The 288,358-nt window shown below is 36.4% G+C and overlaps 3 protein-coding genes across 3 annotated transcripts; all 3 read right to left on the bottom strand.

The window, feature by feature from the left end:
• Positions 1-61,508: 61,508 nt before the first annotated feature.
• Positions 61,509-125,281, bottom strand: LOC145691966 (protein takeout-like). Its single transcript, XM_081767263.1, has 6 exons — positions 125,118-125,281; positions 120,176-120,268; positions 110,979-111,126; positions 94,928-95,061; positions 87,470-87,619; positions 61,509-62,251 (listed from the first exon to the last, which is right to left on the bottom strand). Exons 1-6 carry the CDS (start codon positions 125,188-125,190, stop codon positions 62,097-62,099), a joined length of 753 nt encoding a protein of 250 aa, XP_081623389.1. The 5' UTR covers positions 125,191-125,281; the 3' UTR covers positions 61,509-62,096.
• A 5,399-nt stretch (positions 125,282-130,680) lies between these two features.
• LOC145691965 (protein takeout-like) lies at positions 130,681-222,433 on the bottom strand. The gene is made up of 7 exons (XM_081767262.1): positions 222,227-222,433; positions 185,302-185,394; positions 158,994-159,141; positions 156,165-156,298; positions 151,210-151,353; positions 147,728-147,893; positions 130,681-131,487 (listed from the first exon to the last, which is right to left on the bottom strand). Exons 1-6 carry the CDS (start codon positions 222,300-222,302, stop codon positions 147,739-147,741), a joined length of 750 nt encoding a protein of 249 aa, XP_081623388.1. The 5' UTR covers positions 222,303-222,433; the 3' UTR covers positions 130,681-131,487; positions 147,728-147,738.
• A 16,609-nt stretch (positions 222,434-239,042) lies between these two features.
• Positions 239,043-273,673, bottom strand: LOC145692508 (protein takeout-like). The gene is made up of 5 exons (XM_081767815.1): positions 273,535-273,673; positions 271,795-271,942; positions 263,902-264,035; positions 244,033-244,176; positions 239,043-239,233 (listed from the first exon to the last, which is right to left on the bottom strand). The coding sequence occupies exons 1-5, from the start codon at positions 273,671-273,673 to the stop codon at positions 239,079-239,081; spliced, it is 720 nt and encodes a 239-aa protein (XP_081623941.1). The 3' UTR covers positions 239,043-239,078.
• Positions 273,674-288,358: the final 14,685 nt, after the last annotated feature.

Genomic DNA, 288,358 nt, shown 5'->3' with positions numbered 1-288,358 from the left:
TTAACCAGCTTTTATTGCACTGTAATAAATATAAGTATGTTGTGTATCAGAGTATTGCAAGATTTATGACTAATCCTTGTATTAACAATTCTTCATTTTCACATTATTTGTTTGCTTCCAAAAAAAATTAGAACTTATAATTGATTGGTTTAGATGAATCTTTCCAGAGATGTAATGGGACTTATACAAACGAATATTTTAACAGTCCACTTTACACCCATCTTCAATTTACGAATACAAAGGTTGAGTTGCTTTTCAGTTTAATCTCTCGTTCAGCAGGAGGCAATATGTGACGTGGACCTACTGATTAACGTGGGATCTGAACCACATGAGCTCCGGCCGAGAATCGAACCGGGGTCTTCCACGCCAAAAACGCGTACACCAGCCGCTTAGCCACTAAGGAGCTCGAAAATACAAGGGTATATGAGGTGGGTATAGCTACGCTTTTGAAAACAGTCCAGTATGTACCCATCAAAATATTTAGCATTACAGCACTGATTTTTTCTCAAGTATTTACTAGAAAACACTAACAATTTTGATAATATTACATAATACTTTCATTAGCAACCATACATTATGATACTGTTCATATTTCACGTAAAAAAAAAAAAATACATGTATCTGGTTAAGTAAAATTCTTGCTGGGTAAATTTTTCCAACACGTTCTAACAATTTGTAATATTTTATCCTTAGACCTGGCAATATTTGTGATTCGAGTAGTAAAGAAGATTTAGAAACGAACAAGTTGGCATGAATGATCCGTATGTTAATATTAGGAAATTACATTAGTATTAAGAAATTATGTCCCTTTCTTAATCTAAGAAAACATACTTCAATTTAAATATTCATATTAATTAGAAAACTTATTGCATCAGCTTTAGAAATTTATTTCCGTGTTGAGGATGAAAATATTCAGGGGGATCGATTGCTATCATTAATCCCTTGTCGATGGCCATACAATAAGAAAAAACCAAAATTGAAACCTTTTGTATTTCACACCGCCAAATATCTTCTGTTTTAGCTAATCCATAAGGCATCAACTGGACACACTAAGATAATGATTCCATTTAACAAAAGCGACAGTTGTAAACAAATACATTTAATTGAAACTACTAACTTATGTATCACAAAAGTTACTTACGTAGTTTTAATCCAAAAATCGAACTGAGGAAAGATGAGTGTATAAGCCAAACGTAGTACTTCATATTTACACTTGAAAATAACAAATCACATAACTGATTCGTCTTTTCACATTGAATTCTTTTTAATTATAAGTTGAGTTTTAAAGTTTTATAATCTTACATAATAAAGGTCTCTTCCTTCAGCCTTGCGTGTGTCATCAGCAGAAAATTACCAGCATTCTCTTTCAACTAAAAGTACTTTTACAGTACCGGTACTGTTAACTGAGTAAGCATCAATACACACTTGAAGAAAATAAAATTTTCTGGTGTTTAGGGAAACATATATCACTGACAAGTTAATTTATGCAGAGTTGGTGTTACATTATGCTTCAATAAAACTGTAATTTACTTCAGGAAAGCAATTGCATGGCTAAATATGGGAAGAACACGCACATATGCTTATAAATAATTCAAGCTCGAAAAGTCTGACTTGTTTTAAAATTTCCTTGTGCAAAGCTAATGAATAAAATGTACCCATTTAAATACATTTGTCTCAGTAATTCTAATCGATACAAAGTTGTGACGTAAATCATTATTCGAATACATTAATGATAACACTGGCTTACAGTGGTTTTGGTGCCGGGTGTTTCTTAGCTGATTTGAAGTAGAATTGGGACGCTGAATCCAAATATGGCGTTAGTTTTCCCCTAACAGCTTTAGTTTTTGAGATATAGGAATTGTAAGACTGACCTGCTACAACGTTGAAAATTGCATAGGTCCTGTTTTACTGTAAGTGAAAAGAAAACTATGACATTTAAATCTGTTATTTGGAACACTTTGAAAATAATGAAAACCATATAAACACAAACATCAAGTACATAATAACTCTGTAACTACATTTTATAATAGTTTTTATGAATAAAAAATCAAATAATTTGTTCAAAACGATCTATTCAACACTTCGGAAGCTTCGTTTTCGTGACATCCTTGAATGTTTCTTTGCACAGTCTCTTTTTAGGTTCCAGCAGTAATCTGCCATCATATGGGCATCCCATCTTCCTTGGTAGCGGTCCTCCATTGTTTTAATATCTTGGTGAAATCTTTCACCTTGTTCTTCACTCAGACTGCCTACGTTGTCTGGGAAACGGTCCAAATGGCTGTGCAGGTAATGAATTTTGATACTCATATTACATCCAAGTTTTTGGAATGCATTAAGCATCTGGTTCACTAGCTCAACATAGTTATCAGCTTTATTATTGCCAAGGAAATTCTTGATAACTTCTACAAATGAGGTCCAAGCTCTACGTTCAGTCTCATTCATGGACTCCACGAAAGCCGGATCTTTCATGAGTTGTCTTATTTGGGGACCATCAAATATTCCAGCTTTTTATTTTTCTGTGCTGATCTGAGGTAGCTTGTTTCCCATGTAAGCAAAGCACGGCCCGTCCTTATTTAGCGCCTTTACAAACTGCTTCATGAAACCGAGCTTGAGATGTAGAGGTGGCAAAATGATTTTGTCACACTCAACAATAGGCATGTTAATAATATTTTTCTTACCAACAACCATGTCGTCTCTCTGCGGCCACTCTTTTTTTGACCAATGGTTTGCTTTGTCTCTGCTATCCCACAGACATAGAAAACAAGGATATTTTGTGTAGCCACTTTGCTGTCCAAGAAGAAAGTTCACCATCTTTAAATCCACACAAATCACCCACTGATGGTCCTGATATTTAATTTTTTCCATAACCAAAGCAATTGCTTCATATTCTTCTTTCAGTCGTGTTGAATGAGCGATTGGAATTGAGCCATATTTATTGCCATTGTGTAGAAGGACGCATTTTAAACTTCGCTTGGAGCTATCAATAAACAGGCGCCAATCATCTGGATTGTATTCTGGAAGACCCATGTGTTCTAGGAGACCTCTAACATCGTGACAGAATACGAGATTTGTGTCTTCAGTGAAAAATGGTAAAAACTCCTTTTCCCTTGTTCGGTAGAATGTGATTTTAGTTCCTTGTTCTAGTATGTTTTTCTCCTTCAATCTGGAAGCAAGTAATTCAGACGATTCTTTTGAAAGATTAAGGTCCCTAACTAGATCATTTAGCTCATCTTGATTAAACTGTTGAGGAATTGTTGACATTCCCTCATAATCACTGTCACTTCCATCATCCATGTCACAAGAATGTTCACTACGTTCGTTTTCAGTCTCACAAATCTCTGGCAAGTGGTGAAACGTTGGGATTGGTATTTCATCGGAATGAACAACTGGACGTCTTGCTGAAGGCAGATCAGGATATGTCCACTTGTTCCGGTTATTTCTATTCATACCCGTAACATTTACCAGGCAGAAATAACAGTCATCAACATGGTTTGTGGGTTCCCTCCAAACCATTGGAACACCAAACTTAAGACTTTTTCTTTTTCCAGTTGTCCACTGTCGCAAGTGTTCAGTACACATTTTACACACAATATGTGGAGCCCACGTTTTATCTTGGTCCCCTAGGCGTACACCAAAATATGCATGATATGCTTTTTTTACAAAGTCACTGATATGTTTTCTATTGTCTTTAAATGTGTACTCACCACATATGTAGCAAAACACATCAGGATGGTTAACACAACTTCTTCGACTTGAACTCATTTTATGTTCAGGCCACTAACACGGATGTTAAATATAAAGCCTTAGTATACGCGATACAAGTTATGATTTCAGAACAAAACTCACATGTTCCAACATATCACTCCACCTGCAAGACAACAACTACGATCCACTAGCCAAGTAGAATACCAATGCAATCTAGTGGACGTTCCTGGAACTACTATATGACTAGTTTTCGTTTAGTACCGACAGATAGCAGCACTAATGAGAAAAGAGCGCCGTTCTTCCAAATAGAAATCTCTATAGAGCACAGTAGGATTTATTTGAGTTGCAGAGTTTATAAGATCATATTCAAACTTGTTATTACGAGAATATTTGTATTTCTTTTGCTTATTTTGTATACTATTGCAAGAAGCATGCAGAAATAGTGGTTACATCATTTATAATTTACATATTTATTTTGGATTGTAATATTTCTTCCACATACATTGTAACGTAAATAACACTACTGGTACAGTAGCCTGTATCTACCAAAGTAGAGCTGATAGGAAAAAACTGCTTACATTATTGGATTCAGCGCCCCACACATAGTTAAAATCAGCTCTAAAATTTTAGGCACCAAGAAAATTTTTTTTTTCTGTAGGCCTGTGTAATTGATTAATTTTTTAATATCACATACCACCTTCAAATTACATGAATCGTGAGTTAATTTTGATATCATTTTTGGGTTTGCTTGTTCCGTTTAAGAGTCAAATAATTATATTCAAGGTAAAGTTACTGATTTAATAGTAAAATTATGTTATTTAAACTTTCTATTAAAAAAAATTGTCAAATTACAAATCGTTTGCACTCAAATGTCGTTATTTGCGTTAGATTTCAATTAAGAAACGAGACTTGCATCTTTTTGGATCAAAAGATCAAATATACTATTTCAGGCAATTTTGTTTTGTAGGTATTATATCTGGAAAACTACATATAGGGTGGTCTATTATAGCCAAACCAAAACTGTCACTTAACTCAGTATGATGTACTTATTCCGCAAAAAATACGAAAACTCGATTTCGGGGCCGTTCAAAAATTTTGTGCGCCTGTTAAAATAAAAATCCCAATATACTTCATTGAATAAAAAAAAAATTGCATGCCTTATATCTCGAGAACTACATATAATTAACCAAACCACGGTACAATGTGGTTATTTAGCAAAAAAAAAAAAAAAAAAAAACTCGATTTTGGGGCCGTTCAAAAATTTTATATCCCCTGATCCAAGAACTAATTATTGGCCAAGATCGCAATCTTGTGATGATTTTTTTTGATCATTCGTAAAATTTTTGGAAAACATTGCAATATTTTGATCGATTTTTAAAATCATTCCTTAAATTCTTGTTTATTTTTTTGTTTTTTGTTTTATTAAAATTTAATTTGTTTTCTCTCTAGAGAAGTAGTTTTTGGAAGATTTTAAGTTCAAATATCTTTAGGAAAGTAATTGGGTAGTCAGAACCCAATATTTCCTCCAAATGGCAGGGGATATTGAAACTCATAACCTACTGAGCGTTTAAACTGAAACATCTATTTTCCGTTTGACAGTTAGCTCTTGATTTTGAAATTACTTCGTGGATTTGGAATAATCTAACTTTAGCAATCTCTGTTATCAGAACCGAGGACTATAAGTAGTTTGCTGGTGTGAAGTTAACATTACTTTCACTCCTATTGAGTAAACTTAGAACTTAATATGGAATCTGAGCTACATGATCTCCACTGAGATGTGCCGAGGACTCGTACATCTATGCTAACCACACCTTCAAAACGGAGCTTTACTATTGCCGTGACCAAATTTGTCAGAGGACTCTACCCTGTCATGCACTCTGCGTCATGAAGCCTTTTATCCATTATTAAAAGTTCTTTGCCTGTATAATGCCTAGGCTCTTCAATTTGCTGCCCACTTTGTAGGGAGTTCATTCATTTGGAGTCCAATGCCCCTTTCAGCACCGATGCTTTATGAGACGTGGTGCTACGCCTTAAGAGGCCCCATCACGGCGAAATTAAAATACAGATAATTTTACAGTAATTATGTGATATCTTCAATTAGATAAAAGATAATCGAAATATAGAACTAGATCTCGTTAGAGAATATTATTTTACAGGAAGTATTGTTATCACGACTCACTTATCTGCTTTTGATTTCCAGCCATTTAGAAAATGGTCATTTATTTTCGCGTTTCGCAAATGGCTGCAAACAGAAAGCTACTAGATGACTTGTGATAACAATATCTCATGCAAAATAATATTGTCTATGGTGATCTTGCTCCACATTTCGATTATCTTGTATCTATTTGAAATTATCACATAATTACTGTAAAATTATCGGTATTTTAATTTCGCAGTGATTAGGCCTCTTAATGTAAGATACAAACCACATGAGCTCCATCTGGAAATTACAGTGAGCATTTTACACTCCAGAATCGTATCTTTCACCCCATCCACTCTTTCTCGCTTTTCTGACACAAGGAATATCACAGGCAATACCGGTGACTGGGTCCCATAACCCAGCTCTCTTGAAAGTGAGATCGTTTGGTCGGTCACAAATTAAACTACCCAACTTGTTCTTGTATGATCTTGCATGTGTCGGTTTGGAGTCAACGTTAGGTCGGTTGTATATTGACCACGAAATAGAACAGCCGAGGAAGCAGAGGTCCAATGTAAGCAATGCAACAATTTCTTGTACCGCATATTCACTCTAGTCCATGGTAGACAAAAGAATATCCAATTGAGATATATAATTCAATGCAATCAGTCCTTTCTTTACATCTCATCTGGCCTCCATAAGGATCGGATTGGCTGCCCTTTCTCTGGTCAATATTCGTTAATGACAGTTCTATCCTTCATAACATTGGTGTAGTGTAAGGACTTAGATATCAAAAGCTCAAACTTTAGCTCAAGGATCATCATATCGTTTTATTGCTTCGAGTGCAACACTGCCTTCCTCCTACATTACCCAATGTCTATATAGGAGAAAAAGTTAACAATGAAAATGAAATGAAAGATTTGAGTTTTACCTGAATGGTGGAATGAAGAAGGTGGGAGGAAACGGGAGAACCCGAGAAAACCCACGAGCACGGTGTTTGTCCACCACAAAGTCCACACGGCGCCAGCTGGGATTGAACCAGGGACCCCAAGCACCTGAAGTGAACACCCTACTACTAAGCCACCGCGAACCCTACAGTTAACAATGATTTACATAGTACATACTAAAAACAGTTTTTTTTGGGGGGGGTAGCAGGTTATATTTATTTACTTTAAAGATAATATGTCTGTGATAGTCAGGGCTGAATTAACTCATCTGAAGACCCGGGGCTAGAAAAAATATCTGGTCCCTGCTGACTTTACCTGATACATTTCTGTGAAAGTACAGTAGGAAAGTTAAGGGAATATGTTTCATATTTTTCGTCATATTTTATTTTATGATGATGATTATATCTTCATGATTCTTTTTAGATAGCCAGTTGAGATTTTGATCAGAGTCGAGTCCTCTGTCCACCTGGAGACCCGAGGCGCCTGAGCCCCTCCTTAATCCGGCGCTGGCGATAGTGAACATTCTGATGTAATTTAGGTTGAAAATAAAATAAATACATAAAGGAAATTGGAACGAAGGTAATATGAAATAACCATAGAAATTGAAGGGAACTATAGGCCTATGATTATATTTTTCATGTAATCGCCTCTGAGATACGGTAAGTCAGATGTAAAATGAGAAAATTCTCACAGTTAAAATGTTTATTATATTTATTTGGCCTTGAAAAAAGTTTAAATGGTAGCTACTACTATAACAATTAAATAAGAAAGTTTCCTTAGTAATAAAATTATAAAATTTGTAAACAAACAGACGCACACACACACACACACGCACGCACACACACACACACACACACACATATATATATATATATATATATATATATATATATATATGTGTGTGTGTGTGTGTGTATGTATATATACAATAGAGGGTGTCCAATATACAATGAAACCCCGGAGTTTGGGATAGTAGAACTTTTGAACCTGAAGTGATACACAAATAATGGTTATACCAAAATGAAACCTTGTTCATGCATATATTTTTAAACTAGGAAGCAACGATCGAAGTACACTAGGAACCACACAGTGTTGCCAGATGTAACCGAAGGTGTAATTTTTTTTTTTTTTAACACGTAAATTGACTCATAACTCATAGGCATGGATGTTCTGTCGTTAATTTTCAGTTTGTTTAGTTGGAGTAGTTTGGAAACTATGGAGCAGAAAAAAGAACTTTTTATTTCCACCCATAACTAATCGGATGAGGCCTCTGTAAAGGGGAACTAGGGAAATCGTAGTTTTCATAAATTAACGCTCTGAATTGGCAACTTTGCTGATGTTTCAGTGCATCAAAAGGTGTGTTAAGAATCTGTCTACATTATGCAATTCCTGAAAACAATGAAAAACAAACTTTGAAGTTATCATGATAAAACGTTTACTTACATTCACCCGGCAACACTGCTGCTATCAGAAATTAGTTACCAGCTCCACAGCGGATGCTGAGAGTGTCCCCTGTTTTGATTCAAATACTGGTTCACAAGTTTCACAAGGTTGGCAGCAACTTTACGTAGATTAGAAGTGTTATTGTTCTCAATGGCACTGCGAATATTCGTTTCCAGGTCTTGAACAGTTCGAGAATTGTTCTTGCTTTAAATAGCCCCATAGAAATGAATAGCAGTCCTGACAAATACATTATTACATTCGCTCAGGCGCGTTACTGTCAGCTGATGCCTCGAGCATTCAAATCCAGCGAATTATCATCATTGCGAATGTGTTTTTTCTTTATTTGGAATTCTTTATTTCTTGATTTACAAGAAAGAAACAGTGAAAAAGGGGAAGGGGGACGCAAAACAAAACAAGGGACTTTGACAAAACAAAAAACAACAAAAAGAAATAACTTTACCTCTTTACTTGACTCTTGTCTAATTCTTATGTAGTATGTTTGTTCTGTATGTTTTATTCTCTGTTTATTTATGTGTTGTGTATGTAGTTTACCTCATGGTCATCTTTTTCTTTTCTTCTTTCTTAGGTTTTTACCCTATATGCTCGGTTTCTCTTATTTCTCTCTGTGTTTTTCTCCTCTGTGTTCAAATTTCTATTTATTTCACTTTTTACACTAGGTTTTCACCTGTGTGTCTTTTCAAATATTTTACACTAACACTACACTAACATAGTATCTACACCTACACTTACTATTTCTAAGTTTCAAAAATCCTTGACCTACACCAAGAAAAAACTAAACTTTCAGATTAAATATATTTGACATTTATTTGTATCGAATTTTTTTCCGCATTTCACTACTGTGCAACTCGGTTCTTGCATTTCCATGTGATCAATTTTGAATTTCTACAAAAATGCCACTAGTGTTCTTAGGTACGTGAGTATACCTATTCGCAGTTCCGTGTATGCTGGTTTGATTCCCAGGGCCCACTCAGAGTGCGGGCTGTATCCTTCGGCCTGGTTCGTTGTATCCTTCCGCCCACATACCCGGGCTAGGACTTATTTTGGCAACTTACGTTGGCAATGCTTCGCTAGGAACCGTCATTAAGACACTTTGGTTTCTATGAGGTTTCGAACGACACATTTCACACTCACGCATCACACATTCTTGCGTCGGAATTCCTGACCAATGTTTAGATATTTTGTGATTACCTGTACGACACGTTCGGTAAACGTGATAGGTAGAGGTAATCCTTTCCCATCCCTAGCACGTTCCCCCGACTTGATGCCATGTATTTTTTTGGTTATAGCACATGGTCTAGGATCATGTGTATCCCTATATCTAAACGAGCTCCCTCGTGGCTAAGCGGTTAGCGTACGCGCCTTTGGCGTGTGAGACCCGGGCTCGATTCCCGGTGGTAGCTCATATGTTTCGGATTCCACATTAATCAGTAGGTCCACGTCTCATATAGCCTCGCTGCTGAAAGGGACGTTAAACTAAAATCAACTTAACTCAACCCTATATCTAAACCTGAAGCACCACATAAGTCAGGTCATTGCTGCTGTCAATCAACAATCAACAATGAACAGGCCATACAATCAACAATGAACGGACTTCATAAGTGCATTGAGCGGGATGTTTGCAAAAATTGAAATCCTGTGATCAAATCCTTGCCGTTTAATTTCACGTGAGCGAAGCCTCATTTAATATTAACATACTTTTGTCTCACCCTGTATATACAGGGTTTGTCAAAACAACACCGACAAAGTTCTCAAGGTGATTCCTGACATCAAGATAAGACAAACAGTATAGACCAACCTGGGTGCACAAATGCTTCCTTTCGGAGTTATAGGCTGCAAAAAGCATGAACAAATAAATTTTAAAGGTCCATAGCTCCAAAACTATAGGACCTACCGTAGTGGGGTCAAGATTTCACTAAGGATCTATTACGTGCGCCATCCAAAAATACATTTTTCAGAATCCTAAGGTTGTCACGCAGCAAATTTTATAGACGGGGTTTGGCTATGGGCATATAATTTGAAATACTTACCAACTACTCCTATAAAAATTGTTGCGGAAGTATCACAGGGTTCTGAAACTTGAATATTTGGATAGTTTCTAAGTGAAATATTGACCCGACTACAGTAGGTCCCATAGTTTTGGAGCTATGAACTTTTAAATTTCATGTTGTTTTTATGTTTTCGGCAGCCCATAACTCCGAAAGGAAGCATTTGTGCACCGAGATTGGTCTATACTTTTTGTCTTATCTTGGTGTCAGGAATCATCTCCCAAACGTTATTGGTGTTGTTTTGAAACACCCTGGGTATATATATATGGGTCGTTTCCAAATAGATTGTCCTTTTGAAGTCTTTCAGTAGTAAGTTAAAAATTGTTTTTAAAAGTGAGTTCTTTTCGAGAGACATATTATTTATAAATATATAATTTTTGTAATCATTACTTTTTTCGTATTTCGTAATGATTTCATATATTTTGAGAGGAAAGATGAATAGAAATGTCACTCTTCTGGGTGTCCTTATGTACAAATATTACTAATTTCTCTTGTATATTTTCTTTTCAAGTCAATTCTAATTCATAAATTTCACATACAATATTTGAAATATATGACACTTTTCCAATTCAAAAAGAGAAAGCAAAAAATACTTTTATAATAATTTCTATAACATCAAACTCTGTCCTTAATATTTCTGTAATTCTTCTGGGTGATTCCTCGTCTCTTTCAAGATCACATTTGATTACATGTACAAAATCGTAAGAGTTCATTTTTATACAGATAGTACCTTCTATATTTGTGATATTAGCAACACTGTTCAACCTGCCTGTTGCATCAGCTAGTTTGTGAATAAGTGTACTGCGAAGTAGATGTGTGATTCTTTGCTGCATTTCCAGTCATTCTTCTGGTGAGTAATTTTTGTTTATTTTTTACAATATATAAATTAATTAGCTTTATTGAGAGAGACAAAACAGATATGTTTAAAAGAAGTACATCATTTCATGTAACGGATAAATACGGTGTAAGTTTTTAACGAAATTTTAGTGAAATGTCATTCTCCTGTCATAACTATTCAGTCATTCTCCTGGCATTTTCGTGCCAGGAGAGTGACCGACTATTCAGAATGACAACTACTACGGTATCTCGAGTGAGAACACCCAGACGTTACTTATAAGGGATCTGAAGTGGACTTCCTTGTCACTTGCAGATGGTGAGAGAGAAGCAAGGTAATGAGGAGCGTCTTCAGAAAAAAAAAAGGAGATCTGAATGTCGAAGATGTGAAATACTGGAGCAAAAAGCTGCAGTGTGTCCTTCCTTTGCTGCAGAATTGAAAGAAGTGTCCAGAATGAAATACCAAAGAAGATGAAAGAAAGGACAGGTTAAGCTCATCAAAGAAAAGTCAGAAAGGGAAAAGCAGATGAAGAGAAAACAGTGGCGTCAAAACACAGCAAGAATGAGACAAAGGCGGAGAGTAGCAAACAATACGAATATTTCTTGTGATATTATCCCACCAGTGCTTCGGAACGCAAGGATGTTCCACATTCCCCAGAAATAGTAACAGAAATTAGAAAGACAACAGAACAGCAGAAAAAGAAAGTAAGAAGAGAAAAATCTTGAGTTGAGAGCAAAAGATTAAGTGATTAAACATCTGAAGAGGAAGTTGGATAAATACAAAAAATGGCTGCAAAGATTGAAAACGAAATCTTCTAGGGAAATTAGCTCAAAGAATCATTTTTAACTCCAAGAAAGAAAGTAAGAAAGCTCATATACTCAAGAAATAGGAGTGAAAGAAGAAAAGGGCTTCTCTTTGGTGAAGTTATAAATCAATAGTTTACATAATCAGTTGAGACAATGAAGGGTGGAGGCTAAGAGAGAAAAAATGAATGTTACACTTAATAACCAGAGGAAAAAAATATTTTAAAAATATCGGATGTTGTCCGCGGCTATATTTCCGAAGAGAGGACGCGTAAAATTGTTCGAGGCAGAAAATACCAGAGTTTGCAAGATAGCTACTCTGAAGCTTCAACGGGATATCATCTCGTTTGACGAACAAGACAATGTCAGTTGACTATTTACAGAAAGAAAGGATTGTGTTAGTTCTAAGTGTGGAAAGCATCAACGAAGGGTATAGGAAAACGACATGACCACCCTATATACAAAGTATTTGAGAGACAACCCGAAAAGGAAATCTATCAGCTATAGCACGTTTAGTCGGTACCGGCCAAAATGGATGGTGAAAATGACTATTGGTGAAAGAGAGATGTGCAAATGTGTGAAGCATTCGCATATGGAAATGTTAATCAAAGCCCTCTATGCATGTGGCTGTTTAGATGTGTCAAAACCACACTCGGTGTAAGAAATAATTTGCTGAGACTCCCTAGAGGAATAATGTTTATTAAGAGAATGTGAAAGATGCAACAAGAAAACAATCATTTTAAAGGAATTTGATGATCATGAAGCCGAATATTCAAAGTGGATCACAAAAACTGAAAATTATACAGATAGCAATGGATAGGTCAAATCAGTGATGAAAGTTGTTAAGGAAGAAATAAATACGACAGTTTAAAAAATAGTAAATGAGTTAATAAAAATAATAGATGATTTATCAAAGCTTGTCTCAAGTAAGGCACGAATAAAATAATTTGAGATTACAAAAAGAGACCATAACTCAAAGAGAAGCAATAATTCATATTAATTTTAATGAGAATTATGCATGTAAGTATTCAGAAGAAATACAGTCACTTCGGAGGATCAAGACAACAAGTGGCAATGCACACGGTGGTCATTTATACCGGCGACAAAAATGAATCTAGCATTAATATACGAAATTTTTGAACTCTGTCCAGTAACCTTCTACATGGAGTACCTGCGTTTTTGGCTCATCTTCAACCATTTCTGGAGTGACAATATAGGAATAACTTGTTGTTTAGTATTCTGTGCAGTGATTTTGTTTTAAATGTACCCAAAAACATCTAAGGCCACCTGAACTAGCATGAAGCTGGTCATGGCCTGTAAAGGCACACCAGATGGCATTGGAGGCAAATGCAAACGAGTGGCAGACAACATAGTAGCATAGGGTAAGGATATTGCGAACTCAGCAATTTTAGTCAAGTGTTTAAAAAAGATCATGCAAAGTGTAACCGTTGAAGACATACTATTGGAAGATATTAAACAAATGCAACGCAAATTATCCAGGAGAAAGGTAAAAAATTAAAGGAACCATATCCGTACATCAAGTGGTCACTGAAAAGGTCACAATAACAGACGATTGCTCAGAATGAGAATGCTGTCTTGTTTTGATAGTATAGGCTATTGTTCTCACTATGAATTAGGAGGTCAGTATTCTAATTCTCAAATTCCAACCAAAGAGAAACTCAGAGTTGAAGACATTTATAGTAGTGATGATGATTCATCTTGTGTAAACGTTCCTACTTCGGGACACATTAAGGAGGGAAAAATTATTCGCGTTAATATAAAGGGTAGAAAATGGTCATTTCAGTACTTTGCACTAGGTAAAAGTGATGTGAAGGATAGTAAAGTGAATATTGGGTATCTTATTCGATGTGATAAAGACACGAGACTATGGAAGAGAAACCTTAATAGTATTACTTACAGTTGTACTGTTCATGAAGTTACTGAAGTTCTTCCACAACCAGAAATTATTGTAAAAGGACAGCGTGAGTTCTATAAATTTTAAGTACAGAATGGTAAGCAAGTACTCTGTCTAAGTTCTTTTAAATTTAATAATACATTTCCTTCTATAGTATTATGAAAGCTAATGATTGGTCTCTTACATTTATTATTGAACACGGATGTAAATCACACTCTTTTAAGTAAAATCTTGTTTCATACGAGCTATGTGAAATATATATATGAATTGCATTAAATTTATACTTTCCAACAAACAAAGCTTATATGATAAAACGGTATGTTTATTTTCAGACTTCTTGTCTAATAGCCGTCGAGTTCCAGGTTAGAATTTGTGTCATAGGCTATATTCTTTAAGATAACATGTTGTTGTTCCTAGTTTCGCACATAGAAATGTGAATTTAAGTTAGACTGAACGACTATGATGTTACTGTTACATATCATTTTCTAAGACATGCATTATATTATATATGTTTGTAAGTATCTTGTAATTAAAACTAAGTATTATGTCATACATGTCGGCTTATTGTTTTATGTTCTCCCTATTCTTTATATAATATAATTATAAACTTTGTTTCACGCTCTGACTCCCTTACTTTTTAACTATAGTTAAATATTATCCTCGTATTAACGCTTAAGGTTATGTGAGTCTCTGACTGCCAGTTATGAGCATAAAATTAAAACATTATGTCATTCTCCTGGCTTCGCTGTCCTTCTCCTGATGTATGGATCACTCTTTTTGCTGCAAAAATGGTAAAAACCTTAATAAATGAATTGGCCTCGACCACGAATGGTTTAAATCTTTAGTGCGTATGATGAATGCTAATTATGAGAACGATATTTTAATTATTTAAGTTTCGCCATTTTTGTCTCCAAACAGCCAATTTATTTGCATGACCCATATATATATATATATATATATATATATATATATATATATATATATATATATATATATATATACGAGGGGGGACCCAAAAGAAACCGGATTGAAAGAGTACTGCCGTTCCTAGGCGTAGTAGAGAGTTCTCCTGCTAGGTGGGTCTAGTAGAGACCTTCCCAGATCAGTTGGCCAAGCGGCGTCTGCGTAGGAGGTTAACGTTTGATCGTATTATTGTTTTCCTCAACTGTTCTCGTTTGCCGCCTGTGAAATCGTTATGTCAGATTCAAAGAAACAAGGAGTGTGTTTGCTTCCTACTTGAGAAATCGGAACCAAAAACTTACCAAATGCTTCAATAGGCTTTCAAGAAGGATACTATGAACCGCACACAATTTTTTGAGTGGTTTGGGCGCTTTGGGTGTGATGAGATGAGTGTTAAAGATCATGCTCGTTCTGGGTGCTCTTAATCATTTCGAAACGACAAAAACATCGAACAAATCTCCCCAAAATCAGCAGTCGTTTCATGATCGATGATATTTCTCAACAGAGGGAGTTGGAGCTCGTGTCAGCCTGAGGTTTTGTAAATGAGACATGTTGCCGCTAAGTTTTTTTCTCGCCTGCTCACACAGGATCAAATCATTCGTCTGAATTTGAGCCAGGATTTGAGAAATCAGATTGAAAGTGATCCCAACTTTTTGACCAATATGATGACATTTTTCGAGAATTAAACAAAATGTAAAAGGAAAATGTTTTGATGGTGTAGAGGCTGTAAAAAGAATTCTTGCAGTCAAGTCTTGATCCTGCATTTCGTAGTCTTGGTTATCTTTCATGCTATACAAGAGCCAAGAATGCTCGCCTCATCGGTACAAATAAAGACCAAGTGTGATTTTGATTATGGTCTTTCATACTATACGGAAAGCAAGAAAATACGCTCATCGCTACTTGCTGATCGCCAAAACAAGGCCAAGAGCAAGATTACTATCCACTTCGTCTTGCATATCCAATCTTTATCTTGTTCTTGTATCGGTGTCCTTGGGCTTGATGAAATAAAATAAAATATTCAGTTTAAGGTCCCTCGATTCTGCACCGAGGCTAAGGGATACGGTGGCAATGAGAAATGAATAAAATGGTGGAATGAAGAAAGTGGGAGGAAACAGGAGAACCCCGAGAAAACCCACTACACGGCGTTTCTCCACCACAAAGCCCACTTAGCACAAGCTGGGATCGAACAATGGACACCATCAGTGACAGAGCCAAAAGAGGGTCAAGGGGGGCATTCCCCCTTGCTCAAATTCTTGGCCCCCTAGTGGCCCCCCACACAGATGATGCTATTATAGGTCGACAAACGGTGAGTTGCCAGTGGCTACAAGTGAAACTACTTCCAAAACATCTCTCGACAACAAAGTTACGAACTGCAGAATACCGTTGTGTTCCGAATAAAATAGCTCCACTCGTTTTAGTTTGTAATACGGGAAGATCTAATTCACGGAAATCTGTGGGATGCTTGCATTGACCTCGCCACCTGGACATTCATTTTAACCTCTGTCCATTATCTAGTTATCTCCTTTGTTTTGGCAAACAACCAGAAAAATAGAAAATCAGTCGGCATTCTCATTCGCTTCAATGTTGAAAGTCATACTAAAATATGATATGCATACTTACAAATAACATGCACTGCAGTGAAACATTACACTTGTGTTGGACGAAAAAAGTCTTCGTACACTAAGTAATTGATTTCCATTGATTATGGCTATATAGAACAAATGCATAGCATCCATTAAATGATTTGGTATTATTATTATTATTATTATTATTATTATTATTATTATTATTATTATTATGAGTTTATCTACCAAACAACTATTTATTGATTAATAAAAATGATTAATCAATTATATTTAGTTACGTATGGTAGATGACTTCAGATTATATTATTTACTGACCGACAGTATCCCACGCTGTCGTATCTGTGCATAAGAGGTAAGTTCTAATCTTTTCTTTGAAGAAGTTAAGTAAAAGAACCTGTTTTACCTCGAAATGCTTAATAACAATTTTATTTACACAAAGACAATTCTAACATACAAGATGTTATTAACGATGCTATTTGCATATACGAGTTGCTTGTCACAAAAACTAATTACGCTAAGAAACTAAAACTATGCTCAGACTGTCTTTCTTAGCTAACTTTTACAAATGGTAGCAATAGAAACTCACATGAGTATATGGTAACCTCTCACCCTAAGTCCAAGGTTAATCTCTTTGCACATGGCTAAAAAAAGGAACGTCTCTGTTGTCTCCGTTTTCACTCTCCCCCTGTGCCAGCCTGAATCCCCATTATATTACCAAATGTTATCAATCTTTAATTTCAAATTAAGTGCTTTATGATTTTTTTTTGCAATTATAAAGTCTCATTAGTTTCTATCACCATTGTCCCTTAGGACAATTTATTATAACAAAGGAAAGACATTAATGGTTCCTCTTGATTACTTTTCAAGGCTTTTCCTTATAATTCACTTAAGCACTATCACTTTTTTTTTACAAACTATCATATCCATTTATTCCTTTTTTCCATAAAATCTGTTTTCAACACATTATATTATCATGCGGTATTAAAACAAATCTGGAACTTCTGATATTTATTTACCTCCATCATTCCATCCGGAAAATTAGTGTGATCTGTACACGAGGGAATGTTTTCGGGCTGCTAAAATTAAGATTACTGGTGCCATGCTATAACTTTGAGTTTCGCCTTATCTCAAGTAGATGCAGACATAAGGTTTGATCCTTGTAGATACACTAGTTCAAACGCTGTCCAAGATGAGGTCTGGTAAATATGACTCTCAACGAACAATATTCGAACAAATTTATCAAGAATGTTTGGAGATGTGCAAAGAAAATGGTATCGAATTCCAGAGCCGGAAACAAATAGAATATAGGAGTTCCTCGTGGAAACGAATTAGACATCCGCCATCGAAATATCACAAATTCATTTTGGATGAATCTTTTCCTTCATTGGATGCAGAAAACGAATTTTCTAAAGATAATATATCTATCAAGAGACATTTTCTCCCTACTATTGATAGACAATCACTGATATGGAAAACCGCTTTGTATCATGTTGCAAAATCATCAGATCAATCACCACTCTACATCCAAAAAGTAAAAACTTTTTTAAAATTACAACATTGTAGAGCCTATAACCCAGCATTATGGAGTGATCTGCAAACATTAAACTGACAACTCAAAATCCTCCCAAATACAATTAATAGAGCAACCCAAAAGCATAAAAAGCATATAAAGCATAACAGCAATTTACACATACGGTTGGTACCTTGAACATGATTGTGATTGTCTAAGAGTCCAGAAGAAACTAGTTTTAAAAGCATAATTTTAGAAAATAAAGCATAAAGCATAATTTAAAATATATAGACCAATTCTTGGAAAATTCTCTTTAACTGAAAGTTGAACATACTGTGTTAATATTTTTTAAAACCAATATTTACAATGCAAAATCATTGAGAACATGCCAATAAAACAATGAAAAGCTTATTTTCATTTCCGTAAACTTTTCGGTGTAATCCTTTGATGTGGAGAAAAGAGAAAAGTAAAAGAAGAAATTTTTCCGCCAGCAATTAATAGTATACAGGAACTCCATACTATATTGTTATGTTTACTTTTTGAACTTAAGCACTTTCTGTACTTTTTGGTGGCATCTTTTACTTTCCCTTTTTGTATGTATGTACCTGTAAGGCGCACACAAATGATAGAAAAAAATTATTCGAGCAAAGCACATCTCTTTACAATGAATTAAGTAGAAAGTTTATTAAATATGAGAGAAACTAGTTGCAAAAAATATCAATAAATAGATCAAGATATTTAGAATATTTAATGTGTAATAAATATTATACATTATACACGATTAATGTAAAATAATCATTGAAATTAACAATAAAGCATAATTTGAAAAAAAGCATAATTAGTTGAGTTGATTTTGAGTTTAACGTCCCGTTTCAGCAGCGAGGCTATATGAGACGTGGACCTACTGATTAACGTGGAATCCGAACCACATGAGCTCCCGCCGGGAATCGAACCCGGGTCTGCCGCGCCAAAGGCGCGTACGCTAACCGCTTAGCCACAGAGGAGCTCAAAAGCATAATTAAAAAAGAAATAAAGCATAATGTGGGTTGCTCTAACAATTAAGTTGTATGAAGAGGAGAAGAAAACCAAAGCTGATTCCTTAACGAATTTCGTTGATCTTCTTTGTCTCTACAAAAACGCATTCCTAGAAACCTACAACATAGGTATCATCTCTGTGATTATATCAGTTTCTAGTGCTACATGTGAAAGGTCATTCTCTTCTTTGAAAAGATTAAAGACTTGTATACGCAATTCAATGACTCATGATAGATTGAAAAACTTAGTGTTACTTTATATTGAGAAGAAAATTTCTAAATCGTTAGATCTTTAACAAGTTGAGGATATGTTTGCTGCTGTTCACACGAATAGAAAAATCCTTTTCAAGCAGAGGCAAACCTATAAGTTATTTTCTTTACCTGTAAAAGTGTGTTTGCTTCCACTTAAGTCAACCAGCTACACATATTTTAAACACCATGATTAAATAACTATTTACTTATATTAGAAATCAATTGCATTAATGAATCCTAGTTGTTTGAGGTACTAAATTTTTATATTTTCACTGTTTTCCAAAGAGTAAAATCATGAACAGCAAAGATAGAAACATTCACCTTGAATACACACACACACACACACACACACACTCAAAATCCTCCTGGGCCCTTCATTGCCCCCCCCCCTCCCTGAAAAAAACTCTAGCTACGCTACTGGACACCATGCACCAGAGATGAATTCTCTACCACTGAGCCACCGAGGCCCTGCTTGGGCTTCGTCCTCCATATCCAATATCTCTTTTGGCGTTGTTTAAACAACTTCTAGTTTTGTTCTAAATCCAGACTCCATATTGGCGTAGATATTAATATTACAGTCGATTGGTAAAATCAATCTTCCACATTTAAAAATTAAAGTACACACAAGTACAAAAATAAGCATTTACCACAAAAACACTAGCTGCAAGTGTTCAAAATAGATTTATGGTTTCTATAAAATCAATTGAAAATTGCTATTTTTAATTAGGCAGCTAGTGAAAAACAGCAGCTTTCGACTCCAGCCGAGTTTAAACTCAACCTAAACTCAGTTGACCAAAGTGAACTGACCCGACTGACCCGACCCGATAACCTGACCCTAGTGACCCGACCCAATAACCCGACCCGAGCTGACCAGATTGACCCGACCCGACAACCCGACCCGAATAACCCGACCCGGCAACCCGACCCGAGTTGACCCGATTGACCCGACCCGACAACCCGACCCGAGCTGACCCGAACCGAGTCGGGTTAGGTCGGGTCGGGTCAACCCTACCCATTTGAGAGCACTACAGTCAGGGATGTACTTCAGGACTTCTGAACTTGTTTCATTCCTAATTTCTACATTTCGTGGTAATAATTGTGGAGAGATGTCTCCTCCACCAAAACGTTTTTGAAGAATATGAAATATGTATTCTCTCATTTTACGTCTAGTATATCTGTGGGCAATTTCATTCCCTTCGGTATACTTTTTCTTGCGCTTTTCGCGTCGAATAATAAATTTTTCAGTGGAGGCTTTTGCTTCAGGGAACAGTTCGTGCCCAGAAAAAAACATTATATATTTCATGTTTAAAAGTACAGAGGGGGGACAAAAAAACTAAACACACTTCATACAGGACACGTAAGCTTGGCCCTCCACTGTACAACACGGGTTGGGATTGCCGATGGTTTTTTGTTTTTAATGTGTTATGTGGATTTTCCTCCTCCGTCACCAGTAACCAGTTCACCTGTGGGTTTCGTGGTGTGAAGGAGTGCGGTAAAATGGGTGACCTGACAGACTTCCAAAGAGGCATGAACGTTGGTGCCCGTCTGGTTGGAGCTTCAGTGGCAACAGTGGCGAACATTGTGGGGGTATCGAAAGGCCCTGTGTCCAATGTCACGAGGGCATACACAATTTATGGGCAAACGACCTCTGCAAAGCCCAACAGTGGTCGAAAGACAATCCTGTCAGATAGGGACCGGAGGGAATTAGAACGGATTGTACCAGCTTAAAAGAAGACCAGTGTAATGAAAATTACGTCTGAACTCAATTCCGACCAACAGAATCAGGTCTCATCGAAAACAGTGCGACGGGAACTTCATAAAATGAAAATTCATGGTAGGGCCACCATAGCCAAACCCCTGGTCACAGCAATAAATGCAAAGAGGCGTATCAAATGGTGCAAGGGCCACAAGGCGTGGACTCATGACCAGTGGAAACAGGTAATTTGGTCCGATGAATCGATCTTCACCTTGTTTCCAACAACCGGTCGTGTTCACGTATGGAGATCACCGTTACAGGCCTATCATACAGACTGTCTGCTCCCAACAACTGTAAAGCATGGGGTGGTTCTGTTACAGTATGGACAGTGATATCGTGGTTTTACACAGGTCCCATCATAGCCCTCCATGGAATGATGAATGCTAACGCGTATGAGGCCATTTTCGGAACCAGGTTCTACCCATAGCTCAAATATTGTTGCCTAATGGTGATGGCACCAAGATGGCAAGATGATTTGGCGCCCTGTCACGCTGCAAAAACGGTGAAATCATCGTTTGAGGAGCATGACCAGGAGCTATCACACCTCTCCTGGGTCCCGCAATCACGAAACCATCATTGAGCCATTGTGGTCTGAGTTAGAAAGGCGTGTTCGGTCTCACTACTCTCCACCAGAACCTTAAGGAAATGGAGCATGTTTTGAAGGAACAATGATACAAAATTCCACACACCACAATTCAGGAGCTGTATACGTCCATTTTACGTCGGATCCAAGCTGTTTTGGGCGCCAAAGGAGGCCCCACACCATACTAGGTATGATTTTCACACTTTTGCAAACTTTTTTTTTTTTTTTTTTTTTTGTCCAACGCCTGTATCTACCCACCAAATATTATCGAAATGGCTTGGATTACTAATTTGATGTTGCTTATAAGAAATATGCATAGGCAGCATACTTAATATTTGTATTTTCAAATAATTGAAACTGATTGATTGCTTTTACATTACTTTCCAGCTCGGAGACTTAAGATAAGATGGGAGCATTTTCTACAGCTGAATCCGAACAATTACTGAAGTATATATTTGAGGGAAGACTCCACTATGAATCAAGATCATAACCAAACGCAGAGCTCCCTCGTGGCATGGTTAATATATGCATCTTTGGCGTGGGAGATCCGGGTTCGATTTCTGGTAGATGCTCATGGTTCGGATCTCACATTAAGCTGTAGCTCCACTTCTTAAATAGCCTCGCTACTGACAAGAGTGCCAAACTTAAATCCAATCGTAACCAATCACCTTGGGCACTTGGTCCGAAAGATCCAAGTGCCATGAGCACTTAAATGCGTTATTGTATCTTTTTAAACATTTTCAGTTTATTAATTCTTGATTTGAGTAAAATAACCTGTAACTGTAATCAATATATATATATATATATATATATATATATATATATATATATATATATATATATATATATATATATATATATATAATTTCTAGATTGGTTTGATGGAAAATGTACAATTACGAATCACTCATCTATTAAAGCTATATCATGTAAACAAATACAGTATTTCTAAAAAGTGGTGATTTCAGGGATTGGACCCTGATTAAAATTTTGCCTCGGAACAAAGAAATTACCTGGGGCATTTCTCTATTTGAGCTGAGCCAGGATTGCCGTATTTTCGCAGTATTAATTTCTTCCTCTGTTTAAAATTGAGTACCCCCCTCTATGAGAAAGCTTCTAAAATCATCTGTGATTACATGTTCTAAAGAGAGGGAAAAAGGAACAAATTACAAAATAAACCTCCTCTGATCAAGAATTTAAGCACAAAAGGTCAAATTAATGTTTTGAGAAATATTACATTCCTAGCTTTGCAGTCTAAATGACCATACACTTGATAGTGAGTTTCCTGAAAACCATATATATTCATTAATCAAACTTAATGCCTATTCATAAACTATAGTTCTTATCCAGGTCCTCATTAATCACTCCATTCAATGATGTTGGGAAAGTCCTTACTTCTGAATTCCTGTCCGAACTTGATTTTCTGACAACAGCCAAGACGCTAAAATACTGGTTTGATTTAGTTATCATGCATCAATGTATTCTCTGTCTCGAAATTCGTAACTATTAAATTACGAGTAAGTACATTAAAATGTTTGTTATTTGCGGTTATTTCAACAATAAATTCATTTTCTAAACAAGATATAACTAATATTTAGAAGTGGAAACATTGTTAATTTGTGGTAGTCTTTTGAGAACTGTATTAAATAATATGAATCATTAAGTACAATGGGGGATTACCACTCATCCTCCAGGTAATAACGTTAGAATATTCATCACATAAAATAATGCTTTTTCAAGTACTTAATAGAAGAATAAATTTTATTTAAATTACTTTATAAATTAACACATTTAGGTTACTCATAACGGGTAAACGGCTCCTGAACCGGACATGCTATCATCTCCATGATCTTCAAATACACTCTCAATAATTAGTCAGGTTTCTAGCCTCAGCAAGCCATTATCGCACTTCACATCTCTCAACAACTGGCGTTTCATGGTTGAATGAACTTTCTCTTTTTCCTGAAATCAGCATTGCAACCTTCTTTCTTAAGATAAAAAATTGTAAATCTAAATGTTCAACAGAATAAGGAGATATTACTAATAACTTTAATTTCGAGAGTACACTAAGTAATACGAAGTATGTCGCACATAATATTATTAACTTCCTAGTAATGATAGGAGACAAGACTTGAAACTTAAGGCTTTTATAAGATTCAGGGGTAGTAGTTAACTCTTGCGAGTGACATCTTTCTGGACTATCTTCTCAAACGTGAATCAGTTTTATCAAAAACGACTCAGGAGATTCTGCTTATATTTCATAAGTAAATATTTAAATCTAATAACCCAAGAATAATGTGTAAAACAAATTCTAATATAAAAAATATGCAGGAAAGGTAATTTCCTGTTACGGCTGTTTCTCTCTCTCTCTCTCTCTAATACGGCATGCGATTTTATTGATACTTCCTTCAACTTGCAGAAATAACTCTGTTTGGGATTGCGATACATCAAGTTTACATGAGGTAAAAGGAGTAAATTCTACCCGATGTTGCACGTTTGAACATGCTCATACAAAATAATTTTCCAGTGAAACTTACCGAATAAATTATTCGATTTTATTAAAATATTTTTACAGTTATCTTCTTTATCGCATTCAAACAATCCTCACTTCTTGCGATTGAAAATAGTAGGGTAAACGGGAACAAATACCCCAGACTTTGAGATTTCCATATTTTAAATAATATAATAAGAAAATAATTTTCTATGAAGACGTTCGCCAAAATTGCTAGATTTTGACATAATAAAGAGTATAGTTTGTTTATGGCTTAACAAACATTACAATGCATGTAGTTAAAATAGATCAAGACCCCCTTATTCTCCCGATATTCTTAAAATTTTAAACTCAAGAAAATTGTGGAAATTTGAGGCATCAGAAATAATATACTATAATGCACATATTGCATTTTTTTTTTTTTTTTTTTTTACGAAAGTTACCATTTTAGAGACTTTCAAGTGCCAGCGGAAACCTAGGATTATCCCCATTCTTCACTAATTTAAATCGCAAGCAATATTTATATACTACGTTGTTCAAAAGGGAATACTTTTCACGAAAGTTATCGTGGAAATAACTTTAAGAATATCGGGAGAATAAGGGGGTCTTGATCTATTTTAACTACATGCATTGTAATATTTGTTAAGCCATAAACAAACTATACTCTTTATTATGTCAAAATCTAGCAATTTTGGCGAACGTCTTCATAGAAAATTATTTTCTTATTATATTATTTAAAATATGGAAATCTCAAAGTCTGGGGTATTTGTTCCCGTTTACCCTACTATTTTCAATCGCAAGAAGTGAGGATTGTTTGAATGCGATAAAGAAGATAACTGTAAAAATATTTTAATAAAATCGAATAATTTATTCGGTAGGTTTCACTGGAAAATTATTTTGTATGAGCATGTTCAAACGTGCAACATCGGGTAGAATTTACTCCTTTTACCTCACGTAAACTTGATGTATCGCAATCCCAAACAGAGTTATTTCTGCAAGTTGAAGGAAGTATCAATAAAATCGCACGCCTTATTAGAGAGAGAGAGAGAGAAACAGCCGTAACAGGAAATTACCTTTCCTGCATATTTTTTATATAAGAATTTGTTTTACACATTATTCTTGGGTTATTAGATTTAAATATTTACTTATGAAATATAAGCAGAATCTCCTGAGTCGTTTTTGATAAAACTGATTCACGTTTGAGAAGATAGTCCAGAAAGATGTCACTCGCAAGAGTTAACTACTACCCCTGAATCTTATAAAAGCCTTAAGTTTCAAGTCTTGTCTCCTATCATTACTAGGAAGTTAATAATATTATGTGCGATATACTTCGTATTACTTAGTGTACTCTCGAAATTAAAGTTATTAGTAATATCTCCTTATTCTGTTGAACATTTAGATTTACAATTTTTTATCTTAAGAAAGAAGGTTGCAATGCTGATTTCAGGAAAAAGAGAAAGTTCATTCAACCATGAAACGCCAGTTGTTGAGAGATGTGAAGTGCGATAATGGCTTGCTGAGGCTAGAAACCTGACTAATTATTGAGAGTGTATTTGAAGATCATGGAGATGATAACATGTCCCGTTCAGGAGCCGTTTACCCCTGATAACATTAAACATATTTAGCTTACACACATTTAAATGTATTATTGTTTTGTTTTATAAAGATTAACCGCGAAATTAAAATTAAATTTGAACATTATATCTTATTGTCATACGTAACAACGTGTATCGTGCGAGGTGTACAAATGTCTAAAGTATGTCTCAAGTATTTATTGTTACGCTGTATCATATGTATTCTGTATCTGTGTTTATATGTATAGTTTTTCGTAGTCCAATTTCAGATAGTTGTTCCAGTGAATTTATTAAAATAATGAAAACACGACATTATTTCACGTTCTGAATATATTATGCTCTTTTAATCCATTAGTAGTATTGTGTTTGTAAATAACTGATAAGTTTTAAGTGACTTCTAGTCAGAAGTCTTGTTTGGATCTTCCCTGATGATACTGCCTACACATTGAAACAAATAGCAAGCGACTGTTTTCTGCCATACAACTGAAAAAATGACTGTCCAATTGGCAACGTGTTGGAATTACACAGATAGTGGCGGCAACAGTGTTTCTTGTGGTTAGCTTATTAACCCTATATTTCCATCCCCTTCTTCCCCCTTTCTACCAGTAAGAACGGCGTGTCTAATTCAATCGTTTATTTCAGAAACCCGCTAAGTACCCTTTTTGAAATTTTATCGAAAACGGAAAAAACATTCTATCTGTTATAATAACAAACTTGAGGGTTCCACAAAATTTGAAGTATTAGTTACTTTGCTCGCGAATTGGATGTTGCCTGTAACTAGACTATAATAGTTATTCCGTAATTAAAAACCTTTATATAAAATTTTCAGTTAACGGGTTTCTGCAATAAAACTAATTGTGTGGAAGAAAACGTAAAGTTTGCAAGTGAAATAAAAATATTTGTTGTTGTATTCTGTCTTAAAAAGAAAACACCAAGTTATTAACTACACCTATGTTTTTGAGTATCACATGAAAAAGTCGGAATATGATTAGAATAGGAATGTACCCATGGTAGCAACGTTAATAACTTTATCAGCGTCCTACAAAAAACAACATGATTCCCTTTTAATCTCCTACGTATATTTGTTGTCCTGAACTACTTATCTTCATATTCCCTGTCTACGTTACACATGGCTTCTGTAGTTGGCCACTGAAGGATGTAGAAATCTTCATAGCTTGTAGTGTAGTCACTCAGCTTACCACGTCGTCAATTATTTTTCGTATTGATAGGTACCTTTCCAGAGGGGGTAAGCTTATTCTGAACTAAGTTAGTACCCTCGCAACTCAGTCCCTACATCTCGGTCCATGGATTTGTCGAAACACATGTTTGCAAACTGAAGTAAGGTCTCCGTTGATTCGTATCTTGTACTTAAAAATTTTGTTTCTTTTGAAAGAGCGTGACGCTTTACTAGCACCAACATCATCTTTGTTTCTATCTTACGGTTTACTTCTTCTACTTCTGTCAATGTTTTCAAATATGCATCTTCCATGTTTTTGGTATTTAATCCATAGAAATAATTCCAAATCTTATGTTTTGTCTCATTATCAAAGAATAACTGCATTTACCTGGACAATGGCACAAAATTTCATCTGGGATAGGTCTCCTTGGCACCGTATCACCTTTATAGTTTTGTATTCTTCCCTCTTGACTCTTGCTTTTCGTATGTTTCGTTGATATCAAGGGTGCCGATTTCTCTGTAAATTTGGGAGGAACCATCCAGATGCAAAAGGCATAGGTCTATATGACGATTATAAGACAAATTGCATTCAAATTATGCCAAATATTGTCGATAGCAATGCAGTGTTACCAGGAGAGGTAAACATTAGATTTACTGCAGAAACACGTTATGTGATATCACTTGATGGATTTCTGTACTAAACGCCATGTTCGGTTTTAATAATAACCCATTTGATGTCATTGCAGGCGACTGGTTTCTGAACTGAAGTGTGTGTTTAGAGTATAACTAACTTATTCCGTAGAAAAGTCATTTTGTGAAAAAATGTCGGTTGATGGGTTTCTGAAATAAATGATTCAATTATTTTAAATTAAAAGTGTAAATACCAAATTCTACGTCTTTAACCATAAGTTATTCCGACATATGGATGTCTTATAGTAAGCGTAAACGCTTGTATACCCTTCCGCGTGTACTCTTTCAAAAATCATCTTAATTCACAGAATTTATATCCCAACCAAAAGTAAATCTACTTGATCTATTGTCACTTAGGCACTTCTTAACCCTACAATCACACCGTGGGGTCACCGGCGACCCCAGTGCATATAAAATGCGTTCTACGCCAGCGCCGTTGTGAGACGGAAACACAACACTTTGTCTAGCTTCAGTTCGGAGCATTATGTTGACACTGCAAGTTGCATTGTTGTGTTGGTGCGGAAAGTTCTGTGTTATTTTGAGTGCTCGGGTCATATATGACCCCACGGTGTGATTAATGAAACTTAGTTTGTTTTGAATAGCCATATAACAAATCATTTTCTAGTGGGCATTTTTTTTACGAATGGTGGCATCAAGGAAGTTTTCTAACCAGGAAGATATTGTACGCATTTTAGAAGAATCAGATGATGATCTGTCCGATGCTGATGAACTGTTAAGTGAAAATGAGGATAATGAGGAGCAGGATGATCAACCGGAGGATGAATTTGAAGCTGATATTGATAATGATGATGTTGCCGACTTGTTACAACGTCATTTATGGGAAGAATGGCAGTAAGTGGTACACTAAACCCTTAAAAAAATCCACTAGAACGTTGAAAAAAGAACATTGTTATTCATCTCCCAGGGCCAACAAAGAACCGATACAAAGGACATTTGGCTACTGTTTTTTTCAGAAGACATTTTTAACACAATTGTGATATTTACCAATGAAGAAATAGAAAGGCAAAAGTGTGTCTTCAAATCAGATCAGAGTTATCTATCCCACACTGACAAACTGAATTGTGCCTTATTTGGTTTGCTTTATCTAGCCGATGTTCTAAAAAAATTCTCAAATGACAATAAGTGATATGTGGCCTGAAGAATTTGGTCCACCTGCATTTAGGAGCACTATGTCAAGAAATAGATTTGAATTTCTCATAAACTGCTTGCGCTTTGACGATAAAGCTACAAGGGACCAAAGAAAATCTATCTAGTCTAATACAACGACTCTGCAAACTGGGTTCGTATATGACCCCACGGTGTGATACATGTCCTAATAAAAGCACGGTGTGGTTGTAGGGTTAAGTTTACATTTTAATTGCTTTCCATTCTACCACTCAGATATAGTCTATTTCATAATATAATACATATAATTCTGCAGACCGTGATGCAAGTTGGCCGGGAACTTAAGGCCCCTCAAAATTGCTCTCAATCGAGTCCCATAACTCCAAAATTCGATCATAGTAATCGCATGTGAAGAGCAGAGACTTAAAACATCTCTTAATACGGGATAATCTCTGTTAATCAGGATGTATGGTCATGGTATCCGCAAATCAACGAGACTGTCCCGTACCTCCAGGAAGATAAAAATTATAACAAAATACGATAAACCAAAAACAGGATAATATCGGGACAGATTACTTCGCAACTTTGTCCTTTTTTGCGCCTAAATAAACACCAAATTTAATATATCTACTTTATCTATCAACTTTTGGTTACAGAAAGAACACAGGAAATGTAGTTTCTAACCAAAACAAAGAAGCAAAGAAAAGGCATTCAATCATCATTGATCTTCAGAAAATTGACAGCAGTCAATATAATTAGAGAAAAGAGAAACCAGTTGTTTCTTCTTTGTCGATCTCAATGAGCAACGAAATATTCTAAGAAAAGAAGAAGAGGAAATAGTTGTCCTTCATCACATGAATGTGGCAAGGATAACACAAAAACTTCGCCGTAAAACGCTGTGTATCACGCATTAAAAAAAAGAGAAAAAAACTAGTAATTGTCGTATAGTATATAGTAGCAGATGAAGCAAAGGTGGGTCCAACGTAACCGGTTTTGCTACTTTGGACCTACACAAAATAATTTTAAAAAAGTAGTTTTATACTAGAAGGTCTTTACTTATAAACAATACCATTAACGGTCGGTGTAAGTTTTATTATGATTTCCAGTTGTGGTGATTTTGACTTGATTTACAGCTTTTCAAGTATTTCAAGAGCTGTAAATTGAATTTTGTGAGCAAGAGAACCATCTAGTAACAGTTTAAATAATTAATACAACAGAAGACATGGTGATCTCCTACGTCTTCGTTTATTTAATACGCTAAGATCAAAATTTGTATTTCTAGTGGAAGATAAATAGGGTGATTCACTTCAGATTCTATTCAAACGCATGTTCCATTTTAAATTTGATTGGATTGGTTAGAATTTGGCGTATCTTTCCAGCACCGAGGCTAAATGAGGTGGATCCTACTGTTTTTACATTGGAACTAATACTCGGGTTGTATATCCGAAGCAAGTCAATAGTTGCTCCAGAAGGTCATTCGTATATTGATACAATAGCTTTAATTTATAGTTAGCAAAGACAGTTTATAAATTCCAGTTCTAATGTTATCTATTCTCGGGCTTCAAAGAAAAAAAAAACATAAAATATGAAATTAGTTTCCGAGACTTGGTTAAAGCCAACTCTTTCTAATGATCTGGTTTTGTTAAATAACTTCAAAATTATCCGAAACGATCGCATTAACAAAGGTGGTGGTGGGGTTGCAATCTTTCTGCGAAATGACATTGACGCAAAAATTCTTTGTCAATCAGGTGGTCATTATTGCTTCGAATCTGAGTACATCATAGTTGAGATATGTATTGAGAACCAAAAATTACTTTTGGCTTGTGTATACCGCCCACCAGGGGCATCATTTAAGAATTTCGAAGAAGATATTTCTCGTATCTCACCACTTTATATGCATAGTCTCATACTTGGGGACATGAACTTTGATTTATTGTCCACTAAACGTGAAGTAGAAACATTCCGCGAGATTACTACATCCTTAAATTTTTCCATCTGTCCGCTCGAAGCTACGTTTCATACTACCACCTCAGATTCACTTCTCGACTTAATCTTAACTTCCGACATTGATAGAGTTCTTCATTTCGGTCAATTTTCAGTACCTGGCATTTCGCGTCATGATCTTATCTTTGTTTGCTATTCTATTAAGACTCCCAAATTCAAGCCTACAGTTGTTTTATACAGATATTTAGCCAACATTAACAATGAAGCACTCTTGCGTGATGCTGCGTTATTGCCTTGGCATCTAATAAGTTCTTTTCCTTCTGTGGATGACCAACTATCTTATTTCAATGAGTTAATATTTTATCTTCTGAACATTCATGCCCCCTTGAGAGAAAAACGTGTTTCTCGTTCTCCTTCGCCCTGGATTACAGATGAAATTCGAAGTTTAATGGCTTGTCGCGACAGAGCGTATAGTAAATTTAAGAAAGCACGTAAATTGAATCTACCCAACTTAAATGACAAATTTGAGGAATATAGGATCCTTAGAAATAGATGTAATCAAGCCGTGCGTAATGCGAACCGATCAAATTAATGCATCATGCAAGAAGGCTTTTGGAATTCTTCATTCTCTCAGCAAATTAAAAAACTTTTTACCAACACAGTTGAAAAAAACTCTTGTTCAAACCCTAGTGGTACCACATTTGCAGTACTGTGACACCGCCTTAACTGACGCTGATATACATTTACAAAAGCGTTTACAGCGAGTACAAAATGCTTGTATACGTTTTATTTTTAACTTAAAATTCTCAAATCATGTTACGCCATTCTTTAAAAAGCTGCAATGGCTGAAGATGCAGCAACGGCGAAAATTGCACTCGTTGGTACTGCTGTATAAAACACTTACTTTTACAGAACCTTCATATCTTCTAAAACATCTTAATTTTTTAAGCGATTTCCATGAGAGGGACACAAGATCACGTTTTAATAGCCAACTTGCAATTCCTATTCATAGATCAACTTATTCCTCCAAATCATATATTGTTATCGAAGCAGGGTTGAATGGACACAGAGACAGAAGAACCAATAGAGAAGCTTGTCATAAAGATATGAAACTCAACACTTATTACATATTATAACATGTATGTACTTTCGTGTAGCACTATATTATATTTGTGTGTGTGTGTGTGTGTGTGTGTGTTCAAGTGACAGTCTGTTTCTTGTTTTTTTTATTTTCTGTTTTCTTTCTTTTGCTATTGTTAGCTATATCCTTTGATTTTTCAATTTTGTGTCATGTTTAGGTGGTAGATAAGGCTACATATAGCCTTAACCTCGACATGTAAAATAAGTCAAAATAAATAAATAAATAAATAAATAAAAAAGAAAAAATCGCATGGTACTAAAGTTTAGTAGATTCATTTCTTAATGTAAATATATAAATTTATTGTTTTCTTGGAATTTGAACTTTAATAAAATTCAGTTTGCAGAAAGCCTGTTACGACACCTGAAGCTATTTCTAGTGTCATCTTGTTCTTGGTACCTCAAAATAGAAACTAACTCGTAGTATAAAAAAAGAGAGAGAGAGAGAGGGAGAGAGAAAGAAAAAGAAAAAAACTTATGTTGTTTCACCAGAAATATAAAGGTAACCAAGAAAGTTGTATCGATTTTTATAGAGGTCTGTGTTCCATTGGTCCTCACACCGTGAGTTTGAATGCGAATGGAGATAAGGCGAATGTCAGTTGTTGATATGGACATGTCCAACATACTAGCTGGTTGGGGTAGTTCAGTTACACCATGAACTTGCGTAAGAACAGAGTGCAGGACAGTGGCAGATCCAGGGGGAGATCGGGGTGATCGCCCTACCAGAAGAGGAAACTTTCTTATTTTATACATAAATAAAACCCATCGCAGAGTTTGGAGCTCTTAAAAGTAGCAGTATTACAACCCACCGCCCCCCTCAGAAATCCTTCCTGGATCCGCCCCTGATGCAGGGTGTCTACTACCTGGGAAACATGGAAAACCTGGAATAAGTCAGGGAATTTTATAATTTCTGGAAAAGCGAGGGAAAAGTCATTGTATTTTCTGTATATTCTGGGAATGTTTGGTAAAATTAGATTTATTTCATTGCTTTTACAGTTTATCTGCACAATGTTTGTAAAACAACTTTTCGCTACAGCAGAAGTCATCATACAATGAAGGACTACTGAAAGGAATTGGCAACCCTTGCGTCTGGAGATTGTTTTATTCAATCTTCAGGTTAAAAAGTAATCCTCATGTCCAGGGGTGCAGCTAGCTATTGCAACCGGTGATCTCCAATAAAGTCCTAAATAATACTTTCTGATCTTGTTGATTTTAATGTAGCGATAAGTTAGAACCTAACTATATATGGTTAATTGTAATTTATAATATAATGCGTACATACATTAGTTAGATTTTAAGCTCCTATTCCATTTCTTCCGTATTCGATTTTCAGTGCAGTTTTGAGTTCCGCGTGTCTTTTGTAATGTTTACGATTTTACAGGTAATTTCTGTGAATATTTTTGGTATGCTTGTAACTTTCTAATAAGACCATTTTTTTTTTCTGGCAAGTCCTCATATTTTATGTAGTAAACAAGAATGTAGTAGACAAAGCTCAGCGATTATTACTACACTTGAAGAAGTTTGTCGATTCAGTTTCAGGTAGTAATCGAGAACCATCTTGTGGCAGCTTTAAAATTGTTAAATCATGTCTGAAAGATTTTGCTTGAAGCTTAGTCTAATTAGCTTTCTTCCCAACCGTTGTTCCAAGCATTGAACCTTTTCTTACGAAATTTTAGTCAGACTCATCAACGTTTTCTTTTCATTTTTGGTGAAATACCTAAACTTCTGAAATCCCTTATGATGAGAAGTGTTAAAAAATCCATTGTGGTTGAAGCAGCAAGCTCTGAAAACACGATGAAAGTTTGCCTAGAAGATGGTAGTAAGAATCTGTATTTGGTTAAACAGGTTGATGTCGGAAGTGCAACACATACAGCATTACGCAAAATCAGAGAAGTTGTCTGAACTAGATATCCTTCGTTTTCGGAGGGATTGTTTGCATATTTTAACAGTTTTTTGTAAGAAGATTCAGTGTAAATAAGCATTGAAATACAGATTTACTTATGATGCTAAGTGCCTCTCTCTCGATTCAGTTTTAAACAAGAGGCTTGGGGAGGAGCAAATAACCATAGCATTGGAAGTGCTTGTAGAGAATCATCATTTGTCTGGCCCTGTTGCTGATGAAGTAATACGACTCTACAGTGAAATTTGTACTCAAGATTCAGTTACCACAAAATAAAGAATTTTGACGTGACTAAGGATCGTTTAAATCATTTGTGGTTCTTCATTCTTGATAACACAAACAACAGCAACATCTTTTCAGCGTTCTTTGAGAAAATTCTAGTGTTGTCACACTGAAATGCTTCCGTTGAACGCAGTTTCTCATTGAATACGAAGTTTCTTGTGGATAATGTACACGAAGAGTTTCCCAGAGAATAGTACGTGAGGCTGTCACGTTCCACGGACATTTTCAAGCAATATCAATCTCAAAACAATTAATTCATGCAGCAAGAATTGCAAATTGCCAAATGGAAAGAGGCTCTCAGAAAGAAGCAGACAACTGAGGAAGAGACAAATCTTGTCTTGTCTTGTCGTAGACCATTATCGGTCAAATAGGTAGGTGCACCGGCGAGACAAATCTTTCGAAAGGAAGAAAGAGAGAAGCTACAGAGTTGGAAGAACTTAAAAAAAAAAACTCCTTTAGAAGGCAGCAAAATAAATCAACGAAGCTGACAAGCACATGAAAAATCTTAAGAGAAAATTCAGCAACGTGATCATAATTGGAAACCTCGGGGAGATTTTAGTGTTCTAGATTACAAAAGTATTCTGTATTTAGTATTCTACATAGCAATATTAAATATAGAATACCTTTGTAATCTAGAAAACTAAAATCCACATTGTTTGTCAGTATTTGTACCTCGCAACGACATTCTTGTTAGTATTCATATAACAGTGTGTATTGTCGTATATGTAATAGCACTACTTCATATCCTGGAATATTAAAAAATCTAATAGAAGAAAATCACTCGAATAGTTCAGTTTATGCAACTGAGCGTACGTCACAAGTACGTTGTATGAAATATAAAATCATTATAGACATTTTTGTATTTCACACTTTTTGTATTTGAGGAAAAATGTATGTATTAATTGTATTCAAACAAGGAGTTGAGAGAAGGGGAGATAGGAGGACATAAAAAAAAATTGGGGGCGCGGTGGCTCAGTGGTAGAGCGTTCACCTCCGGTGTTTGGGGTCTCTGGTTCGATCCCAGCTCGCGCCGTGTGGACTTTGTGGAGGACAAACACCGTGCTCGTGGGTTTTCTCGTGGTTCTCCCGTTTGCTCCCACTTTCTTCATTTTACTTATCTATCATCATCACCGTCTCCTTTAGCCTAACAGGCATAACCGTGGGACGTGAAACTTAACGATTTCATTTCATTTTCATTTCATAAAAAAACATTGTATTTAACAATATTGTTCTTACCAGGAATAAATAGGTATTTATTTAAGCGCTGTTCATATTTTTATACCAGCTGACGCAACAGATATTATAAAACAAGTGTTAAGAGAATAGTGATAACTGAACTTTACTAAAATATAGTCTGGAAAACCTGGAAAAGTCAGGGAATTTTGTTTGTCTGAAATAGTAAACATCCTGACAGTGAACATGGGACCTCCACAGAGCGTCATAAGAACTTGTATGCTGCACGAATTTAAACTGGCATTAAATACCTCTGTGGCGGGACGGAAGATAAGCCAGGTCTTTGGGGCAGATGTCGTGACTACGCGGACAGTGTAGCGGTGGTTTAACAAGTTTAAGGACGGTGCCGAAACACTCGAAGATGCACCACGTACCGGACCACCAATACATATACAAAATGAAGATCTCCAGGCAGCAATTGAGGCCAGACATGTCAGGAAATGAGACTAGAATTCAGTATGAGTGGCGAAACCATTCGGCAGCACCTCCATCAACTTGGGAAGCACTACAAGTTGGGTCAATAAGTCCCACATGATTTGACTCCGGGCCAGAAATCAACGCGAGCAGACACCTTTGTTTCTTTGCTGTCTCGTCTGAGGAAGGAGCCATTTATGGACAAGATGTTGACATGTGATGAGAAGTGGATCCTCTACGAAGTTCCACGGCACCATAATCATAAACCTGTTCCTAAAAAACCGAAACCACCACTTCACCAAGGTCCTTCTATGTGTTTGTTGGACTGCTCGCGGCATCGTGCATCGGGAACTACTACTAGCTGCTCAAAGCATCAATGCAACTGTGAACTTTCAGCAGTTAAGCCGTGTTCAAGATCAATTTAAAACTCTGAATTCAGCACTTCTGAATCGCAAAAGGTCTTCCTGTTACAGGACAACGCTAATCCCCACATGACTAGGATGACGCGAAACACCATTCTACGCCTAGGATGGGAAACAGTATTGCAACCGCCATACTCCCCGGACATTGCACCGTCTGATTATCACCTCTTCCATTCCTCGGACAATCACCTTAGAGGACGTCACTTCAAATCCCTAGTATAGGTGCATTATGGACATGATGCCTTCTTCGCTACACTTTCCACCATGTTCTACCGCGATGGAATTCATGATCTTCCAGAACGTTGGCAGAAGGTCGTCGATGATGTTGGGGACTATGTTTTATATTCCAGGCCCGTCTTATCTGACATATCCATCTTCAAAAGGTAGTGAGTGAAAACGCTACAGAACGTTCTTGGTTACCTTTATAGAACACTTAAAAGTGTGCAATTAATCGCTATTGATTACGAAAATATCTTCAGTGAAGTATTACACTGGTCGACATTTTTTCAAAAGTTGAGCGATGTTTTGAAATGAATAGATAACTTCGAATGGATTTTTAATGCTGATTTCAAAAATAAAATCAGTTTCTCTCTATCACGGCTTATTTTTTTCACAAATCGTTAAAACATATTATCATCAGCAAGTGTATTGTTTTGTTACTAAGCCTATAAGGGACTCAACGTAACGTATTACATATTAAGTTCAGGCATTTCTCACAATTTTTGTACAGTTCTTAAATGTATGCGACATGCCACAAGATAGTAAATTTAATGTTAATGTTAATATAAATGTACATTTTGATTTACACCATACATTACGTCACTTAGCATCAAACTTCATTCGCTTCGATTTCCTGACATCGCTGACACTCGACACGGGATTATCCCTTTTCAACATCCAGCAATAATCTGCCATCATGTTAACATTCCATCTCCCCTGGTATCTCCTTTCCATCTCTGCTATGTCTTTATGAAATCTCTCCCCATGCTCCTCACTGTAGTCTCCGAGATTACGTGGAAAGAAATCAAGATGGAAGTTAAGGAAATGTAACTTTAGGCTCATTTTGCTTCCAAGTTAACATAAATTTTCCAAAAGTTCTTTCACGTAATGTTCATAGTTCTTATGTTTTTCATTTCCCAGAAAATGGGCAACTACCAGTTTGAAACTAACCCAGGCCTTCCTTTCAGTTTCTGTCATTATTTGCTCAAATTCACGGTCAAGCATCAACTTTCATATTTGAGGGCCAACAAAAATGCCTTCTTTCAGTTTCCCATCACTGATTGCTGGAAATTTACTTGCAATGTATTTAAAACATTTCCCATCTGTGTTTAATGCTTTAACGAACTGTTTCATGATTCCTAACTTAATGTGCAATGGAGGGAGTAGTATTTTAGACGATGGCACTAATTGCTGTTGTGTCACATTCTTCTTTCCTGGAGAGAGAGACTTTCTACGTGGCCACATTTTCCCTTTCCAATGATTCTCCCTGTCCCGGCTGTCCCATTCACACAAAAAGCAGGGAAATTTTGTGTTCCCGGATTGGAGACCTACCAACAATGCTATCACTTTAAAATCACCACATACTGACCAACCATGTTCTTCATATTTCACTTTTACGAGCGTAAGTCTCAACGTTTCATACGTTTCCTTCAAGAACACAGAATATGCTATGGGAATCGATGGTAATACATTACCGTTGCTCAACAAAACACCTTTCAAGCTGGCCTTCGATGCATCAATAAAGAATCTCCATTCTATTGCATTGTATGCAATACCATAGAATTCTATCACTTTTCTTATGTTGTTGCAATACACTAAATTTTCTTCTTCAGTGAAGTATGGTAGAAGTTCTTTCTCTCGGTGCCTGTACCATGAAAAATGTGTTTCAGGAGACAAGAGACAATTTTTCTTCAACTGGGAACCAAGAAGTTGGGCACTCTCTTTTGGTAAATTTAAATCTCTCACAAGATCATTAAGTTCATGTTGTGTAAGTGGCTTTGGAGTGCTAGTACTCGTACTAGGATACAATGCATCATCATCACGCTCTTCTAATTCTACCTCAACTTCACTGTCACTAGAACAACTTTCGACAATAGTAGGTACACATGGTACAGGTATACCTGGCCCATGAGCTACAGGTCTGATAGCTGATTGTATGTTGTTTGGATAGTTCACCTTACTTTTGTTCTTAGCACTAAAACCACTAACGTTAACAGCACAGAAATAGCAGTCTTCAACATGATTTTTTGGTTCACGCCATACCATTGGGATTCCAAACGGCAGAGCTTTCTTCTTGCCACATGTTCACAATCGCAAAGCCTCCACACAAGTCTTGCAAACTGTATGTGGGGCCCACTTTTTGTCCTGGTCACCTAATTTCACTCCAAAATATGCATTGTATGCATCCTTCACAAATTTTGTTACACGTTGTCTTTGTCTCTTCACTACATAACATCCGCTAATGTAACAAAAAATGTCTGGAGAGTTCACACACTTTCTAGATGACATTGTTTCACTGTTTCAAAGCAACAAACCGCAGAGAAACTTGATCAAAACAGCGTTTTTTTTTTTTTTTTTTTTTTTTAGAGGTAAGGGAATAGGGTTATAAGTGAGGTGGATAATCCTTTATTCATCAATTATTCACTGAGTTGGTCAGAGTAAATACTCCTACTCCCAGCCATTAGAGGGTTACGCCCTCTCTTTGGCATAGATGCCTTTAGATTTACATTGATTGTTAACACTGTGAGATGGTCAAAGTGCAGTTATATAAACATGAGGAAAAAAATGAGCATACTAAACTAGGTGTTACTGATAAATAATAATAATAATAAATCAAAAGTAGAACACATATGTGCAAATAGATATACGAAGTGCTAAAGTATAAATATGATAGGAAAAAAAATGTATCACAAATGTAATAGAACTTAGTGCAATGATGATGAGGTATGAGATGAAGTGCAAACACAACACAGACATAGTTAAATTAGCAGGACAGATGCAGTGTTAAATCTTCTGTCCCGGGGCGACTCGGGACTGATGAGGACAGGGGGAAGCCCTTGTTAATAGTGAGAATTTCAGTGCTAATATGGAAAAATATGAGGAAGATGATCATTAATGAAGTAAATGTCATATATTTCCCGTTCGTCAGCAGTCAGATGTGTATTTTGGACAAACAGAGATACTAAGATGTTTAACGGTGAATGTTTGTACCGAAATGTAGCGTCAGTAAGAGCATCAGCCTGCAGGATATCCAAGAATAGCGGATGACCTGTTTGTATACGTGAAGTGATATACTTTAGTCGTAGTTCTGAGAGATGTTTCGTGATTTTTGAAAAATCGATATACTCATATGTCAGCCATGTAGGGTAAGGAAGCTTAATACGATAAGCCAGCCGAATAGCATGTCGCTCCAAAATGCAGAGTTTTTCGTAATATGACGCAGAAGCATTGCTCCAGGCGGTGTGTCCAAAAGTGAGGATGGGTCGGAGGAATGCCTTATAGGTGTGAAGTATCACTTCAGCTTTCAGACCCCAAGTCGTGCCTGTGAGACGGCGCAATAGATTTAACCTCATGTTAGCCTTAGCTGTTAGCTTTTTCAGGTGAGCATTCCAAGTGAGTTTTGAGTCGAAAACCACGCCTAGGTAGGTAGCAGTAGGGGTAGGGCGTACACGGTATCCATCAACAGTTACTTGCAAAAGATTCGGATTTCTGTAAACGCGGGAACGTCTGTTTGGAGGCAAGAATATGATTGCTTGAGTCTTTTCTGTATTAATGGTTAAATGCCATCTCTTGCACCACTTGATGTAATTATCGAGAGTTCTTTGTAAAAGAATATTAAGTTGTTGGATAGTTTTACCAAGAGCAAGAAAAGCTATGTCGTCTGCGTATTGAAAAGTAAAAACATTGCGTGGAACTGCAGGGATATCAGAAGCGTATAGGATATACAATAAAGGGCTGAGAGCCGAACCCTGAGGAACCCCAGTAAGCGGAAAGATAGGCCAAGATAGAGCATTGCCGATTGTAACATAAGCAATGCGATTTGTAAGGAAAGAATATACTATCCTCAAATAGCAAAGTGGAAAATTGAATGATTGTAATTTTTTGATTAAGCCGTAATGCCAAACTTTATCAAAAGCCTTTTCTAAGTCCATAAGAATGAGGCAAGAAGGGAAGGCTTTATTATACTGGTTAGTGATTATGGTGCTGAGGCGAAGTAGCTGGTCATTTATGGAGAAGTTAGGTCGAAAGCCTGCTTGATGGATGGGTAGTAGAGTAGTTGTCTCAAGGTACTTATGAAGACGGCAGACAAGAATTTTCTCAAAAAGTTTACTGAATACTGATGTCAGTTGAATTGGTCTGTAAGAGGAAACGGAGTGTACAGGCTTGTTCGGTTTATGGAACATGCAAATTTTTGATACTTTCCAGTCTGAGGGATAGAAACCAGTTCTGAGAATGAAGTTGTATATCGCCACCAGTAGTAGTAGAAGTGATTGCGGGGCTTCTTTAATATGTCGATAGCAAATGTTATCAACCCCAGGGGCTGTGTTCTTTTTCCGCCTGAGAGCAATGTGAATTTCATCTGTAGTAATCGGTGCGGTGAGTGGATGTTCCAGATCAATGACGTGATCTGCAGAAGGTTGTAAAGCAGGGATGCAAGAGATGTCTGTCCGTTCAGAGATCTTAGAGGCAGCTGTTGGAGTAAAAACTGTCTGTAGCTGACTAGCAAAAGCGTTAGCTTTCTCTTGGTCTGAGAAAAGAGGGGTGCCATCTGAAATTAGAGGATAAGTTGTTTTCGTATTCTTGCCAGTTAGTTGATTAAACCTCTTCCAATAGCGTGAAGGGTGTGCTTCCTCAGATAAGGTATTACAAGTCTTAATCCAACTGCGACGTTTATATGCAGCAAGATAATTACGAACCGTTCGTTGCCATTGGCGATGTTGATGAAGATAGACATCATTCCCTGTTCGATGGTATTCACGGAGATGTTGGCGAGCCTTATGTATGAGAGTGACATACGTCGGTGGTAATTTTGGCTTGTGAAGAGTCACTTGAACAGTTGGAATGTTATTATGAGCACTGGTTCGTATTGCCTCAGTGAGGGTAGTAAGACACGAAGCCAACTCAGGTTCTGTAGCTGGAGCTGCTACACTTGAAAGAGTGTGTTCGATGTCTTGCCGAAAATGAGGCCAATTCGCTTTGTCAAATCTAGGAACACGTCGCGGTGCAATTTCCCGTCGTGGCGGTTGTCCTCGAGTTAATGTTAATTTAACTGGATGATGATCGCTTCCGATGGAATCGAGAACTTCAAGCTGACAGTCGTTAATAAGATTTATAGATGTAATTACGACATCTGGTGTAGTCTGACTGATTGGTCTGGTGTGAGTAGGAAGGACATGAAGATGCAGCTGGAGATTGTCAGTTAAGAACTGCTGAAAATTTGCCTTTTCACGAGCACTACGACTATGGATATTGATATCCGCCATGATAATAATATTACGAAAGTTATTGGCTATATATTCAAAATACTGTAATGGTATGGGTTGGCGTGGTCGAATATAGATTGTGCTAAAATTAACTATTAATGATGGAAAGTATATAGAGTAAAGTAAGTATTCCGGGAGATCTGCAAAAACTTGAGGAGTATATGCTCTTACTGGATATTTGGGAGAATAACCTATTGCAACCCCTCCTTGAGCACGTGCCATATGATCGGGATAATCATGGCGCTGTAGTTGGTAACCAGAAATATGGGCTAACACGTTCGGTCTTAAGGCGGTTTCGTTAAGTGCAAATGCATTAATATGCTCCTCATATAATAATGTTTCGAATAACAGCTTATGTTGTGAAAATGAGCGAATATTGACGAACAGGAAAGTAATCCCCATAATACAGAGTAACACATGCATGGTTTTAAACAGCAGTTTCCAGAGGCCCAATGTGAAAGTGAACATAATTATTGGAATACGTTGCATGGAGATTGATGTGAAATATGGATTTTGCGGCAGAGATTATATGATGTAAGATATGAGCCCGTTGAAATGGAAATATATTTTGTAACACCAAGCTGATATAACGGAGGAGATCTTCAACGGTTAGCGGAGGTAATATGGATTGAGTCGGTTGAGTTGCTTTATCGGCCGTTTTTAGTGGTACCGTTAGTTCTGGATGCTCAGGAGTTGGTGCTGGTTTGGCTTTGCAGCGATAACTGTAGGTAGGATGAATCCCACTGCAAGTATTGCATTTCGGCGGTCCTTGGAGATTGGGACACGCTTTGGTTTCGTGCAGCCCTGAGCAGTATCCGCATTTAGGGGGATTTGAACAGTTAGCGGTAGTATGATCGTTGTAAACCTGACATTTTTCACAACGAATTGGTAATGGTCCTTGAGTTTTGGATGGTTCAACCCTGTGGATTTTCTTATATATCGGCGCACCATATCGTAATAAGTAGTCGATAGTATCCTGACGCTTACAAAGAACGCGGACCATGTATGTAGGACCATTATTATTTCGAATCCGCAGACATTTATCGACTGATATCCCTTCTTGCGCTAGTTCATCGAGTATTTCTGCATCTGTCAGTTCGGGTGACACACCTCGAATGACAACAGATAGAAAAGATGGCTGTCGCGGTGGTGGAGGCTGCTTCTGACGTTTATCTGCCAATTTTGTGAGTTTAGCGTTTTTCCCGAAAATTTCGTAGGAAGCTTTGTTCCGTATGGTAATTCCAAAATTTGGATCTTTGGATTTCAGGATGTAGCCATTCCTAGTAGAAACGATTTGGATTAGAGTATCCCGTACAACAGCGTATTCTAGAGCTGTGTATACATAAATTGTTTACGTGACACTTACCGTGATTTCTTACATTAAGTAATATGATACATGAAAAAATTGCACTTTATTACATCAGTTAATGAGACTAGCTATAACAGCAAAAAAATTACGTATTTCTTTCGGTTACTTTTAAGAATTTACAACACTTTGAATGTCTAAATTATCCATTATTGTAATATTATGCGCCCTGCCATCTAGCGGGTAAAAATAGAAAAACTGTGGGTGATGGGAACAAAAGAAACATAGTTTTGGGATCAGTATCAAAATAGTTGTCCAAAATAGCAATTAGTTTCCAGACATCAAAACCCATGTCGACCAGTGTTATTAAGCCTTCGAAGAAAGAGTGTAGTTTGTTGTTGTGAAAGTTAATTATTGATATCACTATAACAACATACATTGTGATTCTTCAATGTGATATTTTCAAGTACGAAATTATGAAATCATTTTGTTTCCTTGGTTACCGAATTTAAGGGTTTTGTTGTTATTGTGTTTAATGCATAGAAAATATTTTATATTTTGATCTAACTTTCAGAATTCCGTCATTAGTTTCTCGATAACAGAAAATTAATCTAATTTATCTGTAACACACTGCGTTGAAACGCTCACATGTGAAATTTCTAGGAAAATAAAGTAATGTATTCTTTTAAGGAAGGGAGACCGGGGACAATTGTGAAGCAGGTCAATTGTAACATTGGCCATTACTTGTAGAAGTGAGTTTCCAAATATCGTTGGAACATGTCATTGGAATCACTCATGCGAGGTGTATGTGGGAAGGATAAAAAGAGGGTCGTTAAGTAAACTGTGGAAGACTAAACAAGGAGAAACGTGATTTTGATAGAGGTAAGCAAATTTTTAACTGACTTGTTTTTCTTTTCTCTTGATAGACATGCGTTTACTGGAAACAAATTCCCTGTGCGTTTGTAATCTATGTTCTTTCCTTGACAACGTGAAGGATGATGTTTGATGCGTTGACTTAATGTAATTATGATAATTCATGGTATTTATCACTGACCGTTGAATTGGTACAAATGTAACATGGCGACCAGGGACGATTGTAACACGTTACAATCATCCCAGACAAAGTTGTACTGAATCATTATGAAAATAAACTAGATATGACCGAAGATAATACAATTGTTGTATTATAACTAATAAAACAATGTACTATTAAGTATGCTTTTCCGGGGCCACAAGTACGAAGGGGGAACCCAACCCCCCAAAAAAGTCCTTGGTGACCTTAGTGTATAATATATCATTATGGTTACTATAGGGAAAAAGAAGACTTTCACCCCATATTTCATTATGATAGTGTGGTATGTTAGCGTAAGTATCCTGCATTTCCGGTTACCAGCATGAAAGTTCGCCATTTTGTTACATGTCCAATCAAGGTTGGAAAATTACCGGGAGACAGTTCGTAGGATCATTATGGTCGACACTGGACGCCATATTGGAAAATGGCTAACTTCTAGCAACTTAATCTAAATATTTACATGAAAGCTTTAGAAAACACTTTTCTTCTTCTCCAGTCTGCTGCCAAACAGAATAAGAAACAGTTAATAACAAAAATTTTCGATTTTAGTCATTTAACCCTTTGGGGACCGATGGATCAGATTTGTACCACTGCGTCGACCTTTGGAATTTGCCTTATATGTCTCTAGTTAAGCTTTTTCACACCGGGCTTTTTGCATTTATTCAAGCGTGGAAGCATCAAAGAATGCGTTTCATGGGCATTTTCCAGTCACGCGTGCGATGCCTACGGGTGGTGACGTCACGAACATTGAAGAATAAAAATTTGGATAAATTTTAGAGCTTTTTGGCAATTTTTTAACACATTCCTATTTATTCTAGGATCATGATTCGTACGTCGTTGTGCTCGTAATGAAACACTGTTTCCAACTGTACTATTATAATTTCCCAATTGCGTATCAGAAGCGAGAAAATCCCGTTCAAATTGAAAAAATGATATTTTTTAGGAAAAATTCCCTTTTTCGGGATTTCCCCCTCAGGTACACGATAGGGACATATGAATGGTACCATTTGAAAGCTACCCTAATTTGACACGAAATCGTTTGCGAATTATGATCCTCGGATAGATAGGGACGTGTCAGGGAGTTTTTGTTTTTCCCTTAAAGAAGTAAGGGTTATGCTTTCCACGTGGGGGAATTTTCTTTACCGTCCTTAGTTTTCAAGATATGAGATTGATATTTTCCACAGATATTACATACACCATGTAGTATGTTTTAGGCGATTTTGAGATCCAAGCGTTAACACAGGGGAGAGAGGGACCCAAACTTGTAAAAGAGTGATTTTTTCTGACAAAATTTCCTTTTGGAGGTAATTTTCCGTCCATAGGCACATGGTATCCACATGCGAGTGGTACCACTCGAAAGGTTAATTCACTCCAAAGACAACAAGGTACGATTCATGTTCTTGCGAAGAATAGCCTTTATGCTGAAGCTCATTAAAAAACAATTGACTGACAATATATTATTGAGGGAAATTGGTAAATCGGCAAGAGCATCTACACTAATTTTGGGGGCACAATTCTTCATACCTCATTCCATTCACTATAAAGCAAAGTTTTTTTGGTACCACTTGCATGTTCGTATCATGTACCACTTGCATGTTCGAGGGGAGATATTGGTGCCAATTTTTTTGTGATTTCCGTTTTTCCCACTCTGGGCGGGAATTTTACGCCTTAGGTACAAAATAAGGAAATTTGATTAGTACAGTTGAAAACGCAGCTTCATTACAAAAAAACCTAGGTATGAACCATGATCCTACGATAAATAGTCTCGTTGCAATAGCTGCTTGACTGAAACTCTAAAATTTACCTAAAAAGGTAAGGTCCCATAAGGGTTAACTGCATGAATGGCCTCCCCGGTCACCCGACCTCACCGTGAGTTTTTATTGTAGAGGTGTTGTATATCAAGAACAAACTAATACAGTTTATAATTCTACAACTTTTATACGTTTGCTACAATGTTACATATCTACATAACTCATATTCATTTCACATTTTAAAAAAAGTTCAGCTGCTGTGTTCATAGTGATATCACTATGAGCATTGTTCTTCACGTTCGCAAAGCAACGTACAGACGAGGTCGTTCTTAATACAAGTACATTTCCCAAATACAGCGCAAATTTGCAACGGCATGTCACTAGTTGTCGACTGTTATCAGACATACTCCTCAACGTAGTCCAGACAGGTTGGTAACCGACTCCGTCATCTGTTTCCTTCCAACCCCAGTTCAGGGGTTCAACATCATGCACATCTTTTTCGAGGCACTGTCGCCAGATCTTGCACTGAAGAGTTGCTCTTGTATGGAGATTCAATGCATCTTCGGTTGGAGATATTCTGTCTATTGTGCGATTTTTCTTGCTGAATAGAATACGTCTGGTTTCGTTGAGTTCCTCGCAAGTAATTACTTGATATGTTGTACATGAGCGTCACAAATCGCTGGATTAGCATGCGAGATTGGTAGCTTACAATATCGTGAGAATGAACGACTGACAGTTCCCGGAAATCTGTATCCACTTCTCTAAACGCCATCCACGTATTCCATGCACTTGTCTTGCCAACACCAAGAAGGCTGACACTGTGTCACAGCCCGTAAAACTGTGAAAAAAACGACAACAGACAGCAAATCTATCGTTCCAGAAGGTAAATTCGTGCACATGGTGTGTATAGGAATGAAACGTTGCATTTTTGCAGAACCAAAATCAATCCATAGTTTCTCCAGAGTGGGTGACATGCAGAAACGCAAAGAGAGCGATAACAACATCAGAGTCAACTGTACTTTTGTGTCCCTTCTCTGCGGCATGACGGACGTTCAGAAGGTTCTTCCATCAGCTTCTATGTGGGATGAGGGAGAAATACCAGTAATATCTAAGTCTAAGGAAAAGGATAAGACTTCATTTCCTCTTGTGCAGAATATTTCTCTTTCTGAAATATCAGCTACAGTTATTATTTCGGCGAGGTAATGAAATAACCTTTCCTTGTTGTTATCGTTTGCAAGGAACTTGTGGAAATTGTTTGGAAACGGTCCCGTTGACTTGACAACAAAGCGGTCGCCCTGCCCACGCTTCTGACGCGTCTGTGTTCTCAAGCTCTTTTCAATGTAGCGGTCAAAGACCACGTTTAGTGTCTCGAATGCGGCATATTCTGCAAATGTTTTCGCTGCTCCTGGTTGCAGTTGGTGTACCAGCATCGCTCCATCGACGACAAGACAAGAGGAATGGGGGATGATAGTACTTGTACACACATCAAAATTTTCAAAACGTTTCAAAATATCTGATTTAGAGGTAGGAAGTCTGAGATCTCCAAATTCAGATATTGATGGAGGATAAGTTATGTTCTTATGAGAAAAGAATTCTCTGATATCGTTCTCCCTTTCCTGACATGCTATGAACATCTTGCAAAACAGGTTAGAATCTTTGTGTGCACTAGCAAGTTTCATCTTATCTTTGCAACGAACTTTCAACAAGCTACAGTTGAAAAGCTGCATATTAACTTTCTTTATAGCATCGTGTATGGACTGCTTGCTTGTCATTAGACGGTTATAAACGAGGTCCTCATACATTTTGGCTCCTGTGGTAGCTGCGATGCGGACAGACTGGCACTAATCTTCTGGCGCTGAACGTCTGGTGAACCCAACTGTAGACAGATGCTCTTCTTCAAAAGGATTATCAGTGTCACGAAATACATCAATCAGGTTCTTCACATGTGTCCTGTACTTGCTTTGGAATGCATTCGTGTCCTCGTGGTGTGATCTCGATACGTGCAACTCAGCAGAGTAGCTGTCTTCATACTCAGCCAGTAAACGAGCGACTTCGGGACAAACAGAACCACTTTCTTTTATCAGTTTGTTGTTCTGTTCGTGAAGGTGGTCGTCTGACATACGTGAAAAGTGCCGGTAAGATTTCCTACTGGTGAAATGTCCCTGAGAGAATTCCTTAAATCACATCAGGATGACGAACTGCAAGTTGCTTCAGAGTATGAAGAAAGACTGGTAACCATCACCCGTAGTGTACGTGGTCCAAAGCTAAGTACCAAGGACACATGGACTGGATTACTTCTACATAAAGCATGAAATTACCATCACGCACACTTTTCACAAGCAGTAACAACAGTGCTTCTAGCTCCATAACTGTAACCCAGTATTGGAATTGAGCCGAGTGCTGCCTCTGCTGGTATATCCACATTGCTATATTACTACTTGCTCTTGCAAGCCTACCGTGAAAACTTAAGGGGCGGCAAAGAAATTTATGGGGTGGCTCCATGACCCCCGTGGATACGGGCCTGTCGTGAGTCCCCTTCCCAGAGATGTTGACTTGATATATAGGTCAAGTAACACAATAGTCTTATTTTTGGTGTACACAAAATAACTGCCCCCCCAGAATACCTGTGCCCCTTCACTAGCCCCCCTCAAGAAATTAAAGCTATTGCCGTTATTGTCTAGCAGTTCACAGTCTTCTATAGTTGTTTTGCCTGTGAATTTGAGCCCAAAGACGGTGTAAATCGGACAAAATTTGGGGAACTTGTGAAAAGTAGGCCATTTTTCAAGATGGCGCCCAGAGTCACACAAAACATATTGAGAAGCTGTCTCCCGGTTTTTTTCTCATTTACATGTCACGTTAAACGCTCTGACCAAATTTCGTGCTGGTAACCGGAAATGCACGATCCATACAAATTATTGCACTTACAGACCGCACTATGAACAGTGTTCGAAGTGGAAAAAAGCAGATGCAATAAGTTTTATTACCGTTTTGACTCAACATATATACATAGTGACTCAAAACCACTGGAAAGCTTCTGTTTAGTTACGGCGGGGGATATGGAGAGACTTTGATCCATCACCAACAACTTTTTGAAAACAAAATAAATAAAATATCCCCTTATGTTGTATTATAGATAATTATACATGAAAATGCTCAAAAACCGAGTTTTTATATTAACAATTTCCTGCAGGAAAACTCCCGGACTCCCATTCGAATGAAAGGTATTGCAAATCCCCGTAAGATTCGCCCCCATAGCAGACAACCCCTAAATCCGTCCATGCTCAAAACACAATTTTTATATGAATTAAGACAAGAAGACACAGACATACATACGAAAGAAACAACTCAATATGGCACATTAAAATATAAACTAGATGAACTTTTTTGAAGACACATTTTAAAAACAAAAGGTAGAAAAAAAATAAAATTGTCAGAGTTGTCAACTTAGAAATTATTTCTACATAAGAAATAAAATCTTTCTACGTGCAAAGATTACTGTGTATAAAAATGGATTTATTAAAGATATTTAGCATCTATGTCTTGATCACTGCAAAGCCAGAGACGGTATGGCATAGCACCGCATACCTTCTCACTTCGACCACTGATTATGAAGCCTCCCCTAACTTCTTTATACACCCTCTCAAACGTTTGTGGGTGGCTGCGGATTACTGATTTTCGATGTTATATCAGCATAGGCTAATGTTTCAATATGTTCCTTCCTTGTGATGTCTTTAAATAGCCTGTAAGTTTTTGAAGATTCATTTGTCAAATAGGCTCCCTCATAAGCGGAGATAGGAATTGTCTGCTGGGGGGGGGGGCAAACCCTCAAAGCAACGTGGCATTTTTATTTCTATTATCTTATAGGCGGAATTTTTATTTTTTGTCAAAAGGTTATGGGGCAATGCCCCCCCATAACTCCGCCCATGTTCTCCCTTTCTGATTCATCAGAAGTAATTAACAAAGTAACACTTCGCTTGTTTTATTTAATCTCTCTCGCACAGTAGGGCATTCTCTGTTCGCGTCATTATGTAAGAGATGTGTATAGGGGTTACAAATGCAGTGTAGGTGTCTATTAGTACAATATCATTAGGACTTGAAACAGTGGCATAACAATAGGGTAGGCAGGATAGGTATTGCTTAGGGGCGCAGTGCGCTTGGGCATATTACGGGGGGTATGGTGGCGCCACTACGGATTTTGCCTAGAGACGCCAAACGGCATTGTTACGTCATTGACTTGAATTTTTCTGTTACGTCATATTTTAATCTTGGCTTGTTTGTCCATGTTTAAATTAGGCCGAAGGAAAGTTATTTCGAGCTAATGTGGAAAGGTACCGGTAACAAGTAACTCATCATTCATGCATCTTTTTGACGCGTGGAAATTGTATATTTTTAAATAGGTCTACTTTTAAATTTGAGGATGAAGTTTATACTCCTAGCTTGTTGTCCCCATCCGTTGCTAAACCAATCAGTATTATTATTATTAATATTAGTATTATTTAACCATATATATTGGTTTGTCATGTATATTGTACTTTTCATTAAAAGCATCACGTTACAATTTTCCAAAGCTCTGTTTACAATTGACCCAGGCACGGGCACGTTTGTAACTAGGGATGCACGCGAGACGCGAGAAGTCTCGTCTCGTCTCGCACTTGCGAGACGAGACACGACACGAGACTGAAAATTTTATGCGAGACGCGAGACGAGACTAAACTATGCGAGAGGAGACGCTAGACGAGACTCGGTTAAGTCTCGCACGAGAAGTCTCGCGAGACTTCTCGCAGTTTCGCGACATTTATGAATTACATTTAATTGTATATTTAGTGATTTTACATTTATTGAGTTCTCTAAGTTGAGCGTTAATGCCTCCAGGAACAAAAAAGTGATTGAGGCAATAGACATTTTATGAGATTTATTATTATTCAAGATTATTTTCATTATCTTGAATATTATTATTCAAGGTTGATTTTCAGAATTAAAGCCTTCTTTAGTTTCTAAATATCATTAAAAAAAGAAAATCTTTGTAAATTGGAAATTTATTACAGCATCGATTTAGGACTTTATTTTGCGACACAAACACATACACGCGGGCGCGCACGAATACATGAACTTCTGTTTTTGGTCTGAAAAGCGAATAAGACTCCCTATTGCTTCGAAATGTGATATTTCTGTTGTTTCTGTCTTTTTCACATTACTACTAGCGATTAATGTTGAGGGATGGTGGGGAAATCCCCTCTCGTCAAAGTTTATCCCCGGCCCGGCTCGCAGAAATAACATGATGTTTTTACATGGAATAAGTATTTTCTTTCCATATAGTTATCAAAAACACCCCCTCTAGTTCGGAAGTTTAATTCAAACACTGGTTTGGTAGGATGGCCCTATTGGTTTGGTGGGAGATGGAAGGAATGGCCCTATATCTGTCAGTAAATTTATTTTTTAGATCTGGCAACACTATATAAGTTGAAAGCGAAAGTTGGTAAAACGCGAATTCTGGCAACACTGCAGTTAGTTCAACTGTATGATCTGGAAATTGATCCAGAACGCTTTTTTTTGTATCAAGTATAGTTTGCTGGATATTTGGATTCTCGCAATTATTAACATATTGCGTTATCCACGAGTCCGTTGACACAAGTAATGTTATTCCTTGGTGGTTGGCGTAAAGGGAGATAGGCGACAATAGATGGCAGCACTGTTGTCCTACACAAGTAACGTATTTTTATATTTTCTCTGCTGCTTCCACAAATTTAATGTTAGAGTTTAAACTTTCTGAAAAGAAAGTTCCAACCTATTCTATGGGATCAATCCGTGTCAATTTTGGATATTGTGACGCTAGAGCATTCCTCGGACTAGAAGCAGGCAAAGACAAGGTTGAAATCCGGTTAAATAAAGACGAAGCAATTTACATATAGCCCGGAACTGGCCACCTGGAATCTCTAACCAGGTAAAAAAATAGGGTATCCGTAGCTGGCGGAGAAAAATAAGCAAGTCACTAGTATCTCCATCCCATTGGTTGAATCGCGAACTTCTAAATACGGTTGGATTACTTGCCTCCTTGAGGTTCAAGGAAACAATTGTCGATTTGATTTTAAGCCTCCACGGAGGCTAACACATCTAACTGGTCTTACTTATTGACGACTTTGCTATTCCTCTTGGTTTTAAGGTTTATTTGGCATCATCTCATACTCGGGCTTAGCCCACCAGACGGTTTTCACTATGGCTGACAATGGCATCGATCAAGGCAAACGCACAATGAGCAAACATACTTTACCAAGTATCATCCCTGGAAAAACGCAAGGTGCAGTCACAAACCACTTCTGGTCGTACCAGAAGTTCATCTCAAAGCTCTGTTACGTCTGTGGCTTCCCGCTCTTCCATCAAGCAAAGTTATTCTAACCGCTTGCAATTTTCACCACCTGCAAAGAAAGCACACACTGCACCAGATAGAATGGAGAACACTACGGATATGGAAACAGATTCTACTGACGCTCCAGCTTTACCTCGCTCTTCATCACCATCAATTTACTCGTTTCTGTTGACCAATTTTGATTCACGTTTCTCGACTGAGAAACAAGTTGCTATACAACTGCGCAAGTACCTTACTCGTGCTTCACTCAAAGAAATAGTCAAGACTAGGAACGGCTTCATTTTCAAAACAGAAGATGCAAACTTGCTTAGCACTATAAAGAACAAAGTACCTATAGATACCTTCGGCAAAGATGCTAAACTTACTAACCTTAATGCATCTCAACGCAAGCAAATACCACCACCTCGCCGTCCTCCGCTCCTTTCCGTGGTGATTCGCGGTGTTGACCCTTCTTATAGCGATGACGAGATTCAGGAGGAACTTACCTACGAAGGACACACACTCCAGAAGATTATGCGAATTAGATACGCTGCAGGCCCCACGTACATGGTTCGAGTACTAACTCCTTCTCAAACCACCATTGATTCTCTTCTGACTAATGGAGCATACATTTATAACAGAAGACACAGAGTTGAACCTTCACGGTCACCAGCACCACTACCACTTCGATGCGAGAAATGTCAGACATATAATCAACATTCTACCGCAACATGCCCAAATACTACTGTTTGTGGCTACTGTTCTGGTGAACACTCCACTCGTACATGTCCCAATCTACAACAACCACCGAATTGCCACACTTGCCACGAACAACATCCGACATATAGTTACAAGTGCAAGGGCAAACCTGCCCCTACCGAGGCTCACCCTGAGTACGTGGCACCATTACGTACATATAACTATTCTGGAGATGTTCCACAATCACTGGACTCTTCTATAACAGTGCGCAATATGCTTGCTTTTCTAACGCTCACTCTTCAAAATATCCAGTCATTTCATCGTTCGCATGTCTTAAAACAAATCACCCACGCAGCCAGAGAAATATTCCATGTTACATTTCATGCTACTTATTCTGGTCAAAATGTCTATTTTCACACATCACCTTTGGAAACTACTGTCTAACCTACTCATCATGGATATAGTCTTTATATTTCTCAATATTAGATCCATTTGGCAGAATAAATCTTTATTCGAAGCGCTGTTACTGGAGGAAAGAGCTGCAGTGTTTATCCTTAACGAAACCTTTCTCACTCCCTCTATGACTTGTCACTTTTCTGGATATACACTAATTCGACAAGATAATACTCTTCCTAGGAGGCGTGCAAATGGAGGAACAGCCGTGGGATTTTCTCCACGTATCCCATCACGACGACACTTTTGTAGGTTGCCAGATCTGCCTGAATATCTTATAATTACTTTATACTTCCGTAATATAACCATAACTATTGCCACTGTTTATATCAGACCTGGAAAGCCGCTATCTACTGCATTCGTGCAACACATTTCCGATAATTATAAGAGATTCATAATTATGGCCGATTTCAACATGCACAGCAGATCACAAAGAGACAGAACTACCTTTCAAACCTTTGTCACAACTCACACGACTGGTATCATTCATGATCTTCCAAAACCCACTAGGCCTGAATCACAAAGCACACCAAATATTGTCATTACTTCTGCTAATCTCGTTTCGCAAATCCATATTGATGTTCTCGATCCATTAGGAAGTGACCATGTTCCGATCAAACTGCTCCTCCGTACTCAACATACGTCTCCCTCTCCAGAATTTTAGAGAACTAGCGTCCGTTTTGACAAAGCCAACTGGGAACACTACCGAACATATCTATCGGCAGCAATAGAGCCATTAAAACCTCCTACATCAGAAGTCGAACTGTATCATGACATTCATACCATCACAACTTCAATCCAAGAAGCAAGTTCACTTTACATACCAGTAACTACATCAACGCCTTATCGACCAACATTGCCACCAGAATATCTCACATTTATCACTCGCTCTCGACAGTTTTATCGTGACTATCAACGTACAAAAAATCCAGAATCACTCCGTCATCACCGGCAACTTCAGAGGATGGTCAAGAATTACATTTGTGCTTACAAGCTAAGGTGTTGGGTTAAAACCTGTAATTCACTCTCTGACGTCACTCATCCTAGCAAGTACTGGAAACGTTTTAATGCTCTATGCGGAAAACATGCGAAAACACCATATCCATTATTAAATGGTGACTTACCTATACAAACAGATTCCGACAAAGCTGACGCTTTCGCTGATTTCCTCCAAGACATCTTCACACCACTCAGTTCCACATATTTATACAGACATCCAGCTGACACAGTCAATCCATCTTCTCCTTCATTACAACCTCATGTCCTTCATACTCTTCCGCAAAATGAACCTCTAACAGAGCCAATCACAGTTCAAGATATCAGTACAGTTGTTCGCAACAAAAGAAATAGTGCACCTGGCTTTGATACAATAACCTATCGCCATATAAAAGAAAGCCCGCTTATATTGCTTACTCTGTTAGCCACGATTTTTACTTTCATTCTGCGAACTGGCTATTTTCCTGTCACCTGGAAAACTTCTAAGACGTTAATGTTTCCAAAACCAAAGAAACCTCCTGCCAACTTATTATCCTACCGCCCAATTCAATTAACGTCTACTTTTAGTAAAATCCTAGAACGTATTCTAGTAAGACGTCTGCATGTATACATAGAAAGACGCCGGTTACTTCCCATACACCAAGCAGGATATCGCCCAGGTTATTCGATCAACGATCAACTACTTCGTTTAACCACCATGGTTACACAACACTATAACTCGGTCAAACCATCGTGTCTTGTATTATTTGACCTCGAGAAAGCATTTGACAGGGTATGGCACATCGCACTTATATACAAATTAACTCATCTTCGATTTCCTGTTCCATATATAAGACTGATATACAACTTTTTAATCGGCCGTCTGTCATATGTTTCAATAAATAACTGCCTCTCACATCCTATTTTCCTTCACTGTGGAGTACCTCAAGGATCGGCTCTGTCGCCACTTCTCTATCTTCTCTATGTTGCCGATATGCCTCCACTTCCTGATAAAATTCACCTATTTCAATATGCCGACGACACTGCCTTTCTTGCCTTAGGACCTACTATCCAATCCACCAACACTGCTCTACAGTTAGCAATTAACAATTTTCTTCGCTGGTGCGACAAATGGCAGCTAACGATCAACGCCACAAAAACACAGGCCATTGTCTTCATTCCTCCGAAACGAACATCAAGAGTCAGAAGAAATCCTAACTGCCTTTCACTACAAGTAGACCAAACTCCCATCCAGGCACGATCAACTGTAACTTACTTGGGGCTCACATTCGATAAACATCTCACTTGGAATCAACATCTTCAAACAGTCACAACTAAAGCATACAATAGACTTAACTTACTAAAAAGGCTCACCGGAACGTCCTGGGGACTAAAAGCGAACACAATTCTGAACACATACAAGGCCTTTTTACGGCCTGTGCTGACTTACGGAAACGTTGCATGGATTGCGGCCACCCGCACAATTTATGAAAAGTTATTAGTGTTAGAACGACATGCTTTCCGCATTGCATATCGAGTCAAACTGCCTAGTCCCACAGCAGACTTGTACAACCGAATTCAGTTTCCTACACTTCAGTTTCATCTTGAAACTTTACGTCTCACATACATATGCTCTCGTTATAACACCCAACACCCTTTACTTCTGAATACTATGCACCACTTAGCTCTCCATCCTTCTCCATCTCGATATTACCCTACACCGCTATCGTTACTCTATACTCTCTACTGCTACACTCTACCTCCTGACGCCTTAGACCAGGAACTCCTCATAGACTATCAAGTTCATGACCATCTTCCACTCATATTTCCATCATTTGCACGCTGAATCCATCTGCTACTAACAGAACTCCCATTGTCTACTGTGAAGCCTAGAGCAGCCCCTAGGCGTGAAGATGATTTCATCTGTTGAACTAACACTTTTAGTGTTGTGATGTGATAGCACGCCTCGCCTCATCCTTCATGCTCATCATTCACAATCTATCTATCTATGGTATGCCTTCTCACCAGGTACCCATATTACTTTGATATATCAGTTGCTCCAGTTCAGGTTCGGAAAGATCCTTAAGACCTTAGTAATTATTATAATAAAAACTTCTCAGAGACCGTCACAAAATCAATTAAATCTTCAATTTACGCAACACTCTTCCCTAAGAGAGGGCGTAACCCTCTAAAAGGGTGCTAGTCATTATGACTAGCTATAAACAGACGACTGACTGACTGACTGACATATAGCCCATCAAATTATAACTGAACTCCAATGAATTCTTTGCATAATCTCTTCCCGCACAGAAGGCGCAACCTTCTAACGGTTGCTGGCTTTTCGCTGGCATGGGGAAAAAATTTACGTATATAGATATAGTAAAAGGATCGGGGTTTGGTTCAATGAGTTCAGAAAAACATATACGGAAACGTTTCTTTATATCCTAATTACATTGGCGACTTTTTTTCGGGGCAAAAATGTGCCCGCATGGCATACTGGAAAATATTGCTGGAGACCTCTACGCTGGAAAACAATGTTGGATCCATTAACAATTTATGCTGGTTTTGCTGTAAATTATGCTATTAATTTGACGAAAATTAATGGTCCAGCAATCAAATTCCAGCACAACTTTTCTTTTAATTTGGATACCATGTTGAACTCCGTACCCTAGGATGTTATGAACATTCATCCCATGGAAAGCAATGGCAAACCACCATGGATTCACCTTGCCAAGGGACTTTTAGGTCAAATACCTGCCTTCGGACAGAATATCAGTTCATCATTCATTAACAACCATCATTCATTAACAGCCATAGAATAACACATTGCAAAATTTTGACCCAGAATATATGTGAGACTGCGAGACCATGCGAGAAAGTCTCGCGCGAGACGCGAGATGAGACTCAAAATTTTATGCGAGACGCGAGACGAGACGAGACGCGAGACGAGACCAACATTTGAAGCTGCGACACAAGACGAGACTTTTCTATTTCTCGTCTCGTCTCGTCTTGCGTGTATCCCTATTTGTAACAAGACAGATGCTGTCATAAAATGCTTCGTAACTTTCTATATTAGAAATTGTCATGTATGAAAAAAGAATTGAATGAAGCAACAAAGCATCACTTAAGGCATTGTATAATTTTCAAAGTTATTGAAGCATAAATATGCGAGAAAAAATAAAATGTAAAATTTGTTACAATTGTCCCTGGTCTCCCCTATAAGGCAGAGTAAAAGGAACAAAGTATATCGCCCAGGTTCCACCCTAATCAGTCTAAAGTTCATTCAACAAACCTTCTGATCCTGATGTCAACATTGCAGAATTGTATTACTCTTTCGAGAAGCACGTGCTTGTACTCTGTCAATGTTTTAACTTATTTCCCGCATGTGGCCATATTGTTAACTGTGATTCGCGCTAAAGTTGGGTCAAAACCACTTTCAATGCATGCGTATTCTCTTTTATTGCATTAATTCAATTTAGTTCTTAGATAAAGTGTTGTTTCTGTTGTTTAATTCTAAGGAATTATGGTAATGAGCCTTATAAGCAAGGACTATTTTCTTCTGCCGCATGGGTGTTCTAAGGCTCTCTAACCAATAAAATCAAACAATCACCACGTGTATTTGTTTACATGAGGTACTGAACGTTCCTTGAATAAACTTTACGCGGTAATCCGGACCAACAAATGGGAATAAAAGATGAATTACTTACCAGAGATTAAGATTAACATAACCATATTCTGTAAGCACATTCGTTAAATGCTTCACGGCCTACGGTGACTCAGTCGTAGAGCGCTCACCTCTGGCGCGTTGGATCTTTGTTCGATCTTCGCTTCTGCCAAAAGGATTTTGTAGTGAATAAACACCGTGAAAGTGTTTTTCTTGGTGTTCTTCAATTTCTCCCACTTCCTTCGTTGCACCATTACAAAGTAGCCTTAATAGAAATTTTCAACATGATTTGTTGTATCTTTGTTGGTAGATTTTAAACATAATATTCAACAGTGACTCTTAATCTCTTGAATCGCCTGATCGATCTCGATCAACTTTTTGACGTAGATGCGCTTCTGGCCTGGGAGTGTTTTTTTAGCTATTCACTTTGAGGGCAGAACTAAGGGGAAGGGGAGGAGGAATATTAATGTCGAAAGCTGCTTATGTGATTGTTTGTACAGAAATAAATCAAGTAAAGTATGTACTCTTTATTACGCTTCTCCATTGCGAGAATATGTTCCTTAGACAATCCTCCCTTTTCAAATCAAAGAGAAAGTGATTTTCTTATACAAATAGAAGGTTGTTTCGTTTGTATTTGGCATATTTGGAAGGGTGTTCACCTTAGAAGAAGCCTCGCCATAACCACATATACTATTCTATTGGGATCCAAGTATGGGCGCCCGAAGAGGGGGGGGGGGGCAGGGTGTAACCCAGGCACCCTCCTGTCTCACAAAAATAACTTAAATGACTTATCATTTTCTTAATACAAATAAAAAAAATTACAAACATAATATAGCAACCAGGGAGATGGGACATCCTAGAAAAATTTCTTCGGGTGTCCATGCATCCAAGCACTGTGGACTTACGTCTAACATCGCAATTTCCATTGCAACAAACTACGTTTTAGCACAAGCATAGATATTCCACTGCATTCTTCCGAGCAAGTTTTCCGTAAGCAGTTAAAGTTTATGACGTTTTTAACAGCCCAAATGCGCATAAATCAGTTACGCTGATGTCAGAGCTTTTCTTCCTAACAACGTATCCTATGTAATAGTTTTCATTTAAGCAACATTTCATTATAATTGTGAGCAAATCGGATGGAGGATCATATACTAGCATGCGCAGTTGTCGAAGAGGATTTGACCCACCGTTGTCTTATGAGTATCCAAGGAATGAGAAAGCTTCCGCTCGTGGATTTACGAATAGAAATGCAAACACAAGAAAGATGAAATCACTTATAATATTTGCCTTCATTCCACGTTTCCACCTTGTTTTGTCTTCAACTTGGTATTTAGTACACGTAATCAGCCACGCACACAGGATTTTCTTTCGGAGAGTCCAACATATTCAGCTTAACATATAAGCTTAGGGGACAATATTTTGTATTATTATTATTAGACTATTATTATTAATATTGGCACATCAAGAAGAATTTGCTGTTACTTCAGGCAAAACTTATAATGGAATATCTTACGTGTTACATCTAGTCGTTGCGTTCACGATACCCATATCCCGAATTTATATATATATTTCGTTCACTTACTTCATCCTTTGAATATACAGAAATCTATCATTGTATACGAAGATAAAAGAAATATTTAGAATATGAAAACTTACTTAGAGTAGTACAAATATTTTAAAACAAATAACTTAATAACATTCATAAAATACAGGTTAGCATAATGAATTTAGTTAGAAATGTTTTATATTTCTAATCCTTCCTAACAGAAAACTGATAAAACTCATTACTTTAATATAGTTCCTAAAATTTAGAAGTGTTACGCATAAAACAGTTCCAAAAACGTTTGCAGATAGTCATCTTGTTTCTTTAATTGTCTCTGGGGATAATTGTCTTGTGAATTATTATGAACAAATCTGCTTAATGTTTATCAAGTTCTCGCAGTTAGAGACAATTGTCAATAAAATGGAACTCATAAAAGATCGTCAAACATCTTCAACACAAAAGAATTTCATTGCAAATATTCTACTTTAAATCTTGTTTAAGGTATTCTTTAGAAAAATTAATAAATGTTACACAAAATCGATTCAATTATAACTCGCGTACAATGATAATTGCATATTTAGTTACGTACTCATGTAGAAAATAAAACCTTACGATTCTTCTTAAATTTGAACAGATTTGTTCATAATTGAAACCGAAATATTATCAAAACGGGGTTTATTAAACTTGTATATTATAGACTTTCACCTTCGATGCTCCTTGTCTACGCCAATTACTTTAGATTTATGGTAAGTGCTTGATTCTTTAAAATGAACCAGGAACCAGTAAGAAATGGCGTCATTCGTATGTGTCACAATCCTCAAAATCGGAATTAATTGAACTATATTTGCAAAGAAAAAAACTTTGTTATGAATTTGAGTATCCACTTTGCAGCATGAGGTTGAGGTATATAACTGAAATGTATCTATGTATCCTAGGCTATACATTTTCCAAGTTTCATTGGTATTTGTGGTAGGTACAAAAACAAAAGAATATTTTCGACCCATGTATATAATGCAAATTTGTAAGATCGAAAAAGAGAATTTGTGAAGGAAGATCATTCTCGTACCATACTTACCTTAGTGTCGTTTTGAAGGCATTTTAATTACAATGAATGACGGTTTATAACGATTCCCTAAAAATGTATCATGTGTCCATAAATTCAGGGAAAACTTCCCAATTCTTAAAATAAAAATCTTCTATTAATATTTGTATACCTCTATCAGAGTTCAATGTTCACGAACCTGCACGGAAGTACCTTCAAATACAATTTGTCCTGGTCTATATATTAGACAACTTTTATTAAAACATAGTGGTACAAAAAGATACTTCTGAACTATACCCCGCATACTGAGACACTTTCAAAACTAAATAATAATAAACACTGACTAAGTACCTATTCATATCTTAATTACCCTCGATTGTTTGTTCATAAATCATTCTCTTCAGAGTGAATCAATGTTAAGAATAATACCATACACGTGTATTATATATCCCTGAATATGATAGAAATGGGGGAGGATTTTTTCCACTCAGGTCTTTTTCCAGTTGGGCACTCCCATCGAAATACCACTTTTATGTATCTGCACGAAAGATATCTTTTCAAATATTATGGTTAGTAAGTATGAAGATAAAAAATATTTTGAAACCATGTTTTGACATTTAAAAAAAAATAAAGCTAATGATAAATTATTTAATTAGTTCCTGCTCGTGCTCTATCTTACACTTATACTTTGGACGACATGTAAATAAGCTTGAAATTTTGTTTACTCGGGATATTCCATGTGAACTTTGATCATTTGGATTGGTTGGATGTCCTCTCACCACCGATGTTATATGAAGTGTCGACCGTGCTTTAACGTGGAATCCGAAACACATGAGCTAACACTGGAATCGAACACAGGTCATATCGCCCCCAGAAAGCAGAAAGGTGCTAAGCGCCACTTTCCTTGATTTCCAACTAAGGGCATATCCTGACTTCCCATTTCATGTTTAATGTTGGCAGAAAGGAGACAAGTGGCAGGAGACAATATGAAAAGTCTTAAGTGAAAACTGAATTCTAGAAGAAAGAAAGATTCGGAATTAATTAGTGTTCCATTCGTTTTTATGCTGTCCTGAGAAATTCGCATTTTGACGCTTAGGATCTTTTTTTCTTTCTAGGGACGATATGCTAGCTTAAAAAATGTATTTTCAATACTTGCCATTAATACAAAAAGGGAAACTTATCTTGTACGAAGTTTTAAATATCTTTCAAAATTGTTACTGAACTAAAAGTAATGCTATTTTCGTTAAATATTACCATTAGTTTATTTCCTTCATATTATTATTTGCTTTCATAAATAACTCAAAATAGTCTTCATATTATTCATTAAAATTTTATTTAGTTAATCTTATTTTTCTTTCTTCATTTGGAATTAATATACAGTAAGATCTCTCGTAACTGGCAATCACGAAGCAAAGTCCTTTACAAATACAACCTTTTTGCCGAACAGTTGGATATGTGCTACACATAAATATTAAAATGCTAACTTCTCTCACTGTTTTCTCCACTACTTGAAGCTTTAATTTAAGGGTGAGAACATTTCTGTTGCGTTTTGCGGAAGTAAGCAAAGTGACACTACTTAAACAAAGAATTTAAAACGTCTCTATATGTAAACAGGTACTTGATACAGTTTTCGCATGAAATACGTTGACGAGAGTTCCTGCCACATAACGCACAAAATAACCAACGCGATTATCTGTTAACCAATGACCCGCTTGGTGTAAGTTATTCTCTAATTCGTTCGTTCTAGGCTTCCTTGCCCGAGGCATATTGACAAAAAATGCGAAAGCACTGTTGTTTTTGTATTGCCGGTTAATTGTGTACCGGTTACGAGAATCTTATTTTACTCATTTTTCTGGCAGTAAATCGCTGAAAGTAACATTTAGAAACACACTGTTGGCCATGTCTAATAACAGTTTGTTCCATTCCACCTGAAGAACTGGCTTCATTTCTTCCAACACAATGTCCCAATTCTCATTAAGAACTGCCAGGGTAGCTTCAGCTGCAAAATGTATATAACAAAACAGCGTTATTCAAGTTATGCATTCAGTATGTACACTGTAAAAAGAGTATTTAAATTTATTTAAATATATTCTGTGGAAAAAAATTAGTTAAACAGTATTTTTAAAAAAATGTTCTTTGGTTACTCAAAACGCGCAATTTCTCGAAACTTGGTTTCAGTAGGATATAAGGTAACTTCAGTAAATAACACCAGTTGGATTTAGAAAATATGTTTGAAATAGATGTTCGAATAGTTTTGGGAAATAACGTATCGGGAAATAACGGCATAACAGTAATTGCTAATATAATATGTTATTTGTGTCAAAAATACACCCTTTTGTGCCAATGTGGCTGTGAGATAGCAAATTATTACATTTTGTGCGTTTTCTCCCCTAGGTGGGAAGAAAAAGATAAAACATTCGTGACAAATGGTCTGAAATTTATTTACGTCAAGCCCTGATGCCCAACCAGCATGATATGAAAACCACACGTGCTGCACGTATGATTATATTTCCGCAGGGTTTTGAGAGACTGGTTGAAACGAAAACATCAACATATATAGGAAAACATGATCGTAGTTCTAGTTTAGCGTCCTTTCAGCAGCAACGCTATATTAGACGTCGGCTTACAGCTTAAGGTGGGATTCAAACAACATGAGCTTCCGCCGGGAATCGAACTAAGGCTTCCAACGTTAAAAGCGCGTACACTAACCATTTATGATCGTAGTTCTGTATTGTCCTTGGAACTCAAAATGGAATTTAAACAGAGAATAATTCGTTTACAGAGTAAGATTTAGTTTAACCAGATAAAAAAAGTTTGTGCGGCCGCCCACAGTGTACGTCAAGAGGACGCCATAACTATACATTTCGTACTTGCAGCGCCAGAGACAACTTCGTTTTTTCATGTTTTTATGGCAAGGCGCCTGGATATTATCTTCAGAAAAGAAGAAAATTTGAGCATTGGAAAACTCATGGGAAACTCTTTATTCATCAATTTTTTTCGATCATTATTGAGTAATTGTACGAATAAAGTTCCTAATCCTAGCTAGTAGAGGAGGGTCATGCCCTCTCTTTGCACAGGGGTTTTTCAACATTTATGATGCAATTGATGTAAGTGCAGTAGATGAATGAAAAGTGATAAGAACGTAAGAAAAATAAGGGTTGAATTTGAAGAAAATATGCATGCTTGCTAGAAAACGAAACACATATACCAAGGCATAATTGGTGTAGGTATATATAAAGGTGATGCTAAATGGTTTTTTCTTCGTTTTCTTTTTCTTGTTTTGTTGCAGTCCCAAATAGCACACGGACATCCACGGGACGTCCGAGACTGATCCGCAGTGGACAACGGGATATCCCGGGATAATTCGAATTCGCTCCCGGAACATTCATAGGATTTCCGCGGAATATGCAGATGTCCGCTAATATCCCTGAAAACGGGATATTCAAAGAGACCTCAAAGGGATGCTACTAAATTATGGGATAATGTGGTCGTAGGTATGTCCGGCGTGGGATTTCCCTGGGATCTTCTGCCCCATGCAGGACGTCCATGAGATGTCTACTCATTGTCCCAGTAATCCCGGGAGCTATACGGAATAATTGGGGTCAAAAGAGAGACGTCCTAGGGACGTCGTGTGTCATGTGGGTAGATACAGGCCCGTAGCCAGCCTCGAAATTTAGGGGGGGGCTAAATGTAAATTAGGGTGGGCACACACACACACACACACATATATATATATATATATATATATATATATATATATATATATATATATATATATATATTACATCAGCTAATGCTTCTGGCAACAAATACTATTCGAAGCTTTCTTGCACCCACTGGAAAACGTGAAGTATATTAATATTTATTTGCATATATTGTTATTGTAGACTGTTCCCATAATGCCCACCGACTTCGATTTTACAAAATTTGAGAAATAAATTTCACTTTTTATTTAGTGGTCAATTTGAAGGCATTTTGTTATACTACCATTAAGAAACCCATATACATCATATTACGAATCAATCATTATGGAACAATCTCATTTGTGACACGCTGCAGTGGTACCAATCTTTGAAAGTTTCATTTACAACTTTTTTCTTTTTTCTTTTTTAACTGATTTTGTGAGTAATGGTGCATTCAGTATAAAGGTACAACAAGATATTCTCTTTCTCTCTCTCTGTCCCTGTGTGTGTGTGTGTGTGTGTTTGTTTCTTTCTAGTTTCCGGCGTAAGCGTGTGGATACTACCAGATATACTTTCGTGTGTACAAATGCTAGTTTGTGTGTGTGTGTGGCGCGTATATATGAACTATTAATTGGGATCGCGTAGTGGAATTTATCAATATTAGTACGTACATACAAACGGCTGTTACTTCACACGATAACTTTGGACGAATGCGAATTTTTAAATTCTGCTTTTTGCAATAAATAAGTAGAGTGATTCCTCTCGAGGGAGTTCCCCTAAATGGTAGCCCCTACCATGTCCAATTAAATCACAAATTGCCGCAATCGTTTGTACATTCTTTGTACAGAAATGTACAGGCCAAACTTTCGTTTGTACACTATTAGGGGCGCCGCCAGAACGAAAACAAATTGGGGCTGTTTAACTGATACCCCCCCCACCAACATGTTCTATTCAATCACTAATTATCGCAATCGTTTGTACTTCGTTTGTACAGAAATGTGCAGGCGAAATTTTCGTTTGTACACAATTAGGGGCGCCGCCAGAACAGAAAAAAATGGGGGCTGTCTAAGTGGTAGCCCCCCACCATGTCCAATTGAATCACAAATTGCCGCAATTGTTTGTACTTCGTTTGTACAGAAATGTGCAGGCGAAATGTATGTTCGCACGCAATTAGGGGCGCCGCCAGAACGAAAAAAATTGGGGGCTGTCTAAGTGGTAGCCCCCGACCATGTCCTATTCAATCACAAATTGTCGCAATCGTTTGTACTTCGTTTGTACAGAAATGTGCACCCGAAATTTTCGTTTGTACATAATTAAGGGCGCCGCCAGAACAGAAAAAATGGGGGCTGTCTAAGTTGTAGCCTCCCCCCCCCAAAAAAAAACAATTCAATCACAAGTTGTCGCATTCGTTTGTGCATCGTTTGTACAGAAATGTGCAGGCGAAATGTTTGTTTGAACAAACTTAGGGGCGCCGCCAGAACGAAAACAAAGTGGGGAGCTGTCTGAGTGGTAGCTCCCCCCACGATGTCCAATTGAATCACAAAGTATCGCAATCGTTTGTACATTGTTTGTACAGAAATGTGCAGGCCAAATTTTCGTTTGTACACTATTAGGGGCGACGCCAGAACGAAAACAAATTGGGGGCTGTCTAGCTGGTAGCCTCCCACCAACATGTCCTATTCAATCACAAATTATAGCAATCGTTTGTACTTCGTTTGTACAGAAACGTGCAGGCGAAATTTTTGTTTGTACACAATTAGGGGCGCCGCCAGAACAGAAAAAAATGGGGGCTGTCTAAGTGGTAGCCCCCCCCCACCATGTCGAATTGAATCACAAATTGTCACAATCGTTTGTACTTCGTTTGTACAGAAATGTGCAGGCAAAATGTATGTTCGTACAAAATTAGGGGCGCCGCTGGAACGAAAACAAAGTGGGGGACTGTCTAACTGGTAGCCCCGCACCAACATGTTCTATTCTATCACAAATTATCGCAATCGTTTCTACTTCGTGTGTACAGAAATGTGCAGGCAAAAGTTTCGTTTGTACACAATTAGGGGCGCCGCCAGAACAGAAGAAAGGGGGCTGTCTAAGTGGTAGCCACCCCACCATGTCCAATTCAATCACAAATTATCGCAATCGTTTGTACTTCGTTTGTACAGAAACGGGCAGGCGAAATGTTTGTTTGTTCACAATTAGGGGCGCCGCCAGAACGAAAACAAAGTGGTGGCTGTCTAAGTGGTAGCCCCCGACCATGTCCAATTCAATCAGAAATAGTCGCATTCGTTTGTACATCGTTTGTACATAAATGTGCAGGCGAAATGTTTGTTTGTACACAATTAGGGACGCCGCCAGAACGAAAACAAAGTAGGGTGCTTTCTAAGTAATACCTCCGCACCATGTCCAATTGAATCACAAATTGTCGGAATCGTTTGTACTTCGTTTGTACAGAAACGAGCAGGCGAAATGTTTGTTTGTACACAATTAGGGGCGCCGCCAGAACGAAAACTAAGTGGGGCTGTCTAAGTGGTAGCCCCCGACCATGTCCAATTCAATCACAAATTGTCGCAATCGTTTGTACGTCGTTTTTACAGAAATGTTCAGGCAAAATTTTCGTTTGTACACAATTAGGGGCGCCGCCAGAACGAAAACAAACTGGGGGCTCTCTAAGTGGTAGCTTCCCACCAACATGTCCAATTGAATCACAAATTTTCGTAATCGTTTGTACATCGTTTGTACAGAAATATGCATGCGTAATTTTCGTTTGTACACAATTAATGGCGCCGCCAGAACGAAAACAAAGTGGGGCTGTCTAATTGGTAGCCCCCACCATATCCAATTTAATAACAAAATATATCAATCGCTTGTACATCATTTGCACAGAAATGTGCAGGCGAAATTTTTGTTTGTACTCTATTAGGGGCGCCGCCAGAACGAAAACGATGTGAGGGTTTGTATAAATGGTAGAAGCATTAAAAAAATGTGTCACATTTATGGAGTATTTTTCTAACAGGACTTAGTTCACACTATTGTGTGGTTTGGTTTGTTCACACTATCGTGTGATTCACTATATTGATCTTATCCTAACGATGATGGAATTAATTTTTTTTTGTTTTTTTATATTTATATTTATACTTACAATGATTATTGCTGAGTTAGTTTTTCACTCCTCGGCTCTTATTATTAAACTTATTCATTATTTCTTACGTGAACTGAATCCTTATGAGAAAAATGTATTTTTTTCTTTCTATCTTGCGCAGAAACCGTTATTCTCATCTCGTACAGGAAATTGATAAGTGGAAGATATAACAAATTCACAAAGTAGACTGTTAAAGGGAAAATTAGAACACAGTATTTTGTTTTATTTGATCATCTTCATTAAACTCATTTTGCAGAAACTATAGAATGCATGGTGAAGTATTTTGGTGCATTCAGCATTCTGATTTACGAGTAGAGTTGCTAACTGGCTGGTATTTGCTGTAATTTTGATTAAGGCCGGTGACCGGTACAAACTTCTTATTAGCCCCCTTCTGACGGGCATTTTGCAATCTGCAATCCAGAATATAACATTGAACATCGAAATTTTTCAACAGTGCCTTTACAAACACAAATTTCCGTTGTATTATACATTATCGATATTTTTTTAACGTAAGGCAGTTTTATTTATTTAACATAACAAATTTGATAACACTTATATTTTATTGTAAAAGAATTTTATTCATTTATTGAGAGTAGAAAATGACTTTTTAAAGCAATTTCCTTTGTTTGAAGTGAAGTTTATAGAATAAATTTCATTTTATGAATCAACTATTGTTACATAAAGATTAATATCCAGTATTATTCATCTGTTTCGATAATTTTAAACAAGTGGCAATTGCTGGTAAATACAATAACGATCAATACAGTCTTCAGTTTCTCATTTGTACAGAGAATTTTGGGTGTGCCGGTAATTTTGTTTTCCTGAGTTGGCAACCTATTTACGAGGTTTTGTTTCAACTCTGCTACGTAGTGGCTCCGTACTGACACTCCGCATGCAAATAAGTATGTAAGGCTACCATACGCCCCGGTTTCTTAAAATTTGTCCCGGTGTGCAGAAATTTTCCTTCTTGTCCTGTTTTTTCTTTATTATTATTATTATTAATTACATATCAAAATTTCTGAAAAGATAATAAAATCGACTTATTCCTTTTGCTTTCAATTCCGACAATACTATAGGAACAATTGCATTCTAATCTTTATTATTATTGCAATCGTTGCTTCCCCGGATATAACACGCAATGTTTAAATCCTCCTAAGTAGCACTCTTATCACTAAAAGTAAGAATGTATACCCCGAGGTGGCAACAAATTCTTGTGACGTTGCAGACCAGCCCCGAAAACACATTTTTTTTCTGCTTCAGAAAAACAATTATGCAAATTGCTTTCTTTTAGTTCGCATTTTAGGTTAACAAAAATAAATCAGCCTATTGAAATTTTGAAACAACTTCATAAATCTGGATATTTTTCTTTATAGACATGTAGAGCATGTAAAGGTGGTATGCGTAATAATATTGAAAATGTAATTTTTGCCTAAATATTGTATGTTCACTGATTGCGTTTATATTGTATAACAGCTTCTAGCTTCTATAATAATTTTTAGCACTGTTGATTAAGTATGGACAGTGGCGTATTTACGATTTTGTTTCGGGAGGGGCTTTGCTAACTTCCGGGGGTGCTTTGCCTGAAAATATGAAAATTCTGCAAGATACTTCATATACTTTACTATAGTAAGTAAGATTTCGGTGGGGAACTTGAGCCCGGAAGCCCTCCCCCTAAATACGCCACTGAGTATGGACTATATTAATACATTATTTTAAGTTGTATAACTAGTGCGATACTGTAGTAAAATTCGAAAGATAAAATTAATACAAAATGCAATATTTACTACTAATTTGTAAGATGTCCCGTTTTTTCTGTTTTCAAAAAGTATGGTAGCCTTAAAGTACGCTAAACCATACAAAATAAATTGTACTGTAAATAGTACCCCTCTGATAGTGCTCTCAAACGGGTCGGGTTACGGGTCGGGTTGTCGGGTCGGGTCAGTCGGGTTAGCTCGTGTCGGGTCACTCGGGTCGGGTCGTCACATTCTTCACTTATTTTCTATACGGAATACTATAAAGAGCTTTGTTGTGGAATTCAATTCGAAGTTGGTGAATGAATGATAAATGTGACTAATTGAAGGTGAAATAGTAATAAAATTTTAATTTTACGCTATATTAACTAATTGGTATTGTAATTGTAATTAATATTACTACTGACTTTTTTCCTTTCTGCGTTTCTATGTCAAGTTAAATGTCACATTAAGTGAAATTGAAAGGAAATATCTAGTTAACGTCCCACGTTATGCACCAACGCTAAGAGAGACAGTGATGATGAGAAATAATTGAAGTGGTTGAATGAAGAAAGTGGGAGGAAATGGGAGAACACCGAGAAAACCCATGCACATGGGGTTTGTCCACCAGAAAACTTACTTGGTACGAGCTGGAATCAATACCCATGGACCTTCGGGTCAAACATCTGCCTTTGGGCAGGACACATTATTATTATTATTATTATTATTATTATATTATTATTATTATTATTATTATTATTATTATTATTATTATTATTATTATTATTATTATAACTTTAAGAGTGCCCAAGAAAGTTCCGCTGCCTTTTCACCAACACCTTCGAACATTGGTATGTAACCTAAGACGTACCTGGAATATCAAAAATCGTCTCCATCAGCCTCGACGACCTTCTGAAAACGTTCTGGAAGGCCATGGATTCCATCGCAGTCCAACTTGGTGGGACGTGAAGTGAAGAAGGTATCAAGTGCATATTGAACCTCTACTAGCTGTTTGAATTGGCGTTCTCTAAGGTGATTGTCCAAGGAATGGAACAGGTGATAACCGGACGGTACAACGTGGAGTATGGCGGATCCAATAGTGTTTTCCATCCAAGGCGTAGAATGATGTACTGGGTCATTTTAGCCACGTGGGGCTTAGCGTTGCCTTGTAACAAGAGGACCCCTTTGCGATTCAGAACTGCTGGATCCAGACAGTACACAGTTGCATTGATGATCTGACCAGCTGGTAGCAGTTCCCGATGGACGATGCCTCGAACAGTCCACAAAATGCACAAGAGAACCTTATTCTGGCGTAGTGCTGGCTTGGGCTGTTTTTGAACCGATTCATGGGATGCTAACCAACAATGACGGCGCCGTGGAGCTTCGTACAGGACCCACTTCCCATCACATGTCAACACCCTGTTCAGATATTGCTCCTTCCTCAGAAGAGACACCAAAGAAACACAGGTGTCTGCTCGCGTTGCTTTCTGGCTCCAAGTCAAATCATGTAGGACCTATCAACCCAGCTTGCAGTGCTTCCCAAGTTGATGGTGGTGGTGCCGAATGGTTTCTCCACTTACACTGAAAGGTAGTACCAGTTCCTCACATGTCTGTCTTCGCCTCAATTGCTGCCCGAAGATATTTATCTTGAACATCTGTTTGTCTTCCGGCACGTGGTGCGTCTTCGAGTGTTTCGTCACCGTCCTTAAACCGTCATACCACTGCACTCTCCGCGTAGTCACGACACCCTCACCAAAGGCCTGTCATATCTTCCGCTCCGCGGAGCAGCAATTTGAACTCGTACAGCAAACAAGCCCTTATGACGCTCTGTGAAGGCCCCATGTTCACTCAGTCCTTACGCACGTTCACGGTGTATCTGAACAGCCACAACCAAGTAGTATGTTGGATATACTTACTAGTGTTGCTCACGAGACCTGGTTTGGGGCATTCTCGTTTCGAAAATGTGTCGTGAAGGTAGTCTCGTCTGGAAAACTGCATATGTTTCTATTGAAAGAGCTCTGTATCATCTCGTACCCTTTCATGAAAATTCTGTCTCGTCTCGTCTCGTCCAACAACTGACCTTCACTTTATATCCATTCGCATTCAACTCACGGTGTGAGGGCCAATTGAACACAGACCTCTACAAAGAGACAGACCTTTCTTGGTCACTTTCAGATTATTATTATTATTATTATTATTATTATTATTATTATTATTATTATTATTATTATTATTATTATTATTATTATTATTATTATTATTATTATTATTATTATTATTGCTGGGGTAGTGATTTGACTTTCTCCGCAATAAAATACTTGCTAATTTTATATAACGTTGCAAATATCTCCTAGATAAATTAATCAAGAAAAAATAAAAGGTAATTCCCTACAGAATGATATTTCAGTGCAATTAGTTCCTTATGATTCTATCAGACAGCAACGCTGTTTTTAAATAGAAAAATCGGAATGTTAACGTGATGAAATTGTTGTTTGTTACACAGCAAACAATATTAAAAGAAGTTCTATATACATTCCTTACTAGAAAATAATGTTGTCTTCAGAACTTTTATTCTTTTAGCCTTCAGAACTTGTCTTCAGAACTCAGTCAAATTTTATTTTGATTTTCGAAGTTGAATGCCTAAATTTTAACATTGGAAATTTGGGTGTGGAGTAAAATAAAGAAGGTTAGCAGGGTAGAGAGGAAAACGAATTAGGAAATGCTGAAAAAATGCAAGAGACGAGAGCAATATTAGACGATATAAGGAAGCGAAAAAATGGACGGATCACAAGTTTCGATCTTGCTAAGGGATTGCATTCTGAGAGATGTAGTAAAGGGGGTGATATCAGGAGAGCGAGAGTGTGTAAGAAGGTAGCAATTGATAGATTGTAATAAGGAGGGTGGTACTTTATGTTGGGTTGCGAGGCAGATATTAGCGGGAAATCGCAAAAATGGAAGCTTCTTACCTAGTTCACAGAAACTGGCCTGTCATTAATGGCAGAACACTGAGGAGGAGGAGGAGGATAATTATACTACAAATAAAAAAGCCGAAACAATGGTTTATGCATAAGAATTGGTCAGCATTTTTTTTTTCTGGTGGCAGTTTTGTAAGGTTCTAGCTCTCTCAAACTGATTAGATTGTAAGGTCAGGTCACTCGGGTCGGTTGTCGGGTTAGGTCACTTCGGGTTGGTTCACTCGGGTCACTTTGGGTCGGGCCAATCGGGTCAGCTCTGGTCGGGTTGTCGGTCGGGTCAGTCAATTCGGGTCACGGGTGGGGTCGGGTCGGTCTTCAACACATATAATTTCCACGAAAATTACAATATACCACGGTTTATACCTCACTGGACTTCCAATAAAACATTTTCAATGATGTGTTCACCATCTCACCATTTTTGTATGAGGAAATTTCTAGAGGGATTTTGTGGGAATTTGATGGAGTGTAGATTCCTGTGTGTGTGTGTGTGTGTGTGTGTGTGTGTGTGTGTGTGTGTGTGTGTGTGTGTGTGTGTGTGTGTGTGTGTGTGTGTGATACGTTACAGGATACAAGATGTCGAGGAAGTGTGTAATAAACCGGACAATTTCTGTTATGTATGTGGGGAGCTGATATTTAAATCACAACGTCGATGTTTTACTCCACTTGTGAGGAAGTGTTATCAGTTATATTTTGGTTGCTGTGTAGGAGACCAAGATAAGAACTGGGTTCCTCACTGCATTTGTTGTACTTGCGTGAAACGTCTGACTGGGTGGGCAAATGGTGGACGAAACATGAACTTCGCAGTACCGATGATCTGGAGGGAACGAAAAGATCATTCTTCAGACTGCTACTTTTGTATGACACAGATAAAAGAAATAAGCAGTAAATCTAACCACACAGTACAGTACCCTAATTTGCCATAAGCAATTAGGCCTTTCCACACAGTGCAGAATTACCTGTACCAGTACCTCTTCCTCATCTTACGGTAAATGAGGATTACGTACTTGAGGCAACTATTGAAGTTCCAAATGAAGATGATGATCCTACTTATGTAGGAAGCACATCTACATTGGATCCCCATCTGATAACTCCGGGTGAACTAAATGACCTCGTACGGGATTTAAAACTCTCCAAGACACAGACAGAACTTCTTGATACTAAACTTAAGGCTGGAATCTGCTACATCGTGACACTAAAGTATGTATTTTTCGAAACCTTCATACAGAGTTTCAAAACTATTATTCTCAAGAAAATGATTTAGTGTATTGTAATAATGTCTGTGCTGTGATGGATACACTTGGACATGCACATAAGTACAGAGTGGAGATTGCTTATTGACTCTTCGAAAACTAGTTTTAAGGCTGTCCTTTTGCACAATGGCAACAAATTTCCTTCAGTGCCTTTGGCTTATGCAACTAATATGAAGGAAACCTATGAAAACATCGAAATAGTGTTAGAAAACATTCAGTATGAGAAATACAAGTGGACCGTTTGCTGTGATTTACGCCATTTCTTTGTTAATGGGTTTGCAGCTTGGTTATAGGAAATGTTGTTTCCTCTGCGAATGGGACAGCAGGAACAAAGCGGAACATTACATCAAGAAGGAACGGCCAACGCATGTATTAACTCCTGGACAGAAGAATGCTGTTTATTCCTCACTGGTGAGCCCTGATTAGATAATTCTACCCCCTCTTCACATAAAGTTGGGGCTCTTCAAAAACTTTGTTAGGGCAATGGACAAAAGTAATGCAGGATCTTGTTACCTCAAGGAAAAAATTCCTCGGGTTAGTGAAGCTAGGGAGTTTTGCAGACACCCAAATAAGATGTTTGATTCGTGACCAAAAATTTGAGGATCTCTTAACTCTGGTTGAGAAAGTAGCTTGGTGTCCATTTAAATGTTTAACAGAGATTTTTTAGGAAACAAGAAAGCCCCAAATTACCGTGAAATTGTGAGTGATTTCCGGCAATCATTCAATGAAATGGGTTGCAACATGTCACTTAAAGTTCACTTTCTAGACTCCCACCTGCATTTCTTTCCTGAAAACTTTGGTGCTGTTAGGATGAGTATGGGGAACATTTTCATCAGGACAATTCCTCCATGGAGAAGAGATACCAGTGACGGTGAAGTTCAAAAATGCTAGCTGATTACTGTTGGACACTTAAAAGAGATGTTCTAGAAACCAAACACAGAAGAAAGTAAACAACTAAAACATATTAGTTGAGGTAAGTAAGTGTCCATTTATTAAGAAGATACCACTCACTTCTATTGTATTATTTATTAAGTAGATATAAAATGCTGACACGGTGTATACATCATTGAAAATATGTTTTATTTCAAATCCAATAAGATATAAACCGTGCTTATATTGTAATGGAAGTTATATGTAATTGTATCTGCAATAATGAATATTGTAAAATGAACAGTACACATAGCATATTTTTATATAAATATGTTTATTTCTCTAGATAGAATAATGCTACTTAGAGGGCTTACTAAGTACAAATCAAGCTAACATACAATATAATTTGTGTGTTTATATACCTAACGTACCCAAGGTACAAGTGTGAAAATGTTTTTTAAAAAAAGAAAAAAGAAAAAGAAAAGAAATTTGAGGGGAAATTTTCCGAAAACACCTCTGTCACGGAAAAAATGAGGGTGATAGAGAAAAACTGATTGCAGATTCGAATTCTACGTGAAAAGGTCTATTAGAATCAGGTATTTTCTTCCGTGTGCCAGAGAAAAAGATTTTTTTTTTTCGACTAGTGTAATAGGTACCATTTTCAAACTCAGCAACCGTTATTCAAACCGGTTAACGTTGATCGCAGATATTAAAAATACTCACATCCGTATATTATTTAATACAAACGAAAATTTTACTTGCACATTTATGCACAAACGATGTATAAACGATCGCGACAATTTGTGGTTCAATCGAACATGGTGGGGCTAGCACTTAGACAACTCCCCTTTTTTTCGTTCTGTCCACGCACCTGATAGCGTAGAAAAAAAAACTTTCGCCTGCGTATTACTGCTCAAACGATGTACAAACAATTAAGATAATTTTCTTTTGAATCGGAGTAGGGAGGTGCTACCAATTAGGCAGCCTATACTTTGTTATCGTTTTGGCGCGCTCGCAATTGTGTACAAACGAAAATTTCGCCTGCAAATTTCTGTACAAAACCGTAATAAACAAGAGCGACAGTTTGTGGTTGAATTCGACATGGTGGGAGGGCTATCAATTAGAGAGCCCATAGTTTGTTATCGTTTTCGCGGGGCCACATTTATGTGCAAATGAAAATTTCAGCTGCACATTTATGTACAAAGGCGTACAAACAAGTGCGACAGTTTGTGGTTGAATTGAACATGGTGGGAGGGCTACCATTTAGACAGCCCCACTTTGTTTTCGTTCTGGCGGTGCCCCTATTTGTGTACAAACCAGGGCCGGAGCGCGGGGGGGTCGAGCCGTGCCACCACCCGGGGCGGCAAGTCTGATGGGCGGCAAAATTTGAAAAAGAAAAGAATACAGGGGCGGCAAAATTTGAGAAAGAAAACAATAAAAGGGCGGCATGTGAAAGAACCGCCCAGGGCGGCAAAACTTCTAGCGCCGGCCCTGGTACAAACGAAAATCTCGCCTGCACATTTCTCTATAACTATATTCAAACGATTGCGACAATTTGTGGTTCAATTGCACATGGTGGGGGGCTACCATTTAGACAGCCCCCCACTTTGTTTTCGTTCTGCCGTCGCCCCCTAATTACGTACAAATGAAAATTTCGCCTGCATATTTCTGTACAAACGATGCACAAACGATTGCGACAATTTGTGATTGAATTGAACATGGTGATTGGGCTATCACTTAGAAAGTCCCCCACTTTGTTTTCGCCCTGGCGGCGCCCCTAATTATGTACAAACGAAAATTTCGCATGCACATTTCTGTACAAACGATGTAGAAACGATTGCGACAATTTGTGATTGAATTGGACATGGTGGGGGGGGGGGCTATCTCTTAGACAGACCCCCACTTTTTTTCGATCTGGCGGCACCCTTAATTATGTACAAACGAAAATTTAGCCTTCACATTTCTGTAGAAACGACGTGGAAACGATTGCGACAATTTGTGATTGAATTGGACATTTGGGGGGGGGGCTATCACTTAGACAGTCCCCAATTTGTTTCAGTTTTTACGGCGCTCCCATTTATGTACAAGCAAAAATTTCGCCTGCACATTCTTGTACAAATGATGTAGAAACGATTGCGACAATTTTTGCTTGAATTTGACATGGTGAAGTGCTACCACTTAAACAGCCCCCACTTTGTTTTCGTTCTGGCGGCGCCCCTAATTGTGTACAAACGAAAATTTGGCCTGCACATTTCTGTACAAACGATGTAGAAACGAATGCGACAAATTGTGATTGAATTGGATATGCTGGGGTGCTACCACTTAGACAGCCCCCACATTTTTTTCGTTCTGGCGACGCCATTAATTTTGTACAAACGAAAATCTCGCCTGCACAGTTCTGTACAAACCATGTAGGAATGCTTGCGACAATTTGTGATTAAATTGGACATGGTGGAAGAGAATACCATTTAGATAGACCCCACTTTGATTTCGTTCTGGCGGCGCCCCTAATTGTGTACAAACAAAAATTTCGCCTGCACATTTCTGTACAAACGATGTAGGAACGATTGCGACAATTTGTGATTGAATTGGACATGGTGGGGGGGGGGCTACCATTTAGACAGCCCGCACTTTGTTTTCGTTCTGGCGGCGCCCCTAATTGTGTACAAACAAAACTTTTGCCTGCACATTTCTGTACAAAAGGTGTAGAAACGATTGCGATAATTTGTGATTGAATTGGACATTTTGGGGGGCTAACATTTAGACAGTCCCCCACTTTTTTCGTTCTGGCGACGCCCCTAATTGTCTAAAAACGAAAATTTTGCTTGCAGATTTCTGTACGAACGATGTACAAACGATTGCGACAATTTCTGATTCAATTGTACATAGTGGGGGACTAACATTTAGACAGCCCCCACTTTGTTTTCGTTCTGACGGCGCCCCTAAGTGTGTACAAACGAAAAATTCGCCTGCACATTGAGACCATTTCCGATTGAGTCTGATAAGGGGGGGGGGCTGTCTAAATGGACGTCTCCTTTTCACCTCTACTGTAATTAAATTCTTCCTCGAGAAAATCTGTAATCAACATTGTCAGTAGCTACGTCGTCGACTAATATACCTTAACAAGTACAGCTTTATTTTCGTATATTTTACAACAGTTAACCAATTTTAAACTATCGCAAACAAGAATATGTAGTCAACTTCTTAAATACTTCGCTCGCAGGAACCCGTTCAGCGCGTGCAACAAGCAAAAACAACATGTTTGGCGTCTCACAAATGAAAAAGGGGAAAAAAGAAAAGCAAAAGCAGCACGACAGTGCCTTATCGCAGTCAGAGCTGACAACATAGTTTCGGTCGTTACTAACGCGAATAGACCTACTAGCGATGTACAAGAGTTATACAGTTACAATATACGTTGTGCCACAGTAGCGCTACAGGCGGAATGTGCACGAACTACAAATGAATATGTTCCCTTACAAGCATCAGACACTGTTGCACCCTCTTTACATTCTACACATCATTTTTTCTCCCACTTTTTGACCTTGACAAGCAGAAGTACCAGGCTTTCCGAGTTCACAACCATAAACTCTTTGTGTACAGAGTACGTTTTCAGTTCTTCCAATGACTCTGCGCGCGAAGAACAGGGGTGATGATCGGGCTACCGAATACGGAAGTCAGAGACACCCGGTTGCAACTTTAAATGTAAAATACAAATATAGAGCCTTGACAATGCCGTGAGGATGAATATATATATATATATATATATATATATATATATATATATATATATATAATGTCTGTCTCTGTGTGTGATGATGAATAATTTCTTATGCTCTTAAAACTAAAACTACAGCCTGAAGGAATTACTATTAAAATTTTCCTCTATAGCATTAGTACAATTGTACCTGAAAGCTAGAATACTATGTGTTTCCTTTTTATTTATTTGTTATGGCAACAAAATATTTCTTCCGTTTTCTCATCTTCAAGGAAATAAAAAAAAAATATTTAAAAAAAAATAGTTGGCCGAACGAACCAATAATTAAAATTTCCAAAGAATTAGTACAGGAAATACGTTTTTAAATTTTTGATGGACTGAAAAAATATTTGTGAAACTCGAAAACATCTAGAAAGTAATGAGATTTAATACTATCTTCAAAGAGATTCTACAGAGGAGGGTCTCAAAATCTTAAATCAATATTTTGAAATACATGTGGCTTAAACAAATATATGCATATTGGAAAAATGAAATTAACATCTTACCTGTATTATTATTTACGTGTCCTTAGATACGAAACTTTACATTCCTTCAAATATTACGGGCTTTATTTTACACTTGTACTTCTAAACATTTTTTGATCAGTTTTTTATGGTGATGTTCGAAAGTAATAATGATATGTTTATGGGTTTTTGCTATCTACAAATTTATAAATTTTATAAGATTAAGAAACACAAACACAACACGCATATATACACTCCTCATGTTGGCACAGTATAGTAGAAACAAGTTGAACATTTGAATAATCACTAACAACACAATCACAGTATAAGTCTCCTTGTTTTGGATGCTGCCAATCTTAGAACAATTGTGTCCAGATCGAGATCTCTGGTGATGCCATTGTTGTAATTCAACAAAACAAGATCGGCACGGTGCAGTTAATGTACAACTCCTTCTGAGAAAATGCCCTAACAAAGAAGGAATTCCTCTCACCTGAAGTAGTCCTACATAACGGTTGACAGGCTTCAGGGCAGAAATTTAGAAAAGAAAATATTCAAATTTACAAACGTAGGTATAATTTCTAATTGATGTCTTTTTAGTAACTGAAAAAATACATTTTGCATAACAGCTGTGAGTTCCATTTTATCATAACACGTTTCAATTTTTAGACGTCGCGGACCCCGTAGCCAGGTCACGCGGACCCCCGGTGTCCGCGGACTCCAGTTTAAAAACCACTGCTCTAGACTCTTTGGAACATACTATCGACAATCATTTAGGACGATTGCTACTAAAGTCATGTTTAAGTAAAAATGATATGTTATGTTTTGGTACTCGAGCATTCAAATAAGAAATAACTCCAAAAAAGTTCCCTGTTCTAGCGCAGTTACCTTCTTTCTCGAAACGAAATTGACAAGAGAAGTAACAATTCATTAAATTTTCTTTGTATAGTACAATTCATATCTAAGTACACATGAAATTCTTCTTTACATTGTACAAATAAGAATTCGACATCAGTTGCTTTCGTAGGTACTAAAAAAAGTTTAAGTTAAGAACTAATGATTTAAACAGCTATTTACTTATTTCTATTGAAGATATCTCTTCTTCAAAATGAAACTACATTAGCAAATTGTTACTTTTGTGGGCTACCCCGTAGCCTCATGGGTACAGCGCTCGCCTTTGGCGCGTCCGGTTTCGGGTTCAAACCGTACTGGGAGTCCTCGGATTCAAACCGATAGTGATTTGGATGTTACTTTAAGCTATAGGTCCCGTGTCTACATAGCCTCCCTGCTGAAGAGGGACGCTAAACTCCCCAACGCACCCTGTTTTAAGTCAAAGGTCAAATTTCAAATTTATAAAGCATTATACATATTATCATCCAATAAGGTTCAATTTTTAATTGAAAATTCTGTTTTTCCTATAAGTGCAACTACTACTTCCGTTTAGTTTGCTACATTTTTTGTTTACATACCAGAAGATTGCAAGGTATTCTTTCACAAAATAGTAACTATGGATGATTAGATTTACGTCTGATTATCTGCGTGAACATTTGATTCTGGCACCAAAGATTGGCAACAATTATTAAATTATTTTAATAAAGTATCTAATAATTCATCCCCGAGAAAGATTAAGTGAATCGAACTTATCTTTAGTTTAAAGATATATTAAAAGTATTATTTATCTATTCCAAGTTATTTAACAAATAGTCAAGTTGCTGATACACTACAATTCTCATTCTTCAAGTCAACTTCGGTGCATCTTCAGAAACCTGTATAGATCAACTTTCAATTACAATTATGTTCAACAACACAACAAGAGTAAACACAATTCAGAAAAGGGAACTTTTCTTACTCCGTATCACGTGACATAAAACGTAGTCAAAATTCCCCCCTCTCTCTCCACACACGAAGCATTAAAAAAAAGATAAATAAACCAGTCTCACGCTCAAAGAAATATAATAATTCAAAGAAGCGTAGCGCATAAATAGGCCAATACTTTAAATGAGGATAATAAAAGTAAATTTTAATTTAGCACTCTAAAGTACATTTGGAAATACAATTTCTTCCAACATTTCAGTCAGGGTTCGAATTAAACTTTCGAACGAGAGGGTTATGTTTATGTATTGTTGCGGTAAATGTAGAAGGCGAAAATTTATCCCAGAAATGGATGTTATATTACTTCTGTGATACGAGCCGGACATACATTTTAACCGAAGGGGAATTTCCCCGGCATCCCCCGTTAATTCGAACTATGACTTTAGTAGGGGGCTGCAAAAAATTTAGGGGGGGCTGAGCCCGCCCTAGCCCCCCCTTGACTACGGGCCTGGGTAGATAGGTAGGAAAATTAAGTACATCAGGTGTGAATAACGCTGGTATCAAACAAACATGATGAAAGATAAAACACTTTGCGTGCCCACTACAGTCACGTCACATGCACCTAGACAAATGCAAATTATTTCTTCTGCTTCGGGATGTCTCGAGACTGATAGATACAAAGTGAAAGTCCAAAATTAATGCGGAAATCAGACATTGTGCTCGAAGTCTCATTATAGTTGGCCTATAAGTGTCACAATAACTAGTCCACTACATATGAGATTTCATTGAATATATAAATAAAGTACGGGAAAAGAATAAACTACCAAAAATGCCATTACGTGTACGTTTATTCTTGTCCCGTACTTTATATATATGTATATATATACCGGGCGAGGCATTTAAAACTGTTTTGGGGAGAAAACTACAAATCGGATTTTGAAAAAGTTGTAACAAAAGTTGTTTGTCTGAAAGTGGGACATCCAATGATACCACACTCGACCCCCTACCCCCACCTCCCGAGGGAGAGAGGGGGTCAACCTTGAAATCTTAAATAGGAACCCCCAGTTCTTATTGCATATTCTGATACTCCGTGGAAAAAAAATACGTAACTTCTGCATTGAACATTTTTTCGTTGCGTGATAGATGGCGCTGTAATCGGCAAAATCAAGATGGGTTACCAACAGTCGGCAAAATCAAAGTGAGTTACAAACAGTTGAAAAATAATGTCTCAAGAAATATACATCCGATTAGAAAAGTTAATAATCTGATATCTTCGCAAATGCTACCAAATTACACCATAGTTGATCTCCCCACTATCATCTTAGGTTAGAAAGGCAGTTATTCTAAAATCTGTAATGAGAAACCGGTGTTTTATAGCAAAAACATTTGATTCTCTAGAACTTAATACATTACTTTGTCCACATTATTGGTGTAATTTCTGTCACAGATGTCACTTTTAGCACTTGGAAACATTCAAGGATTGTTTTTATCAATGTTTTAAAATCTAGTTTTAGCGTTTCTCAGGAACAACAACGTGGACGTAGTAATAATTTGTTCATTTCGGGATGCATTTTAAATACGAGTTCCCTTGTCTCTCACTATCCGGAGCAGGACGTTTGCGCGCTAGACCGTTTCTGGGAGAGATGTTTGGGCTCAAAGCCGTATATCTAAATAGGTTAATCTACTTAAATGAATTATAATTATACAGGGGCGTCATTTAGGGGGGGCAGGGAGGGGCAATTGTCCCCCTGAGTTTGAGATTTATATAGATTTTATTAATAGAATAGTAGTAAGTCAATGAAAAACGCGAAATTTTACTTATATCATGGAGTCTTGCCCCCCCCCCAAGCAAAATCTGAAATGACGCTCCTGTAATTATAATGTATTTCATAACGAGAACCCGAATATTTTCGTACTAAAAGCCTTGAAAATAGGCACTAACATCACAAATACTCTGTCATAAAAAAAAAATAACTGCACAACTTAAGAAATTCAGAAAGATGAAATTTGACATCAATTTTCTTAAAAAATCTTCAATACTAAATTTTCGTTACGTTATTGCAGTATGCCCTATGGTAAACAGTCACTGAAAGTCTCAGTTGCATTAAATGCTTAGGCCCAGTTTTGTTCTAGTAAATTTTTGTATAATACAGACGGAAAAAATATCTTATGTTACATTTACCATGACATTATCATTACATGACGGAATTATGGGCCAAACCCACCAAGTATTCTACAATATCAACAGTTTCAAAATTTCTAAACAATAGTACGAATTTTTCATCTGCCCGAATATATTTTCTTCTTTCCTTGCGGGGGTTTCTTCTCGAAGCATTGCCTCGTACACTAAGTTCTGCTTTTTTTTTTTTTCTGTCCTTCGAAGTACATCAATAAACCGTCAAGTCGATCAATATCGTTCCTTTATGTTAGATATATTCTAAAGGATTTTGGGGTGTCACAGGCTGCCTACAGTAAATTTTATTTGGACCACTCCTATTTCAATGGGTAGTTAGTGCCTATTTTTATGAAATCTGTTAATACAATAGAGTCTCAACTATCCGGCCTAATGGGCAGATCGAATAACAAAAAAACATTCAATAAATACACACTTCCTGAACCACCCACCCACAACATTAAAAACGGCATTTTTATTCCATAAACAGCTCTTATTCACTTTTCTGATCTCTTGGTACAGACCAGTACTTAAACATTTCCTATGTTTTGTACCATTCGTTTTAACAATTTATTGCAGAAAAAGAAAATGCAAAAATGAAAATATGTGCAGTATTGTACACATTTTAAGTCACATTTTTAAAATAACTGAACATTAAGAAAAAACTTCTTCTTTTTTTTTTTTTTTTACACAAATTGAATGCCGTTATTACATATTACATATGTTATTATTCATTAAAAAGAAATATTCTTCCAAAACTAAGTCGGATGGTACGGAGATGAGATACTAGCGATCTGGATAGTCGATTTTTTTTTAAACTGGTACAAATAAAGTTGTGCATGACGTGCAGGAACTTTGCTGTGTTCAAGATGTTATTTTTAGATTTTGCAAAATTGTTGTGGAAGTTTTTTGAAATTTCCAGGGCCTATTTTCATATTTTATTGCCTAAACATCCGGATTATAGTTATGAAATACAGTATATGTAGGTAGGGAACCTATTTGTATAAAAGGTTTTGCGTCCAAACGTTTCGCACCAAAGCGGTCGCGCCTAAACGTCTCGGGCCCAAATGTCATGGACCCTCAACATCGAGGTGCTTGTTTCAAGGCGAGTCCTCTTGCCTCTCACCATCGTGATGCTTGTTTTAGGAGAGTCTCCTTGCTTCTCACACATTTCCATTGTTTACTTAAACAAATGTTTGAAATGGTGCCCGTTTTCTGCAGCACACATTGCAAGTGTTACATGTCAGCGAGAGTCTGACCATGGATTGCGACGCATGATCGCAGTCTTTGCTTCATAGACGGTAATTTGAATGATAAAGAATGTACCGCAGAAAATAGTCACCATTTCGAACATTTTCGTATCACTTGTCAACGGTGTTTAGGGATTGGCACGAGCAAGTTCGAGCGAGTTTTCTGTGAAACTCGACTCGACTTGAAATAGACATCTTTGAGCTCTACTCGAAACAGACATATTTGAGCTCGACTCAAAAAAATCCTTCCAATTCGACTGGAATTCGGGTCGAGTTTCGAGTCGAGTCGACCCAAAACGAGCCAAATCCTGTGTGTAGTTTCAAGTACTTTCTTCAAGTATCCTACATAGGCAATACAATTATTATCAATGATACTACTACTGCATATTATTATTATTATTATTATTATTATTATTATTATTATTATTATTATTATTATTATTATTATTATTATTATTATTATTATTATTACAAAACCGTGTATAAATATGAAAGCAGGTTTGTATCTCAACACTAGAAACTAGTTGTCTGCCAATCTCGGTACTCGTGGAGCTTAGAAGGCAAGGACATCGTTCAGAAGGTTCTGGATTTTAGATCCAGAGGAGGTAGTATTCCGGCTCGAGCCAAAAAGTCTTAAAAGTTATAAGGCGCCGGCTAAACATGTTCAAAACTGCTCGGCCCGGGCTTAGGCTTATTCACCGCTCGAACAGCTCGGCTCACATCTCATTCACTAACGAGCCGAACCGAAAAATAAGACGAGCCAACAGTTCACCCAACTGCTCGAGCTCTAGACTTGTAACGATATTGTGTAATTTTTATATAATAACTTATATTTACGGGCAAAATGTGTTTTCAAAATATGCACAAGCTGTTCAAAAGGAAGAAGAAGAAAATATAAAGAGAAATAGATGTAATTTCTTTTCTGTTATTATGATTGATATTCTGTTGTGATTGTGATATTGCATGTTTTGTAAGTCGTCCTAGCAACAGAAAACATATAATATATAGAGAATCCATCTTGTGAAAACTACATGTACAATATTTAAAAAGTGTGTAAATGTTTAACTTGTTACGTACTACAATAAAAAAGGCTAATATCAAAATGAAGTGTTTAGATGGATTTTTGATAAAACAGTAACCTAGGTAATATAAATATACGGACTGCAGGCTATAACGACATATACAATATGCAAAACAAGCATTAACCTCATTACAAACTGGTTTTTTCATAGTAATACACATTTAGTGGTCGTTATGGACTCAGTTGAACCGAACGGAGGAAATGGCTCATCCCAACCGAGGCGATGGCTGACCTCAAGCGAGCTGGCTCGAGACATCGGCTCAGTTGAGCCGAGGCGAACTAAGGTCGTTATAAAAATCACTTGTCGTCTTGTTATCGAGACGAGACTAGAGGCGACCAGTGTCTCCTCTCGTGAGCAGCACAATAAGTATTCTACATTAGTGCTTACATTTTTCATGACTTTCGCTCTGCAGTATAATCAGGCCATGATTTCAAAATCAGTTAAAACGAGCTGAATGAGTGAGCTATTTATCAAACTCGATTCGACTGGAAACTCGAGTTCAAAAACAGTGACTCGGCTTAGAATTCATAGTTCGACTCGGTCCATCCCTAATAGGTTTTACACATTTTAATTTTTTGTCGATTACTGCGCTATCACGCAATGAAAAGAATGTTTTAATACAAAAGTTCTGTGTTTTTACATGGAGCATCGGAATTTGGAATAAAAAACGGAGTTACTATTTAAGATTTCAAAGTTGACTCCCCTCCCGCAAGCCGGTGGGTAGGGGTAGGGAGTCGAGTGTGGTATCATTGGATATCAACCTTTGAGACGAACAACTTTTGTTACAACTTTTTCAAAATCTGATTTGTAGTTTCAATATATACCCAAAAACAGTTTTAAATGCCTCATTTTTCAAGTGTTTGTAAGTCATTTTGATTATTGTCGATTACAGCGCCATCTATCACGCAACGAAAAAATGTTCAATACAAAAGTTACGTATTTTTTCACGGAGAATCAGAACGTGCAATAAGAAATGGGGGTTCCTTTTTAAGATTTCAAAGTTGACTCCTCCCGCCCCCGGGGGGTGGGGTAAGGGGTAGAGTGTGGTATAATTGGATGTCTCTCTTCGAGACGAACAACTTTTGTTACAACTTCTTCAAAATCCGATTTGTAGTTTTCCAGATATTCCCAAAAACAGTTTTAAATGCCTCACCCGGTATGTAAGGAGTGTATCGAAAAGTAGTTAGCAACATTGCATATGTCAGGAAAGTCAGAAGAAAAGATAAAAAGTGAAGCAAACCCACATTTTATTAATAGAGAACCTCTATGTATCTACATGACAAAGAAAATACAACTTACATGTCCCGTTGTACATATGAACGTAGTTTCTGTTTAATTCCAGCCATTAACCGTTGCACAGTCTCGACGGTGCATTTCCTCGATACTGCAGCCCAGTTTCTCTTGAAGTCCGCTATGTTGCGCACTGGTTTATCATTCTTTCGGAAGTTGCGTTTGACAATTGCCCAATATCTTTCGATTGGACGGAGTTGTGGGCAGTTTGGTGGATTCATGTGTTTCCCTACAAACTCGATGTTCTGTTCATTGAGCCACCGTATTGTCGTCTTAGCATAGTGTGCTGTTGCTAAATCGGGCCAAAACAAGGGGGGATTGCATGCCTTTTATACAGTGGCAGCAGTATTATTTTGTAGACATTCCTTTCGGTACACTTCGGCGTTTATGGTGGATTCTGCATAAAAAAAAAAAAAATACCGGAGCGCAAACCACAGGAGCAGATTGCTTGCCATGTCAAATTTTTCCCAAATTCTTCCACGTCATCGTACCTCTGTGCAGCACATACATCCCCAGTGCGTGCAGTATAATATTGGGGTCCCGGATGTGTTTTTGAGTCCTCCTTTACGTACGTTTCATCGTCCATCATCAACACACATTGCTCTGGTGACTTTACGATGTTGTCATACAGCTTGCGGGCTCTTGTTTGTGCCGTTTGTCTCTCCTTTGGTGTTTGTTTCGCACGTTTTTGCTTCTTATATGTCTCCAAATCATGTCTTGCCTTGATACGCTGAATCATTCCTATGGACGTCCTCGCTTTGGTAGCCAAATCCCGCACAGACATTGATGGATTTTGGTGTATCCACGGTCGAGTCCAGGGTTTCTGGGACCCTTTTTTCTTCCGGATCTCGGCATATCTTCTAAGCTGTAATGTTCACCGAATTTCTCAATGACCGATTTCACAGTTGTATAATGAACTCCACACTTTTTTCCTATCTGATTGTATGTTATGCCTTTGACGGTGCGCCAATTGTGCAGGATTTCCCACTTCACTTCCCGTTTCACACGCCACATTTCCCATTCAACTCGGAACACAGCAACAACCACGCAGCTATCCGTTTACAAGACTTCAACTGACCAGGTGCTTCCAGGTTTTGCCGTCTATGCAGCCTCGCAAGTGCACACCGACACCCCCAATGTTGCTAACTACTTTTCGATACACTCCTTATATAAGCAGTTGCAAGTTTTATTACAGGTTTCTAATAGAAACCTAGACTTGGCTTACTTACCTGCATGTGTTGTTAAATACGCCAATTTGTAACACTTTTTTCTTTTACCTTGGTTGAGTTGAGTTGATTTTAGTTTAGCGTTCCTTTCACCAGCAAGGCTATATGAGACATGGACCTACTGATTAACGTGGAATTCAAACCACATGAGCTCCCGCAGGGAATCGAACCCGGCTCTCCCACGTTAAAGGCACATACGCTAACCGCTTAGCCACGAGGGAGCTCTCTTTTACCTTCGGTACAAAACAAAAGAGTGTGGCATCATTGGTTCATTTTTTTTTCTAAACGCAGAAGAGGCTACTCTGCAACGCACATGTATCTATTGTTCTGTGTGTTTCATGAAAATTAAGGCCGTAAAAAATCAAAATCCACCAACCTTAACTTGACGTATTTATCTGCACCAACTTCTCTCTCTCTCTCTCTCTCTCTCTCTTTCTCTGTTGTAATCTTATATTGTATGGTGTAATTAATAGTAGATGTGAACGAGTATTGCAAATATGTTAAAGCAAGAAACAAAATACTTACCAATACTGGGATCTTCTTTAAAAAGATCCTCGAAGTATAAGTACATTTGTTGCGTGACAAAGTCCATGTTAAAATAATCCACTTCCATGTATTTTCTTCCATTTTTAATTACTTCATGTCCCCTGATATCCCATGTGGCTTCCACATCAACTAGAAAATTGAAACAATACAATATTATCTTTTGAAATTCAATAAAAAAAAATCTGTGACAAATTCATGAGCAAAAAGAAGCAAGTCAAAAAGATGAGCAAAAACAAACACTTTCAAGGAACTAATAATTCAGGAGTATGCATGTTGTTTAAAAATCATAAAACTTCAAGACATAAGGCCTATTTGTTTAAGGCAAATTATCTTTAGGTATGCAACTATGTAGTGTTGCCACGAGACGAGACGAGACGAGACTTCAGGTTGTCTCGTCTCGTCTCGCGCAAAGCATGTCTCGTCTCGAAAAAATGTGCTCGTTCCGTCTCGTGTCTCGTCTCGAGATGTTCTGTCCCGTCTCGTCTCGTTTGTCTCGTTTTGTCTCGTAAAATATAGCAGCATACCATGGGAACGAAAGTAAAATGTAGTAGGCTGCACCATGCTAATCAAGATACAACTAACAAGGGAAGAGAGGGAGATTATATATCGAAGTGGAAGATGGTTTATATATCAATCGAAAGCACTAATGACGCCTATTACAAAACTGTAATAAAAATTTTCCGAATGCATATACTGTGCGAGTTATATGAATATACAGGGTGTCCAGATAATCCGTTTCCACCCCTTGAAATCGCAAACGATGAGACAGATGCCAAAACTGGAAAACACGTTTTTGATCATTATAAAAGTACAATGTATCAAAGCAAACATTGTTGTCCCAGGGTCACCCGCAGAGTCCCAGGCGGGATCCAACTCAAAAATTACAAAAGGTAAGGGGGTCAAGTAGTATATCGTTCGAAACTTCTTGGGAAATAGAAGACGAACAAGTCCTAACTCTCTAAAATTACCCTGTGCAAAATGGCGGCCGGTCAAACTGTCAGCAAAAACGTCATTGTAGAGTCTATGGCCACCCTCCAAAGAAAGAAAAAAAACTGAAACGGTAAGACAGATGTCAAAAAAGAAAAATATGTGTGTCATCTTTTCAAAAGTACAATGATTTATGTTTGTCCCAGGATCCTCCACAAGGTTCCAGACGGAGTCCTACTCAAAATTTTCAAATGGCAAATATGGTCAAATAAAGCTGTTGAAAAATAAAAGAACACGGAACAAGTCTCGATCCTCTAAAATTACCCTGTGTAAAATGGCGGCCAGTCAAAATGTACATCTTCATTTCGATTTTCTGAGCACGTTCACTTTCCATTTTGCAATCGGCACTTGTTTTCATTCTGAGACATTTGTACGTATTTACTCTTCCTGGTGCAAGGAATTCTTTCGTTTGAATCATTTTATAATTGATAAACCAGATAACGAGCTTAAGTACCACTGTTGTGCAGTCATAAACATAAATAAGTAGAGGTAAGAGTCTTTACTTCTGATGGCTCCAACCTCTACTTATTTATGTTCGTGGAAGTACATTATATGTTAACTAGTCAGTTCTATACTCAAAGATGTCAAATGTTGTCGTTTCTTTTCTTTATGTCTTAATTTGCTTTTATTTTATTATTATTTTTTATTTATTTAGACATAACTGGGCTCAAAGAGCAGAATCTCACAGTAGGGGCATTTCCTTTCTTTCCGTTGAGTACAAGAATTAAAGTGAAAATAAACTAAAACCCGGTTACAGAAAGAACAACTAAAATGCAAGATGTTTGCACAGTATTATCACAGAGCATCCATACTTGTTCTATCTGCTTTCATTTAATAACAGCTTTAAACGATGTGCTACTTGACCTCCCTTGCCATTTGAACAATTTGAGCATGACCCCGCCTGGGACATTGTGGAGGACCCTGAGACAAATATTTTACTTCCAAACATTGTACTTTTGAAATGATGACACACATGTTTTCCTGTTTTGACATCTGCCTCACCGTTTTAGGATTTTTTTTCGGGGTGGCCACCGATTTTACAATGACGTTTTTGCTGACAGTTTGACCGGCCGCCATTTTGCACAAGGTAATTTTAGAGTATTGAGACTTGTTCCGTCTTCAATCATTTCCCAAGAAGTTTCGAACGATATGCTACTTGACCCCCTTACCTTTTGTAATTTTTGAGTTGGACCCCTCCCAGTACACTGCGGGTGGCCTTGTGACAAGAATTTTTGCTTTGATACGTTGCACTTTTAAAATAATCAAACACGTGTTTTCCAGTTTTGGCATCTGTCTTATCGTTTGCGATTTCAAGGGGTGGAAACGGATTATCTGGAAACTCTATATATTCATATAACTCGCATAGTTTATGCATTCAGAAAATTTTTATTACAGTTTTGTAATAGGCGTCATTAGTGCTTTTGATTGGTATATAAACCATCTTCCACTTCGATATATAATCTCCCTCTCTTCCCTTGTAAGTTACAAGTATTACCCAGAACACACAAGACAAGAAATGTCACGGTAACTACACCGTGAAGCCTTCACCTCTGGTGTATGTGGTAGTCGGTTCGATCTCGGTTAGTGCCATGTGAGCTTAGTGGTGGACAAACATTGAATGTGTGTGGGGACGGCGGTTGCTCTGTGGTAGAGCGTTCACCTCTGGTGCTTGGGGTCTCGGGTTCCATCCCAGCCCCGCCAAGTGAACTTTGTGGTGGACAAACACCGTGTGCGTGGGTTTTCTCGGGGTTCTTCCGTTTCCTCCCACTTTCTTCATTCCACCATTTCATTCATTACTTATCATCACTGTCTCCTTTAGCCTAACCGGCATAACCGTGGGACGTAAAACTCAAAGATTTCATTTCATTTCATTTCATTTTTCGAATGTGTGTGTTTTCTCGAAGTTGTCTAGTATCCTACCACTTTCTTCATTCCACTAATTTTCCCATCATCATCCATTCGGCCAAAGTTGCCTAAAGGCAGTGCTTAAAGTGAGCCGGTATGAGCCGGTTATGCATCCGAAAGTTAGAAAATCGGCCGGTATGGCGTACCGGTAAAAATAACTTATTTCCTTGTAATTTGTGTGTAAAAAAAAGAAAAAAGTACACATAGAAATACTGTAAGTACGACGTTAGCATTGAGTCAACAAATATATGTTTGTATTATTAAAGATTTTGTTGCTACTATTTCGAAAGTAAATAACAGTTCCCTATCATTCTATTCAATATCAGAATTTGTGCTCCTGATTTTTCTTCAGCATTTGTGCGAGCAATTCCACACACACCCTTAAAAAATTCTAACTACCGTGCTACTCGCCTAAAGTGTTTAACCTGGATTCGCCCCTGGCATTCAGAGGACTTTTTTAAATTCAAAATTATTCTTGTCACATTCTCTGGACTTCCGTGTTTACAATTATAAGAAAACTAGTATTGATCACGAGTCGAGACGAGACCAGAAGAAACTTTTGAAAATGGAAATGAGATTGGAAAGAATCATTAAATACCAGATACGAGAGACGAGACGAGAGTACCTACAAAGCCTTGAAAACGAGACGAAAAAGCGTATGGGCATATGTATGTTTTCTTGTTTTAATCCACATAAAGGCCGGATTGGATCACTGTTATTGTAAATGCAATGCTTAAGTAAACGTACCATCTGTGTTCTTCTACATTTAGATCGCCGATACGCTCAAGCAAAATCTTAGGAAAGCAAAAATCATTTTATAAATATTTGTTTCTGTTAGGCCGATTATAGTTGGGAGTAAAACATTTAAATATTAGTCCTCTCTCTCTCTCTCTCTCTCTCTCTCTCTCTCTTTCTATGGATTTTCACGTCAAAAATGGTGTAAAAATGTCAGGAGTAGAGATGCTCTTTAGAGTTCTCTCAAAATTACTGCTTTAAGTGGTCATATTTGTTCCATACCGTCACCTCATCTGTTGTCACTTTAAGCACTGCCTAAAGTCTTAAAAATAAATTCAAATAAGCTCACAAGGCAATTTACAAGATAATATATCTCTGCTGTTAGTTGTCTGAGGCTTCTCGACCCTGGCTTCTTTTTTTTACATTCTAAAACATTGTAATTTGTTTCACCAGTTTCAATACACGAATATACAGTAAATTGCTCATAGGTACGTCGAAGATGAAGACACTAATGTTAAATAATGTTTACACGACAAGCAAAGTTCGATGTAAAGGTGTCATCATCCCCGACACTATCGTATACTATCAGCCCACTTGCTTTATAGTATATATATATATATATATATATATAGAGAGAGAGAGAGAGAGAGAGATGGGAAGATATATATAGATAAATAGAGAGATATATATGTGTGTACACTTTAATTTCATATATTCCAGCCTTTAGGTTTCACAGAGTTAACCCTTAACAATCCAAAAACTACTTTCCATTTTAGCATATTTAGATTTGTTGGAATTATTTTATTTATTTATTTTTTTAAAAAAGCTCGGAACCAAATCATTTTATTGAGTAATGGAAAGTATTTGATTGAAATTGTATATGTTACTGCACACTAAGCTCTACTTAAAGTGCCATAGTAATGGGAGCTGAACGACACATCGGACGAAAGAATGTTTGGGGCCAGTCTTCACCTCCATGGTTCAAATCTGTTCCCATAACCGCGGGGTGTGTGCCACTATATGGTGGTTGCCCCGTTTGTGTAACAAACTCATGACAGTACACCCAGATTAGCTAGTGGCTAAAAAAAAAAGTTGATTTTTGGGTGTCCATTTTGGATTAAAGTTTCTTATATTGTCGTGATCTATTCGCAATCATACAACGTACATCTTCATACCAAGCCGAGCGGTCTGCGGCGATAGACCATCGGCTTGAAGACCCCGGATTGAGTCCCGGAAGGGTCATGTGTATGGATTTTAATTGTTTTTTCGTATTGTGTCAGGGGGGAAATCGTACGGGATAAATGGATTTCAGTCTGAAAAATAATGGAGTGAATATCCTCCCCAGGATACTTTCATGGGAGTAAGGAATTAGTAAAAATATAGGATATACATTTTATAGCAGGTTTAAAAATATGGTTTGGGTATCCTATTTCTTTTCTGTTAATTATATTCTTCAATGTTCGAATTTTGATCATTCTCATGATATTTTCTGTTTTCAACAGAGTTCCATGAATATTATACCAAATGTCCTTTAAACTTATTAAGTTCGAGAGGTTTTATATGCCTGTAAGAAACAATTTCTGAAGATAATTCAGGTCCTAATGAATATTATTCACTAGGAAAGGGAAGTATTCCCCTCCTCTGAACATGGATGCAGAGGGCAATTTCGCACTCTGGTCAGATCAAACATTTCCGCGTAACAGAACGAAGGTCCCCCTGTAAAACTTCTTTACCTAAAGTGTTATTATTAGTATCATAAATTTGCTGAAAGCAAACAATTTGAAGGGTTCATCGATAATATCTTTGCTTCCTTTGTCGTCCGCCCGCCTTCCAAACGAAGAGGTGAATTTTACAACATGACTGCTGTATAATAAGCGAGCGATTGGTAAAATGGTAAAAGTGTGTTTTTATGTGTGTGTGTGTGAGAGAGAGAGAAGACAAAATTTTAGTTGCAAGATGACATACTTCAATTGCCGTTTTCGGTTCATATAGCAAAAGAATACCGCCACCAGAGAATAAAGACAAGTGTAGACCTTACCCAGTTTTCAAATTGAATAGATGGTGGTGGTAGTTCGGTTTCTTGACCTTGTAAAAATCTTCCCTTTCTTTGATTTTGTTTGTCATCATTCCAGCCAGAAATAAAAAAAATGAGAAATTCCTCAGTTTACAGCAAGGGGAATTGGGGACAAGACATTAAGGATGATATTCCTGGAAGCTCATGTATCACGATTGTTTCATTCAATAGACAGAGGACACTTTTCTATAAAGCCTTTTCAACATGTTTTCTCACAAAGGGGATTTTCCTTTTGCAATCTATATGACCAGTGGCAATTTCAATCTTGGCCATTCCCGCCAGCGTTTTCATTTTCGAGACACAAGACGAGACGAGACATTTCACGAGACGCCCCGTCTCGTCTCGTTTTAGAGACGGGACAAGTAGTTTGTCTCGTCTCGTGTCTCGTCTAAGAGGGCTCTGTCCCGTCTCATGTCTCGTCTCGTTTACGAGACGAGACGAGACACGAGAAATGTCTCGTCTCGTGGCAACACTACAACTCTGAGGGTTAAAGATTCTGAAATGTCGGCAAACAAGATCAATTTCTTTAGACTGAACATTATAATATCCTATTATCAGTGGTGTATTTAGGATTTTGTTTCGGGTGGGGCTATGCACAACACGGAGAAACAGGGGGGGGGGCATTGCTCACCTGAGTTTGAAAATTAAATATATATTTATTTTATGCATAAATGGAAGTTTTAATGGGAAGAACTGCAGATTGGGGAATCTTATGTGACATCATATACAAGTTTAGCAGTAGATCTAACGTTTTATTCTATTCATAGAAGGTAAAAGGAAGCATCTTCTTGGCCTACCTAATTTCCTGGGCTACTTATTTCCCCTCTTGATTTTGTTTAATTCAAACATTTAATTTTCTTTATAACTAAACGATGTAAATATTAATTTGCTGTAATGACTAATGTTCCGTTTCGTTGGTATCGTGTGGAGAGCATGAAAATGAGCAAAATTTAAGGTGCTATAGATCAGAAGGATAGGAGCTACGGGGTTTCAAATTTGAAAATCCCAAAAGCTATATCATGGAATTATAAACGTTTAAAGTAAAGATCTTGTAAACCTTTAAAGTAACCAAAACAAAAGTTACTCAATATAATGAGAAAAAAAATGTCCTTTCGAAAACCAAACACAGTGTTGCCATAGGTGAAGCAGTGTTGCTAACTCAACGTAAAAATATGTTCTTTGAAATTGCACCATATACAAGTGTACACAGATTTAAAATGCACTAGTATCAGTAAACATAACAGTGAACTGTAGTGGTACAGTGTTGCACACTTCAAAGAAAATATTTTATGCTGAGTTGGAAACACTGCTTCACCTATGGTAACACTGTCTGTGGTTTTCGATCGGGCATTTTGTTCTCATTATATTGTGCAACTTTTGCTATGACTGCTTTAACGGTTTTCAAGGTATTTACTTTAAACGTATATAATTCCATTATATAATTTTTTGATATTCAAATTTTGAAGCCCCGTAGCTCCTATCCTTCTGGTCCACAGCACTTTAAATTTTGCTAATTTTCATTTCTCATTATGCTCTATCAGATGTGCTATGTGGCAATCAGATTTCAGTGACAACTTGTGGGACCCTCCCGTGTTAACAAGAAAGTTGAGTTCGATGGCCTAGGTCTAAAAACTAAATTAAGTAGAATATATATATTTTTTTAAAATTTATAATTTAGTTGAGTATAAAGATAAACTGAATTTGGCTTAAGTACTTAAATTATTTAAAATACTTACCTAATGTGACATTCATTCTTCCACTGCCGTCCAGAGGTAACAGAATAATTTTACCTTGACCTTTGTAGTTTCCCAGTAAACCAAACATAGGCATTGTTAAATCGAAATGGAATCTGTAGTTCGGTATATCTACCCTGTAAATCAAGCAAGTACAAGTACGTTATATTATTAATAATAATTGACCAACAATTAACTCAAGTAAATGTAATCCTCTCTCATTTTTGGTTAATTAAGTTTAGAGGTTGACTCTGCTGCAATTGTGTGATGACGGAGGACTGCTTTTTTCAGAAGATTGAAAAGAGGAAGCAGTAAGGGCAAGTGATAGAATGGGTCATGAATTACTTAGATAATGACTTTTGTCCGGGTTCCGGGTTTTGATATGGCTTCTTAGTCCGATCTGATCCTGACATACCCGATGACCTGGACAAAGCCAGTGTTCAAGACATACCTGAAAATCCAAACAGATCATTACTGCAGAATTTTATAGTTGAATAATGATGTTCATTATTCGAGCTTGGATACTTATTTTTTAATTCTTTTTGTGACACTTGTATTCAAGATACCATGTGTTGAATATTTCAAATATAATTTGTGTCTATTTTATTCCTTATTTCAGAATAATAAATGGCTTTTTGAACATAGACTGTTCAAAATGATTTAGTAAAACAGTGTTGGCGCTCAGTCCCAATTTTTATATTCTAAAAGATAAATTTTAGCTTTGCTTCGTTAAACTTTAACGATCCTTCAAAAGAAACAGACGTGTCTTTTCTTTTTCCTGATACTCAGACGTTTATACTTTGATAAATCTTGTTGTTATCTTTCAGTGCATTGCTTTGACATACTGAAATTCAAACAAGAAGCGAGAAAGAAAATTATAGATTTGTCGAAAAGATAAAGGAAGAAGAAACGTGTTTATTGTAATTTCATTTGCAAACTCATTTATACATTTTGCAGCCACATGTATGACGTTTTTCGTTGTTTCTAGATCAGAGGTCTATTCAGGTTGACTTTGGTCATGTGTCTGTGTAGGTTACCGGATGTGTTGGATTATTGGTCTCATTGCTTCTGGGTCTTCCATGTCACAACTTCAAGTATTTCATGACTAATTCCAACACTGGTGTGGGCAAAGGACGGAAAATCTTTCGTGGGTACATAGTTAGCGTAGGCATCTTTGGCTCGGGTTCACCTCTGGCGCTTAGGGTCCCGGGTTCGATCCCAGCCACCGTCAAGTGAACATTGTGGTGGACAAACACCGCGTGCGTGGGTTTCCTCGGGGATCGCCCGTTTCCTCTCACATTCTTCATTCCACTATTTCATTCATTTCTCATCGTCACCGTCTCCTTTAGCCTAACCGTCATAATTGTGGGACGTAAAACACAAAGATTTCATTTCATTTTACTTTGGGTCGGGAGACAGTAGTAGTCCCCCCGTTATGGCTCGCCGAGTCAGCAAAAATTTTTGTGACGTCATAGGTCAAAGGTCAATGACCTTGGCCCGGGGTCAATGACCTAGGGGTACCTAGGACCACACCCCCTAAATTTTGGCAGGGGTACCATGGCCCACCCCCTAAATTTTGGCAGGGGTACATAGGACCACCCCCCTTAAATTTTGGAAATTGCCAAATCTAAAAATTTGGTATGGTAGCCTAGGACCACAGTATGTACCCCTATCAGTATTGGGTGTCTATGTCGTTCCCTTTCATGGGTAAAAAATTGCCAAAAATTCAAATTTCGGGGGTTTTTGACATAATTTATCCCCTTTGATGATGTATTATTACCCTATATAGTTATATGGACGTATACAGGGGTCCATTCCCTTTCATAAGACATGGGTATATTAATGCACCCCTTGAAAAATTTGGGAGGGGTACCTTGGCCCACCCCTTAAATTTTGGAAATTGACCAATTTAAACATTGGGTATTATAGTACAGGACCCTAATATGTATTATGATAAATTTGGGCGGTCAACCTTGTTTCCTTCTAGGGGTACAAAATTGCCAAAAATATAAACGTAAGCAATACGTTGTACCACGTGTTTGGTTTTCGACCTAATTTATCTCCTTGGATGAGGTCCTATTACCTTATATAGTTATATGGTCATGTATAGTGGTCCATTATCTATCATAAGACATGGGTACATTGGTGCACCCCTTGAAAAATTTGGGAAGGGTACCTTGGTCCACCCCTTAAATTTTGGAAATTGCCAAATCTAAAAATTTGGTGTGGTAGCCTAGGACCATAGTATGTACCTCTATCAGTATTGGGTGTCTATGTCGTTCCCTTTCATGGGTAAAAAATTGCCAAAAATTCAAATTTCGGGGGTTTTTGACCTAATTTATCCCCTTTGATGATGTATTATTACCCTATATAGTTATATGGGCGTATACAGGGGTTCATTCCCTTTCATAAGACATGGGTATATTAATGCACCCCTTGAAAAATTTGGGAGGGGTACCTTGGCCCACCCCTTAAATTTTGGAAATTGACCAATTTAAACATTGGGTATTATAGTACAGGACCCTAATATGTATTATGATAAATTTGGGCGGTCCACCTTGTTTCCTTCTAGGGGTACAAAATTGCCAAAAATATAAACGTAAGCAATACGTTGTACCACGTGTTTGGTTTTCGACCTAATTTATCTCCTTGGATGAGGTCCTATTACCTTATATAGTTATATGGTCATGTATAGTGGTCCATTATTTATCATAAGACATGGGTACATTGGTGCACCCCTTGAAAAATTTGGGAAGGGTACCTTGGCCCACCCCTTAAATTTTGGAAATTGCCCAATTTAAACATTGGGTATTATAGTACAGGACCCTAATATGTATTATGATAAATTTGGGTGGTCCACTTCGTTCCCTTTTAGGGGTACAAAATTGTCAAAATATAAACGTAAGCAATACGTAGTACCACGTGTTTGGTTTTTGGTCGATTTTATCCCCTTTGATGAGGTGTTATTATCCTATATAGTTATATGGTCATGTATAGGGGTCCATTACCTTTCATAAGATATGGGTATATTTGTGCACCTCTGGGAGGGGTACTTTGGCCCACCCCTTAAATTTTGGAAATTGTCCAATTTAAACATTTGGTATTATAGTACCGGACCCTAACATGTATTATGATAAATTTGGGTAGTTCACCTCGTTCCTTTTAGGGGTACGAAATTGCCAAATTTTAGTACAACCACGTGTTTGTTTTGGCTCAATTTATTCCCCTTGGATGAGGTCCTATTACCTTATATGATTATATGGTTATGTATATTGGTCCATTCCCTATTATAAGACATGGGTATATTGATGCACCCCGGGAGGGGTACCTTGGCCCACCTCTTTATTTTGGAAATTGCCCAATTTAAACATTTGGTATAATAGTATAAGACCCTAATATGTATTATGATAAATTTGGGTGGTCCATCTCGTTCCCTTTCATGGGTACGAAATTGCCAAATTTTAGTACAACCACGTGTTTCGTTTTTGACCTAATTTATTCCCTTGGATGATGTCCTATTACCTAATATGATTATATGGTCTTGTATAGGGTCCTTTTTCTATCATAAGACATAGGTACATTGATGCACCCCGGGAGGTGTACCATAGCCAATCCCTTAAATTTTGGAAATTTTTCAATTTAAGCATTCGCTATCATAGTACATGACCTCAATATGTATCATGATAAATTTGGGTGGTCCACCTTGTTCCCTTACATGACTAAAAAAAATGTCAAAATATAAACAAGCAATATGTTGTACCACGTGTTTGGTTTTTTGGCCCAATTTATCCCGTTTGATGCGGTCTTATTAACGTATATGTTTATAGGGTCATATATATATAGGTTCATTTCATATCATAAGACATGAGTACATTGATGCACCCTTTAAAATTTGGGAGGGGTATTTTGACTCATCCACACAGTTTTAGAAATTGTTTAATATAAGCATTTGGTATCATAGTACAGGTCTTCAATATGTACCACTATAAATTTGGATGGTCCACATCGTTCCCTTTCATGGGTAAAGAACTACCAAAAATCAAATTTCGGAGGTTATTGACTCCTATTTAGCACGTTATATCTTTTATTACCTCTATATGTTTATGTTCTCTTTTAAATTTGGGAATTATAAAATAACATAATTTGGTAAACGTTTTCTAGGACCCATTGGTGTTCCTCTTATGGCCAAATATTCAAAATTTAAAGGTTATTAACCGGCTTTATTATTAAATGAGTACAGGATTTATTACTTTTTCATCGTGCAATCTGATTGGCTGATCACTATCTTTCGTGCAATCTGATTGGTTGCTGATGTTCAAATCTTTGCTGCATTCAGTTTTAAGTTTTGTTTAACATTTAAAAATCTTGGTTTCGTTCAACATTTTGCACTCACTGATAAATATGATCAAAACCGTTTATTTGTTAATCGAATAGTTAAAAACCGGATAAAGTTTGACGGTTAACCGTGAAACGTAAAATTTTTTAGTTTGAAAATTTTTTGTTTGAAAGTTTTTGTTTGAAAACTCGTTTCAAATTTGTTTGAATTTTTTTGAAAACCGTTTATTTGTTAATCGAATAGTTAAAAACCGGATAAAGTTTGACGGTTAACCGTGAAACGTAAAATTTTTAGTTTGAATTTTTTGTTTGAAACTTTGCTTGAAAATTCTTGCTTTCAAATTTTTGTTTGAATTTTTTGTTTCAGAATTTGGTTTGAAATTTCTTTGACAACTTTTGTTTCAAAATTTTTTGTTTAAAAATTTTTCGTTTGAAATTTAAAAAATTTTTTGTATCAAAATTTTGTTTAAAATTTTTGTTTGAAATTTTTCGTTTCCAAATTTTTTGTTTGAAATTTTTTGTTTCAAAATTTTGTTTGAATTTTTTTGTTTAAAATTTTTTGTTGAAATTTTTTGTTTGAATTTTTTCGTTTCCAAGTTTTTCCGTTTCAAAATTTTTTTTTCAAAATTTTGTTTCAAAGATTTTTGTTCGAAATATTTGTTTGTACACTTTTTTGTTTGAAATTATTGTTTGGAAAATTTTGGTTTGACATCTTTTAAGTTTGTGCACTCATTAGTAAAGAACCGGAACTGTTTAGAACTAAAACCTCTGGCAACATTGTGATGCAATAGTACACGTCAGAACATGATGATGCAACGTCATCAGTTTTGCATCATCGTTCGAGTTAGTATTCATGATAACATCATCATGGCTACTTGTCTGCAGTTTCTAAACACACGTGATGTGATGAAATCATTTACCAAGATTTACAACAGAATGTACCTTATAGAATCTTAGCTAGCCAAAAAATCCCTACAAAGTTTGGATTAAGAATCGTAGTGAAGCTTGAAAATGATAAGAATATAATCTTACCAGCAAGATATTTACCCATGGAAGCATCAAAACAAGAAGAACTGCTGCGTTTCTTACATACTGGATCTGTATCTTTATGTTACAAAGGATTCTTGGGTCGAAGTCATCAATTTGAATTTAGTACACAGCCAGATTCGTCAGCAATTGTAATTCAAACGTCAGCACATTTCTTTCCAATGACGTCAGCCGTAGTTGTATGAATTTGGTTGGTCGGCATGACGTCAGCAACTGTGATGAAATCATGAATTCAAATGTCAGCACATTCCTTTCCAACGACGTCAGCAATAACTATAAACCAGCAAATACAGTGTCATCCCACGAAATCATTTGAGCAAGTGCTTTTCAGGAGGAAAGATGTGTACTTCTAACGATAAAGAGTTCATCTTCGCAAGCTATTATCCAATAAATATATTTCAAACAAAACATGTGATGATTGGTATCAGTGCTAGAACATTTGAACCTGTGATTCGATTGGGCAAAGCAGAACAATTTGGTGTACAACTGACCTGTGAAGAATGGCAAATATTATGTTCACGAATCGACCAAATGAACGATTATTTTCATGATGAGCTAAATGTGACCATAGTCAAATCATTAGGCTCAAATCATGAAGTGGTGCTGCGTACAGTCCTCGAAGAGAAGATGGTGCTGTTACGTAAAAAGAGTACATTTCATGTCCCTCGCAACATGGTGTATCTAACACAAACGGAATGGAACAAATTCATCAGCGTATTTCAGTGTGTGAAACATGCAGTGGAAGTGTGCAACAAAACAAGTATATTCCTGAAAAAGTACTATTTTGAAAAATGTGTTATGCATATTGTACAACATGTATCTAGATATTGTGATGGTTGTCAACATCGTTCGTGGGTGCATACCTGTATTGATAAACAGTTTATTTGTGATCAAATGGACATTGAGTTTCCACCAATTGATATCGCAATAGACCTTAAAAGACTTCAATTGGAATTAAAATTATATGCTAAAGACAAACTAGTGCAAGAAGTTCAAAATACATTGTATCAACAATATCCAGAACCACTATCTGGTATGGATGTATGTGGAGTGTAATAAAATGATCCATTTCAATGAATTGTGTTTTTTCATTTCAAGTACAACCCCAGGTTCTGACGTGTACTATTGCACCACAATGTTGTCAAAGGTTTTTGTTCTAAACAGTTCCAGTTCTTTACTAATAAGTGCACAAACTTTTAAAAATGTCAAACCAAACTTTGAAAAAAAAAATTTTGAAACAAAATTTTGAAACGAAAAAAATTCAAACAAAAATTTTGAAGCGAAAAAAATTTCAAACAAAATTTTGAAACAAAAAATTTCAAACAAAATTTTGAAACAAAAAATTTCAAACAAAAAATTTGGAAACGAAAAATTTCAAAACAAAATTTTCGAACAAAAATTTTCAAACAAAAAATTTCAAACGAAAAAATTTGGAAACGAAAAATTTCAAACAAAAATTTTAAACAAAATTTTGAAACGAAAAAATTTTAAAAAATTTCAAACGAAAAATTTTTAAACAAAAAATTTTTGAAACAAAAGTTGTCAAAATAATGTCAAACAAAATTTTGAAACAAAAAATTCAAACAAAAATTTGAAAGCAAGAATTTTCAAACAAAAAGTTTCAAACAAAAAAAATTTCAAACTAAAAATTTTACGTTTCACGGTTAACCGTCAAACTTTATCCGGTTTTTAACTATTCGATTAACAAATAAACGGTTTTGATCATATTTATCAGTGAGTGCGAAATGTTGAACGAAACCAAGATTTTTAAATGTTAAACAAAACTTAAAACTGAATGCAGCAAAGATTTGATAATCAGCAACCAATCAGATTGCACGAAAGATAGTGATCAGCCAATCAGATTGCACGAAAGATAGTGATCAACCAATCAAATTACATCAACAATAACTTTGCCAGTGTTGTAGCATGTATTCCCTTAAGACTATGAGTCATAAGATTCAATAAGGTTAGCTATGTATCCCTGTACACTACCTCATCAAGGTCAATCACGTGGTACATCGTATTGCTTACGTTTATATTTGGCTGTAATAATCAATACCAATGACGCATTCTCAAATTATCCTACAAAGTTTCAATGTACCAATGTCCTGGACTCCTAATCCCATCATAGGTCAATAACTGATCATGTGATCACAATGATTTACCCAAAAAACAATTACCAATTATTGATATGACAATAAGAAATGTACCCTCCCAAAATTTAAGATTTACACAAATACACCTGTGTCTTATGAAAAAGTAATAAATCCTGTACTCATTTAATAATAAAGCCGGTTAATAACCTTTAAATTTTGAATATTTGGCCATAAGAGGAACACCAATGGGTCCTAGAAAACGTTTACCAAATTATGTTATTTTATAATTCCCAAATTTAAAAGAGAACATAAACATATAGAGGTAATAAAAGATATAACGTGCTAAATAGGAGTCAATAACCTCCGAAATTTGATTTTTGGTAGTTCTTTACCCATGAAAGGGAACGATGTGGACCATCCAAATTTATAGTGGTACATATTGAAGACCTGTACTATGATACCAAATGCTTATATTAAACAATTTCTAAAACTGTGTGGATGAGTCAAAATACCCCTCCCAAATTTTAAAGGGTGCATCAATGTACTCATGTCTTATGATATGAAATGAACCTATATATATATGACCATATAAACATATACGTTAATAAGACCGCATCAAACGGGATAAATTGGGCCAAAAAACCAAACACGTGGTACAACATATTGCTTATGTTTATATTTTGACATTTTTTTTTAGTCATGTAAGGGAACAAGGTGGACCACCCAAATTTATCATGATACATATTGAGGTCATGTACTATGATAGCGAATGCTTAAATTGAAAAATTTCCAAAATTTAAGGGATTGGCTATGGTACACCTCCCGGGGTGCATCAATGTACCTATGTCTTATGATAGAAAAAGGACCCTATACCAGACCATATAATCATATTAGGTAATAGGACATCATCCAAGGGAATAAATTAGGTCAAAAACGAAACACGTGGTTGTACTAAAATTTGGCAATTTCGTACCCATGAAAGGGAACGAGATGGACCACCCAAATTTATCATAATACATATTAGGGTCTTATACTATTATACCAAATGTTTAAATTGGGCAATTTCCAAAATAAAGAGGTGGGCCAAGGTACCCCTCCCGGGGTGCATCAATATACCCATGTCTTATAATAGGGAATGGACCAATATACATAACCATATAATCATATAAGGTAATAGGACCTCATCCAAGGGGAATAAATTGAGCCAAAACAAACACGTGGTTGTACTAAAATTTGGCAATTTCGTACCCCTAAAAGGAACGAGGTGAACTACCCAAATTTATCATAATACATGTTAGGGTCCGGTACTATAATACCAAATGTTTAAATTGGACAATTTCCAAAATTTAAGGGGTGGGCCAAAGTACCCCTCCCGGAGGTGCACAAATATACCCATATCTTATGAAAGGTAATGGACCCCTATACATGACCATATAACTATATAGGATAATAACACCTCATCAAAGGGGATAAAATCGACCAAAAACCAAACACGTGGTACTACGTATTGCTTACGTTTATATTTTGACAATTTTGTACCCCTAAAAGGGAACGAGGTGGACCACCCAAATTTATCATAATACATATTAGGGTCCTGTACTATAATACCCAATGTTTAAATTGGGCAATTTCCAAAATTTAAGGGGTGGGCCAAGGTACCCTTCCCAAATTTTTCAAGGGGTGCACCAATGTACCCATGTCTTATGATAAATAATGAACCACTATACATGACCATATAACTATATAAGGTAATAGGACCTCATCCAAGGAGATAAATTAGGTCGAAAACCAAACACGTGGTACAACGTATTGCTTACGTTTATATTTTTGGCAATTTTGTACCCCTAGAAGGAAACAAGGTGGACCGCCCAAATTTATCATAATACATATTAGGGTCCTGTACTATAATACCCAATGTTTAAATTGGTCAATTTCCAAAATTTAAGGGGTGGGCCAAGGTACCCCTCCCAAATTTTTCAAGGGGTGCATTAATATACCCATGTCTTATGAAAGGGAATGAACCCCTGTATACGCCCATATAACTATATAGGGTAATAATACATCATCAAAGGGGATAAATTAGGTCAAAAACCCCCGAAATTTGAATTTTTGGCAATTTTTTACCCATGAAAGGGAACGACATAGACACCCAATACTGATAGAGGTACATACTATGGTCCTAGGCTACCACACCAAATTTTTAGATTTGGCAATTTCCAAAATTTAAGGGGTGGACCAAGGTACCCTTCCCAAATTTTTCAAGGGGTGCACCAATGTACCCATGTCTTATGATAGATAATGGACCACTATACATGACCATATAACTATATAAGGTAATAGGACCTCATCCAAGGAGATAAATTAGGTCGAAAACCAAACACGTGGTACAACGTATTGCTTACGTTTATATTTTTGGCAATTTTGTACCCCTAGAAGGAAACAAGGTTGACCGCCCAAATTTATCATAATACATATTAGGGTCCTGTACTATAATACCCAATGTTTAAATTGGTCAATTTCCAAAATTTAAGGGGGGTGGTCCTAGGTACCCCTGCCAAAATTTAGGGGGTGGGCCATGGTACCCCTGCCAAAATTTAGAGGGGGTGGTCCTAGGTACCCCTAGGTCATTGACCCCGGGCCAAGGTCATTGACCTTTGACCTATGACGTCACAAAAAATTTTGCTGACTCGGCGAGCCATAACGGGGGGACTACTACTGAGACCTGTGTTCGATTCCCGATGGGGATTCGGACACCACATTAGGCTGTAGATCTTCGTCTCATATAGCCTCGTTGTTTCAGTGAGTGATAAACCCTACTCCATTGGTAATGAACGAAGTAAAACTTGACTGAAAGTAGGTAAGGCTGCATGAAAAGTTATGGTTTTGAAGAGGAGTTTGCACAGTGATGGTTTCAGACCATCTCGCCGGGGAAAGTTTTAATACAACGGAGATTAGAGTACACTCAGAAAATGCTGCTAATTCTTGTTGAGCAGAATCGGATATTTGTCTCTGAAAGATCTTCGCAGATTCGGGGCGAAATTCCTCTTCATCAGACCGCTCTCTGAAATCATCAGCGAGTTTACAAATAGTATTTGCATCACTGTTAGATATACCCTATGATGTCATTGTTAGGAATGACAGAAAACAACCAATATGACCTACCGATTAACAATGTATTTTTACATATTGTATATCCATAAATAAATTGTTGCAGCACGATAAAAGCTGCCAATTGTTACCTACAACGAGGAATATACTTTTATGACCATGATAATGTACTTAACTCAATTTTTTTGGCAACTACATATAAGAAGGTACCCTTAAGAGTGTCGTATCGTTTAGCTTAATGTGAACGATTGATATAGATTTATCTTTATGCAATAGTATATTTAAACAATTTTTTAAAGTATTAATCATAATTTTGGGACGTATCTCATCAACTGCACTGGGATCACGGTAGCTCAGTTGTACAGTGCTTACCTCTAGTGCGTGGGATCTCTGATTCAATCCCCGGCTAAGAATGTTTCTAGTGAACAAGATCGTGTCCGTAGAACTTGGAAAGTCATCAAGTTCTCATTTGACTTTTCATTGTATATAGTGCGCACAGTCCGTGTGTTCGCATGCGATTCTCTATGCTGCTGGTGACTCTCTACCCAGATAGCACGAATACTTGCGGCAAATTTTTGTTTCGTTTAGCGGAGCAAACAATCTGAAAGTTTGCGAAGGCAAATTTTTTTAATATTTATTAAAAGCTTTCAATATGATATGCAAATTTTCGCTGATTTGTAAAAATAAATTCACCGCTGCAATTAATTTGCATCTTTTTTGAAAATATAGCGTTCAGTTTGCAACTCTTTAAAAAAACTTATTTCGAAAAACTTGCTGAAAGCAAATATGTGATGATATTACCGAGTGCGCGCTACATCAACTGTGACAAAAGCGGGAAGTGACAATCGAGAAAAACCAATAGATCAGAGAACTTCAGAATAAACTCACTGGTCACTTATCAGATGTTTTTATTGACCCAGGCAGCCTGACGTTATTTTGTGAATGTGCGTGAGAGCAAGTACAGGGATATGATCGTTGAGTAAGTAGATAAATTGCGATATCCTTTGTTTGTGTGTTTATCGTTCGTTAGTTTCTTATCTTTGAAAAGTAGCTAAAGATGTTTAATGCTTGCCACTAAGAAAAGACGGATTCACATTATAAAAATTTTGATGTTTCATAAAGTTAGGTTTCACTTTATAAATTTGCAGCAAATATTACCTGATACATTTGCAGCAAACATGATCTTGCGATCGTGAAAACACTTTCTGCAATGTTGCTGCAAACCTTTTAATATTTTCACCAAATTCATTAGCTCATTTTCGGAAATTTTGTCAAAGTAAATTTGCACAAAATATTTGCAGCAAAGTCCTAGCAAACTTTCTTGCTGTGCAGTCGCAAACATTTCGTTTGTATTGGCAGATGTTTTCATTTTCTGAGGCAACTTTGCTGCAAACTCAGCCAGCGTCAACTTCGTTATTTGCATTGAACTTTCTTCAAATTTTCTCATTTGAAAAGGCAAATTTTTTGCAAAATTTTAGTTTGTCTTTGCAAATTTTTAAACATCTTTAAAAAATTTTCTGTGCTATCTGGGGTATGATCTATTTTGACATTATTTCTTTCGTTACTCAAGGTCTGAAAGCGCTTCTTTTTGTCCACTGACTATAAAAGTGAAGTACCCACTAGAGAATCGAAGTAGATGTAAGTCACCGGGATAGCTGGACCAATTAGTTACACAATAGAGAAGTGCATGGCTGCCACAGTGTGCACCAATGAGCGTCATATTAATCCTGACAATAACACGTTACTAAATATCTCTTCAGGTAGACCATATGATTTCAAGACGTGTTATCCAAATTGTTCATTATAAATGTTGCATTTCGGCCAGCGTTATTCTCTAGAGCTAGTTGGTGAAAATAGCAATCTTTTTAAATTCAATTACTTCAATTTACGATAAAACAATGATTTAAGTAAATAGAAAAATAGCTTTTGGTAGCCTAATTTTATTATCAGTGAGGAAAAAGGAATTCCGAAAGAGCACAGTTGAAAGAGTTCACGATCATTACAATTTCCATCAACAATATTTTTCTTTCTTTCTTCCCTGTTGTTCTACATACAACTATTTGCATATTTCAGTTTCTTCAGTCCATTAATTATTAGAAAAAATAATAGCTCCGTTGTTGGAAATGGCTATAATAAGTCTGAATTTACATTAGGCAAACAAAATATAATTTCAAAAATATAAACAAAGGAAATTATCATGTCTAGTTGTTTAGAAATATTAGAAATAAATTAACATTACAATGACGAAAATACACTACCCACACAGCACAAGAACGTCCATAGGAAATTTCGAGAATGTCCCACCAATATGTTAGAACGCTCCAGCGAAACCCAAACTGCACCAGGCTAGACATAGGAGACCCAACGGACGTCTCTATGTCCGTCTAGATTCCCGAAAATAGGATCATCCTACGGGATAAAAATTGGGCCACTTTAGGATAGAAAATTCCCGCAATAGTTCCGGTGGGACATTAATAGAATATTGCATTTTGCAAGAAGGTCCCAACAAGCTATCTCACACGAATTCCGTTGGGTTTTAACCGTTTCCAGGATGTTGGGAACCTGGCCAGTATTCAGAGAGGTCTAGCCTCCCCTAAATTTTTACTGGACCTCCTAAAATGTTCACGGTAGGCTTGTAAATGAACTATAATATGGTGATGATATATAATATGGTTGGATCAGACCCCCTTACATTTTTGGGCTGGTTACGGGCCTGTTGGGATCTAAATAAGACATCCTTGGGACGTCGTGTGCTGTGTGGGTATGCACAGATAAAAAAAAAGAACAAATCAAAATTAGATTTCATTTTGCAATCGACACAAGTCACAGATATATATTTTCTTGTTGTAATAATGGGGTATGAAGGCTAATATTGATGTATTATGTAACATTATATTGTAATGTTTTATTGCGCTTTTGGCGTCTATTTACTTTTAATATTTTTTGTGCTACCAAAATAAACAATACTAGTGCGGAATGTCTACAGGCAATGATTTTCTACTGATCTTTATAATTTTTCCCATAACTTCTTGAAGATTTACATACACAAATACAAACATACATACACAAATACATACGAGAAATTGTACTTTTGTTTAGAAGGGTGCTTACAGTAACATAAATGGAAGTTTTGATATGTTATTACAAACACAGAAGGGTCGAATACATATTTTTCCTAAGTTTGTTAATGTGAAAAGTATAGCCAAACGTTTCTAAGAGACTTTTTGTTATTTCATTCACCTGACAAATATGCATAAAATAATCGACGTGGGAATACACTCACCGTGCGCCAAAATGACGTAAGTTATACCCTACATCAAGAGAACGTGTAAAAGTTTACGTTAGAGTTATACCACACGTCATTTGGGTTCACTAGATTTAGAAAACAACAACATAACTGACCGCACATTTAGGACAGCCAAGTCATACGTATGGTGTCTCCGACTTAACTGAACGGGCAAGGAATACCTGTAGAGGAGAGGGCTCCCTTCCACTCCCTTTGACTTCTGGAAGGAGTTGATTGATGCAACACGTCAGAAAAGTGTACAGTGTTATCGTCAGGATTAAGCACAAATCGACGAATGTTATGAACGACTGCTCTTCGCGATTTAAGAATGCTCCACCGACAAAGACATTGCAATTGAACGATAACGCATTTGGCACAAGCATGCGTGCCCCGTGAAGTGGAAGACCATCCACAAACATAAAATGACTGACGAGTGTTTCCAACGTTCCATTTGAAATCCAGAAACATGCATAAGAGTTGTAAATACCATAACTTTATACAAACAAAGGAAGTTAGACTTGCAAACCAAATATTGGCCCCATTAACAGGTAGACCTAAATGTACGAAGATTCTGTGTTTGCTTGTGCCCTGAAAACATACCAAGTTCGATCAAAGGTACTGAAGAGGAAGTGCATATTACCAATGAGTGCGGAATTTCGATGAACCTTTTGATGGACTCAAAAATGCCGAGCGTGAAGCCTTCCATAAGGTAACGTGCGAATGTTGGTTATACGAACAAGCAACCTTGACGGTGTATTCACTCATTGAGTCATGTAGAAAGTACGGAATAGAAACGGAAATTTTGGATTCTTAAAAAGGTAGTTGAACTTTTTATAGACTAACACAAAAAAAGGTAGGTGGCATATTTGAAAAGGTATTTTACATGCGTAATTCCTGTAGTTTTTGAACTTAACGCACAGTAGACGTATAAATGGGTTCCCCACAAGTTACGGACCTGCTGAAAACGCATGTTTTATAATACTTTCCGTATAAGTGTTCCATCTATTCCTAGTTTCCATATGAAACAATATAGACAGTCAGGATCTCACATACAAATGGACGTATATAACATATAGCTGACGATTGTAACATAAGTATATGCATGTGATATACGGAAAACTGTTAGATGTCAGACATCCTGCAAGGGCATGATGTAACATCTAAGGGCAGTGTGTATGTAGCATATGGATAACGTATGCTCCATACTGATTTCTGTAGTAAGCAAAGGATTCCGTATATTTGTACAATATACTGCTGTCCGGAGAACAGATTTTTCTAATTTTCAGTGTAGCAATTGCAGCATGTTTCTAATGTCAGATACAATACTAACAAGGGACCATTCCGATTTGATGAATTCAATTGCTGAAAATGATTTTTAGCACTGGATTCAGCATCAAAAGAAACAGAGAAAAAGATGTTTGTTGGCAGACCGTATACAAGGTGGGAGATAAATGAGGGCAAAGTGCGAAGATAGAACGTTGAAAATGTCTAGAAATGCCATGTTAACTTTGAAACGAGTAGAGGGATTGAAGTCAAATGTTGGACATGAGGAATGCATGTAGAGCTCCACTAAACAGGCGTAATATGAATAGTGTTTTAACTACCAATTGTATGTAACTGATTGTGAAAAGTCACCAATGTTACAACCGGCACATTTTGTTGGAGCGGGTCATTAATATATCACATCCCTGAAGGGACAGGTGTCTTTGTGCAAGGTACCACGCCAGCATTTATCCAGTAAAACTACTTCTCATTCCGTTACACGTTGTAAACATCCTTTTTGATGTTCCAGGATTCGATTCTATCTCTTTCTACTCCTCGTGCATACAACGTGCTCATGGACCGTACTACAGGGCTCCTCATTCCGTCTCCTTTGCGACAGTATTGATACATTGCCATAGTATAGAACTCCTCCTGTTACAGAGGTCTCACTGGCCACTATTTATTTCAGACGGTGTGCATCAGGAGCCATATGTCACATAACCCCTTTTCCAATTCTTCTTGCGCTAAGTCCAACACAGCGGCTTTTCAATGTCCAACATGATTCATATTACTCCTAAAATTAAAATTTAAGAAAGTAATAATAGAAACGCTTATCAGTCCCGGGACCTGCCAGAAAGCAGAATATCTAATAATAATGACAATTTATTTTGCGATTCAAAAGTACTTTTCACATACTCACTCTGCTGAGGTAAATGTAATATCCTTGAATCCAATGGCTGCTATATCGATTAGCTTAAATTTAGCACTCACTGCTCCAGTACCAAAATTAAACTCAATTTTTGGAATTTTTATTGGGTCTACAGTGTCTATTCCGAATTCAGGAATCCCTGAAAGTAAATTTAAAGTTCGTAAAATTACACGTAGTCATCCACAAGAGTCAATATTTACTTAATATATGCACCGAAAAAATTGAAGTACTTATCTGTTGAAATCGATTTGAAGTCTGAGATATAACAAATAAAATTCTAAATTACCAAGCAAATAGAATAAAAGATTTAACAATTAGAAGTGAATAATTGTTAATTTAAGCAAAGCCTTAAAAATTAATATGACAATGTTGAAAGTTTACTTAATATCATGTCTATTGATATAATACGGTATTTCATTAACAACCTTAAAATATGGTATATTCTATATCTGTCGCAGTGTTGCTACACTTAGTAGAATTGTACCAAATTGAGTCCTTTTTATCATTCATCGGCCCGTTGTATCACGCTGGCATTTTCACTCCCTTTTCTGAAAAGTTGGTACAATTTTACCCACTTCGCCATCATTTAAGAAGTACTTGTCACATTTCAAAAGTGTCAGTAAGACTTTTCCTACATCTCACGTTATCATACTGTGTTCGACTCAATGCCTCAACAACCAGTATTTCCAAGTTATATGACTATTTTCCGAGTTACATTCTTCCAAATGTTATATTTTTTTATATATATGGGCATGATACCGTTTTGGTTTATTGGCTACTTGAAATAGAGCAGATCCGTATCCAGGGGGAGATCTAGGGGGGGCGCCCCCTAAATTTTGCGGGCCACCTAAAATTTCCACGGTAGGCTTGCAAATGAACTATAATATGGTGATGAACTAGAATATGATTTTATCCGCCCCCCTAACATCAGCTCCCCCCCTACATTTTTGGGCTTTCTACAGGCCTGAAATAGAGACACGCTTGGTTTCTTTACAATACAATACCGAAGATGATAACTGTTTTCCCTTTTTAATTGGGTCTCTGTTATACTTCCTAAGTGCGAGAAAAGTTTTATCTACTTCCAGGGTTGTTCGGAGTCCTCCTATTTGGATGTTTAAACAGCATTATTAAAAAAAAAAAAAAAAGAAAAGAAAGAAAGAAAAAAGAAAAAAAGTAAAAAAAGAAAAGATCACTGCCTTGATTTGGACTCTTGGAAGAAGGGGGTGTTATAAAATATTGCCTCTCTTAGTTTCGTGTTATAGAGCCATGGATTACACTGGTATATATATAAAAAATGAATCCTGCCCTTTTTGTTTCAATTTGATACTATTTTTATTACAGCCCACTCCAGAGCTAGGACTGTGGCAACACTGATTTGTCGAAAGATACAGAAAGAGTAGTTTACAATTGAAGAGTATTTTCCTTGGAATTCTTCTTCAAAATGATTCCAATAATTTCTTTTATTTTTCATAACTAAAAGCTTCATTAATTCTTATTAAGTGTTTTATTCAATTTCTTTCAGAAAACTTCAGATAGACTAATTTGCTGATAGAGGTATTGAACTCAGTTTATTTGTGCGGAAATGACCCTAATAATTACATTCGTATTTTGTAACAAGTATTTAATTAACAACCTTGTAGAATGGCGTAACTCATTTCTTTTCGGAAAAGCTCGTAAGGTATATTTTATTGATAGGGACAAATTTTGTGTAGATACAATCTTTAGAAATGACCCTATCAACCTTCTGCATATTTACTAGATAAATATATTACTAACCAACTTAAATGGTTTGATTCAACCAACTAGAAAACGGGAACAAGGTAGTTCATGCGTTTGCGTCCACAAATACCCTCTGGCATATTTCTTCATACAGGAAATGAAAATCCACAGGATGGTGCGAATATTTTCACAGATTGATCAGAGCCGTTTTTCAGTGAATTGTTCTTTAAACTCCAAACAGATGAATGAGAAATATATAGCAAACACGTGATGAGTGCTGCATTTAAAATTTTTAAAACAGCGAAGCGGGTAATCGCTGCTAGTTTTCAATAAAGATGAATCGGTCTTAGCCATAGTTCTTTTGAGTGTCGATCAGTGTGATAATCGTTCACTTACGTAGAGCTCCTTCGTGACTAAGCGGTTAGCGTACGCGCCTGGATCGATTCCATTCCCGGCGGGAGCTCTTATGGTTTGGATTCCACGTTAATCAGTAGGTCCACGTCTTATATAGCCTCGCTGCTGAAGGGGACGTTAAACTCAAAATCAACTCAACTCGTTCACTTTTGTTTCTCACTCTTCACTCACTCAACGCAATACACAAATTGTTCTGTTTGAGCTTTATGGAAGCATCAGTGTTACAAATATGAATGGTAAACATTTTTTTATCAGAAGAAGAGAACGAAAAAATGGAAAGGAAAGGTGAATTGAAGGGCTTCGTGTAAAACAGCCCTTGTTAACCCGCCAGGAAATCGTGTACTTTGTATTTTGTGAATAGTTTTTGCTTTCTTGCTGTCCGAAATGTTAAATTTTGAACAGATAAATATAATTATGATACGTTCTAGTATCGTAGTGTGTATTGGGGAACGTTTTCTTTATTGTCTCGACAAACGTTTGTCTCTGACAAGGGCTGTTTCTTTTTTTTTTCTTTCTTTAAGAAAAAAAAAGCTTCAGTAATTTAAATGCCTACTTCTGGCTTTACCGTTTCCCCTTTGTTTCCGAGATGGAAATATACAGCTCTTATAATTTCTACAATGAATATTACATTCTATATAAAATGCTCACGCGGCATTGAAGGGATTTGTTAGAGGGTGGATACAAACCGTGCTCCAGCTGGCTATTCGGACACGTTTTCCCTATATTTCCTCAGTCCCTTTAGACGAATGCCAGAATGGTGTCTTCTGCCTTACAACATCAATGACAACGGGAAACTTTAATTTTACTTACTTCATTTCATGTTCTCTAAGTAGGCTTAAGAGTGTTCATTTCGAGATTATATAGTAGAGATTTTTTTAAGCTCACCTGATTCTTCTGTGTACGTGTGTGAAAGAGGGAGAGATAAGTTTCATTGTTTTCTATTTGTTTCACACTATATATGTTGTTTCCTGAATTCCACAACATTTAGTGAAACATGGAATAACCCACATATTCCCGAATTATTTTTCGTCACGGATTTCGGTGATATTTACAAATATTAATTAGTTAGTGACAATAATTGCTAAAATGGTGAAAAATAGTTGGATATTTCTAATGAGGGCATCTGTATGGCGGTGGGTTGAAATCGACCCCCTGGGTATGTCGTGGCTAATACTCTGGGTCGTTTTCGATCCCGTGGGAAGATATGTATAGGTGAGTCGAAAACGACTAAATGGGAATAAATGGGTTTAAGATTGGAACACCCAAGTTCCGGCTGAATGTAATGTCATTCACTTTGAAACACACGTTCATGACTGACACATATCTCAAGGTGACGTTTAAGTCGTAACATTGTGCGCGATTTTCGCTGTTCTACATATTTCACGTTTATCGTTTTTCCCTTCATATCTTGATATACCGTACAAAAAGAAGTTATAGATTTGTAAAGCACATGAAAAAAGCGAAACCAAATAATTGTAGTGACTTTTTTAAAAAAGATACAGCAAGGTTACATCCATCGTGTAAATTAGCAACAAATGACGAAATTGCCCGTGCTATCAATGACGTTATGCCGAAGAAGGAGGGAAACAATAAATGTTTGGAGACTCCTCGTGGTAAATCAAGGTTATTTGAAGATTCATCTTCGTCTATTTAGAAATATTACTATGGTACGTGACTACTTTTTCTGGGAATACGCTCTTAGAAAAAAGTAAATAAGATTTGTGTAAGAAGAGTGTAGTTATGCTCTTTTGTGGTATGTGACCGCTTTTTCTTGAGATCTGTATGTGAGTTGACTCTTAGAGAAAGAAGAAAGATAATGGGTGTAGTATAAAAAGCTGATTGCACATTCATAATTTCACTGTTAATGTATTTTGTAACAATTGTCTAGTGTTTTTTTTTTTTTTTTGTATGCGACCGCTTTTTGTTAAGATTTGTATGTTACTTCACATTCCTAGAGAAAATAAAATAAGTCTTTTCTAACAAATGTTTAGTTGTGCTCTTTTTACGGCCTCTGATTTGCTTTTGTCAAGCGTTCAGCACGTAATATCTGCGACACTACGTGGGGGTGAAAAGCTGAGAAAACATTTTTTCATTCAATGGCAGGAATCACCCCTTAATGTTTTCCATTGTCGTCCGAACGCGCTGTATTAAAGATAACTCTTTCATCACTTGGTAGTGATAGTATAAAGTGATATTTCACAGTTTATGTTTTTTTCTATCATGTATATTTTAGAACTTCAGTATCTTTCTCATCATTATTTTTTACTTGTTATGAATATTCAAGAAAATGCAGTTTTTTAAAAAATCAAACTATTTCTCATTGCGAATTGTGATAGCGTTAGTTAATATTTTGATACTAGTTGAGCTCAGACTATATTATTATTATTATTATTATTATTCCTACGAAAGTGACGTGTAATATGTAATTCACAACAACTTTCTCGGTATTTCTAATTCTTTTTTGTAGTGTAGGTGATTTCACCAACATGTCTTACATATAATAGGAATTAGGAATAGCTGGCAATTTTGTCAATAATTCAATTGCTACATGTTACTTTCGTATCATTTTAAGGCTCTGCTAAACGCTCCTTCCACATTTCTCTTTTTCAAAAAAGCTGGTAGAATTGAAGAAATAATAGATTTTCGGCAAGTGGCTCATATAGTAGCCATGGCACTCTCTAATGTGAACTAGAAGTTTTTAATAACCTATTAGAAGTTCAGATATTTGTTGTCGCAGCCTATGACGTCATCATTTGTGATCTAATTAGACATCTCAATACAAATGAGTTTTTTAAAACATTTCTTATTAGGAAAACTATCCAAGTGTAACTCCGACTTCGAGTTGAGACTATGGCCATTGGATACCTTGTCCGAAAAAAAAATAACATAACATACATCCTCGATCGCAACCGTTGCGGAGATAGAAGCGTGAAAAGTTAGAAATTGAGCTCCATACTATACATTAAAGTCAAATTCCGGGTCAGATTTTTCGTAAACGGTCGGGTAAGGAAACTCAGCGAATACATATCAAATTAGTGTGGGGAGCCCAGCTCCTTTTGAATGAAAATTTCGTGTCCCCGGAGCACTCGCAGGGTCCCAGGCGGGGTCCAACTCAAAATTTGCAAATGGAACCGGGGATTAAGTAGCACATTGTATGAAAGCTATTGTTAAATAAAAGAACATAGAACAAATCGCAATCCTGTACGATAACCCTGTGCAAACGGGCAACTGGTCAAAATGTCAAGACAACCTACATCAGAAAATCTATGGCAACGCTTCTAAATCCGTTAAGTTGCGACAATATCGAAACAGAAAAACACGTTTAAAAGTACAAGATATTGAAGTAAAGCAAATTGCTGCAGAGTCTCTCATAGAGTCGCACAACGAACCTTATCCAAGTATAAGTGTGACTTCGAATGACCAATGGACCATAGAATGACCATTACCATTGGAATTCGTGTCCTAGAAGAGGAAGGATACATTGTCAATTGCAACCGTCATCTAGGGTAAGAAGTTCAAATGGCAATGGTATATGCTTCGCGAATCGGGACCCCAAATTCGCAGATTGCACCGTGAAACTTCTATCGGGGGATTTGCTGAACGAGAAACATGGTGGTAAATAGGGATGCGCACGAGACAAGATTTGTGGCTGTCTCGTCACGAAAATGTGCTGTAAAAGTGATGTCTCGCCTCGAAAATTGTATATTTCACTATTGGAACAGCAGTCTCTCGACTCGAATTTTGTCAGGAAAATCCTGTCTCGGCTCGACTCGTGCATATCCCTAATGGTAAAGACGAAAAGGAGTAACCTTGAAAGTGTGAGGCAACTTGGAGAGGAGTGGGGATGGAGAAAACTGGAATAATGGAGCAGAAATAAATTATATCTGGGGGTGCTTTTCTAGGGCTGTAGGGAATGGTCAAGTATAATACTCGTATTTCGTTAAAATATAAAGTTGAAAACCAGTTTGATAATATTGTAAACTCGGAAAAAAAACGATAACCAAGTGGGGTGGGAGACGAGCCAAAACATAGTGTACGTACGAGAAGGTAGTGTTTCATAGAATATTGGCACACAAAATACCCTGTAACAATACAATATTGATTTGCAGTAATATGCAATTTATTGGAAGAATATGTGGATGAAATATAAGTAAACAAACTATGTCCAAAGAAAATACAACTTCGCATATACGTGTTGGTATATTTACAGAATGTTACTCCAATAAAGATGTATTGGCTCGTCTCCCACCCCACTTGGTTATCGTTTTCTTTCCCGAATCTGCAATTATCAAACTGGTTTCCAACTTTATACTTTAATGAAATACGAGTATTATTCTTGACCATTCCCTATAGCCCTAGAAAAGCACCCTCCGATATATTTTATTTCTGCTCCATTATTCCAGTTTTCTCCAACCCCACTCCTCTCAAAGTTGCCTCACACTTTCAAGGTTACTCATTTTCGTCTTCACCATCATATTTCTCGTTCAGCAAATCCCCCGATAGAAATTTCACTGTGCAATCTGCGAATTTGGGGTCTCGATTCGCGAAACATATACCATTGCCTTTTGAACTTTTCACCCTAGATGATGGTTGCGATTGACATTGTATCTTTTCTCTTCTAGGACACGAAATCCATGGTAATGGTCATTCTATGGTCCATTGGTCATTCGAAATCACACTTATACTTGGATAAGGTCCGTTGTGTGACTCTGTGAGAGAATCTGCAGCAATTTGCTTTACTTCAATACCTTGCACTTTTAAACGTGTTTTTTCTGTTTTGATATTGTCGCAACTTAACGGATTTAGAAGCGTGGCCATAGATTTTCTGATGTAGGTTGTATTGACATTTTGACCAGTTGCCCGTTTGCACAGGGTTATCGTACAGGATCGTGATTTGTTCTATGTTCTTTAATTTAACAATAGCTTTCATACAATATGTTACTTAATCCCCGGTTCCATTTGCAAATTTTGAGTTGGACCCTGCCTGGGACCCTGCGAGTGCCCCGGGGACACGAAATTTTCATTCAAAAGATGCTGGGCTCCCCACACTAATTTGATATGTATTCGCTGAGTTTCCTTACCCGACCGTTTCCGAAAAATCTGACCCGGAAGCTGACTTTGTAATGTATAGTATGGAGCTCAATTTCTAACTTTTCACGCTTCTATCTCCGCAACGGTTGCGATCGAGGATGTATGTTATGTTATTTTTTTTTTTTTTCGGACAAGGTATCCAACGGCCATAGTCTCGACTCGAAGTCAGAGTTACACTTGAATAGGTTCCCCAGTTAGTTTAGATCGTAGAGTTCTATGACCATAATGCGGCCCCTTCCCAAACGTCTTCTATTTCTTTCATTTTCCCACAATTTTCGAAAATAAAAATAAGTGGCAGCGGGCGTTTAGAAGAGCCTCAAAATATTATCCAATGAACATCCCGTTAATAGTCCCGTAGTCATCCCGATTGTAGTCGATACGTGGATAGTGGTCGTTAGGCCAACATCCCATGGACATTTGTGGGACCAAATTTCGAGCTCCATAGGACATAAAACGTTATCCAATCAATATCCCACATTGGACCCTATGTCATCCTTTAATAGTCGATTCACATCCCATTGTTATCCCAAAATTTATTAATGGACATCCCTTTATGGTCCTGTTTAATATTCTGTTTATCCGCGGAGGTCTTGCGGATGTCCCGGGAGCACATTCGGATAATCCTGGGATATCCCGTTATCCATTGCAGGATCAGTCTCGGACGAGTGGACGTCCTTCTGCTATATGGAATAGTCGATTGACATCCCATTGTTATCCCACGATTTACCAATAGAAATCCCTTTTTGGTCCCGTTGAATATCCCGTATCCCGGGATATTAGCGGACGTCTGGATCTCCCGCGGAAATCCTGTGGAAGTGTTGGGAGTAAATTTGGACAATCCCGGGATGTTCCGTCGTCCGTTGCGGGCTCAGTCTTGGACATACCGTGAACGTACTTGTGCTATGTAGGATCAGATTTATAAGCTAACGCGATAGATAGTTAAGGGAAATATTTTGACGATTAAGATTGTATTTCTTTTCTTTCTTTTCTTTTCCTTTCTTTTCTTTTCTTTTCTTTTCTCTTTGCTTAAAAACGTAATTCTATTTTCAATTTAAAAGTATAGAAATATTCACATACATTATAATTGCAGGTACTTTCCCACAATCTCATAATCAGAGTAAACAATATTGGCTATTGTATTTTTGAGTTTTACTTTTGATAACTGTAATCTCAATGGTAAAACAGAAGATGCCAAAGGAATTTCAAAGCCGGCATAATTACTGTAAAAATAGCTTCTGATGAAGATACAGAATTTTGGAAACTACATTAGAAATCAATATAAAGGGATACTCTTTCTAGAGTAGTTAAAAATTATTTAATTAAATTATTTTCCGCACAATTTATATATTTACTTCGAAACTTTAGTATTAAGCTTATTCAGTTGAGGGAGCAATCAGTTGCAAAACACTGTAAGTCTTTTTATTACAACTGCAAAATCTCATTTCTTTTATTCACATAAAAACAATTCTATCATTATGAAATTTACTGACGAAACACCATAATGCTCTTAGCAACTTAAGAAAGATTCGCTAACGAAATAACACCAGTCTTTTGTTCACACTGAAAACTCCATCATTGTTTCATTTAGTTCTGAAACACCATAATTCCTTTATTTACTTATGAAACATTATTTTATTATTCACTTACAAATACCATCGTTATTTGATTTATTCACAAAATCTCATTATTTTCCTATTACCTTACGATACACTACCATTTTTTATTGATTTACGAAACCCCATTTTCCCTTTATTTACTTACGAAATTTTACTTATTTTATTCACTTACGAAATTCCGTTAAGCTCTTCCTCATTTCAAACCCCATTTCTCTTTTCTTCACTCAGGAAACCCCATCATTGTTATTCTCAGTAATATTCTAAAATTGGAAGTCTAAAGGTAAACAAATTACTGTAAACAAATTACAGTAATGTTACATATGAAATTTTAATATTTAAACCTTATACCTTGTGAGAGATATGGAACCAAACTCTGCACAGAATCTTTGATGCATTCTTCTAAATTGGGATCCGTCCTCTTGCATATTTTCATATAGGAAGCTTCGAAATATAAAGTAAAAAATGTTATTATTGATCGCTAGTACTAAATTCTAAAATTAAAATTAAAAAGTGGAAGAATATGTACACTTGAAATATTTTGCAATGTCGAGTGATTTTTAAAGGAATACCAACCAACAGACTTTAAAAAGAAATCTTGAGTACAAAAACAAAATGGGAAGTCTGTCTTACCTGAGAGTTTGCAATCTTTTTAACTTTATTTACTCTTCAATTTTCATTTATATGATTCATAAGGATAGTCAACTAAATCTAAAACAAATATGGTGTTTGTTAAATTTTGTGTATCATATCTATACGAGGATTGCGAAATATGATACATAAATGGAAGAAAATTATGACATTATGACATAAATCTATACAAGGATGGCAAACATCATGTCACTTTTTGGTCGCTTTTTGATTTTTTGCACCGGTATTGGAGGACACTCATATTCATATGTTGAAAAAAGTTCATAATGGGTTAATTAAAAAAAAAAAAACATCTATTTAGCAGTATATACCTAGTATGTGTTTCATTTTCTTCAGTGAGCTGAAAATATTTTAAGTAGCACAAAGCGAGAGTAAAGAAAGGAATTAGCACAGCATTTTAGGGGTTCTTTAGCAAAATTACTACAGATAAAGTAACACAGAGCGGAAAGCAATCGCTACTAAAGATCCTGCTCTATCCAAAATAGAAAATTTTCCTTTAAATTATGAGGAACGTTATTTTAACCAAATCTTGGCTAATGGCGGATATATAGATGCTGATTTCCGAATTCCTAATTTCAAGATTTTGTGTACTGTTTTGCGTGTCGTTCTTTTATCTTCGATAACAAATGGTTTTGGTTCATTTGAGGGCATACGCCAATCGAAGCATAGAGTGAATATGTGAAATTTCATGAAAATAATAAGCATCACAAATTGTGAGCGTTGGATTGGTCTAATATCAAAAATGGATTGAAGTATGGAATGAATACGATATCTATTGCCTATCGCCGATCCAAATGCAGTAGAACAGTGCTGGAAATATGTTTGAGAGAAGTAATCCATTGTTCAGTTGCTAGCTTTGCAAAATATAGCGTTCAAAGGTTCACAGAAGAAATTTAAGCGCCGATTTTATCTTTTATTGTATATTGAAGTGCCTTAATTTAATGTAATTTCATCCTAAATCACGAAGAAAATTACATACTGCTAAGAAAGAATATTAGAAATTAATTTGTTAAATTCATGACAAAGTCAAACAAAAATGAAGCAAAAGTGATTTTAAAAAATAAAGTACTATTTCATTATACAGGGTAGAGCGGCTCCGATTGACATTTTTAGAAGTTGGATATTGCGCAGGTGCAAAAGTTTAGAATAGGTTGCGGGTAGGGGATGGGAAGTGGTTAAGAAGGAATTAAGAGGAAGAAGACCCATCCTCATGGAAGCTGTTAATGAGGTTGTTATAGCTGTCTCTCTTAAAAAAAAACTATCTCTTTCCTGGTCAACAGTTTGCAAGGTTTTGCGGTGCATTTGACACTGGTATGCTTACAGAATTCGTATTGTGCATAATTGCAACTCTAAGATTTTCCACAATGCGATTAGTTTGCCCTTCAGTTTCTGGCACATGTGGAAGTGGTACACATCGTGATCGGGAAATATTCTGTGGACTAACGTGGTGCATCTCACTTGGGACGGTGCAGTGAATATTCAGAACTATCGCATATGAGACTTGCCTAACCTACGTATTGTGCAGGATCGATCTTTGCATCCAGATTTCATTACTGTTTGTTGTGCTTTGACAACTTTCATTATTCTTGTTCCGTTTTTCTTTGAGAAGATGACATCACGGCAATCTGTTCTATACACAGTAATTTGAACGTTATAGGGACATTTTTCTGCACATATATGATTCCAGCTGTGACCACACATTTTCATACAAGATGGCGCAACACCACATCTCACTTACCAGGTGAAATGAAAGAAACCTTTAGCAACCACCTTATCATCTCTAGGAAATTTCCAGATGAGTGGCCTACAAGACCCTCAGTCTAAATGCCCCTGATATCAATGGAGCACGTTTCCGATACGGGAGGCCATATTCAATGCTTGAAGTAAGAATACTTCCTAATAAATGTGCCGGAACCCTGTTATTAGTTCTACTTTTATGCAATTTTCAGATACCCATACCACATTCTGACTGCATACTGCTCCAGATTTCATCTTGCATTAACACTTCGATTCCGATTTTTGTATAATTCGCTAGCACATTGCTTAACTACGCATATCTACAAAGTTTCAGACTTCTACCTCATTACAACTAGTGCTGTATCTCTACGAACACTATCACTTTAACGACTACTACCTGATTTTCTCTGCAATACCAAGAATTCGACCTGTAAGAGAGGCTGCAGCCCTGGTTGATCACAGTGCTGAATCAACTAATAATTCAGTACGCCGCCACTTGGAAGCAGGTGCCAATTTACGAAATCCACGAGAGTTAACAAAGCGCTATTATTTTCTGTACTACTTTCGGTGCTATCTCTTTTAGAAGGAGAATACTTTTGAAAAATTAATGTAAAGAAATATTAATTTTGATTTCGAAAGAGGAACATATAAGTAATCCAAATATATGTGTATCTTACCTGTGACTTGCGTAAAACGCAAGCATTCGCAATATGAAGTGTATATTTGTAAGTAGATAAATATATATTGTTAAACACGTAAGCCATAATAACGAGTGTAGTAAGTCGTGATCCCTAAGGATCGAAGAATCCGAAAGATATCCGACTCGTTCCAGATAGTGGTTTGAAGTAATGTACTGGCATTGATGATAGTGTGCGAAAACAGTGTAAGAGATTGGTAGAATTGGCAGTTGCTCAGTGGTAGAGCGTTCACCTCTGGTGCATGGGGTCCCGGGTTCAAATTTTGCTCCCGCCAAGTGAACTTTGTGGTGGACAAACACCGTGTGCGTTGGTTTCCTTGGGGTTTTCCTGTTTTCTCCCACTTTCTTCGTTTTTCTTCATTCCACCATTTCATTCATTTCTCATCATCACCGTCTCCTTTTGCTTAACCAGCATAAACGTGGGACGTAAAACTCAAAAATTTCATTTAGTTTCATTTCAAACATTAGAGAAAATCTAAACAGAAGTCCAAATTAACGGACGTTGGAAAGGAGAAAATATCAGGATTTCGAGGAATCTTCGACATGTAGATACATGAAATGCAAAGTGTATGTTTACCACGTAGTACTCCGTAAGGAAGACATGATGAAGTAAACTGCTATGTGAAGCCAGCATGCAAAGTGCCCACAGAAGGTCACAAAGCTACTCCTCGCGTAAGGTCCGTATCCACAGGGGTCTAGGGCGCCGATCCCCCCTAAGTTTTTACTAGCCTCCCTAAAATTTTCACGCTAGGCTTATAAATGAACTATAATATGGTTACATCGAACCCCCTTAACTTCTACCGGCCCCTTCTACATTTTTGGGCTGGCTACGGACCTGATGTAAAGTGTTTTCGCACTACTCTCATTTATGCGTATACTTCTTGGTCTATGACACGCCTTCACCCTACGGATTCTTCACCGCGTGGCCCCCCTGCAGCTCTTTTGCCCTTACTTGTTTAGATAGCATTCATGGTTTTCAGTAAACTCAACACATTCTGGTTTGTTGGTTCGTGTGTTTGTTATGGATTGTTTTCTTATGCCATATACTTCGTTATTTGTACTTAGCCTTCGTAATGCCAACCTGCACCGATTAATGCACCTCTTACCTTAATCTGTTAACTGGGGAGTTCCCGAATCAGAATGTTGCATCTGAATGGGGGGAAAAGATGTTAAAAATACTTACTGTGAAACGAAATAAAATCTTTGAGTTTTACGTCCCACTGAAAATACGTATTAATTCTTGCGCCCAATATGAATTTAATTATGATAAACGTAGTACAATACAAGCGAAATTCTCATGATGAGTTGAATTATTGTCAGTTAAGAGAAACAGTTTGGAAAGAAGGTTTCATTTCAAGAATGTAATACTTCACCAGGGTTGCCACACTCGAGACTCGCGATGATGCCAAACACGGGTCTCAATTGTGCTAAATTTTTGTAAATTATGCCAGATTTTCAAATTATCTTTCCTAACTAATTTTAAAGACCCGCCCGTACTTATCTTCATTATTTTAATGAAGAGTTTCAACTGTATTCATGTACCAAGCTAATATGACGCTGTCAGGAATGATAATCAAATAAATTGGTAAACGGCACATTATAGGGGAGAAAGGTCGAATTTATTTTTTATGAATGGATAACATTTTAAGAAATATATACACAACATGCCGCTTCCGACACAGGTCTGAAGCATTTCTTTTAGTGTATTACTAGCTGTCCCCTGACGTTCATATCCCTCCCCTCTCAAGTTGTAAATTGAAAGGGACAGAAACATCCCAGATAACCACACATTCAGGTTTCAGTTGACAGTAATAAAACTATGGGTAAGTAAATATGTTTTACAGAGTCACGTTTTGCTATTTTTGAACATTTCTGTGAATTCAACAATAAATTACAACCGCGGAAATACTGACTGGTCTCATAGTTCCAACCATCGCTTCAACTAAGAATAATTCCCGACGGTCCTTGAACCATCTAAATTTTTGTTCTTTTCCTGTTCATCAGAGGGAAGAATGAAATTATGCTAGATTTGGCCAAGATGCTAGATGCTAAATGCATGTGAATTATGCTAGATCTAGCACCAAGATGCTAGAAATGGCTTCACTGTACTTCACCTAAAATGTGACTGCATGGCACTTTCTTTCATGTAACACAATATACAAAATTATTTTTATAGCAGCCTAACCAAACAAAGATCGTTATACTTACGTATTGACACATCTCCGAATGTAGGAAAAAATAGCAAAAATCCAAATGAAACTGTGAGAAATACTTTCAGCATGTTAAAGATAATACTTGTAATAAACTATTCTTGCTAATAATGTTATTTGAATGCTTGCTTGAAAGTTCTGACAGCAAAATGTTCAGCGCTATTTGAAATTAAAATAACTCTTATTGTTTCAGTTTCTTATTATCATTATGCTCATAAGTCTGACCTCTACATGTTACCAAGGTAATTTATCATAACTATAAAAGAAAGGTCGTCTTTGTTACTTTGAACTTTCGTTTATGGAAATTATATCTCATTGTTAATTCACTGTTTTAAAGGAGGAGCAAATTGTCCGACATAGCATTATGTATGCTTTTTTTTTTTTTTACCAGTAGTACTCTTGGATTAGTTCTCAACCAGGGGCGTCATTTCAGACTTACCTTGAGGGGGGTAAGAGCACCACCGACGTGAGACTTTCACGTTTTGTACTAGTATATTGGTAGACAATCTATTAAAGTATATATATATGTATATTCCTCAAACTCTTGGGGGGCAATTGCTCCCCTCCTGCTCCCTCCTAAATGACGCCCCTGTTCTCAACAGATACAGTAAATAGGACGTTTGTCCTACTTCAATTGATGTTCGTAATTTAATCAAAAGTGTATGAAAATATTTTATATTTGAACTAAAGACAAGTTAACGTATCTACCGTCATGCTAAGTTTGGTCAAGATGATTGAATTTTGAAAGGTGCATAAGTTATATGGCCTACTTGTCTCCATTGATAATTTCAGATTTCCTTCGTGGAAGACTTTCAATATATATAGAACGAAAGTAGTAGGGATCTACTACGAAAACATTGGTAACTCGTGTTGGAGATATGACCAGGAAAATTTAGTATATAAAGGAACAATTTACCTTCACTCTGGACAAACTCTGAAATTATCAATGATTAACTCAACGGGACACAATGATTGCTGATTTTGGATTGCTCATTGAGTACCAGAACATTTTTCACAAATTCTAAACGAGGTCTTGTAACTTTAACAATCGTTTTTCTGTACTCAGACTGTACCTTGTAATGTAGATACAACACCCACTTAGAAAGGTTATTTGAACATTATTTGTGTAAATGAATTACCTAGTGGCTAAGCTGATAGCGCACGCACTTTTGGCGTGGAAGATCCGGGTTCGATTCCAGTGGGAGCTCATGTGGTGCAACACCCTGTGCTAAATGACGGAGGCTCAAAATGTAAACAAAAACTTAATTGAAATTCTATGGCCACCTTGTATCCAAGATGGCCACTTAAAACCTATGTCATTCATAACAGTACAAATCTCTATTTTCTCTATTATGTATTTAGAAATAATAGGAAGTCTAAAGCACAATTGAATTTCGATTCACTTCAACTATCATTTCATTCGGTAACAACACATATATGTTCTGTTCTTAATGCACGTTCGTCACGGTTCTCTAGACTATTATTTACTTGAATATAACGAATATGCAATGAACACCTAAACAAAAGTTGAATACCTTCGGGTATTTTTCTAATTTTGTCATACGTAGGTTATACAGAAATAACTTGCTGCACCAGTAGGTTGGGGGTTCTATTGTAACATATTAATGATGGTTACATTTGTATGTCATTCGTTGGATTGATCGCAATCCTTCAACCAATACGAAATATACAAAAAAAATCATTTGCAAGATTGGCGAGTAGTACCAACATGTGTAAGTCATTTCAGTACATCGAGCTGCGCGAAACTTAGTTGGTTTGGTCACAGTATTCCAAGAAATAAAATATTTATATTCAAACTCATTTTTCGCGCTGGCAGCCATATTGGATTACAGATTATACTCTTTGATATTTTGTGGATATCTACTATTAACCATAAACGTTCGCTTCTCCAACACCAATGGTGTGAGGTGGATATGCGTTCGATACATAGTGTGGCATTTTGAACTCAATATGTTGCGTTTTTGAACATTTTGCATATTTTAGTCACTTACTAATCAACATTAATGCCAAATTTGTTTTCCTAGCTTCAGCAGTTTGGTATGCTTATCCTTTCGATATAGATTTTAAGCGGCCATCTTGGATTCAAGGTGGCCATAGAATTTCAATTAAGCTTTTGTTTACATTTTGACCCGCCGCAATTTTAGACAGGGTTGTAGAAAGTCAAGACGTGCTCCATCTTCTTTCACTTTACAAGAGCTTTCAAACGATGTCCTACTTTTCTTGCCATTTGAAAGTTTTTAGTTGGGCCCCACCTGGGACCCTGTGGGCACCCTGGGACAAGACGTTTTCACTTAAATCGTTGTACTTTGAAGATAATGCCACAATTCCTTTCCTGTTTTCACATTTGCCTTACCGTTTTCGATTTATAGGGGTGACCATGAACTTTTCAATTAATTTTTTGTTTACATTTTGACCCTTCGCCATTTTGCATATGATTGTTGTAGAGAGTCGAAACTTGCTGCATTTTCTTTCATTCTACAACAACTTTCAAATGATGTGCCACTTAACCCCCCTTGCCATTTGAAAATTTTGAGTTGGACCCCTTCTGGGGCCCTGTGGGGGATCCTGGAACAAAGTTTTTACCCCAAAAAGTTTGTCGTTGAAAATGGTGTAATACTGGCCGAGTTTTCGACTTACCCAACCGTTTTCGAACAAATCACTCAGTTTAAACTACTCTGCCAGGTAATTTTTTTTGTAGTTCTTACATTACAAAATATGTTGTAACTCACGATATTCCGCCCGGTTGCACGTATAACTTTGGGATTCGTCTAGTTATAACATGTCAAAAGCAAACACAATTCTCTCGTTCGGATCTCAGCGGAGCCACTGCATGACCCTTCCTTGTCAGAAGGAGAACTCCCTCGCAGCTAAGCGGTTAGCGTACGCGCCTTTGGCGTGGGAGACCCGGGTTCGATTCCAGGCGGGAGCTTATGTGGTTCGGATTCCACGTTAATCAGTAGGTCCACGTCTCATATAGCCTCGCTGCTGAACGGGACGCTAAACTAAAATCAACTCAACCCTTGTCAGAAGGAACTTCATTTGAATCAACGCAAGATATTTAATATTGTATCCTATGCAGTGGTATATTTAAGGGGGTGACTTCTGGGCTCAAGCACTCACCGAAATTTTATATATATGTAGAAGTTTCACATTTCCAGGAATAAAGTTAGCAAAGTGCCCCTCCCGATTCTAAATCGTAAAAACCCTATTGATTCTATGAAATGGAAAACTGAACTAAAGTTCAGCGATGTTATGCAACAACCAGCCAACCCACAAAATTTGAAAAATGAGTTAACCCAGCTGGAGGGTTCGAACATTTGTAGGGAACACACTAAAAAATTCTTATAACGCGTTTGGGATCGGTCTCCCATCTATGAAGAGAAAAGTCAACCCACATACGGTAATATTTTATGGGGTCGAGAGACCTACCTATAACTGTGATTTCCCCAAAACTGACTCGATGTGGATTGAATGGTTGTTGCTTAACTCCGCCCAATTACACACAAATATTATTATTTTATTCTGTACGGTAGAGTTTAGTAGATTTATGCATATGTTTAAGTATCAGACTTATATTCTAGAATATATTATGGACCAGACCCACTTAGGGAAAAGAAACAGCTACTCTGAATATCTCCCGAGAGTATATACCTAAAATAAACAGGTTACCACTAATAGAAATACATAATTCTACAAAGAAACTTATTACTTTGTGTTATGGAAATTATTTTATAGCATATTAGCATTGAAAGATGCCTTTAACGCTAAAACTAAACTTCTAGAGATGAGCCTTCGCACCTTCCCAACAATGCGTGGAGGAATCCCTGTCTATCGAGCTGGTGAGGCTCAGGCAGAAGGGTCTCCAAGTGTTTCTAACCTACCATTTAGTTACCAAAATGTTGAAGTATTGACTTTATTTTATAAGAAACCAAAGATAAATAATATGTACGGTAGAAAACAGGATAGGCCCGTCCTCAGAGCCTCATAGTACGCTTTTCCAATGTTCGTTCGATCTTCTTCTCTGCGGGCATCCAGGGTAGAAGCTTATATATAGTGGTAGAATGTACGTACTGTAGCAGACTTGAAGCTGTGCTTATAAGCAAAATTGATGTCTAGCAATCGCACACCTCTTGGCAAAGTGGCATCCAATATGAATAAGAATAACGTCTTCTAGCTTGAAGCTGAAGATGAACAATTAGAGAGCTCAATTGTAATTGAGTATATCACTTATAGCCTATGACTATATGTTCCCGCTAATAATCACGTAATTTGTTAATGATTCTCCCGTTTCCCGTATTTATAACATATGAAGAATACTGATGAAAGTAAAATAATAATCTGCCTGATATGCCTCTCGCATAAATGACTCCAAAGTCTAACAGAAAAAGAAAAGCTATGTAAAAATGTACTTAAAATGTATAATTGCCTGTTTATATTATTTTGTATTGACATGGATGTTTACAATAATGTATAAAACGTTGATCAAATATATTTCTTACAGTACCTACACTCTTACCCTAGGTAGTCTAGTAGAAGTTGTAGACATATATTTTTCATTCATATGAACTTCACTTGACAAGTTATATGCTCCTAACTTAAGATTAGATAAAGTGTTTAAAAGTATTAATATTTTAACCATGACTTACTCTTTATATATCAGATGGAGAGGGAAGAGGTTACAGTATTTATGATGTACGTTTAATAGAGATATCGTGACTTAGCTGGACCACAATTGAAATATAATGAGCGCATTATTAATATTACAGTTTCGAGATATAGGTCGAGTACATGGTACCAAGTACTGTGTACAACAGCATAGAGCACCCACCACTTCTTATCTTCCACATTCAAGTTTCGGGTTGCTGGATTGGCCTCAACCTTCATACTTCTTTACTTTGTTTTGATAGCCACTAAAAGAATCTAATATGTTATGACCTTATGATTCCCTCTCTAGAATTATCCATAGACTTTTTTCACATAACTATGTGTGGTAAAATTTGTGGTCATTGTAAATTTCCAAATCCACAGTGTTAACACATAGATACTATGCTATATTTGCAATATAAATACAAGAACAAACTCAGTTATTGGTTCAAGAGCACAGACAATCAAGACAAGAGCTCAGCACAAGTGGTGTCTACATCAATCATTATAATGGAATTTTATTGGTTAAAGAGAGTTACACGGTTTCTTTGATGCCAACTAGTAAAGCTATAGTGGTGTTTCGTATACTACATCATGTAGTTTTTCTGAAGAATTGTCCATGAACAATTATCTGCGTGTAGTTGAATCCGGAAACCTACCACTACTTGATATGAAATACCCCCATTACAAATTGCATATGCAGTCACAACAGAAAATCTCGGTTTCATTACGTAAACAATGTGGAGTCTGGAATAATACGTTGTACTTATAAATAACCGAAAGAGATGCAACAGACCATCTTATTCTCTACATAGGTATGGTGGTATGGTGGAAAACAATACTCATTTATTCTAGAAAAAATAAATATTTTATTCACAAAATACAATTTTGCACTTTCACACTTTTGTTCAATACTCTCTAACTTGAACACTGAACAATGTTTGCATAACGTTTATGCATTGAGCTGCATTTAAAACATAAATGTTTATAATGATGTATTACATTTGTAAAAAAGTCAACAAACAATTTAACAAAACAATATATAAAAATGTGTTTAAAAATATCACAATTTTCTGAAACATTGAGGAAAAGGTTTCATTCTGAGAAACGAAAAGACTCCATGAGAAGAACTTACTTCCGTACACGGTATCATGACCTCGTAGATACCCAAATAGAGTAAAATAGAATAAAGTAGAGTATTTTAAAACAGAATGGAATAGAGAAGAGGAGAGAAAGGTAGAATACATCACGATAATTGACTACATTGGGTTACTTTATTTGAAGTGAATACCACATACGGAAGTTTACTCCATGAAATTTTAAATGACATTAATAAAATTACAAAAAAAATATGAGAGAATGACATTTATCATATAAAACACTTACAAAAGCATTGTTTGTCAGGTAAAATATTAATTTAGACTTCAATTTTAAATGACATAAGAAAATGATATACAGAAAAATAACATATTTGTTTCTTTTATGAAATTACAAGAAGTCTGCAACGAAATTCATTACATTATTATCACAATTTGTAAAACTTACAAATTTGAAGAAAATTACAGAAACTTATTCTTAGAAGTCTATGATGGCAGGATCAACCCAATTCACCTGATGATACTTCCGAATCTTCTAGTACCTATATATCGCTGGTGATGGAAAAGCGTAGAACCAAAGCCACAGCAATTAAGAAAATGAAAATCCTTTAAAAGAAGTTAAGATACATTAATTCAGTATCATATATAATAATGTATTTTTTTTTATGAAAGTAATAAGTTCTACCTTGCGAATTTAATGATCTACTAAATCTCCTACTGTTACACAAGTAAATTGCTGGCGATAGAGATGGTGCAATCTCCTAAGGCTCGGCCAACTTTAAGAATGAAAATTATGTTAATCACATGTTTAGAATACATCTGTAAAGAGAGCTTTCAAGTAACTATTATTATTTTTTTTTTTTTTATGAAGGAAGGTTAATATTTCTTTACAGATAATTGGTTGGGCTAAATGATAAAGAACATTTTTAACTCCCTATTTATTTGTTTAAAGAGAATTGGATGAGTTAAGTATCAACAATGACTTTAAGTAACTCGTTATTTCTTTAAGAGCCATAAGGCGAACTAACTAATAAATATAACTTTTAAGTAACATGTTGCTTACTCGAGAATGACATTACAGGTTACGCTATAACGAAAACTTTTAAGGAACTTAGTATTTCCTTAAAGATCATAAGACGTACTAAATAATAAACATGAATTTTAAGTGACTTGTTATTTCTTTAAAGATCATTGGTTGGGCTAACAATAAAGATAACGTTTAAGAAACTTTTTTATTTCTTTAAAGTTCATTGTATGGGTTACGTTCTAAAAATAGTTTTAAGTAACTTGTTATTTATTTAAAGGTCATAAGATGGGATAAATTATTAAGATAATTATAGTAATTGTTATTTCTGTAGTGATTGTTGAATAGGCTAAGTGATAAGATAACTGTTAGGTAGCTTCTTAATATTGGGTGGCTAAGTGGACGTTTTAGAGATCATTCGGCGGCTAAGTGGACGTTTACATCCGAAGAGAGGAAAATAAGACTGGGATGACATCGGATATTTGGATATACATACATATATATATATATATATATATATATATATATATATATATATATATATATATATGACGACAAATGGCATATGACTACTTCGTAAGGAATATCTAAGAAAAAGGGCATAACGTCCAGAAAGTCCATAAGTAATATTAAAATATTCATGTAAAATATATATCTTTCATTGGACAAAATAATTGTTTTAGATGACCTATGGAAGGAAATATCAAAAACATAATAGATTGCTCGTTGTGCACAAAAATGGGATATTAAAACCATTATTGTATCTTTAGTTTACTTATTGATTGTAACATAGCCTACACTAAGATTTCACAATATCTAGATCTCACAAAAGAGATATCTCATTTTAATTATTTGTCTGTTTCATTAGCTTACCAAATTCTCATCTAAGCATTACAATTGTCAAAAAATGCATGCATTGTCAAGTACCAGAGGTATACAGCACGAATTTTCTATACGAAATACAAAATCATATAATAGGATATATCATGTGTAAAAACATGACAAGGTACATTGTAATTATGTACAGGTTTTATCACACCAGGCATATACTTAAATATCTGTTACCAACTCTTCACTTGATGAATCATTTAAATATTCATTAATGATGTAATAGCACATTTCAGCAATTACATTAAATAATGTCTTACCAAGAATGGAAACATAAGTCATATTATTCAAGTAGAGAGGATGCTTATTATTCAAACTGACACAATTCATATACACGGTTTTTCTTATTCATATTTTTGATGTATCATAAATATCATTTACCTTGTCTTCTGTTATGGTTATGAACGTTTTTGTTAATGATAAAATAATGTCTATTTTTCACGTCTTTTTCAGAAAAAGAATGAAGTTTTCACAAAAAGAATAGATTTATAAATGTATAAGCTGGGAAGTGTTAAAGTTTTTGTTTGTATGAAAATCCTTTTATATGTCGATTTTGTGGGTAATCCAAAAATTACACAGCCACACAAAAAAGAATAAATGTTCTGTGCATCTAAAATACAGAATGCAAATTTTCAAAATCATCAGCAAAATCGATCGTGTTAATTTTTTGTTATGGGTGATTTTGGATAGGGAGGATACACGTAACACAACTATTTACAATTTAAAAAAAAAATGTTCTGTGCGCCAGGACACAGGGTATGATTTTTTTTTTTTTTTTACGTAAAATCAAATTTCAAAATCCCAGGATGATTGACTGCTAATTTTGTTTTATGGGCGAAACACGTGTGTCCTTCCTATAACAATCGAAGTTTTTCGCCGATAAAAATGGAATTGACAATGTGAATCGTCATGGAATTTTGAAATTTAGATTCTGTGTAAAATTATACAGCGAATCCATACCTTGGGACCCATTCCTTGTGGTCCGCTGCACAGAACATCTGTTATGATGTATGGCTCTGTTACGCGTATAATCCCTACCCAAAATCGCTGAAGTTCTACCGTCGAAGTGAATACCTAAAAACAGTCCCAGGCCAGAACTGCATCTACGTCAAAAATTTGATCGAGATCGGTCCTTCGGTTCAAGAGATTAAGAGTCACAAACATAGTCACTTTCAATTTGGATCTGAATGTTTTTGTTCACAGACACAGCCATTAATATATAGATAATAATAATAATAATAATAATAATAATAATAATAATAATAATAATAATAATAATAATAATAATAATAATAATAATAATAATAGTACAATTCATTAACATATCGCATATTCTGATTTTTGTATTTTTTTTTTCAAAAGTGAAGATTCCAAACCGTAATTCTAATGCAATCCCTTCTTTCATTTAGCAATTTAGTGATTAAGATTCACCTCAAACCGTAGTTGAAACTTTAAGTGCTTAAATACTTATCGCAGGACTTATAATAGCAATATCCAAAATCATGTAGCATAAACGAATACTAAGTAATGATATCATTTTTATTTCCAAAAATCTTATCTCTAAAAGTAGCTATTAGACTTGAGGTTCAGAAAAAAATCTAAATAGTTATTTGTTAATACACTTCCATACATAGGAGCACTAATGTTGGGCTTGTAGCAGTAATATAGCAACAAGAGGGGTTTTTCTCCACAAAACCTTGTGTAGAAGTGAATATTTTAGTTTGAGATCAAAGTAAAATTGTCATTTATATTAATAGCCTCTTATACGTAGAAATACTACGTTGCAATATTAAGGAATACTAACTAGCAACTAATGACTCGCTAACTAACAACAACTTATCAATCGCTACTTTAATTTCTTAACTTTTAATACTTATGAACAATAACGCAGTGATCCTAGCATTAAGCAGCATTAATGATTAACGAAATTTTAAGTTTACACAGTTATTTTGTATAAATGAGTATTGTAGAGTGGGTCATATTTAGAATCTCCACTTTAATTTGTTTATAACTCCGTATGTAGGAGTACTAAAGATGTGCTTATTGCACTAACCAGCAATAAGGTAGCAATGTCAATATTTCCTGGATAAACGTTCGGTTCGACAAGGAGTGAGTAATTGTCTTCATCAATAAGAAGAAAAAAAAAAAGATGTTGAGGAAATTCTAAGAGTAAAGTTTCTTGCCTTATCGGCACTCGAGTATACACTGAAAGGTAGAAAAATGTGTTACATTGCAAACAAAACCTCTTTTTGACAATCCCATTTTCTTTGAACGTCCAAGGGTTATTATTAGGATGGAGCGGTTTGCACTTTCGTTGGAAATTCGTTGACGGCTAGTGCGGAATAGGTGTCATTAGTGGCAGTGATCTTACTGATTTTTTATTGTTTTGGACAACAGCTTATCCTGCCCTAACGGACTTAAAGTTTTTTAATTGTTGGGTTAGGCAACACGCACAATACCAATGGCAGGAAAGCTACTTGTGGACGTTTTTAGAGTTACCTGATGGCTATAATAAAATTATTTTATTAAAAGAAACTTGTAGCAATGCCAGTAAATAATTTTAAAACTTTATGAGTCAAAGTACAGCCATACTAGTTCAGTTATTGGAATTAATGTCCAGATTTTGTTTGGAATGCCATGTTAACGATAATTATAGGCATAGTCCTTGATATAACACGATTTTCTTTGTGCAACTCTTCGCTTATTTTGCTCTGTACGCAAAATAACCTAGAACTCACCACTTGGAAGTGGTTGCACATCGAGTTCCGCCCACCCGCCCACCCAGTAACCACACATTGACATTTGACCTTAGGTCACGCAGTTCTTCTTGGTCTCGAAGCAGGGCATTCTTGTTCTAGACTTCAGTTTGGCTCTAACGTAGATATGTCTTGCGTTCTGGCCGCACTTTTTCGACGCTGCCTCGGACCCAGCTTCACTGTGCGTTCCACAACTTGACTATGGCAAGGGAATATTGTTGTTAGAGTAACTGAAGTTCGGAGGTTTTCTTCAAGCTATTGATCCGTTATGTCTCGTGTGATTGGCGGCTCTGTTAGACATTTAGGCCAATTAATCATGTCGTAGTAATTTTCAGCTCTAAAGTTTAATTTCGGAACAATGATGTCATATGCGCGGCTTGATCTCGGAGTTTTCTGGCTGCGGCACTTTTTTATCTTTCTGCAGCCTAACGTTCGAATGTGCAGATTTTCATCTGCTGTCATTGCTATCAGCAGGTTTTTATGATGAGCGTAGTATCCGTTTGTTTGTAGGACAGAAGGAACAATGTGTTGTAGATTTTCTGGCAGAAAACGTGATACCTTAACTGTGAAGATATGTGTATTTAGACACATAACGAAATATTTTGTTTTGAACTATGGGACATTTTATTTTAAAAATCATTACAGTGAAAAACATAATTATTCAATTAATGTTAAATCACTTTTCGATTTTTTTTTTCTAAGTTCATTTGCCTTTCCTACTAGGAAGTCTTCCTCCTGTCTGTTATTTCTTTCTTACACTTGTAATTTCTCAATTAATAAAAACAACAGATTGTTTCCCCGTCCACATTCCTACCATCATCTTACCTTGGTTAATCTACGAGCAGGCACTGTTTCATCAAGACGGAAAACATAGTTAATGACCGAGGATATGAACCCGGAAGGGACGCTAAACAAAACGATCGAGAGACTTTTAGAAGAGGCAATCGATATGGAATTAGAGACGAGTTAAGATGTAGAACGTGAATTTCATTTTCAAGCTTACGACAAATTTAGAGAAACAGGTAGATAGAAAGGTCGTGTGAGGCAATCTTAAGTTCTAAATTATAAAACTAGGTCAGTATCTTGCAAATATTGTGAACATAAATATGTATGCGCAAATGTGTTCTCTAACGTAAGACATGGTGAAATATGTGTCTTCTGACAGTTACCCAACCTGACTTGTTTATAAAGTTTACAAATTAAATATGTTTATAATACCAATAGTAGAGTTAAGCTTAGAAAATCCACTTACATTTAATTTTAACTGTTTAGCGGTGTAAAAGTATGTGGACTTACTATACCACTTTTTCACATATTTACTTGCATACGACATATTGTAAGTAAATATACATTTATGCGTACTCTCTAAATACAACAAAATATTAATAAAAGAACATAATACCGTTCAGAATAAAGAATTTTAAAGATTCCTCTGGACATAACAGTAACAATATATGGTGATAAGAACTAACTTACCTTTGAAATCGTAATATAGTAATAGAGTTCACTTTTCTTTGTGTTTGTACATAAATTCCCGGAATATTTCCATTTTTGGGAATCTTCCCGGGAATTTTCCAAGGGAATATTCCCGAAAAATATCTACCCGGAAATTTACCCATCACTAGGTGTGGCATGACCCAAGTATTCTGAACCGGGCTCCGATAGAACTATGATATGCTTTTCTATAACCTCTCGTGTTTGTAGTTTGCCGTTAATTTTTTCTTGCACAAGAGTTGCATTATTTTTCTCCGTCGAAGTAGATACCTGTAATCGCCCGGCCTAGGTGAGCCTTTTCTTTCTGGATCTTCTCACCCAGTTTATCTTTTCATCTTCGTACCTTAGATCTGTCAACAACAAGATTTTTGTACACTGGCGTTATGAGTCTCGCGTCCTGAAGTACGGCAGGAGCGATCAAAGCAACCTGTCTGTCTGAAGGTCCAGTTCTAAATGCTGCCTCCACTGTATTTTGAAGAGAGATGCGCTTTAGGCCATGTTTTCTTCTTGGTCGCGCCTCGAAGTCATATCCCGGCGTGTTTTCCGATTCAACAGATTCGCTGGATTCCCCTGACGACGCCAGTATCTTTGACTTGTGCCTATGCCTAATCGAACTAGTTGATGGACTTGTTGCAACACTTCCAGCGTCTTTCTTGGTTGTCTGCCCTTTAAATCTGTTCACTTTACGGGAAAACATCTTTGACAGAGATTTGCTTGTTCGGACGTCAATGTTACCAATGCTCATTTTCCGTGATGTTCTCTGGTCCAAAGAAAACTTGAATCCTCGTTTTGGAATCTTGGTTGTCCTCTCACAGTTGCAATCTTTGGCGCTTTTACATTTGCAAAACGCACTATCAAAAAGAGACTTTTGCGCGTGTACAACAAAACCTGCACGAAGTGTTGCTTCTTGTCCTTGTCGACTGAAATGTTTTTCCTTGTTGCGACACTTATTATAAAATGTTTTCAGCATGTCAAAAACTCTCTTTTCTGAAACCATAGGAACGCTTGCTTTAAGCCAAATATGTACAACTCTTTGCCCAACTAGTTTACAAATGTCAATCACTGGTACTTTAGTTACACTTTCGTCACCACTTAAACCACTTCGAAACCATTGATAATATCGCATAACGTCAGCGTACGTGAGTAACTGCACTTCACTCATTTCATTTTGAGTGCCAAATAAGCCTCGTTTCACACTTTTCCACGTTGGTCTGCTACGATGCTTTTTCTTCATCTTGCTTTGCATTGGTTCTGAACTTGGAAACCAAAGTATACAAATATATATATCTGAATCGTATCGAACTAACAAGGGACATCACCCAATTATCCGGCTCCGATTTCAATGAAATTTTTCTAGCTGATAGAGGACATATATGTATTATTTGTGATGACAGAAATTTTTGCCATGGTGCATGTTTTCTATTTTTTTTATATAATTTTTAAGAGTTGTGATGTGGTTATTAGAGATTACTGCAGAAGTTTCTTACTAACCTTTGTAAACGGAGCGTTAATGAAAGAACAACCATATAGATACATATAAGGCCTAGGGGGAAGTTGTATGGTAGGTATAATCTTGACGGCAGCCATCTTGAAATCCGCCATTTTGAATTAAGGTCAAGTATTCTTAAATGGGAATAGGGCAATATGATACATAAATCGGGCTATAATTTAATCAGGAAGACAATGGTGAAGTTAGTTTTAAGATACGCTCATTTGGGGAAAAGTTACAGTCATGTTAATTCTTTATACTTACTACGTGCGTAAGTCCCTTACTTCCGCTTCTAACCCGCGTATTAATGATAATAAGTGGATAAATGCTTCAGTAATACATATTATGCCTAGAGGGGAGTGTATCCTTGACGGCAGCCATCTTGAAATCCGCCATTTTAAATTAAAGTGAAGATTTGAAAAATGAAAACCATAGCATGTGACACCTCATTTTAATGGCAAATTTTCTGAAAAAGTCAATGGTATGTGTATTTTTGTTCTATAGTTAATCAGTATGAATTTAGCACTGCTTCTATTGTGCACAAAATGTCCATTATTCGATCCTTCAAATTGGCAAGACTCCTAATTTTCACCGCATGTTTTAAGATTCCAACTGGCACTTTGCAATTGTTGCCATGGCTCATGTTTTACAAATTTATTACATTTTCTAAGAGTTCCGATTTGGCAGTTCGTGAATAGTGTTGGGATAAGCATCCAGCAATCTTTCTGAGTTTTGAAGACTTGCCATGTAATTATTTATTTCCTATGCCATGTAATTATTTATATCCTATACCTGCCCTTCAAAAACTCGTTTACTGACATGAATCATCGCACAACGAAACAACTCCAACTTTGCACTCAGGTAATGGATAGTAGATGAGACGAGAAATCAAATGAAAATTCACTTCAAAAAGGAAAACGAAATACGATTGTTGTGTAAATCAAGGGTCTTTTGTTTTGTTTTATATTTATTTATTTATTCTATATTTATTTATTTATTTATTTTCTATGGCATTTTTTTAGCTAGTCATACAGAAAGTCATTCGTTTTATAGCGATTGATGTCAATGATTCATGTTTGTAAGATTCATAATCAGTATTGATCACGAACTCAATTAAGTTACACTTCTATAAACAAGTTACGTGTTTTCATATTATTCATGGTACAAACAATATTTTGGGAACAGTTATATTATGTCTCTTTGATATTTTCTATCATTGCTGCTGTTCCTTTAAAGCTGTATTTATTAAAAATATTTTATTGTTTGTCGTTTGCGCAACATGTAGGATACATTTCCTGATAATTTTGTGTTCGTATAACACCAATTTGTTATAATTTCATTTGTATTTCTTTACGTCACATTGGTCAATAGGCTTCTCATGTCTTCTGGTTTGAAATAAATAATTACAAATAGAGTCTTCAAAATTCAGAAAGATTGCTGGATGCTTATCCCAACAATATTCACGAACTGACAAATTGCAACTCTACAAAACTATAATAAATTTAGAAAACATGAGCCACGGCAACAATTTCAAAGTGCCAGTTGGAATCTTAAAACATTCGGTGAAAATTAGGAGTGTTGCCAATTTGAAAGATCGAATAATGAACGTTTGGTGTACATTAGAAGTAGTCCTAAACTCATACTGGTTAACTATAGAACAAAAATACTCATACCATTGGCTTTATGGGGAAATTTGCTATTAAAATGAGATGTCACATGCTATGGTTTTCATTTTTCAAAGTTCACTTTAATTCAAAATGGCGGATTTCAAGATGGCTGCTGTCAAGTATACCCCTATCGTATCACTTCCCTCTAGGCATAATATGTATTACTGAAGCTTTTATCCACTTATTATCATTAATACGCGGGTTAGAATCGGAGGTAAGGGACTTTCGCAAGTAGTAAGTGAACAATTGAATGACTGTAACTTTTCCCCAAATCAGTGTATCTCAAAACTAGCTTCATCATTGTCTTTCTGATTAAATTATAGCCCGAAATTATGTATCATATTACCCTATTCCCATTTTAAAAACTTGACCTTAATTCAAAATGGCGGATTTCAAGATGGCTGCCGTCAAGGTTATACCTACCATACAACTTCCCTTTAGGCCTTATATGTATCTACATGGTTGTTCTTTCATTACGCTCCGTTTACAAAGGTTAGTAAGGGACTTCTGCAGTAATCTCTAATAACCACATCATAACTCTTAAAAATTATTAAAAAAATAGAAAACATGCACCATGGCAAAAATTTCTGTCATCACAAATAATACAATATGTCCTCTATCAGCTACAAGAATTTCATTGAAATCGGAGCCGGACAATTGGGTGATGTCCCTTGTAACAAGACTGTAACTTTAGGTACAATGCACAAACTATCTGTCTTAACAGAAATAGTAGCGAACTAAAACCGTTGAAGCTTAAGCTACAATAAACTTGCCTGCTGGATTGCTTGGCCGAAGTACGCAATATTTATACCACCGCCAAACTTCGAATATTCTAGAAACGTCGGCGCTGGCTCTGGAGGCGTGCGGGGTGTGCGCGAATCTTCTGAACGGAGTCGGACGTTGCTACGACGCTCGAAGATCGTGGCCAAAGTAAGCAATCACGAAGTTGTGTAGCCTGCCGCTAGATGCCATTTGCTGTCGGTGTACATAACAAGCTAAGAGTTGCCAAAAACAAATCGTGTTATATCAAGAGCTATGCCTATAATCATCGTTAACGTGGCATTCCAAACAAAATCTGGACATTAATTCCAATAACTGAGCTAATATGGCTGTACTTTGACTCAAACATTTTAAAATTGTTTACTGGCATTGCTACAAGTTTCTTTTAATAAAATAATTGCGTTATAGCCATCAGGTAATTCCAAAAACGACCACAAGTAGCTTTCCTGTCATTGGTGTTGTGCGTGTTGCTTAACCAAACACTTAAAAATTTAAAATCCGCTGCGGCAGGATAAAGTGTTGTCCATTTCTTTTTAATTCATTGAGGTCGGTGCCATTAATGGCACCTTTTCCGCACTAGCCTTCATCGAATTTCCAACAAAAATGCAGAACGCTCCACCCTAGTTATTATACTAAAACATTATATTTTTATTTTTGTAGTTTAACGTCCAATGGTTGTGCTCCGTGATTAAAAGAGTCAGGTTTAAGAGTGGCAATAAGGCAAACAGTGGAATAAAGTAAGTAGGTAGAAACTGCAGAATCCCAAGAAATCTCGCGGATACGTTGTTTGTCCACCACTTGGGGCGGGATCCAACAGGAGACGCCAAGTACCAGAAGTAAGCGCTCTACCATAAGCTTTTACATTCTTTGAGCACCATTATATATGTTCCAGAGAGGGTAAGAGCATCTGACTGTGCACTAATATGTTAGTCAAGGGTACCGATCCTGGGGGGTCCGTGCCCCCCAAAGCTGATGTTGGCCCCCTATTGTATTTACGAATATACATTATTTGGCCTAATTTGAATGCAATTTGTTTTAAAATCCTCATACATATAGTTTCTGCATCTGAATGGGCACCCCCAAATTTACAGAGAAATCGGCGCCCTTGATGTTAGTGGTAATAGTGCAATAAATAAAATAGCTCCTGATCCAGTATCACGTTAGGTCCACTTGCGGTCTACTTCTAGTTTTTGAGATTCACTTCCGGTGTATCACCTGTCTTGGAATTATGAATTAAGTACAATGACGGTTAAAGTTTCGTACTTGGTAAGGAACTAGGATTAGCCTTTTCTTAAGACCAAAGTGCGAAAATTGAACATTTTCAAGCAGTGTTCACGACCTTAGGGGATGATTTCGTTTTTAAAATCGTGGTTTGCTGTGAGTGATGTAGAATCTTCATTTCCTTCACAACTTTCATTTATAATAAACACTGTAGAAAGAATACTTAGTTCCATGAAAGATGAAAAGAAAAACATAATTCTTGAGGAAAGTTGATTTTGTTATGAAAGTTATAAATGTTGTTTCATGCACACAATCTAATTGCTGAAAAAACTGGTAATATTTTAAGCAAATTATGTGTTTGTAGATCTTCTTTGTGTTTATGAAGGAAAACTTTACCAAATGTAACTCTATTATTCACGACAAAACTGTCATATATATACAAGTAGATAGGAGCATTTGAAAGTACGTTTCACTTAGCAATAATTACATATTTAGCAATAATTACAATGTAGAATAGTAGCGTCTAAGTAGAAGTCATAGGAACGTTCAAAAAATCAAAGATGTGAGAAGAGTAATACATAGACGGGTCTTTGTAGCTATGTAACATCAGTTTCTGTTTAACTGAATATGAAGGAAGCTAGCATCACATTGAAATATGACGCCATTGACAATAAACCGTTTTTTTCTGGCATGTAGTGACATCTAACAAGGAAGGGTCACGCAGTGGCTGCGCTGAGATCCGAACGAGACAATTGTGTTTGTATTTGATATGTTACAACTAGATGAATCACAAAGTTATACGCTCCACCGGGCAGGATATCGTGAGTTACAACATATTTTGTAATGTAAAAGCTACGAAAAAATTACCATGTAAAATAATTTGAAACGGGCCATTTGTTCGGAAACGATTGGGTAAATGCAAAACTCGGTGAACACGTGTCCCATAATTTTCAAGAAAGCACTTCTGGGGCTAAAAATGTTTGGCCCAGGGTCTTCCGCAGGGTCCCAGACGGGGTCCAACTCGAAAGTTTCAAATGGCAAAGGGGGTTAAGTAGCACATCGTTTGAAAGCTGTTGTTAAATGAAAGAAGATGGAGCAAGTCTCGACTCTACGATAACCTTGTGCAAAATGGCGGAGGGTCAAAATATAAACAAAAGCTTAATTGAAAAATCTATGGCCACCTTGAATTGTGTTTAGTTTTCTATTTAGTTTTGAAAAAAACACTACTAATATGCTTTGAAATGCAATGAAGTGTCTAGTTTAACGTCCCACGTTTATGTACCAAGGCATGATGAGCAGACAATGATGATGAGAACTAACTAAAATGGTGGAATGAAGAAAGTCTGAGAAAACGGAAAAACCCTGAGAAACCCCACGCACACGGTGTTTGTTCATCAAAATAGCTCACATGGCGAAATATGACACCTGTATTTCTTGAAAACGAGCAATATCTAAAGAAAATGCCAACAACCAACTCAGAAAACGACATCCTGTAGCTATATGCTACAGAGGCAGATTGACTCATACGGATTGCATAAACTACTGGGAACACGTTCACTCCAGCGGCATTTTTACTGAAGCCAAGAAATTCAAGTGAAGATGTAATGATTTGACCCTTCTTTTCTACATTCGATAAAAAAATCATGTAGTACTTGTGCAAGACTCTTGCGCAAGAGTCTTGGTTTTGGTCTTGGTCTTGCACCCCTTGGTCTTGGTCTTGGTCTTGGTGTTGCATGCAAGACTCTTGCAAAAACTGCAAGACCAAGACTCTTGAGCTCATCACTAAAAGTAAGCATTCATGTTTCGCAATGAAACAATACAGCAAGCATAATTATAGTTTTATATACTTTAAACTTCATTTTGTTCTACAGAATTAGCGAAACAAAAGTTTTAGATTGAATAATAACACAAATTACCTGTTTTCAGGCCATGTGAAAGTTCCTCCTCGCACTTTACTTTTTGATTCATTTAAACACATGTTCATTAATCTAACTAGCTTTTAACCTATTCCAAATTCGGTAAGACTGTTCACAATGTTTTCAGGTCTTTTTGAAATCAACAAATAATTCAGCGGTTCGGGGGAAGGTAATGATAAGCACCACTTCCGATGCAATTTTGTTACTAAGTGAAATGGGTTCGGGTTGGATTAGAAAACAGTATGTAGGTTGTTTAACCACGGGAATGTACCTGCTGATGGCAGGGAAAGCTTGCTTTGTGTGTGTCATTACATTGCATTGTATGGGAAAATTGAACTTTGTTTTCAGCTTACTCAAAAGTTAAAAATTGTCGCTTGATAATTTCTTCCTCAGAGCCGCTCAATTGATCAACTTCTTCTGCTAAAATTAACTCACCAGAAATTTCGTTTATTCTCAGGCGCTTATATTGCTTTAATCTCTTTATAGCAATTTCTATTTATCCTCGGTCACACTTTGGAATATACGATTCTATTGTAAGCATTTCACTTTCTTTACGCATATTACATTTGCGTGTTGAGTAATCTGTCAAAGAAATCTTTCAGTCTGTTTGAGAATTGTGCCGTCCGTTTTCTTTAATATATACATTCCAAGTTAACAGTTTTCCAAGTGAAATGCATACAGTAGAATCGTATATTCCAAAGTGTCACCGAGAATAAATAGAAATTGCTATAAAGAGATCCATGTTTCAGAAACCTGCGGTACTTCTGCAGCAATTTTTATAGAGGTAGTTGATGAGTACTTCAAGTTATATGCTCGTAACCAAATTGACTCTATAAAAAATGTTGCGTGAGTACCTTAGGGTTCTGAAACATGGAGTTTTGGACAGGCCATATATTAGTTCTTATGTGAAGTCTTGACCCTAGTACGGTAAGTTCCATAATTTTGGAGCTATGGATCTCTAAACTTCATTTCTTCATGTTTTCGGCCGCCTATAACTTCGAAATGAAGTATTTGTGCACCGAGGTTGGTCTATACCTTCCGTCTTATCTTCATATCATGAATCACCTGCCAAACGTTGTCGGTGTTGTTTTGAAACACCCTATATAAAAAGGATCGAAAATGAAGAATATTAGTGTCGAATTTATAGTCTTCGAGGTCGTTGAGTGAATACTGACACTTCAGATACCATTTACGACCAAATTCAGCCCGTAACTTGGGGGAGGGGAAGATACATAAAAATGATCAAAAAAATGACCAAATATTAGTGTAGAATCCATACGTTTTGGGATTGCTAAAGTGAACGGTGATAGTTCTGATCCCATTTAAATGCAAATTCAATACCGCGACTTGGGAAGGGGAAGGAAGGATATATATATAAATTATCGAAAATGACCATTATTATCAATGTTGAATCCATGGTTTTCGAGGTTATTGAGATGAGCAGTGACATTTCCGATGCCGTGCGTTGCAACATGGGGGAGGAGGAGATATATAATTTTATTGAAAATGACCGATATTAGTGCCGAATCCATAGTTTTAGGGGTGTCTAAGATAAACAGTGACACTTCTGATGTCGTTTAAATCCAAATTCAGCCCGCAACTTGGGGAGGAGGAGGCGAGAGAAATATAAAAAATCATCGAAAATGAAGGATATCAGAGAGCGCTTTAGTAATAGTAAAATGTGACTGACTAACAAAACATATTATTATTTTTAAAATTTAACCCAAGGAAGTGGGTAATTGATACTAGTAATTCATATTCACAAATGAGACTGATTTTGTACAGTTATTTCAAATAACTTCGAGTTTGATGAGTTTACAGAAAAGATATAGACAGTTGACTCGTTTTCAGTTTTAGATCAAATTATTCTAAAATATTAAGAGTTTTGGTTATAATAATTATTGTTTTAATTTTTTTCTCTTTTTTAGTGAATATTGATAAACATATCATCATAACAACTATTCTGCCATTATTGGCAGATTACTTGCTGCAACTGAGAAACTTCGATGTACGGTGCTCCTCAGCTAGTCTCTTCGTTTTAACATAGCAATTTTCTGTTTTAATACTGTACCCTCCTTCAACTACAGTCTCCTTCGCTCCTTCCCTCTTTCCTTCCACCATACCCTCTAGCACTGCTTCCTCAGCCAATATCCCAACCAGTTTCTCTTTCTCTTCTTATCAACATCTAAAATTCTTTTTTTTTTTCTCCTATTGCTAATATTTCTAACACCTTCTCATTCGTTTTCCGTTCAACTCAGCTAATTCTCTCCTTTTTCTCCATGTTCATGTTTCGAAAGTCTGCAATTTTTTCATCGCTTTTGCGTAGTGTCCATGTTTCTGCCCCATATAGTACATATTGGAATCAGTAAAACAAAATCTCAATATTTAATTGGAAGTTTGTTTAACGCAAGAATTAGCTAATCATGGTTGAAAAGAAAAATCTGACGCCTTTAGAATGTAAAAATAATTTTGCAGTTCATGGTATCTCAATAATCTGTGCCGTCTTGATTTTCTTTCATGTGCCTCAGGGGTAGCCTTCCCAGTTTGGGAACCACTGGAGTCTTGGGTCTGTTAGAAAATGTAAAAAGATTACGAAATGTTATGATTTATCTTATAAGTAGTGAAGCGTGGACAACCATTAAAAAAATAAAAGTCATCGTCTACATTTAGAAACATACATTGTATTTCTGTTATTATTGGCAGATTGTAGAATTTATTATCCCGTATGTCCAGAGTAAAATTTACCTATGAAAAGTATAAGATCGTTTGAAAGCAAGACTTGCAAGACTCTTGCAAGCAAGACCAACACCAAGAGCAAGACTGAGTGTGCAAGACCAAGACCAATACCAAAGGTTCCAATGCAAGACCAAGACCAAGACTGGATGTGCAAGGCCAAAGACCAAGACCACTCCGGTCTTGGTCTTGTTCTTGCATTTGCTCATCACTAGTTACTTTCAAAGTTTTACGTCCCACGTTTATACAATGTACCCGTCCTTTACGTAGACATATGTAACAGTCCGTTAAAGTGTGAGTATATATTTTTGCGGAGCCCTTTAACACACGCATACATAGTGTACATATATATATATGTATGTATCGGTAGTTCATCTAAAACTGGACAAGATTACGCATTTGAATGTCGAATATCATGTGATGTCGAGGAAATCGACAATAGTATTTTTCTTGTACTAAAAGGTATGTAGTTCAATGTCAAACTAAAGCTTTATTATACTAGAACATATTGTCTATTTATTTATGCATTTTTTACGTAAAATACAGTGTTAAGTACCATGTTTTATATGTTGATGTTTATTACTTCCTAACTGTGATACACATATTTTAACAATGACACACATTTTAAAGTTCTTTCTAAACATAAAAGTACAACAAACCACTGACAAAAATACTGTCATTTTCATAGAATGGTCTTTTTAGTACATGGCAGTTTGACTTTTGTAATATCAAAATAAACTAACATTTTATTTATATGGCAGTAATTTGCCAGGATAATTGCAAACGTTTTGTTGAATAGCAACGTATTATTTCTTGTAGCATTTCATTCGTTAAGGGAATGTATACCGTACCTTATTAAATCATTTCCTTATACTTACATCTTTCATCCTTATTCTGGAAACATAGCTGCATACGGTGCCTTCGTGAACACCCGACTAGCTACATCTTGAATAATCGCACGGAACACTTCAATAAAGACCCATTTGTACTCTGCCCATAGTGAGTTGATGTTTGAGTTTACAAATGCGTTGGCCAATTCTTCACCTATCAATGAGAAAAATATACCTTTAACTATACGGTTCAGAAGATGTAAACTGAATACATAAACGAAATAAAGAATAAAATATAGTATGAATAGTAATGTTCAATGAAGGCGCGCATGAGATTGACCCGGATAGACCCAGTGTGACAACAGAGCAACATCATACATATGGAGAAAGTGTATGAAACGTCTTATAGAATTCTTTAAGAAACACACAACTCATTCTCAACCTCTCTTTAAATCTATAGTATTCTTTGTTTCTTGTTGGGTGCGTCTGTTTGTGTGTCCCCTCCTGCCTTCCAGCTTGTTGATTATGCATGCTTTTTGTTTCACTTCATATGCAATTTCAGGGACAGCATTGACTTTTCAAATCTTCAATAATAATAATAATAATAATAATAATAATAATAATAATAATAATAATAATAATAATAATAATAATATCACTATTATATTGATATTTATTAAAATTTTTAATAGGTAGATATCTTGAATAGGGATAGGATACAATATTAAACAAGTAATGTATATGAATTTTGCTAAAGCTAGATTCAAATGGTAATTACAAATAATCCTTTATTCATAATTTCACAGTAGAGTTCCGTCAGTGGCTTATGCCTCCTTGCTCACTTTCCACACCCCCCGGAGGTTCCCTCAGATTTGGAAACTACTGCTCCATAACAATATTGATAATTAGTGTTAAACTGCAATGTTTTGACGCTGAAGGACAATTTTCTATCTTGTGTTCTTTTAACAACGAAGAAAACAAGATCATCGAAATAGGGACGTTATTTGAAGCTACTAGAAAAATAATTGTGCCCTAAATATTGATATACTGAAACTCGGAGATATTGGTTGATTTTCTTGCCGTCTTTCCTTTAAGCGAAAGCTGAAATGACGCTATTTTGCGAAAAAGTCCAATGTTTAGTATATGAATTGTCTGTACGTATGGTTCCAGGTTCTTGTTCAAGTGAGGATAAATACAAATACAAAATACTACCCTAGTAAGAGAGACAACTTGCAAACTGCTTACTGTAAGCTTGAATTGCTAGTCGGCCAAGCTTGCATACGTCTTGGTTGGAAAACGTGCATGCATGCTGCAAGCTGGATTCCAGTAACGAAGTTACATGGGGACAACCTTGCACTGAGTGTTCCATTCAAGCTTGATGCAAGCGTTTTACAAGACAAGTCAAGTCAATATACAATGAACGGCCAGTGATACTATGACGCTCTCTAAAGGGTACCTAAAGCATCGCTTGCAAGTACAATGAAATGCAGATTGTATGAAAGCATGCGTTTGAAGTGCAAACGTAAAAAGCCAAAAGCCAAGAACTCGCCAACTGGCCGAAAACGTTCTTGCTAGTAGGGTAAGACATGACAAAATGCCAAAATCAGAAGACATTTAGAAGACATCGAGAATTTAGACTTTACATAAAGGGTTTTGAAGAAAATAAGTGAATAATTCCTCTATCACTAATGATTTCTTTATTAAACTATCAACGATGTTCTTGTACAGTAAATTTTACGATTGATTGAGGAAATACGAAACAAACAGTAAAGTGTTGTACAATCTTAAAGAATGAAATTATGGATATAAAGTCCATTACGAAAACTAAAAACACTGTATAAGCAAATTGTAAGATTAAAGAGCAAATAAAAAAAATACAAAGTGTATCTGGAACGTAATATATAAATTTTGTAATGTGAATATTAGTGAATATTAGCGTGTAAGGGCCGCTTCGTTTCCTGAATCCATCGAGTGGAGCTTATCTTATTCTTTTGCGCTTAGTTCCAATTCTTTTTCCAATAAGGTGGAATCTGATAGCTGAAATAGCGTTATACATTGGAGTTTTCCCAGGTGCTGTAAAATAACACGTGAAATCACAGATTGACGTCTTTTTCTCGTAAAGATAACAATGGCACGTCCCTAGCAGATACCTTCCATACAGCTCAATGTTACCACATCAGCATATCTCGAATGTATAAATCGGCATATATGCGGTTTGTAGAGAGATTCTGTAGGTTACAACAACACGCTAAACGTCGGCGCAAATGAGAAAACACACAAGGGAACTATGATAGAAAGCAAATTAAACAGTTGTCTATTCAGTGGTGAAGATTGGGCACAGGTGGTCTTCAATAGAAGAGAATTACAGCCAATAGAATCCTTCGATTAATGCCGATCGGATAGAAAATTCGAGCTACCACCTAGGTAGTGCCAGTAACATTCTGAACTTGTGCACTGTTCTGAGAGTTTATGCGTTTGACTAGTGATACGAACCGAATTCTACCCTTGATGGAGTTAGCAGTCAGAGTGGAACATCAATGATATGTGTCATTCAAGGAGAGAGCTATGGAAATTCATAGCCAGTAAAAATCTTGTATTCGCGTACGTATCATGGGCTCAGGACCAAAAGGTGTGCAAAATATTGCATATAAGAATGAGTCTTATACATAAAAGATGTACAAGGATAATCAGCAATACACCGCATATGTGCGATATCGTCCCAAAGGAGTCTTTCGCAACGGCAAGCCAAAACTATTAGTCTTGTTCTATTTACAAGCTACCAGCAAATCTAATGCATATCTTCTGTTACGTAATACCTAGTGTCCAGTTGAGGAGATAATAACTTCATCAGACTAGAATATCAACACAAGACAATACGATTATAATCACCACAGAAGCGATTAAGAAATTTAAAAAAATCATTACATTTATTAGATATGAACAATCGAGTTATTTCAGCTATTAACATGTTCGTTTATACGAAGGATAGAACACATAAGAAGAAATTCGTTAACTCACAAAGTACTTTAGATCACGAGCATGCAGTTCCCACATTAAACATTATTCTCAAAGACCAAAAGTAAGTCTTATGTAAGTACAAAGAAGATAAGGTGTGTCACCGTGATAAATATCTGAATGGAAAAGACAAATATGTTGATAACAAAACTGCAAAACAACGAATTTCCCTGGACGAAACTGGAAATTGTTGTGGTTCAATGGACAAGAAAACCATCTATTGTAAAACGAAACTATTGAATAATACCAAAAATTGACGGGAATAATATGAACTCTTTCTTTATATTAAAATTATATATAATTAAACTTTTGTTATAATTTAATAGTTAAATTATTACGAACACTCGTTCTCCAATAATCTTAAATCTACTCTAAAAATCCTGCGGTGAAATTTTGTCTTCAAGAAACAGAATGACTCAAAAGTAAAATATAAAATGATATGCTGCACCAATATCTTAAATCTTAAATACTGTTATACTTCTAATTTAGTGTTAAATAATTAAAATGTAATTTACCTCCTCCGCCACCAAGAAGGTTGCCAAAGTAAATGTATTTGCTCTGTTCATCAAAATCCACGTCCACTTTCGTAACGTTCATGTATTCGATTCCATTTCGAAGCGTTGGTTCGCCGCTGATACCACAGTAGAAGTTAATGGCCTCTGGTCAAAATAGAAAGAAATAATCCAATTGTATAATTAAATATTGTATTCTCTTAATGGACAATCTAAACAACTAAAGTAATAATTGTATTTAGTGTCAAACAATATTTCAAAATAAATAAATGAATAAATATGAACATTACTAGGTATGTAATATTTAAGTAGCAATTATCGACTTTCCCTCATATCGAGTCCGGCAGTCTTTTGTGTACAAGGGGAACATTTCCCATCGTTAATTTTTCAAATTGTTTGAGAACCATGCTTTGAATTTGTGTCATATATCAGTATAGTCTTAATTCTTATAGAATTAATTGAATTTTCTTTAGTTACAGTTATATCTGTCATACCATTTCGCTAAGCTCCTCAAATTCTAACACACAATTACTATTTATTGTTTTTAGATAAATGCGGTTCTATCACACTTAAAGAATCCCGGGAGTTTGAAAAGACAAGTAAAACCTGCATCGAGTATTAAGCCAAATACTTTTATGGAAATTGTAGTGTGTGAAAATAATGAGATTAGTATATTTAACACGTAATTATAATAGATTTACGGTGTATTATAGGAACCGGACCAAAATCAGGTGTAACGTCAAGGAATGCGATTTACAGACTAAGGACGAACTCAAAATTAGAAATAGTAGATAAAACCCTAGCAGTGCACAGTTGCGAGTGGGCAGAAAGATTAGATTTGTGTGGTGTAGTGTTGAACAGAAACAGACATCAGAAGATAATTTATCGAAATATATGGCACGACTGACGTAACAAATGTAGCCGTGGTTTTTCCTGTCTCCTAGTGTCATTTCCCAACTTTGGAAATGCTTAATATAGTTGATATACCTGAACTGTACAAGCAATACAAGGATATTACCTTACACAATCAGAAATATCAAAGTAGATACGGCAATGGAGTGGTTGGAAATTATTACTGATAAACATAACCTGTTTGCCATGAAAAATGACGATTTAACATCCATTCAGTAACAGATTAGGTCTTCTACCTCTAGTGATTGGTGATTTGCTACTTTCTACTTATAATAATGCCTTACCTAAAAGAGGACAGATCGAGAACGAAATGCTTCATAAGGTTCAAATGACCAAATTTAATGATCAGCGTTCTCCCCTTATCTTGGTCTTATAGGGACACTCTTGGCACGCACAGAAAAGAGTCATTTAAAATTTTATTTTATTATTTTATGTCCTGGAAATTTTTACTTCTTATCAATTTTCAGTAACCTCAAAGACATGGTTGGATGTCGCTTACAGAAATGATATTAGCATTTTATCTACTCTCGAGTGGGATACAATCATATTGTTCCTATTTACAGTTATATTTCCAACACTGTTGCAAAATTATGAATCCTTTGTCGATCCCTGTTTACTTCAAACCGAAAAACAGGCGTTATGATGCCAACTAAAAACATTGTATCGAATCTCTTAGAAAGTATACTCACTTAGCTTATCTTTGTCTCTTACCTCAAATTCCATGTTCGATCGTTTGGTTGAATTGGAATTTAGCGTCACTTTCTGTATATAAGGCATGAATCTAAAGGTTAGAGTGAGATTAGAATCTCATGACGCACTACCAGCAATTTAACCTTTTCGCTGAACTCACGCACGCTAACCAAATTGTCACAAGGGAGCTCTCAAGTCCGTATTCGGTACCACAATAATTTTGTATGAAATTATTAATTTGTTGTGGAATATGGAAATATTTGAAACAAATGTCCGATGCTAATTACGACATTGCAGAATAACATGCCATTTCATCTTTAAGGAATGAGACTTATTTAAGTTCTTTTTATCTTCCCCCGCATTCTCTGATTGGATATTATTTTCCTAAGAAACTACGAATCCATTACCGATTTCGGGACTCTTCAATTATAACACCAAATATTATGATGTTAATTAAAAATTATTTTATATTATATTTTATTTTATATGGTTCTGTAATTCTATCAGTTTCATTAAATGTAGCGTACACTTCCAGTCTAATCTCACGCATATATCGAAAGAGATATTAAAGGGTTAGAGGACAAGGGGTGAATCTAACGCATTTGAAAGAAAAATATATTTATAATACTATATATAAAGGTAACCAAGAAAGTTTTGTTGCTTTTTGTCGCGGTATCTGTTCAATTGGCTCTCACATCGTGAGTTGAATGCGAATGGAGATAGGGCGAAAGTCAGTTGTTGGTGTCGGTGTATACAACATACTACCTAGTTCTGGCAGTTAAGTTACACAGTGAACTCGCGTAAGGAGATAGCGAACATGGGACATCCACAGAGCGTCATAAGAGTTTGTATGCTGTACGATTTTAAACTGGGGTCAAATGCCGCTGCAGCGGAGCAGGTGAGATGCCAGGCCTTTGCTGAGAGTGTCGTGACAGTGCAGCGGTGGATTAACAATTTTAAGGAGGGTGACGAAACACTCGATGACGCACCGGTGCCGGAAGACCAACTCATGTACAAAATAAAGATCTGCAGGCAGAAATTGGGACGAACAGTAGCCAGACACGTGAGGAACTGGGACTACAATTCAGTGTAAGTGGAGAAACCATTCTGCAGCACCTCCATCAACTTGGGAAGAACTACAAGTTGGGTCGATGGGTCCTACATAATTTGACTGTGAACCAGAACGCAACCTGTGTTTCTTTGCTGTCATGTCTGAGGAAGGAGCCATTTCTGGATAGGGTCTTTAGATGTGATGAAAAATGGCCCCTGTACCAAGCTCATTGGTTAGCATTGCATGAACCGGTTCCAAAGCAGTCGAAACCAGCACTACATCAGAAGAAGATCCTCCTGTGTGTTTGGTGCACTGCTCGCGGCATCGTGCATTGGGATATGTTACCAGCTGGTCAGAGCATCAATGCAACTGTGTACTGTTAGCAGATGAGCCGTGTTCAAGAAAAACTCAAAACTCTCTTGCCAGCACTTCTCAATCGCAAAGGATTTCTCCTGTTACAGAATAACGCTAAGCTCCACTTGGCAAGGATGACCTGGGACACCATTCTGCACCTTTGATGGGAAACACTATTGCATTCGCCATACTCCTCGGACATTGCACTGTCGGATCTGTTTAATTTCTTGAACAGTCACCATAGAGGACGCCCGTTCAAATCCCTAATTGAAGCGCAAAATGCACTTGATATCTTTTTCGCTTCACGGCCTACCAAGTTCTATTGCGATGGAATTTATGGCCTTCAAGAACATTGGTGGAATCCCGTCGATGCTGTTGGGAATATTTTTGATCTTCCACATACGTCTTAGGTGGCGTATTAATGTTCGAAGATGATGAGTGAAAAAGCGACAAAACTATCTTGATTACTTTTATACATAGCATTTTACATGCATAAAATAAATAGATCAACAAGGGTTAATAAATGTGTCACTTCGGAGCTATAGCCGCCGAAAATTGCAAGGATAAAAAATAAATGATAATAACTAGAGAATGAAATGTTGGGTCAACGTCGGGACAAATAAAATAGTGACTATTTCCAACCTAAATCCAATTAACGTAGCAGTGGATGTGGAACTGGAACATTTGACAGGGTGAATTTCCAGGCATGCGAGATTCACAACCTTTCTACAGTGGAAACAAAAATTGATCCATTAGTCATCCACATACATTCAATATTCAATAGTGTATGAATTAAACCTAGGCTGAAAATAATCACTATGTTCTTTTTACACGACCTTGATCGGACATTTTGTTCACGATTTAGGACTCTTTCTAAAGGGTGACTCAATAAAAGCTACCATATTTAGATCTTCTGTAGCGCTGCCAGTAGAAGACGAGAACAGTGAGAGATGTCGTCTCTGCTCTACACTCTCCTTCAGTTTTCAGACGCCATTTTATGGTTCGGTCAGGACCTCCGCACAGTTGAATTTTTTTTTTTTTTTTTTTTTCGAAAGCAGTAGTCCAGTGTTTATAGTGGAAAGGGCTTTTCACTTGAACTTTGCTATTCAACGTAATGAAAATGTTCCTGATTGGGGTACTATCGAAAAAAAAAAAAAAACAACAAAAAAACGATGCAGCATTGAAAAATATAATCTGGCTGATGTATCTATGCCAGTGGCGGATCCAGGACAGACTTCTTGGGGGGCGATGAGCTGAGCTACATAAAGTTACTTTCAAGAGCTCCAAACTGTGAGATGGGTTTTATATATATATATATATATATATATATATATATATATATATAAAATAAGAAAGTTTGATCTTCGGGTGGGGTAATGGCCCCGATCGCCCCCCTGGACCCGCCCCTGAACTGTGCACCTATGCCTCAAAATGTTGAGGCTTGAGGGAGTTAGTTTTGCAATCTCCAAAACCTTCTCCAAGGAAGGACGCTAGAGCTGTTAGGCTTCATAAAAAATGAATGAAGAATTTTATAAGAATATCTGCAGTAATTACAAAATGTTTTCAATACAATTAGTATATTTGAATATACAACTTTCTATCTTTAATACTTTTGATTTTATGAGCCTTTAAAGAGTGGGAGGTTGTTATTGGGTCACCCTGCGTATCGTTCTGACAAATTTTCGGCGGGCCGTGATTCCAAAATGACGCATTTTGTTCATTTATAATGATCATTTTTCTTCTTCCATCTTTTTCAATATAATCATTTATTTTCCAAAGCTTTTGGTGTTGTTTTCGAACTTCTTGCGTATTTTAAGATGCAAAATTTTACGTGTAATATATACTTAATGCATCAATATCAACAAATCAATGAATTGTAAATCATATTAAATTATTCTGAATTAAAATTGTTTCAAACGTGATTGTCCGTAAGCATTCGATCTCTACTTACTTGTGCTTATAGTTAGTGGACCATCCCCTATGAAATACAGAAACAAAAATGTTCCATTTAGTTTGTAATGTCCTTGTATGTTTATGTAAGGAAAATAAAAATCAAGGATGAACTTCCTCTTTTTTGGGTCAACCCTGGAACAAAATAGATATACATTTCCATTAAGAAGTTCTAATGTCCAAATCACAGAAAAACAAACTAAAACTAAACGCAGTACCCTATGATTGTTGTGGTTTACCGTCAATGTGTTTGACAAGCATTATCATATTGTGTGGTGACTAGTCAGGGATAGTCCCATCCAGGGATGAATTCAGGGGGTAACCCGGGGGAATCTCCCCCCCCCGAAGAAAATTCATCCCCCTTGGGAGAAACTCCCAAAATTTCAGTCACAAAATGTAAAAATTACTTCACCCAATTATTTGCTTTTCTTTCCGTGCACGTGCAGACGAAATCCGATCTCTCAATATACATATAAATGACGCAGACCCATTCTATATAAATATTAAACATGTAACATCTAAGATAGAATACCAAATAGCCAATAAAACTTGTATTTCTTAACGCTATGACCGAGTTTGGCAGAACATGAAATTGTCAACTGTTGAAGAAAGGTTTGTATTTTAGTAGATACTATACTCTCGCCCTATTTCATATATTAGTAGGTAGCACTAGCACAGATTGAGATGGGAAAGGAAAGCTTTCGATCATTCCATATGATCTCTGATGTCAGTAGACTTCAGTTCTTGAAAATGTACAGTTCTTGCATTATTTGAAATAGAGCGCCTAAATCCCATTTCTCGCATCAGAAGTAACAGGCGTAAATGTGTTTTACGATTGTTAGAGTAAACACACCTTTCTTTAACTAAAAATAAGTCAGTTAAAGGGTGAGATTCAGAGGGATCAGGAAGGAACAGTTATCCCTCCTGAGTTAGAGATTTATATAGAATTTATCAATATAATAGTAGTATATAAGTGAAAGATTGCTATTGAAGGTAACGAAGATCCTGCTCAGTGCCGTGTCATGGGGTAGGGGCATGTGAATGGAATTGTTAAATGTGCTGCTTTCTTGCAAAAATACAGAAAAACAACCCTCCCCCCGAGGAATTCACATTTCCCCTGGGTGAAAATGTCTGAATTCAACACTGGTCCCATCAGTAAATACTTAAATTCATTGCTACTTGTTAAAAGAAAGAAGCTTCATACAGCGCTGGAAATCTTTATACAATAATTGACGCATTAAGTAAGCTTTCTTTCCTTACCTCGTAGGGATACATTTTTTTTAATGATGTGACTTCCCTCAAAAATCACAATTATTCAGGCGCGGCCACGTAATGTAGTAACGAAGTCACGTACCTTTCAAATTAATTCGATAATTTGAAAGTACGAAAAATTACGGAAATTTATTTCCGTTTATGAATGGAAAACGACACGACAAATATTTTATTTATTTAATATGGAGCCTGCAATCTTAATTAGTGTCAAAAAGAGATATAGATATGATTAAATAGCGTAAGTCACAATACTGGATGTCACCCTCTGTTCAAGTGCTTTATTACTTGTCAACAATTCTTAAATTTTTCTTCTTCTTCTTTGTGGCACAGCAGCTCAGTAGTAGAGCGCTTACTTCTTCTGCTTGGGATCGCTGGTTCGATCCCTGGCTAAGTAAGTTAGTGGTGGACAACATCATGTCCTTGGCTTTTCTCGGGTACTCTAATTTCCTTCCACATTCTCATTCTACCCATTCTTACATTATCATTCACTTGCCTTAGCCATTAGTCTCCCTTAATCTAAAGACCATAATTGTGGGAAGTTAAACTGAAGAATTCGTTTTAATTTTTATTAAACCAATTTGTGTTTGTATCGCTTTTGTAACTGCACAATGTACAGTTCGCAGCAAAAAACCTGCAACATGAGCATGTAAGTGTACTGTGAAGCTACGCCTAACAGCCGAGGGAATCAACATAACGTCTAAATGGCACGAATCACGCCAGGAAAACCTCGGCGTCCTCCCTTGCACACTTATTTTGCAGCAAAAGACTTCGTCGTTTCACAATAAACTTACATGCTCATGTTGCAGGTTTTTTCTTTCTTTCTTTTCTTTTTTTTTTTTTTTTTTTTTTTTTTTTTGCTGCGGACTGTACATGTAATCGAACTGTTTAAAATAAAGTCCTTTAGAAATTGGTTAGCAATTTCACTTCTGGTGTACGTGGTTTCGAGTTCGATTTCCGGTGGAATAACACAAAAATTTAATTACACAATCATTCATTTTCTTTTAATCTTTCACCTCCTTTAACAGAAAGGGGATAAAGTGGGATGTTAAATTAAAATTTCATTCTTAAGAAGTTGAAGTTGTAGAAATAGACTGAACAATGTTAGTAACATTATATTTTTCTTTTAAGTTCTTGATTTCTTTGTGCTGAGCAATGTATTTAATATTAAATTCAATATTTCTGCATAATAATAATAATAATAATAATAATAATAATAATAATAATAATAATAATAATAATAATAATAATAATAATAATAATGACAGTTACAATAATGTCATAACCGCATTTGAGAACGTTAATTAGTTTTTACTACCAAATATTCTAATCCAATGTAACAGCAGCCTAAATCATTGGACGACGATTGGTCAATATTATATCATACTGTATTCTATAATATAGTCTACCATCTTATCAACTTATAGCCAGGTCGTTGTAAACGAAGTCAGTTGTAAGCCGATGACAAAGAGTACTTTCAATTCTTTAGTACTAAAAGATAAACCGATAAGGCGTTACCAAATTATGTATTAAACCAAAAGATTATTAACAAAGGACTTACTTCAAATAAGTAATTTTTAGGTTTTGCACTCCGTCATATACCAAGTTAGTCAAAGTGGCATCAGCTCCAACCAATCCTTCAGTTGCACTGACTTCAACTTTTGGTACATGCAGTGGTGCTAGTCTCAAAGTCCTATACTCCTTTAAACCTTCAAAGAAAAATATTTACGTTTAGGCAAATTAAATTAGGTAAATTAAGTAATAGATCGGCTTAGAAAACAATTTCTTCCGGTAAGCAATAACACTCTTACAAACATTTGAAATACAAAGAAAAATCTATTATATAACTACATCTGGTGACTGAAGATCATTTAAATTCCAAATCTCCTTTTATTCTTATTACCTTCCTTGTAACTAGGCACCTTGTTTTTCGTTGTTTTCTTTTTCAAAAATGCAGATATATTTATTCATACAATAGATCAATAACAATTGAATTTGGCAAAGAAAATTGCGTAGCCTCGGAAACCTTTTTAAGTATATGAATTATATCTGGGGGAAGGAAGAGGTGGCGCTGTAAACTATAAGTATTGGGGAGCTTTGCTCTCAGTGTTTATTCATTTTTCTTATGATTTACTTTACAATATTTTGGACAATTTTGTTATTTATTACAACTTTAGTATACTGTGATTCAAGTTATATGAATTCATGCGCCGCTTATCCTTCCGTATTACATTTAGAGAGTGAAAACAATTATACTTAAAACCGGCTAATTCAGACATATTGGCACGAGCCATTTTAATACATAATTGTATTTTAAACAATTTTCATTCAAAACAAGTTTAGTGAAACAGTCTACAGGGCTCTAAGGCCGGGGCTTCCTTTATATAAATCTCCCGTAAGGGAGGTAACTGAAACTGGAACTATATCTGCCATGTAAGCCGTACACCTTAACTAGCTTTAAACTAGCATAAATTTGAAGGGTTAACCATTCGAAGGGAATTGTTTGTAATGTGTTGTTTGTAGCTCGGTTATGGACCGCTGGTTGGTTAGACCAGGACAAGAATGTGTACTTTGAGACTAGATACAAAAGTTGAGAAAAAATTGGAAAACAAGCAATAGTATACAAATAGCAAATTTTAATAACTTAAGTAGTAATTCCTTTGTTCTATTATACTGATACACGAGCCTAAAAGAGAAATACCTTTAACTTTATATTCAACTATTTATTTTAGGAATCAAGAAATGAAACCATATATATATATATATATATATATATATATATATATATATATATATATATATATATAAAACAGTGTTTAACATTTTTCCCTTTTTATTTTTTTTTACAGAAACGAAACAAAAGTACCGGTACCCGTTCTTTATTGATTTTTGCCCTCAGAACTCAAAACTCGCACTTAAAATTCCCTACTGGCTCAGGTTTATGAGAAATATAGCGTTTTATATTTTGCATATAACGCTATGGGACATTATAAGTACATGATTTGAAATTATTGCTCTACACGGTACAAAATGTCGTTCTTGACAAGTACTTGCTGCACATTCGACTTGGCAACGTTCTTTGTTATCAACAGTTAGTGCGAGCGTCTCATGAGTAATGTGAGGCAATGATTGCAAGTAGCAACTAGCTCCAATTAAAGTCCATAATCGTATTCGTGGCGTGCTTCAAGGGGCAGTTTGGCAGTTTGTTTGTGTTACTGGTGAACCAGCAGTTTGAAAGTAGTAAGTGAGTACATATTGTTTTCATTGCGAAGTGTCAGTGATTCAGGGAAAGTGCAGCAATGCCCCGCGTATGTAAAAATTCGGCGGACAGTGTACTACATATGTGCAAACGTAATTTGTCGTTCCAGCAGGCGGCCATTGACTGTTGCAGCACGAAGAGTATATTTACTATACTTAGGGTGTCGTGTTGGAGACAAGGATAAATCATTGGCTCCCCACGTTTGTTGTACGAGTTGTTCATCTACTCTCAATGCCTGGATGCATGGGAAAGAACGTTTCCATGCGTTTTGCTGTGCATGCCATTTGGCGTGAACCAACAAACCATAGTACAGACTGCTACTTTTTCATGCTACCCTGCTAAAAGAAAGTCACAAATATGGAGAAGAAGAGGGAGATTGAATACCCGGTGATACTATCTGTCATTCGTTCAGTGGCCCATGGAGAAAGATTGTCTGTTCCCGATTCCCTGGCTAAGATTCCGACGGAAAGTGATACAGAGAATGAAAGTGAAGGTGAACCTGCTTCACATACCGGTGACACTGATCCTTCATTTGGGCCGAAAACCAGCTATCTTGAACCACACCGACTCACTCAAGCGGAGTTTCGTGACCTGATTAGAGATTTGTAACTACCAAAGAATAAAGCTGCGCTCTTAGCATCTAGGTTATACCAGTGGAACCTTCTGGAGGATATAGTTATGGCATCAACTCTACGCGATCGTCAAACAGATCTTGCAAAATATTTCTGCTGCATCGATGAGTTAGTATTTTGCAATAATGTTCCAGCTTTAATGCAGAAACTGAAGATTACATACAAAGTAGAAGATTGAAGAATGTATATAGACGCCTCCAAAACAAGCCTTAAGACTGTGCTTCTGTACAACAATAAGGAGATATCAGGATCAATTCCTGTTTCTTATGCACCCTAGGTAAAGAAAAGTAATCCCAGGTTGGAACGCGTTTTGGATCTTATAAAATATCGTGAACACAAGTGGCTAGTTTGTGGTGATTTAAAGATGATCGCAATTTTGCTTGGTCTAAAGGGTGGCTATTCACAGTTCAGTTGTTATATTTGTGAGTGGGATAGTCGTGCAAAGAATGTCCATTACACTTAGAAGGAACGGCAGCAACGAACAGCTTTCTCGTCAGGCGAAAAAAATATTTCAAATGTATGTCTCATGAATCCACAAAGCATTGTGCTACCACCATTGCACACCAAACTTGGACTCACGAAGGCATTTGTGAAGACCATGAACAGGAATGAACGTGCATTGGCATACTTGAGCCAAAAGGTTCCGCATCAAAGTACAGAAAAGATTAAACAGGGAGTCTTTATTGGTCCGCAAATACGCAAGCAATTGCAAGACGAGGTATCTGAATCTCAGTGCTGATGAGCTCAATGTGTAGCATTGTTTCCACAATGTTTGTACCAGATTCTTAGGCAGCCACCGAGCCGAAAATTTCAAAGAATTATTAGAAGAATTGCTATCTACCTACGAGAAACTTGGGTGCAATATGTCGCTCAAAATGCACTTCCTCCATTCCCACCTTGATGTCTTTTTCAGTGAATTGTGGATCTTTCAGTGAGAGCAAGGAGATTGATTTCAACAGAACATTTCTGCAATGGAACAATATTACAAAGGAAAGTGGTCAGTTTCAAGGTTGGCGGGTTTCTGCTGGATGATTCCAAGAGATGCTCCAGATGTTTCTTACAAGAAACATACAAAGAGACAGCATCTTTAAAACATATACTTTAGGTAACTTTTAGCAATACAGTTCTCCTGTAGCGCTATGTGCAAAATGTTAAGAATGCTGTTATACCGATAGTGTGCCAGAAGGACGTTATATTTTTGATATCATATTCAGTGTCCAAGCATTTATACGAGACAGCTATTTTTATTTCTGTAATTTTGTTAATATTTGCTACTTTTAGGTTTACTGTTTCATTAATCATAGCATTATATGCAAAATGTAAATTGTGTAATTAGTAATAAATCTGAATTCGGAACACGTATTTATTGTGTTGTTCGTGTTCAGTGCCGAAAAAATTATATGGGACGGATATTTCTATTTACATAATCGTTTGAAAGTTTGGTGAGTTTTACCTTTACAATTTCATTATAATAGCGTTATATGCAAAAGCTAAATTATGCAATTACCACTAAATCTGAACTAGCAGCATATTATCATTGTCATATTATTGTTCAGCGTCCAAGAAATTATAAAAAATAGCTTTTTTTATTTCCTTAATCTTTTCAATGTTTCGTGACTTTCACCTTTACAATTTAATTTTTATAGCGTTATATTTAATATGTAAATTGTGTAATTACAAGTAAATCTTAGCCAGGAGCAATTTTTTATTGTCAGTTTCGTGTTCAGCGCCCAAAAAGCAATAAATGATGATCATTTACATTTCACTAAAAAATTCACTGTTGCACAGTGTAACTTGCAAAATTTTATAACAATAAATATGAAAAATTAGACATATGAGAAATTCAACCGAACAAGAATAACAAATTAAAACATTTGTAGCTTTGATTAACCAATTTAGAAATTCCAAGTCTTTATCAAAAAATGTTAAATGGACAAATTTGATTAGAAACAGCAATTCAATGTTTAATTTTCCAATTATTAATTCAAGTAGCATTTACGTCTGAATGGAATTCTTATAATGCGTAAATTCAATATTTCTCTTTGTATAAAGCCCACCAAATGGTGAGATAATACTAATCCAATACAAAATCAAACACTTACCTAAAATAGTAATCATACAGGAACTCATTCACCTATCTATTTGAACTTTTATAATACACTAAAATGCAATAATTATTTTCAAAAATACTTTAAGACCATAATCGAATAAATTACCAAACTTCTTTAAATATAGAATCTTTACTTCGTTTGAGAACACTGCAAACCTCTCAAATCGGGATATAACTATACGTAATTTGATAACTGTAGAACAACAAGGCATATGCATTACCAATTTCTACAACTCCTTTCGAATGGGTTAATCGTCCTTGAGACGAGCATTCGAAGGTAGAAGATCCAAAAAATTTAACCAAAGCAACTAAACTAACAGGTGGTTCGTGCGGGTTGCATAACCTCCAGGTTACACTTTCTATGATCTTTTCTTCTTTTTATAGAGTGCTAAAGTTACCACACGTAACAATATGCAATGAAATATTAAATGAAGATTGGGTGCACTGTTGATGTTGTCGCTGTTGGGCTCATGAAGAATGTGTAGACAATGACAATAGTTTACATTTTAGATCTTATTTTAGCAGAGAAATACAAAAAGACGTTTATATTCGTAAAATTACGATCTTTAAAACTAAACAATATTAAGAAATTCTTTGAACTACTCTAATCATATTTCATTTAACATTCTTTTTGTTTTAGAAGCATCTTACTTACTTTTCGTAACACAATTCATATTATGTGAATTTTTTTAAGTTTTACGTTCCACAGTTATGCCTGCTAGGATAAAGGCGACGGTGATGATGAAAACTGAATTAAATGGTGGAATGAAGAAAGTGGAAGGAAACGAGAGAAAACCGAGAAAATCCAATCACACGGTGTTTGTCCATCACAAAGCTCATTTGGTGCAAGTTGTAATCGAACCAAGGAGCGCATACACCAGAAGTGGCCACTCTATCACTGAGCCACCGCGGCCCCAATGCATATTTTAGTTTAGTATTATGTGATTTTTGAGATTATCTTCCGTTTGTTACTTGTATTAGATATTATTTTGTAATTACACATTATTATTTTGTTATCATTTATTACATATTATTATTTTGTTAATCTATGCAGAACTGGTAACACAATTTTCCAATATGTCAAAATAAATGTAGTCGTATTTTAAAACTGTTTTTTTTTATTTTAAATAAAAATTTGAAAACAATGTCTGTAATCATTTATTACAGTAAACCCTCGTTAACACGAATTCCAAGGGACTGAAAAATCAGGAGTTCGTGTTAAAAAAATTCGTGTTAACCGGGGACCCAAATTTTACTATTCGAATACATTTTCTCCATACATACGCACTACCGTATACAGACTATACATACCACTACAGTATATTATGTATGTCATAGAAAACACTAGAGATGGTATCGAGACGAGACTGAGTAGTCTCGGTCTCGTCTCGTTCCAAATTCGAGACGAGACCAAGACTATTCCCGTCTTGATACCATCCACAGAATTGTATCGAGATGAGACAGAGTTTCGGTCTCGTCTCGATTTCGAAAAGCACGGCTCGGTCTCAAATTCGAGTTAAGATCGAGATCGAGACTAGTTTTGGTCTCGGTACCGTCCTCTGAAAAGTGAAAACACTACAGTAAGCTTATTATCCTATCTTCGAAAATTGAAAGTTTCCATGCAGAAAATCCAGGTCAAGTTATAAAATTGATAACTCCGCTAGCAGGTTGGGTACCGCTAGTAGCGGAAAGGTATTTATAACTGATGTCACCAGTTTGGAGTTACAGGGGAGAAAAGAGGTTTTGTCTCGAGCTGTCGTCAGCAGCTCGTCTGCCAAGCACCTGCATGTTCAGCGCTTGACGGAGGACAGAATCAACACCTCATAAGGGAGGAAAGATACCTGTTTCTGGTTTTTGTCTTATTTACAAGGCAATTTTCGTTTGTATAAATACTGTGTGGCAAAAACTGATCTGGAGTGAAATCTGAAATAAGATAAATGATCTGAAAAAAAAAAAACCAAGGGATTGAAAGTACGTGTTAAATGAAAATATTTACTGACTCAAGGGACTAAAAATTAGTTCGTAATTCGTGCTAACCGAAATTCGTGTTAACCGATAAAACTTCCTATAAGATAACGTACAGCGATGCCGGGACCGAAATTTTGTTTGTCCTAACCGAGTGTTCGGCTTAAGCGATTAGTTTGTTTGAAAGCTTATTGATCAGAGGTTTTTGCAAAATCTAAAGGTCTGTCATTGGGGAAACATATCCTAATAGAAATACATTTTGAAAAAAAAAAAAAAAAAAGGCATTTTAACTAATCTTGAAGAAGAAATCAGTAAACTCTCATAATATAAATTCCTGTTCATTTAAAACGAACACAAAAGTAATTCTTCATAACAATTAATGACCCAGAAAATAGTAGGTACTAATCACGATAAAACATGAAACATTTGAATAAACATAATTATCGAAAACTCAGTTTTTTAAATAATATCTCGAATTACGGGGGGAAATACGTCAATAGTGCTTAGCGTCATCAATGTAGGAAGATATGTCGAAAATTATCCGCAATGTAGCTACTACTTCTTTTACATTGTTCATACGGTCCCTGCCCTAATTTATTTTATTGTTATGCTGTTGTGGTCATGCTATGAAAGTTTGATCCTAATTTCTCCATTTGTCTTCCTGTTGTTGCAGATGGAGCATGGCCGCTCCATTAGAAGTTTGCACCAAAGAGAAACAACGAGCAGTAATTCGCTTTTTGTGGTCGGAAGGTGTACTCGTATCAAGAGCCGCAATCTATTCATGAAATTTATTTTAAAAAATCAAAAATGGTTGCACTAGTGTTCTGCATGAAGAAGGAAACTGACGACAATCTATGGCTTCCTTCTCGTGCGTAACAGTTGTGCGACCATTTTTGAATTTTTCACCTCAGCTGTAGACACTCTGTTGCGGCAAGACACTGTCCCTGTAATGTTCTGAAACTCTTTAATGGGTTGGAGGGTGAAGTCAGAAAGTTGAGTGAGTATGGATGCGAGGGTGAAGAGAACAATATTATTTGAGGGTAAAGCTGAGTGATGTGAAAACTAGAAATTTGAGTTAGGCTGAAGGCATCAATATTGAGGATAAATATGAAGATTTTAGTAAGGTTGAGAACATAATATTATTTGAGAGTGGGAATGAGTGAATGTAAGTGATTTGAGTGAGAACATCACATTATTTGAGGAAGGAGAGTGAATGAGAGTGTGAAGAAATTGAGTGGATATGGGTGTGAGGAATTAAAAATCAATATTTGAGAATGAGTGGGAGTGTGAGAGAGTTGAGTCAGAGTGAAATAATAAATAGTATTAGAAAGTTATAGTGTGTGAGTGCAAGTGTGAAAATTTATATGAGTGAGGGTGAGTGCAAAATATTATCTGAGGATGAGAATGAGTAAGTGTGAGCTTGAGTGTAAATGTGACAAAGTTGAGTGAAGGTGAAAGTATCAGCATTATTTGAGATTAAGGTTGAGTGTGAGTGAGTTAAGGGAGAGTGATATTATTATAATATTTCACTGGAAGTCGAGTGAGATTGAATGTGAGAAATTGAGGGAGTATGAGTGCGAGGGTGAGGACATCAATATTATTTGAGGAGTGCGAGAGAGTTAAATTAGGCTGAAGCCGTTAACATTGATCGTAAATATGAGGTATTTAAATGAGGTTGAGGACATCAATATTATTTGAGAGGAAGGTGAGTAACTGTGAGTGTGAGAAGTTGAGTGGGTATAGGTGAAAGAGTGAATGGATCAATATTTGACTGAGTGTGAGGAAGAGGAGGATGAGTGATGGTGAAGTCATCAATATTATCTTAGGGTGAGGACGAGTGTGCCTGAGTGTGAAGGCGTTCAGTGAATGTGAAAACATGATAATATTTGAAGATGTAGTGTACGTGTGAGGAAGTTGAGTGAGAATAAGGACATGAATATTAATCGAGAGGGAGGGGATTGAGTGTGAGTTTAAGAAAGTTTAGCAAGGCTGAGGTTCAATGAGGGTTAGGAAAAGATGCTCATCTCTGTTCTGTGGTATTGAACGTCAGGTTCTGCGTAAGTCATACAATTAATTAATTACAGTGAACTACGCAAAAATGTCTATTAATTGACGATTATTGTAAGAAATTAGACTGAAAGAGTTACATAATAATTTTCGCCTTTGAAAATCCTGTGTTTCAACCTTTCCAGTTGCGTTTAATCCATATTTTTGTTGTTTTGTTTTCTCTCCTTAGATTCCTCTGTCAGAAGACAACAACCTCATGTGCTCCATTAACCTGTCCATGCAAGTTTTGGCAATTCTTTGAAAAAAAAGTGGTTCAACTTTGAAGAAAGATTAAATCTTGAAACATGTATCCCTTCTAGGTCACATATACACAAGAAAACATTCATATAGGTTGCTTGTCCTGTTTACAAGTATATTGACTCTCTGTCGGTTGCCATGTACCCAGAACACGGAAGCGGTAGTTATCCTCTACACAATATTATTGTGAATGTCTGCAAATGATTTCACCTCCCAACAACTTCCTAGCCTCCAATGATTTTTTAAAAGAAAAAAATACGTATCTGTAACTAGTTAAGAACTTATCCCTGCTTGTAGATTGATTCATTCGTATTTAGATCTTTTATATGAGAAAAGGAGAAAGGAATTCACAATTTAAAATGGAATTTGAACCATTGTAGTGAGTTCGATGCTCTGCCAACGGAAATCGAATCCATAAACCCGTATATGAGAGAAAACCATTTAACCGGTAAAAATGGCATATGGTTTCTCATATTAGAAGTTTTCTGTTACTGTACGTCGGAAGAGGTGTTTAAACTCATGACCTTGGGGGTCTTGGTCTTGACCTCAATAATTGAACATAAGCAGGTGTGGTCGTGTGGCCTGTAAAAGTGGATAACGAGCGAGAACACAAGCGAGAACCCAGGTGAGGTTAGTAAGAGCGACCACAATTCCTATTGAGAATTGTGAGCTCGAATCCTTGTCAACGCGAGACCAATGAGTTTAGTGAGCGCAAAATCAAGATAGCGCGAGGCTCATTCACAATGACGATGCCGAACTGGAGCAAGTGTGGCACTAAGATAGCATGAGCCTTATTATACTTAGTGAGCGCAAGTCAGAGCCACTCCGAGCGAGTGCAAGTCGCAATGAGGTTAGTGAGAGCGAAAAAGAACACTATTAAAGGTATTGACCCCGAACTCTTAGTAAGCGTGAGCTCAGTGAACTTAGTGAGGGCAAAATCGAGATAGCATGGATCACATTGAGGATGGTGAGCCTGAGCTCCAGGAAGTGTGATTATAAGATAACGTGAGCCTCATTAAGATTGCTGAACATGAGCCAGAGTCCGTTCGAGGGAACGCGAGCTTAACGAGAGCAAGCACGAATTCCATTTAGGAGAGTAAGCCTGAGTCCCTAATGACTGCGAGCGTCAATAAAAGTGGTTAGTGCGGGCAAGAACTCTCTTGAAGAAACCGAGTTCAATGATGTTTATGAAAGCAAGCACGAGTCCAATGAGTTCAGTAAGAGCAAGATCGAGAGAGTGGGAGAATCATTGAGCATGGTGAGACCGAGATGGATAGAACGCAAGCCTGAGCTAACGGAATTCTCATTGGGATTAGTGAGTACGAGCCTTGTCGGGAGTAGTGAGTTTGAGCCCGGGTGAATCTGATTGACCTCCATTGCTAAATTACCATATCTGTTCATTTAATGCAACCGACACATACCATAACTTTTATTATTCTATGAGCGGTAACTTTCAGGGCCTTGACCTGAGAAATCTTAGGAACCCTTGTATTAGGTATAAAACTTACTTCTGATGATATGTTAATTCATAACTTCATGCCGCTATGTTACCATATTTATGTTTCATGTATTATGAAAATAAACACTAGTAAAAATAAAATCCGTAATCTACCGCTATTATGTAATCTTCGTAAAACATTGGGTTTCATGAATTCAATAGGAAACGTTTAATAATATGAGCTAAATAAGATTTGGGAAGGTCTTTGTTTTGGTTGGTTTACAGTTTGTTGCCCGTTTCAACACTTAGGGTATACGGGTCATTTTAACATCTACTTTTTTCCCTTTTCGTAGCCCTATTCGCATCTCCTTCTTTTCTTTCTCTCTCTCTCTCTCTGGTAATTCCCAGAATCTCCTTCCCTAGTAATCTCGGTTGTACGTTTTTCTTATATTAATGACAAAAATATCAAGAATAGTTAAAATGCTAGCGCGATTCAGTGCGACTCGAGTACGCGATGGACTGAGAGTCATAACCTAAAGCTGAATGTCACAAAATTCTCGGCTACGGCAAACGAGCCTTAAGCTGGGTTGTCACTTTACAAGAATCGTGTAGCTGTCATTAAAAAAAATCTTGTAACCCGATCGTTCTATGTACTGTTAATACATTACAACTTTCTGAAAGCAAAAAAGTTATCTCCACCCATGCAGCACTAGCCTCTAGTGGACAAATAGTGAACTTCTTCATTAAAAACGTGTAAAAACGAGCCTTAAGCTGGGTTGTCACTTTACAGGAATCGTGTAGCTGTCATTAAAAAAAAATCTTGTAACCCGATCGTTCTATGTACTGTTAATACATTATAACTTTCTGAAAGCAAAAAAGTTATCTCCACCCATGCAGCACTAGTCTCTAGTGGACAAATAGTGAACTTCTTCATTAAAAACGTGTAAAAACGAGCCTTAAGCTGGGTTGTCACTTTACAAGAATCGTGTAGCTGTCATTAAGAAAAATCTTGTAACCCGATCGTTCTATGTACTGTTAATACATTACAACTTTCTGAAAGCAAAAAAGTTATCTCCACCCATGCAGCACTAGCCTCTAGTGGACAAATAGTGAACTTCTTCATTAAAAACGTGTAGAAACGAACCTTAAGCTGGGTTGTCACTTTACAAGAATCGTGTAGCTGTCATTAAAAAAAATCTTGTAACCCGATCGTTCTATGTACTGTTAATACATTACAACTTTCTGAAAGCAAAAAAGTTATCTCCACCCATGCCGCACTAGCCTCTAGTGGACAAATAGTGAACTTCTTCATTAAAAACGTGTAAAAACGAGCCTTAAGCTGGGTTGTCACTTTACAAGAATCGTGTAGCTGTCATTAAAAAAAATCTTGTAACCCGATCGTTCTATGTACTGTTAATACATTACAACTTTCTGAAAGCAAAAACGTTATCTCCACCCATGCAGCACTAGCCTCTAGTGGACAAATAGTGAACTTCTTCATTAAAAACGTGTAAAAACGAGCCTTAAGCTGGGTTGTCACTTTACAAGAATCGTGTAGCTGTCATTAAAAAAAATCTTGTAACCCGATCGTTCTATGTACTGTTAATACATTACAACTTTCTGAAAGCAAAAAAGTTATCTCCACCCATGCCGCACTAGCCTCTAGTGGACAAATAGTGATCTTCTTCATTAAAAACGCGTAAAAACGAGCCTTAAGCTGGGTTGTCACTTTACAAGAATCGTGTAGCTGTCATTAAAAAAAATCTTGTAACCCGATCGTTCTATGTACTGTTAATACATTACAACTTTCTGAAAGCAAAAAAGTTATCTCCACCCATGCAGCACTAGCCTCTAGTGGACAAATAGTGAACTTCTTCATTAAAAACGTGTAAAAACGAGCCTTAAGCTGGGTTGTCACTTTACAAGAATCGTGTAGCTGTCATTAAAAAAAATCTTGTAACCCGATCGTTCTATGTACTGTTAATACATTACAACTTTCTGAAAGCAAAAAAGTTATCTCCACCCATGCAGCACTAGCCTCTAGTGGACAAATAGTGAACTTCTTCATTAAAAACGTGTATTTCGGCGCGATTCCGTGGAAAATACTCCGTTGTTTAGGAAGCGGTGAAACTGCTTTTTCTTTATATCAGCGAGAGTAGCAAGCAAGACGACCCAAAAAGTTGCACATGGTTAACAACGATACTTGTATTTTAACATCTTTATTACATCTTTATTTGTATTTATGGGCAAAATGTGCTTTTAAATTATGCACAAGCTGTTGAAGAAAGGAAGAAGAAGAATATGAAAAGAGATATAGATGTAATTTTTTTTTTCTGTTGTTATGCGATTATATTTTGTTATAATAGTGATTCGACGATGTGAGTTAGTTGTCATAGCAACGGAATATAAAATATGCATAAGAAAGGATCCATCTCGTAAAAGTTACATGTACTATTTACTCTGATTTTAAGAATGCGTTATTATCCAACTTTGAAAATGACTTTATGTTAGCTAATAGGGATGCATTAATTCGTAATAGGCATTATCATCCTAAACTGGACCGAAGTATCACTGACTTTAAATATCAGCTTATAATGAGTTGAAATCAATTAATCCTTTTCAACCTGAATCTAGGATAATAGCATCAATACGTATCTTGTTACCCTTTAAGCTGCAACAAATGTTAATTTCGGCTCAATGCGTCAACTTCAACCATCTTATTATGATTGTTCAAAATTTTGAGAGCCAATCTATGATGCAAAATAACAATAGAGGACAGGCTAACCCTAATCGTAGCCACGTTAATTATGATTCTGTCCGTAATATCAATGTTCAACAGGAAGGTATTTCAAATGTGCGAAATAATAATAGATTTCATTCTAATGGGAGAACAAATGAATTAAATTTTACCGGTACTCGAACCGAACCTAATTATAGGAATAGCAATAGAAATAGTAATAGTAACACGTTTTCACGAAATCGATTTCGTAATAGATTCACAGGTGGCAGGAGTTCGCAATATAGAAATCAGTATACCGATGAAGTACGTAATAGACAAGATTGTACACAAGATTGAGGTACGCAATGTAATTTAACTCAATCCTATGGTAACATAACTTAAGTTATAGCGTCCTTCAAAGTATACTAAAAGTAAATGGATGCAATTAGTTAGAACCTTAGTTCCTTCTGAGATTGAGACCAAAGTTAACATGGATGACATAATCTTTGTATTTATTCTTAGTATGATCATTTCCTTCTTTGTGCTAGTTTTTATTATGATGTTGATTACCGTGTTTTGTTCTGGATATTGTCGATATTTCAATTTTAATTTGTATTTTGTTTGAATATATCATATATTTGACCCTTTCTTGTTTAAAAGAGTAATTATGTAAATATCATAATGATATCCTTTTCACAACCTTCTTAGTTTTGCCCGATAAAGTAACATAGACATTGTTAACCTTCAACTTATAGTATGTATCAATGGCCCCAAAAGGGCCGAAAATAAAACAACTTCTATGCCGTTATCTGAATGTACACCTTGTCTCAAAAAGGTTGAGCGCATTCTTTATTGGTGTTTTGAGGCAAAAATTTTCAAAGTCCAGCTTCGGGTATCTTCGGGAAAAAGTAAGCCAGGTTCGAACCTCCAAGCCAACCTTTGCAAAAGGGTAAAAGTTTGCAGATGTGTTTTTCTTCTTTTAAATATAATAAGACTTGTTACCAAGTGTTTAAAAAAGCAACATTGATTGAAATACTAAATGATACAATATTTCGAAACGTTTTTATTAATGTGAGCACATGCTTGTTTGTCATTTAGCTCTCTATACGTAATGGAACATTTAAATACGTTAAATAATCTTTCCATATATAAAAGAATGCTCAAAATTAAGAAATAGAACATAATTATCGCCTGAGTACTAAAATAAAAGTCAAAGTAGAACAGAAACTGCGTTTGTAATGGATATGAATGTCATAATTATCATGAGATCCGTTATACATCGCTAGAAGCTTAGTTCTAGAAGTCCTTGTGTTAGCTCATTGGTAAGCTGTCGGATTTCAAATCATATGGTTCAGAGTTCGATTCTCGTCTGGGCCAATACTTTTTTTTAAATTATATTTTCCGCTATGCATGAAAAATTATATAAAATAATTACATTAAAATACATAAGTTGTTTATATATAACATAATAATTGCAGAACATAGTAAGTATTATGTTTAAAATATAACATCTGAGATAATTTTCACAGTAGGACGGTATTATATATGAAAATGTTAAATACAAGTTAGGAAAATCGTTTAATAGCAATAAATAAGTTATGTAGTGTATTTATTTGCAGCTATTTGTCATACAGATTTAACTTCTCAATATTCTCATTACAGTATGTTATTTATATTCGTGAAATACAGTATATTCCTACGGATATAGAAAGTGTGTAAACAGAGTATCCAAAGTCGTATCCTGCTTCAAGACACATAACTTTTCCCGATCCCCTTAACGTCACGGGAAGAAACACAAATTCTCTTTAGAACGGAATGTCGTTACTTAGAGTCTCATTCGAATACGTTGAATATGCTTTCGTGTATTCATCTCTCTCTCTCTCTCTCTCTCTCTCTCTCTCTCTCTCTCTCTCTCTCTCTTTCGCTTTGTTTATGTGTGTGTGTGTGTTGCGGAATATCCCAAGTTGAATACAACATTTGCAAAGTATATGAACATCATTCGAATACCAGAAATTGAAAGTCGTATTTCTTCAGGTTGGGTTTGCGTGTTCATGTTAGTTCACTGGTAGAGTACGGACTTGCCACTGAAGAGGTCTTGAGTTCAAAGCCTACAGCTAATTATCATTCTTTTGTTAGTAGGAGTGCACAGAAATCGGATACAAGGAGTGGTTTACTTCTAGAAATATTTTCAGAGGCGTTTAGGTAGCCCTGAAAAGGGCTTTTTTCGGGAGTTAAGGCGGGGACATTAATATTGTGTCCAAGACCCTTCTGAATTTATTACACGCCCCCATTCTTCTGGGCATGGAATCTATTACATGGGTGACAAATCTATCTCCTTCCCCTACCTCCAGCCATGCTTCGGAAACAAGATGCCACAGGTCATCCTGAGTTCTTGGTGGATCTGCCTCAGGCCAACTTTCCCTTAGAGTACACTTCACTTCTGCCCACATATTTTCCATGAGATTGAGGTCTGCTCCACGAGGCGGCCAGTCGATTAAACCAATCTCAGGGTGCCCTGCGAATCATTCATGAACCACACGGGAAGTATGTATTGGCGACTGGTATTGCTGGAACTGAATTACACCATCAGGCTGAAATACTCGTACAGATGGCACCATGATATTACTCATAATGTCTAAGTACTGAGCATTGTCCAGATGTCCTTCAATTCTATGAAGCTGTCCTGCTCCGCGACTGGAAATCCAACCCCAACATAAAATAGATACATGGCCACTGCGATTTCAAGCAGCCACATATCCATGGTCATATCGGGTGCCTCTCGGACGATACACAAAACGGCGTCCCTCCTTTGATGTTGTGAATATGGATTCATCTGAGAAAACTACGTTTTCCCAATTGAGACCCACATTCGCCTGTGCAAACGCGAGACGGTAAATTTTGTGGTCGTCTGAGAGTTTTTCCCTCACGGCAGCAACACGGCCACGTAACCCAGCATGACGAAGCCTTCGCAGAGCTGTATGCTTACTACCAGGAAAGAGAGAAGCTTTCCTTAGCTGTCCAGACGTCCTTAGTGGGTCTAACCGGGCTTCGTTTACTAATCTCGCATCTTGGGCTTCGGTTGACACATGCGGACGACCAGGAGATCGTAAATTACCAGTCTGACCTGTAGCACCATATTTCCGAATCCATCGCCTTCCTGTAGAGGCCGGGACACCTACTCGCCTGCTAGCTGCAGTTGCAGAATAACCTTCCAACTCCCATAAAGTAATTACTGCTGTACGTCTATCCATAGTTACCAATGTTCTGAGCTGTGAGAAGGAAGCAATAGGTAAAAGCTAGTACCTGGCGTGTGATTGGTTACTTGCACGACACGCCTATTGTGGGGAACAGCGTTGCCAGATCTAGCATAATGATGCTAGATCTAGCATAATTTGCATGTCTCTAGCATCTAGCATCTTGCTTTTAGCATCCTGCCCAAATCTAGCACAATTTCAGCAAGTTATCAAAAAGCCGTAAAACTTGGAGATGAGAAAGAAGTTGGTCGTGGGAAGAAAAAGAACGGCAGAAATGTATCCTCTTCCATTGATTCATACACTCGGTAAACCATACAGGCAGTCTTATTTTCCGAAGTAAGTTCGGAACGGCTTTGGGCTTTTTTTTTTGTGGCTCCACCCAGGGTTTTCTAATCCTTAAACTCCGAGGCATGGGCGGAGCTATGGGGGCCATTCTCCCCCCAACTTTTTGGCAACTTCACCATCTTTATTTCTGACTTCATGATCATATTTATTCCTGAAATGACAGCTCCGAGACCGACCAAAAATCTGCCCTCCCCCCCCCCCCAGCAGACGATTCCCAACTCCGCTTATACTGCGAAGTAATTTTCTTTCAAAATATGTAAACAAAAACTTTGCATTCATTTATACGATATATACGCCATTGAGTCTGACAACGACTGCAGTAATTTAGTTGAGTTAAAATTTTGGTGCGTGAAGTATTGAGTTCTATCCATGCATTCTTGCTTTCTGTGTATTTTAAGTTACGTTATCGTATCTCAACTTCCTTTTTTTAAAACTCCTGAATTAGTAATTATGAGGATCTAGCATAATTTGACCGAATCTAGCATAAGTTCGATCAGGTTTTGGAATAATTCCGAGCTGTGAGTCTGGCAACGCTGGTGGCGAACGACTTGATCAACGACTCGCGAAAGAAATCTGAAAATGGTGCGCCGTAATAATAATATTAAAAACAGTTTTTATAAAGAAATATTAATACATACGAAAAGCTGTTTAAAGAATGAATTGTTATACTGACTTTACACGTATAAAAACATATACCATATAGCAAACAGATTGAGCGATATGATGATAGCTGTTTTGAGACGAACACTTTCGAAGTCCAACTTCGGGTATCTTCGGAAAACAGTAAACTAAAGCTGCTGGTTCGAACCTCCAAAGCCAACCTTAGTAATCGGGAAAAGATGTACAGATATGTTTTTCCTTCTGTTAAATATAATAAGACATGTTGAAATGGTATTAAGTGTAGAAAAAAGTAACATTCATTGAAATACTTAATGATACAATATTTCGAGACTATGTATTCACACTCTCGTTTCGTCATTGTGATTTCCATACGGAAAAGAGCATTTACGTATGAGCTCAGTTATATTTCAGAAGCAGCTTCCGAAAAGCGGTCATGTTAGCTCAGTGGTACACCACCGAGCGTTTAAATCGTGAGCTCGATACCCGTTCAGGTGAGATTCCTTTATGATATTCTACTTTCCTCAATGCATGAAAATTATGTAAAATAGTTCCATTACAATTCATCAGTTGTATATATATTTTCGTATCATCAGTTGTATATATGAGTTGAATATATATATTCATATCATCAGTTGTATATATCAGGTGAATATATATATTCATATCATTTCACGACATAAGTAATTCTTATCTTTAAAATATAACATCTGAGGTATTCACAGAACGTCGGTGTGTTATGTGTGAATATTGAATACAAATTTAAAAAATCGTGTAATAGCAATAAATAAGTTATGTAATATATTTATTTGCAGCTACTTTCATCGCAGATAACTTCTCAATATTCGCATTACAGCATTTAGGTAGAGCATATCGAAAATCGGATCGTGGTTCAAGACAAAAAACTAGCTAGCCCCAAACTGTCACGTAAGAAATTCACGAATCGCAAAAGTAAAGTGAAGAGATTGAGAGCGGTAATTCCTTAATCGCTCTCTCTCAACTCTCTCTTATCTGCATTTATACATATAAAAGTGTATGTATGTATGTTCCATCATAACTCATGTATGCTAGAGCAGGGTTTCTCAACCTGGGAGTCGCGGCCCCTAGGGGATCGCGAAGATAGGCGGAAGAGATAAATATAGTTAGAATCTAATACCAGAAATTATTTTTAGATATTATTTTTAATTTTGTTCTGATAGGCATACTTTTATTTTTTATACATACTGTAAAGAACAATAAAAAATAAGTCTACTGAACATTTTCAAAGGGTGTAGAATTTGTGTTACTATTCGGTTCAAAGTCTCTTGTCGTCGCGAATTCTGTCGAGAAATTTGAAGCTTAAAATATACAAAACGATAATCATGCCTGTTGTTCTGTATGGTTGCGAAACATGGTCGCTTACTCTGAGGGAAGAACATAGACTGAAAGTATTTGAGAACAAGATCCTTAGACGAATATTCGGACCCACGAGGAACGGGAATGGGGAATGGCGGAAACTTCATAACGAGGAACTACATAATTTATACGGTTACCCAACATTGTTAGGGTCGTCAAGTCTAGGAGGCTTAGGTGGGCAGGTCAGGTAGCTAGAATGGAAGAAAGTAGAAACGCTTTGAAAGTCTTGACTGGAAGACCAAACGGAAAACGACCATTAGGAAGACCTAGGGGCAGATGGGAAGACAATTTTAAGATGGATCTCGCTGAGATAAGAATACAAAGTAGAAACTGGATCCAATTGGCTAAGGATAGAAGTCAGTGTAGAGCTTTTGTGAACGCGTCATTGAACCTCCGGGTTCCATAGGCCACAGAGTTAGTTAGTTAGTAGAGTTGTTTAAAAATGAATTTAAATCAAAGAGGTATGATATAAAACTAATGAGAACTGTATATAGAAATACTAGAAAAATACACATGAAACAAAACCTGCACATTGAAATACAATTAAAATTAAAACCTAATGAGATACCTAAGCATGGTGTAATTTCACTAGTGCAGCAATGCCCGGTTCAATCTTCATGACGAATATTATCAAGCTATTTTCAACTGATAAGCGATTTCTATCTTTGTTTTAATGTTTACCACAAAAAAAAAAAAAAAAACACTTTCGCACAAGTACGATATAGCAAATGGAATTATAACTTTTAAAGCAGCAATCACCAGACCAGGATATTCTTCTCTCCTCATCAGGCAGAACTTGTCCAAGTCTTCGTTACAGAAAACCAGTTGCAAAGACTTGTCGCATGATCATTCTATTATTTGGTCAAGAAGTTGTGGGCTTAGATCGGATACGTTAATGGCCTCTTCAATGAAGGAGTTTAACATCCATCTTGAACCAGCACCTTCGTCGTTGGGAATATAGATATTACAGTTACTGTATCCACTGTCAGTGCCGGGTGCCGAAAAGAGGGGCCACACATTCCGGAGGAAGTGTGTTACTCAAGTTAGGAAAGTGCAATTGCACATGTGTAAAATAGAAGGAAAAACGTAATAAAATGTGCTCAAAATTAAGGAAAGGTAGGGTTTATTTTGAAAATGTTATTGAGCTTCGTGCCAACCATGGTGGCGCTTCGTAGCTAGTCTGTCGACGTCACTCATATATACGGTGACATCGTACTATACTCTCGCCCCGGGCAATGATTTTCCATGGCACTGTTCACTATAAACAAAAAAAATGGATTCTACTATTATAGAAATAGGTATGTTAAAAATCCACACAAGCTTATTATAAAACAAATTATAAAAGGGTCGCTGGCAAGAGCGTGTGATAAAAGGGGATCGTGATAGGAATTAGATTGAGAACCACTGGCCTAGAGTAATTTTAACCACATTTCTTATAGTCTCAAAAAGAGTGCTGTCGGGTTACCTATGGTGAATGGGAGGGGGATACATATAAAAGATTGCTAGAAAATGATCGATATTAGATTCATAGTTTTCGGGGTCGCTTAGATAAATAGTGAGACTTTCAATTTCGCTTAACTCCGATTAAGCTCTCATTAGTAGGGATGGGCACGAACGACTTTTCTTTGAAACTCGACTCGACTCGAAACAGACATCTTTGAGGTCTACTCTTGGACTCGGCGCGAAAAATATCTTCCAACTCGACTCGGATTAGAGTCAAGTCGAACCAAAACGAGCCAAATCCTGTGTGTAGTCCTACCTAGACAATACATAGACAATAATTATTCTATCATCAATTATACTACTGTTACTACAAATAATAATAATAATAATAATAATAATAATAATAATAATAATAATAATAATAATAATAATAATAATAATAATAATTATTATTATTATTATTATTACTATTATTATTATTATTATTATTATTATTATTATTATTATTATTATTATTATTATTATTATTATTATTATTATTATTATTATTATTATTATGACAACACCGTGTACAAACATGAACGATAGATGGTTAGTAAAGGAATACTAAAAGCTAGTTGACTGCCGACGTCGGTAGTCATGAAGTCTACAAGGCAAGGACATCGTTCATTACCCTAAGCTGTAAGCGTCGGTGGACTACAGATAGTCAACTATTAACCTCTCGCCAGAAATTGGTGGCCCCGCAGCGACGATCCGTGATGGCCCAAGTTCCATTTTGAAAACTTTACTACCAGCGGCAGAGACGCGATGAAACGCCAACGAACCACAAAATTACTCTCCCAAAATATGTTAAAATGCCTATATGTGTGATTTGTTTATATTTAGGTGAAACAAAAAAAACACAAAACAAATACCCCGGGGTGGACGCGAACTATCAATATTACGATTACTAGGCACGTGTTCTTCTGACTTCCCCACGGAAACGATCATAAAAAGCTTGGTTGTTGAAGGATAAATCATTGACGTCATAATTTAGCCAATCAGACAAACCCCTACATCTCGAGTTCTAGGAGGTCATACCGTGAACCGTTTCAGATTTATTGCTTTCTGGTGGAGTACTATCCATGCGCAAAATTTGAGCATAATAGCCGACATGCATCTTCGGTGCCTCTTATCTTTAGTACAATTTTAACCAGAGATGGTGTGGGTCAATGAAAATTTGATCCACGACCCACCATGACCCACTATGACCCACCACCCAAATGACCCATTGGCCCACTCTGACCCATCAACAATCGTGATCCACTCTGATCCACCACCAACTATGAACCACTCTGAACCATTGCGACCAACTCCGACCCACCAAAACCAGGGGCGTCATTTAGGGGGGGCAGGAGGGGGCAATTGCCCCCCCCCCAAGAGTTTGAGGAATATATATACTTTAATAGATTGCCTATTAATATACTAGTACAAAATGTGAAAGTCTTATGTCGGTGGTGCTCTTGCCCCCCCCCCAAGCGAAGTCTGAAATGACGCCCCTGACCAGAACCCATCGATATCAACTCTGACCGATGACCCACGTCCTCCTCTCCATTGACTAAAGAGATTACACTTGTAATAAAACAAGACTGTGAAATTATCACTTATCGGAGTTTGAATTTCTACCGTCATTGGCTCAAGCACCTCTTTGTTACAATACTGGTGGGTCTGACCTTTACGATATATAATGGCAAAGTGTTTCTCATCTTCCGAATTAAAATGAATTTAAATTTATCATATGTAATTATTTCTTTGTTGCCTTACAGACACATTTCAGTAGAAAATAGGGTGAAATTTAAAAGTTTCGAATCAAGGAAAAGTAGACCAACGTTAAAAAAAAAAAAAAAAAAAAAAAAAAAAGGAGAGAGAGAAACTAATTTTCTATATAATTAAGTATGCCGTTCTAATTGAAAATGCCCATGTAATTAAGTTTAGAATACAAATTTTATGGCCATTTTTCTGTAACTTTATGGCTTGATTGCCTTATGCTCGGAACGCTCCATATATTAAACACCAGCTTCAGCAATTATAAATAGAAAGCAGTGGGTATAAAATTCAAAAAGAACTTTAGTTTGCATTACTCAATTTTTTTCTCAACTAATATCAATCGTTTTCGATTATTTTTACAAATCAACCCACTACCAATTTCCAATATATAGAAAATGCACCCCCGTCCCCCCGCTCATACAAGACAATTTTAAAAAATGCCAGGGCATATTCTCTTTATTTTTAATAAAGAGTTATATGCTGAATTTCAGCTCTCAGTTGAACGGCTTGTGAGATTCTAAATTTTTCGCAAAAATTCGGACTTCTACTCCCCCTAAGGATATGTATTATAATGAAAGTGACACGCGTATGATAACTTCCCAGTTGGGATTGGAGCCTGATTATATACCAAGCGTCAATTCATTTGACTTTGCAATTTGACCGTGATGATTACGCAGACATAGTTACTTTCAATTTTTTATGATACATATCCTTATTTCATATGTTACAGATGATTCAAAAATATTTTTTCAAGCAGTTAGCTCCTCTAGAATCTCACAGGCTGCATCCCAAAATCCAACACCTACTATCCTATGACAATCCAAAAGTGACTGAACTCTTTTTATTAGGAACAAATGACAAAAGAAAAATGGAGATCTTGAAAGTAAAATGTAGAAAAGCTCGGTGCCCCCAATAACTCCATATTTCTCCGCCCCTTCATTCCGAACTTAAAAATAAAACTTAATTCGGATATGGTTAATTAGTGAATTTATTACAGTTAAATTCCACTCACTACATGCTACAGCTACAACTATGTAAGAAAAAATAACAACTGTGAAAAAATTAAAATATTATTCAAGTTTTAAAATTTGCACTCTGCAAATATGTTGCCCTCTAGGCAATGGGACTAATGGGAAATGCTTCACTGTTAGCGGCGCTGAAAACTTACGATTCGATTCTAATATCGGTTGATTTCGATATCTTTATGTCGCTACGTAACCACCCTGGGTGCTAATGGGAGCTTAATTGGACTTGAATTGAAAGTAGAGCTATTCACCAAAGCGACCACGAAACTATGAATTCAATAATAATATCGACCCGTTTCTAGCATTTTTGATATGTATCCCGACAGTACTCTTTTTCCAGACTGTAAGAAATATAGTTAAAATTGCTCTAGATATATCAGAATTATGTTGAAACACACACATAAATCCACTTTTATATTCTGTATAAATAGAGAGAGAGTGAGCGAGCGAGCGAGCGAGAGAGGGCGACTCAAGGTATCACCACTTCCACATTGCAAAAGCATATATCAGGAATTGAATTGAAAATCTATGTAAAGACTTTCTGGTGTGGCATGCTTCATAAGGACAATTCCAGTCTGCTCACGTGACCTTTGGGGTTCATGAATTTTTTTGCGAGCGTTCCGACTTTGGATTCTCTGTTTATACCCTCTGTTTATGCATCGAATAACTTTTCAAGAACATAAATGACATTCTATATTATGAATGTTGAGAATTACTCTCTATATGACAAATAGCTGCAAATAAATACACTACATGATTTATTTATTGCTATTGAACGAGTTTCTTAATTTGTATTTACATCCTCATATATAATACCGACCTACTGTGAAAATTATCTCAGATGTTATATTTTAAACATAATAATTACTATGTTCTGCAATTATTATGTTATATATAAACAACTTATGTATTTTAATGTAATTATTTTATATAATTTTTCATGCATTGCGGAAAATATAATTTTAATAAAACTATTGACCCAGATGGGATTCGAACTCACAACCTTATGATTAGAAATCCGATAGCTTACCAATGAGCTAACACAAGAACTTCTAGAGCTAAGCTTCTAGCGATGTATAACGGATCTCAAGATAATTAGACATTCATATCCATTACAAACGCTGTTTCTGTTCTACTTTGACTTTTATTTTAGTACTCAGGCGATAATTATGTTCTATTTCTTAATTTTGAGCATTCTTTTACATATGGAAAGATTCTTTAACGTATTTAAATGTTCCATTACGTATAGAAAGCTAAATGACAAACAAGCATGTGCTCACATTTGTGCAAAGGTTTCGAAATATTGTGTCATTAAGTATTTCAATCAATGTTGCTTTTTTAAACACTTGGTAACAAGTCTTATTATATTTAAAAGAAGAAAAACACATCTGCAAACTTTTTTCCGATTGCAAAGGCTGGCTTGGAGGTTCGAACCTGGCTTACTTTTTCCCGAAGATACCCGAAGCTGGACTTAGAAAATTTTTGTCTCAAAACACCAATAAAGAATGCGCTCAACCTTTTTGAGACAAGGTGTACCTTCTATTATCGACGTTGAAGTGTATAAATATTTGAAATGAAATTAATTAAGAGAATTTAGATAAAATATGAGAATAATATTGATATAAAAATAAATATGATATATGATTATATCAATTGTTTTTTTTATATATACGAGGGTCATTCAACGAATTACGTAATCAGTATGTAATAGTTAACAGTCCAGAACTTCTCTTTTTTATTTGTAGAAAAAAAGGTCCTATTGTTTAGGCGCCACATACAACGATACTTGTATTTTAACGTTTTTATTATACCTTTATCTGTATTTATGGGCAAAATGTGCTTTTAAATTTGGCACAAGCTGTTCAAGAAAGGAAGAAGAAGAATATGAAAAGAGATATAGATGTAATTTCTTTTTCTGTTGTTATGCGATTATATTTTGTTATTATAGTGATTCGACGATGTAAGTTAGTTGTCATAGCAACGGAATATAAATAATGCATAAGAAAGGATTCATCTCGTGAAACTTACATGTACGATTTTTAAAGAGTGTATTTGTTTAACTTGTTATGCATTACAATAAAAAGATAATATCTTGATGCAGTGTGTAAAATAGATTTTGATATATCAGTAGCTTAGTTGTATAAATATACGAATTGTGGCCGTTATAGGTTTGATTCTTTGTAAGATGAAAAAATATTGTATGTCCGTTTTAAGACTATGTTTACACGAAGAAATATTGTAAGGTTTTAAGATTTTTTTGAGACAGCTATAAAGTCACAACTAAGCATTATTGTTAACTTTATTTTTTTCATAATTTAACATGTCAAGTGTACGAAAGTACTAATTTCTTACATTTGTTTTGTTTTACCTTATAGCTGAGTTTTGAATTTTACCCAAGTCAAAAGAAACTTTGGAAGCACTTAACGAAGAGAACTCCATTAAACAGCTCAATGCTTGTTTCCAGTTTCTAAATAAAAAAAAAAGTTGTGACTTTTTTAACTTTCTGATTGTTAAATATTCTTTCCCACCTTGTCTAATAAAAAAAACTAAAATTTCTTCTATAATGATGTACCGGAGCCTTTTTTGTGAGAAAAGTAACACAGAAACAATGAAATATCCATCTTGTTTTCTCTATTCAAAGTTCGTAGTATCTGCCACTTTGACGAGTCCACACAAATTTCTCATGTTTGAGTCCACCTTCTTTATCACTTGACAAACTGTTTTAGGTTATCAGCGTTTAAAAATTCCTCGTCAAAGTTTGGAGATCGTCCTGACGTGGGCAAGTCCAAAGATCACAATTGTAACTTTTAATACATGAAAATTATTTTGGAGCCATGACGTCTCCAGTGCAATCGTTTCAGTTGTAATTCCGATTTTTTTTCTTTTCTTTTTTACTATTCAAACCTGTTTTGTCCAATTAGCATTCTACGTTGAAAATCTGAAAAGCGATTAACTAATAATAATAATACTCATAATTAGTATTATAATAAAATGAGGACCGCGGTGGATCAATGGTAGAGCGCTCACCTTTACTCCGTAGAGTCGCCTTTGAACCCAGCATGAAACAAGTATATTCTGTGGCCAAACACCCTCTGTGGGGTTTCCTTGGCGTCTGTCCATTTCCTCCCACTTTCTTCAGTCTAACATTATCTCATCATGACAAGCTTCCTTGGTCTCAGAGCATAAAGAGACGAGAAACGATAACTAGTATTTAACCGAATTCTATAATCGTGACCTATTCAAAAGAGGCCTGACAGAGATTGTTGTCTTCACTGTTGATCAGCACTAGTAGTTACTAATTTGTGTTACACTTCAATAAACACAAAAATAAATTTTATCTCTAACGAGTTTGTTACAATCCAATACTAAACATAAACATAAATTTAATCTATAATCAATTTGTCCTACAATCTAATAATAACAAGAATAAATTTCGCTTTTAGTTTTACAATTGATGTTTTAAAATGTTCATAAACCCAAAGTGGTATTTAGAAAATATATAGATGTATTTAGATGTATTAATAATATTAGTAATATAGGAAGGTATAAAACTCACCTTTTAGCAGGTATGGTATGATATGTTCCACTCCATTTCGAACACATTTCTTGTATTCTGGATTACCTTGCTTACAAACTTTGAAGTAATCAGCTGAAAATAAAAATAAATAAGTTGAATTACTATCTTGGTATACACTTACAAACAAAAATTAGGAAATTCATTTCAAAATGCACGCAATTACCAGCATCTATATTTGTTAATAGTTAAAGTGTGGAGACTACTAATTTTCAATGTTACCCAATAAATTACTAATAAAGGAATCGTTTAAAATAGAGCTTCATCACTAATGACTCTAAAAGTTATTTATTTATTTTAATTAGTTTTTCAAATACGTAGTCCATAAGTAAAGAATATCAATCATGCAGTTCAAATAGTGTTTACATGAAAATAATAATAATAATAATAAATTTTCATGTTTCATTTCCTGATTATACTGGTCAAGAAGGTTATCACATGAATCCGAATAGTGTTCTAAGCTAAGTCGAGGGTGCTAAATTCGAAAATGAAATCGGTTTGTGTCTGCCTGGGTCAGTTTCCTTGTGACATTGTACCCCCTCCTTACAGAAATTCTTGAAAATCGGTAAAAACGCCATTGAAAATGGTTTATTCTTCCATTGCGAAATATAAGTAACTTACAGAATTATTGATTGAAATAAAGTTGAACGAAAGTGAGATAAAATCGAGAAAAGTGCAAGGAATTCTGATGCATGCCCCTGAAGTCAAGGAATATACTCTAGAAAATGAGCGACGTTTGGAAACATTACTGATTTTTCATATTCAATCACATAGAATTAGTTGTGATTCTTGCCACCTGTGTCTTAGCATTGTGAGTTCTGATAGCATGGGAAGTGGTTGCATGTTGTTCCAGATTACTGAAATTTGAGTGTTGTGGTCATTCAGAAGAAGAAAATGTCTCGTACCTGTGTCAATAATGCAAATTCTTTTTGCTATATCTGTGAAGAGGTGATTCTCTAGTCGCAAAAACGACAATTGATCCAGCTTGTAAAGAAGTGCTATGAACTTTGTTTCGGATGTAAGTTTGGGCACCAAGACAGGAAATGCCTCTCCCCCCATATGCTGATTAACATTTATTAGACTTCTGACAGGCTGTGCAAAAGATTCACGACATATGCAGTTCGCTGTTCCCATGATTTGGCGGGAAACCAACAGATTACACAACAGTGTTATTTTTGTCTAACAAAAATAGCTGGAATCACGTTCAAGGAAGGTGACGTGATTTTTTGTAACAATATCGAATCCTTCATGGGGACTGTTGGTCATACATACAATGTAAATAAGTGGTGTCTGTTCATAGATTCTAGTAAATTCAATCTCAAAGCAGTTCTTCTCTATAAACGGGAACAAATTTCCTTCTATTCTCATTGCTCCCGTAGTTAACATTAAGGAGACTTCTGAGACTTTAAAACTACTTCTCCCTCTTCTCCAATATAACAAATACAAATGGAATTACTGTGGAAATCTAAAGATAATTGCTATTGTGCTTGGCATCCAGCCGGGGTACAAAAAGCACTGCTGCTTTCTATGCGAGTCAGACAGCAGGGACACTATCATGAATCACTATTGTGAAAAAAATCACTATTGTGAAAAAAAATGACATGCTCGCAATAATCTGCTGCCTGGACATAAAATGTGGTGAACACGCCTGTTGTTGAACCTGAAAATTTGTATTTACCTCCAGTGCATATTACATTAAGACGTATCAAATCTTTGAGAAAGGTATGGACCAAACATTACGTGCATTCATGTACTTGCAACAGAAGTTTCCAAAGATCTGTGAAGCTAAAATAAAGGAAGGAATATCTGAATGACCGCAAATTTGAGAATTAATGAATGATGAGAAGTTTGTTGTCTTGTTGAGTGATGTTGAGAAAATGGCATGGCTCTCCTTTGTGAGTGCGTGCAAGAATTTTTAGGAAACTATAAGGTAGAAAATTATGGTAATATTGTACATGAACTAGTGAGATTACCGTATGGGATGTAACATGTCACATAAACCGCATTTCCTGAATGACCATTTGCACTTCTACCCGGATAACAATGTGCCATTAGTGACGAACATGGTGAACGCTTTCACGTCGATATTTCTCAAATGGAAAAGCGTTAGCAAGAGAAGTGAAGTGAAGCAATGTTGTCTGACTATTGCTGGACCTAACGACGAGACTTTTCTGAGGCAAAATTTCACAGGAAATCGGTTAGAAAACATTTCAGGTAAGCTTCTTAATTTTTACTTATTTTTATGCCGCTCATTCCTTCCATTCCTTTCTTTACTATGCCGATTTTTAAAGACTTTACGTAAGAAACTACTGTTGCAAGACTATGTTTCTTATAGCAAATATATATAATACGTAAGCTACTATACGCATGCATAAAAACGATTTTCACAGGAAAACTGAGGCCGATGGAGAAATTCTACAATTTGATCTGGATTCAGGACCAAATTATCTCACAGAAACAGTTTGCTTTGTTCTTGTGACAGAAACTTTATTATTTATTTATAACCGTTACCAGGTTATATAAGTAATTTTTAGAATACACTGTATATTTTTGGAAGATCAGAAACCATTTTTCGATTTATATTTTATTCTTTCTAAGAAAATCATTTCATTTGTTTGATCGTAACGCCTAACAACTTGACTTTTTCTCACAAACTAGAACAATAGAACCTTTTATCGTTCACCAATACATATACACGAAACGTTCTTTCACAGTGAGAAGATTTTAGTGAGTTACAAAGACAACATTCATTTTGTAAAATACATGCGTGAGAACAGTATTTTGTCTTCTGAACCCTTTGTGTTTCTTCCTTACACATTAATATGCAAAGACTACGTTATATGATTGTTTGGAACTAAATTAAGTGCTTTCTTCAGTTACTTATGGAAATACTAGCATGAGAAGTACACTGAAGTTAAACTGTCGCCAACCATGGGCGGCGATTAGGGGGGGCAAAAGGGGGCAGTTGCCACCCCACTTTTTTGAAATGACCCATTAATGTATATAATTTCATTTGGAAATATACAGTTTTTGTATGTATTAATGGTTCATAGAATAAAAATGGTGCCATAAAATATTTGCCGTTCCGTGAGTACGTATTGGTTGTCTTCCCGTACAGTGAAGAAAGCTACATGAATTGCGTTTTAATTGCCACGAAAAATGACCCAAAACTTAACCTATTAGAGTGCCACAATTCGAGTGTACTTTCATTTCTTCTTACAAGGGCTCGATATGTTAGTCAGTCGCTTTAGAACTAATTGAGATAATATTTCGCAAAAAAAAAAAAAAAAAAAAAAGTTCTTCACAAGCAGTGTTTTTTTCAGAAACAATATTCCGGGGCGCACACTCAGTATTCCGGGGGGAACACTGCAGGTACTAATCTATTTATTATTATATTATAGACGTATTATTTTGGTCTCCTTCGGGGGGTGGGATACTCTCAGAGCGTCGGGGGGCAGTGCCTCCCAAAAGCATGTCTGGAAGAAACGCTGTTCGCAAATTATTCTTTAATTGCACAAAAATCGACTGTTCCTAAAATGTCTTTTCTTCTTTCTAATGGTAAGGAATATTTTGATTTTATTTTACTTTATTTTATTTTATTTATTTTATTTTTTTTGAGTTTAACATCCCGTTCAGCAGTGAGGCTATATGAGACGTGGGCCTACTGATTAACGTGGAATACAAACCATATGAGCTCTCGCCAGGAATCGAACCCGGGTCACCCGTCAAAGGCGCGGCATTGTTTTGCAGTGTAATATATGAATTTAGGGGTATACATACTGTATACAATTTTGTATATACAATTAAATTTAGTGAATTCAACATAATTCTAGATTTTAGGATTATTTTGCATAACTGGAGTGTGGAGTGTATTGTATTGTTGAGTATTGATGTATTCCAAGAAAGTGAAAATTGTACCTAATGGCAACGAACATATTTCGGGAAGCTGCAAAAGTATTTCTTTAAATGTCGCAGCATATGCCTGTAGTATTTTCTGTTTTTCTAAGAGTAATAACATGTAATAACATGCATGGAATTAAAAATATAAGTTGTTCATTAATTCCCAGTTTTAATATAACTTTTGCGAAACAAGCCACATTTTTCAATACCCTGGAAAGGTAGCGTACGTAAAATTTACGTGTAGGTAGAGAATAATAGCCTCTCCTTTCCCCTCCCCTCGTTTCCATACCTCCGCACGCCAGCAGTGCTTACTTGTGTTAGTTGCCGACTAGTTGGCGTCGGGTGTAAGAGGTCTCCGCGTTCTTTGTTCTGGGCGACTTTCTTTTTCTAAAACCTACACGTCAGTTTGACGTGTCGCTACCTTTAACCGCCTTTTTCGTACACGTAGATCTGACGTGTTGCTACCTTTAACGGGTGTTTTGTTGAATGCTTTGGTTCACTTTCGATCGTTTTCTGGGTGATGGCAGACACTTCAATGACGAGAATAATGACAAACGTTTTGGACAATGAAGATGCAATATTGGCTGCTCTCGAAGAGGAAGAAATTTCCGAAAATCTGGAAGAAGATAATTTAGAAGTTGAAGTCCATTCGGATTCTGATGAAAGCTGTTACGATAGTGATGCTGACCCCGAATACACACCGGAAGAGGACGACTTAGATTGTGTAGAAGCAGTGAAGAACATTGAAATTTCTACTGTTCCAACTCAGCCTCGGAAAAAGAAAAAAGACAATGTTCTGAACGAAAGTAAAAGAAACAAAGACGAATGTTCCAACAATGTTGAGGGAAGATCTGCTGGAAGTGTTATCAAAGTACAAGAAGAAACATTGAAAAGCAAGAATGGGTTTGTTTGGAACACGTCATGCCTAAAGAACAAGGGGAAGACACCGTCCAAAAATGTTATTCATATACGGCCAGGACCCACAGCATCAAATAATTCCCGTGAAGCCACATCTTCTCTTGAATGTTTTGAACTATTTTTTTGTGACGAAATTCTTGCGATTATTCTCCAATACACCAATGAAGAAATTGAGCAACAACGGAAGAAGTACAAAAGACCTGAAGGAAGCGTGAGGCATGTTTGCATGGAAGAGCTTCGAGCACTCTTGGGGATATTAATTTTATCTGCTGCCCTGAAAGACAATCATCTGCCCACTGAAAAGATGTTTGATACGACCCTATGTGGAGATCGCTACAAGGCAACCATGTCGGAAAGGAGATTTAAGTTCTTGATAAACTGTCTCAGATTTGATAATAAAGAAACGAGAGAAGTAAGGAAAAAAGAAGAGAGACTGGCCGCCATATCTGATATTTGGAATATGTTTTTGCAAAGATGTCGAGATAATTACAAGGCTGGATCATACTTAGCCATTGATGAGCAACTTGTTGGATTTCGGGGTAAATGCCCTTTTCGAATGTACATTCCTTCAAAGCCCAACAAGTATGGTATTAAAATTTTGGTTATGTGTGACAATGCAACCAAATATATGGTTGATGCAAAAGTTTATTTGGGGAAAGGGACAGTGCCGCCAAAAACTCCTGCTGCAAACTATTTTGTGAATGACTTGGTGAAAACCATTCAAAATTCAAACCGAAACATTACCATGGACAACTGGTTCTCTAGCATCCCACTGCTCAAAGAACTTCTCCAAAAGAAATTGACTGCAGTTGCAACTGTGAAGAGAAACAAACCAGAATTACCAGAAGAATTCACAGACAAGAAATTTCAGAATAGGCAAGAAGGATCTTCAATGTTTCTATTTGATGAAGATGTAACAGCAGTCTCCTATAAACCAAACTCGAAGAAGGTGGTGTGCTTATTGAGCACAATGCATGATGACGCCACTCTGAACGATCGCACAGGAAAGCCAGAGATCGTAATGACCTATAATGCAACAAAAGGTGCGGTTGACACCATGGACCAAATGTGTCAAAACATAAACTGTGGTTGTAAGACACAAAGGTGGCCTCTCTGTTTCTTCTATAATATGATAAACATCTCTCTGATAAATGGATATGTAATTTATCTTCACAACCATTTCAGAAGGAGTGGAGCGAATTCCAAACCAATGTCAAGGCAGGACTTTTGTATAGACCTGCACAAACAGTTAACAAGACCATGGCAAGAGGAACGACTGAAAGAAAGGACACTGAGTCGAGACTTGAGGATGACAATTGAGAAGGTTGTTGGAGACTATAGGAAATTACAGAAATCGCAACCAACAGCTGACCAAAGAGGAGCAAGAAAGTACTGTGCCTTTTGTGATGTAAGGAAAAGAAGAATGACGAATACTCACTGCGAATGTGGAAAAGCGATATGTGGGGAGCACCAGAAAAAAGTTTGCCCTGACTGCACCTAAATGCCAATGTGTTACATTGCTGTCCTTGTTTTCATTATACTTATTCAACATTGTATCCAAGGAGTAGATTTTTATAATTGTAAAATATATACATAGTAATTGTAAAACGCATACGGTAATTTTTTTTTTTTAAAAAAAGCACATTTGTAATTTCTTTTATATACGGTAAAATAAATAGACCTACTTATTAGATAGCCATTTGTGGAAACAAAACTATTCTTGTAATAGCAGAAAGTGTCCTGTTTAAGATAAATAAAAAATAAAATATTTTAATAAAAACAAAATGATAAATAAAATAAATGTATACATTAAACATCACTCTTTTGACCAGCGTTATGACCTACACGTCAATTTGACGTGTCGCTACCTTTAACGTACATATTGAGAACGCTACCTTTCTAGGGTTAACGTGGAATACAAACCATATGAGCTCTCGCCAGGAATCGAACCCGGGTCACCCGTCAAAGGCGCGGCATTGTTTTGCAGTGTAATATATGAATTTAGGGGTATACATACTGTATACAATTTTGTATATACAATTAAATTTAGTGAATTCAACATAATTCTAGATTTTAGGATTATTTTGCATAACTGGAGTGTGGAGTGTATTGTATTGTTGAGTATTGATGTATTCCAAGAAAGTGAAAATTGTACCTAATGGCAACGAACATATTTCGGGAAGCTGCAAAAGTATTTCTTTAAATGTCGCAGCATATGCCTGTAGTATTTTCTGTTTTTCTAAGAGTAATAACATGTAATAACATGCATGGAATTAAAAATATAAGTTGTTCATTAATTCCCAGTTTTAATATAACTTTTGCGAAACAAGCCACATTTTTCAATACTGTTCGATTAATATTATCCTTTCTGTTTGTTTTGCGAATTTGTTATCAAATAAGCCTCTAATCTGACCACACAATTTTCCAGACAGAATTTTAAGATTTCATGAGCAAGGAATCAAATCTCTTCTTACACCTTCGTTGTTTAAGAGTACAAGGGGCTAGTACCTACTTGCGTTGCTCTTGTCAATTTACTTAGTAAAATATGAAACACGATATACGGTATTTTAACTGAACAATACATTATCCTAATAATTATACAACCTTTCGTCAAACAAAATGTTAGAAGCAACCAAAAAACTAACATTGATATACAAATATTGAGATCATGTCTTGCCCCCCCACTTTTGACGTCCAACCGCCGCCACTGTCGCCAACCATTAAATCTCAACCCGTTCTTATCTCGAAGTTCTCACGTTCGAACTATTCTCGTCTTCTTATACATTGTGGCCAGCGAATTGTGAATTAAATCAAATTCTTTGAACATTTAATTTTCATATCCATATATAATTTTCATATCCATAGCTTAAACCATATTACATTTTAAAATAAACTACCGACGTTGATCAGTTGATCAGCCCAGCTCTTACCCCGAGTATCTCAACTCAGAGAGTTTCTCTCCATGTGTTGATGCAGCCACACGCTAGTTTTGATTCGTGATACAGTGAAGCAAACGGGCACAAGTTAAATACTTTGTCAGCGACTAGCCCCATTAGGTAATTGCCCCGGCCTTTTGACCTTGTGTGTATAGATAGTTATTGGGTCCTTATAAACTCTTTGGATCTTCACGCTGCGCCTGCAAACGTTTATTCCATGTATACACCATCGAAATTTTTGTTGAATCATCATCGCAGCAGCCTGGAACTACTCCCCGTGTTACCATACCGTGTTATCCCCAATGTGCATCATTTATTATTGTGAGAGAAGAACTAATGGTGATCTCTAAAATATAAAATTTCATTCGTGTATACAGTATATGTGATAAAGATTTTAAAAAGGCTATGGTGTATTGAAATGTGAAGTGTAATTTTTGTGTTTATTGAAGTAGCGAGATATCCACATTTATATCTGTGTTTCGTGTTGTGATTATTTCCTTCTGCTTTATTTTTTATACATTTAGAATAGCGCATCCAATAAATAAATATATTATTATTTTATTTAATGTGTTTTCGTCTCATGTGTTCATATTGTTTTTGTGTATCACGGTCTAAGCAATTGTGTGGATGTTCGTGAGGATTATGAGACGAGACATCCAAACCTCTTGGTGCTTTATGCTCATCTCGTTGTCGAGCCCTGAGAACGATGCGGGAAAAGTTCTGTAATTCCTGTTTGGAAATGTTCTTCAATGTCTGAACCAGGTAAGCTAGGCTGCTTTGAAAATATACATTGATTGGTCGATGAAAGCAGGCCCGGAAAGTGGTTACATATTTATTTATTTATTTGTATACGTGTTATAATGGAATTTATATAATGAATGTGGTTGCAAGGTTGTCCAACTTGTAATTATATTGCATAACTAGCCTACTATTTCTAATCAGGAGTTATCAAATATGTAATATATTCTCTTTCTATAACAGCTAAAACATTTAGTTTTGTTATTGTTATTTTTATTACTAGTAGTAATAGCAATTAGTAATGAAGAAGTATGGAGACATTTCAGAAATAATTTCACACGACTGCAGAACTCCATCATGTCTACATAGATATATGATTCACCATGAGAGACTCAGGTTCGATTCCAAGTAGAAGTTCATGTGGTGCGGATCACGTTAATCTGCAGGTCCACGTCTCATGTATCTCCGGTGCTGAAAAGGACGCTAAACTCCAAATCAACGAACCAAATTAACTACAAGACCGGAAATTTTAAAATAATAATAATAATAAAATTCATAGAAGATGAAGGCTTCTTTCGGGAAGAGAGAAGGTTTTAAATAATTTTATTTATATTCCCCCACATAGAATCGATATAAAAGTTCGCTTAGTATAAGAGTCTTTACGATAGAAGATATGAAGAGCTTTATGAAACAAAAATACCTAGAAAGTATATGCCTATATATGGTAACGTTGTTCCATTAGCACCATACGATTGAGGAAAATCCTGAAAACGAAAAAAAAAAAAAAAACACTGGATTGGTGTGGTATGGAATAAAACTCAATGCTGTTCTTTTCATTTTTGAGCGGTAAATCTTAATCCCTTTTCAGCCAAAGACTTAGTAAAATGTGTAGAATGGTGTTCCAAAAATTTGAATTAGTGATGAGCAAATGCAAGACCAAGACCAAGCCCGGGATGGTCTTGGTGCTTGGCCTTCGTCTTGCACATTCAGTCTTGGTCTTGGTCTTGCACTGGAACCCTTGGTCTTGGTTTTGCACACCCAGTCTTGGTCTTGCATGCAAGAGTCTTGCAAAAACTGCACGACCAAGACTCTTGCGCTCATCACTAATTTGAATTCCTGTCACAGTGAAGCAACGACATTAAGGAACATGTTTAGTTTTAAAGCTGTTCTTTTCTTTGTTTGACAAAGATGAATAAAGATCTGAGATGAACAGAAACTGTTTAAGAAATTTGAAAAATGGCTTACAAAGCCGTGAAAAATAATGTATTATTATTATTATTATTATTATTATTATTATTATTATTATTATTATTATTATTATTATTATTATTATTATTATTATGACTATTCAGTTAGTTGTAGTATGTTTTGAGATGACATCGATAAGAAAATTGTTTGTGCGTGTGTGTAATGTTCGAAGGAATTTCAAATATTCACATATTTTTGTTTTTAAAGATACCTTAATATAACACTAAAATGTTTGCTATTTTATCCATTTTATTACGAAAGAATTTAACTACTTATCAACAGAATAGTATCTTTAACTAGTAAAGAAAGGAATCTTCGGATTAAAGGGATCGATTTACAGTGAGAAAATTGATCGTAAGTACGATTAGGGGTATCATGTGTCTGAGTACAGTGACAAGTAAAATTTAAGAAAAAAGAACTCTGACGAAACTAATTTATCGCCCTTTGTTTCGAACTGATGATACGAAACAAGTTTTGTACTTTGTAAACAAAAGGGGAAATGATAAAGAAAGCCTACACACCTAAAACTAGATCCGATTTAAACTATTTGCTGAGCAAAACAATACGTTTATACGCCAACTATCCACCTTGACTTCATCAGAAACTATCTAATAAAATCAAGTGCTAAGATAGTGTTTGATGAAGGCAAAGTAGATATGTATTTAACAAAACTGTTACACGTTAATAATTTTTACAATAACTTATTGTTTTGCTCTGCTAGTGGTTTAAATCGGATTTAAGTGTACTAAAAAGCAAGGCTTGCATAGTGGAAAAAATCTAAAATTCGGTCTTAAAAAAGCGGTAAATTGAAGACTACCCTTTTATTAGTATAACCCACACATCATTTACGAGGCTTGACATTTAAGTAGTATCGTTTTGAAATTTTGCCTCTGCGGAGCTCCTGTCATCATCCAGCACGTGTGCACTGTGTACAGTGGGGGACACTTCTAAATGGTACAGCCATATGGAGGCTAAGGTGCTCCACCAGTTGAGTCCGAAGCATTTGCTGGGGGATATGCAACCAAATTAGCTTTAAAAGAAGCCGGGTGGCTTAATCGCCAGGAACTGAAAATTTCCGTACACTTGGGCGAAATTCCCACTACTGTCTACAGTATCATTTCTCCAAAATGAAATAAATCTTAGACGTGTAGTTCTTAAGGCAAACATATTACTTGATATTTGTCCTATTTGAGACGACAAATTGAAACACAAAATGAAAGTCCAATCCTGTTGCTGTTGGAATGAACTCTCTTTAAGTCGTTTGATCTGAAATGACTTTGCAGAAACTGAATAAATAATCTGTCACTTCAGGGGGGGGGGGTAGGAAGAGCGAATGCTCCCCTTCTACAGTATGATAACATATACTTTTAATCAAATGCTTAGCGAGAGTGAGTCCATTGGAATAGCTCTTTTATGATTTGAAATCTTGCTCCCAAGTCATCTTTTGTCATAACTGACAACATAGGAGAACGGGAGATGCAAATATGATGAAGGAGAAAAACACTCACATGTGCAAATTCAGAATTGGAGACAAAATGATCGGATAGCATCCATATTTTGTCGAAAATTTTGTTTTTGTAAGTAGACATGTAAAAACTCGCCCGAACCTGAGAGCATTCCATTATCAATTGTTGAATTCAAGTGGAGAACTCAGTTGAGAGCACCAGATGATTAGGGAGGGAGAGAAACATCTTAAGATATGGGGAACGAACAATGGAAAAAATACCAACTTTCCACGAGCGGACTCGAACCCTCAACCCCATGATTATCAACCCACGCCTCAGCTCACTCATCTACGGAGACACACAGGATGACAGACAGTCATACGTCAGGAAAAAACGTACGTTATGACCAGTGATTTATTTGTAAGAGGAAGCTAGAGAAATTCCCCGTCTCTAGTTTTTCTTTCCTTCGCACTAACTTAATTACTGTTGTCCCAGCCTGAGAAGAATATTTTCCATCTCTCTAGAAAATTTCCTAAAAATTTGCATACACTTTTAGCAACACACAACATTTATTCATCGATGTTCTGCATAATTATACTTATACAAACGAATTATTTCCAATTCTATGAATTCCCGTACCAAGTAAACAGAAGTACTGAGTATGAAATTCTATATCTCGCGAATAGTTTTGCCGAAAATACCTAAACTAATTTTTCTATTGGGAACAGGGAGAAGCACACACGCAGGGCTTAGGAAGCAGATTGCGCCCATAAGATTTGTTTTGGTCAGTAAGGGACATACATTTACATTCAAATGGCAAAATCACACGTTTAATTATACCATAACTTTATTTTTAAGAGCGCCAAATGCGTAGAACGAAGGCATTCTTCTTGGCTTGGAAGAATAAAATTATGGCTGAAAGTGGAAGTAAACAGACTGATTATGATCAGGAACAGTGGATGCTACCAAGCAGTGGCGTAGCCAGGAGGTTTGGAACGCCCGACATTTGTAGAAGTTGTTAATATAAGGCCTAAGATTGCGGTTTTATTTAAACTTTCCCGGGGTGAACCCCCAGACACATCCCAAACGAACATTTAGCCAGCGGTCCTCCTGAAATCAAATCCTGGCTACGCCCCTGCTACCAAGTGATGTATTCTCTGTCACATAAGAAAATGCATGTTTTCCGTGGGATACTATCTTTTCCCCATTACTATTAGAATGAAATCGCTACACATTCCTTGCTACCATAAAACTTTTAAATGTTTTAAAAGTTTTTAAAGTTGAATCCCTAACCAAATGATAACTACATGATCTATCTCTTTGCAGTTCACCCAAGACACTATAGAAATATCGTAAAACTTAATAAAAGGAAAAAAAAAGTTCTTTCACAGCGTGAAGCTTACGATTATTGTCATATATTTATAGCGTAGATGTTTCGTGTACCTTATTCCGTAGCTCATTGGATCCGTGCAGACTTCCTATTTCCGCGACCCGTGTTCGAATCTTCGTGTCGCTATTTTTTCTTTTTATTTTATTATTGATCAGGTATGCTGCAAGTATTTATTTATTTTTTTCTTGTCAAGCGGAAAAATGAAGTAGAATTTTACAAGGGTAAAACTCTAGATTTGACTGTTAATAAAAACTATGAATAAGATTACAGCTCAAAATAAATTGAATATGGTCAAGGAAATGGATTTCAGCAGTTTTGTGTGTGATCAGCACATTGACTTCCATCATCCCTATTTCTGGAACTAAATATCACTAATTATGTTTTTTTCGTTTTTATATAAAATTCTCATCTTTTAGTCCTTAACAAAACAGATTATTGTTCAAACTGTCACTGTGGGATTACATTTCATTATATTTTGGTCTAGGAATTAATTCGTGCGGGTGGACAAGAGATGGCGCAACGAACGGAGCGTCCCACAGTTCCGTGTATCCACACATGTGTTGCAAACCCCTGTCATCGCGTATCGTTCGTAGTATAGGGCAGTGGATTAAAGCTTCAACAACACCAGTTTGTAGTTAAGTGAACATGGCGCAATTTGTGCCTGATAAAGTGTTTTTGCGGGGTGTCCTGCTGCATTACTTTAACATGCAGAAAAGTGCGACTGAAAGTCATCGTATTTTGGTGGAAGTGTATGGTGACCATGCTCTAGCTGAGCGAACGTGTCAGAAATGGTTTGCACGGTTTAGAAGTGGTGATTTCGGCTTGGCAGACCAAGAGCGAGCTGGACAGCCAAAAAAATTTCAAGACGAAGAATTGACAGCATTGCTCGAGCAGGATTCGTGTCAAACGCAGGAACAACTTGCAGCAGCATTAGGCGTTGATCAAACAACAGTCTCCAAACGCTTGAAAGCCATGGGAATGATTCAAAAGATGTCACATTGGGTTCCACATGAATTGAAAGACAGAGACGTTGAAAGACGAAAAACCATTTGCGAATTGCTGCTTCAACTACAGAGCAGAAAGGGGTTTCTGCATCGAATTATTACGGGTGATGAGAAGTGGATCCATTACGAGAACCCTAAACGAAAAAAGGCCAGGGTGAAACCAGGTGAACCAGGTCCATCACAACCAAAACGAGATATTCACTGTGCAAAGGTTATGCTGTGCATATGGTGGGATATGAAAGGTGTGGTGTACTATGAGCTGCTGCAACCGGGTGAAACTATGAATGGAGAACGTTATCGACGACAATTAATGCGTTTGAAGCAAGCTCTGGCCAGAACACGACCAGAATGGGAGAACAGACATGATAAACTTATTGTTCAACATGATAACGCTCGCCCACATGTCGCAAAACCGGTCAAAACCTATTTAGAAAATGTCGGATGGGAAGTTTTACCCCACCCGCCGTATTCACCAGACGTTGCTCCTTCGGACTACTACTTGTTCGATTGCATGAACAACGATTTGATTGGACAGCGGTTTACTTCTTCAGAAGATATCGAAACATGGGTCTCTGACTGGATCGCTTCCAAGGATGAGGACTTCTTTCGCTACGGAATCCGTACATTGCCTGACAGATGGGCGAAAGTGGTGCCTAGCGATGGATAATATTTTTCTTAAGGTATTTATGTATTTTGTGTTTGTACTACAGCTTCAATGTGTGCGTACCAACCGCACGAATTAATTCCTAGACCAAATATAATGAAATGAATATATATATATATATATATATATATATATATATATATATATATATATATATATACCTAACAATATCGAAAACAATATGACAAATATTATGAACAATTTTATAATGGAACTAAGCAATGTTTTATAATACAATAAACTGAATGAAATGCAGGGTATTTGAAGTTAGCGATAATATTGCCAGTAGATTCTGAAATGCAAGTTTCTTGAACATATATGGACACTTCACCTTGAAATATACACATTGAATTTGATTCTCGGTAGAATCTTAAATATGTTAAGAACTTTAAACCTGGAATAACGCAACGCAAGTTTGAATCCCATGGTTGTAATATGTCGTTACAAACTCACTCTTTTTATATAAATCAACTAGTCTAAAGCCGAATATTTGATCAAAAAGTATTTTCTCCTTTGCGTATATTTCAGGGAGAAAATTTAACGTCAACTTTTTATTAGCAAATGTAGCAACTGATCAAATTGAATAATGCTAAAAATAGCCTACTTCGCTTGCTAGAACTTATGTTTGGTAGAAGTTCATACATCAAATCTTTTTTTTTCTTGTTTGTTTGTTTCTTTTTTTCTTAGGTTTCTGAATACTTCTGAAGATTTTAATAGAATGCTTGTAATTATACATTTATGGTTGCTCTATTTGATACGAAAAAAAAATTATTATGAAGAAAATGGTCTGCAGAGCTCTTTGTAGAATGTCTTATTAGTTGTAGTAGTTGCTTCTACTTTAGCGTCCCATTCAGCAGCGAGGCTATATGAGACATGGACTTACAGCTTAACGTGGGATCCGAAACCATAGGCTTCTACTGAGAATCGAGCTCCTTTTTTAGGAAAAAAAATCTAACCACAGTCAGTTCCTACCCGTTGGGGTTAGAACATACCCTATTATTATACTGGTATTTTGAAGCAGTGATAATTGGTTACGAATTTCGTGACCTGGAAGCAATCACACTCGTGTCCTGGAATGACCGGAACAAACCTGGAGACGACGACACGTCGTCATACGCACGATGAATTTGTATGATAATGTTAAATATTAAAGTTAATACATCATTTTTATATCAATAAATAACTTAAATAAAAAAGACAGTAAGAATACTATTAACGTATATCTACATAGTACATAAATGAAAAATGCGTTGTCTATCATAACGAAAAATGGGTGAACCGTTTGAAATGAATTTTATTGGCATAGTTAACCTCTAGCTTGGACTAGGTTGTTGAGATGTTGCTCGGGAGAGTACTCCCGCAAGTAGTAACTAAATACACGATTCTGGTTGGCGTTATCCATATCTTGCTACGTAGCTTATACCTATGTATATAACAGAAATCATACGCTTGTTGCTATCGGTCCCCGTGGTCGTGCGCGCTAGTGTTGTAGGTTGGTAACAAGAATTGTTTTTGGCGTGAGTTCAAACCTGGCCGAAGGAAATTTTTTCTATTTTTTTAAATCGTTCATAACACGTTTTTTTCAATAAAATTTGTCGTGTAGAATGTATGGAGTGGGGAACGGGGGTAATTGCTACAAGATCCTAATTAAATGGTCAAAGCAAGGAAGTAATTTAACTGTTTACAATGAATTTTGAACATACGTAGTTAACACGTGGATTGACTGGGATAGCTTTTATGATTCACTGTTTTTCTGGGGGGAGGAAAGGGGCTTAAATACTTCCCAAATAACATTTTCGTACACTTATTCTTCTCGTGTGGAGAATGGAAATTGTAATTAGTTGGTTGATAATTTTTAAATTGATGTGAACAGTGAAAATGTGCTTTGAAAATCCAGACGAATGCAACTATGTGTCTAATTATTTTTACATATTTCTTTTTAAGCCCTGGGTTTACAGTTATACTCAGTCAATAATTTAAAATTAATTGTTGATTCTATTTCATGAGTTTTAGAATATATTTAACTACTTTGCCAAGCTTATATTAGGAACCCATAGGCCCAATTTTTAGAAGATAAAAGTCTGAAATTTAATTATAAATCATGATGCTTCAACGAGAGATCAACTTTTATATCCAGCATTGTGATTCTCATTGTGGCTTTTTTAATTGCAAGGCATCCTGGATCACACCAATCACTTTCTCATAATCTTATGAACTCTAAGACTGATGGGTTGGATGGTTAGAAGTTTAACTTAATTTGCAGCACCGAGACTATATGAGACATGGGCCTACAGCCTAACGTGTTGTCCCAAACCAGATAAACTCACACTGGAAATCGAACGCAGGTCTTCCGCACCGAACACGAAGACAGAGTGTACTTCCATTTTTTCATTTACCGTTGCATAATCATAAAATGTTACATTTCCTCTGGATCTAACACGAACTTTTCCAGGTATAATACAAGGTTCCAGGACACATACGGCCTTTAATGATAATAACGCTAGTTTATTAATTATATTTTGGTTAAATACAGGACATGGTTTATTTTTCCAACATGTTTAAAGATCTAATAGACTGACGCGGATAGCTCATATTTTTTTTTCTTTCCTCTCTCTGTTTTCACAGACAGACCAACATTTCATTGACAAAATGTGTCAGAACTTAGTAGAAGAAACAAAGTGCCTTCACTTCACAGGTAAACCACGCATTTCAAACGACCTTCAGGCGATATTGCTTTGCCTTTCTTTGCCTATAGCGTTTAGTGATGACTCATTGAATAAGTAGTTGCTTACTACTGAAGGAAATTTCATTGGGTCAACAGCAGGGTGGATTGATTTAAATCAGTCTGTTTTTAATCAATATTTAAATCACTTGATGTTTTGAATAAAAGTCGTTGGTTTAAATCAAAATCCCAAATAAATTAATTTAAAGTGAATATAAGTAAAATCCCGTTTCTGTTCTGTTATTTCGATTATGGAAGATAATAATAAAATACAATGAGACTCAAATTATGTAAGCACAATATGAAAACGAGTATCATGCAGAGGATGATTAGAGAAAATCCCGTTTTGAACGGGTAACGGCTGGATCCTGCTTTCTTCTCTTTGTAACACAGGGTTTTTAAATCGTTAAAACTATTCCAACGGAGAAATCATCATGAAAATTTAAGACGAAAGTTCTTATGTGTCCACGTCTATTTGTTTATTTTCAGGTAATAGGGTCGTATTTAGGAAAGCTCGATCCCCTCTGCGAAAAAAAAATAATAGATTTTAAAACTTCAGTCGAAATTTATGTACTAAATACATAGAAGTTATTTGGGATCGTAATACGGCAAATTTTGGATGCGTTAAAATATTGAATAATACTTTTGATAAAGTGAATACTTTCAAATATCTAAGATCAATATTAACAGACGAAAACGATGTTCACGAAGAAATAAAATGTCGAATAAAAGCAGGGAATTCGTGTTATTATTTAGTTCAAAATCTCTTGTCGTCGCAAATTCTGTCGAGAAATTTGAAGCTTAAAATATATAAAACGATAATCATGCCTGTTGTTCTGTATGGTTGCGAAACATGGTCGCTTGTTATGAGGGAAGAGCACAGACTGAAAGAATTTTAGAACAAGATCCTCAGGCGAATATTCGGACCCAAAAGATCAAATTTGAAGAAATCAGATGGAGACACTTGTGAAACACGAAAGACTTATTTTACGTATCCAATATCTATATACAATTTCATTCGCTTCGGTCCACACCTTCCGCCACTCAACGCCTCGGTCCGCGCAACAGTTTTTTTTCTTTTCAGGAAAATACAATATCTGTGCACAATTTCATTCACTTAGGTCCACTTCTTCTTGGCTTTTGGGCGTCAACTTTCAAAAGTTTGGGTGGGAGTTTTTGCACCCTATAACCCTTTTTTCGCAGAAAATAAAAAACTCGTGTTCATTTATTTTTGCGTATTGTCCATACACAAAGTTTCGGTGCAATTCTTCATGTAAATTTAGGCACTTCTGACATACTGTTACTAGCACTTTTGATATTTCATGAGCAAAGGTTTGGAGGGGTCCGCGCCTCACCCAATCATTCTTTCTAGAAAAACACGAAACCCGTATTCCCTCATTTTTCGTCTACAATATTTGTGCACGATTTCATTCATTTCGGTCCACTTCTTCTTGCCTTTCGGGCGCCAACTTTCAAAAGTTTGGGTGGGGGCTTTTGCCCCCTAAAACCGTTTTTTTTCCGCAGAAAATAAAAAACACGTATTTATTTATTTTATGTGTAGTATCTGCCTGCCAATTTTTTTATCAAAATTGGAGTGTTACACTTGGGAAGTGTTACTTGTGTAGCTTCTTATTTCTAAAGGAAATTTTGAAATAGAGATATATTCCGCAATTTTCTTTTCGATAAAACAAATATATGCTGAGATATTCAGAAAAGACGTAAACGCCTGAAAACTAAATGGCCACCTTTCTTTGCTTTCATTAATAATTTTACAAAAATACAGTTTTAGCTTCGCAGAAATACAGTTCTAGCTTCGTTGGTTAAGGAATTCACCTCCCAAAATGATAAACAACTTCTTTGAAGAGCATACTCCCTCTTCATTTGCGGACAACATTACCTCCGCATGGTCATGTGAATCTTGTATTTGGTTTGAGACTTTGCAATGGATATCTTAAATGTACTGTGCTGTACCGAGAAAATTAATATGAAAGCAAAACTATATACTATATTTGCATAAGGAGTAATAATGAAATAAAAATACAAGACAAGTTAACAATTCTGGTTTGCCATACAACTCACTAATTATGTAGAAACGTCTGCCGAAGTTACACGCTATCAAAAGTCTACGAATAGGAACCAGACTTGTGGTTAACCTGAAAAGATACGTATATTCTACACGAAATGTTCTAACTTTCATCTTATATTTGTCAATCACTTTTCACAATGTTGCAGCCAAGAATGTGACTGTTTAAGAGTATTATCTTTGGACTAAGAATATATTTCACACATGTGTATTTTTCTATTCTCAGTATTTCTTCAAATATACTTGACACATAATTTTCCACTTTTCTAACACAAGGGTTTGAATACCTAATATTTAACTTACTCAAATTTAAACTACATTAATTTTAGTTACCGCTACTTATTTCAGAACTATTTCATTCACAACATGTAAATTTTAGATGTCATGTTAGGAGTTATTAAAGCAACATACTTCACACTGCAACCTTTCCCTCACTCCTGTTGTTTGGCCTTTTTGTTTTCAGGCGTTTATGTTTTTCTGAATATCTCAGCATTATTTCTTCTGTCGAAATGAAAATTGTGGAATAAATCTCTATTTCAAATTTCCTTTAGAAATAAGAAGCTACTGAGTCATAATGTTATATGTATCACTTTTACTCTTCTAATAGAAACAAACCCTTGACTCCCAAGCGTTACCGGACCAAATGTTCTTTGGACGAAATGTGCTTTGAACTAAACATCCCTGGACGAAATGCCCTTTGGACCAATTGTCTTTTGGACGAAATGTCCTTTGGACCAATTGTCTTTTGGACGAAATGTCCTTTGGACCAATTGTATTTTGGACGAAATGTCCTTTGAAATAATTCTCCTTTGGATGAAATGTCCTTTGGACCAAATGTCTTTGGATTAAATGTCTCTGGATGAAATGTTCTTTGGACGAAATATCTTTGAACTAAACGGGTGGACACCCGGTGGGCCAGTGTGAGTCACGGTGAGTGGTGTTTCGCAGTAGGTCACGTCCTTTTGACCCACGATCCACTGACCCACTCACAAATCTTGACCCATTTCACCCACTTACCAACCGACCCACTGACCCACTCCGTCTTTGATTTTAACATGTCTTGTTTCATTTAAAAGACGAAAGATGCATCCACATAATTTTTTCATCGTTTGCGAAGGTTGGCTTAATATCATAGTTGTAATGTAATTTCTTCTTAAGGTGAGAAATTGATATTATTAAAAAGCCCATCTTGAAGTGGGTACAAATTACCTTTCAAAGTTATTAGAAACGCTTCCTCACCCCGAAAACTATGAATTCGACAAATATATAAGTATTTTTTGAGATTTTATTTTTAGCTCTCCCAGGCCATCATCCTGTGAAGATGGGGATGAATTTGGATGTAACCTCCATTGCGTGCATCACTATCCATCTCAACGACCGAGAAAATTATGGATAAAACACTAAGATCAGTCGTTTTACATTATTTTTACATGTCACACCTCCCAACTTCCGTAACTTCATACTACTACAATATTTTCTTCTTAGATTGAAAGTAATATGTCCCCCAAGTTTGGTAAAGGTTGTCCCAGACATTCCAGAAATATTCATTTATACAGGAACAATAAAATACATAGAGCTGTGCGAGCAATGCCTTCGATGCTGCCGTTGTAAATTCAAAATCAGGCTGACATGTTCGTTCAGAAGTGTTGCTATTTATCTCGGTGATAACGAAACTATGAACTCTACACTAATATCGGCCGTTTTGAATCATTGTATATGTTACTCCCTTCGACTCTCCTTATTAGATGTGCTGGGGAATCTTACTCCTACTGGAAGTTGAACTTAAATATCATCAGAACTGCTCCCAATGAACTTGGGGACCACGAAAGATATGGGCTTTATACTAACATTGGTCATTTTCAATTATTTCTACATGTCACAAATTTCACATACTCCTTCATTGTGTTAATGAGGGCTTAACTTACATGGCATCGGAAGTGCCACTCTTTATCTAGGAGACCCCCAAAATTATAGATTCGACACTAATGTAGGTCTTTTTTTATAATTTTGATGTCAGCCCCTTTCATTCGTCCTAGGACAGCAAACGGATACTGCCACCGCAAGGACTAAATTTGGTCTTAAATGGCATTAAAATTTCTGCCAATTAATTTAGCGAACAGTGCTGCATTTAGATGCTCGGCGTCCCTACGCACTTTTGCTCTCGGCGCCCCCAATAACTACATATTTCTCCGCCCCCTTATCCCTAACTTACAAATAAAACTTAATTCGAATATGCTTAATTAGTGAATTTAGTGCAGTTAAATACCACTCACTAGATGCTACAGCTACAACTATGTAACAAAAAATAAATGGGAAACATGTTCTGAATTATTTTCAGATTTCTTACGCTATCATTAAATATATTAGAATAGTAAAAGAGGATTGCACATGAAATAATATATTTGCTCTCGATTTTTAAAACTTTTTCATACGAAAAAAATTAAAATTTTAAACTTTGCGCTCTTCAAATATGTTGCCCTCTAGGCACGGGCCTAGTTGGACTAATGGGAAATGCGGCACTGAAAACTTACGCTTCGGCTCTAATATCGGTTGATTTCGATATTTTTTGTCGCTACATAACCACCCTGGGTGCTAATGGGAGCTTAACTGGACTTGAATTGAAAGTAGAACTGTTTACCTAAGCGACCACGAAACTATGGATTCGATACTAATATCGATCCTTTTCTAGCATTTTTGATATGTATCCCGACAGTACTCTTTTCCAGATTGTAAGAAATATGGTTAAAATTGCTCTAGACATATCAGAATTATGTCGAAACACACACATACATCCACTTTCATATATATATAAATACAGAGTGAGCGAGCGAGAAAGTGAGAGAGAGCGACCAAAGGCATCACCACTTCCACATTACAAAAGCATATATCAGGTATTGAACTGAAAATCTATGTCAAGACCTGCTGTGGCATGCTTCATAAGGACAATTCCAGTCTGCTCACGTGACCTTGGGGGTTCGTGAATTTCTTGCGAGCGTTCCGACTTTGGATTCTCTGCTTATACCCTCTTTTTATGCTTCGGATATTTTTTCAAGAATGTCAATGACATGCCGTAATACGAATGTTGAGAAGTAACCTTTATATGACAAATAGCTGCAAATAAATACACTACATAATTTATTTATTGCGATGATATTATTTTCTTAATTTGAATTTAACATTCACATATTCATAGAATACCAACGTACTGTGAACACCTGTTATGTTTTAAGCATAATAATCACTATGTTCTGCAATGATTATATGTTATATATATACAACTGACGTATTTTAATGTAATTATTTTATATAATTTTTCATGCATTGCGGAAAATAGAATTTCATTAAAAAAATGTTGACTCACATGGGAATCGAACCCTCAACCTTACGATTTGAAGTCCAACGGCGTACCACTGAGCTAACACAAGCGCTTTTCGGATAATACATCTGGCGATATATAGGTGTATTTAAGATAATAATTACCAGGGCCCGGATCTTGTTGACAAGTCAACTTTCTTCTGTTACGCATAGGAGAAGGCAAGTTCAAGTAAAAACGTTATCCATCAACTCTAGGTTCTAAAAATATAGTTTTTTAGGATCAACTTTTGGTCTCTTTTTGCTGTTTTGAAATTTCAGGTCATTTTTTTAATATTTTAAGGTAACTTTTAGGTCACTTATGGTCTTTTTATTCTTTTTTTCTACATAAGGAAATCTTTAAATGAACACGGTTTACGGATGTGGAAAAGACGAAGTTGAATAATCTCTTTTCTTACTTCCTGGCTATTGGAGTGGAAAAACTGCATTCTTAACAAGCTAATGAAAACTAAACTGTAGCTGGTTAACGAAAGGCAGGGGTTGGTAGGTGGCCAAACAGATAGTTTTGGGTTATTGACCACAAAGAATGTTATCACGTGAATAACTAAAAATGCATTAGAAGGCGTACAAGGGCTTTAAACGTGTTTTTATCTATTATTTTTATGTAGTCTAAACTTGCTAAGTTTTATTGTTTAAGAGTGCTTCCTAGTTTCAACTCGGGAGTGAACTTACGCTTTCAATACTTACAATGCCGTGCAATGGACTGATCAATGGACATAAGTGATAAATGGACTTATTATATTATTATATTTAAAAGAAGAAAAACACATCTGCAAGATTTTTCCCGATTGCAAAGGTTGGATTCGAGGTTCGAACCTGGTTTACTTTTTCCGAAGGTACCCGAAGTCGGACTTAGAAAATTTTTGCCTCGAAACACCAATAAAGAATGCGCTCAACCTTTGTGAGACAAGGTGTACATACAAAAACATTACATATGGTAACTACGTCTTGAAAATTATGTCAATGAGATGTGCACCATGCTTATTCAAACAGATATTTGCACGTCTCTTCAACACACTCACAGCTCGTTGAACCATGTCCAGCGGGGTTTGGTGGATTGCATGTTGAATGGATTCACGCAAATCCTGTAACGTTGCAGGTTTTGTTGCATACACTTGTTGCTTCAAGTAACCCCATAGGATGAAGTCACATGTCGATAGGTCGGGCGAGCGTGCAGGCCAAGGAACATTGCCGCGACGAAACAACCCGTCCTGTAAACATCCTCCTAACAATGTTGATCGATGCAATTGCTGTGTGTGACGTGGCCCCGTCTTGATGGAACCACATCTGTCTAAGGCGACGCCTTCGTAGTTCTGGGAGTAAAAAGTTTTCGAGCATGTCCACATACCGAGCACAAATGACAGTTACAGTGTTACCATCCTCGTCGTTGAAAAGTATGGTCCAATAATTCCATCAAAATAAACACCACACCATACTGTTATTTTAGGGCTATGAAGGGGCACTTCATGCAACATCCTTGGATTTCTGGGTGCCCAGTAACGGAATCTGCTTATTTACACACCCATGAATGTGAAAAGGACCCTCGTCGTACATGATTAACCTCTGCATAAAGTTTGGGTTCTCATTAATCATTTGCAACAGCGTATTGTAGAATTGTACGCAAGCATTAAAATCCTCATGAAGCAACTTGTAAACCATCTGAATTTTGAATGGGTGGAAGTGTATGGCCTGGTGTAATATTCGCCGCACACTCCTATCTGACATGCCAAGTGACACAGCATGCCGACGAGCTAAACGCCTTGGACTTCTAATTAATGCTCCTCGAACCCTCTCTATATTGCCTGGTGTTCTCACTGAACGTCGACGACCTGGGGATTTCTTTGATATTGCAGAAGACGAAGCTCGGAACTTTTTCACCCAATTAAGAATAGTTTGTCGTGTCGGTACCTGTCCATTTCTGCCAATGTTAAAATGACGCCGATACTTACGCTGCGTAATTGTTGCAGAGTCTTTGTTCTTGAAGAAATACTCCACTGCGAAAGCGCGATGTTTGTTAGACCAACGCTCCATGGCTACTGACGGAAGGCTTACGTACTTCTTCCAATACTGCGCATGCGCACGGAACAGTCGAACAAACCTACATGCATATACAATGCTTTGAACCACTTTACAAAACAAAACAACAATGAGCGCATTATTTATCGGGTTACGTTTCCTATGTTCATTTTACATCGTCTAACTATTTCTGCCGCACCCTTTATTTTAAATATATTTTATTTTATTCTTTTTGTTTAATAAGTATAATTATATTTTTCTTTCTTTTTCTACGGAAATTAACAATTCTCGTTTTTTCTTTTTATTATGGGAATAAGGAAAAATATTCTCAACAATTTTAAAGCACTTAACGCCAAGGCGTTGATAAATATGCTATTTATTTCGCTATCTGTGTGATATATGGGATATATTTTTCTTTTATATATAGGAGAATTAACGTTTCCCTTTAGTCTCGTAAGGAAATTAGAAAAAATGGATATTCATAACAGCATCGGTTTCAAACACTTAATGTCAAGGAGAAGATAGACTATTCTATTTTGTTCTCCCCATGAAATAAGCATACCTTTTTCTTTCTTTCTTTCTTTATTTCTTTCTTCATGGTGGCCCTTCAGACATACCTAGACGATAGTCAGTAGTTTGCCTGAAGGCATAACGTCACGTAGCAAACAACTCGGTTCGACACGTGACAATATACCTACCTTCTGAATAGAGTTGGAAGTCATTTTTTTTATTTTCATGATTTCATGGAAAGTTATATATATATATATATATATATATATATATATATATATATATATATATATTCGCTTCTGTACTACTTCCACCACTACTACTTATCTCCCCAAAAGAAAGCAAATCGCCTTTTTGAGTACTCTTTTCTCATATTTTATTAAAAAAAACTTGTTATGAACGATTTTAAAAAATAGAAAAACTTCCTTCGGCCTGGTTTGAACTCACGCCAAAAGCAATTCTTGTTACCAGCCTACAACGCTAGCGCGCACGACCACGGAATTCTGTTATTTCTGTTGTGTACGATTTCTGTTATATACACAGGTATAGGCTACGTGGCAAGATACGGATAACGCCAACCAGAATCGTGTATTTAGTTACTACTTCCGGGAGTACTCTCCCGAGCAACATCTCAACAACCTAATCCAAGCTAGAGGTTAACTATGCCAATAAAATTCATTTCAAACGGTTCACCCATTTTTCGTTATGATAGACAACGCACTTTTTCCATCTATATACTATGTAGATATACGTTAATAACATTCTTACTGTCTTTTTTATCTAAGTTATTTATTGATATAAAAATGATGTATTAACTTTAATATTTAACATTATCATACAAATTCATCGTGCGTATGACAACGCGTCGTCGTCTCAAGGTCTGTTCCGGTCATGCCGGGACACGAGTGTGATTGCTTCCAGGTCACGAAATTCGTAACCAATTATCACTGCTTCAAAATACCAGTATAATAATAGGGTATGTTCTAACCCCAACGAGTAGGAACTGACTTTGGTTAGATTTTTTTCCTAAAAACGGAGCTCGATTCTCAGTAGAAGCCTATGGTTTCGGATCCCATGTTAAGCTGTAAGTCCATGTCTCATATAGCCTTGCTGCTGAATGGGACGCTAAAGTAAAATCAACTACTACAACTAATAACAGACATTCCACAAAGAGCTCTGCAGACCATTTTTTCATAATAAATATTTTTTTTCATATCAAATAGAGCAACCATAAATGTATAATTACAAGCATTTTATTAAAATCTTCAGAAGTATTCAGAAACCTAAGAAAAAAAAAGAAACAAACAAAAAAAAAAAAACGATTTGATGTATGAACTTCTACCAAACATAAGTTCTAACAAGCGAAGTAGGCTATTTTTAGCATTATTCAATTTGATCAGTTGCTACATTTGCTAATAAAAAGTTGACGTTAAATTCTCTCCCTGAAATATACGCAAAGGAGAAAATACTTTTTGATCAAATATCCGGCTTTAGACTGGTTGATTTATATAAAAAGAGTGAGTTTGTAACGACATATTACAACCATGGGATTCAAACTTGCGTTGCGTTATTCCAGGTTTAAAGTTCTTAACATATTTAAGATTCTACCGAGAATCAAATTCAATGTGTATATTTCAAGGTGAAGTGTCCATATATGTTCAGGAAACTTGCATTTCAGAATCTACTGGCAATATTATCGCTAACTTCAAATACCCTGCATTTCATTCAGTTTATTGTATTATAAAACATTGCTTAGTTCCATTATAAAACTGTTCATAATATTTGTCATATTATTTTCGATATTTATATATATATATATATATATATAGTATCATTTCATTATATAATGAAATGTAATCCCACAGTGACAGTTTGAACAATAATCTGTTTTGTTAAGGACTAAAAGATGAGAATTTTATATAAAAACGAAAAAAACATAATTAGTGATATTTAGTTCCAGAAATAGGGATGATGGAAGTCAATGTGCTGATCACACACAAAACTGCTGAAATCCATTTCCTTGACCATATTCAATTTATTTTGTGCTGTAATCTTATTCATAGTTTTTATTAACAGTCAAATCTAGAGTTTTACCCTTGTAAAATTCTACTTCATTTTTCCGCTTGACAAGAAAAAAATAAATAAATACTTGCAGCATACCTGATCAATAATAAAATAAAAAGAAAAAATAGCGACACGAAGATTCGAACACGGGTCGCGGAAATAGGAAGTCTGCACGGATCCAATGAGCTACGGAATAAGGTACACGAAACATCTACGCTATAAATATATGGCAATAATCGTAAGCTTCACGCTGTGAAAGAACTTTTTTTTTTCCTTTTATTAAGTTTTACGATATTTCTATAGTGTCTTGGGTGAACTGCAAAGAGATAGATCATGTAGTTATCATTTGGTTAGGGATTCAACTTTAAAAACTTTTAAAACATTTAAAAGTTTTATGGTAGCAAGGAATGTGTAGCGATTTCATTCTAATAGTAATGGCAAAAAGATAGTATCCCACGGAAAACATGCATTTTCTTATGTGACAGAGAATACATCACTTGGTAGCAGGGGCGTAGCCAGGATTTGATTTCAGGAGGACCGCTGGCTAAATGTTCGTTTGGGATGTGTCCGGGGGTTCACCCCGGGAAAGTTTAAATAAAACCGCAATCTTAGGCCTTATATTAACAACTTCTACAAATGTCGGGCGTTCCAAACCTCCTGGCTACGCCACTGCTTGGTAGCATCCACTGTTCCTGATCATAATCAGTCTGTTTACTTCCACTTTCAGCCATAATTTTATTCTTCCAAGCCAAGAAGAATGCCTTCGTTCTACGCATTTGGCGCTCTTAAAAATAAAATTATGGTATAATTAAACGTGTGATTTTGCCATTTGAATGTAAATGTATGTCCCTTACTGACCAAAACAAATCTTATGGGCGCAATCTGCTTCCTAAGCCCCGCGTGTGTGCTTCTCCTTGTTCCCAATAGAAAAATTAGTTTAGATATTTTCTGCAAAACTATTCGCGAGATATAGAATTTCATACTCAGTACTTCTGTTTACTTGGTACGGGAATTCATAGAATTGGAAATAATTCGTTTGTATAAGTATAATTATGCAGAACATCGATGAACAAATGTTTTGTGTTGCTAAAAGTGTATGCAAATTTTTAGGAAATTTTCTAGAGAGGTGGAAAATATTCTTCTCAGGCTGGGACAACAGTAATTAAGTTAGTGCGAAGGAAAGAAAAACTAGAGACGGGGAATTTCTCTAGCTTCCTCTTACAAATAAATCACTGATCATAACGTACGTTTTTTCCTGACGTATGACTGTCTGTCATCCTGTGTGTCTCCGTGGATGAGTAAGCTGAGGCGTGGGTTGATAATCAAGGGGTTGAGGGTTCGAGTCCGCTCGTGGAAAGTTGGTATTTTTTTCCATTGTTCGTTCCCCATATCTTAAGATGTTTCTCTCCCTCCCTAATCATCTGGTGCTCTCAACTGAGTTCTCCACTTGAATTCAACAATTGATAATGGGATGCTCTCAGGTTCGGGCGAGTTTTTACATGTCTACTTACAAAATCAAAATTTTCGACAAAATATGGATGCTATCCGATCATTTTGTCTCCAATTCTGAATTTGCACATGTGAGTGTTTTTCTCCTTCATCATATTTGCATCTCCCGTTCTCCTATGTTGTCAGTTATCACATAAGATGGCTTGGGAGCAAGATTTCAAATCATAAAAGCGCTATACCAATGAGCTCACTCTCGCTAAGCATTTAATTAAAAGTATATGTTTTCATACTGTAGGAGGGGAGCATTCGCTCTTCTTACATCCCCCCTGAAGTGGCAGAATATTTATTCAGGTTCTGCAAAGTCATTTCAGATCAAACGACTTAAAGAGAGTTCATTCCAACAGCAACAGGATTGGACTTTCATTTTTTGTTGCACTTTATCTTCACGAATAGGACAAATATCAAGTAGTATGTTTGGCATAAGAACTAAACGTCTAAGATTCATCTCATTTTGGAGAAATGATGCTGTAGACGGTAGTGGGAATTTCGCCCAAGTGTACGGGAATTTTCAGTGCCTGGCGATTATGCCACCCGCCTCCTTTTAAAGGTAATTCGGTTGCAATACTTCCCGGCAAATGCTTCGGACTCAACTGGTGGAGCACCTTAGCCGTAAACCTCCATATGGCTGTACCATTTAGAAGTGTCCCCCACTGTACCTATCTCTGTTGGTAAGCCGCAGACGCCATGGAGGAAACATTCGAATGTGTTTACATTTGTTTGTGAATAGTCAAAATGCTTCCGCCAATTGAGAATCCCGACAACTGTGAAATACACGCTGTGATTCGTTTTCTTACAGGTTAGTGTTAAACACGTGAAAGCGGTTGAAATTCATCGCCAAGTTAGTGAAATGTATTAAGGAAACATTACAAACAAAGAAACGAGTTCGAGGTTTTAAAGATGGCCACATGATTCATGATAAGATTCATGATGAGAAATGATAACTGCAGTAATATTCCTGCAATACAAAACATTTTTAAACCATATTGGGATAAATCCCTTCCAGAACTAGCATTAAGTTCTCCAGCATTATTAGCGTTTAAAGAAATAAAATCTTTTTAACAAATATTACCCGAATATCGATAGACATATATATCGATAGACAATTAGACAGACTGATAGAATATTAATACTATAAGCTATTGATGAATTTCATGCTCTAATTCCAAACACTGTAAGATGTTGATGAAATTTATTGGAACCTGTGAGAAAAAAATGAAACTGAAAAAGGTAGGCATATGCTGTCTCTCTCTCTATCTATCCAAAGTAATTAGGTTAATAGATATCAGAAAGCCCAAGGTTGCAAATTAAAAGGACCTCCTGGAAACTTCAACGTAAGCTGAGTGGAGAAGGTTAGCATTTTCAGCGCTTAACAGCAAACAAGTAGAGATTCGAGTCCCGCAAAGCTCCACAGCGAACTGGGTAATTGCGGTAAGGATTCTCTCAGAAAACTCCACTGCAAGCTAAGAGAGTAGGAGTGACCATCCGAAGCTGTTGTCGAGTGTAGCGATGCTTGAAATTTTATACCTCCTCCTGGTTAGCGGTGGCGCTAGTGTTCTTCTTCGATCACATGACCCATTATTGACAATGAAACCTGCCGTTTGCTTCTTATAGTAACTTGTAATACTAACACATGTTATGTTATTTAGAAATGAAAGCACATGTTGATGCTTATAAATCAGAGATGCAAATAAGCCACAAAATTTTACTAACTTAAGAAGAAAAGCTACTAACCCACATTCTACATTCCAATCGTGATTTTTATAGCTTTTACTGTTTAAAAACTCGCGAGCACCGTTAAACCACTCGCCCCGGGCGAGTGGGCGAGTAGTTATTTGCATGCCTGTTATAAATATAAGCACGCGCGGCATATTACAATATAACATTACGAGTGACACTAATATACAACCCGCAGAAGACTGGTTTCGGGTTGCGAAAACGCATAGGTGTAAATATTTCGATATTCCTTATTATAAACCGAACCCATTCGTTGAGAAATATAAGTTCAACACGATAATCTTTAATAGCATTTACTTTTTGCTAACGATGACAGACGTGCTGCTTTACACATAGACTAGTTGTATCAACGTACAAAACTCTTCGCTACAAAACATTGCCATTCAAGAAGTTGTAGAGTTACGGCTCATACTTCGAATATGCAAGAAATAATGAATGATTAAGTGAAACCCTGAGTCGTATTAGAACAAAATTAAAACCAGACATAAATTATCACTAAGATTTAAAAAAAAAATGGTAGATAGCAGAAAAGTTCACGCACTAGAAGTTTTAATTTTGTCCGCTAGATAACAACCTCTTGGAGATGTTTACTGCCATCTAAGACGCTATGGGTAACTTTTACTACTTATGTTTGATAATCAGAAAATCAGATATAGATACCTACTGATAAAATCGTCGTTAGCCGTGAAGAAATGAATTGATTGACTCCATTAGCTAACACCGCAAAAATTAATCACTTTAGTTATCTAGAGAAATTTCAAGAGTTATCCTATGGATTAACGGATGGACATAAGTCACCATTATTCATGACGATATTAACGGAACTCCATTAACGAACTGGCAGAGATAAAACTTCCAGCTATCTATTGTGAAAAACAAATTCGCTTTTATTTCAAGAGTTATCGTGTTCACTAATGGACAGGCATCAGACACCATTATCCATTAAGACGTCAAAGGATTGATTTCATGAACAAACTCAGTCAAAATAATAGCACTAGCTATCTATTGCAGAAAAGAAATTCGCTTTTATTTCAAGAGTTATCGTGTGCACTAACGGACGGACATCAGTTACTGTTATCCGTTCAGACGTTAACGGATTGACTTAATGATGAAACTCAGTCAAAATAGTTGCACTAGCTATCAATTGCAAAAAGAAATTCGCTCTTATTTCAAGAGTTATCATGTGCACTAACGAACGGGCATCAGTTACCGTCATCTGTTAAGACGTTAATGGATTGACTTCATGAAGACTCTTAGTCAAAATAATAGCACCAGCTGTCTATTGCAAAAAGAAAATCGCTTTTATTTCAAGAGTGATCGTGTACACGAATGGACGGGCATCAGTCACTATTATCTGTTAAGACGTTAATGGACTGACGTCATGAACATACAAAGACAAAATAATAGCACTAGCTATCAACTGCAAAAAGAAATTCACTTTTATTTCAAGAGGTGTCGTGTGCACAACCGGATGGGCATCAGTTACCGTTATCCATTAAGACGTTAAAAGATTGACGTCGTGAACAAACTCAGCCGAAATAATAGCACTAGCTATCAATTGCAAAAAAATCGCTTTTATTTCAAGTTATCGTGTGCACTAACGGACGGGCATCGGTTACCGTTATCCGTTAAGACGCTAACGGATTGACTTCATGAAGAAACTCAATCAAAATAATGGCACGAGCTATCTATTGCGAAAAGAAAATCTCTTTTATTTCAAGATTTATCGTGTGCACTAATATACGGACATCAGTTAGCGTTATCTCTTAAGACGTTAACGGACTGTCTTCATGAACAGACACAGCCAAAATAATACCACTACCTGTCTATTGGAAGAAGGAAATTCGCTTTTATTTCAAGTGATCGTGTGCACTGACGGGCGGACATCAGTCACTGTTATCCGTTAAGACGTTAACGGATTGGCATCATGAACAAACTCAGCCGAAATAATAGCTCTAGCTGTCTATTTCAAAAAATTCAGAAGTCAAAAGATTGCTTTCGTTCAAGATTTATTGCATGGAGTAGTCGACTGACATAAGTCACCGTTATCCGTTAAGATATTAAGAGATTCACCCCATAAACAAACTTTGCTGAGATAATCTCTTTAGTTATACATAGCAAAGAACAGGATTTTAAAAATTTGCTTTCGTTCAATAGTTATGGTCTGGAGAAACGCATGTTCGTAAGAAGTAATATTACAAATCCCAATCGCGTAACACTAATAAGTGAATAACTGGTATACAGTAAATGGTTTTGGAAAACAAATAAAATTATGACTATACGGTAGCCTAATCAAATAATCAAAATGTATAATGTAAAAATAATAAATCTATAAATGAAAAATAAATATTTAGTAGTGAAGAATGATGAAAATTAGGAGAGTAGAATGTAGTTGGGTGAATATTTAGATTTTATACAATAATGTATACTACCACATTCTCATACTGGACCAATTCAGTGACTTCCCATACTTCTAACGATGGCAGAGAGTTACTATCAGCTGGAAGAGGCAACATATAAACACTAAGAAAATCTACTTCAACACGTATTGCTTCGTCTTGGTTATATAGTTAACGTATGTGCATTTAATGTTACAGCAAACGGTTCGATTTTAGGTGCAAGTTCATATAGATATGTGACATCCTATGTTAACCAGTAAATTTATGTCCCTTGGCTCCGCGTAACGTAATTGCTAACGCTCTCGCCTTTAGTGCGAACGGTCCTGGATTCGATGCTCGGTGGGGTATTTGATCAAAAATATGTAAAAACATTTTAGGGAAGCCATCCTGACTAAAGTTTTCCTTATTCACACCACGTAAATGCTGGGATGGTTCCTAACGTATAAGTCCCAGGCCGCTTCCTTCCCCAATCCTTTCGTCTTTCCCTTTCTTCGGATAGTGTGATCGCCGACGAACTTTGTCCCCCATACGTGACGGGATAACATGGCCATAGATGCAGAAAGCCAAGAAATGTAATTCCTAACCTAACCTAAGTTTATGTCTCATATAGTTTTATGGTTAATGTATGTATCTTTAATGTTAGAGACTCCGGTTGGATTTTAAGTGAAAGTTCATGGAGATGTCATTCTATGTTCACCTGCAAGTTTTTGTTTTATATTGCTTTGTTGCTGGAAAGAAATACGTTAAATTTTAATTCACTGCTTTTTCATTATTATTATTTGTGGGTTTGTTGAAGTTTACCGTCTCATTCAAGCTCCGAAGTTATATCAGACGTGGAACAACAATTTGAGTGCAAAACAGAAACGTCATTTGAAATTTTACTGTAAGGAGGCTTGGGTGGGGGCTAGACTTTCTAATATTGGTAAAGTTTCACATTTTTCATTAATATGTTGTTATATCATTGATTAAAATATACATAAATCTGAAACAAATGGGGAGACAATTGCTCCTCCTCTGAAGTACGACATGACGACCCTGATAAAATCAAACGTATTATGTTTCAAATTTCAATGCACTGTAATCGAGAACAAACCCATGGGCACGTGCACTAAAGGGACGCGCACTACCGACTAGATCAGAGAGAAGTTTATTCAATTAAACAACAGAGAGAGCAGAGAAACGGTATCTCATATTGGAACTAAATATTCACATTGTTTACCTTTTATTGTCCTTTCTTTAGTCTTCTTTCCGTCCTGAGAAATGGAGCAATGAAGAGTTGTCTACAATGAACAGTTATATAACCTGTTCTATTATATAACGGAATTACATTAAGTTGGACTAACGTCTCTATTGTATACACTAAAAAGTGGTAATGTTTGATTGATTGCTTCAGTTGCTCTTTCATGGGGTTACCAAAAATGAATTGATCAAAAACAGTATATTGACGGAAATCAACAGGAAATGGAAACAAATATCTTCATAATTAGAGAGTTAGTTAAACCAGAGAGGAGAATAAAATCGTAACAGCAAAATAGTTCAGTCACCATCATTCATACATCTGAGATGATTCTGTCTTTGTGCGTAGCTGAAGGTGGCCTATAATCACAATTCTTAATTCTTCACAAGTCATTTTAACGTAGAATTTTACTTTCATAACTTGTTCCATTGTCGATACTAACATCTGGCGTAGGACCGCGGAGTCTTAGTAGTAGAGCTTTCACCTCTAGTGCATGGGATACCTGGTTCGATCCAGGCTCGCGCCAAGTAAACTTTGTGGTGGACGTGCGTAGGTTTTCTCGGGGTTCTTCTGTTTCCTCCCACTTTCTTCATTCCACCATTTCAGTTCATTTCACGCGCCTAATATTAAAAGCCGACAAATCCATTTTTTAAAATCGAAATTAAGTTGTATATGGCTTGTTATATATTTGACCTACAGGAATTCCATACAAACAGAATTTTGTTTTTTTTTTAAAAAAAAACTATATTTTATACTAAAAATCTAATTCAAATATGAGACTTTGTACGCGTGTATATGGAACTTCACTGTACATTTGGGAGATTACTCGAAACTAAGCGAAATGGATATGGCGGGCTTTTATTCTGAGCGCTTCATTTCTCATCACCACTGTATCCTTTAGCCTAGTTGGCATAATCGGGGACGTAAAACAAAGATTTCATACAATCATTGGGCATCAGTAATTTTTCCGAAGAATCTCCTAGACTCCAAATTTGTTATAGATAAAATGAAGATAAATTCAACGAGTGACACAATTATTTTCAATTTATTGTGCCTGGATTAAATCCTTAAAAGCTGTACTCACTCTAGCCAACAGCGATGACTTTCTGGCCCTTTCCGAATACATTTTTATACTGTATAATACGTATAAATAAATTTAAATATCATTAAATACTTATAAAATCTGAAAATTACTTTTTTTCTTTTGGGAAAATGAGAAAATGACCATTGAAATTAATCGTTAAAAAGCGTTGTCTAAAGTGGATGTAATACTTCATTTATTACATCCACTGGAATTTACTAGTTCATGACCTTTTTACGGTAAAAGGAGTATGAAGTAAGGGTTTTGATGAGAACGTAGTGTATAGATTCTTTTAACTTTCAAAAGAATATAATACTCTTACGAAGAGTACATCTGGCCACCCTACTTGTTCAGCATCGAAGCTATATTAGATGGAACAACGTGTGTGAAGTTGATTCCCACACTTTCAAACTTCGATTAAAATTCCAAGCCATTCAAATATTTTCGTTTCTAATTGATGATTATTTTGGAGGAAAATTACTTTGCTGCCAAAAACGTAACGAGATATTTAGAAAATTAAGTTTCGGTGTGCTCAGCTTCATTCTGGTTTCTCAAAGTTCGAATTGATTCAAATCCAAAATTAATAATTTGTTTTATGTATTAAAATTTTGTTTAGTAAATCTGTCCTTAAGTTTATCAAAACAAACATTTCCATAAAATAATCATGTTGGTTATAGCTTTTAATCGAAATTTGAAAGAGGGAGGCTAGGATGAAGGTACTCCTCAATCTTTATTTTGTAAATATTTCATATTGTTTTTCAAAACAAATGAATTTTTAACAAAATAATTAATAGCAAACGGAAAACAAACAATCGATTTTGGTTTTCAATTGAAATTTGAAATTTGTAGAACAGTGTGAAATTGACAACCTCCCAACTTAATTTCCTAACAATTCTTAATTTATTTTGGAAACAAAAGATCTTTTCTTCAAAACAATCAATAATCAAAGAAAAAAGATTTGCCAGGGTCTCGAGTTGATATTTGAAAGTGTGAGCGTAATGTAAAGTTGGACCAAAACTTTAATTTGATAAATATTTCTTTAATGCTATTAAAAACTAATTTTTCTTCAGAACAATCAATAACAAACGGAAAACAACGAATTGGTTGGTTTTTGAATTAATAATAATTCAGTAATTTTGGTATTGAATGGAAATTAGAAATTTGACGAACCAGTGGACACATACTAACTTAATTGTCTAAATACTCTTTACATTTTTCGAAACAAATATTTTTTTTTCAAAATAATGAACAAGAAACGAAGAACAAAAGATTGGCCTTGGTTTTAAACCTTAATTTGAAAGTAGAAGCTTAGTGTGAAGTTATCACCCCACCCCCCACAACTTTAAAGATCCTTATATAGTTTTCGAAACAGTTTCGTCAAAACAATCAATAACAAGCGGAAAACAAAGCATTTTTCATAAAAAAAAAAAAAAAAAACAATGAATAACAGATGGAAACCAAACCAGTTTTCATCAAAGCAATCGACAACATACGGAAAAGAAACATTCTTTTAAATAAAAACAATCAACAACAAACGGAAAGTAAACAATTTTTCACCAAACAATGAATAACAAACTGAAAACAAACGAATTCCATCAAAACGTTATCAAATCGAAAATAAATGATTAACTTTTAATCGAAATTTGAAACGCAGCAAATTCACATACGTTACGAAACCTACTGGTTAAGATGAGATAAGAACCAATAACTCTTGTTTCTTTTTAAGCTAGTACTGCACAGGAATCAAACTCGGGACTACATGCATAGAAAGCCTGCTCATTAGCAAGTCGAATATGAAGGACACATGGTATGATGAAGTGACCTATAGAGACAAACTGAGATTAAAAAAAAAAAACTCTAAACAAAATCGTGTAAAAATAAATATTTAGGAAACTATCAGGACCTTATTAATCACTAAACTGAAAAACAACACTTACGCAATTTGTGTGTATCAGCATAAACTTGACCCAATACCACACTGGTTGTCACAAAAGAAAGGCACAGCCAGATCATCTTGTTAACAGTTTATGTGTACATTTCTCAGTGGAATCATTCGTTATATAGAGTAGAAACAACCGTTAGTAACTTCTGTTTCTCTGGAAGGAAGTCACACATACAGAAAAAGAGAACAAAAAAAGTAAACTTGGAAATTGCTAGCACGTGGACATATCTTCATGTAACCAGTTCTCTTTCTCTTTCTAGGAGTTTTTTTTTATTATTATTATAATAGTTTGAATAAAGAAAGAATCTATAACAACAAAAGCCAATCAAAAGAAGTAGGTCAAAAACGAGGAAATTTGAAGTATGAACTAAATAGGTATCCTGTGTCAGCCGTCAGTTTCAAGAAAGTTTTATTATTTCTGATAAACATCTTTGCCAGAAAAAAAGGACCAGTATGATGTTGCAAGGGCATTTTTTATTTATATATATATTTTTTTAAAATTTTCGAGAAGTTAGCACACTTAACTAATACTCAGAAGTAAAATTTGTTATTGACAAGTTTATTGCCTGGAACAATATATAAAAAAGAATATTGGCAAGTAGATGTCAAACACGATTATTATTATTATTATTATTATTATTATTATTATTATTATTATTATTATTATTATTATTATTATTATTATTATTATTATTATTATTATTATAGCAGCAGTAATAACAATAGTAACATCAGTATTATTTTTTGTTTAAGTTAGTTTTAATTTCGGGAACTATTACGAGTATAGACTTTTCAGAATGAATAAAGCATTTTGAAGAAGATACAGCGTTACTAAAAGACCGCCTGCTTCGAATTTGAAAGTCAGAAATATAATACGGTTTTAAAGCCGTGCGTTGACCAAAGATTACACAGTGGAACAGAAAAAAACTTTTTTCGCAAAACTAGATGCTCTTAATATATTTCAACCTCCTACATTTGAAAATGACACTCAAAACATCCTATCATGCACTCTTTTTCTTGGCACAAATCGCATACTTAGCCAATATATACATATTTGGAACATGAATCTTGCTGAAGTGGAATATAAGTTTAAAACAACAAAATATTGAAATATACACACAGTGAACAGCTTCATACAGAGAATGTGGTACAAAAGAAGCATTAAGTCATTCATTCCGTGCTTTCTTAGTGTTTATGGCGTAGCCCCCTGCTTGTCATCTTACGCGGAATTTCCTGGTGCTCACGGTGAAGCATTCAGACGTAGTCGCCCATCATCCGAACATTCCAAGTGTCCTGGTATCATCGTTCTATGTCCGTGATATCCTGATGAAATCTTTAACCTTGTTCTTCACTTATAGCACCCAGATTTGGAGGGAAAAAGTCAAGATGTGAATCTAAAAAAATGTAACTTCAAATTCATTGAGCATCCCAGCATTTTGAATTTCCTCAGCATGTTTTCAGCTATGTAGATGTAATCTGGGTACGATTGTTTCCCAGGAAGTTTTGAACCACACACTTAAAGGCAGCCCAGGCTTCTCGCTCCACGACATTCATTGAATGAAGGAAACCTTCATCCAACATTAGTTTGCGAATATCGTTACACCTTCTTTCAACTTAGTATCTAACAGATTGGGGAACTTGTTATGTAGGTATTTGAAACACTTGCCACACTTAGGTAATGCCTTGGCAAACTGTTTCATTATTCCTAATTTGATGTGCAGAAGTGGCAAGAGTATTTTGTCTCTTTCCACAAGAGAGTCACACTTGATAGTTTTGTCCCCTGGAAATAATTCCAACCTTCGGGGCCACTGTGTTTGCTCCCAATGCTTGTCATAAGCCCGACTGTCCCATTCACAGATGAAACAAGGGAACTTGGTATATCCTGATTATTGTCCTAGAAGCATTCCCAACACTTTCAAATCACCACACACTACTCAATTGTGATAATCATAATGTATGATAATAAGAAACACCTTCATGTTGTCATATCGTCGACAGCGTCACAAAGTGTCGTATCTTTAAAAAAAATCGAAATTTGAGATATTTTAATATGTAGTTGCATACACTGACTTCTACAATTTCACAAAACGACACATCTGTAATATACGTTGTTTTGACGGTAGTGATGACGTCACTGTGCTGTATCTCAAGATGAAGCATATAAACAATTTTCATAAACAGTCGTATCTTCAGTTACGTCAGTTTTTGAGCAACAAATCTTTCGCAACTGGACAGATACGTCTATATTCAAAGCAATTTGTTTATGTATACAAGGTGGCCCAAAAGTAAATACACAGTCCCGTACTGTTCAACTCATTGCTTTTTATATCATTTCGTATTGTTATCCATCAGGTAGACTTACTTTCTTTGTCATTTGTTCTTAATATATTTTTACTTATACCTTAAGCTTGGAACAGCCGAAGCAAATAAACTTATAAGCTAGAATGTTATACTTGATCAATGCAGGGGTGTATACCTACTTTTGGGCCACCCTGTACATATATTTACACGGCATGGGGCGTTCTCAGTTTGCGGATCAAGGAGAAGGCTTTTAGATATAGAGGTTAGCTGAAAAGATACTGAATAAGCAGTCGCGGACAGACAAGGAGTAACCCTCCAGCTTAGTGGTTTGGGTGAGGCTAACAACCTCATCCCGTAAACAAAAGGCACTTGTTCAGAAACAATCAGAGAAGCGTCGGACCAGGACTGATAACTTGACACGACCTCAGCAAAAGAAAATCATGAGATTTGGAATATGGAATATTAGAAGTCTTTATAGGGCAGGCGCGTTAAAACCCGTAACGAATGAGTTAGAGAAATACAGGATAGCCCTAGTAGGAGTTCAGGTTGGTTGCTGTGATGAGGTACGCGGTGCAAACACATAAGAACATCAGAGAAATTTCTCTCCGATTCTTTGAATCTCGGGATGGACAAAATGAGGGAGATTCAGTCCACAGTGCTATAAATGTATCTATTAAGCACTGTGGCAGTATTTTTGTACCTTCGCAACTTGAACTGATTGTTAAACTTGCAAGGAAAAAGAACCCATATACCGTTCATTGTATTGACAGAAGTGATTTACGAGAATTTAGATCTCTGTCCCAAAGTCTTCGTATTATGTCAGTTAGACGTGACGAAAATGGAGATCCAATCAATTGGACGGAAATGCCCAAAGTGAAAGTGCACACTCTCCAAACTGCATTCAGTTTAAGACAAGTCATTTGGAGGACGCTTACAGAACTATTCCCCCTGAAAAGAGCGTAGATTGAAACCACCAGACAGAAGTTCCTACTTTGCAGACTTCTCAAAAATTATCTCCAGAGAAGTACGAGGAATCGTTATCATTGTGGCCGGGCCGAACTCCAATCATTCGAAACCCTGAACATATTCAATTTTACAGAAACTTACCACATTATCCATCTTTGTCACGTGCGATATCAAAGCATGCAATTTGCAATTAGTTTGCAAGAGTTTATATTCTGGCAATGACAACTTGATAGCATTATTTTATGTTATGGTTAGTATGCTCTTAATGTTGTCTTTCTTGTGTGTTCTCAGAAATTTCGCTTTACCCTCAAGAATTTTAGGAAGCGTTTGTTAAATTATTTTGTATAATAAACACGAAGTTTTTCAATATTCCGATTGTTCATCTATTAATGTAGTTCTCAGTATAAAAAAAAATATGCGTCGTATCTTTCATATAAGAAAAGATTATCATCGTCACAAACTATCGTATCTTTCTCCCGCGAATTTTTCCACAATTTTTTACAGACAAATTTCATAAAACTTTCTACACTGATATATTTTTTTTATTTAAGTTATAACTTGGAAATTTTCAGTCCTTTCACTAAAATAGATTTTGCGTTATGACTGTTCAAAGTTGTGTAAAAACCTAAAAAATCGCTCTCCTAAAAAGTTTCGAAAACTGTGACACGACAGTTTGTGACGCTGTCGGCAATATGTTTCCTTCAGGTGCAGATAATGGCCAACAGGTATTGAGCTTACATATTATCATTGTGCAGCAGAATAGCCTTCAGACTTCTTTTAGATGAGTCAATAAGCAGTCCCCAGTCATCTGGGGCGTACGAAATGTTCAACTGACCCATCAAACCTTATAGATCACTGCAGTACACAAATCCTTTTGAGCAAAATGTTGAGTGAATATCAAGTCTCTTTGTCTGTAAAATGTAACGGACGTACCCGATGCTAACAAACGTCTTTCACGCACTCTTGACCCTAGGAGCTCTGCTTTGCTCTTTGTCACTCCCAGATCACGGACTAAATCATTTAGATCTGACTGAGTGAATGAAATAGAACCCTCATTTATGCCTACTTCGAACTCAGTATCATCCGTCTCCTGCATGGTATTTATGTCATCACTGTCGTCCATATCTAATGTCTGCGGAGGCTATGGTATAGGTATACTCGCGCCATGTGGAACAGGACGAATCGCTGAGCTAATGTTGTTCGGATACTCAATAGTTTTCTTGTTTTTCTTGTTAAAACCAGTAACCTCACAAGAGCAGAAGTAGCAGTTGTCGGTATGATTCTGTTGCTCCCGCTAGACCATAGGGATGCCAAATCGTAATGACGTTTTCTTTCCTGACGCCCAATGTCGTAAATCTTCTACACACAACACACGACCTGTGGAGCCTATAGTTTGTTAATGTCGCCTAGTTTCTCTCCGAAATAGGCTTGGTAGACTTTTTGACGAAATCAGTAATGTTTCTTTGGTCTTTTCTCACCCAAGTTTACCACAAATATAACAAAAGCGGTTAGGAGAGTTTACACAGCCCCGGGTTCACATTGTACACTAACACTAATATGTACTTCCTTCCTGAAACAACACAGCGATGAACAGGAAGTGCTATTTCCGATGTGACAGTTCGCTGTGTTACGCTAGGTGCGCAACTGTTGAACAATTGAAAGCGATGCGCCGCTTTTGAGCTTCATATGGTGTTTTCGTACATATTATAATATAACCGCTACCAGGTTATAGAAGTATTTTTTGTGGACGCCCTGTATATTTTGTAGACAGTGATTATTATTTTCGATTTGTACTTTATTCTGCAACGCACATAAGTTCTTTCTTTCGTGGGAATTGCTTCTTTCCCACACAATTGGACAAAGAAGTCTTTCATCATTTTTTCATATATATATTTAAAACATTGCTTTTGGTGAGAACATTTCGGTTAGTGACTAACCATTTGAATGTTTCTCCCTGACTCATTATATGCACAGTATATATTCTATAGTTATTGGGAACTGAATTAAGTGCTTTCTTTAATCACTTATGGAAATATTACAATAGATTAGAGAAATACGGGCTGACCAGATGTCCCAGTGGCCAAAGTGGCACCAGCCTCACAGTTTTTGCAGTTCGTTATCTGTACTTTCTCACGCCAGTGTTATCGCCGTGTCTAGTGCATTATAGGCAGTTGACTAAAATTAACATAAATTCTTTTCCGTATTCTGTTTGTATGTGCGTACAGGTGAGTTAACTGAGTGATTTTTGAAATGAACTGCCAACACTTTTAGTTGATCATTGCAACCCGTAGCTTGAGCTTGGATGCTCAGGGAGTTTGACTCCAGGTCTGGAAGCCGTAACCACGCATATTGCGTCGAGCTTCAAATGTAACTTTTTGTTTAGGGGCACAAGCTATTAGCCGGTGAAGGACGTTTTATTACGGCTAGCCCCAACTAGTGACGTCCCAGGTCTGCAGACCTTGTGCGTTTAAAAAGTAATACACGCGCCCTCCAATATCAGTATTCCACTGTGGAGACCTTCTTTTTTTAATTTGCTGAAGACGCATCTTTACGCCGCGAGATCGTCGGCACAGCAATTGGATTCATCGTGGGACGATCCAAACAACTTTTCCCCAGTGCTAATCCCCCAAGTGTGTCAATGGTGTGAAAGAAGCATTTGTAGTGATATCTGAATTATAATCATATATATATAAAGGGCTATATTGCCTGAAAAGGGCAAAGTGTGATTTCAGCGACGAAAATTATTATAAATCTTTAGTGTTCAGTGTTGTGTCCATTCCTCTTCGCTATTTTTTTTCTTTATAAAATAGTGTTCTAATAAATAAGTATAGTGTTATTTAATCCAGTGTGTTTTCGTTGTTTGCATGAGTGATGTTTGTGTGCGTTATGGTCTGGATGACCGTCTGATCGTCCGTGAGGTTTTCGAGACGAGACACCCGAACCTCTCGGCGCCTAATGCTCTCTCATTATTGAGACCGACGAGCGATTTGGAAACAGTTTGTAACCTTTCTTGGAGAGGTCCTTCATCGTCCTGTCCAGGTAAGTTAAAGTATCAGGAGTATACTTATTGGTAGTACCACGAGCCACGGACAGCGACCAGATTACACGGATTGGTTACAAATAAATGTTCGCCCGAACAGTGACCCGAACTCAGGACGGTTACAAATAAATGCCGCCCGAACAGCGACACGAACTCCGGCCGGTTACAATAATATCATTATATTACATTGTCATCAATTTGCAAGTCTAAGCGATTTGAGCCAAAATTGTGGGTAATACGATATTTTGAGTATCATTTTCGAATTCAGAAGGTCGAAATACATGATGAAGGATCACATTTTTGAGAAATGTTTTTGTGACCTTGCAATTTGTTGTATTGTATTATCTAATTGTATCAGTTGGAATATACTAATAAAGAATTTAATTTACAAGGTTTCGTATAAAACAGATCTATTTTGTTTAAAAAAAAAAAAAGGTGGAGTTTGGGGAATATGTCTTTTAAAAAGCATCATTTCATGCAAAAGACGAAATATTGCAATTTCCGGGAGAATGAAGGAGAATTATGTATAAAATAAGCAGTAGTTTGATTTGTACAGTAGGATATTTTCTCTATTAATATTAAGACAGGAAAAAGTAGTAGATTTCTAACACTTCCGGCTTAAATAGAGAGATGAGAGAGGCAATAAATTGTTGGAATGCTGATTTGATTGCAGAAAACGGCTTCCCGCTATCTATTACCGTTTTGCTCCATAATTATCAACAGTAAAATTGAAAAAGTTTGTTTTCTACCATTGCGATGAATCTTCTCCATTAACGATTTCCGTTCTTAACTTTGAACTCTGTATATCCAAGCCAAAATTGGTGGTAATCCATGAAGTACTTCTTCAGATTTTATGTCTCCAGGACGTAGGGATGAACACACCAACAGAGTAAATATATATATATATATATATATATATATATATATATATATATATATATATATATATATATATATCTTACCAAACTCTTTGACAAGTAAGTATCCTCTCAGATTATAAATCTCCGATATAATTCAAACAATTGTAATCCGATAATAAAACCGATGGACGTCACTTCAGGTTTTGGTAAAGAAATAAGAATAGAGATTATTAGACAAATTTTGGGACGCAGAATAAAACAGAAAAGAAAGAAAGAAAGAAAAACTCAATGTATCTTTCGACTTTTGAGCCATAAGGATACAATACTGATACAGGAAATGATTAATACTATAACTTCAATTTTCCTTAGAATAATAAATGCATACTTAGAAGATTCTTTAGACGCCAAAAGATAAAGGTATAATTGCATGTCTGTTTGTTTATATGTTGTGTCCACTATAATAATTTCCACAGTTAAACCGTTTAAAATAAATTTTGGACGGTAATTAGTATCTACTTGAGACTGGGGTTTTATCGCTTTCCTTGCAAGTGAAGAAATACTTTTTCCCATATCCTCTAGGGTATATGGGGCCGCGGTGGCTCAGTGGTAGAGCGTTCACCTCTGGTGCATGGGGTCCCGGGTTCAAACCCTGCTCCCGCCAAGTGAACTTTGTGGTTGACAAACACCGTGGGCGTGGGTTTTCTCGGGGTTCTCCCGTTTCCTCCCACTTTCTTCATTCCACCATTTCATTCATTTCTCATAATCACCGTCTCCTTTAGCCTAACCGGCTTAAACGTGGGACGTAAAACTCAAAGATTTCATTTCTTTTTTTTCGTCTAGGGTATATTCCCATTACCACTGTGCAATATATCTTTAAGAGAATGAACAGTAGTATGCTAATTAACAAACCTCTCTTGAATAATTTTCTTCTCTTTCTCATGTTTTCCCCTTTATTTTGCATCCAAGAGAGAAAGACAGTAGAAAGTGCGCAATAATAATAGAGCAGTAGAAATATGCAGATTTTATACTGCACTTAATTTGAAAGAAGACTCTGATAGATTGAAAGAAATATATACAAATAAATAAAAGTGAAAATAAAATATGGTTCGGAGAGATAAGCTACCAAACATCCCTTTTTATTATAGAAGGATATACTTAATTGTCACTTGTAAGAGTTCAGGGAAATCTTACAAACCAATGGCTCCAAAGTGTATATCTGTTATATATCACCTCACTCAGCAATTCCTCTGTTTAACTCTCTGTATTCATAAAATAATAGATACATCTCTAATTGTGAGTGTACTCACTCTATTATCGCACGTATTGAGTGTGAATTCTTGATGAGAATCTCTATTACTATGTTTCCACTATGAGAAATATGCACCTACATACAGTTTCTAAAATTTCTTTCTCTAACTCACGCTAAAGAAAGTACTCTAATATCAAGATACTGTTAACAAGCATTAGAGGCATTCTTTTACAAGCGACCTTAATATCTTAAACGCGCATGTCACCATTTGTAGAAATCTTGCCTATTCCTACTTATGTGATGCTTATTAACAGACAACACGTTATGAAAAAGGATTTTATCTAATCCAGTAATTACAAGAATGACATGAGTCTGGGTTAGAAGGGTCTCAACTGGATACTATATAATCTTCTTTAAAGATAGGTTACGAAGGTGAAAATAGAACCAAAATGGCCAGTTCTGTCTTCCTTGAGAGCAGAACCAAAATTTGTGCTCTATCCATCTGGCCCAAAATGTCATGAATACCAACGGGGACAATCCTAGAACCCTGAGATTTGAAAGCATGAATCCTAAGCGTTGATTTTATACAAGACCAGAATCTCGAAAAAAAATTTAACTTCCAGAAGGAACGTTAATTAAAATGTCCCTATACCAGCGTAGGTAAGAGAACTTTATTTCTTCATTGCCTACAGTTATCAGGGTAGTAATATACAAATTCTTTATTAAAACTAAGAGGGAAACGTTAAAAAATAAGTAATGCTTCTGATAATTGTTTTTATTATTTCTATCATTATCATCAATATGTTTACTAGTAAATACATTTTAATATCAATTTATTTAATAGTATAATATTTATATTACTAGTACTAAAATTATTAAAACTACTTTATTAATCTTTGTTAATTTACTTTTATTATTATTATTATTATTATTATTATTATTATTATTATTATTATTATTATTATTATTATTATTATTATTATTATTATTATTATTATTATTATTATTCAGCCTCTCTCATGCGCAACATCCTCTTTCACATTGACATATAGATCTTACATTAAAATGACTGCTGAAAATCATGGGTAACTTGGCTTCAACTTTGTAAATTTAATGTCAAAAATAAAATACTTAGCTACTAGAACTTCACTAGCTCCATGAAATTTGAAGATAGAGAAAATATATTGGTACCAATGGAAGATGGAGATGGAGATGGAATTGAAGATGGAGAAAATATATTGGAACACTCTTATTATTACTTCTCTCAGTTTTATTTCGCAATCGTTTTCGATATATGTTATAATTTCATAGTTATTTTCCATGAAATTATGAAAAGATAAGACAAAACTGAATGATATCTGGCAATTCATAAGTAGCGAACGTCGTTACCTGAGTGGATGAAGCGTGGATGTATCTTTCCAACAGCGGCACACCTAACGCCACCATGTACAGAGACACAGGCATGAAGCACTTCGCAAAGTGAGTCCAGGCATGCGAAGAGGTAGATTTTCCGAAAAAAAGCGAAAACGTGAAATTAACTGGCGTTCCTACCAGGAAAAGACCCTGAGGCCTATTAGCGAGTAGAATTTGTCAGAAATGAATGGAAACGAGACCAAAATGGTTCATGTTCATTAAAACAAAGCTTCATCACACACCTTGAGCTCGTCCCTTGTTTTATGAGCGTACTCATGCCATTCTTTTCAAATGAGATTCCTTTGAAGGTACCAATGTAAATACTTGACTTATTTTGTGTGGATTTGGATTGCTTTAAGGGCTTTGAACAAGAGCCGTGTGAGAAATGTGTGTGGATTCTGGAGAGCTGTGCAAGGGGAATGGAACAAAATTCCTCTCGTAGTTGTCCAGCGGAACCTTTTGCAATAGAAGCTATATAGCTGGATCATCGTTCGGAAGCATAGGGAGACGATTGTCTCCCAGATACGTACATTCCCAGATCCATACATCAAAATTATTCCCAGAGCCATAAAAGTGCCATGGGCGATGACATGACATATTTTGACATTGATAAAAGATTTCCCACTTCCATACATGTTTAATAACTGATAATGTTTCTGTGCATTTTAATAGAGTTTGGACAGAGGAGGATATGGAATTGAGTCCTTAAAGAAATACGAAATAATAATAATAATAATAATAATAATAATAATAATAATAATAATAATAATAATAATATGAATATGAATATGAATATGAATAATAAATAAATACATGCTTTTTCCATACTATTGTAATTCTTTTGGTACTAAAGAGAGCACTGATACTAACGTAAAATGGTCAATTTTCAAATCTGACCGATTTATTTCCGAAATAAGTTTAATATGAATTCACAAATTACATTAAAAGGGATATACAAATCGGCTGTTATAAAGAGCCGTCGGCCGTTATAAAGTGATTAGATACACCAAGAATACGTTCACCTTGTGTCTGCATTCGACCTCCACACAATGGACATTTCCATTGATTTTTTTTTTATTGCTCTAAAAAAAACTTCAGAGCTAGCCGATTACGGAGAACACTTACTTTCGCTCATAAGATGATTCTAATTGGTTCATTTTTGCGATTGAATTCCGGTCTGATGCTTGTGCGCTTAAAACAATGACCACCATGTTTGTACGTCATAGGTCGGTATAGGGGAAAAGGCTGCTGACTAGGGAAACGGCTTAGCAAAAGATACGATGCATGTTTTCCAAATGTGTACGACGTTTCTAATGACACAAAGAATAAGAAAATTAACAGAATTTAAGGTTACTTTGAAAAGAAAGCTATTTGTCTATTTATTACAAATTATTTGAATATACTTGAATATTTTAGGACAAAGTTGTAGTGTACTAATTTGTTATATCATTGACATTACAGTCTAAGGTAATACACTAACTAATATTCTTATATTTCGGTTACCGGCCAATCTTACGAAGCGAATTTTATTCACACTTAAGAAAAAAATCAACAATACAAAAGCATAGTTATTTGATAGTGGAGTGCTAATTTCTTATATGCAAGTTCGTCGTGAATTCGATAGTTATGTGCTCAGCGGGAAACCCAAGGAAATTAATGCATGAAAAAACATTTCCCCAAGTAAAAATAACCTAAATTCTTTACTGAGTTCAACACAGGGACGGACAAACTTACAATGATAATCATGTTCATGAGCATTTTGAGAATTTACCGGTGCTATTATTGAGTTACCGGTACTTTACACATTAGCAATATTATTTCACCATAACATCTTCAGGCTTACTGTCGTTTTCTTTAGCCCATGCAACATACTTATAAATTGTTTATATTAGTCCATGTGAACATTTACAGATTGACTGCAATGTTTTGAACACATGAATTAACATTTAAACCAATGAATATACAAATATAGTCTAACAGTAATGTAACAAACTAGTTACATTGCCTTATTAATGAATAAAATAAAATAAAATTTCTACTTTTATGTTCCAAGAATATGTTCTATAGGGAAAGGAAGAAGGGCTATTAATGAGAGTGAATGATTATAAAAGAATGGGTGGAATGGTCATGTGAGAGAAAACGTCAGAGTCGCAAGAAAACCCAGACACGATGGGTGTCCATCACAAACTCATATGGCCTGGGTTCGAACCAGGGACCCCTCACACTATCACTGAATGTTTGTGATAGGTCATGACTAGTAATGAACATAATACTCTGTTCCAGTGAGTGAAAAAATATAAGAGAAACCAATCTACCGGATGAAACTTAACAAAAGGCTGAACTCTGCAAACATTTTTTTCATGACTTTTTTTTTTTTTTAATTTGTAGACTTCGGAACACAAAACGCAATGTTTTCACGATGTAATCTATTGCACATGTACTACCATATACTAAACATTAATCACCTCAGAGTTGAGGGCAGACCCGTAGGCAGCCCAAAAATGTAGGGAGTCCCTTTAGAAGTTAGGGGAGCCCAATCCAACCATATTATACTTCATCCCCATATTATACCATGAAATTTTTTAGGAGTCCAGTAAAAATTTATGGGGGCTAACATGTCGTGCTCCCCCTTGCTGAGGGTGAGAAAGAATATAAATAAACTTATGTTTGTATACTTCGTACAATATTTCGTGTGAAGTTATTGATAAGAAAAAGTTGAAGTTTCAAAGTAACCACATATGTAATACATAATTAATTTCTGTCAATGCTTCTCTTGTTCAGGCTCAAAAAATCCTGGACGCCAGGTATTCAAGTCTTTAAATTACAACCTTTTACCAAAAAGGAAATGTCTATCCCTTTTTTCCGTTAATGCATAATCAACTACTTACATTTTCCTTATTAATCCAATGTAACCTATATTGATATCCATCATATATAGCCAATAGTTTTCTTTTACTTGTCTCTATAATCTCGGACGACTACGTTTGTCACCGTTTTTGCGAACCTACAACACGCTGAAAGTAATAGCAAATGTTATTGTAATAATTTTAATAACGGAATCACTCTCCAACCACAATCTGGTAATGCTGTTAGGTATTTCGAGTCCATGGGACCATTCCACAATGTTTCCAGCTCTTAGGCTTTTCGAGAAAGGAAAACCAAAAAATTCACGCTTTTATTAAATAACAAGATAATAATAACAATAATAATTTTAATGACGAAATCACTCTCCTTCCACAATCTGGTAAAGGCATTAGGCTGTTTAGGTCCACGTGACCAATCCGCAATTTGTCCAGCGTTAGGTTTTTCGGCAGAGGAAACCCCAAAAATACACGCATTTCTTAAAATATAGTTCAAAAAGTTGATACACTTATCATCTAGATGAAGCCAAACTGTGGTTGCTGCTCGAAAAGAAATACTTAGATTTCATAACACTAGTTAACAAATTTAAACTTTTTGTTTCTTACATGAGAAAAATCACCTGATCTTAAAGGAACTTTTTGCGCTGAATTCGAATATGCACTCGGTTTCTCTCCATCACGTACAGTTTTCCCGTAACAGAGGGATTTTCGGGAAATTCCCTCAAAAATTTCCCTTTTTCAGATATTTTATTCCCCTAGCTCCTCTCCCCTTACATATAGTAACATAGAAATTATACCTAAGTATACCTTGATTTATATTTAATAAACCCTAAAAGTTTCGTAAAAATCGCTTTGTTCTTTCTAGAGAAATAAATATATTTGTATGTATACTGTGTGCACTGTTTATTGCACCTGATAGTAATGCTTTCAGATCTCCTGAGTTGGGGTAAAAACGATTTGCTTTATTACTACAAACACAGACATAAAAATGAATATTTACAATAGTCAACAACACACTTGTATTGCTCTCTCTAAATTAGAAACGTGTATAAAAATAGAATGTACTTCCAACGTATATTTTTTTAAAAGTACAGTATATGTATATCTTAATACATATATATACAATTCTCCAAGTTTTTCGTTTTGTTCATGAAATGGTTATCAATATGTGTTATCAAATGTAACATAATGCAAAAGAAAGAATGGAATACAGACTCATTGTTGACAACAATGAACTAATGCAGTCTGAATTTTCCACTACGGTATCGTTTCCCCCTCCCCCCGCGCATTTCTTTCTTTCTTGTGTTCTTGACACCTGGTGAGGGAGTTTTGTACATTTTCATATTGACGTGTGGTTTAACACTACCTCACTTTCAAAGTTGTCTTTGCTGCTAAGAGTGCTTTCATGTTTGATCTTAACGGCATTATACCCAACTAAGACCAGAAGTTTAGTTTGTGATCAGTACAATGGCGTCAAGAGGACGGCGTTCGTGTGTTAACTCACCAAATAGTTTTTGTTATGTGTGTGGCCAGTTTGTAGTTAAAGGACAGTGTAGATCCATTACGCCATCGGTGAAACTAGCATATTATATATATTTCGGATGTCGTGTGGGAGATCAGGACAAAACTTGGGCACCCAACATAATTTGGGCTACGTCACTTTACTTGCATGGGCCAAAGGGAAACGGAGGTTCATGAAATTTGCTGTACCAATGGTGTGGAGAGAACCCACCAACTATCTGGATGATTGTTATTTTTGTCTCACAGTAGTTAAGGGACATTCTAAAAAAACAAAAAAAAAAAAAAAAAAAAAACAAATACACAATAAGTTATCCCAACGTTAAATCCGCAATTAGACGTATTCCGCACGGGGATGAACTTCCCCTTCCCGAGCCCCCTACCAACTGGGAAGAGATATGGCCAAAAGACTCTGATGATGATCATGACCTTGATGAACAATCGACATCAACATGTACATCCAAGGATCCAACGTTCATCCCTGACTGTGTTCGCGAGCCATATTTCATCCGGCAATGTGAACTTAATGACCTAGTCCGTGATTTGCACCTGACAAAACAAGAGGCGGAACTTCTGGGATCAAGGCTCCAGCAGTGGAACTTATTGGATGCAGAAACGAACATATCAGTGTACAGGAAAAGACATGTTCAATTTTCAAGCTATTTCTCAATGCAAGATAATGTGTGCGTATGTACGGATATAAATGGGTTGATGGCGGAGCTAGGAATTCCTTACGTTCCAGAAGAATGGAGGTTATTTATCGACGCGTCAAAGGTCAGCCTTAAAGCTGTCCTTTTACATAATGGAAATAAAAAACCTTCTATACCACTTGCGCACTCAGTGAAGATTAAGGAATCCTATGACACCATGTCAACTTTGCTAAATCTTATAAATTACAAGGACCATTGTTGGCAAATATGTTGTGATCTCAAGGTAGTTGGTATTTTATTAGGACTGCAGTGCGGTTACACGAAGTACCCATGTTTTTTATGTTTATGGGATAGCCGAGCTGATGACAAACATTATGAAGTGAAGGAATGGGAACCTAGAGTGAATTACGTTCCTGGAGAATGCAACGTCAAATACGCTCCTTTGGTAGATCCTAATAAGATATTACTACCGCCATTTCATATCAAGTTAGGACTTATGAAAGACTTTGTCAAAGCCATGGACACATCTGGTGAAGGTTTCAAGTATTTGCGAGATAAGTTCCCTAACCTGAGTGATGCTAAGATTTCAGCGGGAGTGTTTATCGGTCCCCAGATTAGGAAATTAATGCTCGATGATAGCTTTGACAGCAAGTTAAACAGTGCTGAGCTAGCTGCCTGGACAGCATTTAAGTGTGTTGTGCGGAACTTTCTGGGCAATAACAAAGCTGAGAGTTACACAGAAATCGTACAGGACATGATACAGAAATACAAAGAGTTGGGTTGTAGGGTGTCTTTAAAAATCCACTTTTTGCACTCCCATCTCAGCTTCTTTCCTGCTAACCTAGGTGCTCTCAGCGACGAACAGGGGGAAAGATTCCACCAAGATATAATGGCAATGGAGAAAAGGTACCAGGGACGATAGGATCCTTCAATGATGGGGGACTATTGTTGGGGTCTTGTTAGAGAATGCAACATTTCTTACAAAAGAAGGAAGTAGTGTACGTTTTTGTAACCCAATGGAAGTTTCATATATTGTGATAGTTTTGATTGTCTTTTCATGACCTATTGGTACATTTGTATTATTGTTTATTGTAAATTGTCACACTTGTAAATTATATTGTATTATATTTTATATATGTGTTTGTAGTAATAAAGCAAAACGTTTTACCTCAACTTAAGAGATCTTAAAGCATTACTATAAGGTGCAATAAACAGTACACACAGTATACATACAAACATATTTATTTCTCTAGAAAGAATAAAGCGATTATTACGAAACTTGGACGGTTTGTTAAATATGAATCAAAGTATACTTAAGTATAATTTCTATGTTACTATATGCAAGGAGACAAGATCTTGGGGTGTAAAATAAACGAAAAGGGAAATTTTTGAGGGATTTTCCCGAAAAATCCCTCTGTTACGGGAAAATCGTACGTGATGGAGAAAAACCGAGTGCATATTCGAATTCAGCGCAAAAAGTTCCTTTAAGAACAGGTATTTCCTTTTATGTAACAAAACCTTTGTTAACTAGTGAATCCTCTCTGCTCAAAAACTAACAAAAAATCACACAAAGAGTGCCACCTATTGAATCTGTACGAAAGTGAGAATTCTTATCTCGCTTTCAAATCATGACATTTCATTGCATCTGGCACTTGTACGGAACTGTGAAAGATTTTGGCATGTACGGAAGTGGAAATGTACGCAAGTGGGAAGACACCAGGGAGACACATCGAGCACTGTTGCACCTGGTGCCATGGATGATCATAGCTATTTGGAAAGCACAATTTGGTTACATACATGAGGAACAGCATCTGTACCTGGCATCTCCACCGATAATGAAACAATAATCCATCTTGACTTACATTCATCCTCTTCATCATGATGAAATATGTCTAATTTAAGATAGTAATTATTATTATTATTTATTGTAATTTGAAGAACTGTACATTGCATATTATAATGACTACTAAATAGTCTAAGAAACAGTATTCACTCAGGAAATAACACTGAATAAGGAATTTTGGAGAACACACGGTTTGCGATGTCCCGTGCGAGCACCTTGTAGATTTCCACATAAATCCACTTGTATTCGTTCCACAGGAGGTCAATGTTCGAATTAAAAAATGCATTGGCCAGTTCGTCACCTGTTAACAAGAAAAGAAAGGAAAGAATTTGTTATTAAATCTTAAAAGTCAGTAATCTTCGACATACTTTTCACATAAATAAAGAAACAACAGGTTTAGCTAGTAAGTTTCACTATTGATTTAAAAAAATCATCCTCCACTGATATATATATATATATATATATATATATATATATATATATATATATATATATATATATATATATATATATATATATATATATGGTACTTAGGAAATAAACCGGTATATGTGTTCAGAACATCAATATGAAAGAAAAGTTTTCTTAAATGTAATTTTCGTCAAAAATGCCTAATTACAAAAATGGTGCCAATTTAATATAATTAGTGGAATTACTCGTAGGGTTGCCACACTAAATAAACCAACTGAAAGTTATCGTATGTATATTCAGGATCTCAAAAGTAGAAAACAATATGTCTACGACTTTGGTTGGAAACGCTTAACTACGGAGATAATGCCAATTTAAAGTAATTTTGTGTAATTGTCGTAGGGCGGCCTACCTTAAATTGGCATAATCGTCATAATCCGCTGTTTCCGACCAAAGTCTCAATAAACTTTCTGCTTATATGGGCGTACTGGACAAGTATGCAAAATGTATCTTCTTTTAGTCAGTGTAGGCACTCCAAATCAATTCCACTAAATACCTTAAATTGGCCTCATCTCCGTAATTAATCATTTCCGAAAAGTTGCAGATAAACTTTTCTCTTACATTGATATTCTGATAACTATTCGAAATTTGTTGATTTTTGCGGGTCACCTTATATATATTTATGTTGACACATAGTGGACTATTTATTTTGATACATCTTTATAACATTTAAAGCAATGAACATCATTATCTGAAATTTTGTGCCATGCACATTTCAGCACAAAGACATCGTTTGGCATATACTGTGATGCAACGAAGTTAACAGTAATGCTAACTTAACATAAAGTTATATTTTTGAAATAGCACTACATCATGTTGTTAGTTAGTTAGTTAGTTAGTTAGTTAGATAGATAGATAGATAGCAAAATCATGATTATAACCATGAACTGCCTTTACAACGTAATAGTAAACTATCTAATCATTTACTTTATTATCCTCTAATTATCGTTTAATAACTTGTTTGTTCCAAGTATATAATTTGTTTTCTAAAATAACAATTAGATTTTTTCGAACATCTTAATAATTCTAACAACCACATTTGATGACTCACATACCTCAGACAGGAAATGCCTGCATACTATAATATTTCATATTCTTACTTAGATTGTTAAGGTCTACTATCGTGCCAAACTGGAAGAAAGTGGGATGAATTTTGTCGATGAAATACGATAACAACTTTCTTTGTGATTGATTTCTTTAAAACAAAATAACGTGGACGAAGAGTTTATTGTTTGGTTAGATTGGGGCGCAGTGTTTCCTCTCAGCAGCGAGGTGATGTGAAACATGGATCTACAGCATAACATTGTATCTAAAGTATCTGAGCTGACGCAGGGAATCGAACCGAAATCTGAAGCATCGAAGGCCTGTATGGTAATAAGGACAGAAATGCGAGCTATTCTTGTAGTCCTAAACTCATCTAGGTATATCGTTTCTCGGCATTGGGCTACTAGTTTTGTTCTATGAGGATCAATGTTGTAGTTGCAATGAATTTCAATCACTTCTAGTTTCAGTAGAGTAATAAAAACAGAAAATGGACCCATTGTTGAGATACTGAATCGATGTATGGAAAAGTTTCTCGTTATATTTCACAGACTTTCCTGCTTAGCGTTGAAACCAGAAATAGGAGATTACTACCACTTCCGGTGGGGCATAGCAATAAGGTAAGATATAGGCCTAAGACATACATACTTCTCGAATACTGAAATCATATCGTTTCTCGCTATGTTTTACCTGTTTTACTTTAAAGTTTCTCTGCAAGCAGACAAACATACGGACAAACAGCTGTTCTATAAGATTAGTTGGTTAATTTGGACTCTAGCTTTTCTTTCAGAAGCGAAGTTACTAGAGACGTGAATCTGAAGGTTAATGTGAGATCTAAACCATATTAGCTCGCACCGAAATCAAACCCGGGCAACCCAACCAAAGGGGCATACGCTAATCATATAGCCATGAGGGAGCTCCGTTTCATAAGACTTTAATTATTTATGTAGAGCATAGTTTGGAATAAAAATTATAATTGAGTGGGTATTTAGTAGTGCAGATTCAGATAAAAAGAATCCTTTATTACCAGCCTGTCAGAGCTTTAGCCGACATGCAACAAGTTATAACAATCCCCTTCGATCACTGTGTGAAATGTTAAGTAACTATTTTTTTTCAAACATTTTAAATAATGTCAGCATCAGTAAAGATAACCAGTGAACTTTTGAATGCTTTCGGTACACCCTAAAGAGCTGAATATAACAGTATCTCAATGATTAATGAAATTGTGCAATAACCGAAAACATATATTGTCAATTAATGGATTCGCGACAACATTTTGTACATCAACCTTACCAAAATCTCAAATTTCAATTAAGCTGTAAGTTTACGTTTGTTAAAATCCTACTATATATAAATCATTTCAAGATTATTGACAAATATATACACTAACATACTCAGGTATATCAATATAGCTTAATGTTACCTACAAATGTAGAGCGCAGTGAAGAATTAGCAAAGTTCCAATATATACGAAGTTAATATGTGTTTCATAATAGCACTGGTCAAAATGATTTCTTTAAAAAAGACGGGTATGCTGATATATGTACTTCGTCTTCCTGTTTTAAAAAAATGTAATCAGAATCTTTCCACCAGGCAAGGTTTTTTGTTGCACTCATTTTTCTTTTCTTTTTTTTCTTACTTGCGAAATCGAAGTTTTTTTCCCGTTAAACATGTATAAGTTTGGAGTGGCAAAGTTGCGCTATTTTGTAACATAAAATGATTATTTAGATGCCAAATTATTGTTAAAAAACATAGCTTTCACCCGATATCAAGTTAGTTATCATCGATCCCATAAGAGGAGGGGGTCATTTGTTAAAATATTTTGGAGCTCTTCGTATTTAAGCGGTTAGCTTACGCGCCTTTGGTGTGGGAGACCCAGCGGGAGACACTGTATATCATATATTATAAGACATATCTTATATGTATTCGATTTGTCGAAGGTGTCCTTATTTTACAGCAAAAAGGGAAACTAATGGAGAAAAAATTGTTCTATTGTGTAGACTTGGCAGCAGTGTAAATGTAGATCAAGATCAGAAGTGTTTAGTAGGGAGCTATTGTTGATCTGTAGTGAATCCATCAGGTTATGTTTCTGTATAAGTGGGGTGTCTTTTTTTGTATCGTTTCTCGTGTTTGGAAGAAACTTGCATAATGCTAAGAAAGTGTTTAATGTGTGTTATGTGTGTGGCTTTTCAAGGGATGGAAAAAGGCGACACATGCCTCCATCATGTGCCTTTTGAAATTCTTATGATCTAGTGATAACAAAAAATCATTCGAGTGATTGGTACTTTTGTTTAAGAAACATAAAACGAATCACATCTGAAAGTAAATGTACTGTTACATATACAAATTTACCATATTTACAAATTTACAATTTCACTACCGGTAATATTTTCCCACAAACGTTTGGCTCAGTAAACGATAAAAATGGCTAGTTATTCCATCAGCAAGTTTTTACGATCAAAAACAGGTACCAAGGTAATTCGAGTTCCAGGCTGACTACTGCTGGACACTTGAAAGAAAGGTTTCAGAAGTTAAGTAGAGCCGAAAATAGCCACTTATTACTTGTTAGGCAAGTAACAATCATGTTTACTTTTATATTTCTCGTTCTTTACTATACAACAATGACACCTTCGGCAAATCAAATATCTATATGATATGTGGGTCGCAAAAGCTGTCTAACTTTATATTTGGTCGTTCGTATTAGACTAGTTTCGATCTAGCCGAAAGGGACACAGTGGCTCAGCGATGACGTACTCATCTCTGATCCCAGGTCTTCTTGGTTCGATTCCAGGCGCTATGTTAGTTTGCAGCACACAACTTCGTGTCAGTGGGCTTCTTCAGGGCTCTCAAGTTTTATCCCGCATTCTCATTCCACAAATACCTTCATAATTATCATTTTCATTAATCACTCGATTTAAAAATAGAATTTGTGTTTGCCAACTTAGTTTTCAATGTTGTTCATGTCAATAAGCCCAAGGGAGTAAAAGTAATTTAAATATACGATATACAGGGTGTTTCAAAACAACACCAACAACGTTCGGGAAGTGATTCCTGACACCAAGATAAGACAAAAAGTATAGAACAACCTGGGTGTACAAATATTTCCTTTCAGAGTTATAGGCTCCCGAAAACAAGAAAAAATGAACTCTAAAGGTCAATAGTTCCAAAACTATGGGACATACCGTAGTCGGAGCGAGACTTTACTTACAAACTAATATGTGAGCTATCCAAAAATCCATGTTTCAGAATCCTGCTGTATTTACGCAATAATTTTTATAGAGGGAGTTTGGCTACGGGCATATAATTTGAAGTACTCACCAACTATCTCTTTAAAAATTGTTGCGGAAGTATTGCATTATTCTGAAACATGGATATTTGGATAGGGCAAGCTATGAACCCTTATAATTTATTATTTTTTTCATGTTTTCGGCAGCCTATAACTTCGTAAGGAAACATTTGTGCACCCAGGTTGGTCTATATTTTTGTCTTCCCTTGGTGTCAGGAATCACCCCTGTATATTAACTGGCTCATGAACAGAGCTATAAAGTTTTCATTTTAATGCATTTTATTATTTATGTATACGCCACTTACCTCCACCTGCCCAGCTAACATTCTCAAAATACACTGATTTCTCTCCTTCATCAAAGTCAATATCCGCTTCTGTCACGTTCAGATACTGTTCGCCGTCTTGTTCAAATAAATCCCCGGTTATACTTGTATACAAACGACAATCAGCTGAAATAAACGACGACACATTAAATTAAGTATAATGTTATAATCATTACCTAAACTGCAGTCAAAATTAGCTAGTAGAGCGTTCACCTCTGGTGCATCTGGTCCCAGGTTCAAACCCTGCTCCCGCCAAGTGAACTTTGTGGTGGACAAAGTAGGTTTCCTCGTTGTTCTCCTGTTTCCCCCCACTTTCTTCATTCCATATAATCGTGGGACGTAAAATTCATAAATTTCATTTCATTTAAAAAATTAGCTAATGTAACAGTAGACCTGTTTAATGATAGTTTCTACACGTATAAATTAAATTAAATGTAAATGGTATAATTGTTACCTAGGTGGCAATCAAAAGTCGGTAATACAATAGGAGACCTCTTTCTGTATTTGCAAAAGAAAAGTTTCCTGTTGTACATTATAAGTATGTTTATTAGCTACTCCCCTTTCAGGTCTTTCTTCTTCATTTGAAAATGTAAACACTATAAAAGAACAATGATTTATCTAAGTAATTCTTTTAGGCAGTACATAATATTACTTGGTAAATTAACCAGTGTTTCTGAAATGACGCAATTTCCTGCCAAATTAATCGACAATAAAGTGTCGTCTCTAAAAACGTATACTATCAGAATAATAAATATACTGACATTAAAAAAAAAAAAACTCTTTCACTGAAGATTGAGCAAGTACTGAACAAGTTAGTTTAGTTTTAGTGTGAAATTACGTTAGACTTCTAAACCATGAGAATCAAGTACTAAAACTTGAGGTTGCACATCTAAAACTACTGGTTGCCGTAATATATTAATAAAGGTAAAACCTGTTCCTCGGACCTGAATCGATATGGAAAAGCCATTACTCGTCAGGCCTTCTGTTTTTGTTCTATGGCAATAAAAAATGAAACCAGAAATAGCCATTTCCAGATTTGGTAGAGTATTGTAGGTTGTGATGGTCTGTAATCTTAAGAATCTGAATCAAATGTATATACAAAGCCATCTGTCACTATTATCTACTAGCATGTTTCTTCTATGGCAATAAATGTTGAACCTGAAATAGTTAATTTGAATCCTTTCCGGACTAAAAGGAGGCTTTAGGGAGAAGATAGAATCTAAACTTGGGGAGCTGAATCAATATTTTAAAACACTATCTCGAGATCTCTTACCGTTTTGCTGAACTGAAATCAGTATTGAAACCAAGATAGTAGTAAATTTCAACCACTTCTGGTTTTGGTAGAATGTTGCAAATTGAAAAGCTATGTTCACCTGACACCCTGAATCGATCACAAAAAAAAAAGAAAAAAACGTTTGTTACTGTATAAGTAATCAAGAAAGTTCTGTCGCTTTTTGTGGAGGTCTGTGTTCAATTGGCTATCACGCCGTGAATTGAATGCCAATGGAGATAAGACGAAGGTGACTTGTTGGTGTGTTGGTTGTAGCAGATCAGTTACACCGTGAACATGCCCAAGAACAGAGTGAGCATGGACCTCCGTAGAGCGTCACAAGGGCGTGTATGCTGTACGAGTTCAAACGCCGCTGCAGCGGAGCGGAAGATATGCCAGGCCTTTGGTGAGGGTGTCGTGACTATGCGGACAGTGCAGCGGTGGTTTAACAAGTTTAAAGACAATGACGAAACTCTAGAAGACGCACTACGTGCAAGAATACTAACACGTGTATAAAATGCAGATCTTCAGGCACAAATTGAGGCGAACAATTGTCAAACATGTGAGAAACTGGGATTGCATATCAGTGAGAGTTGAGGAACCATTCGGCAGCACCTCCCTCAACTTGGGAAGAACTACAAGTTGGGTTGATGGGTTCCACATGATTTCACTCCGAGTCAGAAGGTAACGCGAGCACACACCTGTGTTTCTTTGCTGTCTCGTTTAAGGAAGGAGCCATTTCTGTACAAGGTGTTGATGTGTGATGAGAAGTGGGTCCTGTGCGAAGCCCCACGGCGCCGTCACCATTGGCCAACCTCCTATGAACCAGTTCCAAAACAGCCGAAACAACCACTGACTCAGAAGAAGGTCCTCTTGTACGTTTGGTGGATTGCCAGCGGCATTATGCATTAAGAACTGCTACCATGTGATCAGATCATCAATGCAACTGTGTATTGTCAGCAGTTGAGCAGTTCAGCAACTCAAAACTCAATAGCCAGTGCTTCTGAATCGCAAAGGAGTTCTCCTATTACAGGATAATAGTAATCCCCACATGGCTATGATGACCCGGGACACCATTCTATACCTTGGATGGGAAACACTATTGCATCTGCAATACTCCTCGAACATTGCAGTGTCCAATTATCACTTGTTCCATTATTTGAACCATCACCTTAGAGGCCGCCAGTTCAAATCCCTAGTAGAGGTGCAACATGCACTTAAACCCTTTTCGCTTCACGGCCCACCAAGTTCTACCGCGATGGAATCCATGGCCTTCCAGACCGTTGGCAGAAGGTCGTCAATGCTTATAGGGACTATGTTTGATCTTCCAGGTACGTCTTAAGTAACATATCTATGTTCGAATGTGGTAAATGAAAAAGTGACAGAACTTTCTTGGTTACCTTTAAATTACCATTGTTCTATGGTGATAAATATTGAGACCAGAAATCGTTAAATTTAAGCACTTTCGGTGTGAATAGAGGGATAATCGATAATGCGGAACCTACTCTTGGGACGATGAATCGATTGCAGAAAACCTCAATTCGATGTCTCTTTCCTTTTTTCCTCTGATACTGTCGACAGATGGACGGACAAAAGGACAAAGCCGTTTTATAAGACTGCCTACATTTACGCGAAGAATAGTTTGGAAGTCTAATCACTACTCAAACAAATTGTTGCGTTACATTTTAGCTTTCACATCTTTCTAAAGTCGTACTAGAATTAGAACAGGAGTGACGATCATTGTTAAATCTTACTGAATAGCATCTATAGAAGAAGATGCATTAAGAATTGTTTGTGAATTATGGGAAGAAAGAGCATACGTGGAAAGGAAAACGGAACCAGTGTTCGCAGACTGAGAGAAATTTTCCTAATATAGAGAAATCTGGTACCAAAATTTAGCAAATGGGGATAAGTGTAATTTTTGAGAAATCCCGGAAAATAGGCGCACTGAGTGGAAGCAGAATTTCACGACCTCTTTTCCTTCTTGCGTCTACTGAGAACATCCATTAAGACTCGGTTCTCAGTTTCCTTCAGAATTTTCCTTCTTCGAAAATTTGGTAAACCCCACTCCGTGTCTTCGTTACCCTGCCATTATGAAAAACATGACACTGTTGAGGTAGAACACAGATCATATTGGTCAAAAGCGAGCACAATCTTTGGAACCACACGTTTTGTATTTGTGATTTTTGCGATGCTACTCGTCCTATGGGTGTTAAGATTTGAAGAATTAGGCAAGGAAATGTTGGTGTCAGTGAATTGAGGTGCATTTCTTTCTAATGGAGATAAGTGTTCGGTATAGCAAATATCATGGCAAATGGAGACAACGAAAAAGGTTCAAAGTGATATTTAAAAGTACTATGACCTGATTATTTTATTTTTTGAGCAATTTTTGGTACGCTGTCTTTTATCATATATCTTCACATGACACTCGAGAACTATTGTCATAAGGGCAGAATAACCTCATTTACGAACTAGTGGAATTCGCCTGAAGAGAGGGATCATCTTGATCATAACGAAAATTCATCTCATAATATTAATAAACTCTGAACACATATATAAATAAAGTAGACTAATAAACAGTAGTTATAGTTAGTTATCATATTTTCCGAACGCGTACAACGATGTTGCAATTTAATAATAGAACTAAAGTTTAGAAACTGTCTGTATTGAAAATATCAAGAAAAAAATGACAAAGTTCTGTTCAAAATAATATTAGTTTTGGTGCCACATTCATAATAGAGTTTCAGATATACATTTATCCATACAAACAAATATCATATATAATTTTTGCGTCCTTTAGATGAAGAACACGCTTCGTAACACCACACAAAACACTTAATGCATCTCATCCACTTTGTTTCTACCTTATCCTGTGAAAAGAGCTTTCAACACATTGGGCAGGTTTCGTCATTGTTGCTGTCTTCCTCATCAGTGGAAACACATTGCACTGCTGTAACTTGAGTGTCACTTTCACTTGAGGAGCTACGAAAGTCTTCTCATCATTTGTCGAGAACCAATATTCTTCTTCGAAGTTTTTCTTTGCTTCTGTGATCCAGATGTAGATGGCTTAGCAGCAGTAGATGGTTGTTCCTGCGTTTCTCGAAAATGACGTTTCCTATGCAATGTAGACGGACACTGCTTTATTGGATTGATTCCTGTTTCTCTTTCTTCTTATCTGCTTTCATGATTGTTTCTTTGTACGGTGAACCAGTAACCAACAATGCAGCTCCAGCCCTTCTTGACGTATAGGGACTGGGACTTTCCTACTAGCTTGAGGACTGATGATTTCAAGGATATTGAGAAACACATGTTTGTCAGTGTTCGAACGAAGTTCTGACCTGCTTGCTGTTTCCTCCATAGATATATCTTGATGGTTTCTTTCCTCCTGTTCCCTTGCAAGAAACTGAGCATTAGTAAAAATGTCCGGGTTGAAAGGATGAATACCCGTCTTAAGCCACTTACCGCAATTTCCAACGTAGCAGCACGCAGATATCCCTCCGAAAACAGTGAAGCGACTAGTAACTTGCCAACTATCCATCCAGGGTAATCTGGAAGCCAGCTTTCTTTTATTCTTCGCATAACACTAGTTAACAAATTTAAACTTTTTGTTTGTTACATGAGAAAACTCACCTGATCTTAAAGGAACTTTTTGCACTGAAGTCGAATATGCACTCGGTTTCTCTCCATCACGTACAGTTTTCCCGTAACAGAGGGATTTTCGGGAAATTCCCTCAAAAATTTCCCTTTTTCAGATATTTTATTCCCCTAGCTCCTCTCCCCTTACATATAGTAACATAGAAATTATACCTAAGTATACCTTGATTTATATTTAATAAATCCTAAAAGTTTCGTAAAAATCGCTTTGTTCTTTCTAGAGAAATAAATATATTTGTATGTATACTGTGTGCACTGTTTATTGCACCTGATAGTAATGCTTTCAGATCTCCTGAGTTGGGGTAAAAACGATTTGCTTTATTACTACAAACACAGACATAAAAATGAATATTTACAATTGTCAACAACACACTTGTATTGCTCTCTGTAAATTAGAAACGTGTATAAAAATAGAATGTACTTCCAACGTATATTTTTTTAAACGTACAGTGTATGTATATCTTAATACATATATATACAATTCTCCAAGTTTTTTCGTTTTGTTCATGAAATGGTAATCAATATTTGTTATCAAATGTAACAGAATGCAAAACAAAGAAAGAATGGAATACAGACTCATTGTTGACAACAATGAACTAATGCAGTCTGAATTTTCCACTACGGTATCGTTTCCCCCTCCTCCCGCGCATTTCTTTCTTTCTTGTGTTCTTGACACCTGGTGAGGGAGTTTTGTACATTTTTATATTGACGTTTGGTTTAACACTACTTCACTTTCAAAGTTGTCTTTGCTGCTAAGAGTGCTTTCATGTTTGATCTTAACGGCATTATACCCAACTAAGACCAGAAGTTTAGTTTGTGATCAGTACAATGGCGTCAAGAAAACGGCGTTCGTGTGTTAACTCACCAAATAGTTTTTGTTATGTGTGTGGCCAGTTTGTAGTTAAAGGACAGTGTAGATCCATTACGCCATCGGTGAAACTAGCATATTATATATATTTCGGATGTCGTGTGGGAGATCAGGACAAAACTTGGGCACCCAACATAATTTGGGCTACGTCACTTTACTTGCATGGGCCAAAGGGAAACGGAGGTTCATGAAATTTGCTGTACCAATGGTGTGGAGAGAACCCACCAACCATCTGGATGATTGTTATTTTTGTCTCACAGTAGTTAAGGGACATTCTAAAAAAAGCAAATACACAATAAGTTATTCCAACGTTAAATCCGCAATTAGACCTATTCCGCACGGGGATGAACTTCCACTTTTCGAGCCCCCTACCAACTGGGAAGAGATATGGCCAAAAGACTCTGATGATGATCGTGACCTTGATGAACCATCGACATCAACATGTACATCCAAGGATCCAACGTTCATCCCTGACTGTGTTCGGGAGCCACATTTCATCCGGCAATGTGAACTTAATGACCTAGTCCGTGATTTGCACCTGACAAAACAAGAGGCGGAACTTCTGTGATCAAGGCTCCAGCAGTGGAACTTATTGGATGCAGAAACGAACATATCAGTGTACAGGAAAAGGCATGTTCAATTTTCAAGCTATTTTTCAATGCAAGATAATGTGTGCGTATGTACGGATATAAATGGGTTGATGGCGGAGCTAGGAATTCCTTACGTTCCAGAAGAATGGAGGTTATTTTTCGACGCGTCAAAGGTCAGCCTTAAAGCTGTCCTTTTACATAATGGAAATAAAAAACCTTCTATACCACTTGTGCACTCAGTGAAGATTAAGGAATCCTATGACACCATGTCAACTTTGCTAAATCTTATAAATTACAAGGACCATTGTTGGCAAATATGTTGTGATCTCAAGGTAGTTGGTATTTTATTAGGACTGCAGTGCGGTTACACGAAGTATCAATGTTTTTTATGTTTATGGGATAGCCGAGCTGATGACAAACATTATGAAGTGAAGGAATGGGAACCTAGAGTGAATTACGTACCTGGAGAATGCAACGTCAAATACGCTCCTTTGGTAGATCCTAATAAGATATTACTACCGCCACTTCATATCAAGTTAGGACTTATGAAAAACTTTGTCAATGCCATGGACACATCTGGTGAAGGTTTCAAGTATGTGCGAGATAAGTTCCCTAACCTGAGTGATGCTAAGATTTCAGCGGGAGTGTTTATTGGTCCCCAAATTAGGAAATTAATGCATGATGATAGCTTTGACAGCAAGTTAAACAGTGCTGAGCTAGCTGCCTGGACAGCATTTAAGTGTGTTGTGCGCAACTTTCTGGGCAATAACAAAGCTGAGAGTTACACAGAAATCGTACAGGACATGATACAGAAATACAAAAAGTTGGGTTGTAGGATGTCTTTAAAAATCCACTTTTTGCACTCCCACCTCCGCTTCTTTCCTGCTAACCTAGGTGCTCTCAGCGACGAACAGGGGGAAAGATTCCACCAAGATATAATGGCAATGGAGAAAAGGTACCAGGGACGATGGGATCCTTCAATGATGGGGACTATTGTTGGGGTCTTGTTAGAGAATGCAACATTTCTTACAAAAGAAGGAAGTAGTGTACGTTTTTGCAACCCAATGGAAGTTTCATATATTGTGATAGTTTTGATTGTCTTTTCATGACCTTTTGGTACATTTGTATTATTGTTTATTGTAAATTGTCACACTTGTAAATTATATTGTATTATATTTTATATGTGTGTTTGTGGTAATAAAGCAAAACGTTTTACCTTAACTTAAGAGATCTGAAAGCATTACTATTAGGTGCAATAAACAGTACACACAGTATACATACAAACATATTTATTTCTCTAGAAAGAATAAAGCGATTATTACGAAACTTGGAGGGTTTGTTAAATATGAATCAAAGTATACTTAGGTATAATTTCTATGTTAGTATATGCAAGGGGACAAGATCTTGGGGTGTAAAATAAACGAAAAGGGAAATTTTGAGGGATTTTCCCGAAAATCCTAATGTTACGGGAAAATCGTACGTGATGGAGAAAAACCGAGTGCATATTCGAATTCAGCGCAAAAAGTTCCTTTAAGAACAGGTATTTCCTTTTATGTAACAAAACCTTTGTTAACTAGTGTAATAGGTCTTGAACGAATACATGAAAGATACATCAAGGGTAGTGCTCTCAAACGGGTCGGGTCAGGTCAACTCGGGTCGGGTTATCGGGTCGGGTCAGTCGGGTTAGCTCGGGTCGGGTTATCGGGTCAGGCTAATCGGGTCGGGTTGTCGGGTCGGGTCAGTCGGGTCAGCTCGGGTCGGGTTGTCGGGTCGGGTTATTCGGGTCGGGTTGTCGGGTCGGGTCAATCGGGTCAACTCGGGTCGGGTTGTCGGGTCGGGTTATTCGTGTCGGGTTATCGGGTCGGGTCAATCGGGTCAACTCGGGTCGGGTCAATCGGGTCAGCTCGGGTCGGGTTATCGGGTCGGGTCACTCGGGTCGGGTTATCGGGTCGGGTTGTCGGGTCGGGTCAGTCGGGTTGTCGGGTCGGGTCAGTCGGGTCAGTTCACTTTGGTCAACTGAGTTTAGGTTGAGTTTAAACTCGGCTGGAGTCGAAAGCTGCTGTTTTTCACTAGCTGCCTAATTAAAAATAGCAATTTTCAATTGATTTTATAGAAACCATAAATCTATTTTGAACACTTGCAGCTAGTGTTTTTATGATAAATGCTTATTTTTCTACTTGTGTGTACTTTAATTTTTAAATGTGGAAGATTGATTTTACCAATCGACTGTAATATTAATATCTACGCCAGTATGGAGTCTGGATTTAGAACAAAACTAGAAGTTGTGCCTAGCGAACAATAGTAGATTTGGTCGACTTGTTTTCTTCTCATTGGATCAACTTTGATTGGAAACAAAAGAAAGGTAAAACCAGTTACGTAACTTGTTTGTATTTGTCCAGGTTTGAAGTTTTCAGTTTCATATTTTGTTTTATTTAAAACTTCTTTTTTCTGAAACATTATTCTCGGCTTCCAATATTCAGAGGATGTGCTTATAACAGCTTAGTTTGCAACTACCAGGGCTTAATTTTTTGAAGGAGATAAAAAGAGTTGTGTTTTCCCTTCCTGCAAATGATAATAAAATTATGGAATGAAATTGATTCCCAATAAAATGTATTGTCAGAGTGCTGATCTTTAGTTAGTAATTGGTTTATACTAGTGCTCCTTTACTTATTTTGTTTCAAAGTACTGACGTGACGTCTACCATATTGACTAGGAACTGCTGAAAAATTCGTAGCCCAACCCAGAAGGAGTGCACGTGGATTGGTGAAGTTTTACTTCTTCTTCTCTTCCCCCGAGAGTCAATATACTACCTTGTACAGTGCTCCAGCTTTTGCAGAAAAGTTAAAAAAATCTAGATTTCCTCGCACCACTGTTCGTAGCACTACCCCTGTCAGATCTAAAATGGCGTCTTTCAAGTGTTATTTAAGTTTGGGAAATAAGTACACGTAATAGTTAGACGGAGCTAAATCTGCGGAATAAGAATGATGATCTAGACATTGAAATCCTGGATTATGCAATGTCAGTTATGTTCGCAGGGGCTTGATGGACAGGTGTATTCTCCTGAAGAAACAGAATTCCTTTCTTTTCATTTTCCGCAGCATTGAACTTTGAATTTTTCTTTCAGTTTTGTAAGTAATGTAGAGATTCTGGATTAAATATCTGACCATTGAGGAGGTAGTCTACCAGTCCATACTTATACCAGAAGAATGTTCCAAACAGTTTCTCAACCTACTTCTGTGTCTTGAACTTCTTGGGGCGATGGAGAAATGAGTGCTACTGCTCCATTGACAGTTGTTCCGATTCAGGATCATAGTGGTACAACCATATTTCATCTATGGTTACTATTCGTCAGCGAAATTGATCAGCATTACGGTCAAATTGGAAGAATACTTCTCTTAATGCCGTTACCCTTTTATTATCCTGACATATATTTTGGGAACCCATTATGCCGAGAACTTGCGCATACCCAAGCCATTCTGAATTATGCTACCGACGAGTTCCAAAGAAATGCCCAGAATCCCTGACACAAGTTTTTCTGAGAAGGTAAAAACTGAGAAAGCGGAGTGCAGACCTCAGACTATAATAAATATAAGTAGCTTAAATTATTTTTGTCACACAAAAACTGGGGTGGCCTAGGCCCTCCGGCCTCGGGCTATATCCACCACTGGCTGAAATGCTGCAATTTTCAAGAATAATGTCACAAATTGCATCCATGATTCCAGGAAGAGTCATTGCTTTTAATCATCCTGGATGTAAAGCATAATTTGTTGAGAAATTGCTACGTTTATACTAAGCCACTTACTTCTTCACCACTATATATAACGGAGGAGAGTCCCGTGGTGTTTCACTGATTTCCTAATTAATTTACTTCGGTGACTTTCCTTGGTGGAACAAAAATGTTATAACAGTAAGAATCTGGATGTTAGGGAAATTATCTGTTTGGGCACACATAATCACTTCAGAGGCCTGAGAAACAATAAGAATTTCCTTATTAATATGAAAATTTATATTTGTACATACAGAGATATGTTTTTCTAAACTACGGTTTCATTTTTCTACCTAGTACCTACACTCCTTCTGGATTGGACTATGACATTTTCAGCAGCTCCTCGTAAATTCTCTCTCTGTCTCTCTCTCTCTCTCTCTCTCTCTCTCTCTATATATATATATATATATATATATATATATATATATATATACAGTGACGTACTTAGGGGGGTGGCTTCCGGGCTTAAGCCCCCCCGAAATCTTACTTAATATAGTAAAGTAAAGTAAATATCTTGCAGAATTTTCACATTTCCAGGCAAAGCCCCCCTCCCGAAAGCTAGCAAAGCCCCTCTCGAAACAAAATCGTAAATACGCCACTGTATATATATATATATATATATATATATATATATATATATATATATATATATATATATATATATATAGAGAGAGAGAGAGAGAGAGAGAGAGAGAGAGAGAGTGATACGTAGCATATAGACGAATGTCTTACTTGTAGCATACGCGAAAGTAATTCAATTTATGTTTAGGCTTCAAAAGTTTCATTGAAAAATATTTCATGTGCAGACGTTATTTATTTGTTAGTTACAAATTTTATTTGAAATAAGTTTAATTTATAATCATATAGATCTAACATAAAAACAGCAACGAAATACACAATGTAATGTAAAATAAGTCAAACGTAATAAATAAGTTATTTTTGGTATGGCAAATAGCCGCCCTCCAAAATGTATCTGCCCCTCCTTTGCCCCCCTAACAACTTAAAGCTAGCGTTGTCACTCTAACAATATGGTATGGAGTTCTTGCATACTATTCATTGTTGGCGGAAAAATTTCTTCTTTTACTTTCTTTTCTCCACATCAAAGGATTACACCGAAAAGTTTACAGAAATGAAAATAAGCTTTTCATTGTTGCATTGTTATGTTCTCAATGATTTTGCATTGTAAATATTGGCTTTAAAAAATATTAACACAGTATGTTAAACTTTCAGTTAAAGAGAATTTTCCAAGAATTGTGCTATATATTTTAAATTATGCTTTATGCTTTATTTTCTAAAATAATGCTTTTAAAACTAGAATCCCAATGTGAGTGCATTTTGGCGTTCACCCAGTGTCGTGACCATAGTGCTCTCAAACGGGTCGGGTTGACCCGACCCGACCCGTGACCCGACCCGACCCGACTCGGATCGGGTCAGTTCGGGTCGGGTTACGGGTAGGGTCAACTCGGGTCGGGTTGTCGGGTCGGGTTGTCGGGTCGGGTCAGTCGGGTCAGTTCGGGTCGGGTTGTCGGGTCGGGTTATTCGGGTCGGGTTGTCGGGTCGGGTCAATCGGGTCAGCTCGGGTCGGGTTGTCGGGTCGGGTTATTCGGGTCGGGTTGTCGGGTCGGGTCAATCGGGTCAGCTCGGGTCGGGTTGTCGGGTCGGGTTATTCGGGTCGGGTTATCGGGTCGGGTCAACCGGGTCAGCTCGGGTCGGGTTATCGGGTCAGGTCAATCAGATCGGATCACGGTTCGGGTCAGTCGGTTCGGGTCGGGTCATCGGGTCGGGTCAGTCAATTCGGGTCACGGGTCGGGTCGGGTCGGTCTTCAACCCGACCCGACCCGACCCGTTGAGAGCACTAATCAAGGGGCTGTAATTTACCCGTTGAATGTTCTGGTAAGCATACAATTAATATTCCCACTTCCTAGCAGTCAATCACTTCAATGCTTCTGTGTGTAAATGATGACCGTTCAGTATTAAGACTAGTGGACACGTTTTTGAAGGTTGCACTGTGTCAATGAAGTGCTCCAGCCATGTCAGAAATAATGATCCAATGATACAACCTGATTCACTGCAACCACCGATAGAACCTGCTGGTATTCCATCTGAAAGTTCCGCCTGCCACTTCTTTTGTGGAAATATTAAAAAAGGTGGCACAAACTGGCCAGCTGCTGAGATTCATTTCACAGATGTTATTGTTGCCCCTTTCTCAGTCGATGCTAACTTGTGTACCTGCTGCACGATAGATATGCCTGTATATATATATATATATATATATATATATATCGAGAGAGAGAGAGAGAGAGAGAGAGAGAGAGAGAGATATATACAGACGCGGATCCATGGAGGGGGCTATAGGAGTTACAGCCCCCTTGACACCCGAGTATACACGGATAAAATAACCGTTAATCGTAGTTTACACTGGATAAAATGACACATGGAAGTGCATTATGATATATAGAAAGACAAAATGTAGCTACTACGTAGAAAGCAATATCAGAAGGCAATTTTGATGGACAATTAGCAGATTACACATAAAAGAACATTAGCAGATTTCATCCCTTCTCCCTGGGTCTCAACTTTTTATTGAATAAAATTACCTGCCAAAGCCAAGCAGGCCAAGTAATAATTAAACAATTGAAACAATTATTATATTCGTTTTAATGATATTTATATTGTTTGAATATTGACAGTAATACGGTTAAAAGAGCAATGACACTGAAATTAAAGAGTAGAGATAAAAAAAAATGGTAGTAATATATGAGAAATTAAAGAATAGAGATTATACAAAAAGGATACAAGAACCTATTACACTAAATATTATTATTGCATAATGACAGTATGCAAGTAATATAAAAGTGCAGACACTGACAAGGTCACGCAGTGGCTCCGCTGAGATCCGAACGAGACAATTGTGTTTGCATTTGAAATGTTATAACTAGATGAATCCCAAAGTTATACGTGCCACCGGGAGGAATATCGTGAGTTACAACATATTTTGTAATGTAAGAACTACAAAAAAATTACATGGCAGAATAGTTTGAACCGAGTCATTTGTTCGGAAACGGTTGGATAAGTGGAAAACTCGACCAACACGTATCCCATCATTTTCAACGACAACCTTTTTGGGGTAAAAAAAACTTTGTCCCAGGGTCCCCCGCAGGGTCCCAGACGGGGTCCAACTCAAAATTTTCAAATGGCAAGGGGGGTTAAGTGGCATATCATTTGAAAGCTGTTGTAAAATGAAAGAAAATGCAGCAAGTCTCGACTCTCTACAACAACCCTGTGCAAAATGACGGAGGGTCAAAATGTAAACAAAAACTTAATTGAAAAGTCCATGGTCACCCCTATAAATCGGAAATGGTGAGACTTGAAAATAGGAAGGTAGTCCGGCATTATGTTCAAAGTACAACAATTTAAGTAAAAACGTCTTGTCCCAGGGTACCCACAGGGTCTGAGGTGGGGTCCAACTAAAAAGTTTCAAAAGAGAGGTTAAGAATCTCATCGTTTGCAAGATCTTGTTAAATGAAAGTAGATGGAGCAAGTCGTGACTTTCTACGACAACCCTGTCCAAAATTGTGGCGGGTCAAAATGTAAATAAAAGCTTAATTGAAAAATATGGCCACCTTGAATCCAAGGTGCTTAAAACCTGCCATTCCTAACAGTACAAATCTAAATCTCTATTTTTCTCTATTATGTATTTAGAAATACTAGAAAGACTAAACAACAATTGAATTTCGATTCACTTCAACTATTATTTCATTCGGTAACAACATATATATGGTTTCTTCTTAATGCAAGTTCGTCACGGTTCTCTCGGCATTATTTACTTGAATATAACGAATATGCGATGAACACACAACTATGACTTCCTACTCATAGTAGGAAAAAAAAAAGTTGAATACCTTCGGGTATTTTTCTAATTTTGTCATACGTAGTTCATACAGAAAGAACTTGCTGCATCAGTAAGTTGCGGGCTCTATTGTAACGTATTCGTGATGGTTACATTTGTATGTCATTCGTTGGTTTGATCTCAATACTTCAAACAATACCAAATAAAAAAAATCATTTGCAAGATTGGCAAGTAGTACCAAACATATGTAAGTCATTTCAGTACATCGAACTGCGTCAAACTTTGCTGGCTCGGTCACAGTATTCCAAGAAATAGAATATTTATATTCAAACTCATTTTTCACGCTGGCAGCCATATTGGATTACAGATTATACTCTTTGATATTTTGTGGACTATTAACCATAAACGTTCACTTCTCCAACACCAGTGGTGCGAGCTGGATATGCGTTCGATACATAGTGCGGCATTTTGAACTCAAGATGTCGCGTTTTTGAACATTTTGCATATTTTAGTCACTTACTAATCAACATTAATGCCAAATTTGTTTTCCTAGCTTCAGCAGTTGGGTATGCTTATCCTTTCGACATAGGTTTTAAGCGGCCATCTTGGATTGTTTTCCAATTTGTTTACATTTTGACCCACCGCAATTTTGGACACGGTTGTCGTAGAAAGTCGAGACGTGCTCCATCTTCTTTCACTTAACAAGAGCTTTCTAACGATGTCCTACCTCTCTTGCCATTTGAAATTTTTTAGTTGGACTCCACCTGGGACCATGTGGGAACCCTGGGACAAGACGTTTTCACTTAAATCGTTATACTTTGAAAATAATACCACACATCTTTTTCTGTTTTCACATTTGTCTCACCATTTCCGATTTATAGGGGTGACCATGGACTTTTCAATTAAGTTTTCGTTTACACTTTGGCCCGTCGCCATTTTGCACAGGGTTGTTGTAGAGAGTCGAGACCTGCTGCATTTTCTTTCATTTTACAACAGCTTTTAAATGATGTTCCACTTAACCCCCCTTGCCATTTGAAAATTTTGAGTTGGACCCCGTCTGGGACCCTGCGGGGGACCCTGGGACAAAGTTTATTTACCCCAAAAAGTTTGTTGAAAATGATGGGATACGTGTTGGCCGAGTTTTCCACTTACCCAACCGTTTCCGAACAAATGACTCGGTTCAAACTATTCTGCCATGTAATTTTTTTGTAGTTCTTACATTACAAAATATGTTGTGACTCATGATATTCCTCCCGGTGGCACGTATAACTTTGGGATTCATCTAGTTATAGCATTTCAAATGCAAACACAGTTGTCTCGTTCGGATCTCAGCGGAGCCACTGCGTGACCCTTCCTTGCGAGTAATATGCGAGAAATGAAAGAATAAAGATTATACAAAAATCTATGACACTAAATATTATTAACCCTTTCTGACGCAGGTCATTTTTTTGAGTTTTTCTACATTTTCAGTTAGTGAGCTATTGTTCAAAAACTATTCATCCGATTGATATGGTTAGGACATTGTGTTTTTAGAAGAGGGGTGTGGCTATTTTTTGGTGTAAGGTACATAGTATTGTTGCCAACGAGACGGAAATTACTGAGGGAAATTTAGGGGTGGAAATTTATAAAAAATCCCTAACTGAATTTCAAGATTTTTGCAACTTGCACCACAGTTGCCATATGTGTTCAAATCACCGAAAAAAATATTTGGTGTGTTGACAAGGTACAGTGTAAACCTAAAGTCGTTGGCTGCTATACAAAGAGACAAAGAAAAAAAATATTGTCATACACATAAAATTTTGACACTTTTTCAAAAATCAACATATGCTGGGGCTACAGCTTCCCTAATTATGCAATAGGAACTTTTTATGGTGAGTTCTGTAGGGCAGAGAAGAGGCTTTCAGGTAGTGGTGCGTTTGTTACAATGTAGAAAGTAAGAGGGAAATAATTGAGTGGGAAACGGAAATTTTTCACCTAACATCGGGAATTAAAATTTTTCGTAGCTGGTAACACTGCTACCAGACATACAAAAACTATCTTACAGTAATTATTGGTGCCACAAAAATATATCCAACAAGTATCATGGCGATATCTAACGAAGTAAGGATGAAATTAAAAAAAAAATAAAAAATATCTAATTCTAACTCAGAAATTCACCACTTTTTATCATTTATAGAACATGGTATACTATAAAGCCCAACTGTACCTGCCTTAATTATCCTACTGAAACTTACTATGATGCGTTGTGTAGGCTAAGGACGAGGCTTTCAGACATGGTACACTTGTTCGAATATAGCTAACAAGAGAGAAATGAAATTTTTGCAAAATTTCCCCCTAAAATCGGGAATTTTCTGTAGTTGGCAATACTGCTACCGGACAGACGCAAACTATATTAAAATAATCATTGGTATACCCCTAATATATCATACATGTATGATAGCGGTATTTAATAACCAAAGTTTTTAAGTACAAAAAATAGATTACGGTAAACAGAAAAGGTGGGAAAGCTCGAAAAATCAAGGGTTAGAATCTAAATACTAAGTTTTCGTGCTCCCCCTAATTATTCCATTGCGCTGTACCCGCTTTTGTTCAGTAAGGACCAATGTTCAATTGGCGAAAGTTGACTTGCACTCGGATGTATAGGTACGGATTTATAAACAAAAACTTCGAAATTTTCGATTTTTTGTCCAAATTTAGGGAAATTGTAATTTCCCTAGTTGGCAACGCTGCGCGCGATCCGGTCCAATTGATGTCCACAATTAGGTACCCACCGGAGGTATCTACCTGACAAGCCTTAAGGACATCTCTCTATAACAGGGAAAAATGGCAAAAAAAAAAAAAATTGATATTCGAAAATTCTCGAATTTTTGAATTTGGCTTAAAATTTGAGAAGGAAATTCGACACCCAGAAGGAAAAGAAACTAATATGATGAAGAAACTAATATGATTACAAGCATAAATTTCCAGAAAAAAATATCTCGATATCTTAATTACTGTCCACACAGGAGGAGATTAAAAAAGTGACACAACCATGTGTGCCACTTTGGCCACCTGGGTCCAAAATTGATAATGCATAATTACATTATGTAAGTAATAAATATAAAAGAGCAATGACACTGTGTAATATATGCGAGTAATAACATGAAGTAGCCTAATAAAGTAATAAAACAAAGTAATATAAAAGAGTAACAACAGTTAGCAATATGAAAGAGTAGTGACATTGAGTAATGTAAAAGAGTACTAACTCAAAATATTGAAAAAGGTTAATGACATTTAAGTAATATCAACGTGTACTGACTTAGGGTAATGCTAAAGAATAATGACAAAATCTCCAACTGAAAATGTATTTAATGCCATCTTATGTTTGCTACACATTTTATATAAAAATGCTAGATTAATAAATAAAGTTAATTTTTATTCCCAATTAATCTATACAGGGTGTTCCAGGAGGAAGGGGCAATACTTCGGAAAATGGTGATATGAGTGATTCTAAGCCAAAAAGCTCATATGAACATGGGTCCTAATCTCAACGGTTTGAGACATACAGGTTGTGAACTATTTTTGACATTGTTTCTTATTACTCACTCTGTATTTATTCTACAGAGGTGAGACATAGCGGATTTTAACCCTTTCCGGGTTTTGGGTTTTTGGGCTATTTTTTAGACTTTCAGTCAAGCAGTTACTGCATAGTCACTATTTATCCTAGGATCATGGTTCATACCTCATTCTCTTCAGAATAGAGCTGGCTTTCAAACGGTACCACTTGCATGCTCATACCGTATACCAGGAGTGGGAAAAATGATGTCAAAAGGAAATTTTCGGAGGGAAAATTTTTCTCGCACTTTGCCCCCCCCTGGAGCGGCCCTGTGTGGACGTAGCCATCTAAAAAAAATCTGATAAATAGTACTTGGTATACTGAATGTATGTGCCAAATTTCAAGTCTCTATCTTGAATAGTAAGGGCGGGAGAAATTTTATGAAGAATTCCAACAATGCCCCAAATTACCACAAAACACTATAATCTCAGGGAAAAAAAATCCTGAGACATCCCGAATTACCCTAGGGTCATGTTTCGCCCATCATTCTCTTCAGAATAGAACTTCCTTTCAGGCGGTACCATTCACATGTCTCCATCATGTATCTAAGGCGGGAAATTCCCGAAGAAGGGATTTTTTGGTCTAAATATCCCTTTTTTCAACTTTTAGTCCCTCTGGACCCCCCTGTTTTAACGCATAAATCCGGAAAAAATCTGTTAAATACTACTCGGTGGACTGAATGTTTGTGCACAATTTCAATCTTCTAGGTGCAAAAATAAGCCCGCCATAAAATATATATACCGACATTGCCCCATATTCCCCTATACAGAAGTATATTTTGATAAAAATTCCCTGATACATCCCTAATTACCGTAGGGTCATGTTTCGCGCATAATTCTCTTCAGAATAGAACTGGCTTTCAGACGGAATGACTCACGTGTCTCCATCGTATCTGTAAGGCGGGAAAATCCCGAAGAAAGGGATTTTTTGGTCTAAATGTCCCGTTTTTCAACTTTTAGCACCTAAGGACCCCCACTGTTTTAACGCAGAGATCTGAAAAAATCTGATAAATACTACTAGGTACGCTGAATGTTTATGCACAATTTCAATCTTCTAGGTACAAAAGTAAGCCCGCGAAAAAATATATATACCTACAATGTACCATATTCCCGTATACAGAGGGATCTTTTAAAAAAATTCCCTGATACATCTTTAATTACCCTAGGGTCATGTTTCTGCACATCATTCTCTTCAGAATAAAATTGCCTTTCAGACGGTATGACTCACGTGTCTCCATCATGTATATAAGGCGGGAAAATCTCGAAGAAAGGGATTTTGGGGGTAAAGATATCCCTTTTTTCAACCCTTTGACCCTCTGGTTCCCCTCTTGTTTCAACTCACAAATGTGAAAAAAAAACTAGTAAATACTACTCGGTGGACTAAATGTTTGTGCAAAATTTCAATCTTCTACTTGCAAAAATAAGCGCGCCAAGAAATATTGAACATAGGCTTAATAAATGAAAAACTATATTTTAGACTTATGACGTCATCACCTCCTATATCTAGACGCAGGAAGGTGTGAAACCATACGTAATGTCTTCTATAATGCCTCTGGACTTGAAAAACAAAAAACAAAAAACAAATAAAAAAAAAACGGACGTAAAAGCTCAAATAGGAGAGTTATAACTCAATGTACCATGAAAAACGCGTATGTTACAAATTGTACCATAAAATCCCCAAAGGGGTAAAGGTGATGGAATGACCTTTTCAACGGTATGCAACACGCGACAGTAGTGTCTTGGAAGTGAAGTTATTGAGGAAAATTTGAAAATCAGTGTTGCCATCCAATTCCCTTACATAATTTTAACTTTCCCTCAATAATCCCCTTTTCGAAATCACCACTGCCACATGTTGCATACTGTTCGAAAAGACATTCCATCACCTTTCAAATCTACTATGTCCCACCTCTGTAGAATAATTAATGGGTGAACAATACGCAACAAAAAATCAAAAAGGTTTCCCAAACTGTAACTTTCAAACCGTTGAGATTAGGACCAATGTTCATATGAACATTTTTACTTTGAATCACTCATACTATCACTTCATAAAATATTGCCCCTTACTCCTGGGACACCCTGTATAAATAAAAGAGAGAATAAATTTTATATGCAAAACATGTAATAATTACTTTCCATGAGTTATTAATTATCTTATAAATTTTGGAAACTAACATGTATATTACATTTTTAATTTCCCTACTTATTTGAAGTGATTGTATCATTCTTTTAAATTTTAATAGTTAATAATATAATTCTTACCTGCATGAGCTCTTACTGGACCTTGTCCACTAAAATGTATGAACAGAAACGTTCCATTTGATTTGTAGTGTCCAGACAGGTCAATATAGGGATAATAGAAATTTATCACAAATTTTCTTTCTTTGGGTTGCACTCTGGAAATAAATTAAGCCAATAAACGCAGCATATCTTAATAACGTAAATGTATGGAATATTCTAAACAAAGAAACAAACAAGCAAACTCCTCAAATCCTCAATAGATGGTACCGATACATTACAACAGACTTTCAGGACGATCCTATTCTATTATGTTTACTAATCTGTGTGTTCTTTTATGAATTAATTCGATTGTTTAAATTCTTTGACTCTCCTGTTGATAAAGTTAGCTGAATTGTATCAGGGAAGAGAACCTATTACACTCTATTTCTCTACCGTCTCCTTTAGCCTAACCGATATAACCGTGGGACGTAAAACTTACAGATTTCATTTCATTTCTATTTCTCTAGCTTGCTTGTTTCCTTCGTCGTTTCATAATTCTATTTACGGCTTGCTTTGAACGTAAGAGCAATTCCAATCACGAAAAATAATTTATAATATTATATGGGCTTGTATATAAAAGTAATATACAGGGTAATTCATAGGTATATGAAATATTTTTGAAACATGCAACAGATAAACTACGCAACAGGTACTAAATTTTATAATATTCAAATTGAGGGACATTAATGAACTATCCACTAAATATTTTATAGATGCTCAATGCGTCTACTCTAGATCACACGTCACAAAACCTACATCAACTATCACGGTGGGACAGAACGAAAGAAGCGACGATATAATTTCAAATGTCATTGCTATTAGAATCAAATGGAGGTTAAAAAAGAAAAAAAGGTTGTGCCATTAACAAATCTCCAAAAGAAAAATTGGCAATGGGTGAAAATGTTTCACAGATTTAAGGAATAATTCATTAATACAAAACGACCAATATCTGTCAGAAACCCCAAATAAGAAGAACGTACAAATTGAAGATAGAAATCGATCCAATCGGGAAAATATATCCATGTCTGGATAAAGCTCGTGGATTTGAGGAGTTTGCAATCTGATAGTCGGGAAAAGAAATTTAAAGAGGTACAATAATAATTAAGTGGAACAAATTTATTATCTTCCTACACTATTTTCTTATTCACTACCTTTTCTGTACGCAATGACTTTAGAAAATCGGTTCTCACAATTTTAGCCTTCCTCATCATATAATAATAGGCTACTAATAAACTTTCTAATCCATTTATTTATATGGACAAAAATTTTAATCTAAAATATTTGCGAGTGTAGTTCATGAATCATGTAGGCCTAGCATCCACTTCTGAAAACTAGTTATATGGTAAATTTCAAACAACACAAATATAACCATCACTTATATATTCAAAATGTGTCGTACACATTAATTGAGGTGTTTGATGCAATAAGGGCGTAAGTCTGAAACATACAGTTGGAGAAAAACGATGTTGAAAATTTAGGTAGTGTTTTTTTTTCTTACATAAAACAATGTAATATGCAGTATTTTATTCCGATATTGAATTGAAATGTTACCAGGAGGCTAAACAAGCATGGCAAAAGCCACAAATGCGTTTGATGCAAAAAGGGCGTAAACTCGGTTGTATATCAGAATGGGTACCATTCCTAACTATCAATTATCCGTTCTGTGTTTGACTATTAGCAAGTAATTGTGTTCTTTTTCTTTCTGGTTTTTGTTAACAGAAATTATAAAAAGCAGTAAAAATAAATTTTATGGTGGAATAAAATCAAGAAATAGACAAAACTAAAAGCATTCGGTGCGATTGTAACTTTAAGTGATTGTAAGTTTCTCTTATTGATCAATATACAAGGTATGATTGAAAAGTACCGGAACTTTTCCAGCCGCGCGGCTCCCTGGCGTTCGAAAAATGTGAGGGGTGGAGGAAAATGTACGCGGAACCTTCCTCTTTCAAGCGGAACTTGGCCCAGTGCGCTGCGAGCAGCGGTTGAGAAAGCATCGCTGTCCGCGCCAACGTCGTTTTGGTCGTCGGTCACGTTTTTTGAGCGCCGAAAATGGAGTCAAAGATTGACCAACTCTACGCCATCAAGTTTTGTGTCAAACTAAAAAAGACGTTCAACGAGACCCAGGACCTGCTCAAGGAAGCCTTTGGGGAAGATGTGATGTCCCGTACTCGGATCTTTGAGTGGCACAAGGCCTTCAGGGAAGGCTGGGAGGCCGTCGACGTCGAAAACCGATGAAAACGTCGACCGAGTTCGCGAATACCTGAACCTGGACCGTCGGACAACCCTCCGGGAGATCAGCGAAGAACTTAATTTGACATACTATGCAGTGCAAAAAATTGTGACTGAAGAATTGAACATGCGGAAGGTGTGCGCCAAACTGGTCCCCAAGGTGTTGACCGAGGAGCAAAAAAAACTGCGAGTGAAAATGAGTCGTGAAGTGCTGGATTGTGTGGAAGCCGACGAAGAGTTATTAGACAGTGTGTTCAGTGGTGATGAAACATGATGCTACGAGTACGACCCCTCGGTGAACGTCTTTTTTAGTTTGACACAAAACTTGATGGCGTAGCGTTGGTCAATCTTTGACTCCATTTTCGGCGCTCAAAAAACGTGACCGACGATCAAAACGACGTTCGCGTGGACAGCGATGCTTTCTCAACCGCTGCTCGCAGCGCACTGGACCAAGTTCCGCTTGAAAGAAGAAGGTCCCACGCACATTTTCCTCCACCCCTTACATTTTTCGAACGCCAGGGAGCTGCGCGGCGAGAAAAGTTCCGGCACTACTACATAATCCAAAACCAAATTTGTGTATATATATGTGTGCAGTGTTTCTTCCAGACATGTTTTTTGGGGGGTACTACCCCCCGGAGGAGACCAATATAATATGTCTATAATATAATAATAAATAGAATAATACCAGCAGTGCTCCCCCGGGAACACTTTTTCTGAAAGAACGACTGCATGTATGTATGTGTGTGTGTGTCTGGCCCACAGAAAGAAGAGAAAAAAGAAATAATATTCTAGGATCAGTTCGCGAACAAGTTGTGCTCAGAAACTGGTTGGCCAAATTATAAAGATGGTTATTTATTTATTTATTCGCAACTAAAAAAATGAAGGTGATAAATATGTTAATAAGACGTACTGTTTGTGAAAAGCATATAAAATGTTTCGTATATGCCCAACAGTGTTAGAAAAAAAACTTTGAATGCTTATTAAATTATTAGGTGTATTTACTGTATAAGTTAATGTAAAAGAACAAACATTAAAGAAAAACAATCAAATTATTGGAGTAAGGTAACAATTAACCAAAACTGGTTAGACGATGGCAGTGAAAAACCAGGTCTTGGTATATAAAAAATATAATAGCAAGAAAAGAAATTCATTCATCGAAGACATTGCTTACACAGTATATTTTTAATGACAACCAAAAGGAGAAAACTCCTTGAGTATTTCGTATTCCATGATCAATGAAGACACAGTGGCAGTTGAGTTGAGGTCTTTCCTGTTTGTTGAGGACATTTTTTTTTTTTTCATCTGCTTTTCTTACCTGGAAGGTAAAACTAAAATTCACATGCCAATCAAAACTCACCAACAGGAATCAGGTTTTTGTCATTTGTACACGACATAAAATTATACGCTAAAGAAAAAAGATAATAATTCACCGTTTCGTGCAATTACAATTTCCTGTGTGATTTGCCTTTTGGCCTTGTCTGAGAAGGGACACAAACTTACAATTCTACAATATTTTTAGTTTAATGAAAAGCAAATACCTAAAATATAAGCCATATACCAATTGACAGATCTGAATAAGATTAATAAAATTTGGGTGAATGTGTATCCTGATGAGCAGTTTTTGAGGAGATCGTGATAAAGGATTATTTTTTGTAAACGTAAAAACTGATACTATATGATAATCATGCCAACTATGATATTAAAGAGAAAATGATACTGAAGTGTACATTAATTAAGCTTTTCGTTATGGGACTAGCAAGGTGATAGTGTAGGATATGTTTAGTGACATACAATTTTAAAATTATGATTATCTTCTAATTTTTAATTAATATTTTACTCGAATTTTGTTCTAAGGTAAGACATGTCAATCAATATATGACATTGTGATGAACAACATAGATGTAATGAATGATTTCGTCACTTCCAATAACAACCTAAGTGAGAAGATTTAAAACTCACATTTTCGGTTCCAAACAAGATATCTGCTAGCTAAAGAAAACATAAGCCTGTGTGTATGTTTAATTTTATTTCCATGTGAATATGTTTCTCTCCCTTACTTACTTGCGATCTAATAGGGTTTTTAAAGAATTCAACTAATTCAGAAACTTAAAAAATTCAGTACTCTTTTTCATGATAACCATTGCATGTTCAATATGCAACTTATATCTTTGGAAGCCACAGGAAACAAATGAGACAACAAGCACTGGCGAAAATACGTTTTGCTCGACCTATTCATGAGGTACTTCAGGATGAATTCGGATGCGTAACTTTCGAGGAAAACGAATTTTAAGGTCTTTACAATTGTGTCAATAGTTGCCGTTATGATGCAATTGATAAGTTGTATTATGCTGGAATAGATTATTTATTTATTTACTTATTTATGAATTGTATAGGAAACATTAAGTAGCATACTGTATTTATTGTCGTTTAATTTCCAGTGACAATGATGCACGCAATCCTAATAGTGAATCATGTAAACATAACAGTGAGTCACATAACCCTAACAATACATCATGTAATCCTAACAGTGACTCATATAATCCTAACAGTGACTCACATAATCCTAACAGTAAAGCATACAATCCTAACAGTGACTCATATAATACTAACAGTAAATCATTTAATCCTAACAGTAAAGCATATAATCCTAACAGTAATTCACATAATCCTAACAGTAACACATAATAATACAAAAATAATTTGTGAATATTGTCAATGTTTGCAGGTAGTAACTTTTCAGGGCGTGTGTAAGGTTAGCTAACTAAAGTTACAATGATATTGCCAGATCATCAAGGTTGTCTCTGCAATTAACAGACATTAACCTAAAATAGCACCTTGATATTCTCTTGTTAGTGTTGTGGGTCTACGTTCTGTTGGTGTTTATATATTTCATACACAGATGGCTTCCTTGATAGTATAATCTCAAGAAGGTAAGTTGTTTTCGATACACCCTTTCTCTGACCAATTGGTATGCACCCTACCAACATCTGTACCACTTCCCTTTTCATGGAGTTAGTATACCTCTCATCCTCATTCTTATTGTTCTTTATACAATGTACATTAATTTGCAAAATTATATGTAAAGTTCTTTTTTCAAACAAGTTTGTTATTAATTTCAAAATGGCTGAAACTTGGTAACGCAGATAAACAATACATGTATAAACTGAATTTAACATTTCACTGTAATACCTGTCCAACTGTTTTAATCTGGCTAAGTCTCTGATAGTTTTTTTCATTTTGCGCGTATGTGCTTACTTTCAATACACTTTCCGCGCAGATTCATATCTGCTCCCAACAAAGTGAGTTTCATTTCACTTTCATACGCTTTCAAACTATGTGATTTCTTCTTACATTGCTGGTTATTAAAAATGCAACACCAGAAGGAGACAATATAGCAGCGCCAAAGTTGCCAAGCACAGACCTACTACTATAGGTAGCAAATGATAAAAACATACTGGTCTGTGAGACCTGATATTAAGAACGGTGGAGTTTCCAGGTACGAGTGGCGTTATGCAGCATCGACCAGTTGTTCAAGCTGAGAGTGAAGAGAAGGCGCCGGCCAGGAAGCAGAGTAAAACTTTGTCCAGCTTGTTAGTGTAGTACAAAACATGCACCGTGAGGACGCGCATTATCCTGCTGGAATATAGTCCCGGGCAGAGACTACACTAAATTTACACAACGAAGTCTAACACCTCGTCAATGTATTGTTAAATGGTCAAATGTCCGTCAATACTTAAAAGTACAGATTGTATGGAATTCAGCATCATCCCTCTTCTCTCCTTGTACTACGTTTGCGACACCATTGTAATCTTCCATACCTATGCTATGCAGTTAACGGAACAAGCAGCAATTGGCGTCATGCAAATATATCCTGAACTACCAGGCGACTAACAACTGTACGTAGGGACAGTGGGTGCTGTGTAACAGCCTGCAAGGCTTGTCTCAGTGTGCGAAACGTGGCTGTCCTATTCGCAAGAGCCATTCCAGAAAGGAACGTTTTCTAGTGGCCTGTAGTATGGTGCGATGGTAGGGAAAGACTTGTCGGTGAGTAGTACCCTCGTAGAGATCATTGAAGTTCTAACACATTACAGTGGTTCGACTTTCACCATAAAGCGTAAGTTTATGTCTCATAAGCCGCGGTGCTGAAAAGGTACTTTAACCTCCAAATAATCAAACCTAATTTTCACCATGTATTTTTACTAAGGCAATTGAATAGCAGAATGCACTTTGTTTAACTAGAGTGATAAAGATCTAGATGTAACTTATTTATAGAACATTGAAGCCATATCTCTCATCTCTGACCATTTTTATATTACGGAGATTACTAATAGGTTACATGGCTGAAATTAAGAGCCTCAATGTGCAACGGTACTGGGTTATTCTCTCTCTCTCTCTTTTCTTTTAATCGACTTACAACTTGTCTTCTTAAATATCACACCCCTTTCTTATCTTCTACTACGTCTCCTATCTCAGCCCTAACAGGGTTGTTTATTTTACTGTAATGCCCTAAGCTGTTTCTCTTTCCTCTTCAGCTGTTATCAAAATTGCTCTTGTTTACAAAACTTCCGCTAGAAGTTCGTTAATATACCAGTGTAATTTTTCGATTCTTCTCCAAATTCACATATTTAACGTTTCCAGTCGGTTTTCATTGCCTTCCGTAATGTTCACGATTTTCTCCTTATGGTGCAAAATTCAGCGCAATGCATTTGATGATTCTTCAGTGATAATTGAGCTGCCTCTGTCGCGAAAGTAGTATCTCGTCTGGGAAAGCCCATCTATTCCCATATCAGGGGCAAAGCTTTTTTTTTGCCCCTTCTTGCTCCTCACCTTATAAAAATTCAATTTAATCTATTCTCATGGAACACACTAACTAATATATTTATTTAACAATCTACAGACTACAGTTTTCTTTTTCCTATAGGTTCTTTTACTACTTTCGTCCTTGCTTCTTGTTAAATGTCAGTTGAAATTTTGACTAATATGGTTGGAATCAGGGACTCACCAGGACGGAGTTCATCTAATTCAAAATGAATTAGTGCACTTCCTTAATAATAATATCCTTGTTTAATAGGGGAAAGGATTGATATGAACATTTAATTTTACACTTCATCTGTACTCTTTCTCTTATAAAAACAATCTAGTTCTATCATTTTTCTGGAAATATAGGAGGAAGTATTTTACAATTACTTGTCGGGTACAGAATAATACTCGTTCTATACCACATAGACGTAATATTGGATTCCCTCCAAAGCCTGGAAACCCAACAAATATTTCTGATCGCGCTTCTGGATGGAATGGATATCGAAAGTAAAGAACATTCGGATATCCTTAGAAATTAAATTGATCTGTGTGCTCGAAATGTAATCTCAGCGTTTTAACACAGGCTTAAATAACTTTTAGAAGCCAACATAATGGATTGCGTATATAATCTTTGACACCAATTTTTACTGTTTGACTTCGGAACATCACAGAAATAATTAAGAACATCTGTATTTATACCTAGGTGTATGATTTATACCAAATAGATGACTAAACAAGAAAGACATTTGAATTAAATCTTTTAAATTATTGAGTATTTTCTATTCCATAATATGCACATTTTACCTTAACTAAGCCATATTCTATTCTATGTAATGAGTGTTTTACCTTAAATAAGATAATTGAGCATTTTCTATTCCATGAAATGTAAGATTATGCAGGAGGACATCTGATCCGACCAGCATATTAGCTGCGTTGATTTCAACTCTAGGAATTATCAATGGATCCAATTTTATTGTTCGGTATTCTTTCAGCCCTAGAAACAAAATTAAAGGAAAATTTGAATAAATTTGTTGTATTATCAAAACTCCATGTATCATTTTCAGTATATATTGTTTACAAAAGTACTCAAATATTGGTATAATGAGTCAGTATTTTTTCTCATAGTGAAACTACGGTAGTAGTTTCTTGAACTATGGAGAGCAAATATTAAAACAGGAGGTGATATGCTGCTAGTACTTCGGTTACTATACAGAGGATTAAGGACGAAGATAGGGGCGCGGTGGCTCAGTAGTAGAGCGTTCACCTCCGGTGCTTGGGGTCCCTGGTTCGATCCCAGCTCGCGCCGTGTGGACTTTGTGGTGAACAAACACCGTGCCAATTCTCCCGTTTCCTCCCACTTTCTACATTCCAACATTTCACTCACCTCTCATCATCACCGTCTTCTTTAGCCTTAGCCTAACCGGCATAGCTGTGGGACGTCAAACGTAGAGATTTTAAAGACGAAGATAACCTATTCTTGACAGGTTATATTCACATGAACAATAATTCCTCGCTATCACTTATAGCTTCTGATCTTTATTGATCAATATTGAAACAGTAATTGATATAGGTAACTTTCAATTACTTATAGTTTAAATAGAGTGATAAGACACAGATGAGACCTAGTGTAATATTGGAGCACTGAAATCAATATTTAGAAACACACAGTTTCTCGCAATCTATCCTGTTTTGCTTTATTGTGATCAACATGGCAGACTTCTGCTACTTCCAGTTTGAATAGATGAAGGGGGCCGGAAGTTGAATCCGAACGCACTCACACAAAACACTCCTCACAATCTATTACCTCTTTCCTGTATAAGAATCAGTGTTCAATCCGGAAGTGATTGTAAATTTCTACTACTTTCGGTTTCGTAAAGTGATAACAGCAGAGATGAATTGTACTGGTTGTGATACTGCTGGAAGAGCGATGTATATATCTATCGTTTTTACATATATAATTGTATAGTTTCGAACTTTCAAAGTACTTTCTGGTTTCGAAGTATGCAAAATGTATAATAGTGTCTGCTCTTCTATAAACGTGACACTAACTGAAGTTTTCTCGATAATTGAAGTACAGTTCCCGAATTACCGATTCTGCTAATTTGTTGACGAGAATAGAAAAACATGAAGTGAAATTGGTACTTTTATGGATTCGTTCTGGTTTGGCCTATTCCCATTTCGTCTACAGACCTTCCAGCAATATGTATCGTTTCCTCAATCTCATCTTAGATGTGGGCCTAATGGCTATTCCTTTGGCCTACTCCCGTTTTGCCTACATTCACTCGATGAAGGATAGTGTCTGAGGGATTCTTTTTACAAAGATTTACGAATAAGTATATTTCTCAACGTCAGCAACAGCTCTGACGTGATTGATTGTGACTCTAGCCAGACACGATCTCTTCTTTTTGGTACTCCATATTAAATTTGTGCACGTGAGCATTTAAAATGTGAGTAGAACAAAACAGAGGAGAAATCTGAGCAATATTCAGAAAGGTCTTAATCCTTAAAAAGTAAATGATACTATGCATGATACATCAATTAAACGGTATACCGAACATATTATCGTGCTATTCTAATAGTACTAACCTTTTATAAGATAGGGTATTATATGTTCTACTCCTCTGCGGACACATGACTTGTAGTTTGGTTCACTCTGCTTGCAAATTTTGAAGTACTCAGCTGAAATAAAACAAATTTTAAACAGTATATTAACAATAATTACCATAGTAACTCTAATAATATTAAATCAATAATAATTGTAGACCATATGTTGAATATTATTAATTTTAACATTAATTAAATAATAAAGAGTTACGAATACACCATATTTATAGTAAAAATCAGGCTATTTTTTCCGACGTTTTAGAATTTCCTTCTGCTAATGTGTTCCATGTATTTTGTAAATGTTTGCTTGTGTCATATACGTAAATCTTAGATTTGTTTCTCCGAAGAACGTTTACATATACAGTACAATAGGCAAGGGCGCCCATGTTGTGGTTTCAAAGCGGGGAGCAAGTATAAGCGACATTTCAAATATAGTTTTAAATTTTGCTGTAACTAATGTAAAAATTCTATTGTGTTTTCGATATTCCGAAGTACGATTTCCTCTAGGGGGGGCGAGCGCTCCACCGTGCCCCCTTGATGAGCGCCCTTGACAATAGGGTGTTCTTAAGCAACACCGACACATTTGAAAGGTAATTCCAGACATCAAAAGAGATTCTAGACACCCATTTAAAACAAAACAGTATAGACGAACTTGGGTTTAGAAATACTTGCTTTCGACCCAATAACCATACATTTATCGGAAAAATCCAAAAGCAATTATATCTACGGAACAAAGTGTCAGATCGAAGTCGGGTGAAAGGCAATGTTCATTATTTTAGTTGTAGATTGCATTAATATACAACTGAATGTGGTGCAGAGGCTTCCTGAAGCTGACCCACAAAGAAACTGGATAGTTCCTAGTGCTTTATCAAAAATTGAATAAATAAGAAAAATACATATTAACTAAGCACAATATTTCAACGAGTACGAAGTGAATTGGGATCAATGTTGGTGGACTGGCAAAAAGTATGACGTGGTTAATTAAGGTTGTCGTCCGCAATCTTGGTGGCCGTCATATTGGAATCAACTTGTTTACATTAAGTGGCAATGTTCGTGTGACGTGTTGAACATCACCATCCTTCGACGACAAATCTAACGGTAAAGTTATTCTTCCAAAATCTGCAACGGTTTTGAAATGTAAATGAATTTAGGATAGGTTATGTGTGAATTACAGTGAAATGTGCTGTGCGAAGTTTCGAATTGAAGACTTAAAGATAAAATGGAAAACAAGCTTCGTAACATCTCACATTACGCGTTCTTTAATGACCAGGAAAAGAGAGAGCTAACAAACATGAGACAATTATAATTACATGACATGTTTAACACATCCACCTAATGCGCTTCCTTGATCGTGCGACCTAGTGCTCGTGCACTCTGCGAAGCACAGTCGGTGATATTTGTTCAGAGTTCATAATGATTCTCTTTTATAGATGGCCAGTGCCATATTACACAGGTAGAAAATAGGTGTACGGTGCCCTGGAAGATAAAGATCCAACGGAGTTAGGTCGAGGGATCTTGTTGGCCACTCAACTGGTTCATACCGCCCTATCCAGCAACCCTGAAACATCATTGAGCCATCTGGTTACATTACGACATAATGCTGCGGTTTCCTATCTTGTCAATATTGAGGAAGTGTCCCGCTATAACTGCTGAACTGCATCCTCCAGCCAAAAGGATAATTTTGATTATTTCCTCTCGAGCTAAGATCCTGGCCTACCGAAAAGTAAAAGCAATAAAGATACAGTCAGCTTCAATCCATACAATGCTCCACACGTAATAAAATGTACGTCTAAAAGATAACATAACCTATTCTAAATCCATTCATAACTTCAAAAATGTTGCAGATTTTAGAAAAATAACTTTACCGTTGGAGTTCTTTTCGAATTAGGATATTGTTTAATCTGTCACACGACCATGTTTCCATTTGAAATAAGCAAGTTGATTCCGCTATGGTGGCCATCAAGATAGCGGACGACACCCTTAACCACGACATAGCTGTGTTTCAGAAACTTCTCAACTGTATGTAATATACTTAGATTTCTCAAAAGCTTTTGATAAAATTGACATCCATCTGATTCTTCAGAAACTATCCAACAGATTTAATCTTCGTGATAAATTTCTGTCGCTGCTAATTATCTTACTGATAGTATGCAATGTGTTGTTCTGCCTGATGTATCATCCTTGAAAAAAAAAAACATCAAAAATATTGTACTAATAACAGCCCTAGGAAAGAGTTGCGACACATAAAGACCTCGAAGTAGTATTTGATGAGAAACTTACATTCGCTGATCACATCACTGTTACTGTTACGAGTGCAAATGAGAATACTAGGTATTCTTTACAGATTTATTGAAATTCGCGATCTCAAATCACTCAGTACTTTCTTCAAAGGATTTGTATCTCCTAAAATTGAATATTGCTCACCAATGTGAAATATGGAATGTGCTTCAAATTTATCCCGTTTTGATTCTGTTCTTAATTTTTCCTTGATATTGTAAAACAAAGAGTTCCTTCAGTGAGTAGTATTAATAAAACACAGCTCCTAAACGAACTTAATACTCAGATTCAAATTAGTCGACGAATGACATTAATTCTCCATAAAATTCTCTGCTGTTTCTCCATAAAATTATCAATAGGAAAATTAACTGCAACGCTTGTACATTTTTCTGAGAGATCGTATATTTAACCCTATAGCTATAAGAATTTCTAAGAACAGACACGTACAATAATGTTACCGTTCTCCACCCCGCCATTAATCTTGTGGTATGTACATAATAAAGCAAGGTTCGTTAAATAGGTCAATTGTTTTTGACTGTGAAAAATTTGCATTCAACAAGCTCTTTTTTCCAGCTGCTTATATATATGTGTGTGTGTGTTGGGGGAGCTGAGTTTATGACTTGGTATAACACAAGGTTCTGCGAACTCGAAATATTTTAACAACCGGTTCTAGCGAACCGGTGAGTACCGGATGAATATTATCACTGACTTAGACCCGCGGAACTTTGACCCAGATGTTTTGTTACTCTATAACCTGCGTCAACCATGTTATTTTCAATGTTTATATCAAGTGCACATCTTATTTTTTTATAGTGGACATGACGTCTTCATTTGGCACCTCAGGAATTCCATAAGGTTCAAATGTATTTCGTCTTTTATATTGATCCAAATCACCTAGTTGTACTTGAAGCTTATCTGCCTGTTTTTGTAATTTTATATTTTCACTTTTATGGTTATTAATTGTTTCTGTACATGCTTGTAAGATTTTACTTTGAGTTTTCAAAAGCTTATATTGACGTCTGTTTCTTGTGGCTCAATTTCAAGGACTCTTCTATTTCATCCTTATTTTGTTAGTTTCATTTTCTAAGGTTATTTAACTCTTCCCTAATAGATAACAAAAACTTATATACCTCTCCTTGAGAAGGATACTGTGGATATGGGTCAATAGTTTTTTTTTTTTTTTTTTACTTTCCAAACTACGTCTTTGCACTTTTTTTTACAGCGCCAGGCTTGATCATTTCAACATAGGACCATCCACCGTTAACTCAATACAAGTGCTATGATACACAATAGTACTATTGTTACTAACTTCACATTGAAGTTTTTTCATTGTCTTTTTGTCGAGGTATAGGTTACAAATATTTGCTGAAAATTCCCATTTTGTTGATGAAAGAAAACATCAAAAGAGAAAAAATATGGTGAACTGTGTCCTCAAATATTGCTATTACATAATATAATATGTGAGTATTATATGTATGGATATTCCTCTTCTTTAAATTAGAAATGATTTATGGTTCTAAGTACAAAATTGTTTAATTGTTAACACAATGCAATATAATCGTAAAATAGACGATGATGCGATGCGATGCAATTCATTATACTGCTATAGTACTTTCACGATGAGTTTCCAACACTGTCTATTATTTGTTTACATTTGCTACTCCTATATCCACGAATCAATATTTCAGTTTTTTTTATATAATTTTCTGTATACAGATAAGTACAGGCACGTAGCCAGGATTTATTAATAGGGGGGGGGGGGTCCGTGGTGAAATACTGCGGTTATCACACCAGGAGCTCGATCATTCTGAACTACTTTACTGGTAACATATACTTATTGGTTCGTTCGGCCAGGATTTCGTAATGGGGGGGGGGGTCTGTAGCGAAATACTGTTGTTTCACATCGGTACTCGATCAATCTAAACTATTTTCCTGGCAACATACCCATACTAGTTTGTTAGGTCAATAAAATGAGGAAATGTTAGTAAGTATTGTAATAACAAATTATGAAGAAATCTCGACTAAAAGAGTATTTTTTAAAAAGTATTGAGAGGTAGACTTCCGAGGTCATTCGAACTCGGTTCTCTTGTCTTTTTTCTTCTTACTTTTCTTATCTTCGTTTAATGCCGTCAAGGATAGCAACGAAACTTCTTTTGGCAGTAAAGACATCCTATAAAATGGATTAGTGTTACCGCGAAATTGAAAATTTCTTTAACAAATGTAACTTGAATCTACGTTGCCATAGGTTCATGTTATTATTGGTGATTGTAGACATTTCTTAAGTTCTACCTGAGAGTCTATCTGATCGAACCGGTTTACCGACCATCATTTGTAGTCCATAGGATTAGCACGGAGCTGGATGAAATTCTGAATGTTCCGTTATAATAATATTCATTTTCAACTTGACCTCCTTCCCCCCGTTTCCTTCACATATTTTTAACGCCGATTCTTCTTTTTCTCGTTTCTTTTTGTTTCCTTCCTTATTTTTTTCATTTCTGGCTCCGAAGGGGGGGAAGGGTCCGGACCCCCCGGACTCACCCCTTGGCTACGTGCCTGATAAGTAAATAAGCCATTATGGTCTAGAGAGTACTTACAATTCATTACACATTCGTGATATTTTGTTAATAATAAACATACTAGTTAAATAGCAAAATTGTGGGACACAACACTAAACCAGATACATGATTGGAAGTTTTGTACGAACTAAAGACAGAGAAAATGCCTCAAAGTTGAAAGACTTAGCTAAAATTTATTCTATTTTTTAAGAAACTTAGTGATAAAGCAAAATGTTCATTTAGCGTCAAGTGCCGCAGTTGAAAGACTTTTCAACTACGCTAAAAGTGTCTTGTCACTATCGTGTACTAGGCTCCTTGAGAAGAATTTTTATTCGATTTTGAATTTAGCGTCCCCTTTAGCAGCAAGGCTCCTGCTGGGAACCGAACGCGGGTCTTCAACGTCTTCCTTAGCCTTGAGGAAGCTCTGAAAAGAATTCAAAAATAGAATTGTTCCTCGTAATGAATTCAACATTGTAGCTGAAACTCACTAAAGGAATAAGATAGTAAAGAAAAAAAAAGACTAGTATTTGCGACTAGGTCTAGGATCGAAGGCTACTCTCTGACTTACGAAGTGGTTAGAGTATTTGAATAAGAAAACAGAAGTTTTGGTTTCTGTTCTCGGGCCAGTCGATCTTATATTGACAAGTTGAATTTCATCCCATCTTTTCCTATAAAGGTTTAGAGACAATCACTGGCTGATGTAAATGGAGCGTTATTCCTTTCAGTTTGCGTCAACCTAAAGCAAAATTTGCGTATTAGCATACGATATTCGATATCAGTACTGTTTTCGCAATATCTTGCGTTTGTAATCATTTTGCCATATCACTTATTGATATGCAAATCGTCATTACTTATTAATATGCAAACCGAAAGTTCCGCATTTTTTCACAGATTCACCACCAAAGTTATCTATGTATACATTGCGTTGCATTTCGTTGTATTGTGGTCTGCAGTTTTGCGAAAATTGAAAGGAATAAGGCCCCGAAACCTTATATTCTTACAACTCCGATTGTAATAATAATAATAATAATAATAATAATAATAATAATAATAATAATAATAATAATAATAATAATAATAATAATAATAATAATGTTTTTAGGTAGCAATCAGCATACATAGCCACAAGGCGCCAAGAGAGCAGGCACATGATACATGCAATCCTACATACGTATAAAATAGTCTTAGGTTATATTTAACAGGAGGCAAAATAAACCAATAATACAGGCTATGCATGCAGTCGATATCGTAAAACAAAAATAAAATTAACATACATAACTTTTAATTAAGATTACATATGACATGTAAACAAAGACTCGTAACTAAGATTTAAAAAAACAGTAGTATTGAGAAATAAAAAATAAAACCTTAAACCCAGAAGAAAAGGAAAAATGATTGGAAAATAAAAGATAGATGATTAAAATACAAACTAACAACATTTAAGAAACACCTTTCAAGTGGCCCCTCGCTAAATTAAACAAGTAAACATTATAGGTTCATTAGAAATTTAACAAATTTTGGATTCACTTTAACAAAGTTAGTCTGGATAATATCTAACAGATTAATCCTTGTTGGTAGTGTCTATAGAGACAAAAGCAACAAAGTTTCTAATGTCACGATAAGATGTTCTTTTGGAAAATAAGCTATCAATAAAGAAACCTCCATGAAGAATATTATGAATAATAATACATCTAAATACGGAAATTTGATTACGTATGAATACGTTTATCGAATTTTTAAAACTCGTTATTTTTTCGTTTTCTTCATGCAATAAGTATTAGCTCCCGGTGTTTGACGTTTTTCCCTTTCCTCTCTTTCCATCATAAACGTACATATTCTCGATTAAAGTATCTAGTATTCTATTATATGTCATAAATAATATCTTGGTCAGTTTCGATTCTTTTTTCTTTTTGTTTCCAATTTTAATCTTCAGGAATCACTAAAAAGTAAACTTTTATCATTTCAAACTAAAGAAAATAAATGTAGTGGGACCTCACATGTTTCGGATCGCACATTAAGATGTAGCTCCACGTTTCATATAGCCAAGAAACTTAAAAGGACGCTTAACTCAAATCTGACTTAAACTTAACTAATGCGCAATTTCTTGCAATTCTGTAAAAGTTTAATCTTTTTATGTGATTTCCCTCAAAAGCCTAGCAATAGCTTACGCAGAAGGGGCTGATCGGGCTTTAGCCTCTCCCGAAATGTTTACAATGTTACATTTTCAAGTGAAAGGAATAAAAAAAACCTGAATAAAGGACAGAAAAAGAGATAATTGAAAAAAACGCAATGTTACCTCAAAGGGAATGAGAGAAATTTATTTATCTCATTATGTACAGTAAGTAAAGAAAGGCGAAATGTAAGTTCGAATACTTTCTTCATTGTTCTAATATTTTCTTTACTACTACACTCCTACAAGAAAATATTAGAACTATCGATAAAAATATCATCAATATTCTTGGTTGTTATTGTAGGAATAAAACAAATCAGAAAAGGAAAAGGAAGTCCAATGTTGAAATACAAGTAAAACTTGTGGAACTTCAACACTAAAATATAAGCATATAACTTAATTATGATCACATTTGTGCTTTGTAGAAAAAAAAACTTGTGCCAAATCGTTTCTGTGAGAGATTTTTCCTTAAAAATTGTTTAAGAGGTCCCCTGTGGCCAGGGCCGGCCTTAGCCCAATTGGAACGATTGCTCCCAATCGGGCCCAGCTCTAGTGCCGTCTACTGTACTCTCCAATTTAATCTACTCTCCAGTGCTGTTTTGACAACATATTAGACCCCACAGCAAATAAGTGTGTTGTGGTCCCTATGACTAAATTTTGCTCCTAATACATGTAATTCATTCATGCCATTCTGCTCGTGGGGTACCCCCGGCAAAGCAGTTATGGTACTGTTAAGATGGCTCTACTACTCTTCGTTGACAAGTAAACATAACCACATATTGCAATACACGTACATTCATGGACTCCACAAGGAAGGGTATTTCTCGTCCCTAAGAAGTAAATGAATAGTTTGTTATTAAGTTGCCGGATATAAGCAATATTTTCAGAATTTAATGCTGCAGCAGTTTCTTAATTACTTTACGTTTACAACTTCTATTGTAAAAATAGGTATTACGTCTAGGGAGTATTCTGCACATTCTCAACATAGCTAACACTCCACCAAATTTCCTTATACATTTCTGGACGTAAAAATAGTGTTTTCTTTGAGCTTGTGTAAAAATATATTTAATTTTTCTGGGCACACATCCTGTTTTATTGTTAACAGACCACTAAGTAAAAATTTCTGGCGTTCTTACTGATTGTGTCATGTGATACTACCGTGAATACCGAGATGCTATCAAATAAATCAGCCTCATTGCCAGTTCATTGCATATCCTTTCTCTGATTATGGCTATATTAAAAATACAAGATCAGAGGGAAAACTTCTCTCCTGCGGAAATTCGTGTGGATGTATTTGTAAAAAATCAAGTCAGGAAAACCGAATGTATACTACTGCGTACTGGATAGATGGCAGCTTATGAAGGTTTGTCTTCTAACTCGAATTATCCCATGGAAAATATGTCATCCATCTCCCATCAGTTCCTTAAGGTTTCTTATCGTTTCATCACCATTTCATTCCGCCTGTACTTGATAACGATTTCAAGCTGATATCTTTCATAAGTAATTACCTACGATGTTCTCACTAGCGTACATTAAGTTTTTCTGACTTGAATTCTTTTCAGAAAGATACAGCTGTATCTTTCAGAAAGAAAGCTTTAAACCAATGAATTCATATCAATGAACATTTCATTATGTATTACAAATATAAACTTAGAGAAACATAGACTTTACCATTGTATTTCTCGTAAAATTCTAGCCCAATTTGATATATTACATTACCCTCTTCGTATTTGAAACAGTTGATCTAGATACAAGATGGGCGACTTCAAGATGGCGATATTCCACACTTCTGTGCCAAGTTTGGACAAAAAAGCTAGATTTTGACATCGATAGGTTTACTTGTAGGAGCAGAAAACTATGAAATACTAAGTACAGAACCTTCTTGAAAGTTGCGAGACACAAGGGTGAAATATGTATTTGAAAATTCATTCATATCTACATTTCCATTTGGGTTATTTCTCTGAAAAATTAGCTGGTATAAACAATGAAAGGGTAAACCTTTCAACCAAAACATTTTGAAGATGGAAAAACGTTATAAAGGGAAATGGGACTCGTCCATGATGAGAGGTTATTGTTAGTTCCAGAGCAGTGCTGGGATACTAATGAGGGCGGTGGACAAGTCTACTAAAAGGGCGCCCATACAAACGGGAATATATATATATATATACAGACTGTCCCATAATTCGTGTGTAAACTTTAATTTCATAGTACTCAGAACTGGTAAAAGCTAGAACTGTGAAATTTGCAGGCAATTTAGAGGAAGGTCAGAAGATTTGTTTGATAGCAAAACGAGATTGTGTGTATTATTGCTTGCGGACTTACAGGGTCAAAGGTCAAAATGCGATTTTTTCCTTATGGGATTTCAATGTTAAATAATAGTCTCACATGCCATTTTTTTGAATATCCATCTCCGGTAGCAAAAATTGGTATATCGATATAAATTCTGATCCGAAACAACGTGATAACGAGAAATTTGGGTAATCGTGACCCGGTGACCTCGAGCAGGTCATCTGTGACCCTTGAGGAAAAAGCTCCCTTTTCAACAGCTTATTGTACACAACTAATTCAGTTGAAGATAATGTTAAAAAAAACATATGCACAAAGGATCTACTGAACATCCTTTTTAGCAAAACGAAGGGGTCAGCAATATCATCAGAGGTCAAAGGTCACGTAGTTAAAATGTCATATTTGGTGTGTTAACAAATAAGAAACTGTGACATTGGAAATAATACTTTGAAGTGCCATAGAACACATGCATAAAGATCCTTCCAACGAGTGTGTATGGGCATAGGGAAAAGGGTCATCATAAGAGGTCAAAGGTCACGCAGTTAAAATTTCATGTTTGATGTGTTAGCAACTATGAAACTGACGTTTGAAAAATGATTTGAGCTACCATGGAACACACGCATAAAGGTCCTTCGAATTGGTGTCTATGGGCATAGCAAAAAGGTCAACAATGTCATAAAAGGTCAAAGGTCACACAGTTAAAATTTCATGTTTGAAGTGTTAACAAGTATGAAACTGCGATGTTGGAAATAAGGATTTGAGCTGCCAGTGGACACATGCAGAAAGGATCTTCCAGTTGGTGTGTGTGTGAGGTCAACAATATCGTAAAAGGTCAAAGGTCACGCAGGTAAAATTTCTTGTTTGATGTGTTAGCAAGTGTGAAACTGAGACGTTTGGAAAATGCTTTGAACTGCTACAGAAAACATGCATAAAGGTCCTTCGAATTGGTGTGTATGGGCATAGCAAAAAGGTCAACAATGTCATAAAGGGTCAAAGGTCACGTAGTTAAAATTTCATTTTTGATGTGTTACAAGTATAAAACTGACGTTTCAAATACGGATTTGAGCTTCCATAGAACACATGCAGAAAGGTCTTTCCAAGGGGTGCACATGACCATAATGAAAAGGCCAATATTGCCGTAAGGTGAAGAAGCCTAATTTTGTAATTCAGATCCTGCAGGCAATGGTAGGTATGTTTCTGTGATTTTTAAAACAACGAATTGAACATATTATGAGTCCCACATTTTGTTAATTACTTAGCTTTGCAAAACTGCATTCGAAATGTTTTTTCGTATTGAAACATATTAATAGCTATTTACTGCACAGAAATATTTGAAATATTGTCTTACCTCTACAACAAACACTGACGTCCTTGTAGACTGTAAATCTTTTTAGTACTTTGCAATTTATTCCAAGTGTGCTAAACTTAAGTTCACTCTGTGTATAAGTGTCTTTGTGAAGATTTTTTCAAGAGTGTCTGGAGTTATCTGTTCAACGGCACGCTGTATCGATCGTCGAAGTTCTTCAAGTGTTACTGAAGGAGTTTTATAAACTTGTTGCCTAAGAAAGCCCCATAGAAAGAAGTCGCATGGGGTTAGATCAGGACTTCCAGGTGGCCACTCAACATCAGAAACTATACTTATTAAACGGTTTCCAAACCTTCCTCTTAAAATTCGTAATGTTGCCCTAGTACGATGTGCTGGAGCACCATCCGGTTGAAACCACATATCATTGTGTGGATCAAGATTTAAGGGATGAAGTTCATGGAAAAGAAATTCTCGCAACATATTTTGGTATGTGAGTTGAATAACGTTTCCTTCGAAGAAAAACGGCCCTATTACACCAGTTGCTGTTAGTCCCATCCACACCATAATACCCCTTTGATCTGCACAGCGTGGACTGGGTCCCAAGATCCGTTCATGTGACGAAGACACTGTTCCGTTAAAAAAAACAGCTTCATCTGACATTATAAGTTGAAATAAAAATATGGGATTTTCATTTAATTTGTCTATCAACCAGTTACAAAATAAAATTCTGGCACCGAAATCATCATCATGTAATTTATGTACAATCTTCATACTGTACGCCTTAACCTCAAGCACACGCAATATCCTACTCAGCGAACTTCTTTTAACGTTGGATGCAACTCTCCGGCGACGGATTGATTTTCTTGGTGAACTAAGCACAGAACGAACCACTTTGCGTTTAGTATCCTCGGTAGAGATCCTTACAGGTGGTCCTGCCTTTCGTTGTCGCCGAGAAAGATGTTCCTTTCTAAAACAATTATTCCGAAACTGTTTGCAAAGATGAAGAATTTGGGTATTGCTTATTTTCACACCCCACCGTGCAAACGCCTTTCTCCGCGTTTTTGTAACCTACTTCCTACTAAGAACTGTATGCAAATCGGCACATTGTTCCTTTGTTAGAATATCTACTGTGACTTACACAATTACACACACACACACACACACACACACACACACTTCCAAACACGTAGGCCTATGAGTATAGGGAAAATAAGAAATACAACAGCTTTTATTTTCTTACACACTCACAAGATCCACAACACACTCACAAGACACTCAAGATTCACAAACTCATTTAATTTTAAGGTCAACTCCACACTCCAGTGCCTCACTGTCTCTGTCCAACCAGATTATCATTCTAGCAACACCAAACCACCCTTGTGAACGAAACAGACTGATTATTTGACGTGAGTTCAAATCATAAACAGGTCGTGTTTATGCTTCAGTCACGAAAGGGTATAAATAAACGATAAGAGTGCGTCTCTTCCTACATATGGGGAAGCAATTTATTTCCAGTGGAGTTATTTTTATTTTCTTCTCAATTTCCTGGGCAAGCATCAAGGCAATATTAAGGCTGCCATATTTATTTTTCATGAGAATACGGGACATCTTTGTTCTCCCCTCAAACTTCACAACACAATGCATTGCTTGGAAACAGTTTATTTTCAATGCATTATCCTTTTTGATACGGATACAAAGAAATAACGAACAATCTGTAGTACAGTCTGTTCTCAGGTTTTTTTTTATTTTTGGAGAACCTCTGAGTGATTTGCATTTACATGTGATATTATCATTGGAAAATGCTACCCAAATAATATGTTTTTTAGAACCTAGACGAAAGAAAATCCTGCACCCATTATGCCCTAGCATGTCCTGTACACAATAGTGCGCATTCTATAATGACTTCCTAAAATTAATTATCCTTGTTATTTAAAAGAAGAGATTTCTGAGAGCCCAAATAAATATTCTTAATTTTATATACTATACCAACTAAATTAGTTCTCAAAAATTGCCGTCTCATACTTGCCAATATACGAACTATAAACTACTTATTTCGTGACCTTTGACCTTTGATGACACTTTTGACCATTAATTATGCATGTATTCCATGGCCGCCTTTTTGCATGTATTCTATGGCAGGTCAAATCATTATTTCCAACATCACAGTTTCATACTTGCTAATACATCAAACATGAAATTTTAACTGCGTGACCTTTGACCTTTAAGAACGTTCTTGATCTTTTTCCTGTGCCCATACACATCCGTTGGAAGGACCTTTCTGTATGTATTCTATGGCACGTCAAAGCATTTTTCTAACGTCTCGGTTTCATACTTGCTAACACATCAAACATGAAATTTTACCTGCGTGACCTTTGACCTTTTACGATATTGTTGACCACACACACACACCAACTGGAAGATCCTTTCTGCATGTGTCCACTGGCAGCTCAAATCCTTATTTCCAACATCGCAGTTTCATACTTGTTAACACTTCAGACATGAAATTTTAACTGTGTGACCTTTGACCTTTTATGACATTGTTGACCTTTTTGCTATGCCCATAGACACCAATTCGAAGGACCTTTATGCGTGTGTTCCATGGTAGCTCAAATCATTTTTCAAACGTCAGTTTCATAGTTGCTAACACATCAAACATGAAATTTTAACTGCGTGACCTTTGACCTCTTATGATGACCCTTTTCCCTATGCCCATACACACTCGTTGGAAGGATCTTTATGCATGTGTTCTATGGCACTTCAAAGCATTATTTCCAATGTCACAGTTTCTTATTTGTTAACACACCAAATATGACATTTTAACTACGTGACCTTTGACCTCTGATGATATTGCTGACCCCTTCGTTTTGCTAAAAAGGATGTTCGGTAGATCCTTTGTGCATATGTCTTTTTTTAACATTATCTTCAACTGAATTAGTTGTGTACAATAAGCTGTTGAAAAGGGAGCTTTTTCCTCAAGGGTCACAGATGACCTGCTCGAGGTCACCGGGTCACGATTACCCAAATTTCTCGTTATCACGTTGTTTCGGATCAGAATTTATATCGATATACCAATTTTTGCTACCGGAAGTGGATATTCAAAAAAATGGCATGTGAGACTATTATTTAACATTGAAATCCCATAAGGAAAAAATCGCATTTTGACCTTTGACCCTGTAACTCCGCAAGCAATAATACACGCGATCTCGTTTTGCTATCAAACAAATCTTCTGACCTTCCTCTAAATTGCCTGCAAATTTCACAGTTCTAGCTTTTACCAGTTCTGAGTACTATGAAATTAAAGTTTACACACGAATTATGGGACAGTCTGTATATATATATATATATATATATATATATATATATATATATATATATATAGAGAGAGAGAGAGAGAGAGAGAGACTTTGAAAGAAAGTATGGGTGCCATTTTATATCAAAATCACCACCAAATTTGTTTTAGTATTAACGTAAATAGCTAACCTCGAATGGAAATCCTCTTTACTACAGGAAAACTTTTTAGTTCCTGTAATAACATTTCTGTCAAACAAAAAGAAGCTAAATGTATCAACAACTTAATATAGCACGCCTATGGACGCAAGAGGTTCATTGCCGCGTTTACAAAAGCTCTCCATTGATTTCTGTCCTTAGCCAACTGAAAGCAGTTTCTACTTTATAATTCAATCTCTGCGAGAACCATTTTAATATTGGGTTACATGCACAGGACCGACACGGCGTAGGATCGACACGGCATAGGATCGACACGGCATAGGATCGACACGGCGTAGGATCGACACGGCACAGAACCGAAACGGCACAGGATCGACACGGCATAGGATCGACAGCAGAACTTTCATACGATCGAAATAATAAAAAATACATTATTTTATAATTACGCAATATTAAGTAACAATTATTTTCTCAAGGATATATAGGAGAGAACCGTCATACGATCGAAACGGCATAGGAACGAAACGGCGTAGGATCGACACGGCATAGGACCGAAACGGCACAGGGCCGACACGGCATAGGACCGAAACGGCACAGGATCGACACGGCACAGGACCGAAACGGCATAGGATCGACACGGCACAGGATCGACACGGCACAGCATCGACATTCTGTAGGGTGGTCAACACTTTCTGAAAATATCAATATCGCATATCCCTCATCTTGAATTTGTGGATATAAAAAATTGTAAGGATAAATAATTCT

This window comes from Thermobia domestica, chromosome 8, assembly GCF_964235325.1.
Source record: "Thermobia domestica chromosome 8, izTheDome1.hap1.1, whole genome shotgun sequence".
In the NCBI taxonomy this organism is placed as follows: domain Eukaryota; kingdom Metazoa; phylum Arthropoda; class Insecta; order Zygentoma; family Lepismatidae; genus Thermobia; species Thermobia domestica.
Note: the sequence above shows the minus strand (reverse complement) of the source record. Positions and strands in the feature narration are given on the sequence as shown.

Coding starts and splice junctions, on each gene's coding strand:
- LOC145691966 (XM_081767263.1), bottom strand. CDS start 125,190: ATGCTGAAAGTATTTCTCACAGTTTCATTTGGATTTTTGCTATTTTTT. Junction 111,127..120,175: donor GGTTCCATATCTCTCACAAG/GTATAAGGTTTA, acceptor ATTTACTTTCAG/GGATTCCTGAATTCGGAATA. Junction 62,252..87,469: donor TAAAGAAGATCCCAGTATTG/GTAAGTATTTTG, acceptor TACATTTTGCAG/CTGAAGCTACCCTGGCAGTT.
- LOC145691965 (XM_081767262.1), bottom strand. CDS start 222,302: ATGATCTGGCTGTGCCTTTCTTTTGTGACAACCAGTGTGGTATTGGGT. Junction 159,142..185,301: donor CATACCATACCTGCTAAAAG/GTGAGTTTTATA, acceptor TTTTCTTTGAAG/GTTTAAAGGAGTATAGGACT. Junction 156,299..158,993: donor CTAAAAATTACTTATTTGAA/GTAAGTCCTTTG, acceptor ATTTTGTTCCAG/GGTTGACCCAAAAAAGAGGA.
- LOC145692508 (XM_081767815.1), bottom strand. CDS start 273,673: ATGGTAATTATTGTTAATATACTGTTTAAAATTTGTTTTATTTCAGCT. Junction 271,943..273,534: donor AATACCCTATCTTATAAAAG/GTTAGTACTATT, acceptor TTTTGTTTCTAG/GGCTGAAAGAATACCGAACA. Junction 239,234..244,032: donor TGTTAGCTGGGCAGGTGGAG/GTAAGTGGCGTA, acceptor TCTTGTTAACAG/GTGACGAACTGGCCAATGCA.